Genomic DNA, 288358 nt, shown 5'->3' with positions numbered 1-288358 from the left:
AATTTTTATATAAAAATTAGTTTAAATTTTTGGAGGAAATGTCCACTGATTCATTTGAAGTATGTCTGGAATAAAAATGTTATGAAAAGAATATTCTTAAAAAAGTTAAGGCCTATATATTCCTTCTTTTAACTGAGCAAATCTAGTGTGATAGCAAAGTAACCTTCTTCCTAAAAGATACTCTCGAGAATTCTACAGCCACTTTACAGTTTCTTCAGGTATTAACCTTTTTAAATACCTAATAATTAATCTAAAAGAATTTAGAGTAGGCAAAAATATACATATGCATACACACATTCATAATATCGAAACATGGTCTGATTTGACTCAGTGTTTTATTAAGACATGTTTTGTCTGAAAACCTGAACAAGCAAATGTTTAGTCATTATTCATAAACTATTGTCTCAAGAATTGTTATAACCTTTTGCTCTAATCTCCAGGAAGCACATTTTTTTAATACCTAAGAAAAATAACTAACAATGATTTTTAAAAATCATATCTGCATATGAATCCTTACCTATTAAAAAGTGAACAATCTATTATTTTACACATCAATACAACGAGAAAGCAAGAGGGAATATTTTGCTTCAGTTTCTCCAAGTCTGCAATTTAGACACGATATGCTAACATACAAGTTGCATTTAGTTTCTTTACAGAATGTAGCAAATCAATATGTATACATAGCTTGATTTAAAAAAAAATAAACTTTAGTAATTTTTTAAGGTTATTAAAATCATACTTGCTTAAAACTCCAGGGAAATATAATGCAGAATAGCATTTGTGTATTTCACAGCAAACATCAAGTTTGTGGAGTTGTAACTATTGCTATTTATATAGTATCTTACTGTTTGTGCGGCTCTCTTGATTTCTAATATTTTATTCTTTGCTGTATGCCAGCTTGATTTCTGAGAAGCTCTTCTTATTTTCCAGTATTTAACAGATATAAATACTGTTGTGGATTCTCTTCAAAATTCACGTATTCCATTATTTATCTATACACTTATTGAAAGCCTATCTTATAACACATAGTGGTAGGATAATGGAGGTTTGCATATATAAACTCTGTGCCCAAGGAACTTACTCATTAAAAAGGAAAGGTTGGGTGCCTGGGTGGCTTAGTTGGTTAAGCGTGGGACTTCGGCTCAGTCCTGATCTCGAGGTTTGTGGGTTTCAGCCCTGCATCCGGCTCTGTGCTGACAGCTCAGAGCCTGGAGCCTGCTTCAGATTCTGTGTCTCCCTCTCTTTCTGCCCCTCCCTTGCTCACGCTCTCTCTCTCTCTCTCTCTTTCAAAAATGAATAAACATTAAAAAAAAATTAAAAGGAAAGGTAAGATACATAAGTAATTTAGTACTGTAAAAGGCAAAAACTAATAAATAAATCAATAGAAGTATTGATAAAATGCTGGGAGAATTGAGAGGAGGGACAGCTAATGTCCAGATGAAAGAGTCAAGAACAGGTTCATGAAGGCCATGATATTTCAGCCTGTCTAGGAAAACAGTAGTATTTGCATACCACCATGTAGTTGAAGAGAGAAAACTCCAGGCGAAGATAACAAATACCAGGGATGAAACTGTTAAACAATGGAAAAAAAAAAAAAAGAGAACTACATCCATTGAGTACAGTGTGACAAAAGTTTTAGATTCACCATTAGCTGGAAATAATACAGTTCCAGTGTTAATAGCCACAGCGCTATAAAAATGGATTCAAGTAATAGTTGAAAACACTATATATTCCTGCAGAGAAAATTTGGCCCTTTACCTATCCCTATTGCCACTACAATTACAACTCTCTGCTTTCAGGCAGTCTATCTTGGAACCATCAAGACCAACATCTTTATTCACTTTTCTCCTGTTATTGTTACAATCAATCTCATAATTTGCAAGTCTGATGGGTAGGATGACCATTTAACAGAATTTGCCTGGGACAGTCCCAGTGTATGCTTTTTTATCTTGGTGTAATTATTATTGGGGCCTCTTTTAGGTTTTGATAATAAATTATAGGTCTTACTACCGATAAGGCCCTATAAATCACATTTCTGGCCTAATCTCCCAAGCCTCCCAAACTCTCAACCCTCCCTCAATACCTTCTGGTTTAACCAATGTTTGTTACCTGAAAAATTATCTCAAACCTTTCTCTGAATATGCCTTTCCTCTTCTTGATCTAATTGCAACCAGGCTCTCCCTTGAGTATGTATTTCCACTAAAGTCTTTGCATGTAAGGGTTATTTTAATCCCATCCAAACCTTTCCACTGGTATGGTGTTGAAGGCATCCTTCTTGGTTCTCATTGATGCTTCCAGACCCTTCTCTTTTATTCTCCCCTGAGAACAATCACCTGAGAATTTTATGATATAGGATTAGTGTAACAATGAATACAATGTCCTTTCTCTTTGTAGTCATCTACCAACTCCTGGTCCATTCTCCCTCTTTCCTTAGAGATTTAGTGTTTTGTTTCCTTCTACATTCCACACTCATAATCCAGGTGGGTAATCCTTCAATGCTTGATCTCTGAGTTACCGTCTTTTGTCCACTAACGATCTTGCTCTCCCATCTCAGTCACATACAGCCTTAGTTATGACCTACATTGTGTCATTTTTAGTAGCTGGAACCTCTCCATAGCCACAATTTCAAGTATCCTAAACTTCAACCCAAACTTCAGCTCATTTTCCATGGTCTCCTGATTCCAATAATTTTTAGCCTCCCTGGGGCTTTGACAGGGCCATCTTTCCCTGTTTCTCTTCCTTTTCATGTTCTTATGTACTCCTTTCCCCAATTTAAGGCTCATGATCAGGCATTACAACCACTATCTTAGATACACCCCAAATTCATGCTCAGTTTACTCCATACCTATACCTATGGTGTATGGGATAAAGGAAACACACAAATATGCTGACCAGTCCCACTTCAAATTTATGATCACTAACTCAGATTGTTTCCTAACAATATGGTAATCAAATTAAGTTTTCCAAATAAACTTACTTTTCTGCTCCCTTAAGCAAGCATTTCATATTTACTCCACATATCTCATTTTCACCAAATGACCTTGGTTTTGTTGAAACTATCCGAATCCTCAGAAGAGAACTACAACCATCCACTCTTTTCACCTACCCACACCCAGCCACATACACTTGCCATTTCTCTTGTTGCTGTATATTGTCTACTGATGTTCCAGTTTATAGCAAAACCTTCTCATGTAAATTCTGTTCCATTAACTCTCACCATTCAAGGACATTGATTCTGAAAATCACACTTTCTCCTACATTATGAGATTTTCCTTCTCTCTTGAATTTCTCCATAATATGTCATAATTCCTTCTATCTTTAAAAGGAGAAAACTAAACAACACAAAAACATATCCCCTTAACTTCCTTTCCCTCTTCAAATACCGCTTCAATTCTCTCATTGCTTTTCATAAAATTATTTGAAACCATTGTCTATGTTCATCATTTCCAGTTCTTCACCTCCCCTTCTTCTTGAAACACTTGAGCCAGACTTTTACCATTACCTGTCTTACATGAAAGCCTTGAGTAACCCTTCACACTGCTAATCCACCTGTCAGTTCTCACCCTTATCTTCCTTGATCTGTCAGCAGGATTAAACAGAGTTGGTCACTATCTCCTCCTTTGAAACACTTTCCTCTCTTCGTTTCCAGGACATAACCCCCTCATGAATTTCCTTTCATCTCTGGCTGTGTTTATTCTCTTCAATGAATAACTTCTCTCCCTTCCCTGTTAGTGTTGAAATTGTTCATGCCTCCATCTTAGGCCTCTTCTCTCTTCTATCTACACTCAACTCCTTCGCAATCTCATCCTCTTTTCTAATATAATGGCTCCCAACTCCTAACTCCCAACCCTGTATCTTCTAAGTGTAATGGTGCCCTGAACTCCAGGCTCATGTATCCAATTGCTTAGTCAGTATCTTCACTTGGTTAGATGTCTCATTTGTAACATCAAAAATTTATCTGCTGATGCCTCTCACCTTTAAGATCTACTCTTTTTTAGCCTATCCCATTTCATTTAAAATCAACTCACTCCTTCGTGTTGCTCAGTCAACAAAATTTTAAAGTCATCTATGTGCTAGAGCTACAACAGTGAACAAAGTAGACCAAAAATCCTGGTCTCATAGAGCATACATACTAGTTGAAAAAGTCAGACAATAAACAAAATAAAATTGCAAACTATATAGTATTTTATAATGTTACCAGTAGTATGTTGAAAAGTTAACAAGGGTGGGAGAGAAAGTGTGCTATGGGTACAATTTGAAATTTGAAATCAGATACCATGGAAATCTTCACCAAGAAGGTAACAACTTAGTAAAGACTTGAAAGATGTGAAAGATTGGATCATGTAACTTCATAGGAAAAAGAAGTTCCAGTTGGAAGAAATACTTAGTGCAAATATTCTGAGTCAAGAGTGGGCCATATATGATCCTGAAAACGCAAGGAAGTCAGTATGACTAGAGAGGTGGGAACATGAGGAAATGAGACTAGTGAATTAGATGACAGCCAGGTCACACAAGGTTATTGAGAATCCTTTCATTTTTATAGTAAACCATTGGAGGGTTTTGAGCCAAAGAAAGTCATTATTTGACTTCTCTTTTAACAGAATAACTTTGAGAAAAACTTACTTTAGGACAGTGGTATAACCAGAAAGATGAATATGAAAACTACTACAATAATTTAAACTTTATATAATTCATTTTATTTAATTCTAATAACAACTCCTTGGAAAGGATATTATTTTTCAAAATCCTTGGTAAAAGAATACTCAAAATATTTAAGGATGAGTAAGTCAGAGTCTTACCAACTGTTAAGAGTCACCAGTCAATTACCTAATAGAGCCTGTCCATACAAATAAGGTGAACACCAGCCCTACTAGGCTGAATAGGGATATGTACAATGTATGAACTCCTAAACAAAAGAGGTTGGAGCTCCTATTCTATAATATTTATTAAAGTATAGTCAACTTCAGTCAATTGCATAAAATTGAGCTTCCAAAACAATTTTATAATCTCTAGAAGTTTACATGCTCGTAAATGCTAAAAAAATAAATTCATAACTCAAAAGCAAGGCATTTAGCAAAATTACTAATTTTTTTAAGTTTAGAAAGAAAAGAAGAGCAAGCAGGGGAGGGGCAGAGGGAGAGGGAGAAAGAGAATCCCAAGTAGACTCCACCCTCAGTACAGAGTCCGATGCGGGGCTCAATCTCAGGAAATGTGAAATCATGACATGAACTGAAATCACTAGTGGAATGTTTAACTGACTGAGCCACCCAGGCGCTTCTCAAAATTACTGATATTTTTAAGCTTATTTATTTATGTTGAGAGGGACAGAAACAGTGTGAGTGGGGAGGAACAGAGAGAGAGCGAGAGAAGGAAAATCCCAAGCAGGCTCCCCGATGTCAGCACAGAGCCCCAAGGCAGGCCTTGAACTCATGAACTGTGAGATCATGACCTGAGCTGAAACCAAGAGTCAGTTGCTTAACTGAGCCACCCAGGCATCCCTCAAAATTGCTAATTTTTAAAATTCATCAGTCACTTAACAAAATTGGGGTCTTATACTAAATAATGTATTTAGTTTAATTTATTCCACTCTATGCTATTATGTATTATATATAATTAATATTTGATAATTTTAATACACTACTATACACTGTGATTTTAATGATTTTAGAGGAGGATTGATTCTTTATAGGCTACAATTTCCTTGATCTAAATATCATTTCCCTAATTAGTGAAGAGAACTGATCTTGTCAGGAAAAATAGATGCATATTTCTTATACATTTTAATTGCTTTCTTTGCAATGTTAATTGAGTTAGTACATTTTTGCATCTTAATGTTAACCAGACATTGGTGATTTGCTTGCCTCACCAGATTTTATTAATTAATTAATTAATCTATTTATTTATTTACCTCACCAGACAATTTAAAACAACACTATTTATACATATCGCTGCAAACTATAAATAGCCAAGTTGCTATAAGCCAAGAATGTGAGGTCATTTTATGATACACTCAGTAGTTCCTGCTTTGTGTTTTAGTTTTTCTAGTATATTGTTTTGTTTAAAAAGTACACTGCATAGTCATTTTCTGTTCAAATATAATTCAATACTTTTCCTCATGCCTATAAGAAAATACAAGTTAAAACAGAGATGTGTATTTTTTATAGAAATGTATTACATCATCCACCTTAATCTGAAGTATTATTTTTTCCCATTTCCCAACTTATCACAGTCATTCTTCCAGGTCAACATTTATAAAGCTAACCTAATATTTTAAATGGAAGTATAACATTTTCTGTGTACATTCTGATTATTCCTTTTTTAAAAATAATTTAATTACAGGTCTGTAATATCTTATTTGCAATTTCAAAATTAAATTTTTTTTCTAATTCAAATGGAAATACTGACCTGAAGCTGTGTGAGGTTATGTATAATCTTTATTTAACGTACTTAATTTGAATACTCATACATTTTGCTGCAGATATGTGAATGTGTTTGATTATGTGGTGCTGCCCCAGGCCCCCTAGTGGTATTAATAATATATGGGGTATGCTTAATATTATTGTTTTAAGAATACCAAAACATCAGAATTCTTAAACACATCTGGCCCCAAGGGTTTTAGTTAATGGTTTGTAGTTCTGTATAAAGAATGTTGCAATAAATATCCTCTAACCTATGCAAAAAAAGACTGGAACTTTTTTTTTTTATAAACCAGATTTCTAGAAGTGAAATTACTGGATGACAGAAGATTCACTTCTTCAATTCTAAGTTGCTTTCAGAAATAAAGTAACTCAAAGTTTTAAAAACATATGGGTTAATATGTTTCTATTTCTCATGGTTTCACCAGAAAAATATTTAGACCAACTTTGGTAACTACATAGACCACCTTAATTTCTTATGTTGAGATATATTCCTTCTATCCCTACTTTGGGGAGGATTTTGATCAAGAATGGATGCTGTGTTTTGTCAGATACTTTTTCTGCATCTATTGACAAGATTATATGATTCTTACCCCTTTTTTAATTAAAATGATGTATCATGTTGACTGATTTGTTAATATTGAGCCAGCCCTGCAGCCCAGGAATAAATTTCACTTGGTTATAGTGGATAATCCTTTAATGTACTGTTGAATTCGACTTGCCAGTATTTTGTTGAGAGTTTTTGCATCCATGTTCATCAGGGATGGTGGCCTGTGATTCTCCTTTTTAGCGGGGTCTTTGTCTGGTTTTGGAATTAAGGTAATGCTAGCCTTGTAGAATGAGTTCAGAAGTTTTCCTTCCATTTTTATTTTTTGGAAAAGTTTGAGAAGCACAGGTATTAACTCTTCTTTAAACATCTGATAAAATTCCTCTGGGAAGCCATCTGAGAGATTTTTGATCACGGATTCAATTTCTTTGCTGGTTATGGGCCTGTTCACATTTTCTATTTCTTCCTATTTCAGTTTTGGTAGTTTATGAGTCTCTAGGAATTTGTCCATTTCTTCCAGATTTCCCACTTTGTTGGCATATAATTTTTCATAGTATTCTCTTTATAATTGTTTGTATTTCTGTGGTGTTGGTTATTATCTCTGCTCTTTCATTCATGATTCTATCTATTCGGTTTTCCTCTCTCTTTTCTTTTTTATCAGTCTGGCTAGGGGTTTATCAATTTTGTTTAGTCTTTCAAAGAAACAGCTATTACTTTTGTTGATCTGTTCTGTTGGATTTTGTTTGTTTGTTTCTGCTCTTATCTTTATTATTTCTCTTCTTATTCTGGCTTTAGGCTTTATTTGCTGTTCCTTTTCTAGCTTTTTTAGGTGTAAGGTTAGATTGTATATTTGGGATCTTTCCTGGTTCTTGAGATAGGCCTGGATTCCAATATACTTTCCCCCTGGGACTGTCTTTGCTGCATCCCAAAGGGTTTGGACTACCATCTTTTCTTTTCTTTTCTTTTCTTTTCTTTTCTTTTCTTTTCTTTTCTTTTCTTTCTTTTCTCTTTCCTTTCTTTCCCTTCCTTTCCTTTTTAAAAATTTTTTGGTGTTTATTTATTTATTTTTTTAATTTTTTTTTTCAACGTTTGTTCATTTTTGGGACAGAGAGAGACAGAGCATGAACGGGGGAGGGTCAGAGAGAGAGGGAGACACAGAATCGAAAACAGGTTCCAGGCTCTGAGCCATCAGCCCAGAGCCCGACTCACCGGGCTCGAACTCACGGACCGCGAGATCGCGACCTGGCTGAAGTCGGACGCTTAACCGACTGCGCCACCCAGGCGCCCCGATGTTTATTTATTTTTTAGAGAGAAAGAGAGAGAGAGAGAGAGACTGAACAGAGGAGGGAGAGAAAGGGGGGGTGGGTACAGAGGATCTGAAGCAGGCTGTCTGCTGACAGCACAGATGTGAGGCTCAAACGAATGACCATGAGATCATGACCTGAGCCAAAGTCAGATACCTAACTGACTGAGCCTCCCAGGTGTACCTGGACTATTGTGTTTTCATTTTCATTTGCTTTCATGTATTTTTTTTTTTTATTTCTTCTTTAAGTTCCTGGTTAACTCATTCATTCTTTAGTAGAATGTTCATTAACCTCCATGTATTTGAGGGATTTCCAAATTTTTTCTTGTGGTCAACTTTAAGTTTTGTAGCATTGTGATCCAAAAATATGTATGGCATGATCTCAATCTTTTTGTATATGTTGAAGACTGAGATTTGATTTGTGACCCAGTATGTGATCTATTCTGGAAAACATTCCATGTGCACTTGAGAAGAATATTCTCCTGCTTTAGGATGAAATGTTCTGAATATATCTGTTAAGTCCATCTGGTCCAGTGTGTCGTTCAAAGCCATCGTTTCATTGTTGATTTTCTGCTTAGATGATCTGTTCATTGCTAATGGTGGGGTGTTAAACCCCTCACTATTATTGTATTATTATCAATGAGTTTCTTTATGTTTGTTATTAATTGATTTATATGTTTGGTTATTTCAAGTTGGGGGCATAAGTATTTATAATTGTTAGATCTTCTTAGTGGATAGACCCTTTAATTATGATACAATGCCCTACTTCATCTCTTGTTACAGTGTTTGTTTTAAAATCTAGTTTGTCTGGGTGTTCCTGGGTGGCTCAGTCAGTTAGGTTTCTGACTTCGACTCAGGTCATGATCTCACATTCTGTGAGTTTGAGCCCCACGTCGGGGTCTGTGCTGACAGCTCAGAGCTTGGAGCCCGCTTTGGATTCTGTGTCTCCCTCTCTCTCTGCCCCTCCCCTGCTCATGTTCTGTCTCTCTCGCTCTTAAAAATAAACATAAAAAAATTAAAAAAAAACAACCTAGTGTGTTTGATATAAGTATGGCCACTATGGCTTTCTATTGATGTTCATTAGCATGATAAATAGTTCTCCATCTCCTCACTGTCAATCTGCATCTGTCTCTAGGTCTAAAATGAATCTCTTGTAGGCAGCATATAGATGGATTTGTTTGTTCATTCATTCAGATACCCTATATCTTTTGAGTAAAGCATTTTGTCCACTTACATTCAGAGTGTTTATTGAAAGGTATGAAATTAGTACCATTGTGTTATCTTTAGAGTAGGTGTTTTCGGTGATGTTCTCTTGTTCTTTCTAATCTTTGTTGCTTTGTTTTTTGTTTTGTTTTTTTTTTTTTCTCCACTCAAACAGTACCCTTAAAATTTCTTGCAGGACTGGTTTAGTGGTCATGAACTCCTTTAGATTTTGTTTGTCTGGGAAACTCTTAATCTCTCAGAATGACAGCCTTGCTGGGTAAAGAATTCTTGGCTGCATATTATTCCTATTCAGCATGTTGAATATTTTATGCCACTCCCTTCTGCCCTGACAAGTTTCTGCAGACAGGTCTGCTGCTAACCTTATGTGTCTACCCTTGTAGGTTAAGGACCTTTTGTACCTAGCCACTGTAAAAATTCTTTCTTTATCTTTATATTGTGCAAGTTTCACTATGCTAATGTCATGGTGTTGACCTGCTTTTGTTGGTTTTCAGGGAGTTCTCTGTGCTTCTTGGACTTGAATGCCAGATTAGGAAAGATTAGGAAAGCTCTCAGCTAAAATTTATTCAAATAAACGTTCTTCCTCTTTTTCCTGCTCTTCGTTTTCTGGGTGTGCTATGATACGGATGGTTTTGCTTTATGAAATCATTGAGTTCCCAAAATCTCCCCTCGTGTTCTAATAGTTTTCTTTCCCTCTTCCTTTCAGCTTCATTGTTTTCCATAATTTTATCTTCTATATCAACTATTCTCTACTTTGTTTCCTCAATCTTCATTGTGACTGTATTCAGTTGGTTTTACATCTTAGTTATAGCATTTAAAAAATATTTTTATAGTTTTTAAATCTTCTATCTTTGCAGCAAGGGTTTCTCTGGTGTCTTCTATGCTTTTTTCAAAGCCCAGATAGTAGTCCTTTGACTGTTGTTCTAAATTCTTGTTCAGATATATTGCTTATATCTATTTGGAGCATGTCCCTGGCTGTAATTTGTTCTTGACCCTTCTTTTGGGGAGAATTCTTCTGTTTTTCCATTTTGTCTAAGTTTCTGTTTTTGCATATCTTGAAAGCTTGCTATGTTTGCTGCACCTGAGAGTAATGCTATATTAAAAAAGGGTCCTACACTGTCCATAACCTGGCACTTAAGGAAGTGTTTCTAACATATGCTGTGTGTACTCTCCTGTTACATTTTGGCTGCTCTTTCCCACTGGTCAGTGCTCTGCAAAGCTCCTCCTTGTGTGCAGTGGGGAGTGTTTAGAACTTTAAATAGGTGCGCTTTGATTTGTTTGTTAAAGTAAGTCTCACTCTTGTCACACTGTCTCCTTCCAACCATGGAGATCCTTCTGCCAGTCTGTAGATCAATTTCCTGAGTGTTCCAAGTGATCTCCACCTTAATTTCTATACTGATATTTCCCATGGTGAATCTGCTACACTAGGATTTATATTCACAAAATTTGATAAATAATCCTGATACCCAGCAGACAATTTCAAAGAGGTGACTCAGGAGGTGTAAAGCATAAAAGGTCACTTGTTGTAATTATGTTACAAAGAACTTTCTTCTAATAATTTCCAACATCTAATTGTTACCTCACTTCATTTATTTTTATTTCCTGGATTACCATTCTTTTGATGCTATTGTCAGTCAACTGTAAAATTAATAATAACACATATTAATCTGTTTTTCTCTTTCCCCTCATACTTCTCTCCTTTTTATTTCAGTTTCATTGGAGATCAGTCTTCTTCCAAGTACACTTAAACTTTTGATGTTCCCTTTTTGCTTCCTCAATGTTTTACCTCTGTGAGCATTTTTACCTACTCTAGTTTGGAGCTAATAATCCCACATTTATTTCTCTACACTAAAATCTTCTCCCTGTTTCACGCACATCTTGCTACAGACTGTGAAGTACAATATGTGTGCTACATACTCTACTTCGTACCCCACCTTTCCTTCACTCTCTGCCTTCTCGCAATGCCTGTTTTACATCTTATATATTCCAGGAGTTAGCAATGCCGGCCTTTAACAGACTCAACAAATATGTGGTAAATGCACGAATACAAAACAATAGTGCTTTAAATTTCTATAAAAATATTTTCACAGTCATTGTACAAGACATAGCATCCAACAATAAATATAATTCTTTGATAAGGGCGGTATCATTTCAAAGAAGTTAAGCAGCTTTTAAAAGGGAATAAGGCTCAAATGTGGCAGAATCAGGAATAAATACAAGTTTTCTGGTTTTAAATCAATATCTCTATTTCATCATGTCAATTTTAACTGATGACCCCTTATCTAATTCACTTTGATTTTTTTGTGCTGTGGCTAAAAAGTATTGTAAAAAACAAAACCATGTTGAACACTAAATAGACTAGTCAACTGAGAGTGAACAATGAATGTGAAACAGTTAAAATTACATTATAATGTATAAATAGATAATAGACAAATGTATGACTGCGATTATGCTTTCTCATTTTTTTTTTTTTTTTTTTTTACTTACAACCATTTTCACTGGAAATCAAAAACAATGGCAGAGCCCTCCAGAGCAGAATATGATGCCTTGGGTAGTGGTCTGCCCACGTAGTATTCAGTGATAATGTGGACAGAAGTAGATGGATTTGATTTTTCAATGAGAATATATTTTATTGTATGCAGCATGAAATTACAAAAAAATATTGCTGTATTTCATGACTAATACACATTAATCATAATCACTTCTTTGAATTCATTCAAAGAGGTCAAAATCAATCCAAGTATGAAACATTTCCCTATTTCATAATATTCCTGAAAGTGTGTGAGCAGCAGATATGACTGCCTGTTTCTGCCTGTGGGAACACACTGCAGCATATTCATTAACCAGTTCTTCCTTCCTGCTTCTTGGCCAGATAAAATTTCCCCACGCTGGTTTTCTTCAGATAGCTCAGTAAGCTTTCAGCTCATGAGTAAAGCTCTCTGCACACCAGCCCCTTCCCAGACTGTACAGAGCACGTGCCTGTGGAGCACACGTGTCAGGATTTGACTAAGAAGCTGAATATGGCTCTGCGCCTGGTTTGTATTTTATGGTCAGAAAAGACATTGGGCAAAACCATCATTCTGCAGATCTTTTACTTGTCTGGAGCATCCTGCCGCTTCTGAGAACACAGGGGTTCCAGAGAACTCTCTGGCCTTTTGAACTGACTTCCCCTGTGCTTCATCCAGACCATCATTTCTCAGTGCATTTTTAAAGATATATTGCTTACTAACAATCTTTTGAAAAGGCAGAGAATTATAAAGATCCATAATCTCTTCTGTAAACCTAGCATGACCTTTTTGGAGATAAAACCTAACCTGACTAGACATGAAGTTATTCCTAATCTTTATTTATCCTATTTAGTGTGACTATGTATTCAGGTCCCTACAGAAATATTAATGTGTATGATTTTGGGATGCCATTCAAGACATAACTGGAAGTGCTATAATAGCATACAGTATGCATGTCCTATTATCTTTCCAAAATTAAAAAACAATCAAACTGTATTTCAACACACATCTAGACCCAAGAGTTTGCAGTAAGGGAGTATGGACTTATAAATATATGCTAAGTTACATCAATGCACTAGGCTGGAAATATTCCATGTTATATTAGGTTTTCAAAACATTTTAAGGGGTACCTGGGTGGCTCAGTCAGTAGAGTGGCTGACTTCGGCTCAAGTCGTGATCTCACAGTTAGTAAGTTCAAACCCCACATCGGGCTCACTGCTGTCAGCACAGAGCCTGCTTTGGATCCTCTGTCCCTCTCTATTTCTTCCCATCCCTGCTCCTGCTCTCTATCTTTCTCTCTTTCTCTCTGTCTCTCAAAAATAAAGCAAACATTTAATGATAATAAAACATAATAAAAAATTTAAAAGCATGGCATAATCCCATTAAAAATAAGTACATTTATATTTGTGTGCATAGGATGCATGTTTGCATGTAAGTTTATGTAAGAGATGACTAGAAGTTTATGCTATTCTAGTGTAAATTCTGATATTGTTTTATACATACAAATCAATGTCTTCACATGCAATTCCATAAATTTTCTTTGATCAGTTGGAATATATGGGGATGGGGTGCATGGGGGGAGGAGACAGTTGCATCATATTCTTTTACTATAAATGTGATTATTTCTAATCCTGCTAGTATTAGCAAAAACATATATTAAGCACTTAATATATGGCAGATATTGAAATAAGCATTTGCATAATTATTCAATATTTAATAAAATTATTTGGAATAGGTAATATTATTTACATTTATTACATTTATTTAATTTAATACACTTTCTACTCTGAATATTTAAAAGGTGACCAAAAACTTAGCAGCTAAAAAATGGCAAAGATTTCCATTTTGACTACATAACATTATAAAATTTGTTAATTATTTTAGGTTTCATTAAAAAGAGAATCAGTGTTTTAAATGTAATGAATTGTCATCTGTATATTCATTCAAAAAATATCCGTCAATAAGACTAATAAGTGGTAATGTTCAACAACCAGCTTGTAGGATGTGGGATGGGAGGATGTGTGATATGTTGTTTTTGTCCATTTATATACTATGTATACTCTCATCATTGTTGATTTCAAGCTATTCCAACATGACAACATGAACGTGGGGTAGCAATGAATGTATATATACATATATGTATATATACATATATATACATATATGTATATATACATATATATACATATATATATAATTGCTCTTGTTTCAGTTTTTAAATTTATTTATTTTTTTTTAATTTTTTAATATATGAAATTTATTATCAAATTGGTTTCCATACAACACCCAGTGCTCATCCCAAAAGGTGCCCTCCTCAATACCCATCACCAACCCTCCCCTCCCTCCCACCCCCATCAACCCTTAGTTTGTTCTCAGTTCTCAACAGTCTCTTATGCTTTGGCTCTCTCCCACTCTAACCTCTTTTTTTTTTTTTCCTTCCCCTCCCCCATGAGTTTCTGATAAGTTTCTCAGGATCCACATAAGAGTGAAAACATATGTTATCTGTCTTTCTCTGTATGGCTTATTTCACTTAGCATCACACTCTCCAGTTCCATCCACGTTGCTACAAAGGGCCATATTTCATTCTTTCTCATTGCCACGTAGTACTCCATTGTGTATATAAACCACAATTTCTTTATCCATTCATCAGTTGATGGACATTTAGGCTCTTTCCATAATTTGGCTATTGTTGAGAGTGCTGCTATGAACATTGGGGTACAAGTGCCCCTATGCATCAGTACTCCTGTGTCCCTTGGATAAATTCCTAGCAGTGCTATTGCTGGGTCATAGGGTAGGTCTATTTTTAATTTTTTGAGGAACCTCCACACTGTTTTCCAGAGCGGCTGCACCAGTTTGCATTCCCACCAACAGTGCAAGAGGGTTCCCGTTTCTCCACATCCTCTCCAGCATCTATAGTCTCCTGTTTTGTTCATTTTGGCCACTCTGACTGGCGTGAGGTGATATCTGAGTGTGGTTTTGATTTGTATTTCCCTGATGAGGAGCGATTTGAGCATCTTTTCATGTGCTTGTTGGCCATCCGGATGTCTTCTTTACAGAAGTGTCTATTCATGTTTTCTGCCCATTTCTTCACTGGATTGTTTTTCAGGTGTGGAGTTTGCTGAGTTCTTTATAGATTTTGGATACTAGCCATTTGTCCGATATGTCATTTGCAAATATCTTTTCCCATTCCATTGGTTGCCTTTTAGTTTTGTTGATTGTTTCCTTTGCTGTGCAGAAGCTTTTTATCTTCATGAGGTCCCAGTAATTCACTTTTGCTTTTAATTCCCTTGCCTTTGGGGATGTGTCGAGTAAGAGATTGCTACGGCTGAGGTCAGAGAGGTCTTTTCCTGCTTTCTCCTCTAGGGTTTTGATGGTTTCTTGTCTCACATTCAGGTCCTTTATCCATTTTGAGTTTATTTTTGTGAATGGTGTAAGAAAGTGGTCTAGTTTCATTCTTCTGCATGTTGCTGTCCAGTTCTCCCAGCACCATTTGTTAAAGAGACTGTCTTTTTTCCATTGGATATTCTTTCCTGCTTTGTCAAAGATTAGTTGGCCATACTTTCGTGGGTCTAGTTCTGGGGTTTCTATTCTATTCCACTGGTCTATGTGTCTGTTTTTGTGCCAATACTATGCTGTCTTGATGATTACAGCTTTGTAGTAGAGGCTAAAGTCTGGGATTGTGATGCCTCCTGCTTTGGTCTTCTTCAAAATTACTTTGGCTATTCGGGGCCTTTTGTGGTTCCATATGACTTTTAGGATCGCTTGTTCTAGCTTCGAGAAAAATGCTGGTGTAGTTCTGATTGGGATTGCATTGAGTGTGTAGATAGTTTTGGGTAGTATTGACATTTTAACAATATTTATTCTTCCAATCCATGAGCACGGAATGTTTTTCTATTTCTTTATATCTTCTTCAATTTCCTTCATAAGCTTTCTATAGTTTTCAGCATACAGATCTTTTACATCTTTGGTTAGATTTATTCCTAGGTATTTTATGCTTCTTGGTGCAATTGTGAATGGGATCAGTTTCTTTATTTGTCTTTCTGTTGCTTCATTATTATGTATAAGAATGCAACTGATTTCTGTACATTGATTTTGTATCTTGCAACTTTGCTGAATTCATGTATCAGTTCTAGCAGACTTTTGGTGGAGTCTGTTGGATTTTCCATGTATAATATCATGTCATCTGCAAAAAGGGAAAGCTTGACTTCATCTTTGCCAATTTTGATGCCTTTGATTTCCTTTTGTTGTCTGATTGCTGATGCTAGAACTTCCAACACTATGTTAAACAACAACGGTGAGTGTGGGCATCCCTGTCGTGTTCCTGATCTCAGGGAAAAAGCTCTCAGTTTTTCCCCATTGAGGATGAAGTTAGCTGTGGGCTTTTCATAAATGGCTTTTATGATATTTAAGTATGTTCCTTCTATTCCGACTTTCTCGAGGGTTTTTATTAAGAAAGGGTGCTGAATTTTGTCAAAGGCCTTTTCTGCATCGATTGACAGGATCATATGGTTCTTATCTTTTCTTTTATTAATGTGATGTATCACGTTGATTGATTTGCGAATTTTGAACCAGCCCTGCGTCCCAGGAATGAATCCCACTTGATCATGGTGAGTAATTCTTTTTATATGCTGTTGAATTCGATTTGCTAGTATCTTATTGAGAATTTTTGCATCCATCTTCATCAGGGATATTGGCCTGTAGTTCTCTTTTTTTACTGGGTCTGTGTCTGGTTTAGGAATCAAAGTAATACTGACTTCATAGAATGAGTCTGGAAGTTTTCCTTCCCTTTCTATTTTTTGGAATAGCTTAAGAAGGATAGGTATTATCTCTGCTTTAAATGTCTGGTAGAATTCCCCAGGGAAACCATCTGGTCCTGGACTCTTATTTGTTGGGAGATTTTTGATAACCGATTCAATTTCTTCGCTGGTTATGGGTCTCTTCAAGCTTTCTATTGCCTCCTGGTTGAGTTTTGGAAGTGTGTGGGTGTTTAGGAATTTGTCCATTTCTTCCCGGTTGTCCAGTTTGTTGGCATATAATTTTTCATAGTATTCCCAGATAACTGCTTGTATTTCTGAAGGATTAGTTGTAATAATTCCATTTTCATTCATGATTTTATCAATTTGGGTCATCTCCCTTTTCTTTTTGAGAAGCCTGGCTAGAGGTTTATCAATTTTGTTTATTTTTTCAAAAAAAACAACTCTTGGTTTCATTGATCTGCTCTACAGTTTTTTAGATTCTATATTGTTTATTTCTGCTCTGATCTTTATTATTTCTCTTCTTCTGCTCGGTTTGGGGTGTCTTTGCTGCTCTGCTTCTATTTCCTTTAGGTGTGCTGTTAGATTTTGTATTTGGGATTTTTCTTGTTTCTTGATATAGGCCTGGATTGCAATGTATTTTCCTCTCAGGACTTCCTTCACTGCATCCCAAAGCATTTGGATTGTTGTATTTTCATTTCGTTTGTTTCCATATATTTTTTAAATTTCTTCTCTAATTGCCTGGTTGACCCATTCATTCTTTAGTAGGGTGTTCTTTAACCTCCATGCTTTTGGAGGTTTTCCAGACTTTTTCCTGTGGTTGATTTCAAGCTTCATAGCATTGTGGTCCGAAAGTATGCATGGTATGATCTCAATTCTTGTATACTTATGAAGGGCTGTTTTGTGACCCAGTATATGATCTATCTTGGAGAATGTTCCATGTGCACTCGAGAAGAAAGTATATTCTGTTGCTTTGGGATGCAGAGTTCTAAATATATCTGTCAAGTCCATCTGATCCAATGTATCATTCAGGGCCCTTTTTTCTCTATTGACCGTGTGTCTAGATGATCTATCCATTGTTGTAAGTAGAGTGTTAAAGTCCCCTGCAATTACCACATTCTTGTCAATAAGGTTGCTTATGTTTGTGAGTAATTGTTTTATAAATTTGGGGGCTCCCATATTCGGCGCATAGACATTTATAATTGTTTGTTCTTCTTGATGGATAGACCCTGTCATTATTATATAATGCCCTTATTCATCTCTTGTTACAACCTTTAATTTAAAGTCTAGTTTGTCTGATATAAGTATGGCTACTCCAGCTTTCTTTTGACTTCCAGTAGCATGATAAATAGTTCTCCATCCCCTCACTCTCAATCTGAAGGTGTCCTCAGGTCTAAAATGAGTCTCTTGCAGACAGCAAATAGATGGGTCTTGTTTTTTTATCTATTCTGATACACTATGTCTTTTGGTTGGCGCAGTTAGTCCATTTACATTCAGTGTTATTATAGAAAGATACGGGTTTAGAGTCATTGTGATGTCTGTAGGTTTCATGCTTGTGGCGAGGTCTCGTACTTTGTCTCACAGGATCCCCCTTAGGATCTCTTGTAGGGCTGGTTTAGTGGTGACGAATTCCTTCAGCTTTTGTTTGGAAAGACCTTTATCTCTCCTTCTATTCTAAATGACAGATTTGCTGGATAAAGGTTTCTCGGCTGCATATTTTTTCTGTTAATCACATTGAAGATTTCCTGCCATTTTTTTCTGGCCTGCCAGGTTTCAGTAGAGAGATCTGTCACAAGTCTTATCAGTTATATATACCCTTTATATGTTACAGCACGTTTATGCCTAGCTGCTTTCAGAATTTTCTCTTATCCTTGTATTTTGCCAGTTTCACTATGATACGTTGTGCAGAAGATCGATTCAAGTTACGTCTGAAGGGAGTTCTTTGTGCTTCTTGGATTTCATGCCTTTTTCCTTCTCCAGATCAGGGAAGTTCTCAGGTATGATTTCTTGAAGTACACCTTCAGCACCTTTCCCTCTCTCTTCCTCCTCTGGAATACCAATTATGCGTAGATTATTTCTCTTTAGTGCATCACGTAGTTCTAATTTTCCCTTCATACTCCTGGATTTTTTTATCTCTCTTTTTCTCAGCTTCTTCTTTTTCCATAATTTTATCTTCTAGTTCAACTATTCTGTCCTCTGCCTCTTCAATCCGAGTTGTGGTCATCTCCATTTTATTTTGTAGCTCATTAATAGCATTTTTTAGCTTCTCCTGGTTGTTCCTTAGTCCCTTGATCTCTATAGCAAGAGATTCTCTGCTGTCCTCTATACTGTTTTCAAGCCCAGCGATTAATTTTATGACTATTATTCTACATTCACTTTCTGTTATATTGTTTAAATCGTTTTTTGGGGGTGCCTGGGTGGCGCAGTCGGTTAAGCGTCCGACTTCAGCCAGGTCACGATCTCGCGGTCCGTGAGTTCGAGCCCCGCGTCGGGCTCTGGGCTGATGGCTCAGAGCCTGGAGCCTGTTTCCGATTCTGTGTCTCTCTCTCTCTCTGCCCCTCCCCCGTTCATGCTCTGTCTCTCTCTGTCCCAAAAATAAAATAAATAAACGTTGAAAAAAAAAAAAATTTAAATCATTTTTTGATCAGTTTGTTAGCTGTCGTTGTTTCCTGGAGGTTTTTTTGAGGGGAATTCTTCCGTTTCGTCATTTTGGATAGTCCCTCTAGTGGTGCGAAACTGCAGGGCACTTCCGCTGTACTGTCTGGAATAACTTGCGTTGGTAGGCGGGGCCACAGTCAGACCTGATATCTGCCCCCAGCCCACCACTGGGGCCACAGTCAGACTGGTGTGTGCCTTCTCTTCCCCTCTCCTAGGGGCAGGATTCACTGTGGGGTGGCGTGGCCCGTCTGGGCTACTTGCACACTGCCAGGCTTGTGGTGCTGGGGATCTTGTGTATTAGCTGGGGTGGTTCGGCAAGCTGCACAGGGGCGGGAGGGGCAGTTTCAGCTCTCTTATCCTTTGGTGATCCGCTTCAGGAGGGGCCCTGCAGCACTGGGAGGGAGTCAGACCTGCCGCTGGAGGGATAGATCCGCAGAAGCACAGTGTTGGGTGTTTGCGCAGTGCAAGCAAGTTCCCTGACAGGAACTGATTCCCTTTGGGAATTTGGCTGGGGGAATGGGCGAGGGAGATGGAGCTGGCGAGCGCCTTTGCTCCTGGCCACATGAGCGCTGTTGTGGGGGGCCCAAATTCTCTCCCTCCCGTTGTCCTCCAGCCCTCCTGCTCTCTGAGCAGAGCTGTTAATTTATAACCTTCCAGATGTTAAGTCCTGCTTGCTGTCAGAACACACTCCCTCCGGCGCCTCTGCTTTTGCAAGCCAGACTTGGGGGCTCTGCTTTGCTTTGCCCGTGGGCTGCTCCTCTTCCCTGGGCTCCCTCCCGCCAGTCTGTGTAGTGCGCACTGCCTCTTCGCCCTTCCTACCCTCTTCTGTGGGCCTCTTGTCTATGCTTGGCTCTGGAGAATCCATTCTGCTAGTCTTCTGGCAGTTTTCTGGGTTATTTAGGCAGGTGTGGGTGGAATCTAAGTGCTCTGCAGGACGTGGTGAGCCCAGCGTCCTCCTATACCGCCATATTCCGAAAGGGCCTATAATTGCTCTTAAAACTCAGTGCAAGCTGGCTCTGGTGACCCTTTGGAGGATAATTCAATAACCCCAAGATGATAAAGTTAATTTTAAAACAGAAATACAAATGTCTGAACTATAATGTTTTAGATGTTTTCATTAAAGAAGAAATAAAAATATGAGTAAAACAAAGCAAACAAATACAAGCAAGATTATTCTAATTAAGTTCATTGCATTTTTAATATACAAATATAATTTTTAGACCAGAGTTTTTTGAAGACAAATAAGTAGCTATAATTATTGAATATAATTGCATCTATTTGAAAAGTCAACATAATTACCTATAAGTAGTTTTAAGAAGTGGGTTATTTTTGGGGCGCCTGGGTGGCGCAGTCGGTTAAGCGTCCGACTTCAGCCAGGTCACGATCTCGCGGTCCGTGAGTTCGAGCCCCGCGTCGGGCTCTGGGCTGATGGCTCGGAGCCTGGAGCCTGTTTCCGATGCTGTGTCTCCCTCTCTCTCTGCCCCTCCCCCGTTCATGCTCTGTCTCTCTCTGTCCCAAAAATAAAATAAAAAACGTTGAAAAAAAAAAATTAAAAAAAAAAAAAAAGAAGTGGGTTATTTTTTAATTTTTTAATGTTTATTTATTTTTGAGAGAGAGAGAGAGAGAATACACATAAGCAGGGAAGGGACAGAGAGAGGGAGACAGAGGATCTGAAGTGGGCTCTGTGCTGACAGCAGAGAGCCCAATGCAATGCTGGAACCCACGATCCATGAGATCAGGGCCTGAGTCAAAATTGGACACTCAACCGAGTTACCCAGGCACCCATAACAAGTGGGTTTTTTTTGAGGTAACACAATGCACATTGAGTCACAGTTAAGCAGTGAGCACATGGACACCATATGATTTGAAGAGCAGGTTTCAAACCTCTGACTTCTTAGGCTATTGCTTATAAAGCTCTGAAGAATGTTGCCTAGTTTCTCCATAATGAACATTTAAAGGCTCCATTTAGACAGTGAATGAGAAGGTTAGGGAAGAAAAGAAATGTTGACTGTCATGTGGACTACTTAAAGGTATAATTGCTTGAATCTTTAAAATGGTATAGGAAGAGTCATGAATTTTGGAATCCTGGTAAAATTTTCAAGATAATTGACATATTATTGTTAATATTATACATGGAATATAGAATGCCTTTATCCAGAAGTCACTTATGAGGTGGCAAAATCAGTACCTAATTTCTTCTAAATAGTAATTTAGTTATAGAAATATTCATAAGGAATAACACTCGTGATGATGAATTTTGTGTGTTGACTTGACTGGGCAATACATTAGGTCATTAGGTCAAATATTATTCTGGGTGTGTCTTTGAGGGTATTTCTGAATGAGGATAACATATGAATCAGTGGACTGAATAAAGCAGAATGTTCACCCTAATTTAGGTAGACCTCATCCAATGGAGAACAAAAGACTGAGTAAAAGTGAATTACTTTTGTCTGACTGTCTTAGAGCCTGACTTGGCTTTTCCTGCCTTTGCATTTAAACTGATAAATCTGGTCTTCTGGGTCTCCAGTTTGCTGATAGAAAATGTTTGGACTTGCCAGCCTACATAACTGCCTAAGCCAATTCCTTTTAATATATATACATATAATATATACATATAATTATACATTATATACATATGTGCACACACACACACACACACACACACACACACATTCTGGTGCTGTTTATCTCAAGAAATGTAATATATTATTTAATTAATTTAATTTGAAGAAAATCAATACAAAAGATTAAAATGAAGATTAAATTCAAAGTCCCTACATGATTCATCCCCTACCACCCTGTTGGCTCTCTGTCTCTCTTTTTTTCTCATTTGTTTCACTACAGCCGCGTTGGCTTTCTCGTTCCTTGAATATGCCAGACATACTATTGCTTCAGGACCACCTCCACCAGGCATTCATGGATCCGGTATCTGATTGTCTACTAGATGCTTACAGGAGAAACTCTCTCAATATCTTCAGGTTTTTATTCAAATACCATTTTTATAGTAAGGCCCTCCCTGATTCTTCTATTTAATATTCCAAGAGACTAACCAAAAACTGATCTAATTGTAACCCCTACATTTGCTGCTTTTTTTTCTCCTCAATCTTTATCAGCATATAATATACTCTATATACTATGTGCTTACATGTAAAATAAATATTAGATAGATACATAAATTTTAGTGGAGGAGTGGCAATACACAATATTTATAGCTACCTAAACCTATTCTGTTTTCTTTATTGCTATAGGCCTAGTCATGAGAATGATGATAGACACCAAGTAGATGTTCAACAAATATTGAATAAAAGAATGACTCCTCCATGTGGCAGATGTGTACTACATAAGAAGCTATGTACAAAATTGTATACAACAAATGACAGACATTTCAACAATATAGAAACTGAAGAATAATGAAGATGTTATTGTATGAAACTAATTAATGTAATCCTACACATAGTCTAAAGAAGAAATATCAAATGATTATATTAATAGGTGAAGAAAAAATATTTAATAAAAGCCAACACCTTTTCATGATAACAACTCTCAGAACTAAGAATAGAAGACTTCCTCAACATGATAAGAAGAATCTACAAAAAAAATACTTATAACTAATATCATACTTAATGGTGACAAACTTGAAGCTTTCCTGCTTCAAACAAGGAACAAGGTAAGAATTTTTCCCTCTCACCTCTGCTTTTCAATTTCATAATGGAAGTTCCAGCCAATGCAATAAAACAAGAAAAAGAAACAAATGGCATCCTGATTGGGAAGGAAGAAATAAAATTACCTTTGCTCACAGATGACATAATAATCTAAGTAGGAAATCCAAAAGAATCAACAACAACAAAAATCTTAGAACTAATAAGTGATTATAGCAAGGTTGTAGGATACAAGGTTAATATACAAACGCCAATGGCTTCCTATATAACATTAATGAACACTGGAATTTGAAACACATTACAATTTACAATAGCCCCACAAAAATGAAATATTTTGATATAAAACTAATAAAATGTGTACAAGAACTTTGAGGAAAACTACAAAACCCTGATGACAGATATCAACGAAGAACCAAATGAATGGAGAGATAATTCCATGTGTATGAGTAGGAAAATGTAATACTTACTCTAAAGTTTATATGGAGAGGAAAAAGACCCAGAACATCCAACTCATTGTTGAAGGATAAAAACCAAGTTGAAGGACTAACACTCCCCAACTAGATGATTTACTAAAAGATGATTTACTAAAAGTAATCAAGAGAGGGTGGCATAACAATAAATAAATAGACAAATTGGTCAATAGAACAGAATAAAGAATCTAGAAATACACCCATCCAAATATAATCAACTGATTTTTAACAACAAAATAAGGCAATACAATGGAACAAAGATAGTCTTTTCAAAAAATAGTGCTGAAAAAACTAGATATCCACATGGGGGGAAAAATGAATCTAGACACAGATCTTATACTCTTCACAAAAACTAACTCAAAATGGATCATATACCTAAAAGTAAATGCTAAATTATAAAACTCTTGCAGATAATGTAGGAGAACACCCAAATGATCTTGAGTATGGTAGTTACTTTTTAGATACAACACCAAAGTTATGGTCAATGAAAGAAATAGTTGATAAGCTATACCTTGTTAAAATGAAAAGCTTCTGTTCTGTGAAAGACAATGTCAAAAGAGTGAGAAGACAAACCACAGACTGGGAAAAAATATTTGCAAAAGACATGTTTGCTAAATGACTGTAATTAAATATAGAAATATTTTAAATCTGATAATAAGAAAATGAATACTTAATTAAAAAATGGGCCAAAGACCTGCACAGACATTTTCCCAAAGAAGATATACAGATAGTGAGTAAGCATATAAAAAGATGTTCATCATCTTATCTCACTAGGAAATTACAAATTAAAACAACAATAAGATACTATTTGAATGGACAAAATCCAAAATACTGATAATACTAAATGCTGGCAAAGATAGAGAGTAACAGAAACTCTCAATCATTGCTGTTGGAAATATGAAATGATACATGCATTTTGGTAGACAGTTTGGCAGTTTCTTACAAAGCTTAACATATTTTTAGTATGTGATTCAGCATTTGCACTTTTTGGTATAATTTACCTAAACAATTGGAAAACTTATGTCCACCCAAAATTCTTTTCACAGCTGTTGATAGCAGTTTTATTCATAATTGCCAAAACTTAGAAGCAACCAAGAGGTCCTTCAGTAGGCAAGTAGATAAAGAAACTGTAGTACATCCAGACAATGGAATATTATTCAGCATTAAAAGAAATGAGCTATCAAGCCATGGAAAGACATGAAGTATCTTAAAAACATATTACTAAGTGAAAGAAGCCAATCCGGAAAGGCTACATAGTGTATGATTCTAACTATATGGCATTCTGGAAAAGACAAAATTATGGAGACAGTAAAAAGACCTATGATTGCCAGGGGTTAGTTATGAGGGAGGGGGAGATGAATAGGCAGAGCACAGGTGACCAAACTATTGTGTATGACACTCCAATGATAGATGCATGTCATTATATATTTGCCCAAGCCCATAAAGTGTATAAAACCAATAGTAAACCTTAATGCAAACTACAGACTTTGAGTGATTATGATTTATCAATGTAGGTTCATCAATTGTAACAAATATACCACTGCGGTGTGGAATGTTGATTATGAGGGAGGTTGCACTCGTATGGAGGTGGAAGGTATATCTCTGCACTTTTCTCTCAATTTTGTTGGCAACCTAAAACTGCTCTTTTTATTCATTGAGAGAGAGAGAGAGACTACTAGGAAGCCATCAACAGAAGTATCTTTATTTTAGATTCAAATAGTGACTCTGCTCTAAAAAGTATTCCCTATTTGTTCTTTTATTTTCATTTCTTCATTTCCCATTCCAGGAAACTAGAATTCATTCTAAGCCTCTGATACAGCCTTTTAGAATATTGATAGGAGTCTTATATGTAGAATCAATCAATTTTCTCCATACATTTTCCAATTTTTTTAATCGATGTTGTATATAGACTGGTAATTTAAACAGTCGATATTTATTAACTATTGATTGAGTTTATAAGACACTGATATATACAATGTGATCACTAGTTCCATTGCTTGATACTGAATTATAAGTTAATATCCACATGTATTCTATATTGTGATAGCCTTACTTTACAAACTACATTTTAAAATATTAGATTTAAAAATAAATTTTCACTAGTACAATGCAGTTATCCAAAGCTCTTATTTTTTTTAATGCTTATTTATTTTTGAGAGAGAGAGAGAGAGAGAGAGAGAGAGAGAAAGACAGACAGACAGAGTGGGAAGGGGAAGCACAGAGAGAGATGGAGACAGACTCTGAAGTAGGCTCCAGGCTCTGAGTTGTCAGTACAGAGCCTGACGCGGGGCTTGAACCCACAAACTACGAGATCATGACCTGAGCCAAAGTCTGATGTTTAACCAACTGAGCCACCCAGGCACCACTTAGATCTTCTTATTTCTTTAAAACAACCTCCAAGGAGGTTTTTGTTTAAGTTTTCCAGGTGTCATTTCTAAAATTTTATGTCACCAACTCCAAGGTTCGGTTATATGCTTTTTAAAGATAGCTCTAGTTCTAAATGATATAATAGTCATAATAGAGCACTTTGACTTATTTTATTTTAAACAACTGAGAAATAACAATTTACTTTACAGGGCACTGTACCAACCCTCAGGATGCATGAATTCTAAAACTGGTTCTTCCATTTCCTAGCTGTATAGTTCAGGTGCATCATTTTACCTTCTTCTGTCTGAGGTCCTTCATGTGTTGGATTGGAATAGGTTATTTCCAAAGTTCTTCTCAATGCTAATGCTCAGCTATTCCAGCTCAAGAGAATTGACATTTCTAGATACTAATCTTCGAACTATGTCAAAATACCATCAACCCAACATAATGATGCATATTCACTAGGTTTAATTATCCCGAGGTTCTTACAAAAGTCATTTTTTTTTTTTGTCTTCTGTAACGTTCCAGAATTAACAAATTTGGCCTAAGGCAATGTAGAAACAATGCCAGAGAAACTTTTAAAATGCTTTTTAATGTAGCAATTTTCTTCCTTGGCTTGTCTGTTTGTCTTTATTTGTCTTGTGAAGAGTCTCACTTTTCCATTTTATTATAGACAAATCCTCTGCACTCTATTCCTGGTTTACTATCACTACCTGCTAAATATTGCTTTTAAAATATTGGTTCATTTGGGGGGTCTGAAGTTAAGTAAGAATTAGAGAACTACAAAGTGTGGTTTAAGTGAAGATGGTTTGCCTTTGTCTTTAAAAATATTTTAACCTTAAAAATCTGTAAATATTTTGGGTCTATAAACACATAGAAATAAATCCTTTTCAGTGCAGTGAATTTTTTATAAAAATTTCTATTTCTAATAGAAAATACTGGTGTAATTGGTATAACTGAGTAGCTATAAATAGCTTCTACTAGTAACATATTTCTTATAAAAATAGATAGCAAGCTTCTTTGGAGGACATAAAGTTACTGAACAGTGTGCTAAAGGAAAATAAAACAGTATGAACTCTTCTCATAAAGAAGGCATAATCTGGCTGGTTGATGTTTGCATAAAAAAAAGGGAAATAATAATGCATATGAAATTACAGAAGAGAAAATTATTAAGTGCTCAATGTATACCGTAGATACATAATTTTAGGCATTGAGAAAAGGACTTTTCACAGTTGTCTTGGCCTCGGTCCTTTAGAGAACAGACCCTGATTTTTAGATTAAGTATTAACCCTTTATCTGAGAGATATAAAGTCAGACTAGGATGATGGAAAAATAAGGAAAGAAAACAGAACAAGGCTCAGAAAGATGAAATGCTATATGTGTGATAAGAGATATGACAGTACTGGCTACTTCTTTAAGATAATCTCTGAGATATAGCAGGTCACTGGCAGCCATGTTTACACAATGACTGAGGGGGGGATTACTCTCGGAGGGGTCCACAGGAGAGAGAAAGGGAATGGAATTTATCACATATTTCCCACCAGTGAAGGTTTACTCCACGGGGAGCCAACGCCTCACATTTCTGGCTTCCATAATGGGGTCCCTGAAAGTCTGTTTATTTCCCAGTATCCCAAGCCCCTAGATGTCAACCCCCTCTGCAAGAAAGAGCAACTCAGATTGGATCGTATGCCAATTAAGAGAAAAAAAAAAGAAATTTATGAAATAAGTTTGAGAATAGAACAGGCTTGAAAGGTCAGGGAAAACTTGTAAGCTTTGGAATGGGTAAAATTTGGTAATTTTTAAAAAGGGGAAATGTTCTGACAGGGAAAACACTATAAACAAAGTAGGAAAGTAAAGAATTCACATGGAACATTATAAATAGACTGAGTAAGGTAGAGAGAAAATTGGGAGTAAAGATACGACTCCACAGAGGGTTTGGTGAAGAGGTCAGACAGGATTGACTGTCAGGTTAAAACATTTACATTTGATTTCAGCCAAGGAAGCGTTGTTCATCCGTAAATTAATTAAGCATGTGATGGATGTGGGATATTTAGAACATCAATTTGATAGTAGTGTACAGGAGCAATTTGAGGAGTGAAAGCATGGTTGCAGAAGAACAATGAAATGTAGATGTCTTAAAAGCTACCATTTATTTATTAAACTTTTTTTTGAAATGTTTATTTTATTTTTTAAAGAGAGAGAGAGACAGAGAGAGAGAGAGCACAAACAGGGAAGGGTTAGAGAGAGAAGGAGACACAGGATCCGAAGCAGGCTCCAGGCTCTGAGCTGTCAGCACAGAGCCTGACGTGGCACTCGAACTCACAAACCGTGAAATCATGACCTGAGCTGAAGTTGGACGCTTAACCAACTGAGCCACCCAGGCGCCCCTTAAAACCTACTATTTATTAAATGAGTTTCATATGACAGAAACTGTTAAGCATTTTTATGCATTATATCATTTAATTCAATACAATAACAATTTTTTTTATTATTCCCTCTTAAACATAAAGAGAATGAGACTCTGAAGTTAAGAAACTTGCCCAAGTCTACACAGCTAATAATAATCTCACCCTGCATTCAAACCTAAACCGACTATCAAGCTCCTATGTTAACTACTAAATGCTGTCTAAAAAATTTTTGTTGCACACCTTTTCAGTTTAATAAAATCCAAATATGTATAGCATAAGATTTAAATATGAAATTTCCATTGTATTATAGTTGTGCAAAAGTTCCAAATGATGAGGTCAATATAATAAACTCTCAAAAACCTTCATATTCTAAAGTGAGGTAATAGACCACCTACTCAGAACATTGTGAATTTATTTCTGTCAGCATCAGCCTATCACCCATACCCAGCCTACAGAAGAGAAGAGTAAAATTAGATTTGAAGATCTGAAGTTGATTTTCTTCTTCTTCTTCTTCTTCTTCTTCTTCTTCTTCTTCTTTAAGAGAGAGAGAGCATGAGCAAGGGAGAGGGGCAAAGGGAGAAAGAGAGACAATGTTAAGCTGAGTGTGGAGCCTGATATGGGGCTCGATCCCATGAACCTGGGATTACCACCTGAGTCAAAACCAAGAGTCAGACACTCAACCAAATGAGCCACCCAGGCGCCCCTGGAAGTTGTATTTTGAAAAGCTCATTTGTCATGCCTTTCCCAGTACACAACCGTCTCCACTGTGGAGAGAAGGGTGGTATGCCTTTTCACCTTAGGCTAAGCCAGAGGGAGAACTTGATTTATGTGCTCTAAAAGGATACATATTAAAGGAAGAATCAACAGTAGGGAAAATTACTTTGATGCAGAAAAAGGTAAAATCTAGACTAGTGGCAGACTACTAATATATTGTGATAACAGAGTCATGTGAGTTGAGCATTTGAAGAAAAATTTAATAAAAAGAAGACATTTTTAAATAGATAACAGTGAGTTTTTAATAAAATGCATGAAGGGAAAGAAGATAAATATTTTATACTCTGGAGAATTTTTTCTAGTTTTTTTTTTGTGATCACTTATTAAATGCTGGAACCATAGAGACTGCTATGGTCCTTATAAATGCAACTTAATCATTGTTGTGCCACATAATGATTGTGCCACATAATCAGTTTGTAAGTTTTCCATGGTAGAAAATGTTTTCTTATTTTATAAAATTGTTTCCATTATAGGAATTTCTAAATTTTGTTTTATTGTTTTGTAATTGACATATACATTGTGCTTAGTTAACTCTCCTATCCCAGCTTTCAGTTTTCCCATCTTTTCCCGTAGCTTTCCCATCGCTAAACCATCACGTTCACGTTTACTCAAACGATGCACACAGACGTACACTCAGAGCACCCACTACCTTCTAAGTCATGACAGGGTCTCGTAAATGTTTTTTGTATAACCAGACGGATGAGTAAATGAATGAATGAAGGAAGAAATGAACAATATTTTTTGTATTTAACTCTCTCCATAAGCTAAAGGCCATTCTCATTTAAATTCTTGGAACTTTGTTCATGTCCTTCTCAAGGAGGATAAGAAATATCGAAAAAATTTTATAATTTCAATCGGCATTCTCTCTGTTCCTTAATGGCCATTCTTTTTGTGGTTTTTCTTACCATAACTTCTGGACCCAACAACTATCTGATTTTACCAGATAGAGTGAATTCTAAGAAAAACAGAAAGTTCTTGGTTCCATATTTACATATTCCTCTATGTCTCTCCCTCGCCTGAGCACTGAGTAAAAGTTGAGAAAAGGGGATTTGCTCTAGTGGCATTTTTTCAACCCTCTTTTATTCAGTATCACTTTTGCGACAACTGCCTTTGTTTTTAAATTCTTACCACAGCATCCTCATTCTTTGATGTTTCCAGATGCAATACCTTGCATCACTCTTCTTTAAGCTGGTGTGTGTGCTCATGCGTGTCTGCGCGTCCCTGGGGAGAGTCACTGCCGGGGGTGGGGGTGGAGGGTGGCATGAACCTGGAATAGAAAAGCAGAAGGATACTAGGGAAGGAAAAGGGAATATGTGCTGGTGTAAGGTTTCCAGACATTGAGCTATTCCACAATTCTGCAAATCAAATTCACTCTGTGACATTTTTCTAATTTTCAGTTGGATGATGAGCTTAATAGCCCCTCATTCCTTAATAGCCCCTCATTTTGTAAATGATAACTAATATTAATGTTATTAACAGCATGCATGGTGCGTTTGCTTTGTGCAAGTCCTCTTCCCAGTGCTCCACATGCAGTCAGCTCTCACAACAAACCTTTGAGGCAATTGTCTTTATTACTCCCATTTTACAGATAAGAAAATTGAGGCAAGAAACATTAAGAAACTTGCGGGAGGTGACTGGAAAATGTACCGAGTGAAGCCAGAATAAAGACTTACTAACTTTTGTGATTTTGATTCTAATATTCATGCTCTTAAACTCTTCTAATACAATTTTTTTTCTATTAGACAGAACTTATCTCTACCTGGTGAAAAAAAAAAAGGTTTGGAGGAGAAAAACTATACAGTGAAAGGAAATGCACATCTTCTACCCTACAGAGCAACATCTCTGAGACATGAGAAAGAACCCCTTTCTCACCCCATATGATACCAAAACAGAATTCTCCTCAATACCCGAAATTCACTTTTCACGGTTCTAAACTATAAATATGATTAAAGATATAGTGCCTGTTCTGGGTTTAATTTTATAAACTTCTGACTTTTACAAATCATCTAAAGGAAAAGATGGTATTGTAAATGGCTTTTTAGAAACAGCCCCTTTCTGGTTAAAGTCTGCCACCATGTGGCTACTTTGGAAAACATTTTTAGAAGTTCTTTTTCTTCACATATTCAGGTTTGGAAGGGAAGACAGCACATGTTCCAATGTGCAACACACATTGTGAGCTTCCATCATTGTTAACCTAATTTAATACATGTAGAGAACCTGTTTGTGATAACATTATTACTGTGCAAAGCATGATTTATTGCTTGCTATTCAGCTTTTGAGGTAATACCTATGACTTGTCTGTGGTTTGCCAGTTGTATTTCCTGCATCCCTCATCAAGTACTGACAGTTCCTAGACAGGGATCTTTAGATTCCAACTTGCTTTCTAATGTCAACAAACTGTTATCTGTAGCATCACATGACTACTGCATGGCAGAACTGGACTTTAACTCACTTCTGTGTCACACTGGAACTAGATATATCAGGGCCTAACCTTTTTTCCTCTCCATGTCTTTAAGTTTCTAGGCATTTTTTAGTATATTAAATATACTTGTCAAATAACCAAAATATCTAAGCTTTACTTTCTTACTAGGTTGACATAAAATTAGTAGAAGTACTATTTTTAGAATGGTATAGTATTAACAGTGGGAGGACAAATATTATCATCTTATTAAGGATCAGTATTGGGGCACCTGGATGGCTCGGGTAGGTTGAGCTTCCGACTTAGGCTCATGTCGTGATCTCGCGGTGTGTGAGTTGGAGCCCCACGTCAGGCTTGCAGCTGTCAGCCTGTCAGCACAGAGCCCGCTTCAGATCGTCCGTCTTCCTCTCTGCCCCTCCCCATTTGCACGCTTCCAAAAAATAATAAATAAATATTTTAAAAAAGAATTAGTATCAAAAGTTTTTTCACATTATGCTAAAACCACAACAAAGCCAATAACATAACACCCATATACCATATGAGCGTGGTATCGATAAATACATATACTATGCTTGTTTTGTGAACTTCCTACTAAAGTAAGAAATTCTTTTCAGTATGTAATTTCAATAATTTGATATAATAGAAATCTACAGTGATCTACCTTAATTAAGGATTGTTGCTAATTGTTAAGATTTATATTTTGGACCTGAGAATAAATTTTGTAAGATGACATTGCCTATTTCTTATCCTGAGAATTACCTAACCCATGAACCACAATGGTTCCTTACATTTCATAGAATCACATAATTGAAAATTCTGTTTCTACAAGATCTAATTATATGTGCTTTGTTTTTATTTTAAAATCATTTCAATTATTGCATAATTTAGGTAAAGGAACAGTCAAAGAAAAGATAATGTACTCTTTCAAATGCTTTTCCTTTTTTTCTTCTCTTCCTTCTGGGAAATTTGAGTACTTTGTTTTTATAAGTCACAACAAATAATCACCAAATTTGAGACTTTATGTTCTGATTTGATCTTCCACATTTTTAAGCCCGTGCTCTAAAACTTAATGTACAATGCTGTTATATTTGTTATACTCAGGATTTAAGTTGATTCGACACTAGAGCCATCAACTACCCTCACTTTTTTATATTAAAAGATCCATTGTTGTTGCACTTTGTTGTATTAAAAGATCCATCGTTGTAGTATTCAATTTATACTACGATCTTCTATAACTGTCTACAACCATCATGGAAAACGATCTTGAGAGGTGCTTACATTGCAGGTAACGGAATCTTTCCACAATTCAGGTGGAGAACATAGAACTAGTAATAATATACTTTGTATTTATTCATTTGACATATGTTTGCTAAATATTGACTTTCTGTTAGTATTGATAATTCTAAGTACTAGGAAGAGAACTTCATTTTGTCAAGGTTCTGATCCACATGAAATTTACATTCTAGTGGAGCAGACAGATGGCCAACAAATAAAAAAAAATAACATAACTTCAGGTAGTGACAAGTCCATTAAAGAATACTAAGCCAGCACTAATAGTGAGTGGCTGTTGGAAGGCAACATTAATTATAGAAATTATATAGGGATTTCTGAGTAAGGAGTACCTAGTTAGAGGCTTAAATGTAAGAAAGAGTGAGTCATACAAGAATTTGAGAGAAGAGCATTAAGCCAGAAAGAATTAGAAAGTTAAATCTTTTATGTGCACTTGTTAAAGGTGAAGATTTGGACTCTAACTTCTGAGTTCCTGTTTCCATCAGGTATAGAAATTTGTATTTTAACAAAGAATTCCAAGTGATTCTGATAAAGATAGTCCATGTATAGTGTTGTGGAGAGCACAGAATTGAACAACATAAACTCTACTATTCTTTTTATCTCTGACATTTATTTTCAGAGGCATTTAGCAATAATATGAGGAAACACTTTGTCTCTGTCTATACCATTGAATATTCATCATAATAATATTTATAGAATATCTACTCAATATTGCTAGGTGACTCTTGCCCTTAAGGTCTTCACAGTCTAGAGATAACACAGGAGAATTAATAAGAACATGGAATAAGGTTAATAAGATTAATCTTAATAAGATTAATAATAAGATTAATAAGAATAATAAGATTAATAATAATAATAATTTTTTTTCAACGTTTATCCATTTTTGGGACAGAGGGAGACAGAGCATGAACAGGGGAGGGGCGGAGAGAGAGAGGGAGACACAGAATCGGAAACAGGCTCCAGGCTCTGAGCCATCAGCCCAGAGCCCGACGTGGGGCTCGAACTCACGGACCGCGAGATCGTGACCTGGCCGAAGTCGGACGCTCAACCGACTGCGCCACCCAGGCGCCCCAATAATAATAATAATTAATAAGAAGAAGAACACAAGAGAATTAATAAGAACATGGATTTTAGAAGCAAACAAACCTATGAGCCATATTAAGTATATAAAGGCTACTTAATCTCTCTGACTACTCTCTTGGTATTCTCACCAATAAATGAAGAAAATATCAGTATTCCATAAATCTTAAGTAAGGATTAAGTGGCATGATCTAAGTAAAGTGATCGATATACTGTCCCGCACAAAGTAAGTGCAGAAATAGTATTAGGTCATTATTGGGTATTGGGTATTTGAAGATATTAAAGAATGATTTGTAATTTTGTTGGGTGTGGTGATGACATCCTGGATATGTAAAATTCAATTAGGAGACAGCGGAAGATGGCGGCGTAGGAGGACGCTGGGCTCACCGCGCGTCCTGCTGATCACTTAGATTCCACCTACACCTGCCTAAATAACCCAGAAAACCGCCAGAGGATTAGCAGAACGGAGTCGCTGGAGCCAAGCGCAGACGAGAGGCCCACGGAAGAGGGTAGGAAGGGCGGCGAGGCGGTGCGCGCTCCACGGACTGGCGGGAGGGAGCCAGGGCGGAGGGGCGGCTCGCCGGCCAAGCAGAGCCCCCGAGTCTGGCTTGCAAAAAGTGGAGGGGCCTGACGGACTGTGTTCCCACAGCAAGCGCGACTTAGCGTCTGGGAGGTCATAAGTGAACAGCTCTGCTCAGAAAGCGGGAAGGCTGGAGGACAAAGGGAAGGAGAGCTGCTGAGCCCCCTGACGACAGAGCTTGGTTTGGTGGGGAACAAAGGCGCTCGCCAGCGCCATCTTCCCCACCCATCCCCCAGCCAAAGTCCCAAAGAGAACCAGTTCCTGCCAGGGAACTTGCTCGCTCCGCGCAAACACCCAACTCTGCGCTTCTGCGGAGCCAAACCTCCGGCAGCGGATCTGACTCCCTCCTGCTGCCACAGGGCCCCTCCTGAAGTGGATCACCTAAGGAGAAGCAAGCTAAGCCTGCCCCTCCTGCCCCTGTGCACCTTGCCTACCCACCCCAGCTAAGACGCCAGATCCCCAGCATCACAAGCCTGGCAGTGTGCAAGTAGCCCAGACAGACCACCCCACCCCACAGTGAATCCCGCCCCTCGGAGAGGAGAAGAGAAGGCACGCACCAGTCTGACTGTGGCCCCAGCGGTGGGCTCGGGGCAGACATCAGGTCTGACTGCAGCTCTGCCCACCAACTCCAGTTATACACCACAGCACAGGGGAAGTGCCCTGCAGGTCCTCACCACACCAGGGACTATCCAAAATTACCAAGCGGAAGAATTCCCCTCAGAAGAATCTCCAGGAAATAACAACAGCTAATGAGCTGATCAAAAAGGATTTAAATAATATAACAGAAAGTGAATTTAGAATAATAGTCATCAAATTAATCGCTGGGCTTGAAAACAGTATAGCTGACAGCAGAGAATCTCTTGCTACAGAGATCAAGGGACTAAGGAACAGTCACGAGGAGCTGAAAAACGCTTTAAACGAAATGCATAACAAAATGGAAACCACCACGGCTCGGATTGAAGAGGCAGAGGAGAGAATAGGTGAACTAGAAGATAAAGTTATGGAAAAAGAGGAAGCTGAGAAAAAGAGGGATAAAAAAATCCAGGAATATGAGGGGAAAATTAGAGAACTAAGTGATACACTAAAAAGAAATAATATACGCATAATTGGTATCCCAGAGGAGGAAGAGAGAGGGAAAGGTGCTGAAGGGGTACTTGAAGAAATAATAGCTGAGAACTTCCCTGAAGTGGGGAAGGAAAAAGGCATTGAAATCCAAGAGGCACAGAGAACTCCCTTCAGACGTAACTTGAATCGATCTTCTGCACGACATATCATAGTGAAACTGGCAAAATACAAGGATAAAGAGAAAATTCTGAAAGCAGCAAGGGGTAAACGTGCCCTCACATATAAAGGGAGACCTATAAGACTCGTGACTGATCTCTCTTTTGAAACTTGGCAGGCCAGAAAGAACTGGCACGAGATTTTCAGTGTGCTAGACAGAAAAAATATGCAGCCGAGAATCCTTTATCCAGCAAGTCTGTCATTTAGAATAGAAGGAGAGATAAAGGTCTTCCCAAACAAACAAAGACTGAAGGAATTTGTCACCACTAAACCAGCCCTCCAAGAGATCCTAAGGGGGACCCTGTGAGACAAAGTACCAGAGACATCACTACAAGCATAAAACATACAGACATCACAATGACTCTAAACCCATATCTTTCTATAATAACACTGAATGTAAATGGATTAAATGCGCCAACCAAAAGACATAGGGTATCAGAATGGATAAAAAAACAAGACCCATCTATTTGCTGTCTACAAGAGACTCATTTTAGACCTGAGGACACCTTTAGATTGAGAGTGAGGGGATGGAGATCTATTTATCATGCTACTGGAAGCCAAAAGAAAGCTGGAGTAGCCATCCTTATATCAGACAAACTAGACTTTAAATTAAAGGCTGTAACAAGAGATGAAGAAGGACATTATATAATAGTGACAGGGTCTATCCATCAGGAAGAGCTAACAATTATAAATGTCTATGCGCCGAATACCGGAGCGCCCAAATACATAAAACAATTACTCATACACATAAGCAACCTTATTGATAAGAATGTGGTAATTGCAGGGGACTTTAACACCCCACTTACAGAAATGGATAGATCATCTAGACACACGGTCAATAAAGAAACAAGGGCCCTGAATGAGACTTTGGATCAGATGGACTTGACAGATATATTTAGAACTCTGCATCCCAAAGCAACAGAATATACTTTCTTCTCGAGTGCACATGGAACATTCTCCAAGATAGATCATATACTGGGTCACAAAACAGCCCTTCATAAGTATACAAGAATTGAAATCATACCATGCATACTTTCAGACCACAATGCTATGAAGCTTGAAATCAACCACAGAAAAAAGTCTGGAAAACCTCCCAAAGCGTGGAGGTTAAAGAACACCCTACTAACGAATGAGTGGGTCAACCAGGCAATTAGAGAAGAAATTAAAAAATATATGGAAACAAACGAAAATGAAAATACAACAATCCAAATGCTTTGGGACGCAGCAAAGGCAGTCCTGAGAGGAAAATACATTGCAATCCAGGCCTATCTCAAGAAACAAGAAAAATCCCAAATACAAAATCTAACAGCACACCTAAAGGAACTAGAAGCAGAACAGCAAAGGCAGCCTAAACCCAGCAGAAGAAGAGAAATAATAAAGATCAGAGCAGAAATAAACGATATAGAATCTAAAAAAACTGTAGAGCAGATCAATGAAACCAAGAGTTGGTTTTTTGAAAAAATAAACAAAATTGACAAACCTCTAGCCAGGCTTCTCAAAAAGAAAAGGGAGATGACCCAAATAGATAAAATCATGAATGAAAATGGAATTATTACAACCAATCCCTCAGAGATACAAACAATTATCAGGGAATACTATGAAAAATTATATGCCAACAAATTGGACAACCTGGAAGAAATGGACAAATTCCTGAACACCCACACTCTTCCAAAACTCAATCAGGAGGAAATAGAAAGCTTGAACAGACCCATAACCAGCGAAGAAATTGAATCGGTTATCAAAAATCTCCCAACAAATAAGAGTCCAGGACCAGATGGCTTCCCAGGGGAGTTCTACCAGACGTTTAAAGCAGAGATAATACCTATCCTTCTCAAGCTATTCCAAGAAATAGAAAGGGAAGGAAAACTTCCAGACTCATTCTATGAAGCCAGTATTACTTTGATTCCTAAACCAGACAGAGACCCAGTAAAAAAAGAGAACTACAGGCCAATATCCCTGATGAATATGGATGCAAAAATTCTCAATAAGATACTAGCAAATCGAATTCAACGGCATATAAAAAAAATTATTCACCATGATCAAGTGGGATTCATTCCTGGGATGCAGGGCTGGTTCAACATTCGCAAATCAATCAACGTGATACATCACATTAACAAAAAAAAAGAGAAAAACCATATGATCCTGTCAATCGATGCAGAAAAGGCCTTTGACAAAATCCAGCACCCTTTCTTAATAAAAACTCTGGAGAAAGTCGGGATAGAAGGAACATACTTAAAGATCATAAAAGCCATTTATGAAAAGCCCACAGCTAACATCATCCTCAACGGGGAAAAACTGAGAGCTTTTTCCCTGAGATCAGGAACACGACAGGGATGCCCACTCTCACCGCTGTTGTTTAACATAGTGCTGGAAGTTCTAGCATCAGCAATCAGACAACAAAAGGAAATCAAAGGCGTCAAAATTGGCAAAGATGAAGTCAAGCTTTCGCTTTTTGCAGATGACATGATATTATACATGGAAAATCCGATAGACTCCACCAAAAGTCTGCTAGAACTGATACATGAATTCAGCAAAGTTGCAGGATACAAAATCAATGTACAGAAATCAGTTGCATTCTTATACACTAACAATGAAGCAACAGAAAGACAAATAAAGAAACTGATCCCATTCACAATTGCACCAAGAAGCATAAAATACCTAGGAATAAATCTAACCAAAGATGTAAAGGATCTGTATGCTGAAAACTATAGAAAGCTTATGAAGGTAATTGAAGAAGATTTAAAGAAATGGAAAGACATTCCCTGCTCATGGATTGGAAGAATAAATATTATCAAAATGTCAATACTACCCAAAGCTATCTACACATTCAATGCAATCCCAATCAAAATTGCACCAGCATTCTTCTCGAAACTAGAACAAGCAATCCTAAAATTCATATGGAACCACAAAAGGCCCCGAATAGCCAAAGTAATATTGAAGAAGAAGACCAAAGCAGGAGGCATCACAATCCCAGACTTTAGCCTCTACTACAAAGCTGTCATCATCAAGACAGCATGGTATTGGCAGAAAAACAGACACATAGACCAATGGAATAGAATGGAAACCCCAGAACTAGACCCACAAACGTATGGCCAACTCATCTTTGACAAAGCAGGAAAGAACATCCAATGGAAAAAAGACAGTCTCTTTAACAAATGGTGCTGGGAGAACTGGACAGCAACATGCAGAAGGTTGAAACTAGACCACTTTCTCACACCATTCACAAAAATAAACTCCAAATGGATAAAGGACCTGAATGTGAGACAGGAAACCATCAAAACCTTAGAGGAGAAAGCAGGAAAAGACCTCTCTGACCTCAGCCGTAGCAATCTCTTACTCGACACATCCCCAAAGGCAAGGGAATTAAAAGCAAAAGTGAATTACTGGGACCTTATGAAGATCAAAAGCTTCTGCACAGCAAAGGAAACAACCAACAAAACTAAAAGGCAACCAACGGAATGGGAAAAGATATTTGCAAATGACATATCGGACAAAGGGCTAGTATCCAAAATCTATAAAGAGCTCACCAAACTCCACACCCGAAAAGCAAATAACCCAGTGAAGAAATGGGCAGAAAACATGAATAGACACTTCTCTAAAGAAGACATCCGGATGGCCAACAGTCACATGAAAAGATGTTCAGCGTCGCTCCTTATCAGGGAAATACAAATCAAAACCACACTCAGATATCACCTCACGCCAGTCAGAGTGGCCAAAATGAACAAATCAGGAGACTATAGATGCTGGAGAGGATGTGGAGAAACGGGAACCCTCTTGCACTGTTGGTGGGAATGCAAATTGGTGCAGCCGCTCTGGAAAGCAGTGTGGAGGTTCCTCAGAAAATTAAAAATAGACCTACCCTATGACCCAGCAATAGCACTGCTAGGAATTTATCCAAGGGACACAGGAGTACTGATGCATAGGGGCACTTGTACCCCAATGTTCATAGCAGCACTCTCAACAATAGCCAAATTATGGAAAGAGCCTAAATGTCCATCAACTGATGAATGGATAAAGAAATTGTGGTTTATATACACAATGGAGTACTACGTGGCAATGAGAAAAAATGAAATATGGCCTTTTGTAGCAACGTGGATGGAACTGGAGAGTGTGATGCTAAGTGAAATAAGCCATACAGAGAAAGACAGATACCATATGGTTTCACTCTTATGTGGATCCTGAGAAACTTAAGAGAAACCCATGGGGGAGGGAAACAAAAAAAAAAAAAAAGAGGTTAGAGTGGGAGAGAGCCAAAGCATAAGAGACTGTTGAGAACTGAGAACAAACTGAGGGTTGATGGGGGGTGGGAGGGAGGAGAGGGTGGGTGATGGGTATTGAGGAGGGCACCTTTTGGGATGAGCACTGGGTGTTGTATGGAAACCAATTTGACAATAAATTTCATATATAAAAAAAAAAAAAATCAAAGCTAGAAATAGGTGTAATTAGAGATGGTGTAGTACGTGATAAAATATTTCAACATTCATTTTACCAAAATATAATAAAAAAAACAAGTCTTCAAAACAAAAAAAAAAAATAAAATTCAATTAGCCTTTAAGAGTTAGAGATGTTGGGGTTCCTGGGGTGGCTCAGTTGGTTAAGCATCCTACTCTTGATTTCAGCTTAGGTCAAGATCTCAGGGTCATGAGATTGAGCCACGCTATCAGGGTGGAGCCTGCTTGGGATTTTCTCTCCCTTTCTCTCTGCCCTTCCACCACTCACACGTGAGTACCCTCTGTCTCTCTCAAAAATAAATAAATAAACTTTGAAAAAAAAAAAGAGCAGAGATGTTTGTGTATTGAATCTTATGGGTGAAATGATATACTTGACACTTCTACCTGACAAAACTTAACAAAATTTTTTTTGAAGAGAGATAGTTTAAATAAGATTAGCAAAATTTTGATGATTTCTTAAGCTGAGCATCAGGTAATATTATCTATATTTTTGTGTATGCTTTAAAACTTCAATTAACAATTATGCAAAATGTATCCTGCAAGCTAAAATTGAATAATTCTAGCATTTACTCATTTTATGGAGAGTAAGAGCAGAATTGAAATCTCTGTAAGATTGAAGATAATGTCCAAAATTGAACTCTTTAACATTAACTTAAATTTACTAAAAATTTTATTTAAAATTTGATAATATATATACGGTTTCCTACTTTTGCTTACAAACAAAGTTCTTTGTGTTTGAGAAAAAAATTTTGATTCATTTTATTTTTTAAAATACAGATCCTGAATCTGACCTTGGAAAGAACCTGGGGACAGTAGCACTCAGAAACATTGAGCATATGTACATGGAGACATTAATTTCTAAATACACTATCACATTAAAGGGATCCAGAGGTCAATGGGGAAATAGCTGATTTGGGGCATCAGCAGGGAGAGTGTAAGGTGAGCCCTGACATTCTGTGCCAGAAACTAAAAAGCACTAAAGGAAGAATGTCAAAAGGACAAAGAAACCAGTTTAATGGGCTCCCCCTGACCAAATTTGGGACATTTTAAGCATAGAAAAGAATAGTAAGTGTATTTGGTAGTAAAATATTCTACTAATTAAACGCGTATGTTCATAATGATACTTGTAGACATAGGAGAAAGTGGGGGAGGATAGGAAAGAGGAGAGAAGAGGAGGGTAGGGGAGGAAAGAGAAATCTATTTTTCCACCACCTAACGGGGCTATTACAATACCTTAATATAAAAATTCTTAATTAATGATTAAGGGCTAACACTTATTCTGCCTTTTGGAGAAAATGTAGCACATATCAAGTTGGTGAAGGAAAGTGTTTCTTCTAGAAGTATTCTCAATAATAAATGTGAAAGGAGCAATAGATTTAGAAAAAAATCACTTCTACCAGCACTCAGTGAAATAATCAGTTTAGGCAAGGATCATCTATGGATGCTGAAATATTTCCAAAACATTACTTCAAATATTACATGCTAATTCAAAAGGACAATTAACTTGTTTTTATAACTAACCTTTATAAGGAGGAATCTGGTGGTCAACACCTTAACTAAGTAACCAAATTTAGCATGACTAATACTGAGAAATATCAGATATTATGTGCCTCCTACCATGATGCGATATGATGAAACAATCTGAAATTAATGAAGCATTTAACCTATTTCCAGTGTAGGTAAAATAAAGACATAGAGTAATGGCTAACAACATCAACATGACAATAAACACATCAGAAAAATCACAAAAGACAAGTGGTCTAGTCTCTATATAGTCAGTAACTTGAGACTCTTGGTTTAGTCTAAGCATGTAAGGAGCTTGGAAGTTGCCACTTCATCGTAACAACAACAAAAAGAAGATGAACAAACTGAAAAGGCAACAACTCCGCTTAGATCCATCAGAGATTTGAGGCCATGGGACAAATAAGTGTCCTCAAAATTGGAGAGACAGAAAGGCTTGCAGATACAGAGAATCAGACCTTACCTGGGCAGACACTAAGGAGCAGAAATTTCCATGGGAGCCAGTGCCAGGATAAAAATACCTAAACTAATTGAGGAATTGCCAGAGGCTTAGTGTGGACAAGTTTGAGAGTTAAAAACTCCAGGGATTCCCCGTCATAGGGAGGTCCCCACCCACTTATGAATTTTACCTTCAGGGCTTGACCTGGTTCTCACAGTGAATACTGGAGAAAAATCTCTTTTCTATTTTGGCCGGGGGAGTGGAAAAGTAACCATTTTTTAAAATACACCAGAGCATTTGGTTCCTCTTAACAAGGCCTGCCCTCAAGATAAACTATTTTACCAGAGCCTAACCACTGTGTTTTTTTCATAGCCTAACTGAACAGGAATGAGGACATACTCAACTCCAGCCCTTTCTAACTATCTGTAACGGATTTAATGGGGTTCTCCTAAAATTCATATGTTGAAGCCCTAATCTCCAATGTCATTATATTTGGAGATAAGACTTTTAGAAGGTAATTAGGTTAAATGAGGTCCTATGGGTTAGGTCCTACTATAAGCTGAATACTTGTATCCTCCCAAAATTCATACATGGAAACCTAATCCCCATTTGGGGGACTTAGAGGTAGGGCTTTTGGGAGGTGATTAGAGCATGAGGATGGAGTCCTCATCAATGAGATTAATGCCCTTATAAAAGAGGCCCCAGGGAGCTCCTTTCCACCTTCTGCCATGTGAACACACACATCTTGAACTTTCCAACCTCCAGACTGTGAGAAATAAATTTCTGTTTAGAAGCCTTCCAATCTATGGTATTTTTGTTGTAGCACTCTTAACAGACTAAGATGGGTTCTAATTCCATAGGATTGTTGGTTTTATGAGTAGAGGAGGAAAGAGAGAGCTCTCTCTCCTTGGTGCATGCACATGGACATGGGAAGACAACAAAAGACAGCCATTTGCAAGATAGAAAAAGAACCCTCTGGGTGGCTGGTGGCTTAGTTGGTTAAGCAGCAGACTTTGGCTCAGGTCATGATCTCACAGCTCGTGGGTTCGAGCTCCACCTCAGGCTCTGTGCTGACAGCTCACAGCTTGGAGCCAGGAGACTGCTTCAGATTCTGTGTCTTCCTCTCTCTCTCTCTCTGCTACTCCCCTACTCGGGCTCTGTCTCTCTCAAAAATAAAATTAAAAAATTAAAAAAGAAAAAGAAAAAGAATTCTCACCAGGAACCAAATCAGCCTGCACTCCAATCTTGGGTTTCTCAGCCTCTAGAACTAAGAGAAATAAATTTCTGTTACTTAAGCCACCCAGTATATGGTATTTTGTTTTGGTAGCCTGAACAGATTAAGATAGCTTTTAGTACCAAGAAGTGGGGTGCTGCTGTAACAAATACCTAATATGTGGAGGTGGCTCTGGAACAGGGTAATGAATGAAGGCTGGAAGAGTTTTGAGGCATATGCTACAAATATAGACGCTGAGAGATTCCAGTAAGGGCTCAGAAAGAAAAGAGGAGAGCTGGAGAGAAAGCTTACATATTCTTATTCTATGATAACTATAATAGAATGTTGGTGACGATATGGATATAAAAGGTCATTATGAGGTGTCAGACAAAAATGAAGAACATGTTATTGGAAACTGAGGAAAGGAAAGGTGATTCTTTTTGAGTGACAAAGAACTTGGATGATTTATGTTCTGGTCCTAGCATTTTGTAACAGGTAGAATTTGGGAGCAATGAAATTGGATATTTAGCTGAGGGCAAGTCTAAGTATTGAAGGGGTGACCTGGTTCCTCATGACTATTTATAGTAAAATGGAAGAAGAAAGAGGGAACTTAAAAAAGAAAATGGAAGGCAAAAAGGAATGAGAACTTGAAGATTTGGAAACTTCACAGTCTACTTATATTGCAAAAAAATGAAAAAGCATGTTTTGAAAAGAACACCAAGAGTATGGCTGGACTATCACTCTGTAAAGAATGGTGTTATACCACAGAAGTACTGCCAGTTTAAACTGAAGGAGATGGAGACAGGACAAAATGAAGCAAACCTGTTAAACTTCTTAGATTTGAAAGGATCGTATGATAGGATTATTTGGTTGAGAAAGTGCTCTCTATTCTTCAAGAAGAAGGAAAAGGACCCTGAAAGAATCAGGATTACCAGGAAAGATCATCAGGAAAACCACCTTGATTTCAAAAAGCCAGATGGCCTCCACCTGAAACCTTGGTAATGGGACCACTCTACAGATACTTGGGGGTGCGACTGTCTGGAAGAAACATGGGGATGGAATTGCCTGGAGTCTTGGGGTCAGGATGGCCTGGCAGAGCTGCAGGGGCAGAACTGTCTCTTAAAGCCATGAGGATAATACTGCCATCCCAGTGGGCCTGGAGTGCAGAGCATCAAACCAAAGAGGATTATTTTCAAGCCTTAATATCTAATGAAATTTGTCTTGCTAGGTGTTAAAGTTGCTTGGTACCAGTCACCCCTTTAATTCATATTTCTCCCCTTTTAAAAAAATGTTTATTCATTTATTTTGAGAGAGAGAGAGCATGTGCACGGGAGGTGAAGAAAGGGGGAGAGAGAGAGAAAATCCCAAACATGTTCTGTGCTGTCAATGGAGAGTCCAATGTAAGGTTCAAACCCATGTATCATGAGATTATGACCTGAGCTGAAACCAAGAGTCGGGTGCTTAATGGACTGAGTCATCCAGGAGCCCCATTTTTCTCTCTTTTGGGTGGGAATGTCTACCCTGTGCCTGTCCTACTATTGTATTTTGAAAACATAGATTCAGGATAAATTATACCTCAAGTCTCAGCCATGCCTGATTTAGATGATATTTAGACTAGATGGCATGAGACATTGGAGTTTAGTCTCTGTTGTTGATGCTGGAATGAGTTAAGACTTTCCGGGCTGCTGAAATGGAATGAATATACTTTATATGTGATAAAGACATGAATTTTAGAAAGCCAGGGACAATGCTATGAACTGAATTTTGTCCCCCCCCCCCATTCCTATGTTGAAGCTGTAATCCCCAATGGGATTTTAGAAAGTAATTAAGGTTAAGTGGGGTCATAAGAATAGAGTCTCATCTAACAGAATTGCTGCCTTAAGAGTAAGAGTGCACTCTATGTGTGTGTGTGTGTGTGTGTGTACACACACCAAAAATAGGCCATGTGTAGACAGAGAAGGTAGCTGTCATTAGAAGCTGACTAGGGAGAATCTTTAGCTCAGAGTTCCAAACTTCCATAAAAAAAAATAATAAAGATTAAAATCAGCAAAGGAACAATGTGCATAAGTGAAGTCCGGGAGAAACCAGGTACAAGCTTCCATGTATCCCCTCCCGATGAAGTCAATATTGAATTCTCCCAGGAATGATGTGTGACAACATGTGTGAAATATTGTCAATTGGGGAAGCTCACCTGATCCTTGATGTCCAAGGATTTTATTGGGAGGTAAGTCAAGCCGGCATGAAACACCTGCATAACTAACCTTAGTTAGTCTGCCGTCCCCCAGAGGGCAACCTGATAGAGCATGACCCATGACTTCAGGCATGCAAAAACAGGCTCTCACAATAAATCGCATTGTTAGCATAAACTATCTGATCAAACTGATACAGTGTGGTCCAAGACTTCAAGCATACGAAATCACTATTATCAGATAGGGTATCATAAGCTCTCAGAGGTTATCTCCCAGTAGCTGGGCAACAACCAGTCCTCCTGGAGACAAGCTTTTTTTTTTTTGGAATATGCAGGGTTTGAGCTACGTTGGCCTGCTGAGTTAACTCTTTACTGGATAGCTGTTAGGGTAATGCTGTCCTCCTAGGATGTGCTAGAAAGTGTTCCATCTGCTTTTATTTTTGGAAGACACTTTGTAGAATTAGTATCATTTCTTCCTTAAATATTTGACAGAATTCACCAGTGAAAGCATAGGGCTCTGGGGTTTTCTTTTATGGAAGGTTATTAATTATTGATTCCATTTCTTTAATAGATATAGGCCAATTTAGATTATTTCTCTGTATGAATTCTGGTAATTTGTATCTTTCAAAGAGTTGGTCCATTGTAGCTAGCTAATAAATTAACGGACATAAAGTTATTTGGTATTTCATTATTTTTTTGGCATTTCACAAAACCAGTAGTGATAGATAACTCCTATTTCATTTCTTATATTGGTAATTGCTTCAGCCTGGTATTTATCAATTTCATTAATTTTTTTCAGAGAAACAGCTTTTGGTTATGTTGATATTCTCTACTGTCTTTTTCTTTTCAGGTTTACTGATGTCTGTATCAAATTTTATTATTTTTCTTCTGTCTCTTTTAGTCTTCAACTGTTATTCTTTCCCTAGTTTCTTAAAGTGGAAATTTAGGTTATTGACTTTGTGTATTCTTTTCTAGTACATGAATTTAATGTTAAATTATTTGTTATATAACACAATATAAATTTTCCTCTAAGCACTGATTGTATTGAGTTCCACATATTTTGATATTATATTTTCACTTACATTCATATCAAAATATTTTATTTATTTAGGGCACAAATGAACAAGGGGCAGCAAGAGAGAGGGAAAAAGAGAGAATCCCATGAGGGGTAGATAGATTGGGAGGGAGAGAAAGAGAGACAGAGAGAGAGAGAGAGAGAGAGAGAGAGAGAGAGAGAGAGAGAAGTGGGCTCACCCAAAGTGGGGCTGGAGTTCATGAACCATATGATCATGACCTGAGCCAACATCAGATGCTTAACCAATTGAGCCACCCAGGCACCTCATATCAAAATATTTTAAAATTTTCTTGAGACATTTCTTTGACCAATGTCTTATTTCAAAGTGTGTTGTTTAATTCCAAATATTTGATGGTTTTCTAGCAAACTTTTGGTTTTTGATTTCTCATTTAATTGCACTGTGGTCTGATAGCATATTTTGTATGACTTCTATTCTTTTAAATTTGTTAAGAGGTGCTTTATGACCAAGAGTATGGTATACTTTAGCAAATGCCATGTGAGCTTGAGGTTTTTCAACCGTCATTGGATGGAAGATTCTGTAAATGTCAATTTGATGACATTGACTGATAATGCTGTCCAGGTAAACTACGTCATTCATGTTTTTATGCTTCTGGGATCTACCAATCACTCAGAGAGGAGTGGTGAAGACGCCAACCACAATATTTGTTCGTCTGTTGTCCCTTTCAGTTATATTAGTGGTTGCTTCACAGAGTTTGATGCTTTGTTGTTAAGTACACACATGTTTAAGACTGTGATATCTCCTTGGGTTGTGCTTGTCATCATCCTTACTAATTTTCCTTGTTCTGAGGTCTGCTCTTTCTGGAATAATATAGGTATTCTGGTTTTCTTATAATCAGTGTTAACATAGTATATACTTTTTCCCCATCCTTTAACTTTAATCCTTCTGAGTTTTTATATTTAGAATGGGTTTCCTGTACACAGCATATCATTTTATTCACTGTGGCAACCTATGTCTCTTAATTGGCACATTTAGACCATTATCACTTAAAAGTGATTACTGATATAGTTGGAGTAATATCTACCAGGTATGTAACTTTTTAATATTCCTTACATTTGTTCTTTGTTTATTTCCCCCCTCTTTTTTCTGCTTTCCCTGGATTTTATTGAATATGTTAATTATTCGAGTTTTCTCTCCTTTCTTAGCATATTGACTGTACCACTTTGAAACATGTTTAAATTTCCTTAGAGTTTGAAATATATATTTTAAATTAATCTAAGTACTTCCAAGTAATACTATACCACTCTATGTATAACATGGGTGTTCACAGTTTCTCCCTCCTTCCCTTGTGACATTTCTGTCACTCATTTCATTATCTATACGCTATAATCACCGAATAAATTGTTAGTATTATTACTATAAACAGTTATATTTAGATCTATTAAATAAGAAAAAATAAAATGTTTTATTTTCATTCACTCTTTCCTTCTCCAACATTTTTCTCTATGTAGATCTGTGTTCCTGACTTACATTATTTTCTCTCTCCTTAAAGAACTTCTTTTAATATTTCCTGCAGGGCAGGCCTGCTGGGGGTGAATTTCTTCAGTTGTGGGGTGTGTGTGTGTGTGTGTGTGTGTGTGTGTGTGTGTGTGGTGTATATACATAAGAGAGACAGAGAAATAGAAAGTCTTTATGCTCTTTTTAAGGATATCCTTCTGAAGAATAATTTCACTGGGTATAGAATTCTACATGCTTCTTTCTTTCTTTCTTTCTTTCTTTCTTTCTTTCTTTCTTTCTTTCTTTAAATAATTTTAGTACTTCACTCTCCTCCTCTTGTTTTTGTGATTTCTGATGTGAAGTCCATAGTAATTCTTTTTTTCCCCCCTTAATAGATGAGTTATTTCTCCTTCCTCCCTTTGGCTTCTTTAAAGATTTGCTTCATTTTCTTTGGTTTTCTATAGTGTGAATATATGTGTAGGTATGGTTTTAGTTTGTTGATTTGTTTGTTTTGTGTTTATCCTGTGTTATTCTCTGAGATTCCTGGATCTGTAGTCTGGTGTCTGGTATTAATTTTGAAGATGTTTTGTCCATTATTACTTCAAATTATTTCTTCTATTCCATATTGTCTCACTTCTTCTGGTATTCCTAATACATACATATTAATTTTTAGAATGTGCCAAGTTCTTGGAGTTTCTGTTCTTTTTTTTTTTCTTTTTATGCTTTGCATTTAAGTTTGGGAGGTTTCTATTGACCTATCTTTTTTTTTTTTTTTTTTTTTTTTTTATTTTTAAAATTTTTTTTTTTCAACATTTATTTATTTTTGGGACAGAGAGAGACAGAGCATGAACGGGCGAGGGGCAGAGAGAGAGGGAGACACAGAATCGGAAACAGGCTCCAGGCTCCGAGCCATCAGCCCAGAGCCTGACGCGGGGCTCGAACTCACGGACCGCGAGATCGTGACCTGGCTGAAGTCGGACGCTTAACCGACTGCGCCACCCAGGCGCCATCTATTGACCTATCTTTAAGCTCACTGAATTCTCCTCAAATTGTGTCCATACTGATGAGAGCTTTAAAGATATGCTTCATTTGTGTTACAATGCTTTTTATTTCTGGCATTTACTTTTGAACTTTCTTAGAATTTCCACCTGTCTGTTTACTTTAATTATCTCTTCTTTAATATGGACATATTTTTCAATTTGATCACTTAGTGTGTAGTTCATAGTTACCTTATATTCTCTTTCTGATAATTCCAAAATTTGTGTCATACCTGAGTCTCGTATTGATGCTTGCTTTATCTCTTTGTATTTTTTTCTTGACTTTTGGCATGCCTTGTAGTTTTGTGTTGAATGTGAGTCATCTTGCATTGGGGAATAGAAACTGAGTTAAATAGGTCTTTAGTGTGAGCATGTATGCTAATCTGGGTAGAAGTTGGGAAGTATTAATGTCTGCTGTGGCTATAGGTGCCAGTGGCTTTAAATTCCTCTGATGTTATTATTTTTGTCCCCCTTCTTCACTTTGGGCTTTCCTAAGTACTCCTTCTTTAGGTTACCTCTGCATCTTATAGCTCTTTCAACTATATTCTGCTGTCATTATATTGGAATCTGGTGGGTGGTGATAAGATGTGAGACAGGGGAACGATCTTATCATCTTATGATTAAATCTTGATCTTTTAGTGAGCCTCTAACTCTGGGATAAGACCTTAATGGTTTTTCTATAGTTGTTTAGCATCCCCCCATCACCTTAGGTTAGACAGGAAGGCAAGAGTTTGCTGGAGTTGGAAAAATTCCCTTCCTCTATCTGGAATAAGGCTTTGGGTAAAATCTTTTCCCCTTGAAAAGCAGGCCTTTGTTATGGAGAATAATCTAGGAAGATTTCACAGTGATTTCTCTTCCCCCCTTCTAGCCAAAGTCACAAGGTCAGAGATCTTATATGTTCCCTGCAAGAAGCTGGAAATAAAACCTGTGAAAATATGGAGGTCATCTAAGACTGCAGCCTCCCAGAGCTTCTTACTCTCACACTGGTCCTCACTCAGCCTCAAGCGATTCTTCATAATTACCAGTTAAGCATCCTTAGTAGTTTAAGGCTTCTTCAGCTTCTGCTACAGGTAAACAGAATTTGGATGTGGCTCTAGATTTGCCAGTCTCCAGATTTCAGTCTGGAGACTTAAGTCTCTTTGTAATCTTAGTCTCTGATGCATCCGATAAAAGTCATTGATTTTCAGTCTGTTCTCCCTTTTCTTGTAGTCACAGGACTGACAACTTACAAGCTCTTTATACATTGGAGTTTACACTGGAATTCTGTAGCAGCAATGCATTTACTATGGTGCTCATCACTCTTCTTTTTACAAGACAGCATCTTCTCTATGAGTTTATCATATATAGAAGGTTTCCATGGAGAAAAGCTAACTGCATAGGGTCTTCTAATTTAAGTTTGTCAAACAAACGAGCGTGCACATCCCATTACTGTGAAGCATTTTAATTTCAAAAAGCTGAATATCTTTTCATATAGTACTGTAGCCTCTAGGTTTAGGAGCTGTGCTGTTTCAACTCTCCATGGATAAATAAATACTTAACAACTATGTTTATGGTTCCATCTGCATTTTGCAAATGTTCTATACATATCTAGTTGACCTGAGTTGAGATCAACCAATTGTTGGTGAAAGACAGAAATATCAAACCTCGTCATGAACATTATCCCAGATGGGTAATTATCACTCTACATGTAAACTGAAATATGCCATTTTGATAAAGTCCATATGAATGTTATTCCAAACCACATTAAAGAAGAGCTACAAAATGGCTACACATAGATGCCAGGTAACATCTCTGCAAAAAGAGAGTATTCCAGATAGAAGTGTCTGTAAGAAGTATGTGTGACATTTGTTTATTGCTAGAGCAAAGATCCGGTCTTCGTTACAAGGCAAGCAATTTTGAGAATAGAGGGCAGCTCTATTTTTGGAGCTGTGTGTGGAGTTCTGGTTTTCATGTCCTCTGTTACGATATTCTCTTGACTGCCAGATCATTTGCACACAGAACTTGTAGACAAGCTCCAGAAAATAGTTCAAAACATGTATTTCCAACAAAAAAATTAAATGATCTGTGTCACCAATTTCATTCATCCTTAGCATCCGTTTTTCCAGTTGACCTATGGTACACCTCATCTTGATGCCGTTAATACAGAGATGTTGGCACTGGACTATCCTGGCCTAACAGCTTGTTTGGCTGCGGGGCAGGCTTGGTTTCCACCCACTTTCTACTGCCATCCCATTTGATATGAATTACTTTTAATTAACAAAATTATTTTAAAAAATGAACAAAGTTGAGGGAAGGACGTATTGAATTCATCAACAAATATGCAGCAGGATGTTGTAATTAAGTCTTTACTTGGAGCCTAAAGACTGTGTTACAATATTGAAATTGATATTACTTCTACTCTCTGCTTTCTAGCCTGAAATAATAATACTCATAAATATTACTGTACCGTTAACTCTAAAGTGCCATGCAAACCCAGGATATTATCCCCTTCCAATGCTTTAGTACTTAAAAAACTTACAACAGAGCTTTTTTCTTTCTCAAATGTTTTAATTAGAAAAAAAATATTCCTCATTGCAAAAAACAGAGAAAAAAGATATTCATGAGTTTAAACAATGAAATACAGCTACTGCTTTGTGAGTTTTGTTCTTATGGAATGTTGTTGGCAGACTCTAGGGTGGCCCCCATTATCCATGATCCCTGGTGTTTTGTCTGATACGTTTCCCTCTAGTGTGGGTGGGACTTTGGAATTGTTTTTCATTAATAGAATGTGGCAAAGGTGACATGACTACTTACTAGACTGGGTGTATATATTACAAATACTCTAACCCATTTTACTAGGAGATTCTCTCTTGCTGCATTTGAAGCAAGCAACCATACTGTGAGCTGCCATGTGGAGGACACGTGGCAAGAAGCTGAACGTGGCCTCTGGCCCCCATCTGGCAAACTAGAAGGGACTGAATTCTACCAACGATACTGTAAGTTAGAAGTTGGTCCTCTCACAGTCGAGCCTCAGATGAAATCACCACTGGCTGACACTTCAATAGCTTTGTGAGACCCTAAGCTAAGCCGTGCCCAGACTCCGGATCCAGAGAAACTGTGAGGTAATACATGTGTGCTATTTTAAGCCACTAAGTTTTCAGCACTATTATTAAACAGCAGTGGATAAATAACACACTGAGTTTTATGTTCTTTTTATTTTTGTTAATTTTTTTTTAACATTTATTCATTTTTGAGAGGGAGAGAGACAGAGCGCGAATGGGCGAGAGGCAGCGAGAGAGGGAGACATAGAATCCGAAGCAGGCTCCAGGCTCTGGTCTGTCACCACAGAGCGCAACACAGAGTTCAAACCCACCAACCGCGAGATCAAGACCTGAGCCAAAGTCAGATGCTTAACTAACTGAGCCACCCAGGTGCCCCTCATTTAGCCTTCTTAATAGCATCAATTTGATATCTTCAGTTATGAAATTATATGATAAGTGTAATCAACAAAAAGGGATGAAAAACAAAGAGACAGATTTTACCATTTGCATGACTTAGTCTACAATAAGGTAATAATGCATCCAGCAAGAGGAAAAGGTGAAGCACAAGTTATTGAAGCAAAGATACTTATTTCAAATCAGTGTTCTTTTAGGAAAATCCTTTAAAAAAGAAAGAAAAAATCAACACATGACAGACATACTGTGGATCAGAGAGTTTGGACCATCCCTTTAATATATTTGATACAAACTTATTGCTATCTATCTCCAGACTAAAAGGCAACAAAACATTTTCATAAAATATTATTCATATTTAATATATAGATTACCCAAAGAACCTGGTGATAAAACTGTAGAGTAGTATTTTGGTTGCTTGCAATATATTAATATTCAGTGACTTATTTGCTTTTACTGAAAGTGTTAACGTTAGAATTTCTTCAAATGTATTTTTTTTTTATTTGGAGACAATACAACTTTTAATTTTTCCGAATATTTGCTTATGCTTTGCTATGACTACATACATAGGCTTCTGTTCAACTTTACATGGTTTATTGTTTCCTTGGAACTAAATTTTATTAATATGTTATCCTGTCTGAATCTACCTCATTGGGATTTATTCAAAATATTTAAAAAGATATGTCATTAATATTTCATTTCACACAACCATATTATGGTGTTTGAATTTATTTACCTGTAAATATTTCAATGTATTTATTTTATATTATTTTTTCTTGTTTTGCTCCAATTTTTATGGAAATTTACTATAAATTTTGAAATTCTACTTATGAAAATATGTGGTGCTGTTTTTAAATGAATGAAACTGTTCCCCATTCTATAAAAATTGGAATTATATTTTCAACTTTTCCCTTTTATAGGAAGGTTTAACAGTATTTAATTTTTATCTAGAAGCTTTTCTAATTAAATTGAAGTATATCTCATACTCTGGGCAGATGGTAATCAACTTACAGTTACCACATGAGCTGATTTCTGTTATTTTAAAAATAAAGAAGTCAGTTGTGGAACATTTAAATGACTGACACTTGACCCTATAGACAGTAGGAAGCAGAGTCAAGATTAGGTCCAAAGATTGTGAGATTCTTAAAATTCACCTTTACCTAAGAGCAAAAGTTCAGAGTCTTAGCTACAACAATATCTTATTTGTGATTATTTATATCATTTTGGCTTAACATTGTTTTATAAATATTAAACTCTCACTTTTTCTTTGTTTGCTTTTTCAGAAACCTTTCCTTAGTATAATCATATGTAAGTATTAGAACTGAGAAGTAGTTTACTTTCCATGCTTTGCTTACTTTGTATTTACTGTTTCCTTGTGTCTTGTTGTGAGTTCATGGGTGGGGTGGAAAGGAAGAGGTTAATATGTTCTTCCATTCCAAAATTACTACCCACAATCAAAATCATAGCTTAGTTTCTTCTCAAAACACATGTTTGCCATTTTTAATCACAGACTCAGTGATTAAGAATGGAATGAAAAGGAGACATGACTAAGGAGCAGTTCAAATAAACAAAGAATTAAGATCTTGTGATATGTTTATAAAGACTAGAGACATCTGGAATATTCCAACTCAATAGTACAGATAATGCACTGTTTCTTTTAATAAGAGCTTTGAGTACCATAAAATATCAAAATGCTTAAGTATTACTGCATTATGCTTCTTTTGTCTTCTAGTTTATGCCAAGTTCTGAGTTTTTTCTCTATTCCAATGTGTATTGTGTTCACTACTTCTGACTCATGAGATTTGAATCTTCTTTATTAAAGAGAATCTTTGTTGTGTTTAAACAATATCATGTTAATCAAATCTTGATGAATTAGTTATGCTTGTCTTTAGTTACAACTATTCACGTAGACCACTCTTCATTCAAAAGGAAGATATGTGATGTTAAATAGGAGGTAAATATTCTGATACCATAGAATTTTTCTTTTATTTTGAAAAGAAATGAAAGTGAAATAGTTATCATCACCTGTGATTGTATCAGTCAAGTCCCAGTTGTAGGAACTGTTAGGCAGGCTAGCTGTTTCAAGAAAGACATTTAAAGAATGAGTTCCTTTCAGAATTATTGTGATGATGATAGAAACAGAAATGTCCCACCATAGGCATTATGACTTCTGCCACATGAATTAGCAATGTGGAACAATTAGCCATGTGGAATTAGCCATGTGGAACAATTAATTTCACCAGAACACCAAAGTACATGTGATTCAGGGGTTAGGAATTAGTGGCAGCTACAAATGATATGAGTGTTGCTTCTCAATACACACAAATTAGACACTGGCATACCAGTGTGGATATGCATCCATGGCTGTGCTGGCTGGCAAAGAAAGAGCTAAAGCAAAATGAAGATGGCTGTTGTATATGTTTACCTAACAAATTCCATGTGTATGTATTTAAATAGAGGAACACTTTGTGAAGAACCATGGGTAAGACAGTATCTGAAAAAAGGCTTCTGGAAATGCATACTAAAGGTAGGCTGGACAGTTTGAATGGAAGGTGAATGCCAAGTTATAACACCCATCATAGAGTTTTGAGTTTTTGTTTTTTCTTATTTGTCATACTGTTCAATATCCTCTTCTGAGACCCCTGGGTTTATCTGTGAATACCACCCTTTACCACATTTTAGAAAACAACATTTTAGACTGTAACATTAAAACAATTTATTATTGCTTTTTGAAATTTTATTTATTTTAACTTTTAGGCATCCTTCATGGGATGGAATTTAACAGAACAGACATTCGTTGGATACGATATGAATTCTAGGCATCATGCTAGATTCAGAGAAAACAAAATTATTTATTTTCCCTGGCCCTTCGGTATTATTCCAATTGATACAACATAATGAAGACACAGATGTAGAAGGAAGAGCAGAAAGAAGAAACTAGAATTAAAGTTTTATGAGCACTTATTTAGTATCTGCTTAAAGGAAAGAATTACAAATTTAAAAGAAAGGTAGGTGTTTATAAAGAAAAATAAATAGATTAAACAACTATAGCAGTAACAACCAAAAAAAATGAGACCCTTGTTGATTAATGCAGCAAACATGAATAATTTCAACAAAAGGGAAACAAATAGCTAATATTTAAATTTTAATAGCAGTGCCTGGGTGGCTCAGTTGGTTAAGCGTCCAACTTCAGTTCAGGTCCGTGGGATTGAGCCCCACGTTGGGCTCTATGCTGACAGTTCAGAGCCTGGAGCCTGCTTCAGATTCTGTGTCTCTGTCTCTGCCCCTCTCCTGCTTGTGCTCTGTCTGTCTCTCTCTCAAAAATAAATAAGCATTAAAACATTTAAAAAATAATAAAATAAAATGTAATAAAATACATGTTACAGGAAAACACCCCTTTTTACCCCTTAAATGGGTCAGGATTTAAGGTGTGTTATATTCAAATGTATTTGTTTCTTGTTTGGTGGAAGGAGAATTCTGATATACTTTGGTTTTGATTATAAACTGGTACATCATTTTGGAAAGCAACTTGGCAATAAGTAACAAGTTTAGATTCTTTTAAAATTTCTTTAATTTGACTAAACATGGTAGAGGTTGTATCTATTTTACTCACCTCTGCATTCTCTATAGCTCATGAAGTATTTGACATACAGTTATTTTTCAATAAATTTTTCTGGATGAATGAATGACAATTATCAAAGCATAAATTTTAATAGCAAAATAACCTAAAAAATCCTGAATATCAATATTAAAGGAACAACTAATAATTTCTGGCCTATTCATATGGCAAAATGTTATTCATCCAATAAGATAATATGTGTATAAAATTATTATAATGGCAAGGGAATGCTCATCAAGCAATCATATAACATAAAGCAGTCTTATAGTAGTCGACATTTCATTTTCTCAAATAATTTTTTAAATTTATTTATTTATTTTGAGAGAGAGAGAGAGAGAGAGCTTGAGCACAAGTGGGAGAGGGGCAGAGAGAGGGAGAGAAAGAATCCCCAGCAGGCTCCGTACTGTTAGCAACGAGCCCTACCCAGAGCTCAATCACACAAACCACGAGATCATAACCTGAGTTGGTATCAAGAGTCCCATGCTTAATGGCTGAGCCACCCAGGCACCCCACAAATCAATTTAAAATAGAAAATATGCTAATATGTTAGCTGTGGTTCAAGGTTACTTGTGTTCTTAGAATCAGGTCTTCCGGGGGTGCTTGGGTGGCTCAATAGGTTGAGTGTGGGACTTCAACTCAAGTCATGATCTTGTGGTTTGTGGGTTTGGGCCCTGCGTCGGGCAACGTGCTGACAGCTCAGAGCCCAGAGCCTGCTTCGGACTCTGTGTCTCCCTCTCTCTCTGCCCCTCCCCAGCTCATGCTCTGTCTCTTCCTCTCTCTCAAAATTAATATATAAAAACAATTAAAAATAAAAAAAAAAAAGAATCCGCTCCTCTGAAGGGACTCTCCTAATTCTCCATTCACCTGTTAATTCAGTGTTGTTTAGTATTTTCAAAATATTTCATACGTTAAAAATCTAGGAGACCTAGAGTGATTATCATATCATTCCACTTAACATTTCTTTGGCATGACAAATATATAAATTATATATAAGTTAAAGACACCCATTCTCTTTATTCTCATTATATTCTAGCATGAAATTCAATGCCAGATTCATTTAAGTATTGATACAATGTTTTGATTATTGCCCATATTCATATATTTTTAGTTTGAGATAAATTGATATTTATACCTGTGAAGGTAAAATATGACTAACACTTGACATATTATATATTTCAACAGAAGGGTAAATTGTCACAAGCAGTTGTTGGACTGAGCAGTTTCTCCAAATTATGGTATGTAATTACTAGTTTGTGGCAAATGCCACAATATTGAGAAACCTAGTCTCACATTTAGTATAAGCAATTTCCATTCCAGCGGGTTTGCTCACAAACTCACATGTACTATATTATGAAGGATTTTAAAGCTAACCCTTCATTTTGTTTCTCCCATAAGTGTGATGTTAAAAAATATGATTTTAGTTTCCATCATGTAGTTTCAGATTTATTTACATACACGGTGGTTCCACATAATCTTTGGAAATTGAACACTGGCCAGAATAAAAAAAAAATGATGAATAAACATATATATTATATATGTGTGTGTGTGCGCACACGTGTGTGTAAACTAACGACATACAGATAATGGAAAAAGAAACCTAAGTACCAAATAATATGGGCCAAAAAAGTTTTATAAAAGACTAAAGAGGATAAATGTTTAGGAAAAAAATAACTTTTGTGTTTACCCTGTGTTGCCTAGAGACAATTACTGCCTATTTCTCTACAGAAATTGGCAGCAACAGCCTAGGCATCAGGGTCCTCATGAAATAAGTACAGATTGACCACTTGCCTGTAGGCACTGAATATCCTCTCCTCTCTCTAAAAATCCACAGTGCTGTGGATTGTAGTTTAGGGAGATTGTCTCTTCCCAATCATACTACACCTCACAGCTTAAAATTCAAGACTACAAAAGGTCAGAAGGTAAAAAGAAAAAAGTGCAGTTGATATAAAACAGGCATAGAAATTTTGAATCATATTTAAAATATTGACTATATATATACATATATATATACATACACATACATACACACACACATATATGTATAAAAAAAGATTACAAATGGGAACAATCAACAGCTGTCATCTAGTAGAGTTTTCAGTGCAATTCTAATGTTCCATGCTCTAAAACAGTGGTCAGCAAATGAGAGCCTGCAGGGCAAATTGGGCCTGCCTCTTGTTTTTGTAAATAAAGTTTTATTGGAACACAGCCATACCCAATACTTTCTATATTATCTACAGCTGCTTTTACATTACAAGGGCAAGGTTAATAAGTGGTGTGACAGAAACTGTCTGGCCCTCAACACCTGAAATATTAACTATCTTGCCTTTAGAAAACTTTTGCCAACCCCTGCTCTTAACTCACAGACTGAGGTCTGGCTTTTGATGCCTTCTCGGCACACATTACACATTGCCAGCACAGTCAACACCCACCAGAGCAAGAGCTCCTAAGCAGAAATAACTAAACTATAAGAAAAGCAGTACCTTAGAGAAAGTCAAACTGGACAATGGGTCATAATAAGGAGAGAATTTTGACAGATGGAGCAAGAATCTAAAATAAGTATGTTAAAGATAGAAAGTTGATTGATGGATGGTAGATATTGTCAATATAAGACAAGAATAAAAATGTATTTAAAATGAAGTCAACATATTAGGTATGAAAAAGTATGAGTTGATATAAAGAGAACAAAAGGTTAATCGATGGTAGATTAGATGGATATATTTGAACAGTGAATTAGTGAGTTGGAACATCAGATTAAGGAATTTCCCAGAAGACAGCAAGAAAAGCTAAAGATGACAGGCTTACAGATAAGTACCAAAAAATAAGATTTCCCAAAGGAGGAAAAAAAAAACTGGAAAGAGAAAAATATTTCAAAAAATAAAGGAGATTTTTTTTTAATTCTAGTAATATGCCAGGCTATTATTTACCACTAAAAACTACTAAAATTATCAAATTATAAAACACTGACATTATAGGATAGTCAGGAATTACCATATACAGTTTAGAAAAAGATGAAAACCCACAGAGCTAATTTCAAAATTAAAGTAGCTCTTGTCGTGAGGACATTTGCAAAAATTTATAAATACAAATTTTGACTTTTAAGGTATGGTAGGGTGTGAAAACTAAGAAAAAGCTCAGACTTCTCTGAGAGGGTGGAGACTAATTGATAAGCTCTCCTATTAAAGATATAGACCCCAAATCACAAGTTCTCGGTTAAGATAACTGTATATATACCTAGTCATCCTGCTTTCTCCAAAACACTGAAAATAAAGTTACCTTGGCACTGATTAGACTAGCAATGGAGAAAGGGCAACCCATCCCTAGGAAGTTGAAGCCACAAGGCAGCTCTCAAAATCATGTTAGTGAGGTAGTGTAGGACAAAAACCAACAAACCAACCAACCAAACAAACCAACAAACCAACAAAAAAAGCTCAAGTTGTGAATTAACCATGTTTCTTTGTTCCAAGATTCACTTTTTCTTTGAGGAGGGGGTTCTCATTTAACATGCAGCAGTCAGGATATGTATTATATTTGCTAAAGGCCCAGCAGCAATTGTGACTTAATTATCATTGACTGTACATGAACATCAAATATGCAGTATGTTAGGAAAAAATAAAATAAAATACAGGGTGATGAAGCACTTTTCCAATAAATACTATACCACTTTGAGCTGGATTTTCAATGTGAAAAAAAATCTTAAGTGTACTTTGTCCAATTTATCTGGCTTATAGCTTCCTTTTTATACATACAAAAGAATGACACATAACAACAATCTAAATTAGTTTAAAAGAAGTCTTTAAATAAAAATCTAGTTATGAGAAAGCATTTTTTTGTGGTTTACTCGGCAGCATTACTTAGTGATTTATAAAATACTATTGCTTTTTATTGTTTTTAATGTTTTATTCTTTGTACCTTAGCTTCAGTGAAAACGCTAGTGGTTGCAGACTATGTAACCTACATGTACCTAACTGACGCATAATAAGATCTTCACAGAAGAACACCCATCCTAAGCCTCATAGAACATCACAAATAATTTGCTAATTAAAATTAACAGTTAAGTTTTAAACTTAACTAGTTAAACAAAGAAACAATTTACTATGAACAAAAACTACCAATAACAATGGAAGGCAGAAACAGATGATTACATATTTCTGATATTAGAATTGTCAGACACACATTCAAAACAATATCAAAACTATGTTTAACCTGTTTAAATAAATAGAAAACAAGCTGGAAAATATCTGTGGGATATAGTTGACTACAAAACACAGTAGGATATGAAGGTATGAGAATTCAGTAATTACACTGAAAAATAAATGGATGAGTTTAGAAGTAGGTTAGACACAGCTGAAAAGAGAATTAGTGAACTAGAAGACAAGTCAGAAAAATTTTTCAGAATTAAGCATAGAGAAAATGAAAGAAAAATATTGAAGTGATATTACAAGACATAGAAGATATGAGAATTACTAATATATATATATATACGTATATATATATATTAATATATATACGTATATATATATATACATATATATATATATATATATATATATATATATATATAATTAGAGTTAAAGGAGGAAAAGCAAGGTGAAAGAGTAGTATCTGCAAATATAATGGCAGAAATAATGCAAGTTCCCAGAAATGATGAAAGAATAATTTATATCATGAAGACTTCAATTTCTAAGCAGAATTACAAATCACCTTTACATCTATACATATACCAAAATAAAACTGCAAAATATCAAAAATAAAGAGGTATTTTAACAATAGTATGTGTAAGTATCTCTGATGCAAGAGATAAAAGGAAATTAGAACTAGATTGACAGCAAAATGAAAGTCAAACTTTTGTGTAACTAAACTGTGCTGTTATATATGAATAATGATGATTTTGAGAAAAAAAGATTCATGTGAAATGAACTATCAATATGAAGTATTAGAAATACTCTTTATTGTTTTATTCATATTTGCACTAAAATGGCATATGACAAAAAGCCTATGTCAAAGTGACTCTAAAATAATTTTGAATTTTGAATTTTATTTTTAAAGAAAAAAACTTTCAGGAACAGGGACACTACAAAGTATTTCTACCAGCAGCTGTTATTGTAAAGGAAATTCAAAAAAAATATATTTCAAGCAGAAATGCAAGTAATTCAGGATAGAAGGCTTGTGTTAGAAGACAGATTGAAAAGCAAAAAAAAAAAAAAAAAAGCTGTGAAATACATTATTGACTTTTTAAAAGCAAAAATTAAAAACAAAAATATGTGCAAGCTTAAAATAAAATAAAGAATTAAGAAACAACACCAAATTAAGATGTAAGTTGGAAAGTAAATGAATGTATATAAAATGTATTGCTCAAGAAGAAGCCTCTTTTTTCCTTAAGGTATTAAATTATTATAAACTTTGAGAAGAACACATTTTGTGATTTCTAGAGATAAAACTAAAATGGCCCAAACAGAGCATATTTCATCTAAAGGAGTAGGAGAAAGTGAAAGAAATATCTAACAAATTAAAGCAGGTAAGAAACATAGAAATAAACAAAACCGTAAAACTAGAGAAAAAAAAAGCAAAACACAAAATAAGAAGATAGGAATATGAGAGCAATTGCATTAAGTATAACTAGTCAAAAAGCTCCAGTTAAGAGACAATAAGTAGAATGTTGTTTTAAAAAAACAAGGAACGCATTTTCAAAAATGATGCTGTGTCAAAAGACACTTTTAAAACATTAGAGTACAGAATAGGAGGTGAAAGAATAGAAAATAATTTACCATGATAATACCAAAGAATACTGGTTACCTGTGCATATATTAGACAAAACTTGACTTTAAAGGAAAGTACATTATTTGGAATAAAGAGAGTCACATCTTAATTAGAAAACATTTAATTGATGAAAAACATATAAAAATTATATAAAATTTCTAAAATGCTATATAATATATATATCTATAAGTTATGCATATTTATATAATGTCTTGAAATACAAAATAAGAATGCCTGTGTAACCATAAAGAGATTTAAATCAGCAATCATAAAGCAGATTTAATATGCCTTTTTTAGTATCAATACATGAAACCAAAAGAAAATCAGTAATGGTAAATAAGATTTGAATAGCATAATTAATAAACTAAATGGTTTTGGATAGAACCCTGCACCCAAGAACCATAGAATTCACAATCTTTTCTGAGTGTTATCAGCTTATTTGAAGTTTTGAGACAGGATGAAATTACCAAGGAATTGAGAACGTAAGAAAGAGAAGGGAACAGTTTGTTTCTTCAATTCTGGGGTGCTAACTAGTAAAATATCTGAGTCTGAAAAAGTAGTGGTCCATGAGGCAGAAATGGAGTTCTGGAAGGCAGATGAGAAAAGTTAATAAGGGAGAAAGAGGTGCCATTCAACTGCTACCCTGATATGAAACATTTCAGCAGATTGCTTTGGAGTAGGTTAAGAAAAGATGAGAGGAGAGAAACTAAAGATTTCTTTCTATCACAGTCTATTGTCTTTGAATATAACATAGTGACTAAATAATAACAAACGAATATAGATTCTGTGTACCACAGAAGATGGTGAAAAGCAGCAGTGTTTGCTGAAGGAGAGACCTGTTGATTAGTTTTCACATATTTTTAAATTATAAATAACTTATAAATATAATTTATATATACTTATATAATTTATAAATTATAAATAATAAATAATCTTGTGCTACAGAGGAAGCCATAAAATAAATTACTGAATATTTAAAGGTGAAAGATAATGAAATCACTACACATAATATTTTATAATTAAACTTTTTTTGTGTGGAGTAAGGCTAATCTAGTACTTTGAGGAAGTTTATAGCTTTAACTATTTTTACTAGGAAATAAAAAAATCTAAAATACTGAATTAAATATTTAGCACAAAAAGTTGGAAGACCACAGAGCCAAACAAAGAAATGAGTGAGAAATAACATAGGTAAGGACAAAAATTCTATCCACTTGTTTCAATGTATCAAGAACCTGTTTATAAGACCCAGTGTTAAACCTATCCCAGATTAATGTTAAATTCACAACAGTACCCACATATCTGAAATTCAGCCTATCTGCAAAAATTATAGTCTAGTAGATTCAATTCCACAGCTAAAAGTTAACCAGTCTCTAACTCCTCACATTTCTGAAAGTTTGCCATCTCTGACGGCCATGCTTCCCCAAACCTAAGATCAGTTCTCTTCTTTGCTCAGAAATACTGTGTCCTATAAACACAGCTCTTTCTTGTTTAGCAAGCAATCAGCTGTTCATTTCAGGTATGGAGTCGAGACCTCTTCCTTTGACATTATATATCCCAAAGACATTCATTTCCATATGGGGACAATTACAAGGGTATTCATTGCATACTAATTTGTGATGTCAGGGAATTGGAAGCAAACTGGATGTCTACAACTGTGTAAGTAGATATGGGTTAAGAATAATGGACACATTCTTTGCAGTAAAAGGCAAAAGTCAGAAACAATACTCTAGATGTACACATAGCAACATGTATAAGTCTTTAAAACATAGTGCTTGGTAAAGAAAAAAAAACAAAAAGATAATAAATAGGATGAGACACATACACAATATAACCCAAATCATTTATTTCAGTTAAAAATACAGGAAAACTATATAATATATTTCACAAAAACATGGAAACAAAAAGATACACGTTCCACTCATGAGAATGCTTGCCTCTGAGTCCTGTAATGGTAGTGAAAAATGATAAGGAGATGAGAGTAAGGTAGAATAGAGTAAAATAAAGTGAGCCAAGTATAGTTGGAGAGTAAAGGGAAGGAAGCAAAAGGGATAGGAAGGGAGAGGAGGGGAGAACAGAAAACCTAGAGGAGAGACAGGAAGAGAGGAGAGGGAATTGGAAGGGAAGAGAAAAGAAAGGAGAGGAGCAGAAGGAAGAGAGGGAAAGAAAGGGAAAGAGGAAAATAGGGAGAGAAGAGTGAGGGAGAGAGGGGAGAAGTGGGAAGAAAATGAAGTAGGAAGGAGAATCCTTTTCTGGACAGGGTATGATTAACCTTAGCTTCTTCAACTGGGGTCTAAAACATGAAAAAACAAATAACTTCAGACACTTAATGAAGTAATGATGGCAAATGTGTACAGATCAGAGTAACAAATTTTTACAAAGCTATTTTTTTAATGTTTATTCATTTTTTTTTTTTTTTTTTTTTTTTTTTTAGAGAGAGAGAAAGAGAGACAGAATGAGAGCAAGAGAGGGGCAGAAAGAGAGGAAGACACAGAATCCAAAGCAGGCTCCAGGCTCTGAGCTGTCAGCACAGAGCCCAATGCGGGGATCGAGCCATGAACTGTGAGATCATGACCTGAGCTGAAGTCAGATGCTTAATCGACTGAACCACCCAGGTGCCCCTTAAGCTATTTGTTTTAATGTACAGTCCAAAGCTCAAATGAGCTGTATTCTCTAGTTTTTTTCATGCCTGGACATAAACATGCAATTTCCCCTATAGTCTATTAAAAGTAATGAACATATACCTGAGTGACTCAGTTGGTTAAGTGTCTGACTTCAGCTCAGGTCATGTTCTCACAGTTTGTGAGTTCAAGCCCCGCATAGGATTTTCTGCTCTCAGCATGGAGAGATCCTGTTTCAGATCCTCTGTTCCCCTCTCTCTGCCCCTTCCCTGCTCTCTCTCTCTCTCTGTCTCAAAAATAAATAAACATTTTTAAAAAATTGATAAATATTTTCTCTCTTAGGAGCATCTATTTTCATCTTTCTTGAAAGCTTTCATTAAGTAATCCTTTTCTTAAAATAATTAAGCTTTTGGTGGAACAGCAGAGATAAAGTAAACTTTGTTTTTTTAGGCGTATAATCTCTATATGTCTTTATTTTCTTTTACTTAACTTTTGGGGGGAATCCTTACATTTTATCACAATTTTGAAAATCACATTTTATTGTATTATCACAATTTTGAAACCCAAGAGAAAAAATAAAATATAATAAAGGTTTCATCCCTTGTCTTTTTGTAAAACCTTTCTTTACATCATAAATTATGTATACATAGATTGTAATTTTATGCATGGTGTTTGTCTATAAACGAATGTGTTACTTGAAAGTAACTATCATGGAAAGCTATTCAAATAACCCTGCCATAGTATAAGTCATTTTTGATAATCCTCTTTCAAAATTGCTCAAAAAGTTATTTTATGTACTGAATATATACACATTTTGTGTATTACTTAATTTTACCATATCTCATTTTTTTAAAATTCAAACAATATATATTATACAAAATTAACACCTCATCCCACAAAATGAATGATTTTCACCTGTTCTCCCAAATCAAATCCATTTATAAATGATACAAATTTAATACTACAGAGATGGAATATGAAGATTACTCCCCAGGTTTTCTAAACAAACAAGGAAACAAACAAAAGTACCTGATTTCTTACAACAAATATCTAAATGTTTCCATTCATGCCTATCTGAGTTACTGAACTGTGCACGAGCAAAAACAACAACAAATAAAACCCCCTCATATTACTTAAAATCATACATCATAGCCATGGTTTGTCAAATGTTTTGGTTTCACAAAGAAAAAAAGAGACAAACAATGAAATAGGCTCTTAACTATAGAGAACAAACAGATGGTTACCAGAAGGCAGGTGACTGAGGGACGGATGAAATAGGTGAAGGGGATTAAGAGTACACTTATCATGATGAACACTGAGTAATGTACAGAACTGTTGAAGCATTTTATTGTATACCTGAAACTAATATAACACTGTATGCTAATTATACTTAAACTTAAAAAAAGGATAAAAAAGTTTTAGTTCCACTGAAGTTAATTTACAAATGTTTGTTGGCTAAATTACACCAAAATAATGTTATTAAGATTGTAACTTGTTGGCAGAGGTATGAGTTTGAGAAAAGACTTAAAAATGTCTCTCTTTCAAAATAAAAGCTTTCCGGGGTACTTGGGTTGCTCAGTCAGTTAAGTATCTGACTCTTGACTCTTAGTTTCAGCTCAGGTCATGATTTCATGGTTTGTGAGAAGGAGCCCAGTGTCTGGCTTTATGCTGACAGCACAAAGCCTTCTTGAAATTCTCTCACTTCCTGTCTTTCTCTGCCCCTTAAGCGCCTGCACACATGTGTGCTCTCTCTCTCTCTCAAGATAAATAAACTTAAAAAGTAAAGTAAAATAAAATAAAATAAAACCTTCCAATGTTTTAAAAAGTTTTTAAAAGTTTTCAAGTCCTAAAAATACAGAAATGTTGAAATTTAACTTTGTTTCCAATTCACTCGTTATATACTCTGTATATGTCATTATACATATATGTATATGCAAAAGTGAATGTTCTAACCTAAACAAAGGAATCGCTCAAAGCATTGTTAGTATTCAGATTTCCATTAGTCTTACAGTTTTCTTCTGTCTACATCAGAAGACCTGAATTTTCTGTCTGCTCTATTGCTCTTAACCTTATTTTTCCCCTTAAATAAGGAAAGGCATTAGGAGATTCCTAAAGGTCTTTTTTTCTTTGCCACTATCCCTAGGCAAGAAGGAGGAATTAGCCTTGTAACCAGATCTCTCTAGCCTCTGCATTTAATTTTCAGCAAGAAACCAGGAGACTAAGGATGTCAGGCTGACAGAGAACAGCAGAGGGCAGTATTTACTCATAGCTGAATCATGTCAGGGCTCAGAAAAGTTTTAAATTTGGTGGGGTCACTGTGGCAGAAATGTATGACATATGCCCTATATTTGCATTCCTTGGCTTAAATTCGTGTTTTTTATATGGTTTCCCTTAAAGGGGAAAGAATACTCACCTGATGAACAGTCACTTTTCTTTTTTAATGAAGCAATTCATGCCACTACAAAAATTAGCCACAGTAGATAGCACAGGAATTAATTGGAGTGCAGTACGTGGCACATGGGCATTCTTAAAGTTTGATTTCATTCTATTTATTTCTATTTTTCTCATATCTATCCTTTCCCCAGACAAAAAGAAAAAAAAAAACACGAAAGGAAACAAAACTTCGTCAGGATTCCTTTGGTTACAAAATGTCAAGGGGGAAATACTCCAACAGAGATCAAAATTCCAAACTTTGCAACAGGAAAAGATCTCCATCTTTCCAAAGGGCTATCATTGTTATTGTTGAAACTGCAAGGTTTAGCTACTGGCACCTGGGATCCATTTGGGAAGGGAAACAAAACAAACACTGAGTTCCCTTGGCTTTTCCTATAGGAAGTCCAAAGTGCCATTGGTACTAAGGCCTTGATGCCCCTCGTCACCTGGAAGGGAGGGGAGGGGGCCAGTGGGTGCAGGGTTAGGGTCTGGCTAGCCCTGGACTTCAGGGAGTTCGTTCTGTAGACAGAGGAAAAACGGGGACGACTTGGTTTGGCTTCTGTAGGGTCACGTTGCGCAGCAGCTCTCTCCCCTCCCATCCAAAGAGAGGAGGCAGGAAATGGTTAAAGCAAATCTGCACTGTGCATTCCCAGACAGGCTTTGCTTAATCCTTCCTCCCCGCTCTAACAGACCCTCACCCCCCGCCTTTCTTTTATTTCTCTCGACCCCCTTACCCCTGAGTTATTACTAGCATAACAACCTAACGGTCTTCCCTCAGACCCCGCCACTAAAGTTATTTATCTGCAAACCTGACCCCACCCCCATCTATCCTGCGGCAGCTTTTTGCTGTTATTGCTCTGACGCCGGCCAAGATTTGACCAAAAAGAAAGGAAGAAAAAAAAAAAAAGGAAAAAAAAAATCATCCCCCTTCTCAGCGCCTCCGACTCGCCGGGCTCCCACCCCCGACCGCCTACAGTCCTCCGGGAGGCTGGAGTGATTAGCATCCTGAGAAGCCAGTCGGAGGCCCAAAGAGCCGGCGAGCGCTCGCGGTAGGAGTTCCAGGCGGGGCTGCCTGAGCTCCGGCCCAATGGGGCTGGGGTGAGGGAGGGGCAGTAGGTGACAGGACCCGGAGCTAGGGGGAGTCAGGGCGAACTAAAGTGCGGGGATCAATGAGCGGCGAGCAAAGTTTCGGAGTGCTGCTCCAGCTCGCGGTCTGCCCTCCCCCTCTGTTTGTGTTTCAGCGACGGTCGCTGCGTGCGTGTGTGTGTGTGTGTGTGTGTGTGTGTGTGCGCGCGCGGTTGTGTGCGCGCAGCGGGGAAGAGGCGGGGAGAGCGTGAGGGACCAGCCGGAGGTGGCGAGCGGCTCGCTGAGCTCCAGCTCCACAGCGGTTCCACCTTCATCCCGGGCGGGCGAGAAGGAGAGCGCTGACAGGCGCCGTCCGGAGCTGCCACGGGCGCCGCCACAGCCCAGCGCCGACTTCCCCGCCTCCACCGCCAGCGGTGAAGGAGAAAGAGGGACCAGCCACCCCCCTCCCCCCCGCCCCAAACAAAAAGGCTCGTGGATTACAAAGTGAAACTGACACGGGACAATAAAAGCAAAGATAACGCGGGCAGGGTTGAGGCGCGCTAGAGTGGGCGTCTGACCCGGGCCGCCGGAGAACCGATCCCCCTGGCATGGTGAGGGGAGGGGACCCGGGGGCCGCGCGCTGCTCCTGCCCGACCCCTGCGAGGCCCAGAAGAAAGGGGGACGAACCTGCACTCGATTTGGATGTACAAATAATGAGTCGGCAGGCACCTCGGCAGAGGTAAAAAAAAAAAAAAAAAAAAAAAAAAAAATGGTGGGGAGCAGTGGATGTTGCCTGCGCGCGACCACCGGCTCGAAGCCGCAGCAGGGGCGGCGGCGGCGGCGGCTGGAGGCGAAGGGACGGAGCTGAGCGCTACCGGGTACCGGAGCCCTAGCTCCAACGCCAGCGCTCCGAACGCAATCTCCGGCTGCAGGAGCGCCGACGCCGGCGCCGGGGCTCGCAGCGGCCACTTGTGCAGCCCTGTTGGAGGGGCCTTGCAGCCCTGCTGTTGAGGAGTGGGGACTCGAGGAAACCCCTCGTCTCCAGCTTTGGGGAAAGGAATTCGATAATCTCCTGGTGCCCCACCATCCCCCTCCCCCGTGCGCAATTGTTCTTTCCACACGTCGCTACCGCTACCGACGTTTGTTCTTCCTTGCCTCTTCGGTTTCGTCGCCCCGGGTAAGTTCTAAAGTTTCTGAAGACAATTGTTTGCAATGATTCCTCATATACCTTGAATACAAGCAACCTCTCCCGATCCACGTCCATACCCGGGCGAAAACGCTCAGACTGTCTGGATTCTAAAACAAAGTGAAAGGCGGGGAAGAATGTAGGGGGGTTGAGAAACTTTTCTGGGAATTCATCAGCGCACTGGAGTGTCCCGCGGAATGCCTGGACGCTTTTTCGTCAGGGCATCTCTCTCGTCCTACAAGTCCAGATGGCTACCTGGAGCCTTTCTCTGACGCGATTTGCTTTTGCTGGGCTGGAGGGTCTTTGAAATAGAGCTCGCAGAGCTATCAGCCTCAGTATTTGCTGGGGCTACCTAATCCCTGCTCTTATTCTTTTCGCTTCGTTTCTTCCTTCTCTTCATCACACCGTTCCAGGGAGCCAGGACCATGGACTTGGCAGCAGACGGGGCTCCTGGACGCCCGTGGCTCCAGCTGCCCACTCTGTCGGTATTTCAGCTCCTCCGGGTCTTGTGGCTGCTCTCACAGCTCCCCGGGCCGGCCCGGGTCAGCGGGGCCGAGCAGCGCCAGGTGTTCCAAGTGCTGGAGGAGCAGCCTCCCGGCACGCTGGTGGGCACCATCCAGACGCGCCCCGGCTTCACCTACCGGCTCAGCGAAAGCCACGCCCTGTTTGCCATAAACAGTAGCACCGGGGCCCTCTACACCACCGCCACCATCGACCGCGAGAGCTTGCCCAGCGACGTGATCAACCTGGTGGTCCTTTCCAGCTCTCCCACCTACCCCACCGAAGTGCGAGTGCTGGTGCGGGACCTCAACGACAACGCCCCCGTCTTCCCCGACCCCTCCATCGTGGTCACTTTCAAGGAGGACAGTAGCAGCGGGCGCCAAGTCATCTTGGATACGGCCACCGACTCGGACATCGGCTCCAACGGTGTGGACCATCGCTCTTACCGCATCATCCAGGGCAACGAGGCGGGGCGCTTCCGCCTGGACATCACCCTGAACCCGAGCGGCGAGGGTGCGTTTCTGCATCTCGTGTCCAAGGGCGGGCTGGACCGCGAGGTCACACCGCAGTACCAGCTATTGGTGGAAGTGGAGGACAAGGGCGAGCCGAAGCGACGGGGCTACCTCCAGGTAAACGTGACTGTGCAAGACATAAATGACAACCCCCCAGTTTTTGGCAGTTCCCACTACCAGGCGGGGGTGCCTGAGGACGCGGCCGTGGGCTCCAGCGTCCTCCAGGTGGCGGCGGCGGACGCGGACGAGGGCACCAATGCGGACATCCGCTATCGGCTGCAGGACGAGGGAACTCCCTTCCAAATGGACCCCGAAACGGGGCTTATCACGGTGCGGGAGCCCCTGGACTTCGAGGCCAGGCGCCAGTACTCGCTTACCGTGCAAGCTATGGACCGAGGCGTGCCTTCCCTCACTGGGCGTGCCGAGGCGCTCATTCAGCTGCTGGATGTCAACGACAATGACCCGGTGGTGAAATTCCGCTACTTCCCCGCCACCTCGCGCTACGCCTCGGTAGATGAGAACGCTCAAGTGGGCACTGTGGTGGCTCTGCTCACCGTGACGGACGCAGACTCGCCCGCGGCCAACGGGAACATTTCCGTGCAGATTCTAGGGGGCAATGAGCAGCGCCACTTTGAGGTGCAGAGCAGCAAAGTGCCGAACCTGAGCCTCATCAAAGTGGCCAGCGCCCTAGACCGAGAGCGCATTCCTTCTTACAACCTGACAGTTTCGGTCTCAGATAACTACGGGGCGCCCCCTGGCGCAGCGGTCCAGGCGCGTTCTTCTGTGGCAAGCCTGGTGATTTTCGTAAATGACATCAATGACCACCCTCCTGTCTTTGCGCAGCAGGTGTACAGAGTGAACCTGAGCGAAGAGGCGCCCCCGGGAAGCTATGTGAGTGGAGTATCTGCCACTGATGGCGACTCTGGTCTCAATGCTAATCTTCGTTACAGCATCGTCTCTGGCAATGGACTAGGTTGGTTCCATATCAGTGAACATAGTGGCCTGGTGACCACTGGGGTTGCTGGGGGCTTGGACCGTGAACTCGCTTCCCAGATTGTACTGAATATCAGTGCTCGGGACCAGGGGGTTCACCCCAAGTTTTCCTATGCCCAACTTGTAGTGACTCTCCTGGATGTGAATGATGAAAAGCCAGTATTTAGCCAGCCAGAAGGGTATGATGTGTCTGTGGTTGAGAATGCCCCAACAGGGACAGAGCTACTGGTGCTCAGGGCAACTGATAGGGACCTGGGTGACAACGGGACAGTGCGCTTCTCCCTGCAAGAGGCCGAGACTGACCAGAGATCCTTCCGCCTGGATCCTGTGTCTGGGAGGTTGAGCACTGTCGCCTCCTTGGACAGAGAGGAGCAAGCTTTCTACTCCCTATTGGTCCTGGCCACGGATCTGGGCTCCCCTCCCCAGTCCTCAATGGCTCGAATAAACGTGAGTCTCCTGGATATGAATGACAACAGCCCTGTGTTTTACCCAGTCCAGTACTTTGCTCATATCCAGGAGAATGAGCCTGGAGGAAGTTACATCACTACAGTGTCTGCCACTGACCCAGACTTGGGTCTCAATGGAACTGTCAAATATAGTATATCAGCCGGGGACAGGTCTCGGTTTCAAGTCAACGCTCAGAGTGGGGTTATTTCTACAAGAATGGCCCTAGACAGAGAAGAAAAAACAGCTTACCAGTTGCAAATAGTGGCTACTGATGGTGGCAATTTGCAGTCTCCCAACCAGGCAATAGTAACCATCACTGTACTGGACACTCAAGACAACCCGCCTGTATTCAGCCAGGCTGCCTACAGCTTCGTGGTCTTTGAGAATGTGGCTCTGGGATATCATGTGGGTAGTGTGTCTGCATCTACCATGGATCTCAATGCCAACATCAGTTATGTCATTACTACTGGGGATCAGAAAGGTATGTTTGCTATCAACCAGGTCACTGGGCAGCTTACCACGGCAAGTGTGATTGACAGAGAAGAGCAATCCTTTTATCAGCTGAAAGTAGTGGCCAGTGGGGGCACAGTGACTGGAGACACTATGGTTAATATAACAGTTAAGGATTTGAATGACAACTCTCCTCATTTCCTCCAGGCAGTAGAGAGTGTAAACGTGGTGGAGAATTGGCAGGCAGGTCACAGCATTTTCCAAGCCAAAGCCGTGGACCCTGATGAAGGTGTCAATGGCATGGTACTCTATAGCCTGAAGCAGAACCCCAAGAACCTGTTTACTATCAATGAAAAGAATGGTAATATTAGTCTGCTAGGTCCCCTGGATGTTCATGCTGGTTCCTACCAAATAGAGATCGTGGCATCTGATATGGGTGTCCCACAGCTCTCCTCTAGTTTCATCTTAACGGTTTATGTTCATGATGTAAATGACAACCCACCCGTGTTTGACCAACTCTCTTATGAGGTCACCCTTTCTGAGTCAGAACCTGTGAATTCTCGATTCTTTAAAGTGCAAGCTTTTGATAAGGATTCAGGAGCGAATGGTGAAATTGCCTACAGCATTGCTGAAGGAAATACAGGGGATGCTTTTGGCATATTCCCAGATGGTCAATTGTATATAAAGAGTGAACTGGACCGTGAACTTCAAGACAGATATGTTTTACTGGTTGTTGCTTCTGACAGAGCAGTGGAACCCCTTAGTGCTACTGTGAATGTTACTGTAATTTTAGAAGATGTAAATGATAACAGACCTCTTTTTAACAGTACGAATTACACATTTTACTTTGAAGAGGAACAGAGAGCCGGGTCATTTGTGGGCAAAGTAAATGCTATAGATAAAGACTTTGGGCCAAATGGAGAAGTAAGGTATTCTTTTGAAATGGTGCAGCCAGATTTTGAGTTGCATGCTATTAGTGGGGAAATTACTAATACTCGTCAGTTTGACAGGGAGTCTCTCATGAGGCAGAGAGGGACTGCAGTGTTCAGCTTTACAGTCATTGCAACAGATCAGGGGCTCCCTCAGCCTCTCAAGGATCAGGCTACAGTACATGTTTACATGAAGGATATAAATGATAATGCTCCCAAGTTTTTAAAAGACTTTTACCAAGCTACAATATCAGAGTCAGCAGCCAACCTGACACAAGTTTTAAGAGTATCTGCCTCAGACGTTGATGAAGGTAATAATGGACTTATTCATTACTCTGTAATGAAAGGAAATGAAGAAAGACAATTTGCTATAGACAGTACCTCTGGTCAGGTGACGCTAATTGGCAAATTAGACTATGAAGCAACACCTGCCTATTCCCTTGTAATTCAAGCAGTGGATTCAGGTGCAATCTCCCTCAATTCAACCTGTACCTTAAATATTGATATTTTAGATGAAAATGACAATACCCCTTCTTTCCCTAAATCAACGCTGTTTGTTGATGTTTTGGAAAACATGAGAATTGGTGAACTTGTGTCTTCTGTTACTGCAACTGACTCAGATTCAGGTGACAATGCTGATTTACATTATAGTATTACTGGAACTAACAACCATGGAACTTTTAGCATAAGCCCAAACACTGGCAGTATTTTTCTTGCCAAAAAATTGGACTTTGAAACACAGTCTTTGTACAAATTAAATATAACAGCAAAAGACCAAGGAAGGCCTCCTCGTTCATCTACAATGTCAGTGGTTATACATGTGAGGGACTTTAATGACAATCCTCCTAGCTTTCCTCCTGGGGATATTTTCAAGTCTATTGTTGAGAACATTCCCATTGGAACGTCTGTCATTTCAGTGACTGCACATGACCCTGATGCAGACATTAATGGGCAACTATCCTATACGATCATTCAACAGATGCCCAGGGGCAACCACTTTGGCATAGATGAAGTCAAAGGCACTATATATACTAATGCTGAAATAGATCGGGAATTTGCTAATCTCTTTGAGTTAACTGTAAAAGCCAATGATCAAGCTGTGCCTATAGAAACTAGACGGTATGCTTTGAAAAACGTGACCATTTTGGTCACAGACCTCAATGACAACGTTCCAATGTTTATATCACAAAATGCCCTTGCTGCAGACCCTTCAGCTGTGATTGGTTCTGTCCTGACAACAATAATGGCTGCGGACCCAGATGAAGGGGCTAATGGAGAAGTGGAGTATGAGATCATCAATGGGGACACAGACACCTTCATTGTGGATCGTTACAGTGGAGACTTGAGAGTGGCTTCAGCACTGGTGCCTTCACAGCTGATCTATAACCTCATAGTTTCAGCAACAGACCTTGGCCCGGAAAGGAGGAAATCAACCACTGAATTGACCATCATTCTTCAAGGCCTTGATGGACCTGTTTTTACTCAACCCAAATATATAACTATTTTGAAGGAAGGTGAGCCCATTGGTACCAATGTAATATCAATAGAAGCAGCTAGCCCTAGAGGATCTGAAGCCCCAGTGGAGTATTATATTGTTTCAGTTCGTTGTGAAGAAAAAACTGTTGGACGTCTCTTTACTATTGGACGACAAACTGGCATAATTCAGACTGCAGCCATTCTGGACCGGGAGCAAGGAGCATGTCTTTACCTGGTGGATGTTTATGCCATAGAAAAGTCAACTGCTTTTCCCAGAACACAGAGAGCAGAGGTAATGATTTTGTAGTCATTTATGAACTATTTATTGATGTGCTTTTTAGAAAGATTGTTGTCTTTCTGTTTGCTTTCTACAATTATTTACCTGCAATGTTTACTGTTAATAATACTGGCAGGAGCATATAAAGTGTTCTGTTACAAAAACTAACAAGAATCACATAAAATTTAGCTTTAATCTTGGTCAAAGCCAAACAGTGAACAGTTTTTATCTTATACTTCACCTCATTGCAATCATATGTATAAGGCCAAGGAGAAATCTAGCGATTTCATAAGTGCAAAACAAAGAAACAAACAAACAAACAAAAAAACAGAAAACATGTATCTAAATTAAATCAGTGCACTAATTAGACACCTCTCAGTAAGGAAGTCTAGTAGAGAATGGGCAATTTCAGGCTTAAATTTCTATTCCAAACTGAAGAAGTTTGGTAGAAATCAGCATTATAAGCATAGTTTTTTGGGAGGGGTGTAACGCAAACACAGTACAGACTGGCAGTTTACATCAGGACAGTATTAACTTTCACATCCTCAGCAGTCTTGGCAGCTTCTTTATAGACAGTGACTAATTTTAATGTGCTGAGCCAAGTTTGGGGAGATTCCTGATTTCATCTGCTTTTACACTGGAGGCACTATCTTCTGACTTAGGGTAATCCTTTCTCTTCCCTCTTGAATGAAAGCGTGTAATGTGCTGTGAATTATCAGAGATTAGAAGGTGCTTCTTGGTACAAATATGTGTTCAGCACTATGCTATAGGCACATGTTGTTCTGTCTGCTGATGGGTAAGAAGTTAGGGTCTCTGGCATATGCCAAGAGAATTCGAAGCCTGGTCTTCCCTGGGGTGTATTTTAGGCTACTACCTCTATGTATTACTGATTTGTATTTTAATTAAATTACTTCCAAAGTTGTTTTGATAATCAACTAGAAATCACACAGCTATCCTTTGGAAAGCTCTTGTTCGCTGTTTTCTAAGTTTCTTCTTTTCCTCCACTCCCCTCAAAGACATTCTAGTGTCACTCAGCCAAAAACACAAAATATCAAGTGTGGTTTGTGATACTTGGCAGTAACCCAGACACAATATACTAGTAAAATTGAGGCTTACGTATTTGTTTTCTTGCTTTCTTTCTTGGGGGGCGGGGAAGAGGTGAGGGGTTTTCTTCATTTAAAATGTTCTTTTATTATTACTATCTTTTTAATCCCTTGTGATTTTTTTTTTTTGTAATAGCTAGCTGTATCTATTCTGCACATAGAGCAGCATCTTTATGTCCTAGAGGATATTAGAGATATAATTAGAGATATAATTCTTAATAGAGATATAATTCTTAGAGATATAATTCTAAGTGCAATTCAGTTTTATCTTACATACATAGCCCTGAAGGGACTTGTAACCCAAATGTCCTCTTTTACCTAATTAGCTTTTTAAAGATCTTAACACATGGCTTATATGGTGAACTATTTGATGTAACTTAGCCCATGATTTACATGTAATTTTATATTAATTTCAGGTCATCCCTCACATTAACTGACCCTCTATTTCCACCTTCCTTCTCAGGGATTATTTACTAGGTAAGGAGATTTAAGTAGTTTGAAAACTGAAATATTTATTCAAGATGGGCAATAAAGTCATTTTAGACTTTAGATGAATTTATTAAACTGTAAAACAAATTATGTTACTGGCTGTTGTTGTTTGGTTCAATGCATTACAGTTTATTAGAACAACATGGAGAATGAGACTAAATGCTCACTGGTATCATTAGATTTATTTTGTCTTGTTATTTATTCATTAAATATGCAAAGAATGACTTAGCTTAAGTTTATTAAATACTACTGTCTCTGCAATAGGTATGAGAATTAAAAAGTAATAATTATAAGTCATTTTGCTAGTAATAGGGAATAGTATGTCTGTTACTTTTTTAATATCAAATAACACCAATATAAAAAGTTGTTCATATTAACTGCACCCTCTTTATTTAAAAATCTGAGGTAACTCATTATTGTGATTTTTTAGAAGAAAAAAAAAAAAACTTTCAGGGTATTTTCTGTGAACTAAAGTGCTGAAATTGTAAACCAAGTTTGAGTTTCCAAAGCTCCAACCACTCCTATAATTAAAAGCAAATGTGTTTCTCCAAAGAATATTGAAAGCAGTAGTTGGAAGCTAGAGTTTCATATTATTGTTGGTTGTATCATTCAAGTATATATAATAAAGTTCTTTTTCCCTTCTGCTCAATTAATTTACCATGATTGTGCAGAGATAAGTTATAAGTTACCTCTGGTTGTCAGAGATGATTTTTCAGTTGTTCTCAAGTGCAAACTTTGCTCTAATACATTAAAAAAAAAAAAAAAAAAGATTCATGTGCACTGATAGGAGCCTGGGTTGCTTACTCAGGTTTCTGGCTAGAGTCATGGCTGATCACATTCCATTGGCAAGCAGAGGGTCAGTGGGTAAAAGAGAAATGATTTAATCTACATTCTTTTTTTTAAACTCTGACACTTGTGGAGAGAGGCAGGGGACTCTGGCTCTGATTTTGTTCATTCCAGATTTCTGTCCAGTTGTAAACCTTCACTTACTCTACTTTTCACATCTAAAACTTTGATATAAATAGGAGTCTTTAAAGACTGGCTTCTGAGTCGCAGATACAAGGTTTATTATACTTTTGGGTCTTAGTATTCTTAGAAAATCTTGATTATGTTAGAACAACTGATATAAAGGTTGTATTGTTTTTCTAGGTTCAACAAAAAATAGGGATGTAGTACTTCAATGAACATTTCTTTTTAAATACATATTGTATGAAAACATAGAACTTAGGGACTTGGTTGGACCTCAACCATGTCAGAGGTTTTGTTTCATTGATCTTTATTATCTCAGAGTGTACTATATACCTGAGGTGTAATAGGTGCTCAGTACATGGTTGTTAAATGAGATTATAGAAGAATTAAGACCAGAATATGTTTTCTTTTGCCTCAAGACAACTTGACAGAGAGAAGCTGGGGAAATGGGGGAAGTTAGTAAACTCGATCTTGACAATGAATTGAACTGAGAACATAAGGACGTGCCAATCATCTCTGTTCTACTAGCGTATTGAGCATTGTCAGAACACTCAAAGAGGAAAGGGAAACTTAGGTGGGTGGTGTCACATGGAATAAGGGTTTAAATGGAAGGAGAGACTGTGTATGTGTCCAGCTCAAAGTTATCAAATTTGTTAGTCTCAAGACCCCTTTATGCTCTTAGTAATTGTCAAGGACTTCATAGGGTTTTTGTTTAGGTGTGTCTTATCTACTGATCTTTGTCATTTTGAACATTAAGACTGAGAAAATTTTTTAATATTTATTAGTTTGTTTAAAAATCATGTTAAACACATAGTCTTATTTTATTGAAAATGTTTCCGCAAACTTAAAAGATAATGGAAAAAGGGACATTATTTTTTTGTTTTACATTTTCTGAAATCCCTTTAATATCTGGCTTAAGAGAACACAGCTGGATTCTCAAATCTTCTCATTCATTCCATTGTATTACATTGTTCTGATTAAAGTATATGAAAGGAACCCATCTCACTCAGGTCTATGAAGTTGGATAAGGGAGACATACGTTATTTTCAGATGATTGTCAATTTTCTTTTGATACTACACCAGAAGTCCACAAGTGGCAGCTTCCTAAAACTTACTTACAGCATGGAATTTGAAACCCTCTTAGTGAACTTTTCATACTTGGTTGCATAAAAATACCTGTCTGACCTTGCATTTTGAATGGATCTTTTTTTACCTATGTATGACTTAGAAATATCAGGAATTGATCATTTGGAAAATATTGGTATAACCGGTAAGAATCTTATCAAGAAGATCTTTGTATATGGACTCTCAACATCCTGACAATGCTTAGAAGTTTTTCAGAATTTGAATTTTTACTTGAAAGCTCAAATTTTCTTTATCAGCAACTTATATTCTTGTTTTCCATGAGGTGTTGGGTTCCCTTCGTTCATCCGCTAATGAACAAATGTCTGCCACACATATCCAGGTCTAAAAATGTATAGTTTCCCTGTCATTTGTTCTCAAGTAAAAACTGTATTCCATAAATAAAGCAGCTCGCTTAGCTTGCAGTGCATCATACACCTGCTTTTCTTTGAGACAACTCCAGTACTGAGGTACAGATTCATGATTCTTTGTGCACATTCTACTATTTGTCATACAAAATGTTGAAAACATGGAGTTTTGAGGGCCTAGATTTAATACATTTAATAATTTTGATACTTCTTCAAAAATTTTTCTTCGGTTTCTAGGTTAAACTGGCACTGCATTTTTTCTGTCAGTGCCTCGCGGTGAAGAATACAATCGCTGCTGGAATACTCTAGAGCTACTGCTTTAATTTGCGCCAAGGCACCAGCGGTTTTGCCCATCGTTGCTTTTGCATCTCTAGTATACATGTCAATACAGAGAAAAAGGCGAGCACTGTTTGGCATTATTACAAAGACAGTTTTGACTTCCCAGGCCTCTCTAATGGGTTTCTGGTATGCCTTAAGCCCCATTTGCACCAAGGGAGAACCATTGGCCTAGGTAATGAGATTTTTACATTTCCATTTAACAAAGGCCACCAGAAATAGTCTATTAAGAGCGTGTTTAGGATATTAGGTGAACGGATTATGACATTACCAATTAGAAATGAGTTTCAGCAATTGGATACTTAATTAATTTATTTTTTATTTAATTTATTTATTATTGAATAAATTAATTTATTTTCACAATGAACACCATCGAGATTTCTAAGAGGAATGATGGGACATATGTAAGATTAGTGCTGAAGACCCAAGTTTAGAAATGATTGTCTTCAGGTCACAGGGGTGGCTCCGTTGGTTAAGTGTCTTACTTGATTTTGGCTCAGGTCATGATTTTCCGGTTTGTGAGATCCAGCCCTACGTCAGGCTCCTGCTGATAGTGAGAACCCTGCTTGGGATTCTCTCTCTCTCCTTCTGTAGAGACAGCACTGCCCCTGTTCACAATCTCTCTCTCTCACTGTCTCTCAAAGTAAATGAATAAGCTTAAAAAATAAAAAAAGAAGTGGTTGTCTTCTAGAGGCTTTAGAAACAGAGTTAGTGACCCTTAGATTAAATATCTATATATCTTGTGTATCATCCCTTACAGGGAAAATGTAAGCAACAGAACTGGGTAAATAATAATATTAAAGTAATAACAATAGTAAATTATAATAACATGTATTAAGTATTGCTATGTTCAGTCATTGTGCTAAGTGCTTCGCGAATGTATTATTTGAGCCTCGTAACACTGGTAATATCATTCCCACTTCACAGCTGTGGAAACAGTCTCAGAAAAGTTAAATAATTTGCTTTAATTCAGATAGATAGAAAGAAAAATCACATCCGGACTTGCTAAGTCCATTATTTGTACGCACACCTACTATTCTGTAAAGCCAGGGCAATCTGGGTTTAGTTAAAAGAAGGGCGCTTTACTCTGTAGATTTGAGTATATATATATACATATGTATATACATATGTATATATATATATAATGTTTTTAGTAATCTTGTTTTCATGCCCTTATTTATTGTTAAACAGTCTTTGAAAAGTAGTAGTATATATTGTCTGAACTAAGGGAAACCTGGTTTTCGCCTGCTTTAGTCATGGCCATCAGCAGACTCTGTACATCGTTATGGGTCAGTTAGTGGTGGTAGCAAGCCCAAATCGGGACATGTGGAGGTGCCTCTGGAGCAGGCAGGAAGGGTCAGAACAGGAGAGGGGACCTGGAGACAAATGAAGGGCACAGGTATTGGTAGTGCCTCTCCTAATCCACAGTACTGTACAGTTTGGAAGTAGTTGCTGTGATTTACTAAGGTGGAGAATCCGTTTTTGGATTAACAGATGACAAATCTTACACTCCACAGAATATGATGATGTTGGAATGGATGGACTGTGAGGCTTATATTAAAAGGAAGAAAACATTTTATTGCTTTTCTGCTTTTGGTCTCCAGAGTGTTCTTTTAAAAAAACAACCTGTGATTTTTTTCCGATTTTATTTTTTTCTTATTGATATGTTTTTAAACAAGATATTGTGATTAAATTTTCAAGACATGGGCAAATGTGTATTACAAACAGGAGTACTGATGGCCAATTAAGCTCATGCTCCACATTTATACATGGCTTCAGGAAGCTTGATTTGGTCTCTCTGTTTTGGTAATAGATTTCCATAGACATAATTTATCTTCTGATTAATTTATAATGTCTTTTTTTGTGCCTTTATTAAAACCCTAATCATTTTAATTCCATTTTGTTCCAATAGATTTTGAGACGACTTGTCTAAGAATATTTTGGAAAAGTATTTATGTACTTAGCGTTTTGTGGAATCAATTTTTCATTGTATTGTCTGCAGCTTGCACTTTGTCATCATTACAATGAAAAACTACCTAGGAGCCTCATTAGCTGTGAGGGACTGTTGAATTAGTGACTATAAAGGATTCCACAGGCGCCAAGGTGGGTCCCCTATTCCAAGAATTAATAAATCTAAAGTTGACCTTTTTATAATAACCATGAAAGTAGGTAGTATTTAGAATTAGGAGCTTGTGAGTAGATATAGGAAAAAATAACTGGCAAATGATTTGGGCCAAGATGAGTTTAAAAGTCCCTTAAAGTGTCCTCGATATAAACTATGGTAAATACCTTCTAATGCTTTCAGGCTTTAAGCAGTCTGTGACACCAGTGGCCTGTTTTAGTAGATTAAATAAGAAGGAGAGAGTATAAGGAATGGAGACAAATGAAAAAATTCTATTAGACAAATATTCTTTATGAAGTACACACATGTAATATATTATATATTACCATATATAATATATGTGAGTATGTATGCAACCATTATGCAAAGACTGTTGGATTTTCCCTTGTGTTAAGATCCTGAGACAAAATGGGACAATAAAGTCATAAGGAAGAAATATAATCTAATTGGCCAATAATAAATATGTGGTAATCAAGAATTGACTATAGGCACACAGTCTTTTTCAATTTCCAGACAGATATCCATATTTAAGAAACAATCAGTGAGTAAAAGTTAGACTTTAAGGAACAATTAAAGAACACTAATTGAGGAACATTTACAAACCCTGTTTGACAACTGGCAGTTGGGAACCAATGGGGTTATTACTGATTATTTGTTTCAGATTATTTGATATTTTTCTGAAATGTTTTGTCATTTATAGATTTTAACATATGTAAAGTGCTTATATTATGTCAGACAGTGGTAAGCACTGGGCATTGTCTTGCCTTCACAATACTGTTGGAGACTCATATGACAACGTCTCATCACTTGACAAATGACAATTCTGAGGCTAGTGGAGGTTCAGTTTATGTATCTGGTTTACACTGGAAGCAGGATTTGAGCCCAGCAGTCTGACTCCACAGCACTGACGAACACTATGTATTGTAAGAGTGGTTGATACTTTCTGTAGTCTCATCTGCATACAATATTTACTGTGTAAAAAGTTGTTTTTATATTTTGATATTTCTTCATACCAGTGGCTGAAGAAATACAGGGTAAATTTAAATTTAAGTAACGATCTAGTGGTAGGATTACTTTAGCTCCCTATTAATCTTTATTTCAGTTAGGCTTGAACAAATGGACCTATAATCTGTACGTTCTTCATTTTGATTTCCCATTCTTCCAGTTACTGCCTCATTTATTATTTTCTTCCCTTTTCAGCAAAATTTCAAAAAGTTGCCTATACCTGCCTTCTCTCTTCTTACTATCTCTAAATTCACCTCATCAGGCTTCCCTGCTGCCACTCCAATGAAAATTGTTCTTACCAAGGCCACCATGATAGCCACATTTCTACATCCCAGTGCTTATTGTATACATACCTCTAAATAATCATACTGTGGATTTTTAATCCTATTTCTTTGACCAATTTCTTCTCAATTTTCTTTACCAGCTTCTCTCTATGTTCTTAAATTCTAAATATTGTAATATCCCTGGAATCAGTTCTTGAAACTCTTCTCATTTCAATGTACACTTATTTCCTTGAGGATCTCAGTCTTATGGTTTCAAATAACATATATACATTGATGACTCCAAAATTTTGTTTCTACCTTATGTATTTCTCCTGAATCCCATTTTTTATATAACCAACCACTTATTCATCGTGTTTGATTGGTTTCTTATTAGCTATTTTAAATTAAGATTTCCAAATCTGACCTCCTGATATCTTCCCCAGTAAAAGTCTGCTTTACTCTTAGCCATCTCCTTCTCAATTAATGGCAATTGCAATCTTCTAATTGTTCAGGCCAAAAATCTTGGAATCATCTTTGACTCCTCACCACCTTACGTACCATCTGTTTAACTAATCTTGGATCTTTTAAAAATAGGTCCAGAAACTGGATCATTTCTCAGCACTTCTACCATTTACTACCTTGGTCTAAGACCCTATCATCCTTTTATTAGATTATTGAAGACATTTTCTCATTAATTTCCAAAATCCTTTCCTACTATTCTCTTCCCTTGCTTATCTGCTTTACCCACACTGGTGTCTTGTTATTCCCAGGACTTTCTAGGTACACATCTGCCTTGGAGCCTTTGCTCCTGGCCCTTCCTTCCACATAGAACATTCTTTCCTCTAGATATCTATTTGGATAATTTCCTCTCATTTGGATAATTTCCTCTCTTCCAGTATTTGCTTATATCTCACATTATAACTGAGAATTAATCTTCCTTTACTAACATCACTGTAGCCACCTCCTCATCCTGCCTTCTCCACTGTAGTTTTTCACATTCTTCCCCTATAGGATTTACCCTAACCACTTCTTCTTATCTCCCAAATGCTAGATGTTGGAATGCCCCTGGAATCAGTTCTTGAAATGTTTCCCTTTCTAATCTATACTATTCCAATGAGAAGTCAATCCATCTCATTACTTTCAATTATCTATCTATCTATCTATCTATCTATCTATCTATCTATCCGTCCATCCAAATATCTATCTACATGCTTAAGTGTGTGTGTGATATAAGTTACTGATCTATAATTTTGATTATGTCTTATTTCCCACTAGAATGAAGTTCCACAAGGACAGGTATATTTATCTGCTATGTTTACTGATGTACCTCAAGAGACTAGAAAATTACTTGGAACATAGTAGGCACATAATAAGTTTTTGTAGAATGAATGAATGAATGAATACATGAATGGGTGAATGAATGAATTAATTAAATGAGCTTCCTACTTCTGTCCTTGACACTTTAATTGAGTGTAGCAGTTAGAATGATCCTTCAAATGTAGATCAGGGGTGTTTGGGTGGCTCAGTCAGTTGAGCATCTGACTCATGATTTTGGTTTAGGTCATGATCTCACTGTTCATGAGATCAGATTCCCACTTGGGACTCTCTATCTCCCTCTTTCTGCCCCTCTCCCACTCATGCATTCCATGCTTTCTCTCTAAATAAACAAACAAACAAACAAACAAACCAACAAACTTTAAAAAATAAAAAAAAAATAAGTTGCAGGTCAGATTATTTCACTCATTTGCTCAAAAGCCTATGACTTTCCATTTCACTCATAATGAAAGTCAAATCCTTACAGTAATTCATAAGGCCCTATGTGACCAGCTCTTGTTGTTTACTTTTCTGGCTTTTTTTTCTCCTGGCTGTTCTTACTGAGCTTGCTCAGCAACCAGAGTGAGGGCTCCAGGCCCCAGCCTCCGGTGCTCCAGCCTCAGTGCTAGCTGTGCCCTCTGCTTGGACTGCTTGCCTTGAATTTATCTCACATCTTTTCTCAAAGTCACCTTGCAAAGTTCTCCTTCCCTCAACCTTCCTTTTTCTGTTTTCTTCTTTTTGTTTCTCCTTAGACTCTATCATCACCCACCATAACACATATGTTACTTCTTTATTTTGTTTATGACATGTCTTCTCTCCAAAATATATGTTCCATACGGGGGAAAATTTTCATCTGTTTATTACTGTTGAATTCCCAGCACCTACAATAGGGCTGGCCCTATTCAGACATTCAGTAAATCTTTGATAAACTCAGGAATTACTGTTGAACACATGGCTAATAGGCTGCTTAAATGCCAGGAGCTCAAGTCAGAGATGCATGCTGGAGTAAAGGAGTCACTTTTCATATCTCAAGCCAAGCTATGGAGCTTCTTCTGAAATTAGTGAAGCTAGCTAATTGGCATGGATTGATTTTCCTGGATACAATGACAGAGGCTGTAAAACTAGACTGGCTAAAAAAAAAAAAAAGAAGCCTTGTAACCCAAAGTCCAGAAATCATTAGTGTCTGAAGTACAGTGAGATCACTAACTCTTATTTTATAGATATTTTGATGAGGTGGAACATTTTAAAATATATATTGCAACATAGCTACACTATGAGCAGGTCTTCTCATTTTCTTGGAACTTACCTAGTTTTGCTTTAGAGAGCAAATCTTAACTTGCCATAAATTATGTAGCTCTTGAGCAGAAAGATGAATACATAGACTGTTTTTTTTTTTAATTAGTACTTTCAATATTAGTAAATTTAGGTATTGCCATTCTTTTTTTTTTTTTTCAAATTTACTGTCCTTGATCAACATTTCACATCAATAATGTTAGTAAATCTGATTAATAAAATACAGCAGAGAATATGTTGCTTAGTAATTCATCGTGACTGAGGTATAGCGGGCAGAATGTATGCTTTTGATTTGGAAAAATCTCAATTCAAAGGTTGTCACAGCTACTCTCATGTTCCTCCTGTATAAAATTTGAATGACAATACCCATTTCATAGCTTAATGCAAGGGGAAAAAAAGAGGTACTCAGTAAAATTTGTAAATTCCTCCTCTTTTTTTCCAAAATACAGATATGCACAGAACTATTAACATTAAAGAATACTTTCTATTTCTAAAGTGTTGTGGAGCACTATTCTCCTTTCCCCTTGACTTCCCTAACAAGTCTGTAAGGAGGTAAGTCAGGTGTTCTCTTCATTTTAAAGACAAGGCACAGAGAATTTTATGATTTTGCTGTGGTCACAAATCTAGACCACATCTGGGTCTTTCTGACCTTTGGTCAATGTGCTTGACATGAAACCACATTGTCCAATCTGTGGTTAAATTAATGCTATTTATCCATGCGCCATTTTATTGTTTTTGACATAATTCAATAATAGTTATAGTCCCTTAAGTGGAGCAATTTATTAATCCAGAAACTTTGTTTAGAAGCTTAGATACTTATGAGACACTGTCCATATCATTTTGAAGCCTTGTCTTTGATTTACATGGGGCATTTTCATCTCTCCAGTTTTCAGTAATGGTAGTGAAGTATCAACTAACACAAAATTGTGTGTTTATTCATGAACTTATTTTGAAAATATTTTTTGTCAACTACTTGATGCAGTTCTCTTAGTGGAAGTCCAATTGTCTTCATCAAACAAAGATAGAATTATCTTTTCTTCAAAATTACCTTGATTTTTACAAACACAAAAATTCTGGCAATTTCTTAAGTGAGAGTTATCTAATTCATAGTTGAAACATTTCCCTGAAAAGAAAACTGTTCTGTTACTTAACTGAAAATTTCAAAATAAGCGTATACTCAGAGACAATGGCCTTCCCTCTTGCTTGGGGTAGTGTTCTATAGCATATAACTCTTTGAGCTTTAGTCAAAATAATTAGAGTTTACATTTATATACGCATTCACTTCATTCTACAGAGGACATGAAACGGATTACAATAAAAGAAAAATAATTAAATGAATCTCTAGGAAGTAAAAATAAGCGATTGCTAAAGAATCCTGGAGTATATGATTAGTGTACAGAAATGTATGGCTTAGGTAGCCCACTGAGTTTATGTTTGCTTTCTAAAGGCCAAATCAAAGAAATGAGATGAAGTATGTAAGTCATAGTGTTGTAAGACTAAACAAACACATACATGCATAAGTGTTAACAAAAAAATATATAGATTTAAACTAACAAACAAAATGTATATAGATTTTTCTAAACCTCAGGACCTAAGGGGAATTTGTCTCACAGATTCTTAAAAAGAGATCTTATTTTCTTTGTCAGTGGTACTCTCACTAGTACAATGACAGATTTTCAACATCTCTTTATTGCAATGTCTTTCACTGTAGGTTTATGGCAAACTGTAAAAGTGTGATCTTGACAAATTATTTATGTCTGGGTCAGAAGAGATTCCCTATTGGTAAAGTGCTTATGTTTGGCTTTATTTCATGTGGTAGATTAATATTTTATAGTCAAACAAAGAGCATTCCTGTTGGGGTTTTCACATTAACATATCTGCAGCACATCACAGGGAAAACCTGACTTACAGGGGTTTTCAGTATAGTTTTAGCTTAATGTATGAGGAGACTTGTATTTTTAAAGGCATAATTGGTAAATTTAAGGCAATTCTTTAAAACACTTGGCACATATCTAGCAATCTGTGCCTTAGATCATTTCTAAGAAACAGATTCAGTTACTAAATGTTATTTGAATTGACTGTATTGCTATATTGTAGCATTTTTCATTAGCAAGAGCCTATGTCCTTTAATTGCTGCAAAGAGTTAATACATAGGCTAGTTTTTAAGATGCTACCTTACATTCTTCACTAAGAAGATTAAAATACTATTTCATGTGTATGACTAAGTAGGGCACAACTGCTCGTATTGTAATGGCAACTTAGGATTTTATTACTTTGCATAATAAAATAGGGAAAGTTATTTGTTTATCCACTGAGGTTGTAATTAATTACAAGTAAGTTAATTACAATGAATCCTTAGTATTTGAAGTCTGAGCCTGGCAGATTTAGAACACCACTTGACCTCTAACTTGCGGGAAAATGAAGGAAGTAGGAGTAAAAATTTTCTTTATAAGACACGATGGTTTGGGATGGGAGGGACAACATAAGCTTGCCAAAAATTTGGGTCAAACTGAACACAGATGGCTGGAGCTGATAGAGGTGTCTATGATTGTAATTTCTTCTCAGCACTTTTTTTTTGTGTGTAGCAGTGTGTTTATACTGAGATGAAGAATATTTTGTTGCTCAGCAACTAAGAGAAAATACATTCAAAGAATCCATTTTTGTTTAAAAAAATGATGTGGTAAATATTATATAGTGGAGCAGTATTGCTATTGAACAGTATTTCCAGGAGATCTTCTGGGAGAGAAGTGTTTGTTACACATTACCTAAATTTAAATAAATCACATTGTACATTTTACTTCTTAGCTTGTCTCTACCTTCTACCTCACATAGTATTTGAAAGAAACGGCCGAACTAAATGTATTCTATTAGTAAACAGTGTAAGTTTTAATCACAAGGCAAACATTTGAAGAAGTAAAACTATGATTTAAATTTTATTTTCATAACTTAAGTTTTTCTAAATTTATTTTTCTTCTAATTTGATTAAAGAATTTAACATGTACTTTACTTTCTGAGGGAGTCCCGTGTTGTTCTTAATATTGAGTGCAGTTGTGCATGCATGGTTAAACACAAAAATAAACATAAATTTAGGAGTCAGAATAATTTTGATCAAATCTTGGCTTTACCCTTTCATGCTGTGTGACCTTGAAGCAGACGCTAAACTTCTCTGAGCTACAGTGTCTTCATCTGTTAAAGGAAGGGAATTATAACCACTTTACTTATTAAGGGTTGGGACAAAAATATCCAGTACACATAGCAGTGCAGACTTTCCTAAGACTTTGGTTTACTTTTATTGATGCTGCCTTCAGTTGCTCCTTGTGTGGTCCAGAAGGCAATGATTAAAAAAAAAAAAAAATGTAAACAGCTACTGGTATGTAAATAGCTACTGTTTATAGGAGAATTGTGATGACATTTCTAATGATACCATGCAGACAGGAAACAAAACCAAACTTATACGTTCTATTTCCTAGTTTTAGGAAAATTATTAAAGGAAGCGCATTAAAAATTACCTCTGTGGTAATTTTCTTCATTATAATATATCAGGTTGAAAAATAATTTTTAAGTAACAGTGATTACTGAGCTGAAATATATAACTAAGGAAATAAAGATTATTAACTATGACAGGGAAGTGACATAGTTTTCAAAATCTCAAGTTTGCCTATGATTTAAGTAAATTGCAGGATTCTTCTTAAAGTTTTAATATAATACAGAGCCAGATGAACATTATCCAATTTATACACTGTGTTCTGATAAGAGTTTCAAATATTAAAGTCATTTTCTCAATATTTGGAGCATCTCAAAACAACTTTCTGACACAGATTCACAAAAAAGGACACTGATGCTTTGATACCTATTTCACAGAGCTGCTTAGAGAGATAAAATGAATAAATGTACACAGGATATTCCCCCAAAGTATTAGGTCACCTTTTCATTTACATAGATGGTAATTTTGTCTTTGATCAGGCAAGATATCAAAGATATCTCAAAGATGTAACATTGAGAACTGCATAAATGATACCTCATCTTTTTCTTCCTGCCTTCAAATGAGAACAAATTTGAGAGCTTTCTTGCAGTTTTTCCCAGTAGAGAATTCAACCTACTTAGGATTTCCAGTTTTCTTCTAAGATGAAAGATAGACATAGGATGAAGAGATATTAGTCTTTTTCCTGGCCATTTGCCCAAATGTCTATGTTCACCTTGCTAAATCTTGTTTCTGCACATTGCCGCTTAGGCGATAACCAAGGACTTCTAAATTAGGACATTGTTATGATTTTTTAAAATTTGTGTTGAAATTCCAATTAGTAAACATACAGTATAATATTAGTTTCAGGTTTACAATATAGTGATTCAACACTTTCATTCAACACTGGGTGCTCATCACAGCAAGTGCACCCCTTAGTCCCTGTCACCTGTTTCACCCATTTCCCCCCCACCAACTCCCCTCTGGCAATCATAAGTTTGGTTTTTTTTTTTGGTTATGACCTTGTTCTTATTTTTTATTTTAAACAATGTATTTGTCTTTGTATTGCCTTCCCATTCTCAGCTTCCATTCCAGTATTCAATATGCCAGGCATACTGTTCAGTACTAGACATTGACATTTGCATTTTCCAGATGCACATTTTCAAGAGACAACAGCATCGTAGGAAGACAAAGATCACCTAAACCATTATCCGAAAACATAAAGGCTGCTGTGATGAAAAAAGTTTTACCAGTTAATTGTAGCATCTGCTTTTACACAATTGAGATTATTTATCCTACGTAAGCATTCAGTGACTGGCTTTCTAAGGCTGTCTGCATAATTTGAACTACTTGAAGTAAAATTATTTTCATGGTCCATATTCTGAGAAAACGTCTATAAGTCCCTATGTAAGTGAACGGAGTTTGATTTAAGGTATGCCCACTATTGGCCTCATCCCAGTGATCCTGTAGTGTAGCTGATGTAAGGCTGCTTCTCAGTCCTCATGTGTGCTCCTTCCTTACAGCAGGACACGGGTCCATTGTGTGCTGCTCCCATCTCTGCCCGTAAGATCCATCTTTGCCCTAAATGCCTCGGCACATGACGACATTTGATGACATATTTGTACATCTTGCTCAGGAACTACGTTCATTCATCTGTCTTCAACATTATTTCCATCCCTGCTAATAGCTATTGAACAATAACACCATGGTTATTAAATAATAATTATTAAACAATGATAGCAACTGCGCCTTAAACAATATGAACTATTTCTTGAGAACTGATGGCTACCTATGCTTTTTAATTCAAATCTCAAAATAATTCTATGAAATAGATGCTGCTATTAGCATTTTACAGATGAGAAAACTTAGGCTTAGGAAGGACAAATTTGATCACTCTGAGTCATACAATTAGAAAGAAAAAGAGCAGGGACTGGAACCGAGGCATGAGCTGCAGAACTCATCCCAGCCAACAGCACAATTCAGCTGAAGTTGTTAACAAATTTATCAGTTTGGGAACTTTTAAAAAAAGTCATTAATATTTTCATTGTAATGGCATATTATTTGTAAATTACATACATACATATGTATATAATTGCATAGATGCTTTTTAAGCTAACACTTTAAGTCTTTTTTTTTTTTTTTTTTTTTGGTATGAGTCATAAATCTAAAAAATTGTCCAAATGTTGATGCAGGACTTTAAGCAAATAACCTGGAAAATATTTTTTTTTTAAATATCACTGGTGTCACTGACTCATACAAAATATGGGAATGTACAAAAAGAGCATTTTCTTCAACATAGTTTTTCAGAGCTTTTATTTTTTCTACTTGGAAATATTCAACTGAAGCAAAATTTAAACTTTTTAAAATACTTAATTTTCACACAGTGATATCTTTTAGTTTGATGACTTTTCAAAACTTAATGCACATCAGAATCCCTTATGTAGATAATTATTTGAAATGTAGATTGTTTTTCATAAGATTCAAGAAAGATCCTTGGAACCTGTCATTTTAACAAGTCCCGCAAGTGATTCTGATGCAAATGGCCACAGACCTCATTATAAGATACCGTTATTCTTTACTAGGTTAGGTTTTATACAAGCAGTTACATTAATTAGATCTAATAGTAAATTATGTATTACAGACTTTACTGACTTATCTGAGGAAGACCTCTTAGTTTTCATATTCTAGTGCAATGGTTATACATTTGCTATCAGTGTGGAGTCTTAAAGTGTTTCCTATTTCTGAAGTTTTCTGAGAAGTGAAATCATGGGAACTATAGAAATGTCCAGGTATGAGAAAATTGATTAATCATTAATAGAACTATTAAAAAAAATAGGATCCATCATTCCGTCAAGATCTTTTTAAAGTTTCGACTTATATGTTGTGTAATGTTTTTAAATTTATGTATATTCACCCTTATCTAAAAAGCATTTATATTCACAAATAAGAATTTTTACCTGCAGCAACCAAGATACAATCAGTAGCTATACATGTCACATTCTATACATAACAGAGTAAGAGAACAGTTGAAAAAATTGTAATTTAGCTTAATTGAAACACGTGCCTAGCCATCTGGAACACTTCTGCATAATATAGAGACATTTGGCATTTTAAATAAAGGATTTTGAATTAAACCAGAAATCTTTTGTGTCTTCCAAAGACATTGATTTATTGAGACTATGTGTGGCTTTCCCTCATATATAAAAGATTAATGATTTCCTAAATGTCCCTTCATTCTTTCATTTTATAAAATGAATACATAAAGTTAAGCAAAATGAAATCTTTGAGGTTCTGTGAACAAAGGTGACAGGAAATATTCCGAAGTATTTTGTTTAAAAAGTTCATCAAATGGTAACAAAGTATAATTTTTTTGAAGTAAATAATGATCTTGGCATTATTAAACTGTGGTCGAATGAATGAATGGAGTAAAGACATGATTATCTTAATATTACATATGAGTGTTTTATACGAAGCACATTAAATAGCACTATAAAATCATTCTAGCTTATCATCTATAAACTTCTAAATTTTCAACATGGTAATTGATGTTGATAAAGCACCATGTAGATGGTACCAATATGAAATACTGTATAAAAAGATGTTTTTGAGACTAAAATTTTTATTAAACTCAATTCTAAATCTTATAGTTCAAGTATTAAACAAATAGCTTTTATTTTATAAAATATGAAATTGAAATTGCTGTTGTTATGGTAGCTTTTGGTATTCTAATTTGAATATTATTTTTAATTTTGATTGAGATCCTGTAACTGAAGTTACATATTTATTATTTACACTTAAAATAAGAATCCGAGTTCCTTCTTCAGTGGACAATTTAATATAAGATGTTTGTGTGGGGTGGTTACCAAAGAGACGGATTTTTGTTGTTTCTTGTTCAGGACACACACAAATCTTCATAATCAAGTAAATTCAATGTTTTTTATATATTTACATATATACAGGGTTGGGCAAAGCATTATACCAACAAAAATAGGAAAACAAATTTTAGGACCATGAGGGAAAACCTGAAAACTCACTGGAACATGAATAAATTTAATCAATTAGCTCTTTATTGACTGGTCAGAACTGATTCACTTACAGACATTTATTTTTCTGAATTAAAAAAACACATAAAAATGTCTAATTTTATGTACATAAGCCTGTCTTACAGTGTCTGAAATTATTAATAACTAATTTATCCTTCAAAAGAGATTCATTAAGTTTGCCAATAAGTATAATTGTAGTGATTTGAAATTTTATAGTTACTTGATTTATCATTCTAAAACAAGGTTATGTGAGAATTGCTGAGTTCTCTCTTTCACTATGTGTTTGCATGAGGAATACATTGACTTAGAAAAATTAATAACTAAATTATTTTTAAAGTAAATAATTAAAATATACTTTTATAGGTTTTTGTTTCTTACCTAATGTAAATGTATTCTAAGGGTAGACTTCTAATCAAAATAATATTTGGCAATTTATTAAATTATTATATGATATATTTTACTTAATTTTATAGTGTATGTTGAATTTCATATTTAAAAAACAAACTAAAAATAGAATTTTTAAAATTGAGAGCTTGAGATATATGTATTTAAAAGAGTATTTTTTTAACATATGACTTTTTATTTAATGTGCAAAAGGTTTCTCCTAGTTTGTTTTTATATTTAAAAATTCAGATATTTATATTTTTACTTTTTAGGGCTCCTTTTATATTCCTGACTGCTCAGTCTGCTCAGTCTGCTCAGTCTCACTGTTTAGATTATCATTACTGAATGATGGCCATATTCTTTGGATTTCTACTTTCTGTACCAGGCAGCACATTTCAGTCTGTATTATAAATCATCTTAATACACTTGCAAAATATTTCTTTTCTTAAGAAATTTATTTAGGCTGCCACTACAAAGAACAAGGTCAGTGGCCAAGATTTGTTAGTCAAATTGTTTCATAACTGTTTTATATATAGTTTAATAGCTATATTGTTATGTTTCATAACATATATGTATACATATACATATATATCCATTAATCTGAAAAATATTGGTGAGTTCTATGTTCATAGTTCATATTATAAACCAAATAATCATGTGTTTGCCATTGCATTTTATTTTAATTTAGCCTTCTGAGTTAGAAAGATAATTTTTAAAGATTTTTCTCTCTTATTTTCTTATTTACTATGAATATACTTTTAAATATTAAAAATTCCTAAAATAGTGTATTTGTCACAATTTAATGGGATTATGGCTAGTACTTAAATATTTTGTAAATGTCATCGTAAGCATTTAATTTTATTCTTTATAATAAAAACAATTGGTTGAAGAGAGAAAATGTTATATTACTCCTAGCTAAGAAAATTAAAATGAAATAAAAAATTCCACTGTGTAAAACTTTGTTCATTCATTTCACTGTTTTTTTAATTTCTTAGTTATTATATTAAATCAGAGTTTTGAAAGAGAGAATGTTTCACCCATGTACAATTCTTTTGAATAAATAACTAAAGCAAATAAATCAATGCTATATCATTTCAAAACTGTTATTCATTGGGTTATAATGAACTACATTGGCTAATATTAATTGTAGGAGTGCTTTAGTTCCTAGATAGTAAATGTTCTGGTGCATTTTTTTTTTAATTTTTTTTTTCAACGTTTATTTTTATTTTGGGGACAGAGAGAGACAGAGCATGAACGGGGGAGGGGAAGAGAGGAGGGAGACACAGAATGTGAAACAGGCTCCAGGCTCTGAGCCATCAGCCCAGAGCCTGACGCGGGGCTCGAACTCATGGACCGCGAGATCGTGACCTGGCTGAAGTCGACACTTAACCGACTGCGTCACCCAGGCGCCCCTGTTCTGGTGCATTTTAACATAATTTCCTGTAGAAGCTATTTAAGCTTTTAAAGGAATCGATTATTTTGCAGGTTTAAAAATAAATTTTAATGTTTACTTATTTTTGAGAGACAGTGACAGAGCATGAGCGAGAGAGGGGCAGAGAGAGGGAGACACAGAACCCAAAACAAGCTCCAGGCTCTGAGCTGTCATCACAGAGTACAAGGTGGGACTGGAACTCAAGAGCCTTGAGATCATGACTTGAGCTGAAGTCGGACACTTAACCGACTGAGCCACCCAGGTACCCCTCATTTTGCAGTTTTAAATCCAATCCAGTGAGTCCTTTGAAAAACACCTGTGGTTCTTGTATTAAGGGCTCTATATTTTTCTGTAAAAGCTAAGGTATATATTTAAATTCTCTACATTTACTCTTCTGCATACTGATAGTTTACTGTCCTTCAGTCAGTATAGATATTTCAGAAACAAGTCAGTATTTAATTCCAGGAATGTTGCACTATATCTTCATTGGTTTCAAAACAATGAGGAACGAAGCAGCTTCGGTTCATGGGGCTGGTTGCTTTTCAGCTTCAGGGCTGGAATCCACAGCCACAGGACCAGACCCCTCCCACTTTTACACCAGTACGTGTTACCATGCACTTGCTGTCCTAACGGACCCCCTAAATCAAACAAGAACTTTTACCTAATTTAGAATTCCATTTGGTTAAAAAATGATGAAACTTTAATTTTATTTCTTAATATAGTATGAATAGCAGTTCTTAATGATTTTATTTACCTCAGACTTCTGAACATATTTAAAAAAAAAAAATCTGAGTTTGCATAGCGACTACCTAGTATAGGAAGACCTTCACTGCTTAGGAATTAAATTAGAAAAGAAATATTGGCCATTCTTTGATAGAAAATTTGAGAAGCCACACTCTAGAAAGAAAAAAAAAAGAATGTAGCAAAAGCTTTGTGAGAGTAGACAAAGTCAATCAGTTAACATTATTAGGTATGTTAATTTGAAAGTGCTTCCTGATGAGAAGTTTGATCTTGGACTTATGTGAATTGCTAAATATAGTGGTGAGGGAGAAAACACCAGGCATCTTCCAAAGGCAACTTCAACCCAGGATTGTGTAAAATGAGTATCAAGAACAGTTTGTGAGCTGGGCACAAGACCATGTTGTGTTTTAATAGATGAACTGATACAGATTTGGGTTTTGATGGGAGCTGCAGGATGTGAGCTGGAGATGTGCATTAGGACAGAAAGATTTTTCTTGACCTATTAAGCAATTACATATATTTTTAAATTGCAGGGACCTCTCATAACTCAATTAGTACAATGAAAAAGTTCCTCATGTCTCACATTTAGGTCTTTATTCTTTTTGAGTTTATTTTTGTGCATGGTGTAAAAAAGTGATTATTCTTTTGCGTGTAACTATCCAGTTTTCCTAACACCATTTATTGAAAAGACTATCTTTTCCCCATTGTATATTCTTGGTTCCTCTGTCACAGATTAGTTGACTATATATGAGTGAGATTATTTCTGGGCTTTTGTTCTTGTTCCATTGATCTATGTCTTTTTTTATGCCGGTACCAGAGTATTTTAATTATACTACAGCTTTGTAGTATATACTGAAATCTGGGATTGTTATGCCTCCAGATTTGTTCTTCTTTTTCAAAATTGCTTTGGCTATCCGAGGTCTTTTGTAGTTCCATGCAAATTTTAGGATTGTTTGTTCTACTTCTTTGAAAAATATTGTTGGTATTTTGATAAGGATTGCATTGAATCTGTAGATTGTTTTGGGTAATATGGACATTTTAACAAATTAGCATGGTATATATTTCCATTTGAATTCATATATATGTGGAATCTAAACAAACGAACAAACAAAAATGGATTCTTAAATGCAAAGAATAAACTGTCTTCTGGGTGGGGATGTGGGTGAAATAGGTGAAGGGATTAAGAGGTATGAACTTCTAGTTATAAGATAGTCACAAAGGTGAAAAGTACAGCATTGGGAATATAAGCAGTAATATTGTAGTAATGTATGGTGACAGATGGTGACAACACTTCTCATGGTGAACATTAGGTAATATGTGGAATTGTTGAATCGATATGTTGTACACCTGAAACTAATATAACACTGTATGTCAATTATAATTCAGTAAAAGAAAATTCCTGGTGGATGATGAGCCAGGGCTGTAACTTTTACCAGAGCATATCCAAGAGATATTGAGTATGGATTTTGAACAGCACATTTTCAGTGTCTATTGTGGTGCCTGGCACATTAATGATCAACAAAAGTTGAAAAAAATGAATTCATTGAAATGAATTGTATGAATAACCTGGTTTAGCTTCTTTGGTGCTATCATAGCTGTTGCTTTCAGATGATTTTACCTCCTTTAGGAGGTACCTTTATGATTAGGTCATATTTGAATTGCTAAAAGAAACAAACATCATGATCTAATCAATGTCCTAGAGTTGCCGCTCTTGTACACATTATGGGTGATTGAAAAGTTTGTGAGCTTGTTGAACAAGGTGAATGTCCAGATGTCTCCTGGAGGAAACAGTGAATGGAGCAGGTCATTGTCCTGCCTAATCACACCGTGTATTGTTTACATTGGAGCAAGCAGTGAAAAGAAACTGTAAAAGAGGAATATTGGACAGTGAAGGTGCTAACTCTGCCTTTTCTGTGTTTTTGACTTGGAGATTCTGAGTTTGAAGTGATATCAGTAAACTTCAGGTTTCTTCTACTATTAACCTTCTGCTTAAGGCAAAGAGAAATGTCTAAGGATCTCTTAAGAACCACTGGAAAAGAAAGGGAAAAGGGGTACTAATAATATATAATATTTTAGGGGCAGCTGGGTGGCCCAGTTGGTTGAGCATCCAACTTCAGCTGAGGTTATGATCTCGTGGTTCGTGAGTTCAAGCCCCGTGTCAGGCTAGCTGATGTCAACTTGTCAGCAAAGAGCTTGCTTGGGATCCTCTGCCCACCTCTCTCTGCCCCTCCCACATAAATATGTTCTCTCTCATAAACAAACAAACAAATAAATAAAAATTTCCTTTTAGTAAATGATTTTCCTTTAATTTTTTCTCTGGCATTTTTTTCATATTGTTATTATACAGATTTAAATATAGCTAATCTTAGAGACTGCCTTTAATATCACAAAAATGATACTTAAATTATGTGTTATTTTTCCTTCACTTTCCTATTAGTAGCAGAAGCATAATTAAAAAAGAAAACGTCTTATCTCTGAAACCTATAGCAATTGTATAGATTTTTTTAGTAGCACTTAATGATTTTTCTTTCTCCTAAATATTGTCCGGCATGCATTATTAATGAACTTTGATTTGCCTTTGCACATTGGAATTTCTTATTGGCTTGTAATTAAATTAGAGTACACTCAGTTCCAGAGGGTTGTAGTTTACATATATATCTTGTATTTATATTTTATAGTTGGTAGTATATATATATGTTGTGTATATAAATTATATATATATATAACATTTTTATTTCAAGTATATCTATACATAATAATATAATATAGTATAAATAGTGCTTTAAATGTTAACAGGCAGATTTTCCCAGCTGGCCAGCCAGAGCACAATATTTATTATCACAGTTAGGCTGAGCTGCCCTTATCCGCATAGGATCAATCTTTTGGAGAAGGCAATGAAAGTTTTCTTATTTAATTTGCTTTCAACTAGACTTTTTTTTTTTTTAATTTTAAGTAATGCTCTTAGTAGGTCATTAGACTTTGAGAGTTATTCACTTTGTTAGCCCAAACACTAAAACTTTGTGTCTTTTAACTCTGATTAGTGACACTTTAATAAAGTCATTTGAAGTTCAGTGGACTGAATTTTCCAACTTTTCTGATGTTTCTATGGTCACGGAAAAGCAACCTGTATTGAAGCTTGTGTACAATCTTTTAAATGCAAATCTTGGAAAACTGTGTAATTTTGTGTATCTGACTCCAGTGCTGACTGCAAAATGTGAGGGATTAGAATAAAAACAGCGGCAGTGTTCCTTCTTTCTTGTTTTTCAAGTTGGGGTACAGTAAGTGGTGGGAAATAAAAAAGGTGTCACTTGGCTAAACTTGAGTCTTTGAGGAGAAAAAATTTGTGGATAAAGTTCTAAGGCTATATATATATATATATATATATTTATATATATTTTGATAAACCAATAGGACAAGACCTCATATTCTTCCACATGATTAGATAAGGGCAATGCAAAGCTATCGAATATAAATTTTCTTAGAGATAGATCCCTGAATGATTTTTTTTTTTTAAAGTAAAGGAAAAGTATATCCATTGGCTATAATTAAATCATGCATGGTGAACTCACTTTGGAGGAATTAATGCATTTTGTATTGGATTGTGGACTTGAGTGAACATTTACAACACGTGAGAATGGAGAGGATGAAAAATTATGGTTGTCTTTTAGTTCACAAGAAGCCAAGGAGGCAGGTCATTGACTTGATTTTCATGGGAAGACCGACTCTAGCCTGCTCGCATATTCAGGGGCCGAACAACCTGGTATTGACAGCCACAGTTTGGGAGGGGAACATGCAGTAGCATTGTGCCATGGTTTGTTGAGAAAAAACAAGGGAAGATTTAAAACAAAGCTGTGAATAGAAACAGTAGTCCTTGTGTCTTGAAGCTGACTGACTTTTCTCTGTAATGCTTCGTGAAAGTGTTACCCTTCTCTAAATAAGGTCTAGACTGTGCTAAGAAAAATGTTTACGTTATAATCCAGTGTCTCTCAGGAGTGTAAGCACTTACATACACTCTTTAAAGAAATAAGGTGGGAGCAATTAATTTGCAAATACCATAAAAAAGCATGAGCCTGAGATGTAGGCTCAGTGCTAGTCAAAACGTATATAAACATATTAATACTAAGAGGTCCATTTTTCCAAATCAAATGAATTAGTAGCATTGAATTTTTTTTTGTATTTCTAAATCTCAAATTAATAAATTTAAATATTTGTGTTATGTATTCAATAATATAGGAAATATAGCTCATCATTTAACTAGTGACAGTGACTTTTACAAGGTATTTTTTTATATTTAATTACTTGATCCATGGATATTTTATATGAATTAATTTTATGGAAACGCAACAGAAATGTTAGGGTATGGGCAGAATCTAATACCAATGACATTCATTCATTCACAAGGAACTTAATAAATGCTTGTGTTTAACAAGTGAGAACATCAATAAATTATGACAAGGTAAAGGAGAAACTAGTGGCTAACAGTGAATGTAAAGCTTTTTTGCATTTTTAATGAGTAATAAAGTGTATTGTGCAATGATGAAAATTAATATTTATTTGTAACAAAGCGGTCTTCTGAAAGTGAATAAAAGGGCAAAGGCTTTCTTTGAATTGATATTTTATGAAAATAACTGATAAAAATGCTTTAATTTCCTATAGCTTTAATTAACAGAAATGAATCGTAAATACATATTACCAATTATGCATGTAATACATAGTTTATGTCATGTACATTTATAATACACATAATATATATTATCTCTCTCTACATATATTTCAATTATATTACTTATTTTATATGTAGAGATAAAAACACATAGGTAGAAAGACCAGCCCAGTAGTAGTAGTAACTAAAAATGATACAACAAAAATAAAAGAAGAAAGGTAAATAAATACAGTAGAGTAACATTTAAAGATATTTTTGGAAATAAAAGCAAATTTTAATTATACTTCCAGTGGAAAAATAGTCAGTTCTCCACAACTACTCTCTTTTAACAGGAACGCTTCATTTTGTTGATATTTAAAAAGGTGACTCACTGCTAACATGTAACCAAAAACATTCATTTTGGAAAAGAAACATTAATGTGCAGGTTGGATGTACATTTGATATATAATTTGAACATATGTATAAAATCTATAACATTAATAGATAATAAATAACTACTAATTAGAATTTGTAAGAATTCTCACTTTGTTATATTTTCATTGGGGTTGAATCCACTATTTGCCACGTTAAAATAATAATCAAATTTATTTATTTATTTATTTATTTAAAAATATACTTATTTATTTATTTTGAGAGAAATTTTAAGTGGATGAGGAGCAGAGAGGGAGAGAGAGAATCCCACGAAGACTCTGCACTGTCAGCAGGAAGCCCCACTTAGGGCTCGATCTTACAAACCTTGACATCATGACTGGAGCCTAAATCAAGAGTCAGACACTTAACCAACTGAGCGACCCAGCGTCCTGATAATCAAATTTATTTTTAAAAATTAATATAGCTTACTTAAAATGTTAATATATATTTCTTAACATTTGGAAAAGCCCTAAGACTTTATACTCATTAGACCTGAGAGATGCATGACAGAAAATTAATTGACTTTTGGATTTGGATATATAACCAATTCACTTAGCCCTTTTAAATGGGATATACCAGTTGCTAAGAGTTAACAATTTTATCATAATAATCATACTAATACATAAAAACCTTTGCATCTACTACTTGGGAGTTTTAGAGTTGACAAGAATTACAACACAATAATATAAAAAGAGCTAGAAAGATAATAAATTTTGGAGTCAGGGGGCTCAGTGTTCAAATTTTTCATCCTTTAGCCCCTGAACTAGCTCTGTGATACTGAGAAACTTATTAAATATTTCTGGCCCTGTTTTTTTTTGATCCTAAAATAATTATGTCAGTACCTACCTTATTCCGCTACTGTGCATCCTAATTAGTTAATACAGCAGTGCATCTAATATAGTAGTTTCCTTATTGTAAGGAACATGCTTAAGGAGATAATTGTTTATCACATAAACTTGAGCATATCCTTTGATATTATAAGATGGTCCAATAAAAAGAACTTCAAAGGCCAAAGAACATCACAACAAAATATCAGAGTGCTCACATCTATAATAGAATAGAACATTATGTCTGGGTGTACACTTTGGAAAGCTGAGGTATTCTTCCTGTCCTCATTTGTGCTATTCATCATTGTATCTCCTGCGTTGAACCAAATGTCTGACAGCTGAAGTTTAATCAATAATTATTTCTCAATAAAGTGAATAAACACCACAGGATTAGATTGGGTGAAAATTAATTAATGTGAAAACTATACTTAACCTACATTGCACACTAGAGGGGCTTTTTAACTCTATGAATACATAAAGTAATAATCCTGGAGAACACATATAAGTAATCCAAGCAAATATTAAAACCTGGAACCATATAGTGCTAGCTACCTGGATAATCTCAGCAAAAAATGATGTTGACAATGCTATATTTTACTTATGATTGAAACAAGGCATTTCTTTCCCTAAGACAGGGTGCTAAGTTTATTGTAAAATTAAGGATAGCTTATATTAAAATTATCATATCGGAGAGAAAATTGTAGACATATCTTATGATGCTGAGGAATATGGAAGAATCTGGAAATTCTGTGTAGATAATTCTTGGAAAACTATGGTTATTTTCCAAAATGCCAGCCACATCTGGGAAGAAGACTAAAAACTAAAATAGAGACACCTGAGTGGCTCAGTCAGTTGAGCTTCTGACTCTTGATCTTAGCTCAGGTCTTGATCTTTGGGTCATGAGTTCCAGCCCAGCAGTGAGCTCCATGCTGGGTGTGGAGCTTACTTAAAAATAACAAATAAATAAATAAATAAGAAATAATCTATGTGCTAGGAATATTGTATATAGTTTTGGTTGTTGCAATTGAGAATGAAAGTAAAAAGAGGACATAAATTATCCAGAGAGGTTTAGAAAAGCATAATAAAAATTTTAAAAATTAGGGCTCCCAAGTATAGGGGAGAAAATGAAGAAGGCATTTTTTGTTGAAACTTATAAAGTAATATAAAATATTGCTGAAACTGGCATATTTTCAGAATTTCCCAGTATATTGAAGATAATGGCTAACATTTGTAGCTTGAAAGAGATGTATTTGGGAAAATAATGTAATATCCAGTGTTCTATTATACATATTATATTAACACATGTGTTACGGATTGAATTATACCAATATCACAAGAGATGAGGTGGGTTGAAAGTTTGCAAGACATTTAAATTAATTTGTGAATGCTTTTCACACCCTTCCACAGATGGCCCTGGGCTTCCATAGTCTGAGAGGGAATATTGGATCTAATGCATTGAAATTTTTGCATTTCAGGTTAAAGGTCATACCTAGAAAGATTTACAGGGACTTATTATTTGTTATTTGACTTACTATTATTATTTGTTATTTGACACAGGCAAATAACACATGTAGATTTATATATGTGATAGATACCATGGCATGATTTAATGTAATGCCTACTTTTAAACTTTTAAATATACCAGTAGTACATTTTTAAATATGGTAATGAATTTATTTATAATATTGTCATTTTGCTTGACACTCAGATGTCACAAACTAGTTTCAAATTATGTAAAGATGCACAAAGCCTTATTGAAATAAAAAAAAATAACTGTGATTAACTTTTACAAAGGTGAAACACAATAAAAACTGATTAAAATCTGGTTTAATACAATTCAGAGTGATTTCATAGGCCCCTAACCTCAGTGAGAAATTTCAGACATGCATATCTAATTTACAATTTTGATTCTATTAAATTTATTTTGTAACCGTGGTCAGGTTTTCATGTGTGGATCCATTACTTTCAATTAAATTTGGATTCAGTAAATTTCTCTCCAGTAAAGCTTGGTTATTTAGTACTTCACAAAAATGCATGTTTCACATAATGACTGAATAATTTATATTGATTTCTCTTGGGTAGGACAGCTTCTTGAAGGAACACAAAAGTACAGTAAATTTTGATTCCAGCAATTCATGCACTTTACAGACAGTTGAATGTGGAAGTAACTTGATTGTGTTTATCTTTGGTCACAGTCAGTGTTTTCTTTCTTTATTCCAAACAAGTAGAGAGATTTGAAACTTTCTCTCTACTTGGGCCATGTAAATTCAAAGAAATTGAGAAAAATCATGCATTTGGGGGCTTTCCCTATATTTGCTGTAATTTTATCACTATTTTCCAAGTACAAAAGTCAAACCTCATCCTACTTTATTTAGATGATCTTCCAAAGCCCTGTTCCTTAACGTTGATTATTTTTTTAAAAAATCAGTTTCAATTACTTAGTTTTTTGAATGCCACAGAAAGAATCCAGTTGGGTCTTTGTAAGGAGTGAAAGACTAGGAAGGAAGTATGAGTTGTATAGCCAGTGTTTCAAGTTAGTAGTTTTTGCTTTTGTTTACTGTGCTTCGCATTCAGCCCAAATGTCCGCATCTGTAACAGCTTTGGAGAAGCACCTTTGTCCCCAGGGCTGGCCTCCAGGAAGGCTTGGATCCTTGCAAGTTTGGAGAAATGGGTACTGGCTGTCATCCATAGGAAAACAGAACTAGTTTATAGAACTCCTGCTGATTTCCTTGAAAGTTCTTGCCCCTCCTGCACTGCAGTAAGCCATTTAATGTTACTAGGGACAGACACTAGGCAGAAAGATTTCTGAGGTATCTATTCATTTTTCCCAGTCAGGCAGCCCATTAAATTTGAAAAAGAATGCCTGACACTTTAAAGCAGGGTGGTTCATCCTATTTCCCATTCTGCCAATTGGTCATGAAAAGTCTTTTAAATTATTATTTTTACTATCAGATTAGAGGCATGGGGATGGCGACTGAGGTTTCTCAGTAGAAGGCTACTGATTCCTGGCCTTGCACCACTCAGCCCTCAACCAGAGCCAGCACTTAGTGGACTTGCATATGGTCATATGATGCACTTGACTGGTCAGATTGGACTAAAGTTTGTTTTTTTGTTCTTGTAGTTCTGTTTTATTTCATCTTTATTTAATGAACTTACATTCAAAGGCAATGAATCATATGAATTTCTAATTTTAGGACTAAAGTATTTATGAACATAAGCTTGGTGCAGCCAATTTGGAATTAAAATATAAACACAAAACACAAGAGCCTTTGCTGATACAGTGATGACTTTGAAGCATTTGACAAATTTCATATTCATGTTGATTTTGGTCAATGCACTTTTTTTTTTAATTTAGTTTTACAATTTTAATTCCAGCAGTATTAGTCATAAATGAATAAGCAAAACAGAGTTTCACATTTTTGAGAAACCATGAATAACATGATACCTTTTCTTTTGTTTTCCTCTGCTGTCTTATAAGAAACTATTTTTTATGATCATATTATTTGTATCAGCTTGTCTGCAATACTGTGAATCATATCATTTCTCTTTTTTTATCAGAATAAATTCAATTTCATTGTATACACAAGAGTTCCTGTTCATACCACAGCTTTTTGGCTGTTTCAGATGGTAAATTTATTGGCCTGATGTATGGAACTAAACTACGTACAAAGTTAGGAAATAAATGCATAATGAGCTAGGGAGCAGAATTTTGTTAAAACTTTTCAAAATTGTCAATGAACATTACAAATATTTCTACAAGTCTCCTCCTGATCATGACCTGTGACTAAGTTTTTGTATTCACAATTCTTCCTACCATGAGATAAGCTTCATTCTGAGAAAAATGAATTCTTCAGAATTCCCCCACTACCTACAGAATTCTAGACTCTTCTTAACTCAGGTTGAACTTGCTTATGAGGGATACCCTACTTGAGGCACAGGACTTCGTGAAGTGATTCAAGTCACTTCAGAAAGAGAGATACCCCCTACTGAAGCATTTGATACTGAAATTTCAACAGACAAGTAGATATATTAAGCTTTTAGCTTTATTATAGTATAACTCTTATTTTCTTTAACAAACAGATTTTTATTTTATTTTTTTTTAATGTTTTAACGTTTTTTTTAAATTTATTTTTGACACAGGGAGACAGAGCATGAACAGGGGAGGGTCAGAGAGAGGGAGACACAGAATCTGAAACAAGCTCCAGGTTCTGAGCTGTCAGCACACAGCCCGACGCGGGGCTCGAACTCACAGACCGCCAGATCATGACCTGAGCCGAAGTCGGCCGCTTAACTGACTGAGCCACCCAGGCGCCCCAACAAACACATTTTTATAAAGTAATTGAGGTTGTTGCAAATCATTGTTATTTTAATTTTTATGATTTCTGCAACATATAAAATAGATATTGTGAATATTAAGACATTGAAGTGAAGTGCTTAAATACAGTATAATTCTAAGTGATTATACGAAGGGCAATTAAAATATTCTGGAAGGTTTTTGATCACCTAATATAGTGATTTTTCAAACGAGGGTTGAAGAGGCCTCAAGGGCCAGGAGAAACTGTCACCAGTATTTCTCCCCCTTTTCAATATTTCAAGCAGAGTAGTTCCAAGTTTAACTATTTCAAATGTGTTTTTTCCACCTAACATTTACTTTTAATATAACAATTAATTTTTCAAGACTAAAAAAAAAGTTTGAGTAGAATAGGTAATTACTAAGTTTTTTCTTTTTTCTTTTTCATTTTTTTTTTTGAAAACGTACCAGCCATGTAGATTGCCAACAGATTTGGGAAATGTCTCCTATGCTTGACTATTCCTCTTAGTTATTTTTAATTGCTACTTTTTGAGCCTGTCAATATTTTCAAGTACACTGTACATGTTAGAGTAAGGATTATTATTTTTATGTTTGTTTCTTTATTCTGAGAGACCTGGGGGAGGGTCAGAGAGAGGAGAGACAGAATCCCAAGCAGGCTTGGCACCATTATCACAGAGCCCAATGTAGGGCTTGAACTCACTAACTGTGAGACTATGACCTGAGCAGAGATCAAGAGTTGGACGCTTAAAATACTGTGCCACCCAGGCACCCCTAGAATATGGATATTTTCTTTAATGCTTATTTATTTATTTATTTATTTATTTATTTATTTTTTTTTTTTTTAATTTTTTTTCCAACGTTTTTTTATTTACTTTTGGGACCGAGAGAGACAGAGCATGAACGGGGGAGGGGCAGAGAGAGAGGGAGACACAGAATCGGAAACAGGCTCCAGGCTCTGAGCCATCAGCCCAGAGCCTGACGCGGGGCTCGAACTCACGGACCGCGAGATCGTGACCTGGCTGAAGTCGGACGCTCAACCGACTGTGCCACCCAGGCGCCCCATATTTATTTTTAAGACAGAGAGACCACAAGTGGAGGAAGGGGCAGAGAGAGAGAGGGAGACACAGAATCTGAAGCAGGCTCCAGGCCCCAAGATGTCAGCTCAGAGCCCAATGCAGGGCTCGAACCCATGAACTGGGAGATCATGACCTGAGATGTAGTCAGATGCTTAACTGACTGAGCCACCCAGGTGCCCCTAGAGTAAGGGTATTTTTATAGTGGGACTTTGAGGTTCCTGATTTCAAAGTGTGGTTCTTCAGACCACTTCCCCATCTGGGTAACTGATGATAGGGACACTTTCCTCAATGAATGCTGCCAGTCTTCCCCTTTGCAAGTTCAACACGTAAAAGTTGTCCTTTGATGAAATGAAACAGTGGCTTTCCTATGCTTCTCCAGCACACTACAATCTTGGCCTTAGAGGGACAAAAAGCTAGCATCAACTGTATAGGCCACAAGACTATACTAAATTCTATTGGATGCAGTGGTAATATTAGAAAATGATGCATTTCCACATTCCTCTGTCCCCAGCAGAGCACTTTGCATGTAATAGGTCCTTGATGAATATGTTTCTAATTATAATTCTTCTTCTTCTGTATGGTAATGTTAAAATATAACTCTACTCTAACTTGAAGATGTTTTCAAATCTTTCTGAAATTTTAGAAGATACAAAAGGTGCATTCTTAACAACTAATAAAGATTTTAAATGACCCAAACCAGATCTTATTTTTCAAGAAATGTTCGGCTCCATAGGAAGTTTGGCATTCAGTTAGAAAGACTTCTTTATTCAAGCAGTTTTACAATAATTTGAAAATGAAAACCAGCCAGTATTTAGTGATGATAGTCGACACAAATTTCACCAAAACATTACTTCATCACAAACAAAGGAACTATTCATTGCCTGTTGGGCATCATCTCAACATCTGTCCACTATTGACTTGTCCATTTTTATATTGTTTAAGAGTATGATGTAAATTAAAATTTTCATTGTTTTCTTTTTACTTTAAAATTGTCTTTTGACCCACTGGAGTTGGCCCAAAGTGAGATAAATATTTTTTTAAAGTAAGCAATTTTCATAATATGTTTACTATTCTATGTCAATCTATTAGTCTGTCTAAGACTTGAAATTATCTTTAAAAACATATATTAATATTTATATTTAGAATAAAATAGTGCTGTAGCAAAGCTTGTGGTCACATAGATTTGGAAGGACCATGGGTCAAATTATATATATCTCTAAGCAAAAAGTCTCAGTAATGGTATTGTGTTATAAAACAGGTCTGCTGGTTTGTGATATGACTTACTTGCACACAACTTTACTTTTAAATGAACATTTGGTACAAATTTTTATTCTTAAAGTATTCAACGGCTAAAAAATTCCAAGCAAACACTAAGTAAAATATGCTTTGGTTGAATGCTGTGGTATGTGAGAATTTGCAAAGTCATCATTATAGAATTGATCTAAAGGTCTCCGAAATGTTATATAATCAACCATCCTTTCTGCAGACTGAACTAGATTTTAATCATCATGGAAAGATAGATATATATGCTGTTATTAAACACATATTTCCAAAGTGAGCATAATTTATGAAGTACAAAGTAAATGTTGAAAATATGCTACATCAAAAAATAGAAGGTTATGTCTATTTCAAAACAAAGGTCAGAAACGACATTGCATTTTACAATATTTTAGAAAAATTCTACAAACCACTAAGGTGGTTTTGAAAGATTTTGCCCAGTTTTTTCATAGATTACCTAGCAAACAATAAATTAAAGTCTCAAATCAGGTGTTGCTAAAATTAATGGAAACTTTTTATTCATAAAGGATTTTTTAAATTTAGTGAACATTTCTATTTGTAAACTTCAATGTATATTTTATTTGCTTTCCATAGAGTTTCTGATCCAAATGCAGAGAAAAAAAATAACTAAGATACTTTGGGGTAGCATGTAGATAGACTCAACTTTCAAAATTCTACACATAGACTCTTTTTATTATGGCCATCTATCAGTGAATTTTTGATTGTCTTTGCTGGTAGAATGTTGAACAAATGATCCCCCCCTTTTCTTATCCACCATATGTAAATAGTGTATGTTAAGTAAGAACAGAGAGTCTCAGGCCAATTTAAACAGTGATGAAGTTTACCCTTCTTAGTCCCAAGAAGCCAGTTCAGGAAGAGAAATTTAAACTACAGTTGAGGGGCGCCTGGGTGGCGCAGTCGGTTAAGCGTCCGACTTCAGCCAGGTCACGATCTCGCGTTCCGTGAGTTCGAGCCCCGCGTCGGGCTCTGGGCTGATGGCTCAGAGCCTGGAGCCTGTTTCCGATTCTGTGTCTCCCTCTCTCTCTGCCCCTCGCCCGTTCATGCTCTGTCTCTCTCTGTCCCAAAAATAAATAAAACGTTGAAAATTAAAAAAATAAATAAATAAACTACAGTTGAGAAGGTCATAAGCTCTAACTGGGATAAATGTCAAGCCTCAAATCTAACGGAAAAATAGAAATTAAAGAATGATTAGTAGATGGTCGAGTAGTGAACTAGCCATGAAGACTTCAATGAAAGAAGTTGAACTATTGAATATGAGGGAAAATAAATCCACAGTTTAGTTTTTAACTTGATCAGAATCTTCTATCAAACTTGGTATCCTAAAAGAACTGTTCAAAGAAGTATTCTTAGAATTGTTTCTGAGACTTTGTAATTTTGGGGGGTTCAAGAATGTTGGAGAAAAATCATAATAGTTTAGCGCTGTAAATTTATATCATGGTGGCCTTTCCCATGACCCACATATTTTTGCATTCAGATATGCATATAAAGAAATTTAGTATAGTCTCTACTTACTAATAATTTTGATACTTTGCTTTTCTAAAAAAATTCTTGCATATTATTAATGATTTATATTTTTAGCCCATTTAGTTTTAGAGGACTTTCATATGCTATATCAGTACTGACAAGAGAGTTAAAGACCTTTTCAGAAAAACGTTTATTTCCAAGCAAATGATTTATTAATACATGCATTAATTTTCTTTAAACCTAAAACATACTTAATTCTCTACAGTAAAATTAAATAGGTTCTAAGATGTCTATTAGAGTTGACTAGCTATAACAGAATATTGAAAGGGTACTCCTAGTAAATCAATAGCCTCTACATATATTAATATAACAAAATATAACAAAAATAAATTATTTTATTAATCTATCCATTAAAGGATAAAGTCCTGATCTGATTCCAAATACATTTAGGTAAATGGAAAGAAAAAAAAAATGATCCTAGTGTTGTAGTGATATGATGGAAAAATGATCAGAGATGTGGTTTGAATCTCAACTCTTTTTACATTTTTCTGTTCTTGTCAAGTTACTTAACTTGTGTGAAGTTTGATTTTCTTATCTGTGAAATGGGGAAAATACCTACGTTTAGGGTTTTATAAATATTAAAGAATGTAGTTTGTGTATTGCACATGTAACAATGCCTTGTATGTTATTACAGGTAAAGTATCTTACATCTTTATCTCATTTGTTTCTGGTGATGTGGAAATGGTGGTTCAGTCTTTTTGTTTTGTTCTCCATTCATCAATGGACCCAAGTGAATTGAGATGGGTGGTGTTTTGTGGGGGAGAGAAAATTTTGTGATAATAATGGTAATGATGATGGAAGTGATTTTTAGGATCCTTTCCTTTCCTTTCCTTTCCTTTCCTTTCCTTTCCTTTCCTTTCCTTTTCTTTTCTTTTTTCTTTTCTTTTTTCTTTTCAACAGATCATCCTGCTCCAGGGCCATTGCCAATTTGCCCAACACTGACATATAGAAGCACAAATAGTCTCTTCCTCCCCCCTCCCCCTAATATGTTTGTGTTAGAAGATTTTCTCTATCACAGCTGCATCCCTTGATTGACATAATAATATCCTGTGAGTTGCAGCCCTGCTGTTTGGATCATGTTTTGTTTTCTGTCAGCAGTGTATCACAAGTATTTTCCTCAGTGGGCTAAACAGACCCCGAGTGGGAGGGCGATAAAAGCAGCCTCGTCTTCAGGCATCACTTTGAATGATTTCAAAGAGAAAAGAAGCAGCTGTGACAGTGTTCACACGAGCCACTCAGGGTGGTCTTATCTTTGTAGTCTAACAATAATAGTACACCCTGGCTTGCATTCCTCAGCTCGAGCAAAGTTGCCGAAGAGTCATACATTTTTATTCTTTGACATGTCTTAAAATTGGATCTGTGATAAACGGAATGACATCTTTACCTCCCTGGGTAATTTGTCTTCAAAGTAAATGTGGAGAAGTGCTGTTTGTGGATTTATTGCATGTCTGAATCAATATTTATTTTATACAGATACTTGAACTAATATGTAACAGATTGGTGTTTATATATGCAATCTGGAGGGTTTTTTTTTTATTTGATGAAGGAAATATGAAAAGAAGTCTTCTATACATGCAGGAGATTATTATACTAATAATATTCTACCCTAAAATTGTAGGTCTAACTTTTTGCCATTTTATAACTCACGAGCCATATTTACATATTTGGAAATGTCCTATAAGAGAATTATTTTCAAAAATGACTATATAATACAAGTGAAAAGACCAGATGAATAGTTGAGTTAGAGAATGTTTTGTACAATGCACATAGAAATGAAAGTCATTCATCAATAGATAGATGATGGGACATTGCATTAAACCTCCAGTAGTTCTATGTTGAATAGTCATGAATCTAAAACTATGGAAATTAAATCCCCTGAGGGTGTCACTATGTCTTTGCATTTCTTCTCTTTTATAATCTCACCACCACCCCTACACCAATATGTCCCATTGCCCGCTATCATACAGAGCGCCTGGCAGTAATGATGAATGAATAAAATAAAAAGTGAATATATCCTATGTGTTATATAAAATGCAATAAGAAGCTACATTCAAGTAGATAGAATAATTGATCATCAGCAAGTTCAATTGTAAAAGTCTGTGTTTCTAAGCATCTGTAAATAAAAAGAAACATTAAAACGTCTCAGGTGTCGCAAGTGATCTTAGAGTAAAATGCTTGACTTATTTCTAGTGGATACATGTCTGGATAAGAGACTCTTGATTCCAGTTTTTATGATGAATTTAGGCCAGTATGCAGTCTCTCCATCTGTAATAAACACTGTTACTTGCTTACTTAAATTGATGCAGATTCTTTAGAGCAAAAAAGACCTATAAAACAAGATCCAGGATATATTTATATTTTAACCCAGACATTTAAATAATAATAACAAAAGACATGAGTCAAATGTAATTTTAATAGAAATTATTTTACTACTATGCCCACTAGTATTAACTGAACAAAATATATTCAGTATTCCGTCTATATTTGGTAGTATTAGATTTTCACACAAAGACACAGGAAATTTTATTTTACTGGTCATTCTTGTGGATTTTACTCCTTTCACCAAGGGGAAACAAAATATTTTCTCTCCTCACTGCAGCTCAGATTTAAAGTGTAACAACTAGGGCATAAATTGTTGAACACTGCTGGCATGTGCTCTAAGGATGTTTGAATCAAGGGCTTTTATCAAGGGCTCAGACCTTCTTCCTAGGGGGCTGTCATTTGCCATAGACACTCTTTTGCATTGTGGGGAACAGCCTCTGAGAACCTCTCAACGTTGTCAAATCCTATAGATGAATGAACTGGGCCATATATCCCTTCCCCTTCACTTATGAAAGGAATAGCTAACTAATTCATAGAGCTAGAAGATTATTTCCTTTTGCCCTTTGGTATTAGTTTCTTTTGTAGTTATTTAATCTTTAAATACATACATCCAACTGGAGTTCCTTTAAGGAAGCCAGCAAGGGGCGGGGGTGGGGGGAGCACTATTATTATGACTGTATAGTTAGAAAAAAAACTAAATGGAATTTCAGTGATGGATATTAGCCATTTTTTTCTTTAAAAGAATCATGTTTAATTTTAAGTCTCTATTTTTGAAATAATTGGGACTTATTATGGACAAATTTCCTGTTATGTTGTGAGATGAAATGATTTTTTATTACCATTTATGTCCACACTTTCAGTCTTTTGTGAGGATTTGGTATGGGGCAATATATTTAGAAGCCAAAAATTATATCTGTTAGAAGAAAGAATGAAACTGGAAGTGGAAAGTACAGCCATTTACATTGTACTTTCTTTAGAACCCACATTCTAGGTATAAATTATAGAATCTTGTTTGCTAGATGAAGCATGATTGAGTATTTTACCATGGCTGATTTAGAAAGTAGTTAACTGTGCATGAGTCATAATTACCATTGTTGATTTGCCTTTATTAAATTTATGATAAGGCTTAGTAGCTAAGTGTTCAACAAATGAAAGAAGCAGCAGCACAAACAGCTACGTAGCATTTGCCAGGTTTTGCCCTAGCATGTTGACGCAGTATAAGTGCATATTTAATGTCCCTAACTGTCCTCTGAGGTAGGGACCGCTACTCTCTCCATGAGAAAAGTGTCATTGATAGGTGGAGGTAATTCACCCAAGGTCATTAAGGCCAAATGAAAAAATCTTCCTACTGTAGGGAATTAGGTTATTTGTTAAATATCTTTGATTTGGGGGCTCTTATTGTTTTCCTAGTAAATGAGTTAACACTATGTGCATGCTAAACTGGCCGTACATGCTGAACATGACAATATATCCCTCAAATACACTATGCTCATCCATCTTTGCCAAATGGGGTATGGTTAGACAATACACTGCTTATATATTCAAATGCAAATAATTTATTTCATGGTGGCTTGCATACTGCCATTCAGTAAATTGACTAATGATTAGTAGGATAAGATTTATCATTCTTGAAAACATAATTATTGAGAAGATCATTATTTATAATCCTATTACTGTCTAATTTTCCTTTAAACCAAAAACATATACCTTCTTCTTGGTATGAGTTTAGTAACCCAAAAGAAAATAGAAGCTTCGAAGAGAAAACTGAAATACTGGAAAGGAATCACCAGAGGAAAATCATACATGCATATAAATTAACACTGAAGCAATACTGCAATACCGGCATTTAGTATGAATGCCCTTATGCTTTGCCTGTTTTTGTTTGTGTTTTGTTTTTAGTTTTTATTTTATTTATATGTTTAGTTTTTTGCCTGTTTATCTTTCTTTTACTTACAGGCTATAGTCTGGATCTCTGGATAGAAATAATTCCAAAGTTTACCCTCCTTAACCTTACTCTAGAAACACTACTTACTGACTCTCCACTGGAGTCCACTCACCTGTATTCCCTAGATAGATGGTTCTTGGAAAACAGTAACCCAAGTTGAAGTATCTTAACCTCCTCTCTTTTCCCCCTCCGGTCATTACCTTTCCCTCAGTTTCTTCACTCTAACTCAGCTCATCTTTTATTCTCTGTTAACCCATTGACATTCTGAAGCACCCGTGTTCCTCCACAGTGTTGCTTCCTCACACATTTGTAGTGCTAACTTTCCCGCCACCCTGGGAATTATTCCCTCCTTCCTCTTTCCAAAAACGGTAAAGAGGTCTGGAGTCATAATGTCTGGATTCACATCCTGTGTTTATAGTTTACTGGCTTTGTGAGTTAACTTAGCAAGTCAGTTAATTTCATTAAGCTTCCATTTCTTCTTCATGGATAACAACGTTCCCCACTTAGGCTTGTAGGGAAGATAAAATTATGTAATAATGCAAAGTTCTTAGCAGAGAGCCGGGTGCTGGATTTCATATTAGCTATTATTATTATTATTATTATTATTGCTCCCACAGTACAACCCCACTGTTAAGTCATATTTCTTACATAATTAAATAATTCAGGAGCTATTTAATCAAGCCTATTATGTCCCAGTACCCAAGTAAACAGGTACTGTCCTCAAGGAGCTCACAGTCTGGTAGGGGAAGCTGAACAGATCAGGGATAATTGTAATGTACCTATACTATTTCCATTTAACTTCAATATGTATGCACTTAATTGTAGCTGTTCCCTTGAATTTTCTTATAAAATTTAACATACCTTTAGGGAGGAGGATGGATTACAGACATAATATGGGAAGCATAGACATCTTTACATCATTAAAGTTTTAATTTACTAAAGTAAAAATCATAAACATATAAAATATGGTTTTACTTAATTCTGGGATAAATATTTATGGACATGAGTACACTAATGCATATTGTTTCAAGTACTCTTCGTTAAATTCAGTGTCAAATTGCTAGTTACTTTATGGCTAAATATTGCATTTTTTCCCTGTGGGGCAAAGTTCAATTTAATTAGCTTCCATGAATATGTATTAGATCTTAATTCTCTCAGAGAGGTACTGTGATAGATGTTGGAACGAATTCAAATGTAAAAAAAAAAAAAGTGTCTCTGTTCTTTGGGATTTGGGTCAATTATTAGCTAAGCATATAAAGCAGTTATACATATGAAGCAGTTCAGTCTAACATGTACAAGGAAAGAAACCTAACAAGTTGCAGTGGGAATAAAGGAAATGTGACCCATCAGGTGGTGGCAGTCTGGAAGGAATCATGAGGGAGATGGCATTTGACATGGTAAACAAAAGATGATGCATTTCTGATAGTGATGGAAGCAGGGACCCACATGCCCGTGAGAGGTTCGGGAAATAGCGTCATTCTATTTGTTTTAAATCTAGGATGGTGTGCAGGCAGTAATGCTGACAGGTGAGCTCACAAATGTTCATTTGAAACTTGCTACCTTGAACAGGGACTATGTTAGATGATAAAAGAAGACATAAATTTGCCCGAATAGGGAGGGCAGGCAGCCAAACAATTTATTTTAAAGTTGTGATATTTGCAGGGGCCCCTGGGTGGCTCAGTCGGTTGAGTGTCCGACTTCAGCTCGGGTCATGATCTCACACTCCGTGGGTTCCAGCCCCGCGTCAGGCTCTGTGTTGATGGGTCAGAGCCTGGAGCCTGCTTCGGATTCTGTGTCTCCCCCCCCCGCCCCTCCCCTTTGCAAACTTTGAGATATTGTGAACCACATAGAGAAGAGGCTACTCACTCGGTTGGTAGAACAGGATCTGACAAGGACGTCACATTTAACCTGAGTTTTGCGACATAGAAGAGGGAAATGAAGTAGGGGAGATTCATAGGAAGCAAGAAAAGTGATCATTTTCTCCCCTGTAATTACTGCCAATGCTCCATCCATCTATGTCCTACATTAGTCAGAAGCTCCATTCATTTCTCCTCACGTGCAAGTCTCAGACTCATGGTCATGGCTTTAGTTGCCCATGAAACACAGTGGGAGAAAAGGATTATTGGTTCAAATCAAACTTCAGCTGCCTGGGTGGCATGTTGCCCGGTTTATTTGAAATTTTACATTCTATCTTATTCCTGACTAACCATGGGTGAACTTTGGGATCAGACTTTCTCACTGAAGGACATTGGCAGTTTTCTGATACCAAGTTGTTAAGAAATTCCCCCTCTCTCTCTGGTTCAAGAGAATAAAATAGAAGCACATATCTAAACACTTTTGTAATATTCACATTCGACTATAATATCTTGCTTGTTCTTGTTTTAGAGTTATGTGCTAGGAGTGGGATCCTAAAATTACACTTCAGTTTTAAGGTCATCATATCACTTTATATAATTAAATTGAAACTCGCTTCTTCTTTGGTTACTTCTCTGAGGGTTTTCATTTATAATCTCTTTCTCCTTCTCCCTCTATCCTCTTCTTTCTTAATCTTCCTCTTGCTAGAAATTAAATGGACTTTCTCTCAAAGATCTTTCCTTGGGCTTCTTGTCTTCTCTCTCTCTTTTCTCCTTAGCAATCCCCATAGTATCAACTGTCACATTTATGGTGACCACTTTTTATCTCTTTCATTTTACATCAAGAGCATCACATTCTGACTATTTGCTGGAAATTTCTACCTGGAAATTCAACCCTCAACCCTCATCAAGTTTACTCTGTATGTTGAGAAAAACAATTGTTAGAAAGTATTTCAATGCATTACGATGAGTATATGACAGAAAAACTGGGCACTTTACAAATGTGTTGGTGGGTCACTAAAGGAATCACTATAGAAATGATATTTACACTGCGGCTTGAAGGATCACTTGAAATTAATTAGGCAAAGTTCAACGGTCAGGAGGCAGTGTTCCAAGAAGAAAGAATAGCATGCCTAAATGCCCTGAGGTGGGAAAGTATACAACTCTGAGAAACTGGAAAACGAGGAGTCTACCAAGCTGGCACATGGAGTGCTGAAAGGAGAGAAGTGGCAGGTGAGTAGGAAGAGTAAGTCTGGGTAGGAGTGTGAAGATGTCCAGAATCAGGTTAAAAGCTTGGTATTCCTCATGCCAAATGGAGAAGCCATTGAAGAGTTTTCATCAAATTCTTGATTTGACCATACTTGCGTTTGATAAAAAAACTTCTAGCTGAATGGAGCCAGACTAGTTAGAGGTTGGGGCCATGACAGACTTTAGTGGTTGAACATAGAGAACATGGGGTCCTTGATTAGGAGGTGGCAGTGAGGTTAGAGATACAGGCATTGATTTGAGATGTGTTGATGAGGTGGTGCTGAGTGGTTGGTTCTTAGTGATGAATTGGACGTACATGTGGAAGATGATGAAAGTGGCAAGATGATAGGTTTCTGCCTTGAACACAGCTAAATGAATGGTGAGTTAGGGAGCACTAGAGGACAGACAATAACAGGAAGGTGATGAATGTAATCTGTTGAATGTGAGGTTATTCTGAGACATCCAGTGGCAATATCAGGCACGTGGAAGATATTTGCATCTGGAGTTCCACATGAGCAGTCTAGGTTAAAATTTAAATCTGGAGTTTAGTATTCGTAAAAGGAACCATGAGAGCAGATGTGTCATCCGAAGGAGAGTGGGCTCTCTTTTGATACTAAACAACATCACGGCTAACTCAAAACTTCAACTTTATGCTTTGACTCCTTGTTCCTCTTTCTTGTTCCATATGTGTAAACCATTGTTGAGTCTTACCAGTTTGGGTCTCTATCTATTTTATTTCTTGTTCATACTGCCGTTTCTATTTCTAGTGGTCTAATTAGGTTCTTGTTATTTATCACCAGAACTATTACATATTTAAAGGTAGCAAGACTGGTTGTCAGGAGATTAACGGACTATTACAGTAAATTAGGAAAATTATGACTGTTATTTGAACAAGGGTATTAGCTATGGGGAGAGAGGAAAATGGCTGGATTAAGATATATAGGATATGGAAAGAGGGAATGGAAAATGAATATTTAATTAAAACTAGTAGCTGGGGAGAGGGCATTATAAATACCTCCATATATGTGCATACTAGAACATTTTTCCCCTTCATTTTTTACATAATGAATATGCATCAAAGGATATCAGTGTATTTTATCCCACCCCTCTACAAAGCCTTATCTAGCAATAATAATTCAGGTGAATTGATTTGGAATAAATTTTAATATAGCTTGCAATAAGTATTTCACAGACACTTTTTTCCAAATATTTCATATATATTAAATCATTTAATATTTATAAAAATTCTATGGAACACATATTATTACATCTAACAAATAAGGAAATTGAAGAACAGAAATGTTATGGTGTGTGTATCCCTAGATCATAAGTTTTCAACAAAAACAGATTTGAGTCTAGATGTTCTGTTTCCAGAGACTATATTTGTATCCAGGAAAATAAGGGATTGCATACATTTTAAGCACTTATTAATGTGTGGAGAACAATGGGGTATATGAGAAATGCATGACTTAACATCTAAATGCACATGATATTTAAAATATCCATTAAATATCCATTAAAATGCATGTAATATTTAAAAACTCATAGGAACAGAAAGCAGAAAAGTGGTGCCGGGGGACCACTGGTAGTGGGGGAAGTAGGAAAAAATTGGTGAAATAGGACAAACTCTCAACTGTAAGATGAATAAGGTCTGAGGATCTAATGTAAAACATGGTGACTATAGTTGGTAACATGGTATTGTACAACTGAAATTTGCTAAGAGAGTAGAACATAAATGTTCTCACCAAAAAAAGAAAGAAAAAGAAAAATAAATATGTGAGGTGATAGACGTGTTAATTAACTAGATGGGGAGACTCCTTTCACAACGTACACATATATCAAATTCCACAATGTACACTTTGAACATATCTTAAAATTTTATGTTTATTATACCTCAGTAAAACTGAAATAAAAACCCATACATACACAAATCAATACATACTCACAGCTTAAATAACAGGTTGGGGTATAAAAGAACATACTCTAATTAGTTTTGAGCCACATATGATAGAAAGTTAAGAAGCTATTTAGTTGTTAATGCGGCACTTGGGTGGCTCGGTCAGTTAAGCGTCTGCTTCTTGATAAGCGCTCAGGTCATGATCTCAAGGTTTGGTTTGTGAGTTCAAGTTCTGCACCAGGCTCTTCACTGACAGTGTGGAACCTTCTTGGGATTCTCTCTCCCTCTCTCTCTCTCCCCTCCTCCATGTGCACGTTTCTCTCAAAAATAAATAAATAAACATTTTTTAAATAAAAAAAGAAGTTATCCGGTTGTTCAAAGTGAATTGAGTTCAATGAGAGTTGGTTGAAATTTAAGAGTGACCCTTATCATTTATACTCAGACATACACAACATTCACCTTTCCTTAAGTAGCACGTAAACCAGTATATGCAAAAATTGGTTCGGTGATTTTGCCAGCATATCTACCATAGTTTTAAAATAAGGGTAAAGGGTGCGTGTGGGCATGCGTGTGTGTGTTTGTAAATCCCACCCTGTCTCAGGTAGGTAGATACTATGAACAAAAGGGAAAAAGGCAATTTCCTACCTGATGGTGTGGAACTCTCTAAATATGCCAGTCCAGTTCTTTTTCTATTCTGTTTTAGGTTTTATGAGACTTTCTAAATAGTCAATTTAGTATTTGTTACTAGTTTGGAAATTATTTTTCTGAAGCCAGTATGAAGTGTTAAGTATTTATAGACAGAAACTTTGGCAAAGAATACAGAGAATCTTGAAATGGCCTTTCACTGTGGCAGATGAGCTTGTGCAGATTCAAGTGCAAATCCAGATTTGTAGAGAGTGGTGTGGGTTTGTGGAAATAACGTGTATGATTGAGAAAGCTGGTTTTTCCAGTGTGACTTAGTGATTATTAAATAGTTGTGTGTTTTATAGGAATTGCTTGGAGGGAAGCTCCATAGCATTTTGTAGTAAACAATTTATGCAGCTGAAATATGAAAAAGACAAAGAAAAGCCAACTAAAAAGACGTTTTAGAGTAGAATGGGAATTGAGCCAATAAGCCTGACTGGTAGAGTCTTTGGAGGGAAGCCAGGAAGTCTGTGATATTTCTCTAGTTAGGATATATATATATATATATATATATATATATATATATATATGTGGTATTGGATAAAAAATGTTAACTCTTTCCATTGAATTGGAGACTTTCCTGATTCTGAAACTCAAAACTGAATGCAAATTAAGGTTTTTTTGAGTATGATTAAAAAAATACCAGTGCATACATGACACTTGGCAATGCCTTAGACCTCTCTAAAATGTCAAGATAGGAAAATATCCAAACACCCCCCCCTTTTTTTTTTTTTTTTTTTGAGAAAAAGAGAAAGTTGGATTCTAGCCAAATGCCTGCTGAGGAATTCTTATGAGAATTTCTGGAAAGTGTACTTTTTAAGGTAATCATGTTCTCTATGCTTGCATGGCCCCAAATGTTACTTGAGTGAATTTAAAGTCTCATCAATTTGTGCCTTGTTGTTGTACATCCTTTAGACTTCAGTGGCCAAGTTTCACTTTGGCGACGTGACAAAAAAAATATATTGTGTTTGGCACTACACAATCTTAGAGACTTTGAGAATAAATATGCCAGAAGAGAGTTATATTTTTTAGCTTGAGTTATATTGTTCATGTATGATACGTATGTCTCCTTATGTTAGACAAATCTGTATCACCCTTTTGCTTTCCCATTAAAATAAATTGACACCAGATACCTGATATGCAGATGCAATGGTTGGAGGGCAGAAGTCAGATATGATTTCAGGTAAATAATGTAAAATCAGCAGAACTCTCATCTGAACTGAAAGTTTTAAATCCTATCAACATAGCTTTTAAGGGAGAGGGGACAACTGTCGATAGTCAGAAATGGCCAAGAAGAAAACTGCCTTTCCAGCAACAATTTGGAAGATTACTATCACTCTCCTTTGTATTAATTAATTCGTTCTATTGTTTAATATAGATGGTACAGATGTGCCCATAGCATTGGGTTTTTAAAAATTCTGATAAATTATACATAACATAAAATTTACCATGTAACCATTTTTAAGTGCTTAGGTCTTTTGCCACCATTCACTTCCAGAAGTGTTCATCTTCCCACACTGAAACTCTGTACCCATGGAACACAAACTCTCCATTTCCCCCAACCTCTAGCTCCTGACATCCACCATTCTGATTTCTGTCTCTATGAATTTGATTACTCTAGGTGTCTTACATAAACAGAATCGTACAGGAGCACTTAGGTGGCTCAGTTGGTTAAGCATCTGACTTTGGCTCAGGTCATGATCTTGTGGTTCAGGAGTTCGATCCCTGCCTCGGGCTCTGTACTGATAGCTCAGAGCCTGGAACCTGCTTCAGATTCTGTGTCTCCCTCTCTCTCTCTTCCTCTCCTCCGCTCATGCTCTGTGTCTCTCAAAAATAAGTAAACATTGAAAAACATTAAAAAAAATAAACAGAATCGTACAATTTTTGTCTTTAGTGACTGGATTCTTTCACTTAACATAATGTCTTTAAAGTTCATGTGTATGAAAGCTGTGTCAGAATTTCCTTTCTTTTTAAGGGTAATACTTCACTGTATGCATATATACATTTTATTTATCTATTCATTTGTCCAATGGGCACTTGAGTTGCTTCCATCTTTTACTGTTGTGTGCATTATATTATATGATCCTGAAAAAGGGGGGCTGAGAAGGTAAGACTAAATAAGGTGAATAATGTATTTCTTTTGGGAAGATCATCTCTAGGGAGAGATGGAAGATAATTGGACAAATATATAAGTTGGAAAATTTTGATAGTGAAATATTTTATGAATAAAACTAAACATAGTGATGCAATGGGGCATGATGGAGGTATATGGAGAATACCATTTGGATAGGGCCATTTAGGAAATGCCTCTCTGAGGATGAGGCATCTGAAATGACAACCATTCAACTGTCTGCTCCAGGAGGGCGAGGACCATGTTTTCCATGTTGGCTAGTATATCTGCAGTGCCTAGCCCAGAGCCTGGCACTTGATAGGCATTCACTAAGTATCTGTTGAATGTAAGAAGAGTGAAGTGGAAACAGGTCTTTACCATGTGAAGGAGCTCCCTCCACCTCCCATATCTCATCTGCCCCACATATCCTTTTCCACACCTCTCCAGGTAGGCTACGGAGAGTGATTGGTCAGGATGTGACAGAGGGAAGACAAATAAATACTGTATTAAGGGGGGAAAAAAAGAATGATGGCTTAACAAAAGTGATATAGTGATGACGCTGATATCAAAATACAGTGTGATGATGCTTTATAAGTGTAAGTCACTTTTAAAAATAATTCAATAGAAATCATTTTATTTCGTCTTTAAAACTACCTGAGGCAGTAGGACGAGTTGATGAGTTTGAGATACTAGATTATGCAGCTAGTGAAGGGAGGAGCTGACGTTTAAAAAGGGAAACGGCTTCTCAAACAGTCCTCATCCTACATATATGACACAATGATTCATGATTAATCGTGTTGTTAGGTTGAGTTTGGAGATTTTATAAGATGCAAATCACATTCATTTACATAATAGTAAGTAGATTGACTTCAAAGTGTTTTGATATATGCTTGTATGCTTACAGTGGTCCAGTGAGAAAGACAACATTATCATATTTGTGTTTATAGGCACAGAAAGAGAAGTTGAAAAAAGTTGTCTTGATCAATGTCATGTACTATAGCAGGTGGAAAACTCAAGCGTTTCATATAGGAATTTATGTTCTTGTGGATTTCTTTATGTGGTCAAAATATTTCTTAAAAAGTTCTAAACCTAATATCTTTATTTTTAAAAATAATATATGTTGGTTTTTCCTTTTTATGAAATGTTAGCTTTTTATTGGAACAGATTTAGAAAATACACAAAAGAAAAAACAAAAATGATCATCATTAATAATCTGGTATGAATAATTGAACTTTTTTTCTTGAAAAATTATGTATGAAATGTGTTACTAAATTTGGGTAGAAGCTTGAAAATGACTGGATTTAAATCTATTATTTAGTTTTATTATAATAAAATGATATTTTTTTTAAATTTTATTTTTTATTTTTTAAAATTTACATCCAAATTAGTTAGCATATAGTGAAACAATGATTTCAGGAGTAGATTCTTTAATGCCCCTTACCCATTTAGCCCATCCCCCCTCCCACAACCCCTCCAGCAACCCTCAGCTTGTTCTCCATATTTATGAGTCTCTTCTGTTTTGTCCCCCCTCCCTGTTTTTATATTATTTTTGTTTCCCTTCCTTTATGTTCATCTGTTTTGTATCTTAAAGTCCTCATATGAGTGAAGTCATATGATTTTTGTCTTTCTCTGACTGACTAATTTCACCTAGCATGATACTCTCCAGTTCCATCCGCATAGTTGCAAATGGCAAGATTTCATTCCTTTTGATTGCCGAGTAATACTCCATTGTGTATATATATATATATATATATATATATATATATATATATATATACCACATTTTCTTTATCTATTCATCCGTTGATGGACATTTGGGCTCTTTCCATACTTTGGCTATTGTTGATAGTGCTGCTATAAACATGGGGGTGCATATGTCCCTTCGAAATAGCACACCTATATCAATTGGATTAATGCCTAGTAGTGCAATTGCTGGGTCACAGGGTAGTTCTAGTTTTAGGTTTTTGAGGAACCTCCATACTGTTTTCCAAAGTGGCTGCACCAGCTTGCATTCCCATGAAATGATGATAATTTAATGAATTGTTTGAATCAGAATTGCCATGGATGCAGTTTCACATATATGAAGCAAATCAGCATAAGAATATTTCCCTTTACTTTCCTTTTTATCTTGATTTTATCTTTTTTTTTATGTTTATTTATTTAGTTTTGAGAAAGAGCAAGCATGAGCAGGGAAGTGGCAGAGAGAAAGGGAGTCAGAATCCCAAGCAGGTTCCACACTGTCAGCACAGCCCAACGTGGGGCTCGATCCCACGAACCTTGAGATCACAACCTCAGTCGAAATCAAGAGTTGGAGCTTAACTGACTGAGCCACCCAGGCGCCCCATCTTGATTTTATCTTAATTGTTCTAACAAAAATATGTTTTTTTCCAAAAAGAGTTGTAGAGGTAAGAATAAAGGTCATAAGTTAAAAAAAAAGTTTGACATTTATTATTCTGTGCCTAAAAAATGTTCCTTCTGATAAATGAGGCTTTATTTCTGTAACTAGAATCTATAGGTGTGTATGTTGAATATTTGTGTTCTGTTGCTTACAAAAACACTTCAGCAATACACAATTCAGTAATACTAGTATTAATATCAGTCCTCTTTTCGTGAGCACTTTGTGCCATACAGTATTCCATGTACTTTACACCCTTTATCTCATTTAATCACAACTCTGTGAACAAGGTATTTTTATATTATCAAGGTTACTAATGAAGAAACAGGGACACATGCAGGTTAAATCATTTTCTAATGTCATGCAGGTGAAAATGACAAAGCCAGGATTTATTTTTTTAATTAAAACACTTTTAATGTTTATTTATTATTGAGAGAGAGAGAGTGCAAGAAGGTGGGGGGCCAAGAGAGACAGAGACATAGAATCTGAAGCAGGATCCAGGCTCCGAGCTGTCAGCTCAGAGCTTAATGTGGAGCTCAAATTCATGAATTGTGAAATCATGACCTTGGGCGAAGTTGGTCACTTAACCTACTGAGCCACCCAGGTGTCCCCTTTAAAAACTTTTTTTTAATGTTAATTTATTTTTGAGAGACAGAGCTTGAGCGAGACAATGCCAGGATTTAAACCCACCAATAGGAGTATTGTACATATCTCTTCTTCTAGACATTAGTTGAGAGCAGGTAACAACCCTTGTTTAACATCTAATTTCGAACAGCATCTGGATGAAAATATAACAAATGTATTAGAAAATAATGGGGACCGTATACATTCAGTTTTAGACTATTTCCACTTATAATAAATTAGAATAAATGGCATATTTGTTATAGGGTGAAATGTTAGGGAAAAACCTCCATCCTAGTCACAGACCTCTACTAACCTTGAAATTTGGGATATCTTTTTAACTCTTTGGCTACAGATTCTTTATTCACAGGAATCAGAGGAGGTGATCTCTAAATTCTTTGCCAATTGTAAAATTTTGTTGTCACCTTTCATGTTATCACTTAATGGTTTGTGAGTTGTAAAGAGTAGTCATGGCTTCAGTTTTCTCCCCATGTTTTTCTTGCATCCTACTTGTGAAAGTAAAACTGGGCATAATGAAAAAAATGTAAATCTTTAGTCACAGTTTGTTATCTTTGAAGTTCTTGTAGCATTCCAGGAGTTTGGTGACAGTCTCCTGTTTTTAAAGCAATGAAACATTGGTGTAAATCTGTAACTTGACAATATTCCATAATAGATTACCAAAATTAGTCTATGGAAAAACTCACAAAAGTAGATGCTATCTATAAGGATCTTTCTTGGCTTCAAGATAATTTATATGATATAAGCATCACGTCCTTATTCTTTAGACTTACTGATTTCAGAAGTCCTCTTGCCTATTTTTAAGAGCTCTAGCAAGATATAATTCATATACCATAAAGATCACCCTTTTAAAGGGTACAATTGAGTGGGTTTTAGTATATTCACAGAACTGTCCATATTGTTCCTTATTTTTTCTTGTTTGTCAAGAGCATCTATCACAGAAAGTGTGCGGTGCTGGCATTCTATCAATATTTGCTGAATAAACCACTTAATGACTACAGGGGTATAGCAGAAAGAGCCAGATAATCCTAGCTAAACCCGGATGAAATCACTTGTAAAAACACATGGAATGATCATGCATTAAGATATAGATCCCCAGAAGCATGCCAATAAATGATTAAAAGGACCTGTTTATTTGCAATATTAGCACCTAGAAAAACAATGTAGTTGTTGTCAAGGATGACATTTGTCCATTATACATCTTGAGTACTTTTATGAAGGACTTAAATTCATGGACACATCTGGGCATCTTCAGAGCAAAATGAATTAACATTTTGGATTTTTTATAAAGTAGATTATTCCTTGAGGAAGACAGCATCATAACATTGAGTGGCAATGTCTGAAATTTTCCCATGGGCCTTAGTGATTTAGCAACTCATAAAACTGATGAGAAGAAAATTTGATCATTATTTTAGGTTCCTTCTTGGTGATTCTAAATTGAAACTATAGCAAAAATATTTTCCCTGGCAATCTCTTTTGTCTTAAAATTTAGTGGTATAACACATTTAGGAAAGCAACTAATTATTGCTCATGCATAAGCTTGGTTGAGGTAGTTATTACTACAGAGATGACAAAAAAACTGAAGATTTTATTTAGTATCCTTTTTCACCTGTAGTTCCAATGAGCATTGTGTATGTGTTCATTTCACTGAATGACCATTCTTTATATACTTGCTCTGGCCTTGGCAACCTACTTAGGTGCCCTAATGAGTGGAGTTCCCTGAGGTGTAGGCCTGGAAATGTGTATTTTGAAAGCTCTGTCTGATGAGTCTAATTTATAAACCTAGTTAAAAACCACTGCACTCAAAGTAAGTAAGATCTTTTAGGTTTCTGCTCTGGGTTTAGTAGTTTTCATTATCCAGTAGCTGTCTTTTATAACTTGGCTCAAAAGATTTTCTTGACTTTTGATGCTGTCCATAAAAGCATTTTAAGGAAGTGTTTAATTCCTACTTTTAACTGCTCAAAAAATGTTATAAAAAAAGTTTTTTTGTTTTTTTTTTTAAAGTTTATTTATTTATTTATTTTTGAGAGAGACAGAGAGAAGTGCAGGCAGGGAGGGGCAGAGAGAGAGGGGGATGGAGAATCCAAAGCAGACTCCGTGCTGATAGCACAGAGCCCGATGTGGGGCTCGAACCCACAAACTGTGAGATCATGACCTGAGCTGAAGTCAGACTCTTAAATGACTGAGTCACTCAGACGCCCCTAAAAAAAATTTTAATGTGTGATAATTGTCTAAGCTTTTCACTTTAGTAAGTAATTATTTAGATTTATAGTCATCTGAGCAAAACTATTATTATGATTACCTTATATTTTGCCTGACATCATGCAAAAATTTATTATTATTATTATTATTTTTATTATTATTATTTTTGCATTTGGGAGCCCCATTAAATATATGAGGAAACTGAGGCTTAGAAAAGGTGACAAGTGTTGGGATAATGGTGTCAAGACTAGATAGGACCCAGGTAATGTACAGGCGATTGTGCCAAATATCACAGTGACGTGAAGAACTTATTTTCAGCAAAACAACACCTGTCATAATCCGTTATTGCTATTAATTTGAATTCTATTTGATATGCATTTAATTTGCCGATTTTATTGGCCTCTCATTTGTCCAAGAACTGTACATTTACAAAGTTTTTGTTTGTTTGTTTTTTTGTTTTCTTATTTTTACCAAGTTTGTACCTTTACATATTTAAGTATGTATTGTTTCCACTCCAGGCTATGTTGCTCTTTCCTACCCTTATGTTTTCTTACCTTACTACCAATATTATTTCTGAAAGTAGACCCAAACAAATTAATTTTGGTTTTGCTAAGATTTGCTTAAATAGAAGCCTCTAGAAATTCTTAAATATGTTATTTATGAGTAGTGATGAATACATACTTGAGTGGTAATTTATTCTTCTGTTACATAGTTTTGAGTAATCGTGCACATTCGAAAAGACGAGTTATTAACCCAATTAAACTTTTTAAATTTCGGGTTTTTATAGATAACTTGCTTTTCCAGAGCACTGGATTTCAAAGAATTAAAAAGTTACTCTAATCGTGAATAAACAGACTAAAAAATGTTGGCAAGCCTTCACCAACCAGAGCAAACTTAGGACATTTTAGTTGATTTTCATATTACCTTAGCAAATAAAAAATAAGTTAGATGTTTTAAAGTAGAGAAAACCTTGTTCATTTATTTATACAACTACTCTATTAGGCAAGTAAGTGTAAATTATATGAAACCTAAAAGAATATTGCAGGCATACACTGGGCTGGAAGAGCTTATCAATGCCTGCACAGCAAGACACTCCTGTACCAAACACAATTAAAAAAATCATAAACATGAGAATAAGCTGTTGTCAGATAAGAAGTATACAAGCTCTTCCCCCCACTAATAGACCATTACTGGTTGCATGTATTGTATTGAATTGGACACATAGAGGAATAGATTTAGGAATAGTCTCACAAAATCTAAACTCTTCGCAGAAAAACGTAATTTTGAGAGCCCAATATAAAGGATAGGTTTCGGAATGTCATTAGAAAGTAAAGGATAGGAGGAGCACCTGGGTGGCTCAGTCCGTTGAGCACCCTACTTCGGCTCAGGTTATGATCTCACAGTTCCTGAGTTTGGACCCCCACGTCGGGCCCTGTGCCTTTAGCTCAAAGCCTGGAGCCTGCTTCGGATTCTGTGTCTCCCTCTCTGCCCCTCCCCCGCTCATTCTTTCTCTCTTTCTCTTTCTCTCCAAAACAAATAAACATTTAAAACAATTTTTAAAAATAAATAAAAGAAAGGGATAGGAGGTCAGAAATTATGGTTGGTGTTGTTTGCTGTTGTACATCTACCACTTAGAACGGTATATAGTAGGCCCTAAATAAGTCTTTATTGGATAAATTAATGAAATATAATTACAGTTGTTGCTCAGAAAGGTAACAATACCTGACATCAGCCATTTTTAATATAAAAACAAGCTGTCATTTAATATTATCTGCTGAGATGGGTAGTGGGTCAGAAACATTTTTCTGTATCACAGATGAATCATAATACTAATTTCAAATTTCATAAACAATTTCAGATTAGGTCCCAAACTGGACCATCATTAATTGAACCATTATTTTTAACAAAATAATATTTTGTGATATTATCAATTCTTGCCTCTAGGAATCTTGTACGTATCTTCTAATTTTCAGTTTTGCAAATTTATTTTCTTGTATGACTAAATACATATGTATTGTCATTCCTGCTCGCCAAAATATGTACTGGAATCTCAATAAAATATGAGCATGTCCTCTAAATTTAACAACATTCAAAGCACTATCCAAAAAACTAAGAAAATTTCCATGCTCCATATTTACCATTGTAATGTAACTTACATTACTTTCTTAATTGCTATTATGAAACCTTTAAATGTAGGAAGTAAACTGAACAGAAAAGATTAAGTTTTTCTAAGGGATAGTTTCATTGGCTATGGAATTATATCCTCTATTATAAGATGCTTATCAAAATGGCTTGATTTTTGAACTCCATTGGTTGTATTGAGAGTTTATTCTCATTCTGTACCAAAAAAAAATCTTATGAATAAGGAATGTATCTACCAAAATCATCACCAAAAATCTTGGATTAAATGAAGTATAAAAAATGTTTAGAAGCTCATTATAATTTCTTTGCATTTGCAGTTATTTGGAAGCATAATGCTTGTGCCTTAGTTTTGACAAAGAATACACTTTTTGAAAATAGGGAACAATATTTCTTTTATTTGCATGATTAAAAACATGTTGTTAGAGAGAATAGAATATATTAATATGCTAAACTAACTTTTGAAAAACAAAGTGATAGATTGTAGAGCTCTAAAAGAAATGTTGATATTTTCTAGTAAATAAGTTAGATGTATTTAATCTTTCTCTTTAAATTTTGAACTTATTTCATATATTAGATAACCAAATTTCTAACTTGTAATTCCCATGTTTTTATGGAATTTATTCTTAGGGAAGTTAGGTGATGAAGATGGTTATTAAAATATATAAATGGAAGAGATCTACTTTGGCTGAAACACTACTGAGACAGTTTAAAATAACAGTTAAAAAATTAAATAATTTAAGTAAACAATTTAAACAATTTGAGTAAACAATTTAAAGTAACACTATTAACCTGCAAAATCCAGGTCATTTTTGTCACAATAGTCTATATTGAGGTTTTGTAAGAAAATACTTTTGAAAAGAAGGACCTATACAATGTAATATACAGATGTTTTTGGTAGTTTAAGGGGGATTTTATGTGAAAATTTGCACAATGCTTTTTCACATATAATACATAGAGTATTAAAAATGATTGCTTACACACACACTCTCTCTCCAAATAAATAAATAAACTTAAAAACAAACTAGTCTCTGATTAACTGAGCAAATAATAACAGATTCTAATATATAAATGCAATCACTAGAGGAAAGGGCTAGATTTCATGTAACTTTTATTAACATAAGTAGATTGTGAGAATTCTATTAGTCTAAACAAGAGAAATGCAATGTTTCTTTTGTCTTCCTTATTTTCACAGTTCTGAAATGCTTGCAATTCCGTACCACCAGGTTTCCGTGAATCCCCTACTCAGACATAGTTTAATTTTTGGGTACTTACCAGGTATTTAAAAAATGCAATTAGTCTTTTTTTTTAAGGTTTCAAGTTTTTATTTAAATTTGAAGCTGTAATCATCAAGACAGTATGGTACTGGCACAAAAACAGACACATAGATCAACGGAACAGAATAGAAAACCCAGAAATGGACTCACAACTATGTGGTCGACTAATCTTTGACAAAGTGATTAGGTTTTTAAATAATAGTGCAGAGAAAAGTAATCAGTGGTAGGAGATCACACAAAATATTTTTCTTCCTTCCTCCCTTCCTTCCTTCCTTCCTTGCTTCCTTCTTTCCTTTCTTTCCAGTGAAGACAATATACTTTGGTTTGAAAAATAAACTCAAAACATTCATTGATGCCATCCTATTCAGTGTTGTATTGTCATGAATTGAGAAGGAGTGAGAGTGTACTAACAAAATAATCAAACGTATTTCATGGAGATAGTTGTAGTCAGTTTGTATTCGTAATTGGCATGTCTTTTTCATTACCCTTGAGTTTTATATCTTGCATAAGTAAACAGACATTTTCTTGTATTCTGCATGATTTTTCTTTCTATTGGAAGAATACATTTCTGTAGCAACTTAAAGATTTCTTGAAAGTGAAATATTTTTTAAAGCTTACTAAGCTCCTTCTGATATTGCTATTTTGCTAAAAATCTTTGGGAACTTGGCTTTGACAATGAAAAATAGAAGACAAATAGCCTTCCGTACTGAAACATCTTTTTCATTTGTCATTTATTTTTTTCTTGACATTTAATGAGTTTTCCTTCTAATTAGTTATTATTTTGATAATATTGTAAGGAGATCATTCTTAGACTTTCATTACTTGATATTATTGTAATAGTTGATGGTTCATCCCTGCTCATGTCCTCTGCTCTTAATTTTGCTTATAAAGCACCATTCTCTTCATTTGTGTGTATGTAACAACAAAATATGCTTCTGCAATGAGTATATTGGCTATTTTTTTTTTTTTTTTTTTACATTTCAATTTTTTTTCAAGTTTTTATTTAAATTGCAATTAGTTAACACACAGTGTTATATTAATGTCAGGTGTATAATATAGTGATTCAGCACATATACACTACCTAGTGCTCATCATGACAAGTGCACTCCTTAATCCTCATCACCTGTTTAATCCCTCTACCCCCCTCCCCTTTGGTAACCATCCATTTGTTCTCTATAATTAAGAGTCTGTTTCTTGATTTCTCTCTCTCTCTCTTTTCCCCCATGATCATTTGTTTTGTTTCTTAAATTCCATATATGAGTGAAATCATATGGTATTTGTCTTTCTCTGACTGACTTATTTCATTTAGCATTATACTCTCCAGCTCCACCCATGCATTGCAAATGGCAAGATTACATTCTTTTTTATAACCAAATAATATTCCATTATTTATATATACTAGATATGTATTCCGTTCTGAATTCCATTCAGAATTGTGATGCCTCCAGCTTGGCTTTTCTTTTTCAAGATTGCTTGGCTATTTGGTTCTTTTGTGGTTTCATACAATTTTAAGATTATTTGTTCTAGTTCTGTAAAAGTTGCTGTTGGTATTTTCATAGGGAATGCATTAAATGTGTAGATTGCTTTGGGTAGTATAGACATTTTAACAATATTTGTTCTTCCAATCCATGAACGTGGGCTGTTTTTCCATTTCTTTGTGTTATCCTCAATTTCTTTCATCAGTGTATTATAGTTTTTAAAGTACAGGTCTTTTACCTCTTTGGTTAGGTATATTCTGAGGTATCTTATTAGTTTGGGTGCACTTGTAAATGGGATTTTCTTAAAATTTCTTTTTCTACTGCTTCATTATTGGCGTATAGAAATGCAATGGTTTTTGTACATTGATTTTGTATCCTGTAACTTGGCTGAATTCGTTTATCACTTCTAGCAATTTTTGGGTGGAGTCTTTCAGGTTTTCTATATATAGTATCATATCATCTGCAAATAGTGAACATTTTACTTTTTCCTTACTGATTTGGATCCCATTTATTTATTTTTGTTGTCTGAGTGCTGTGGCTAGGACTTCTAGTATTATGTTGAATAAAAGTGAAGAGAGTACACATCCTTGTCTTATTCCTGACCTTTGGAGAAAAGCCCCCCCCACTTTTTCCCATTAAAGATGATGTTGGCTGTGGGGTTTTCATATACTGCCTTTATTATGTTGAAGCATGTTTCCTCCAGATCAACTTTGTTGAGGGTTTTTATCATGGATCGATATTGTACTTTGTCAAATGCTTTTTCTGAATGTGTTGAAATGATCATATGGTTCTTATCCTTTCTCTTATTGATGTGATGTATCATGTTGATGGATTTGAAAATATTGAACCACACTTGCAGGCCAGGAATAAATCTCATTTGATTGTGGTGATTTTTTTAATATATTGTTGGATTTTGTTGAGGAGTTTTGCATCTATGTTCATTAGGGATATTGGCCTGTGATTCTCTTTTTTAGCAGTGTCTTTATCTGGTTTTGATGTCAGGGTAATGAGCATATTGGCTTTTAAGTCATATATTAAGTGCCTCCTGTATGACACATACTGTGGTGGAAACTAAACACTCCATCGAAACTTAGAAGAGAAGTGGTCTTTCTTCTGAGTTTATTGAAATAGGATTTTTAAATATAATTAAAGCACAGTGCACTGTAAGCTTTTTTTTTTTATTTTGACAGTGAGTTCAATATCTTCAGAAAACATGTGTCACATTTCCTATCAAACAAAAACTATATTCATCCCTATTTTTGATGAGCTAATGCTGCTTCAAATAAATTAAACTTGTTATTGTGTTGAAGTAAAAAGAACACAAAACTCTAAAATGAGATTTTAATCTTATACTTTGAAATAGCTGTTTATTTATTTTTTTTTAATTTTTTTTTCAACGTTTTGTTTTTTTTTTTTTAATTTATTTTTGGGACAGAGAGAGACAGAGCATGAACAGGGGAGGGGCAGAGAGAGAGGGAGACACAGAATTGGAAACAGGCTCCAGGCTCTGAGCCATCAGCCCAGAGCCTGACGCGGGGCTCGAACTCACGGACCGCGAGATCGTGACCTGGCTGAAGTCGGACGCTTAACCGACTGCGCCACCTAGGCACCCCAAAATAGCTGTTTAAAATATGTAAGGAAGTATAACAAATATACTCAAAAGCAACTAAAATAAAATAGATTGGTTATAAGTCCAAACTTTATGTCATTTATGTCAAGTAATAGAAATTTCTTCTGGGGTGAAGAGTAATGTGCAAAGGCGAAATGGCACAGAGGGATTATTTTGACATTGCAGTAACTCCATTAAAAAAAAAGTGTAGTCAAGTCTTCTGTGGGTACTAGAAAGACACTAAAGATGGAGTGTATATATTCATGGGGGTTGCATTCTCGTATTGTAATTCTACTATTATTGTTCTCTATAGTATTTCCATTTTCTGATAATTTTCTACTCTTAAGAAAGGCAATCTGATTGATTCAACCCAGTCATAATTTTCTCCTCTTGGTTCAGGTATTCCTACCTTTTCCTCCAATCCTTGGTTTGGTTGGGAGGTGGGGGAGACTTGAAGGTCACATCTTGTTTTGAGTTGCCCTTCTAAAATTTTTTTTAATGTCTATTTATTTTTGAGAGAGAGAGAAAGAGCACAAGCAGGGGAGGGGCAGAGAGAGAGGGAGACACAGAATCCAATGCAGGCTCCAGGCTCTGAGCTGTCAGCACAGAGCCTGATGCGAGGCTCAAACCTGTGAGGTGTGAGATCATGACCTGAGCTGAAGTCAGACGCTTAACCAACTGAGCTACCCAGGCACCCCTAAGTTGCCCTTCTAAAAGATGAGGGTATGGCATGTGAAGTGAGAATGAGAAGTTTTACAGGATAAGAAAAATTATTAATAGGTTTGTATCAATAAAAATTATCTCATAATATAAGGTATATCATAGACAGTTATTAGTGTATATAATCTATTTTTTCTTTTTTTGCCTTTTAAACAGTAATACATTATTTATAACATGAAGATTAAATCAAATATTCAATTAATAAATACATTGGGCTTTTTCATGTTTATTTATTTATTTTGAGAGTGAGAGAGATAGAACACGTACATGCTCAGGTTGGGGAGAGGCAGAGAGAGAAAGAGGGAGAGAGAATATCAAATAGGCTCTGTGCTGTTAGTGCAGAGCCTAACATGACTCAGGGCTTGATCTCACAGACCACAAGATCATTACCTGAGCCCAAATCAAGAGTTGGATGCATAACCACCTGAGCTACGCAGGCGCTCTAATGAATTCATGGTTTTGACTTAGGTATTTGTTAACTTTTGACAGAATAATGCTGCATAATAAGAAGCTACAAAATCTCAAAGGCTTACAGCAATACACATTTATTCTTGTGCACCTGAAGGTTGGCTACAGTTGGGCTGATCTAGGCTGGGCTCAGCTGGGAAGCTCTGCTTCAGACTCTCCAAGTCTCTCTGCTGAGACTTCTCAACCCAATGTATGTTGTTTTCCTTCTGGTACTCATGGACTAGCAGGGACATATTGTTTTCTAGTGACCATGACAGAGGTACAAGACAGCAAACATGTTTCAAATTTTAAATATCCCATTGACCAAAACAATTGATCATCGTGGATGATCTCAAAACCAAGAGGCAGGGAGAGAAAACCCACCTTTAATGCAAGGGACTGTGAAGTTGCTTATAGGGAGGGGTGAAGAATCGGGATCAGTGATTCAATCTACCATGGCTTGTATCATTAATATAAATCACTACTTTTCTGTTTTTCAGCAGTCTGAACAGACGTGATTTATATTTTATAAGATCTGATATCTATCTACTGGGGAAAAAACAAAAGTTAAGAAAAAAACAGTGGAATATTTTTATTTGTTTTATATGATATTTCCCTTTCGATGTATGTCTACCACATTCAGAGTCACATCTATTGAAAAGTGCACTACAGGATTCTTTTGTAGGGTGTTTGTTTTGAAGGATAGTATAAAAATTTCCATAAGTTTCATATGCAACCGCACATATTTTAACTTGATCTTTTATTCTGCATTTACTTTGGGGCGTTCTTAAGAATCTGTTAAAATTCTGAAATTATGCGGTATTGATTTCAGGAAAAGTTGAAGTGGTTACACATGATTGCCTCTGCCTTAAAAGAAATCCTTATTTGGTTCTAATTTGAACAATATTGAAAGCACAACAAAACTAGCTTTCTATTATGTCACCACACATTTATAGAGTTATGGAAAGCATTTTGTTTCAAGAGTGGAGTTAACTATGTCTTGTCCGCACTTCTAGCCATTCTTGTCATTTCTGGCTACTCTCCAAGCCTGCCTGTTACTCATACAGATTTCTTTCCTAGTTAGAAATGCATTGAAATCCCAGGAACATATGCTGCTGACTGCTAGAAGAGTTTTAGCGATGAGAGATTAATGTAATTGCTTTTGTTTGAGAAATAGAATTGGTCACAGTTACATACATGTAGCTTATATGAGAAATATGCTTTGTTTTAAAACTCATTATGTTTATTTTTACTTCGCTTTTAAAAGTAAACTAAAAAGAATCTAAAATGTGCATGTGTCTTTCTTTCCTCATATTCCAGAAAACATAGAATAGAAACAGTACTAATTTGTGTGAAATAAACACACAAGTATCTAAATATACACATAATTTAAATTTAAGGGGTAAAGTTTAAAACGACAAAATATTTGCTGGCCTACAATTCCAAAAAGAAGAGTCTTTTAATTCCCACATTAAGTGTCATTTCCTCAAATATTGTCGTTACATCACGTTTGTTTTACTAAAGTGTTTTCTGTAAAACAACACAGTAAAACAGTATTTACTATGTATTAGGTAACATGATGGTTTTTATCTTCTAGTAAATGCAATAGTTTTTTCAATTTTTTGTCATTCTAAAGAGAAACTATACATAAATACATAGATTTACTTTCTGATGGTTTCTGAAACTTCAGTAGAGTTTGGGGCTGCAACAGACCTGTGTCCTCAAGAGTTTGTGGTTCACTTGTACATGCTGGGGGGGTGGGGTGGCTTTGCCAGGTTTCCCTAAAAGGTCATACCTAGCCCCTGCCAGTCTTTCATGGCAGGGAATCATAGGTCTTTTCTCCAAACTTTGATTTCTCCCTTTTCCTTGCAGATTTCAGTTTCCAAAGTTCAGAAATACCATCAAGATGAGAGAGTATGCTATTGTTACAGCTCCCACAGACTGTTTTGAATTTGGTCGATTATGCATTATAAATAAATAACTACCTAAAAACATTGTTCACAGAATATGATTAGACCTTGCATACCTACATAGTCCAAACATTACATTCCGGACATTTAGGACTTTTAAATGTAAACTGTTCTTTGCTAGGGCCTTCTCATAACTAAAATATGAGTCAGTTGCAAACCATAATAGAGTTTGGCTCTGCAACATGATGAAGTGTTCTGCATGTAGTGAGACATTTTCACCCAGGCTCATGGCAGCAGAATTCCCAGTGGTCACCCCAAAATAGGGAAAGAAATGAAGAATCAAACTGAAGGAACTAAACAAACCTGGCACCATCCTTTCATGGCAATACAGCTTTTTATTGTTGTTAAGAAATGAAAGTACTTAGAGTTTAACCCCATGAGTGATAGTTACAAGTGCATGTTGAGTTTTCTCTTTCCTGATTACTGAATTTTGCTCTGAACTTGAAATTTTAAGTAGGCATAGATAGGGGCATCTGGGTAGCTCAGTTGGTTAATCTGTCTGACTCTTAATTTCAGCTCAGGTCATGATCTCATGGTTCATGAGGGCAGGTCCCAGGTTGGGGTTGGGCCCTGCGCTGATAGTGCAAAGTCATCTTAAGATTCTCTCTCTGTCCCTCCCCGGCTCGTGCATGTGCGCGGGCACACAAAATAAATAGATTTAAAAAAATAAAAAGGCGTAGGTATATGTTCTACCAAATGAAATTATGTGGTTAGTTCAGCAAGAAAATGAATGTAGAATGTCAAACTTTCTGCTGCAATTTAATTAGAACTTCTGCTATATAATCTCAGTATAGACTTTGTCATAAATTTACTAAATAAAACTTTGTTATTGGAAGCCTGTGCAGCATGCAAAATGTGTCAATCCCATTGAATTAAATGAATCATGTAGTATTTGGTTTCAACTGAAGACAGAACATGTGAAACTATTGCCAAACATTTAAAATACATATTTGATTATTGACTTGAGCCATGTCTTTGATATTTTTATCCTGATGTTTTTCCTCTAATGAATGCTGTGCTCAAGTCCCATGTTTGATATCAAGTCCCAGAGTATTCCTTTCCACACACCACCCTGATGCGGTGACAGCAAGTTGTCCCTCAGCACCGAGCCTGTCACTGCACTGAGAGCAAATTCCTACTCCACACACAGCCTCATCTCAGGCAGGAAAGGTGGAGTTTTCCTTTTCAGGGTCAAAGGAAGTGACAGGCCAGGCGTGATGGCTGTACTGGTCGTGGTGTGGATTTCAGCTTGGTTAATTTGCTTTCAACTTCAACTCCTCACTTGAGCCTACAGAAAATTAAGTGGTAGGTCTCAGCATCTTGTTTCACTCTGATGAAATAAAAATTGTTTGGAGTGTAAGATTAGACTTCTTTCCCCAGTGAATTTAGGTAGCACCTACATAATATAAACTAGGACATCATTTAGTAAAGTGTTATTTGAGTGACATTATAATAACCTATTAAGGGGAATGCACATTTGAATGAGCTTTTAGTTACTCTTTCATGGTTACTTATGACTTGTGTGGCGTTCAGTGTAGCATTTCTAAAGTAGTGATGAACATTGATTAAATTTTATATTCCAGCCTCCCAGCTGGGAGATTTTCTGAACAAAACATACATAAGATGTCTGTCTGAGGCTCTTTTAATTTTATCATCCTGAATGTGAAGTTATTGAATTATCATGCCATAGGATTTCATATCATCAAATTTACACATAATGGCATGACAGTCATACAAGAACTAGGAAATCAATTGGGGGATGCTTAGGTGGCTCAGCTGGTTAAGCCTCCGACTTCAGCTCAGGTCATGATCTCATGGTGTGTGTGTTCAAGCCCCGTGTCAGGTTCTGTGCTGACAGCTCAGAGTCTGGAGCCGGCTTCGGATCCTTTGTCTCCCTCTCTCTCTGCCCCTCCCCTGCTCATACTCTGTTTCTTTCTCTCAAAAATGAATAAACATTTAAAAAAATGTTAATGAACAAGGAAATCAATAGGATTGGATTGGTTCCAAAAATCACTGTGATAGAAGACAACTTTGATCAATACACTTTCATATGCCAGTAGTATACCTATTTCATTAAATATGCTGAACTGAGTACTCTAATAAAAATGTACAAATAACTTAGATAATTGTTAGGCATGGATAAGGTGTAAGAATGGAAAATGAGCAAGATAATTCTTGCTCCCAAAAGCTCAGTTTAAAAGGCACTAATCTGAGCAATATAAATGATCTTTGGTAACATGAAGAGATTTTTCAATGACCGATTTCTTTAATACACACATTTATTAAAGAAATCAGAGCAACAAAGTACGATTATTAAAATAATATTTTTTGGCAGAACTGTTAATTAAAAGGTGTATTGAAATGCAGTCTTTATGGTATTATCATAATATCTTTGGAAGTCTTATATGTGAACTCTAAGTATTATTTTTGGTGCAATGCTTTGTCAGGGTTTATGCTATCTAGGTAACAGTATTACTTGAGGAGTTTAATTTTGGGGTGTCAGGCCCACACAGATTAAAAGACAATAATGTAAATATTTTGTCACTAAAAAACAACTAATCAAGTACTATTTTCCTTGATACATCTTCTTTTACTATTTTATAGTTTAGATTTTAGTCATTTCTGGAAATGAATATTTATGATTGCATCTTTTAAGAAAAAGAAACAAATTCCTTGTAGACATTTTAACAACAGTAACTTTTGCTGATATCTATAGAGAATTTAGCTAGTTTCTTTACTTGTAATATATACCCACCATCTTTCTGCTCAATGATCAATAGTTTCAGTGGCATTGATAAAACAAACCTTCCCAGAATATTTTCCCTTACTGTAAATATGAAGAAACTTAAAAATTAAAAAAAATGTGGATTAAATAGTATTTGTAGACAATCATGTATTAATTTCTTCAAAGTCATTTTCTTATTGATATTTGTCAAATGCATATTTTGTTTGAAAGATCACTGTCTTCGTGCACAGATTAGAAGCTTTGGTCTAAGGCATATTCAGTCTGCATTCTGGCTCTGGCTCTCTCCACAGGTCTCTGGAAGAATCACTGGGCTAGAATTAGGAGGCTGACCTTGTTTTGCTTAGATAAATGAGTTACTATTTCAATGCCTTACTTTTGATTCTCTATAAAATAAAGGAGAGAGCCATGATGATATTTAATATTCCTCCTAAAATTTTAATACATCTACTTGCAAATAAGTGGATTTCTGAACTTTTAGTGAACTATGAACTCTACAACTTCCCAAAAGGAAAAAAAAAAAGATTGTTTTTCATTCTTATTTACTAAGAACCATTTTATGTAGGTTGAAGGAAGGTTTTGAATTAAAAAAATGTTTTATGTTTTCATCCTGATTCATTAATAACCACTTTATTTAGCTTGCAAGAAGTTATGAATTGAAGAAAAAAAATTTTAATTGTTGTTGATATAGTGACCTCAGTGAAATTATTGATTTAACTGGAGAATCAGTTCATAAAGGACCTTGCTATTTTAATCAATTCCTTAGCCTTGACCGTAACATATTATCTTCATAATATCATTTTGAATCAGTGAAATGCCATGTTTTGTAGTTATATCCCCACATATGTAATGATTTGATAATTGATATTGCTAATTAATGATTGCTCATTGATTATGTAGTTGTATGCTGATTTATTCACTTAAAAACTTAAAAATGAATCCCCAAGATATAATATTATTCTTGATGCACTGTAGAATAAAATTATAGCCTGCATACTACAGAAAAAAAATCAGAGGAAAGCATTGTACTCATTTCATAGCAGCTCTTTTACACAGTAAGTTTTTTGTTTGTTTGTTTTTAAGTACCTATTTATTCAGCGAGCTGAATTATCAAGGGCTCTTCCTTTAGCATAAAGAAGTTTGGTGACAATACTTAAAGCCATATTTTTATATAACTTTTAACTTTATTAAGCTACCAAAAGGCAGGCTATTTTTAAATTAATTGGTCATTAGCCCCCTTAATCTCAGTCATGTTTTTGTTTCTGAATATAATCATCCATTTACCAGGGTTTCGCTCTTAGGGATCAGGTGTCTCAACCAAGAAAGTCACTATTCTGAAGGACTTTAAATGGTTGAACAGAGGTGGTGTCAGAAGACAATACCTATGGTTCAACCATTAGCTGCAGCTGATGTTTTGTTATGAAGAAGTCAACCACAAAGTTACAACTGCCCTTGTAATTGTAGCAGGTGAAACCACATATGTTTCTGAAACACCAGCTATCTAAGCACAAAGGTCAGCATTTGATAGGCAGGCATAAAATATGCAAGTGCCTTATCTTCCTGGTGTAATGTTTCTTTAATCATTAAGGATAAATTTTCACAAACTTTCAGAATACATACCTTGAACATACCGCCTGGACTTAAATTATCGAAGCTGTTATAAGTTTTTGTTTTGTTTTTATTTTAAATATAGTTACTTGTGAAGGGAATTTTCTGAGTTCAAAATGTGGTCTTTTTATTTTATTTTATTTTATTTTATTTTATTTTATTTTATTTTATTTTACTTTATTATTTTATTTTATTTTCCTTCATTTTATCTTTGCAAAATGAATATTTAATGCAATTATTTTGATTGTTTCAGGTTTAAACAAATGTAAGGATAAATTTAAACACTAAAGGGGCAAATGCTAGCTTCTGTGCAGTAGTTCTTGGTTTGTCTTTTAAAAGAATGGAATGTATTTTTTAACATACACATGTTTTTGGGGTGCCTGGGTGGCTCAGATGGTTAAGCGACCAACTCTTTTTTTTTATTTAAATTTTTTTTTAATGTTGATTTATTTTTGAAATAGAGAGACAGAGTGTGAGTGGGGAGGGACAGAGAGAGAGGGAGACACAGAATCCGAAGCAGGCTCCAGGCTCCGAGCTGTCAGCACAAAGCCTGATGTGGGGCTCAAACCCGTGAGCAGCAAGATCATGACCTGAGCCAAAGTTGGACACTTAACTGACTGAGCCACCCAGGCGCTCCAAGTGACCAGCTCTTGATTTCAGCTCAGGTCCTGATCTCACAGTTCATGAGATTAAGCCCTGGCTGGAGCTCTGCAGTGACAGCTCAGAGCCTGCTTGGGATTCTCTCTCTCACTCTCTTTCTCTGTCCCTCTCTGTCTGTGTTCTCTCTCTCAAAACAAAACAGTAAACTTTGGGGAAAAAAGATATAAGCATGTTTTTTTTTTGCTTAGGAACAATATTTTGAAATCTCAGAATTTTAAAATAAAATAAACTACTAATAGTCACTGTCTACTATTAAAGTGATCTGGTTTGCACAGAAAGAAGTTTTTAAAAATTATAAAGTCTTCAATCTTGTTTCCCAATATCTTCTGTAAACTTTTAATTTTTGATTCCTGTGTTTTGTATAATAACATTTCGAAACAAATTTTATTGAATCTTAGTCCAAAGAAGGCAAGACTCTTAGGTTGGTGGCAGACCCAAGAGTGAGCCAAGCACATGTTAGAGTTTGGAGTCATCAGAAGGATGGTAACTGCCAAGGGCAAGATGGCAGACAGCTCAAAGAATTATCCTAGGTGCGGGAGATAAATCTTTTGGAATCAAGATACCAACAGTGTGTTTTCCCAGGGATAACTGTAAATGTTTCTATTTGTACATATTTCTATTATCAAACTCTTCTTCTTCCCTGCAAGAGATGTGATCTGTCTTGTTTTCTTCTGTATTTCTAGTGACTAACATATGTCTGTTATATGATAGATTTTAAAATATAAAATGGATAAATACTGGAATCAGTGACAGTCTCATAGGCAAGCAGGGTTCATAGTCCTGAAATTCTTGGTTGGTAGAAACATGCTACAGGGGATCAGGAAAAGTGAACGGAATGCAGGAAAAGACCTACCTGAGCTAAGGAGTTCATACCTCTCTTTCTACATAAATCATTACCCCAGGCTATTGAGAGAGCTTAGAAAAACCATGCCAAAAGCTTTTTAGGAATATCTAAGGTATTGTGGAATAGCAAAGAGATACTGGACAGTTAAGAGAAATATCCTGGGGCGCCTGGGTGGCGCAGTCGGTTAAGCGTCCGACTTCAGCCAGGTCACGGTCTCGCGGTCCGTGAGTTCGAGCCCCGCGTCAGGCTCTGGGCTGATGGCTCAGAGCCTGGAGCCTGTTTCCGATTCTGTGTCTCCCTCTCTCTCTGCCCCTCCCCTGTTCATGCTCTGTCTCTCTCTGTCCCAAAAATAAAAAAAAAAAAAAAAAAAAAAAAAAAAAAAGAGAAATATCCATATTTCCACCCCCCAGCCTGAGAAAGAAATATGGAGGTCTTACCTTTTTGGTTGGCAAGCTGACACTGATTTTAGGAAAAACGATAGCCTGACTTATTAAATAGGTGCTATGTGATATCCAAAAAATAACCATTGCATATATCAGAATGCAATGATGAAATGTTCTAGATCTGTTTTTATAACTGGCTGATTATAGATATATTCAGAAATGTTTAATTTTGAACTCATTAATATTGAACTAAATTTATTCTTTCTAGTAAAATGGGAAAGGTCTTTCTTTACGTGAAATGATGGAGTTGGAGAAAATTTCATAGAGCATGCATGATCAAAGACTTCTAGAGCTGTATATAGGGATCAGTAGTAGTACAGTCTTATTTCTTCTTAAAATTTGACACAGAGAGATTTGTTGGCTGACCCAAGATTATATGGCTAGTTAGTTCATATGTAAGTGATTCAGATTCCAGATATAAATAATATGCACATTTATGAAAATGTATTTGTATAGCTGTGACATAATTTTCAAATATGATTCATTGTGTTTATTGAACATACACACCTACACATGAGAGAGACAGGTTTGTCTAACAGTAGAGAAAACTTATGTGCTAGCTCTGTGTCATTGGGTAATTATTTAACCTCTTTAACTCTAATTTCTCTAATGAGAAGATAGTAGTATTTTCCTCAAAGGCTCTTTCGAAGATTTTTAAAAATGTGTGTGTGTGTGTGTGTGTGTGTGTACATGTATAATCTAAAACTATGTCTTGCACATATGTTAGTTATTTTGTAATAACTATTAGAATATACAAAGGTGTTCAATTTATGCACTCACCATTTATAATGAGTGTAATGAGTAAGGTAACTTTCTGGAATACCCAACATGCTTCTAGTGCATGGTACTGTTTCCTGATGCATCTTTGATGTCATATTTAATTGGTGCCAATATGGATTATCCTCACTCCTAGTTTAGTGTTCTTCCCTAAACACACACACACACACACACACACACACACACACACACACACACACTCATATACACTTACATAAACATACACTCATACATGCACATTCTCGCACAAATACACTTAGAAAACTCTCCCTCTCTCTCTCTCCCTCTCTCTCTCTCACACACACACACACAATCATACACAAGGTTGGCATCTTGGTTTACAATTAGATTCAGTCATAAAATTATAGATGAAAGACAATTTAGAATTGAAAAAAATTCTATTAAGCTAAAAAGTCAGAGTTAAGTTATGAGGTATTTTGGTTAGTTACCTCTTATTCTTCATTTATTTTCCTACAGTATTTTGAGTACTGTGCACACATATAATGTGAAGATAATTATTAATTTCTAAAGAACATTGATTATTATGTTTTTGGATGACCATTGGGTCATTTATTCTTAAATTCACATTTTCAGGCTTTTGAAATACATATATGCATATGTATGTCAAAGCTCTTCCTACATGAAAACTTTGTACATATTCACTATGTTTCAGAGATGAACAGTAACTTGTATTTTTTGAATTTGGCTTTTAGGACCTGAAATTCTGATTTATTAAGTCATTTTCTCAAAGTCTCTCCCTGGCTCTACAGAACTCTGAGGTCTGTGGTCACAACTTGAAAACCAAGAATAACTTTTTCAAAAATATTTTTAAGCTTGATTTATTTATTTTGAGAGAGAGCGAGAGAGAGAGAAAGAGCACATTGCATCAGGGGAGGGGCAGAGAGGGGGAGAGAGAGAATCCTAAGCAGGCTCCACGGTGCTGGTGTGGAGCTGGATGCAGGACTCAAACTCATGAACTGTGAGATCATGACCTAAGCTGAAACCATGAGTTGTTTGCTTAACCAACTGAGCCACCCAGGTGCCCCAAGATTAATTTCTTATTAACCACTTCCCTCTGGCCTAAGCATTTTGCTGGCCTCATTGAAGTCTAGTCATCATAAAATGCTCTACGACAGGGGCGCCTGGGTGGCTCGGTCGGTTGAGCGTCCGACTTCGGCTCAAGTCATGATCTCGCAGTCTGTGGGTTCAAGCCCCGCGTCCGGCTCTGTGCTGACAGCTCAGAGCCTGGAGCCTGTTTTGGATTCTGTGTCTCCCTCTCTCTGTGACCCTCCCCCGTTCATGCTCTGTCTCTCTCTGTCTCAAAAATAAATAAACGTTAAAAAAAATTAAAAAAAAATGCTCTAAGACATATAGTATTATCTCAGTTTTAAGATGAGGAGACTGAGACCCAGATAAATTAAGCACTCAGGTTTATCCAACTAACTAATAAGTTGGGGAGCCAGAATCTGAATTTCAGTTTTTCTAATTTGAAAATCCAGGTTATTTACAAATGTGCAAGGCAGTTGGACCTTGGCTGCAGTTGTACATTCTGTGGACCTTTTCTTTAAAGGAAGTGGTATAGAGAATGATGTGAGCCCAAACTAGAAGTGCCACATTTCTAACCACTGAGACTGCCTGTTTCAACAATACCCTTTACTAATTTGAGCCATTTGTTATGATCAAACCTCTCCTATTAAAAGGTGCAACTAGAGGCATAATAATTCTCTAGTACTTAATTTGTGTATTGTTTCTTGGGGAAGGAGTTATTTTTACCATTTGCTCATCCATTTATTCATCTAGCTCTACTCTATTTCCCATTCATTCCTTTTCGGAGAATAAGGACAGTCTCCCTCTACCCCATCTCTACCTCTTCCCAGAAAAAAAAAATCAAAATTCTTTTGCTCTCTTCTCTCTCTTCATATTCGTCTCCATCACTCTTAGATCTGATGGAGTTTTTACCGTGGAACTATAAAAGATGACATTTCATCCCATGAGAAAAATGTCTTGGTTATATCCGAGCTAAATGGATGGATGGATTTTTCTCCATGACTTAATTTTGTGACCCAACTGGGGAAACTTGCAGTTTTATTAGCAGCTGTCTTCCCTTACTTATCAGATATTCAGCTTTTAGCACCTAGCTCAAAAGAGAAAACACATGGTTTGAAGCTATTATTTAGACTTCACAAGTCTTTGCTTCTAAACAATTTTTTCCTAGAGAGGGAAACAAATAACTCTGACTAGGATCTTTCAAACAAAGCTGTTAATATTTGCCATCTACATAAACACGACATCAGAAAGGAATGATTATTTAGCTTTAGTCACATTAAAAAGTGCTGGCAGTAGTGGAAAGGGAGAGAAAAGAAGATGAGTGTATTTTTCTTCCCCACAGGTTGGGAGTTGATTTTAAAGGGAAAAGTGCTGAGGGTTTCTTAAAACAAAATGTGAACTTCTTTGTTTCCCCCAGACATTGCCAATATATAAACATTTCAGGAAGAAATTCTACACCTCATTTGTGTCAGGCGACATTTCATGGTTGAATGGCAGACGGTCCAAAGTCTGGGCAGTTCTTCAGTGGTGCACAAATCGGGATTAAATCAGCAGTTGATCAGTGGGCCTTTTCTAGTATAAACTCCAAGGCAACCCTTTGAAATGAGTTTCACTTGGATTTTATATTTTTTTATAAGGATTTCATAGCTTTCTCTAGGGTATTTTCATTGTTTGGATGTTCTGTATAAAAATTCTGTTCTTTTTGGAAGGACTACCTAGCTAGTGGGCTCTTAGTATACATTTTAATTAGCACCTTGCAGACATGTGGGGCTTTCATGCGCTATTTATTTCTCTCCTTGTAGGTTGAAATAACGCTTCAAGATATTAATGATAATCCACCAGTATTTCCAACAGACATGCTGGACCTTACTGTGGAGGAGAACATCGGAGATGGCTCTAAGATCATGCAACTGACAGCCATGGATGCTGATGAGGTAACTCAGAGCCTGAATTCATTTTGAAATCTAGTATCCCAGTGACCTATCAAGTTTCTACCATATATTGACCACTTTTTTAAAAAGTTTTTTTTTAATGTTTATTTATTTTTGAGAGAGAGAGACAGAGCGTGAGCAGAGGAAGGGCAGAGAGCTGTCAGCACAGAGCCCAACACGGGGCTCGAACTCACGACCTGTGAGATCATGACCTGAGCTGAAGACGGATACTTAACCGACTGAGCCACCCAGGCGCCCCTATTGACCATTTTCAATACCTAATAATTAAGGTTAAGCATCGTGTACTCTTTTTCAAAGAATATTAATTGTTGAAATGTGATATAAGAAGGCTAAGATAGAGTCTACCAGGAGGTAATTTTCCTTTCATCAGTAATTCATTTTTCAGTTAGTTGCTGGTTGCACTTTAGATTTCTTAGCCAAATTATTTTAATTTCACAAATAGTAAAAATATCAAACAGCCATATTTTTTATGCCTTTATCATTCCAATTTGCTATCCTAGCAGCTAAGGATTGAACTTTTATTTGTATTTGGCAAAAAGCTGATTATTTAAAATTAAAATATTTTAAAAACACTATTATATAGTGTTTGACTTAATTTGCATATATCTATAGAACAAAATATACGATTTAATAATAGCCTTATACATTTTAAAGAAATTATCTAGGCAAGCTAACGGTTTTTCAAATCTGTTAATAAACAGAAATTTCTTATCTAGTAGTAAATGTAAAATTTGGGAACACAATTTAGATTACTGTCTTCTATATTTATATTTCAAGTTTAGCTAGTTAATTACCAAGCTCCAAATGGCATAACAACTTATAAAATTTGTAATTTATCTTTTTCCTGTGAAAAAAGCCCATTGCTTCCTTTCTCCTTCTTGCTAGGTAGAGAAATTGATTAATGTGATGGTGTTGTGGAAAGAGAGATAACCTTCCCAGACACCAGTATCACCTTTCACCTTGAGCTAACCCCAACACAAACCAGAGGACTCAATTTTTTTTGCCCTCAATTAAACTTCAGCAGTATCTTCAAACTTGATTTTTGATCTAAGAGTAAGATCTCCATAAATTTATTTCTTTAACTTTAAAAGGTTAATAAATAAAAAACAGACTAATTTAACAGCTAATACAGAAATGTAATGATGTAGTTTTTTTATAAATTTTGCCAAAATCTAAGGAAAAGTAAGCAAAAAAACCCATAAATATTTAGATAATTGTAGTTTTCTATTTAAAAAGATTTGGTGTTTTAAGTTCAGTATATTCTACTCAATTTTATAAAATGTTAAACAACAAAAACTCAACAAGTAAAATTAGAATTAAATTGGCTTCATTCAATGATTCATGAATCAGGCAGTGTCTCATCTAGCAAGAGAAAGGAACTCCAACAAGCTGTAGAAAAGAAAAAGTTTTTAAAGGCTGAATGGGGTGGAAAAAGGAAATTCTTAGCAATGGATGCGTTGTTTTGAGCAAGGTCACCTTCCTAAAGGGAACAGAGGGATCTATTGCTCCTATTACCTCACCAGTGCTGACCAGGTAATTCCATTTGGACTTGGTAAAAGTTACATTTCTAGGGAAGTTGAAACTGCAGTTAGATTAAGTATTACAGTCTCAGTTCATTGCCATGAGATTTAGCATAAGCAACTCCATTTTGGGACAGCTGTCTCCTTTCTACCAATTCCTTTCTTTTGATTCGACTCTCAGTTAACTGCAAAATATGATCAAAATTTAAGGCATCAGCACCACTCACAGATCCCACTCAGTTGTTCCTACAGCTTTTGTCAATCCTCTGTGTGGCATTCATAGGTCATGACACTTTGTTTTTTTTGTTTTTTTTTGTTTTTTTTTTTTTTTTGCTTAATCTCTGTGAAGCCCATGACTTCAGGTTATAACTTTAAGTTGTTCATTCTCTTCATTCCTTTTCTGATGTTCCAGTCTTACTTAGAGAGATCATTTGCTTGGTTACTAGCAGTGCCAAACATGCATTTAAAACTCTTCAGAGAATACAATATGCCAGGGAGATTACTATGATTATTACATGCAAGATAATTTCTAATGTTTAGAAATTACTTCATAGCTTCGTCCTCAAAACCAAGCCAATCAAAATTAAATAAGTAAAAGAAAGACCCTGCTAAAGGAGTCACCTTTCTAAGAGGCAAGTGTCTTGCTCGTGATTTTTTATTTATTTATTTTTTTTTTTTAAATTTTTTTTTCAACGTTTATTTATTTTTGGGACAGAGAGAGACAGAGCATGAACGGGGGAGGGGCAGAGAGAGAGGGAGACACAGAATCAGAAACAGGCTCCAGGCTCTGAGCCATCAGCCCAGAGCCCGACGCGGGGCTCGAACTCACGGACCGCGAGATCGTGACCTGGCTGAAGTCGGACGCTTAACCGACTGCGCCACCCAGGCGCCCCAACTCAGTGATTTTATGTAACTGAGTTTCCATTTCTCCAAAAGTGTGCAGCAGATGATATTAGCCACAGCACAGACTTTGCTCAGCTAAAAAATATTCAAGGGACCAACTTTGTTCAGAGAGTCTAAGGACTTTTGTTGGGCAGCTATTGTCTTTGCAGACTGTATAGTACTTTCAAGAGTCAAGGAAAGGTTTCTAATCACAGCCTCATTTATATTTACTCCCAACCAAGGAAGTATGGCCCTGCAAAGAGAAGTGAATCCTGAATCATTAATTCTTTCTGGTAATTCCTTTCCAGCTCAACAGTATAAATCTAGGGGAGCCGACCAGTGAAGTGTCTTTGTGGATAGTTAGGAACACAGTTAGATAACCTAAGAGTCATTGCCTGGCTATGCACCAGGTACTTAGGCATTCATAGGTCCAAGGAGAATGATAACCACCATAGAGAAAAGACAGATATTATAGGGGCATAAACCATTCTTGATAAGGTGACACTGTTAATGGACAATAATGGATACAGAGGAGCTTTTAATGACAAATCCAGCAGCCTAAGAGGCAAAGTCTCCCTTCCTTAGCAATGGCCTGGGAAATACTGATGATGGCATTATTTTTCTAGGCTAATGTCAGATTAAATGAAAGAAGGAAAAAAAGAGAGAGTTTTATGTTTAGTTGGAATGTGAAGTCTTGATCTGGCATCTTGGGAAGAAGCCATCTACCTTGATGTTGGCTATTTCTCTTCCTAGTCAATTTGACTTTGGAGGTCTCCTGCATTTGTGCAAGACCAGTTGTCAAGTGGAGTTTTCTTTAATGTGAGTTATTTTTCTGCAAGTCCCTGGAGTGTGGTTGCCATCTGGGTAGTGAGAAGGACCTGATACAGTCTTTCCCAAGGAGTTTGAAGGGAAGTCTCATTTCTTAACAAGTCTAAATCAGAAGGATGAGAGAGAATTGGAAATGTTACTTTGGTAAATCGTAGCCAGATATTTGAGGAAGCTACAATGCAGGATCTAGTACTTACATGTGTATAACAAAACCTCAAACACAATTAACAGTCTAGAATCTAATCCAATAGAATCTAGAATCCAATATCTACAAAAATGCAAACATACTTTTCTTTCTACAGTTACTCCCATTTTTAAAAGATAATTGCAGTAAAACTAATTTGTTTGCATATTTACATAATTGCATTATTTATGATTATTTACATAAGTGCAACCAAAATAGCGGTTGCCCCTATAAGCTATTCTTTTTAAAATTTATTTATTTATTTTGAGAGAGAGAGAGAGAGTTCACACAGGTTGGGGAGGGGCAGAGAGAGAGAGAGAGAGAAATAATCCCAAGCAGGTCAACGCAGAGCCCAATGCAGGGCTCAAACTCACAAACCATGAGATCATGACCCAAGCCAAAATCAAGAGTCAGATGCTTAACCAACTGAGCCACACAGGTTCTCTGACCATATAAGATCTTTTTTAAGATTAATTTGCTGAAACCTTGGAAGCAAGGTACAAAGACAATTTTCCAAGGGGATATCTTGACTCCATAAAGTCAACCTAGTTCCTTAAAACTGATCATATCTGAATGTACACACATCTCTCTCAAATATGACATTCTAGTAAAAGCCTAGACTAGACTATTTCTAATTATGACTATTTCCAATTATGTCCTGTTAAAAGAGAATGGATCCTCATTGAATTTATGCAAACAAATAACAATATTGCATGAAACAATTATATTGCCAGAAAAATAGTTTCTGAATTCTGGAGATATCAGGTAGGGAGAAAAAGCAGACGTTTCATCTTTAGTTACAAAGGTATACTTTACCATTCTGCTCTAGGCCATAGTAAAAAAGAAAAGCAAAATAAGAAAACAAAAGAAAAGAAAAAAGTTTTCTTATATCTATTAAAACAAAACACTAAAGAACTGGCAATGTTTTAAACAAAAGTCATGAAGAATTATGATCATCCTCCTTAGTTCATTTAGTTCCATGTAATTAATACTTGTTCTAATTGAATCCAGCTTTTTTTTCATTAGCTCTGGAAATTCTTGCCCATTTTTTTAATTTTAAATTTATCAGAAATCAGTATTTTAGAATACTTTCCACAAGTCTTCTTAAAAATTAAACACTTTTGCCAAATCATCAGAATGAAATAACTGTCTATAAATCACAAAAGACTTAAAAATGGCTGTGATTAAAATCTGGTGAGAGGTCACTACAATGTAATTCACAAAGAAATATGCTTATTTCTATGTGTAAAATATTAAATGTAATTTTAATATAACTAGCATTATGACTGAAAACATTCCAAGACATATTATGTTTCCAGGAATTTTATATTATTTCTGGAACACTTATAACATATATCTATACAAATATAGCATTAAAAATTCTTTAGTATTATTTCTTATTTGACAATAATTTAATATATCAATTAAACTTAACTACTTTAATATCTTTTTATAAGGAGAGAGATCATATCTTTTGAGATATTTCAGGGACCCTCTTGAAAATCCCAAAGTAATTCAAGGTCAAAAAGACTTTGTTTAGAATTTTATTTCGGGGAAGTTTGTCAAAAAATATCAAAAAGGTTTTAAGATACTTGGGCAATTAAGACTATATGTCACTATGAAATAATATTCAGTTATTTATTTAACCAGTGACAATTGAAGACTTCATAAGCAAATATAGAAGACCTCATGGTTCTGAGAAAAATTTAATTCTTTTAATTGAGAGTCCTAGGTTTCAGTAACCAAAAACTTGATAAAAACAACATGGGAAATTATTTTGACAGAACACAGAATTCTTGTTTTTTTTAGTCATGTTAATTTGAACAGTAAGGAAAATTCTTTTTATAATCACTTATCAAGAATAGACCACTGGACCAAGAAAATTTTGTCTTTTTAACAGACAGGAAACAAAATTCTTTTTTTTAAAGTTTATTTATTTATTTTGAGAGACAGATACAGCACAAGTGGGGGATGGGACAGAGAGAGAGGGAGATAGAGAATCCTAAGCAGTCTCCTCACTGTCAGTGAGCCCCACAGGGAGCTTGAACTCATGAAACTGTGAGATCATGACCTGAGCTGAAACCAAGAATTAGATGCTTAACGAACTGAGTCACCCAGGGGCCCCCAGAAAACAAAATTCTAATTTTGCACCAGCTTACTTTTGATATTAGAACTCAGTTGCTTAATTAAATTCATTCCAATCTTAACCAGTGTTGGTCACACATGAAATTCCTTTCCCTTGTTTTTAGTAGTTTTAGTTACATATATTAGAATTTATAATGCTTAGAAGCCTTTGATTTCTAATGAAAACTAAGAAGTAAGCAATTATAAACTGTCTTTTACATTAGCATTCTATGGATTGGCAGATTTACACTTTTTATAATTTCTAGAAACATGTACTTCCTCATAGAAAATTTCTCAACACAGCATAAACATGTTCACTAATATACCTAATTATCTTTAGTTTCTCTGTAAAAGGAAGCTGAAAGTGGATAAGCTCATGTTCAATAACTAATGTTTTAGTATTTTGCCTTATTTAGAAATGATCTGGATATTCAATGAATATAACTTGACTCATCATTTAACTTAACCAAGTAAAACTTTAAGGTTTCAGGTTACCAAAAAGATTTGAGGAAACTAAAAAAATTACCTAAAATTTTTTATACTAATTATATCTATTTTATTTACTGTTTCTTAACAATTACATTTAGATTGATGAAAATTTCATCATCACAAGTTATTTTTATTGCTGACAAATTTTATAAGACAGATAACATGACCTTATTTGATTAATAAATCCAAGTAAAATAAAATTTGCATGACTGTATTATATTCAATGTTGAAAAGTCTAAGGACATGTATATTTTAATTAACCAACAAACTTGAATTAGCTTTATTACTGAATATTTTCCTAGATCACATGGATTTGAAAAGCATTTGAGTCAGTTTTCATTGTATTTTTGAATTTTTTATGAATATTAAGTTTGTATAAGCACATATTTGCTTAAGTCAAATAAATATAGCTTTGTTCACAAACTAATTTTAATAATACTATCTGGAGGTAAAGGTGGTGGAATTCTCTACTCCCAGATGGTATTATTAAAATTAAGTTTAATATATATTATACATATATACTCATATAAATATAGAAAAAAGACACATTATAGCTTCTATATACTTAAAATTTCCCATTAGTTCAAAATCTAAATGACCTTCTCCCCCTTTTTTATTCTGATAAGAATTACCTCCCCAAAGTTTATACATTAACACATGTCAAAGGCACAGTGAAAATGAGAGTTTAAGATAAATAGGGGATTCTTTGGGATGGGTAAAAAAGAGTAAGTGAACCTTCAACTGTCTCTAGAGCTACATTTTTAGTTCTGCAAAGATTTGTAAGATAAGGACAGTTGCTCTCAATTCTTCAAAGAATTGGATTGCAACTTAAATGACATCATAGGTTGATTTACCCATAAATTCTTTTACAAGGGCTTTAGAAGGGTTTTCTTTCCTTCTGGATTCATAGTTTTATTTTAGTGTAGGGGAGAAGGCCTAAAAAAAGTTCTTTCAGGCCCTACAATTTGGCCAATTTCTGACCACAGAACTACTTTGTAGTTTTTAGCTGGAACAAACAGTAAATATTTCTGGCAGTATTGAATAACCCCCTGGGAATGAAGAGGCATCCCCGAAGAGGATGTATAAGATATTTTGTTTTCCTCCTTATGCTGGGCGCTACAGACGGAGATCTGGGAGAGCTGACTCTGGCAAGAATTCTTACCCTTAGCTGGCTTCCTCCAGTTTTTCCAGGATCCATCTGTAGCATTTTACCAGAATTTGGCAAGGTTTTTCATTATTTTAATTTAGGTTTTCCCTTGGCTGTTTAAGAGAAAAACAGCAGTTTACCAGAAAATCCCTCAGAGTTCCATCAACTTTGGGAGATCCCCATTAGCAAAGAGCCCTCCTTCAAGAGTAGACATGTGGTGTCTTTAGGGTCATTAACTTGGCATACTTTTGCTTTTGCTTAAGGGAATTCAGACACAGGATTACTAGAATGAGTACTCAAATAAAGGAGAATAGAGGGAAGCAGTGAGACTTACATCAACCTTATTTTTTGTTGTTGTCGCTTTGTTTTGTTTTTAGGTACCTTTTGTATCTTGAATTTTTCATTAACCTTTTGCAACAAATCTTTTAATGAAGCTATTTTGGAATTTGGAGACTTTTGGAGGTTTTTGTATGCCAATTAAATAGGTATTCCATTCTGTTTCTTTGATTTGGGAGTCTTAGCTTTTAAACACACTTCTTAAATGATCTTACCTAATTGGAACATTCCTCATAATGGCCACTGTAATTCTAGGTTATAATTACTTTGAGGGCTGGCAGCAGTTTGGCGGGACCCTAGCTGCAAAGGGGGTTTAACCCACATTTTTTTGTCCAGCCATATCTGGCTGGCTAATTGGGTGTGACCCACTTATCTGCCCCACCATATCTTGGGGCTTCCAGGGTGACAGATACCAAGCCAAGTTCTCAGAACACAAAACAAGCTTAAGAAGATTTTGCTGTTTTTGTAGATGGTTATTTCTTCCAGAATCATAGTTCTTAGACATAAAATAAACAGGTGTGCCGGAAAGTAGCAGAAACTCTTTAGATTTTAGACATCCCACTTTATTATAATTACTTTTTTCAGCTAAGCTTTTGGGTCTCTCGGAGCCAAACTAATACCTAAAAGAGATGTGGCTCTGGGTTGGTGACTGTGCAGTGTACCTCACTGCATGGAAATTTGCTTGAGATTAGCAGATGGTTTAGTGTCCTTCTAACTCATTCATTCCATGACCAACTTATTCTAACAGACGAGTCTTTGATTTAGGTGGTAAGCATATACAATAGCTTTTAAGTGCTTGACCCATGCCCACCAATTTTTGCAGCTTTTTGGCCTCTGAGATCCCTGTTAACAATAACTTTTATCTACACAAAACAAGACAAACATGTGCCTCCTAACATGCCAGCAGCAATCAGATGTTACTGCAGACTGGCCAAGAGAAGGCCAGGAAATTATTAGCAAATGTATTGTTTTAGGCAAGGTCACCTTCCTGAGGGGAGCAGAAAGGGTCTATTGGGTGGATTATCTCACTAGCCCTGACCAGGTAATTCCATGTTGACTGGTTAAAAGTTAAATTCCTCAAGGAGTTGAAACTGCAAATAGATTAAGTATTAAGTCTTGGTTTGTTAACATAAGGCTTAGCACAAGGGACTCTAATTTGGGCCTGCTATATCCTTTTTAACAATTAAGAATTTTTCTTTCATAATTCCAGCTACCTTAAAAGTTATGTGACTATATTATTATTTATAGCTATATCAGCTATTATTTCGTAAATACTTCATTTTCTTAAAACTCTTCATTGATAATATATATTTGGCTAGCTCAATTCATAAAATTTGATTAACTTTTATTTAGAAAAGTAGTAAACCTATGATCCAGCAATTGCACTAGTAGCTATTTACCCAAAGAATACAAAAAGACTAATTCAAAGGGATACGTGCCCCCCAATGTTTATAGCAGCATTATCAACAATAGTCAAATTATGGAAAGACCCCAAATGTCCATCAACTGATGAATGGACAAAGAAGATGTGTGTGTGTGTGTGTGTACATACATACACAATGGAATATTACCCAGCCATAAAAAGAATGAAACCTTGCCATTTGCAATGACATAGGTAGAGCAGGAGAGTATTATACTAAGCAAAATAAGTCAGTCAGAGAAAGACAAACAACATATGATTTCAGTTATATGTGGAATTAAGAAACAAACAAAAAATAATCATAGGGAAAAACAAGAGGAAGGAAAACCAAGAAACAGACTCTTAACTATAGAGAACAAACTGATGGCTACCAGAGGGGAGGTAGGTGGGAGGATGGGTTAAACAGGTGATGGGAATTTAGGAGGCACGTATTGTGATAAGCACTGGGTATTCTGTGGAAGTGTTGAATCACTGAATTGTACACCTGAAACTAATATTACACTGTATGTTAACTAACTGGAATTTAAATAAAAACCAAAAAAGAAAAAAAAAATATGTGAAGAATCAAACAAAATAAAAAAGAAAAAGAAAAAAAAATTAAAAAAAGCACCCGTGGGGTGCCTGTTGTCTCAGTAGGTTAAATGTCAGACCTCGGCTCAGGTCATGATCTCATGGTTCGTGGGTTTGAGCTCTGCGTCTTGCTCTGTGCTGACAGTTCAGAGCCTGGAGCCTGATTCAGATTCTATGTCTCCCTCTCTCTCCCTGACTCGCACTCTGTCTCTCTCTCTCAAAAGTGAATAAACATTAATAAATTTTTTTAAAGACAATTCACATTAAATAATTGTAACTGTAATGACTCTTATTGGTTATTCTTTCAATAGGAATGAGATAAACAAACTTCCTATATTTTAAGTGGTTTATTCAAAGAGCGAAGCAATAATCATGTTAATTATGATAAAAAATATCCTAATGGGATATGCTATTCTCTTAAGAACTGATTATTTGAAAGAGACAACAATACTATGATGTTTATAGTATTATAATTTTATATGCCCCTCTGTTTTTCAAGTTATGACAAATAAGGTTTACTACAAATAAAGTGCTGCCTGCCTGTTTATTTTTCTCCATCTAGCTTTGCTGTGTGTGCACGTGCATGCATACTTGCCTTCAAGTTTATCTTTTGAGATGTTTATATTTACAGTGAGATCTGAGGAAAGCTGGGAAGGTCCTTATGTCTTTAGGTATTTATATCAAAATTATTTTAATGCACTTTGTTTTATTTCTATTGAGCTTATTTTTTAAGTAAAAAAAAAAAATTGTAAGTAACTGTGTAGGTGTTATCACTTAGACATCCTAGTATTAAAAGCTACTGAAATGTAAAATGATGATATCTAGGATAAGTAAGAAGTGCATTTGGGGTGAGACAAGGTGTGGAGTTTAATGGACAGGAAAGTGTAAGGTTGTACAGAAAAGGGAAATGGAGGTTGAGTTTTATGCCTGAAGGCATAAAAATCACCAAGTACTTTGTAATCAAATCTCTTGATGGGGTGGGGCGGGGAGAGAAAGGCAGGAGAAGATGGGAGGGAGGAAGGAGGTTTACCTACAACTTTAAAAGAAAGGAAGATATTTCTGTAAAACTGCTCTTGGACTATTATGTTTTTAAGGATTAAGCTCATGAGGTTGCTTTCCTTCTTGAATATGTTTTTTCTTAAAAATTTTTAGGAGCCTTTAAATGATTGCTGACTCTGTCAACTCATGACATGAGGAATCAATATTTCTTTGGCCCTATGCCAGCTGGAATGGATACCTCAGCTTTCTATGGCATTCAGAATCTGGTTGTTTCCTTTTTTGAGTGGCTTGCAAAAAATTAATATTAATGCTTTTAGATAAACCTTCATTCTATTTTCTACTCTATCCTCAGATTTTTACCTCTTAGTTGAATTTGAAAAAAAATATATATGTATATATATTTGAAGTGTTTTCTCTCACCAAATCATGGCTGTTTTTTTCTTCCTCTAGTATGAATAGAACTCAATATTGAATGCAAGGGATTTCTTTTAGTTAGCTTTGCAGTCAGCATTAAATTGTTGCACAATTATCCAGTGGATTGGTCTTAAAAGATCAATAGAATTATTTAAAACACTAATATTATGTAAGCTATTAGCAAACTATGTGTCAATAAATTATTATTTATACACAATTCCTTAATGACTAAATCAAACATCTAAGTATTAGTATGTTAGAGAAACTCTAGTTGGGCACTGGAGAATAATGCCTGGGTAAAGGAATCAGTTTTAGGAAGCAACATGTACATGTTGAACTTAATTTAAATATCATTTGAAACATATGTTGGACCAAGATACACATCTTTCAGAAGCACATGACTTTGTCAGTCTCTTGTTTCCTTTTATAAACAGAATTATTATGCTTGTAATGGGCCAGGATACTCAAGCTTTGTTTCAGAGTACCATACTTGTTTTTGAAAATACTACTTAAGGTTGTAAAATGCATTTGCAATTTATAGCTATTTACTTTTAGAATTCCTTCCACGTGCTTTTGTCTCTGTGGTTCCTCAGGAGAGTAGCATGTTTTCAACCAGCATTATTTCCACTGCACAGCAACTGAAATACGATATTTGTTTCTTGTGGTATTGCTGATACTGCATATTTTAGATATTAAATAAATAGACTTTTCAAAAGACCTAATTAAGTCATTACTCTTGGCCAGACATTTTCAGACATTCACTAGAGCTATTAATTCACTGCATCAGCTGATTTTGAATATAAAAAGATTGTTGTATCAACATATTTTGATGCCTTTGTTTCTGTTCATAAGAATTATCTTAACTTTAGGAGTATTAATTATGACTGTCACTATATAGACAGGACATATCTAAATTTCAAACCATTTGTGTAATAGCTTTAAGTTGTTTTTTTTTCTTTGCTTTCCCCTAATTTCCAAACACTTACCATTTTAATAGGTAAGAATTGAATGTAGCTGTTTTCATACCTGGATTGCTTTACTAGAACAATGGAACTCTTAGTGAAACAGAATAAATAGTACAGAATGTGGTCAGATTAGAAGTCTAAAATTCTTATTTGAATGTTTTTGTTAAACCATATAATTATAATAAATACGTTAGATACTCCATGTACACCTGAATATACAAGATACATGTGGTTTTGTGTTAAACTCAGCTATTCCGTTACCAAATTAAAACGTGCTTTGAGGCATTCACTTTACTAAATTTTAAGATTGGCTTGAAGAATGCAGTAGAAAAATATAGCCAATCCCACTGAACATGTATTTTGAAAGAGTATTTTTGTCTTTGGCTTATAGAAATCATACCCTTATGTGTTTGGTAATGAAGGATAAAACACATCTAATCTGTGGAGGAAAAGATGTATGGAAACCGTGGGTGCTGTGGTCTCCCAGCATGCCAGACTTCTAGTCTACAAATCCTAAATTTCAGGTTTTCCCGATATCCTTCTTGGGAGTTCTTATCCCGGATATTTTGATAAATAAATTTCTAGAGCTTAATAATTGTAAAAAAGATATTTATTTTATGTAAGTATATTTAAGTAAAAAAGTAATTGTTTGAAATCAACAATTCCGACACTATAAGTCAGTGTCAAAACTTAACATATATGTATTATAGGAAATGAGAAAACATATTTTTTCCCTGCAATATATAGCAACTCAGTTGTATTTTCATTTAAAGTATTCATTTACAGGAATCTCAGTCATCAAATGAACTTAATCCATTATATAAAAACAGGAATAAAGATAACAGCTATCACTGTTACATGCTTTCTGAAGGATCATTCTAGGTGTTTTACGTGTATTAACTCATTTAATCTTCACAGTAGCCCTATGTGGCAGGTAATGTTATTATTCTGATTGTCCAAGTAAAGAAACATCAGCTCATTGGGGCTAAGTATAAGGACCAAGGTGGAGCAGAGATTCAACCCCAAAAACATCAAATCTCATCCAGTGCAGGATATAATATTCAATGTAGTATTTTAATTATAATATAATTAAGAAATATCTAAATCAAACTGCTTGTAATTTCAACATTGTACTGTCAAGTTTATATTTAATATATGTTTTAAAATACTGTATTACCAAATATGTTTTGAAATAATATATGTAGAATATATTTTAAAATACTAGGAGGTCGGCATTCCCCATCATCAAGTCCACATGGGTTCTTTAATTTTAATTCTTCTAAACTTCTTTATTTTTGACTTTGCTAATATCTAATCTTTCTTGAAACCTGCCCTTTAAACTCAGTGAGTGCCCATCAAGTGATGCGCTTAGGGCAGTATTTAGCACTTAGTGAACACTGAATGAATGTACCGTTTTTCTCAACCTTTTCATGTCCCCTACTAACTTTCTAGTTTAGATTTCATGTTTTGAGGGTCACAGCTCAAAGGTCTAAGAGAACACAAGAAATCACCCGCTCTCATTCTACAGAACATGGACTTGGAACTTCAAACCATATAGATTGTAGAAGGTTTCACCTTGAGGAAATGAAGCCCCAGTCCTTTGGGTCCAAACTCTCCTCACTCTTTCCCTTCTCTGGCATCTTCCCACTCTAGTCCCTCCTACATTATCAACAGCCTTGAAAGATTGCTTCCAATTAAGCCAAGATTAGTGTTTTCTTGGCCATAAAATTCAAACCAATTTGTGTTGCAGTTGAGATTCTCCAAAATATACCCATAACCAAACCAAGAGTTTGGTTTGACCTTCTTCTATTTTTCATTTAAACTCTTTCCTCTAACAAACTGTTTAACAATGAGTAAGCCAAACACATCATTTTCCTTTCTTCTGCACTTTTGCTTAAACTCAAATATTCCCTTAGACTTTGCTTTACAAAAAAAACAAACAAACAAACAAACAAAAAGAAGGAAGCCATTCTACAAACCCCAGTTCAGTCCATACACATTCTCCATTATTATCTTCCTTAAAGAAATCAACTTGGTTCTTACAGTGGTTATTTAAAGCCTCCCCCATTTAGTACTTGCCTCATTTAATTACCTTCTCATACTGAATCAGAATGATCATGAACTCAGAGTCAGGCAGAGTTGGATTTGAAATCCATGCTAACTGATGCAGTGTGACTCTGTAAGTTACCTAGCATCTCAGAACCCACTGTCTTCATTTGTGAAATGGCACCTCATGGAGTCATGAACTGAAGTGAGATAATGCATACATAATGCTGTCACAGTGCCTGGCACAGAGCAAGCCTATAGCAGATCCTCTGGTCATGCGATTAGTAGTAGTGTCATTTGTATTTTCTGTAGCGACAACTTGACTTTTTTCTATGTGTATATTTTATGAGTTAAAAGATATATATCTTATACTGATGGCTGATATTTTCTGTTATTTAATGGATAGGTGTTGAAAGACTATGTAATATACTACTTTGGGTGGTTATCTTTTGAAATCTTTTAATATCTTATAAAGGAAAGCCCAAAGCCTCACTTTGTCAAATACATATTCAACATAAAGAATGGTGCTCTTACTTTTCTACTTCTAACACGTTCAGATATGGGTCTTTTTCTTAGGGTGCGAATGCTCTGGTCACGTACACTATCATTAGTGGAGCTGATGACAGTTTCCGCATTGACCCCGAATCTGGAGATCTGATAGCAACCAAGCGGTTGGACAGGGAACGCCGTTCCAAATACTCCTTGCTGGTTCGGGCAGATGATGGCCTTCAGTCCTCAGATATGAGAATTAACATCACTGTCAGTGATGTGAATGACCACACACCCAAGTTCTCCAGACCCGTGTACTCTTTTGACATCCCAGAAGACACAACCCCAGGTAAGCAGCACACCCTTAAGTGTATTTTGCCAACGTCACTTTTGACTAAAATTATGGGATATGTAATGACTGCTCTTAAGTAACTAGTTTTTATTGTATACTACTAGGTATAAAAATATATGTGCTAGATATTTTAGTCTTTTAATTAACCTTCTTTGATATAGTTCCCAAGTGAATTCCTAGACTTTGGAGAACAAATGAAGTTAGCAATTCATCTAATTACTAATTACAAATATTTCTGTTTCTGAAAGTAGTTGTGATGAGTTGTTAATTTTCTGTCAATGACCGTTTTGATACTATTTTTCCACTTTATACTCTGTGATATTTTACATCCCACTTAAACATTTTATGTGTTAATATTTCTAAATGCTGACCTCTAAGAAACTGGTCATTTAATATGTTATACTTTGCTACCCCTGCATCCATTCTGAATTAATGTACTTTAGAAATGCATTTGCAGGACAGGACTGCATCTTTATTTTTAACATATTTTAAATTGATTACAAAAATTAAAATAAATGGATACTGTAAAAGTGCCTAATATACTTATAGTGCTATGTGTACAAAGCACAAAGAAAAACACATGAAAACCTGTGAATACTGCCTCTAACACTTAAAACCTGTGTGACCCAGGGAAAGTTAATTCATATCTCTTAGCCTTAATTTCAAGTTCCATAAAATGGAAATAATAATTCCAGTTGGAATTAGAGTAAAGGTTAATTTGGAGAATATATCATAGTGTGCTAACACGGGGCTTGGGAAATCGCAGGTACTCAATAAGTGTTAGTGGAATCTCAATCCTGAATTGTCGCCTTGCCTCTTTGAACATATTATGTTGTGATTGTTGAGTTTGAGTACTAAATATCCATATTTTCAGTGTGTGTACGCTTCATTTCAATTATTGGAAATTCTTATCTAAAATTGAAATTTTATTCTGAATTACATTTGGAATGATTTTGCGTAATAAGGCATATGTTACAGAAACTCATTTGACAAAGAAATTAAATATTTATAGACTACTTCTCACTGCAGTTTTCTCTTCCCTCCCCAACATGAGTTGTGCACGTCCTTCATGAAATTACCATCACGTTTATTTCTGCCTTAATTACAGCAATGACCACATGAGCTATCAAGTGATATCCCCTGAGCATAAGTCTGAATTATTGCTTGGGACCCACACCTTCCTGATACTAGCAATGGGCCCCAATAGAAGTCATTGCAGTCACCAATATGTTCATGAATTGTTAGTGCCAAGCAGAAAAATAATGTCAGAAGTAGTATTATTTCTCCAGAACATTTACACTGCAACATAGAATTTCCTGAGTATTTAATATGCTATATATTTCATTAATATTTGGGAAGGTTGGTATCAGTATTAATGTAGAAATCTGCAGAATGTTGAGTTCACTCTATTTTCATAGTGATTCTCTGGTTAAAATGTTTTACTGTAATAATAAAATTTGTTGGTGTCTGCATATACTCTCTGAGTAATACCTTATCTCATTAATCTTAGACCATTAATTTATTTTTTGATAGGTTCATTGGTAGCAGCTATTTTAGCTACAGATGATGACTCTGGTGTGAATGGAGAAATTACATATATTGTGAATGAAGATGATGAAGATGGCATATTTTTCCTGAATCCAGTTACTGGAGTCTTTAATTTGACTCGAGCATTAGATTATGAAGCACAGCAATATTATATCCTCACAGTTCGAGCTGAAGATGGTGGGGGACAATTTACTACCATTAGGGTGTATTTTAATGTACTAGATGTAAATGATAACCCACCCATTTTCAGCTTAAATTCATATAGCACATCTTTAATGGAGAATCTACCTCTAGGATCTACTGTTCTTGTGTTTAATGTTACCGATGCAGATGATGGTATGTACTTTATTTTATACACTTAAAATTTTACTAAATATGACCTCAGATTTATATTATATTTATTTACTGTGTTCAGCTGTCACAATTTTTTTTTAATATAGGTCCAAAAAGGAATAGATTTATGATTTAATTATAGAGGATTAAAAATCTGAGTACTTTATAAGTTAAATTCTTGTAACAGTTACACAGCATGCATTGTTATCATTTCAAAAACTTTGTCTTCTGGGGCACCTGGGTGGCTTGGTTGGTTAAGCATCCAACTTAGGCTCAGGTCATGATCTGGCAGTTTGTGAGTTCGAACTCCACGTTGGGCTCTGTGCTGACAGCTCGGAGCTTGGAGCCTGCTTCGGATTCTGTGTTTCCTTCTCTCTCTGCCCCTCCCTTGCTCACGCTCTGTCTCTCTCTCTCTCTCACTCTCAAAAATAAATAAACATGAAAAAAAAAAACTCTTTATCTTCCTTTTTTACAGTATTGTAGTTTAATAATGTAGAAGTCATAAAACAATTTTTTACTAGGCTTCTGTCAGATTAGTAAAAATATTTGTCTACATTTATAACTTTAACATATAAAGGATAAAAATTGGAAGCAAAAGGAAAACCAACATTTAAAAAAAATACTTAAGAATGCATAATTAGTTATATATTTCCAACAGAAAGCTTCTAATAATATTTTAGCAAGTTTTCATGCTTTGACTGAAAAGATGATTCAGATCTCTTTAACTTATGCTATATAATCAAGTTGAGATTTCACCTTAACTCTAGACTTTACATGTGTTTAATTTTATTTATTGCAAAATCATTTGGCAAACTTTCTTTTAAAATATAACTCTCCTGGCCTTTATTCTAAAACCTGTTTTGTAAATACACATATTATATAATATAACACTAGAGATAACATTGTGCATATTATCAGTCTTTAACTGATATGTTTGGAAAGTTAATACCTTGTTTCCCCTTTTATTGGATGAGTTAGATGTCCTATCTCTTGAGAAAACAAGGGACAGAACTTTCAAGAGGAAATAGGTCTCAAGCCTGAGGATATGCCTAACAACATAGGCATATCAACCTTAATTTAGAATTTCCTGGTTCTTACTGACTTGGATGATTAATGTAATTTTGGAATACCATTGTATCTCAACATTCTCCTCTATACTTAGTTTCCTTTCAGAATTGTCTAGAAGTGTCACTGAGAAAGATATGACAGGCAAAAAGCACATTATTTTATATATGTTTCAATTCACAAAATTGGAAATACTTTCTTTAGAGTTCATTAAGTGCATTTTGAAGTTTTCCCCTTTTATACAAGCACAGTTAATATTGGTCGCAGGTATATATCTAAAAAAGAAGTATCTGTAATTCTAGTACTACTACTATAGCTAATAATAACCAATATTCGTGGCATATTTAGCATGTAACTAGTCTTGGCCTAAGAACATTGCTCACTCTATTTCATTTACACCAGCCCAGCTCTGTGATTGGCTCCAACTGGCATTTATATACAACTGAGCTTAATCCCAATTTTGGAAGTTGATGTCTGTATTATAACTTTCATTAGTTTACCTGCTGTCTGCATATCAATATCTTATTTGTCCTTATGACTGGTCCTGGCTTTTCTGTAGTGAAGAATTTTTTTGCTATGTTTCTTTGTGATTTATTTATTATGCACTAGAGAGTGACTGTTGCTTCACAGGACTGTGTGTTCCTCTGGATTAAATTTTATTTTTCCTCATACCTTCAAATACAGAGAACTGAACAATAGCAAATAAGAAACTTTCTTTGTGAAAGCCTGTTGGAATATTCCTAAAGCAATATATTATTCACAGCCATATATTAACCATTGACTTCAACTTACTCTTCATGCATTTCTTTTCCTTTAATTGTGTTGAGTAAAAGTTTCAAGCTACATTTTTCCATTGTTTTAGTTTTGAATGTTTTTATCACTGTAATTTCCTGTACTTTGGCCTAAAATATAGGACACGGTTCCTATTCTTTCTGAATTTCAAGGATAATGATAAGACTGAACCAGGGTAACCTTCTTTGTTTAAAATTACCAACTCAATCACACTAAATAGTTCTCAAAGTATTTCACAGGCAGTATTACTTAGACATTTTTTTTTAAAATAACAAATTCCGGGTACCTGGGTGACTCAGTTAAGCATCTGAATTTAGCTCAGGTTATGGTCTTGCTGTTTGTGAGTTCAAGCCCACCTGAGGCTCCATGCTGAGCGTGGGACTTCTTGGGATTCTCAGTCTCCCTCTGTCTCTCTCCTTGCCTCTCCTCCACTTGTTCTCTCTCTCTTCCCAAAATAAATAAACTTTAAAATAAAATAAAATAAAATAAAATAAAATAAAATAAAATAAAATAAAATACAAAACAAATTCATCTAAATCTGTGATCAAAAGGTTCCTGATGGGAGAGTATTGTCATTTGAGGAAATTTTATATAAAAATAAAGTTAATATTTTCTGATTCTCCAGAGTTTAACCTAAAATTTTAGGTTACAGAATTATTTAGTAAAAATAGGTCAAATATTTTACTATTTTTACAATACAAATAGTATATGTATTATTCTCAAGGCTTCCCTGTGTATAGTTTAAAAAGTATTATATTGAGGCAAAATGTTATAAACCGAACTTAATGCAAATAAACTGGCTTTGGTAGTTATTATGTTATTCTAGAAATAAATGCATATGATTTTCAAAATATTGGGAGTCATAGACTGTTTTGAGAATAGAGCAATGGTAATTATTACTGAATAAGTTCACCTGTATATGCTTGGTACAATTGCAGGCATTCAAATTAAAGAAGTTTCATATTCCATTGACTTGATGACCTTTTTCGAAATCGCTTCATAAAGCTGAATGCTATCTGAAACAGTTCTGTGCCTTACAGCTGTATGATAAGTTGACAAATGGTAGTTCATTGTAGCCTAATTAAATCATGCTTAGGGATTGTGAATAAATACACACATTTCATCACAGAACTATACACCTATGTTACGTGCTATATTTCCTGGAACTAAATAATTCTCGAGACTGAAAAAAACAAAAACAGAAACAAAGACTCAATACAACCACACATGCACAATAAAACTGCCAGAAAGAATCATGCGCCTAAACCACTTTCAGAACATTGAACACAAATGGCTAGAAATATGAACAGTTTTAAGTTTAAAGACCTGGTGGGCTATAAAATCCCACTAAACTCAAGTCCCATTGCTTATGGGTAAATTACAGAATTTTAAAATAATGTATGTACCGTTTCGTGATTTGAGTATTTGATGCAAAGGACAGAGAGAGACAAATGATATGAGCTCTGTATTTTTCTTAGGAAACTACAAATCGTTAGGGAGAATTTTGAGCTTCTCTCTATCCACATCTATTTTCTAGCTGTAGAGCACATGCCCAAAGTCATTTAGAATTGTCAGAAAGGAAAAGTCCTTTTCTTTATAGTAAGGTAATATATGGGTGGCTCTTGTGGCCTGTAATTGCAACGGGAAGGATTCATGAAGTTCCTGAGATGAGAGCTGTTTTTCAGATGGTGGTGCAGTATTTTGTGCAAAGGTTGTTGTATTTTTATGTTTATTTTCTTTTTTTAAAAAAAATTTTTTTTTCAACGTTTATTTATTTTTGGGACAGAGAGAGACAGAGCATGAACGGGGGAGGGGCAGAGAGAGAGGGAGACACAGAATCGGAAACAGGCTCCAGGCTCCGAGCCATCAGCCCAGAGCCTGACGCGGGGCTCGAACTCACGGACTGCGAGATCGTGACCTGGCTGAAGTCGGACGCTCAACCGACTGCGCCACCCAGGCGCCCCTATGTTTATTTTCTCAAAGATGATTGTTATCATGAGTTCCTCTTAATGTTATTATCTAATATCAATATTTGTCATTATGAACCTGAATATAAAATCAAATTTTTCTTTTTTTGTAATTCTTGTTAAAGTTTAATACTACTTACCCCACCCAACTGCCTCACCATACTTTTTTTCCTTAAAAAAAAGAGGCTGTTCTGCTGTTTACAAGGAGGCTATAAAGTCTTGGTATCACATTCTCTTTTTGCCTCTGAAATGTAGTTGTTTACTCAAGGAAGTGGCAAACATGGTGGACCAGAGTGTTCAGATCCTTGATTTAATTGCTTGAATTCCAATTGATTTATGTAGAAATGCTAGGCCATCACTTTGTAGCCATGTGTAATTTTGTCAGTTTTTCTAATTTCTTTTGATCTTGGGCATGATTTTATATGCTTTCACAGAGCTAAATTTTATATCTCTGCTTGTAGGTATTATTTTATCCAGATGTTTTCATAACTTTTTCTCAGTAATAATTGTGTCTGAATTTGTGCCTCAAAGAATAGGAATTCAATATTTACTGATGGGTTTAGCCATAAAAAATGCAGAAAATTTCCTTGGTAAAAAATGACTTACAAGTATATTAAAAATATATAATATACATCTTTTAAATTAAATGTCTTTTTAGGGATATATAGGTGTATATATTTTCTGAAATAAGAAGTATATAAAATATTATATATATAAAATCTCTATATATTGAACCAATTGATGGAAAATTTTTTGTACCAGTTGATGGAACTTTTTCTTCCCCCATCCTTTGAATTTAAAGTCAAAGGTTGAAGTAGACTGTTGACCTTGTTCAATCCAGATCTTAAAATTCTCTTTATCTCCTCCTGGTAAATTGACCTTTGACTCCCATTAGCTTTATTTATTCATATTTTTCCGGATCTTCAGAGTCCTAATTATTCTGAACTTTACACTGGTTGCTCACTTCTGAATAGTTTTAAATAAACTATAAATATTAAAAGCCACAACTCACAATGAGGAGGAAAATCTACCTTTTCAAAGATCTATTCAATCCTGGAGATTTTTATGAATAAGTCAGTGTCTGAAAGTTATTTTCATAAAAATTTCTTCTGTATATCAACATATAGACAAAGGACATTAGATACAGACCATAAAATCACAGGGAAAGAGTAATTCTAACATTTTTTTTTTTAAAAGAGCAGGCAATCCTTAGCTGGTAGAAAAGAAAATACCATTACTCAACTAAAACTTGCCTTCACAAGGAACATGACAAGTTTCAAAAAACGGTAAATGCTAACTTAAGTAGGGGCGCCTGGGTGGCTCAGTCGGTTAAGGGTCTGACCTTGGCTCAGGTCATGATCTCATGGTTTGCGAGTTCAAGTCCCACATCGGGCTCGCTGACAGCTCAGAGCCTGGATCCTGCTTCAGATTCTGTGTCTCTTTCTCTCTCTGCCCCTCCCCTGCTCAGACTCTGTCTCTGTCTCTCAAAAATAAGTAAATATTGAAAAAAAGTTAAAAACAAAAAAGCGCTAACTCAAGTAGTAATAGGCTTCTAAGAAAGAGTATTTTTCAAGAAAAAAAAAAAGAAAAAGAGTGATCAAATTGCTTTAGAAGACTCTTGGGACAGACTAGATATCATTTCTGACACCTGAATAGTTTGTTTTTTGTTTTTTGTTTTTTTTTTTTTTTTAAGTAATCTCTAAACCCAACATGGGGCTTGAACCAACCCTGAGATTAAGAGTCACATGCTCTAGTGAATGAGCCAGCCAAGCACCCCTGATGCCTAAACAGTTTAAATTAACTTCAGAAAAATAGGAACTATTTGTCAGCAGTTAACATAACTCAACAGATTTTCCCTAGCATAAAATCCGAGAGTATAAAATCCTTGTTGAGAATGAATTATCTAGATACATGAAATGTTTCTTAACAATACTTAGAATATCCTACAGTGTCCCAACATCTTTAGGAAGAGATATAAAAATGTGCATAGCATTATGCGCAAGTGAAGAAAACATAAATCTGGGGCAAGAAATCTGATTTCTTTTTGTTTTCACTGCTTTTCTGTTATTTACTTTCAAATTATTTACTAAAAACAATTGGCCAATCCATTCCCCACATCATTTTTGTGAGAATATTCTCTGCAGTCATTTTCTGAAATAGGAAATTATATATTATTTTTTATAATTAAGAAGTGACACATGTTGTAAGAAAAATATATAAAATAGTATCTAAATATAGCCCAATAATATAGTGTGAGCATTTATATTTGCAGCCTTTTATGTGTAACTTTACTGCTAACATTTCCTTCAAAGAATACTTTTAAAACACATTAAGTGTACATAATAAAATCCGAGAGAGAATTATTTTCACAAAGGGCATGAGCCAGATGCTTACTAAGAATTAAAAAGTATTTATTGGTTCTGACAAGAAATGTAAAAGTAGGCTTAAAACATGACTAATGCCATACATCAGAAAATTTTATTACCCTTCTCTGAAAATTGGTGTCAACCTCAATAAATTACTGAAGTTCTAAATGTTTGGCTAATAGTATAGACTGTGGCACTGTTAATGTTGAACCCTCAGGAACCATTTGATAGAAATAAGAAAGTATATAGAAAAATATTCGCTCTCCGGAATATTTTTCTCCTTTCTAATTTTGTAATTTAACATTTCAACATCGTAGTAAATTGTAGGCATTATATAGATCATTTGTTCACCAGATTGTAAACATCTTTTCAGAACAAAAGTTGACAGACAAGGAATTATGTGTATGCATTACTTACAAAACAATTAACTGTGGCTAAATCATCCAAAGTTGTGTTTGGGGCATTATATATCAAATATGCAAAGTTTTATGCCAGAATGTTTGGTACAACTTGGTCTGTAATCAGCACACATTCAAGAAAATTTAATGTTTTCCCTTTCATTTCAGGCATCAACTCCCAATTGGCTTATAGCATTGCTTCAGGTGATAGCCTCGGTCAGTTTACAGTGGACAAGAATGGTGTACTGAAAGTCCTTAAAAGTTTGGATCGGGAAAGTCAGTCCTTCTACAACCTGGTTGTTCAAGCACATGACCTGCCACAACTTCCAGCCTCCAGATTCACAAGCACTGCCCATGTCTCCATTATTTTGTTGGATGTAAATGATAACCCACCAACATTTCTTTCCCCTAAATTGACATACATTCCAGAAAACACACCTATTGATACTATTGTTTTCAAAGCTCAAGCAACTGACCCAGACAGTGGCCCAAACAGCTATATTGAATACGCCCTGCTGAACCCTTTGGGAAACAAGTTCAGTATTGGGACCATTGATGGTGAAGTGAGGCTCACTGGAGAACTAGATAGAGAAGAGGTTTCTAATTACACTCTAACAGTGGTGGCTACAGACAAAGGTCAACCAGCTCTCTCTTCATCTACAGAAGTTGTAGTTATGGTGCTTGATATCAATGACAACAACCCTGTTTTTGTACAGGCCTTGTATAAAGTGGAGATTAATGAGAACACACTTACTGGAACAGATATAATACAAGTATACGCAGCAGATGGAGATGAAGGTACAAATGGACAGGTTCGCTATGGCATTGTTGATGGTAATGCCAATCAGGAATTTCGCATCGACTCTGTCACAGGTGCCATCACTGTGGCTAAGCCTTTGGATAGAGAGAAAACTCCTACTTACTCACTAACTGTTCAGGCAACAGATCGGGGAAGTAACCCCAGAACTGACACCTGCACTGTCAGCATTGTTCTACTGGATATTAATGATTTTGTTCCCATGTTTGAGCTATCTCCATATTCTGTAAATGTCCCTGAGAATTTAGGGACACTGCCCAGAACAATTCTTCAGGTCAGTATATTTAAATAAAATAAATACTATGTTCACTATAAGACATCTAATTTAAAAGTCAACACTCGGGGCACCTGGGTGGCTCAGTCAGGTGAGTGTCTGGCTTGAGCTCAGGTTGTGATCTCGTGGTTCATGGGTTTGAGCCCCACGTAGGGCTCTGTACTGTACAGCACAGCTGTTTTGGGTTCTGTGTCTCCCTCTCTGTCTGCTCCTCCCCTGCTTGTGCCCTGTCTCTCTCTCAAAAATAAATAAACATGAAAACTTTAAAAAAAAAAAAATAAATGTCAACCCTCTCCTACAGTGTTCATGCTTCACCCACTCTCTTCCTCATTGTCTCCATAAATGCTTACCTGCAGATACAGGAGATCTCGAAAAGGAAAGGTTTATGAAAACTATACCCAAGAACTTACTGATTTCCTCCTCATAGATTAAAATATTGCATTACAATTATGTTCTTTTGTGAATACTCATTTTGCACACTTTTATGTATTTGTGTATTTTGAATTGTTTCACTATAACAGTAATATCTAAACATAGTGAGAAAATAAAATGATGTAAATGTTTGAAAACTTGGTTACAAAAATCCTACTCGCTCGCCTCCTTACCTGGATGGAACTTTTGTTAAAAATTTTTGTGAAGCTTTCCAAAAATACTATAAGTTGATTTTATATATAGTTTTACACAAATAATACATACTACTCTGTACCATTTTTACTTTTTACTAGAACTTAAAGATGTGTCTCAGGAACCTTTTATATTGGTACATATGACTTTACCTCATTGTATTTAAATTTATTTATTTATTTTGAGAGAGAAAGTGTGTGAGCAGGGGAGGGGCAGAGACAGAGGAAATGGGAGAATCCCAAGCAGGCTCCAAGCTGTCAGCGGGGAGCCTGATGAAGGGCCCGATCCCACTACTGTGAGATCATGACCTGAACCAAAATCGAGAGTCAGACAATTAACTGACTACCCAGATGCCTCTACCTCATTATTTTTTTTTTTTTAAATTTTTTTTTTCAACGTTTATTTATTTTTGGGACAGAGAGAGACACAGAGCATGAACGGGGGAGGGGCAGAGAGAGAGGGAGACACAGAATCGGAAACAGGCTCCAGGCTCTGAGCCATCAGCCCAGAGCCTGACGCGGGGCTCAAACTCACGGACCGCGAGATCGTGACCTGGCTGAAGTCGGACGCTCAACCGACTGCGCCACCCAGGCGCCCCTCTACCTCATTATTTTTAATGATACATTTTATTTTGTGGTGGACATTGTGTTAGATTTATTCACATTCCTGGCATGTATTATTCTCCCCTACAGGTGGTGGCAAGAGATGATGATCAAGGTCCTAATAGCAAACTCTCATATGTTCTATTTGGTGGTAATGAAGACAATGCTTTTACTCTCTCAGCTAGCGGAGAACTTCGAGTAACACAGAGTTTGGACCGCGAGACAAAGGAACACTTTGTCTTGATGATCACAGCTACAGATTCAGGTACGCCTTGTCTGGTTATGAAGAATTTCTTCACAAAATAATTAAATAAAAGTATATTCGTCTACCATGAAATTAAACATTTATTGAAGAATTTATGAATTCTTGGCACTCCAATTGTATCTATATAATTTATAGCAGATATATCACTTTGTGAAATTTGTGTATAAATATCTAAATGATAAAGGCTTGAGTACAATACAAACAGGGCTCTATTCCTGTAAGACCAAATGTTTCCCTGCCCACTTAGCCATCACTTTTGAGGGTAATTTGATACTCTACCAATTGAGCCATGAGGCATTTCAAGCACTTTCAGCTTTAAAACATTCAATGGTTCTAACTGGCCATAGTGGGTAATAAATTGGGTCCAGAGTTCTTCATTAGTCGTCTAGGTTTTGTAAGTAGCCATAATAGGCATTTGATGAAGCCCCACCGAGCTCCAAAAGGAGTATCAGTGAGAACCTGGCATCCTCACTGAGTTAGCAGCATAGTGGACTACCATAGAAATAATGAAAAACAGTATATGCTAGGATTTAATGCCTGTAAGCAGTAATTATGTAAAGTTGTATAGCAGGTGGTACAAAATACAATCTATTAAAAAATAATATTACTATTTACCACCATTTTGTTTTGCATATATTGACTCTCTACTGAGACTTCTAATTCAAAATTGAAATAATTTAAAATTTGTCAAAGGAATGTTAGGCCTTGAAGAAAGTATGTATTGCTTAAATATTTGTTGAATAAATGATTGAATGAATGAATTGATCATTGAATTCCAGAGGCATTAATGAATCATGAAACATTGCCTTATGTGACATTCATTTATACAAATAGCCACGCAACTTATTATTTAAGGATTAAAGAATTTGATAATGTTGACATAGTTTCTAAAATTTTGTTGAAATCGCTTTAAGCCAAAGCGATTTTTTGGAACCTCAAAGGACTAAAATTATATCTATATCTACGTATATAAATTTGTATTCATGAATATAGTATATATTCATGTAGATTTGTGGATACTGATACAGAACAATTTTGAATTTACAACTGTGCTCGTTTTACTGTTGTTGAAAGGTTTTTGATGAACATGGCATTAAGTTTTTGTTATATATGACCGATTTTGGAGTATACAATCTATTGTTTCCAGTCACCACTTCTAATAAAAGAGCAGGGGATTTTGAGATTACAAGTCATGATCGATTTATATTCGGTATTCAGATGATAGTGCCAATGATTATTAATTCAGGTGGCTCTTATATATTATTTGCCATTTACTCTTGGGATTGTCATTATCTGAGACTATTGCCTACAGAGAAAACCACAGTCTCTGCCTTTTTGAAAATATGTGTGAATGACCATGTTATATTTTTGCAAACTATAAAATCCTGAGGAATAATGAACAGAATATGGTGTGGTAACCATGTAAAGTTTAAACCAAGTTTATCTGAAACATGTTTTATTATGTCCATAGTCAGTAATGTGCTTCATGGTCAGTAGGCACAAAGGGTAAGTATTCTTATGTAAGAAATACAATCACTACTACATTGCTCATATCAATCCAGTATTTCAACAGTCACTTGGATAGAAGAGAGAAAAAAAATTGAGTAGACACTGGTAGTCAGATATTTACAACCAAGGTTTTATTACTAAAACACCCCAGTCTTAGCTTCCTTCTCCAGTTAGTACTGGAAATGTGTGGTCAGTTCTATGCATGTGTGAAAACATAGCCTTTGTAAAAGTGAAGTGGGGAAGGAGAAACCAGGACCAGAAATCTAGTTGGCTAAGGCATCAGTCACTATAAAACCTGTGCACAGAATGTGTGTCACAGAGAAGTCATCCCTGGGTGGGAAGCAGGATGTGATTGCAAGAGTTAGGTTGCAGCGCAGGGTGATCTGGGATGAGCAGGCACAGCCCACAAGTTCTCCATCAGTACTTTGGAATATTCTAAGTCAAAAATCATGGTAGAGAAAGAATGTAACCATGTAGACAAGAGTGCTTGTTTTCAACCAGGGGATTCTGAGAATTTAAATTATTTTTGTATGTCTATGTAGTCAAGGGGTGGGGGATATTGTGAAGAAGAAGGAAATTTACATATATATATATATATATATATATCCATATCTATCTCTATCTTTATATCTATATCTATATCCATCTGTGTCATGCAGTATAACAGGTTTTACAGACATTAACCCATTTTTATACATCACTTTTCTTTATCATCTCAAAACCTTGCATGTTATTTTGATTTTACTTACAGTAAACCCAAACTCAGTGTGGTTAAACAATTTGCTCAGGATCACACAGCTATGTGGCAGAGTATGATTCAGACCTTAGCATAGCTTACTTGCAAGTTCAAAGTATACTGAATTTTTAGTGTGTAAGCAAAGTCAAATTTGAAAAGAATAATATTGATTGCCAAAATTATTTTATTTGCAAACCAAAACTTAGTATTAATCTGTATAATAAAATGGTAAAAACTTTCATTTTGAATCTGGTTTGAATTCTGGTTCTGTCATAATTTTCTTTGTGATTCAGGCAAGGTGTACTATCTCTCTCAATTTCAGTATCTTCTTCAGTACAATTGGGATAATAATAACTAGAAAGTAGTTTATTATAAGGTTTAATTGATACAACCTATGTTAAATTGCTAAATATGCCTATAACATAGTGTAATGATTTTAATAAGAATTGTACTTCATACACTTTAAATACTGTAAAATTCTTAGAAATATTTGCCCTGTCCCTTACTACATAAGTATTATTATTAAAAGATGTATAGATGTATTGGTTTCATAAACATTTTTTAAAAATCGTAGTTCACATTAAGTTTCATTTTATACTTTACTACTTTAGAAATTTTTAGTTTGTAGCAGATATTTCTTTTCAACTTCCAAAGAATGTATTTTATAGTAAATGTTTCACTATTCAAGAAGACCACAGATTTTTAAAACTATAGTTCAACTAAAATACAGTTAAAGAGGAGTTTGTGGACTGACCAGCAAAGTTAACCATCACTCGTAGTGCTATTTCTCCATCAAAATGACAATATGGAAGGGATATTTCATTTGGGGAAAAAAACAAAGACAAAAAATAAAAAAACAAAAAAAAAAAACAAACACCTTGAAATGATAGAGCTAAAAGTGTTTTCTTCTAATAGACGTGGGTGAATGAGCCTGTTAGGAGTAACTTTCACAAGGAGGAGATTCAATAAAACATTGATCTACATGTGCAGACTATGCAAGAACCAAACCCTGGTTCCAGTGAGTCAAACTGATGCCATCAGCCTTGAGTCTGAGGAAAATTGGGGATCTAAAATTCTTAATATCAGGACAAATAATAGAAGTATAACTCTAATTTCTAGAAAGGATTATTGGCACTACATGAGAAATGGAAAGACCATGTATATATTGATTCTGCCAAATAGTGAGATAGGAGTATTAATAAGTTATGGAAATTCAAATTATCAGTAACATTAAGGTATTTGGCAGTGTGCCTTAAATTTAGTGCCTTAAATATGGTGTTAGGGAGCATGATGGGAGATGTAAATGAGATTCAGCATTTTGGCAGCCTAGAAATTAGAGAATTTCTTAAAAATTTTTTTTATGTTTATTTATTTTTAAGAATGAGAGAGACGGAGCGTGAGCAGGGAAGGGGCAGAGAGAGAGGGAGACACAGAATCCAAGGCAGGCTCCAGTCTCCGAGCTATCAACACAGAGCCCGATGCGGTACTTGAGCTCACAGAACTGAGATCATGACCTGAGCTGAAGTTGGACACCTAACCAACTGAGCTACCCAGGCGCCCTGAGGATTTCTTAAACTTTGTCCGAAAGCACAGATTTTGATGAGAGTGTTGTTTTTTTTTTGTTTTTTTTTTTTTTTGAGTTGCCCTGATATGAGCTCATGTGTCTGAGGCCCCTAGACAAAAAGTACTTAGTTAGGTATCTGAAGATCACTTAATATGGATCATGTAGAAAACAATCAGAAGTTGTGTGGGAAGTTGGACTGAATTATTTTAAAGTCATTAAAACTCATATGTGACAATGATTTTATATGCCATTAATTTGCATACTTTGGGTATCACAAATAAACCATTTTTGTGAGAGAACTTGAGTTTGAGGTATCAGGCTTAAGAATCTGCCGTTTAATCTTGTATTCCAACCATGAAGTTTCTGACACAAGATTTAAAATACAGATTCACTTCTTTGATTTAAAAGTCAAATTGGTAGGTGACATGAGAAAACTCAGAAAAATATGGCAGCTTTAGATCCCAGATGCCATGTTATTCTCAAATTTGCCATGTTCTAAGGACCAGGAAATATCAAAGCATTCTAAACAAGAAAAAAGTTTGACAGTTTTATTCTAGCCCACAAATTACTTTCCCATTGCTTTTTAAAAATTCTTACCTAGGGGCGCCTGGGTGGCGCAGTCGGTTAAGCGTCCGACTTCAGCCAGGTCACGATCTTGCGGTCCGTGAGTTCGAGCCCCGCGTCAGGCTCTGGGCTGATGGCTCAGAGCCTGGAGCCTGTTTCCGATTCTGTGTCTCCCTCTCTCTCTGCCCCTCCCCCATTCATGCTCTGTCTCTCTCTGTCCCAAAAATAAATAAACGTTGAAAAAAAAAATTGAAAAAAATAAAAAATAAAAAATAAAAATTCTTACCTGTGGCAGCCCAGAGATAGGTCAACTTTGGCAATATGGCAATACTTGAATCAGCTGTTTTTGTTTTTGTTTTTATCAGAAAACCTTTAAATCTTTGAATATTTTTGGGAGAGAAAATATTAGCATTGCACTCTCATTTTATTTTTATTTACTGACTGCATGAGTATAAAGTAGCACATCTGGAAACTCTCTACTCCTGTCTACTACTTAAAAGGAGCTACAACCACACTATCACGTGTGTGTGGGGCTGAATGTTACATTGCTAAATAACAAAACCAGAACAGAGTAAGATAATTCGACCTCATTTTTTTTTCCTATAGGCTTAAATTATTAAATAGTAATGTAATGGGTTGAAAGTATAACTCAACTCAGAATAATATTTTGTTTATAATTAAAAATATAAATATTCCCCTTAATTCTGTATTCCTGTTATTTTTTCTAGAAATAGAAATAGTTTGTACCAAGTACCAATTCCTAGAAGGCTAAAGCTTCAGCTTGGCACAGTAATGCAGGTACTACAGAGAACCCATCACTATGTGGTTGCTTTTAAGAGGGGCGTTGGCTATAAAGCAGTCAATGCCCTTCACAAGATTTAGCATTCTCTTCCCAAGTAGCCTTCCTTATAAGAGTCTTCCTTACCATTGTCTTATATATGCAATAAATACAATAATATGAGTTTAATGTAGTAAGTTGCAGTGAATTATCAGGGAGCCCAAAGCAATAACTTAGAAAATTAATTCAGAGAATTCAGTTACAAAATGGAAGTATATCCTGAGGTAAATACATAGCTTTGTAGTTAAACTGAAGTTCAAATCTCACCTCTGCCATTTCTTAGCCACATAACCTTGGTTAAGTTACCCTCATGTTCATATTGATAAAATGAATATACCAATTTCTACATGAAAAGCCTACTGGCAGAAATAAATATGAGAATGATTTACTTTTAGGTTTAATATTAGTCAGCTTGTTTGCTGAACATCTCAAGCTCAGTAAGCCCAGATAAAATTTGTACTCCCTACCCTCCATAAATTTCTCTTTGTCCACAATTTCCCAATTGCTGTTACCTTCTTTGTTCCCTTTTCTCTGTATCCCCACATTCAACAACTGGGCATTGGCAAGTAGATTTCTTCCTTAAAAAGATATTGAAAAATATCCTGAATTTTTCCACTTTTCTTAATTCCCACTACCAACACCTTGGTCTAAGCCAGGTCTAATATAATAGCTCCCTAACTGCCTAACTCTTCTTCCCAAAGTACATTCTTCAAGCATCTCATGAACTTTGAAACTATAAATTAGATCATCATGCCCTATCGCTTGCTTAAAAACCCTCCAGTGGTTTCTGAGAATAAAGCCTGAACTTCTCACCATGACACATAGCATTCAGTGACCTGGCCTCTGTCCACCTCTCTGACTTGGTCTTTCCCCACCCACTGCCACCTTTATCAGGCACCTGCCCTCCCGAGGTGGCTGGCACGCTCAGCCACTGTCACCTCCAGCTCTGCATTCAGTGTCATCATGTTGATGGGTTGACATCAGCCAGTGTGGAAACATTTGACACACAGAAACCAGTAAATGTCACCAATCAGGTGACTTGCTTCTGGAGAGTAGTTGCCGTCACTTTTATTGCAAATTGACAATGTCAGATAATTTGGCCTTTAAAAATTGCCAACCTTCTCCTGCATTTGCCCCCGTGTTCAGGTACTTCACTCTGTCTGAAGTGTTCTATCCTGTAGCTCGCTTTTTCTTTCTTTTTTTTCTTTTTTTTTAAGGCCAGACACATTCATGTTTTAGTTATTCTGCCATTATATCTAGGTGAGATGTCAACTTCTCATAAAAGACTTATCTTTTTTTTTTCTTTTTTTTTTTAATGTTTACTTATTTTTGAGAGAAAGAAAGAGAGAGAGAGACAAAGTGCATGCAGGAGAGGGGTAGAGAGAGAGAGGGAGACACGGAATCTGAAGCAGGTTCCAGACTCTGAACTGTCAGCACAAAGCCCAATGTGGGGCTCGAACTCACAAACCGTGAGATTTTGACATGAGCCAAAGTCGGACACCTAACTGACTGAGCCACCCAGGCACCCCTCAGAAAGGACTTATCTGACCACCAATCTAATGTAATCCCCTCTCTCCAGTTTTACTATCACTTTGCCTTGTTGTGATTTTGTCTTAAAACCAATTATTATCTGAAAATCTAATATCATACATGAGTGTGTGGAGTAATCAAACTCTATCAATAGATATCCTTCCAATAGAATGTAAACTTCCTAAGTCTTGTGCCAAATGAATTGCCAGAGGGGCACCTGTGTGGCTCAGTAGGTTAAGCATCTGACTCTTGGTTTTGGCTCAGGTCATGATTTCATAGTTTTGTGAGTTTGAGCCCCATGTCAGGCTCTGGGCCGACAGAGCGAAGCCTGCTTGGGATTCTCTCTCTGCTCCTCCCCCACTCGTGCTGTCTCTGTCTTGCTCAAAATCAATGAATAAACTTAAAAAAAATGAATTGCTAGAAACACCCAGAACAGAACCTGTGACATAACAGGTGCTTACTAAACATTTGTTAAATGATAAAATGATTTAATGGGTAAAAAGTCATGATAATCAATCATCACCATCTTGTTATTTTAATATGCAACTATTATTTCATATTTTATTTACCAGACTTTTAGTTTATTGTTGTATATTTATCACTTGCAGATTTTTCAAAGGTCCTACCAAAAGGAAAAGCACCAATCTTTGTAAACTCATGGCTGAAATTCCAGAAGTTTTTCTACATTGGTTGTGGTCATTCAAATTGACCTCTGCTTTGAAAAAACAGCACAAGTGTTTAAGGCTCTGGAGTGTTTAGTGTGATGTGATAAATTGCAGTCATATGTAAGGACCCAGTGAAGCATTTTATGGCTTTAATTCAGTTTCAGATACTTAAAATACTGTTTGAGCTATGTTCTCATGACTTTCCCTTGAACCTTCTGGATCTCATTCAATTCTGTTATCTATTAGATGTTTCTAGGTAGGTCTTGTTCTACTCTGTGCTGTGCCCCCTACCTTTTCTTAATTTAATTCACTAATTCAAAATCTGCATAAGAAGAAATTATGTGCATTTGAAGTGTTACCATTTAGCAATTCTTTAATACATGGGCTTCCCAAAACAAAACAAAAAAAAAGTGTGAGCCTTCCATATCACTCAAATACCCAGCACCTTTTTAGCTATAGAAATATGTCACATGTATGGTATTTAGCTTCACATGACTTAATAATAAGGGCCTATGACTCTTCATATAAACGTAATATGAAAACTTTCACTTGTTTTGACTTTTGTCATGGGAATTTTGGTGTTTAGATAAACCGTTCCAATAGATATACATTTATACAAGTAATTTTTTCAGGTTTTATATATATATATATATATATATATGTATATACATATGTTCTTTTATTTTTTTTTATTTTTTATTTTTATTTTTTATTTTATTTTTTTTTCAACGTTTATTATTTATTTTTGGGACAGAGAGAGACAGAGCATGAACCGGGGAGGGGCAGAGAGAGAGGGAGACACAGAATCGGAAACAGGCTCCAGGCTCTGAGCCATCAGCCCAGAGCCTGACGCGGGGCTCGAACTCCCGGACTGCGAGATCGTGACCTGGCTGAAGTCGGACGCTTAACCGACTGCGCCTCCCAGGCGCCCCTACATACATTTTTTTAATGCAAGATTATTTTCTGCCCTCACCAGAAATTTTAGAATCTGTGAGTCATTACAGTCTGCCACTACTCTTTCAGGGAACTGAATTAGTGTGTGAAAAAACATTAAAACAAGGTGATATGACAATAGAGGGATGTTTGTTGTATTTCAGTGTGTAATATGGAAGGATTTTGAAAGAGAACTATATATGAAACACTTTCAAATTAGAAAAATTTGACTTAAAATAATAATTTTATAGCCAGAGGACTTCTTGGAGATGAACCAGACCATTTTCTTTATATTTGAGATAAGAAAAGTGAGGCCTGGAATAATTAGGCAGTTTGCCAGAGCTTGAAGAATGAGACTGACAGAGTCAAGAACAATATCAAGGATTTCTGCCTGTCAACTGAGTTCTTGTTCATGTATACTGTATTTATGAATTAGGATCTGCTGAGTCTCTGAATAACACAGATTTCCAAAAATGCAATTTTAATAAAGCTTTTCTTCTTATATGTTGTTCATTGTACTCTAATGAATAAGACATTTAACTGTTATTTTTATTTTTCCAAATACATTGAATCAATGTTCAAAATATTTTTAAGTGAAGCCAAATTAATTAGAATCAGTAATTTCAATATTGATCTTTTGAAAATAGGCTTAAATTTAGCCATTGTTCAAGTTAAATTGCTAGGTAGGAGAAGGTACAAAAAAATTCATTAGAATTTCCAGGTAGAAGATGAGAATATTATCAATGATCCCTGCCAGCTGTCATTTTGCATTTATTAAAATCAAACCATGAAGCTAATTTTTTAAGGTATTTATTTGTGTTTGTGTGTGAGAGAGAGAGAGCATGAATGGGGAAGGGGCAGAGAGAGAGGGAGACACAGAATGTGAAGCAGGCTCCAGGCTCTGAACTGTCAGCACAGAGCCCGGCACAAGGCTCAAACTCACAAGCCACGAGATCATGACCTGAGCCAAGGTTGGATGCTTAACTGACTGAGCCACCCAAGCGCCCCCATGAAGCTAATTCAATAGACCTTATAAGTGAATTCTGATTACAGTCAATGAGATTCTTCCGCTTCTATAGGCTATATAAATGTGTAACAAGCATCTTGATATTGTGTTGTTATGAAGTTAAATAAAGCAGGTTAAGTGGCACAGAGTGAGGAACTGGAGGATAGTATAGTCAAGAAAGTGAAATGTAGAAATCTAGGGAAACAGTGTTGCTGGCAGATGAAACAGCCCTGAGGCAAGGATGGAACTGACCACACCCAGAGAACTGCAAGAGGTGCTGGATGGCTGGACAAGGGTGAAAAAAAGACAGTCTTGGAAGATGGAGGAAGCAGAAGCTAGATCACACAAATGTTTTAGGGCAGGGTAAAGAATTTTAATTTTGTTCAAACAAAGAGGTGAAGCCTTGTTAGGGTTTTGGACAGAGAGTGCCGAGAGATTTTGGAAAGATCTGGTTTCATGGAGAAGTGGTGGTAAAGAGCAAGAGCAGAAATAGAGATGGTGGTTAAAAGACCATGACAGCAATCCCTGAAGGAGATAATAGTATTTGGCATAAGGTGACGGTGTGGACGTAACGAGCTAAATATCTTATCCATTTTGAAGATAGAGCTAGTGGGACTCGATGATCGAATAGGAGACGTAGGAAGTTAGGAAAACAGATAAATCAAACAGGAGTCCTAGAATATTTGCCTTAGAAATTTGGAGACAGGGAGATAGAAGAATTTTAAGATAAATTATCAAGAACTAATTTTTGGATATGGTATATTTTAGATATGAGATATCCAGTGGAGATGTCAGGGAGATATATATAAAAGTTTAGTTCTTAGAGAAGACATTGGGGTAGATACAACGTGAAAAAGTCATAAACTTTCCATTCCGTGAATTCTGAGGGCTTGTATGTGCCAGAATTTGTACTATATCATCTCATTTAATCTCATAATGGCACTGTAAATTAGACACTATTATTCCAATTTTATGAATTAAAAGAAAAAAAAAATAAAACTAAGCATTCAAGAAGATAAGCAACTTGGCTTAGCATGCAGCTGTTTTTCAGTGAAAATGGGATTTAAAACTGGTAACCCTGTCAGGGAAAACATTTCTAAACCATTACTCACTGCTTCCACATATTAGCTTGTCTACTGTGATATGTTTTGCATAGACCACATTTATAAGAATTTCCTTTCTTTGGATTAAATGTTATTTTTATATTTAAAAAAAAAAACGCTTAAAAACCAAGTGGTTTTTAGCCATTAAAACAGCTTGCAAAATAAGAATATTCATAAAATTGAAATCAAAGAATTGATATTCTTCTTAAATCAGGAAATGCATGTCCAAAGGTTTTAGAAAGTGTAAAACGAGTGTTAGATATTTTTCTAGTATACAATATGTGTGATACACACATATGTACACATACAATGAATCAGTTGTGCTATGTGTGTATGTTGGCATTGAATTTGGAGGTGGGAAATTAATCAGTTCACAAATTAAATACATTATTCTTTATCTGTTCTTGGTCTAATATACAAAGGGATATAGAGATATTCTGTGTATAGATTAGACCAAAAAGTTTAGTTATGAAGCATCTATGTGTCAGCATAACTAATAGGTCTGAGGGGAAAAGTTCAGTTATTAGCATTTCTAATTAAGGACATTTATCACATGACTGAAAGAAGGCCTAAACTTCATTCTTACGCAGGGATAGAAAATTACTTTTTAATGGAGGGGAAACATGATGCTTTTGCAAAAGTTGATTCTAAAAGCTAAAAGGGCTAATAACTATGCTTTATTTTCTTGGTGAAGATATGATGACATTTGAACGAATGCTATCTGTCATATTGTTTAAGCTGAGACAGTCATTGCATTATAAATGGCTCTATAATTAAAAGAGAGGTCAGAAATGTGGAATATGACATTTTACATTGGAAGATGGTTGTTTTTTAAATGTTCCAGAAAGTTGGCATTTTGTCAGCATTATTTGTGGGAAAATGTTGAAGAAGAGCTTGCCTTGTGTGTTATGATGAACATTTTTAATGATGAAAATTGCTTGAAAGCTTTCCACAAGGCACCAGTGGTTCCGTAAGTCAGATAGAGCCAGGATTATCTTCAATTACAAAAAAATTAATTGTATTTAATTTGTTGTATATTTGCGTCTAAGGCAGTCTTGGTTATTTCCATCAGAGTTGCTGAAATAAATTTTTTCCACAAGTTACTGATCTCAGGCTTTTGTTCAGCAATTCATGAATCAAACAGTATCCAAGCTAGTAGACAGAAAGAACCTTCACAGAGCTGTACAAGGCAAGAGATTTGTGTAGACCAGATAAGCCCTCTACAGCCCTGAACACACCTGATCTTGTCTTATCTCAGAAGCTAAGCAGGGTCTGGCCTGGTTAGTACTTCAACGGGAAGAGCGAGGACATTATACAGGGCATTTGCTGATTGGTTAAAGCAGGGTTACTTTCCTTATAGGCATAAGGAAGACTTGGAGTGAGCTAAGGTAATTTGTGCTGAAGAGGCAGGTACTGGTTGGTTGACCTCTGTTTCTGGAGAACTGAGCACAGACAATTAAGTTCTGGTTTGCTGATGTGACGCTTAACATGAATGGGTCCATCTTGGGCCAAATATGCTTACTTTAACAAAATACTTGTCCTAGGATGAGAATTTTATTTCCAAAGTTGGTAACAATTGTTTTACTTCCTCTTATTTCTAGTAAGACTTTGTACCATGTATGTTAGTGACATTATACTATTATAAATTATTTATTTAAATACTTTTTTTTAAAACCAGGTACTCTTTAGTAAGAAAAATTCTTCCTACATAGAATTTCATTTGTATATTCACTAGATACAAATACAAAAACAAATGATTTAGCTTCTAAAATTGTTAAGTAAAAGCTAGAATTGTCATTATGTTGCATAGAATTAAAATTTAATAAAATAATTTCAGTGTAGATTTTATTTATTCGTGTAAGCTATAAATACGAGTGGACAAAGGACCCAACTTTGAAATGGATACAAGCTATTTGCAATATTAAGGAAAATATTTATATGACTTAAAAGATAAACATTAAATGTCGTAAAAACTGACCTCACTGTGAGAATTTTTTTTTACCTTTTCAAAAAGTCTTTTCATTTTATCCTGATAAAGCATAATCATTTTGTAGTGTGTTTTGATCATTATTTCATAAATATATAATTAGATATTTTAACTAAGTAAGCAGGAGGCAAGTTGTGTTTAGCATTTGAGGTAGCCTTTAATGTTTCAGAGTTTCAACATGTGTTGAGGATTTTCTTTTAAAGTCCTCTAAAAAGTAATTCCTCAAGACCTGCTTTTTGTGCGGGATAAAATATTTTGTTAACATTATATATTACTTTATAAAAATTTTAAATTGTGGCTATATATATATATATAACATAATTACCATTTTAATTATTTTAAGTGCACAATTCAGTAGCATTAAGTACATTCATATAGTTGTGTGACTTTTCAGTGTCATTTTCATAACATTATTAAATAGTTTCCCTTTTTTACTTATCACTTCTATTTAGTAAAATAATTTATCAAGGAAATATGGTGTTTTTGGTAAAGATTCCTACAGCAATAATTTAAAAATCAAGTGTTATCTAAGAGTATATATACCTAATTTATATAAATATATTTGTAAAACTAATTAGCAGTAATAAATTACATTATAAATGTTATTTTTAAAATACACCGTTTCTGTTCTTATTCAAAAGGTTCCATACTTATTTGCTTTATACATTTGCTGAGTTCAAATTTAAATCTAACCACACAAGGTCTAATGTTAATATAGAACGGCTGAAATTTCAGTAGATTTTCAGCGGATGGCTTACTGTGAGAAAAATGTGTTTACTTCTTGGGAAAGAAAAAAAAAGAAGCTAATACTTTACTACAACAAACACACATCCAGAGGACCTATTCACCAAATGTTTGATGTCAAGAATGAAATCGGCTTTGTTGCAAAGCAACAGATTTTAGTTAAGCAAAAATTTTATTTCTGCAGAATAGTTTTTTATGTTTCATGAAAGTATGTTTAATTTATAAGGGTTAACATAAAAAATGTAATCTGCCTGCAGTTTGAACTTTAATTACTCATTTAGACTCATTTATTACACTTACTAAAAATGTATTTTCTGATAGAGCAGTTGCTTAAAACTTTTTTCTTTTTAAATCTCATTTTAAATTAACTTGAACTTTATGTTGATATATTTGAGCATATTAAGCTACCAGTGTTAAAAGCCAATATCCACTTAATCATTTTCCAAATTCAAAAATATAAAATATGACCCACACAGAGCATGAAACTACCATAGTATAATGGATTATCAGAAGATTAAGTTGTAAACAGTCTCTGTGTGTGTGATTTATTTTCACACCCTTTTAAAAATGCTTTTCAGAATCATATGCATTGTTTGATATTTGCTCTAAAAATTTCAGAAGGTTTCTACCAATTTACTCATGTTTATTTCTACACTTATATATATATGTATATATATACATGTATACAGATGAATGTATACAATACATAAAATTATACAAAATGAAATTTGAAGTTCTTCTTATCTTCCAACTTGTAAGTATATTTCAAATGTCCACCGCACCCCCTGGCCTCTATAATTATAAATTTCTGAGGCCTTGACCTTTTATTTTATTTGTACCTTCAACCCTTTTCATTGGCTCACTGTCATCTGTCAGGAGTCTGTGTCACTACATCCTGCCTCTTCTTTCTGATTGTGTCTGTTTTTCATAAATCAATCCAAGATGAAATTGAACAATCTTGCTTTATTATGCCACTGCCTATATAATTCATCATTAGCAGACCTATTCAAACTAAACATTGGTCCCTAGTATTCTGATTCTTCTCCTGGGATTCAGTATTAATTGGGACCCTCTGTTTTTTAAGTAGTAGACTACCTCCAAAACGTTGACCTTTGTCTGCAGTTTTCTTCTCTGACCCCAGCCTTAGGCTAAGGCCTGTATTCCCAGATGTATATTTTAGAAGTATTCTGTTCTTTGAACTTTCAGCCAGTCACTAGACCAGATTTCCATATAAAGAATCAGAGGAAAAGACTGCAGAATGAGAACAAAGTCTAATGGTATGCATTTTGGGTTGACATAAAGATGAATGAAATAAAATTACTCCTGCTCTCTATTAGCTTATAACTTAATAGAGGATATGACAGAGTACATTGATAGTAATAATAATACAGAGTAAAACATCTATAGTAAGAATGGCATTGAGTTCAAAATTGGCTCTCTCTTTCCACTATGGCTGAATATAAATAAATTGCTTAAATTCTTTGAGTCTCAAATTCTTTATCAAAAAAATTAATACCTATTTTATGGAATCTGTATATTAAATGAGTAGTACATATATAAAAAAAATATATATATATACATGATCTCAAGTAAGTGTTCAACAATATGTATATACAAATATATATGTATATATACATTTATATTTCAATTTATAGATAAAATATGGGCTACATTTACACAGAATAATTAATATTTCAGTTTTTCGCATACTAATATTGAGGCTTTTTGGTAACTTGCAAGCAGAGACAACAGATAGTCGCATGTGTCAGCCTAGAGCCAACAGAGAGGTGTGGACTAAAGATAAAGTAACAGTAGGCATTGTGCTGCACTTCACAAGGGACATAACAAAAACTGTTAGGAAACAGGAACATAAGGATCCTAGACCACTTCCTCACATAGTTAAGAGGGAGAGAGTTTAAAGACAACCAAACACAGAAAAGCAACGATGAAAACATGGCTTCATCATTCAATTAGCAGATGAGAGGAAGTGCTAAAATTTATGTGGGCCATCAACTAGGGAACTTGTGTCTTTCATCTGAGACCAGTGATGTAGAAATAAGATTTATGTGAAATCAGGGGCGTTCCATTTTTCTCCTTTGATTTCACTTTCTTGACTAAAGTTCAGAGGCAGTGACTTCCAGAGCTCACGCTATTAGTGGACAAGGATGAGATGGGATCTGGTTGTTTGGCGGTTAGGTCCCATTCCCAAGAATAAAAGTAAAACATATTGGAAGCAGAATTCAAATTTAGGGTTAATTAAATCTCAGTAAAAGACTTAGAAATTTAGAACAATGTGTTTGTAAGGTTTCCTTATAAAATTGAAAAAAGTAGATAAGACCTGCATGCACATCCTTTGGGGCAACAAGAAGGGGAGGCCACTGGAGAATTGTGGTTCATTCTGACAATTCTTGAAGAAAATAGGAAAAGAACCCTAAGTGCTTATAAACTGGGCTGTGGCAGCTACTAAGAGAAGCAAAGGGGACCCTTTGCTTGAGAAGAGCTCCCATGTGGATATGGGATCACCTATGGGGCTACTTCTCAAGCTGGGACCATCTTGTTGTCACTGGTGTGCTTTTAAAATCTTTTGGAAAATTAGGTATTCTCTGGTATGAAGACACTGAGATTGAACTTGCTGAATATTTTCCTGGGTAAACAATGTTTTTCTCTTTTTGCTTACTAATTCAGAAAACACATCAGCAACCATATTTATGTAGTTTAGAGACAAAGAAAGAAATCACATGTTCCTGACCAAATGAGTTAGTCATCATTTTATGTGGTTTTCCATATATGTGTCATCAGACACTTTAGAATACCAAGGATAAAACCTTTGCTTGGCAGTTACTGGGATACTTCTTAACAAGTCTAAGTATTGTTGATTAGAGAGCAATGGGCATACCAGAAATATTTAGGTCTTCTTTAAACTCTCACTGTAAAGTACCAAATTTTTTATCTTTAAATTTCCAATCAACATGTCCTCCACAAAGCTATGAAAGGTTTGAGAGCTAAGTGTCTCATTTTGTTACACTACAAGGGAATCATTAAGAAGAAAGGATGACTCAAAATATTTTCCTGAATAATATTATCATAGAGCTGAGTCAAAAGTTTGATTGGAGAATAAAAAATCCTGAGAACTATAAAATTGAAATCTTTAATATTAAGAAAATGGACCTTCCTAATGTAAAGTTTTCATTTTTCTTGTGTCTAAAGCAAGTACAAGAACAAGGAATACATTTTGACTATATACCAGTCACTGTCCTTAGCATGTTACATTTCCCTCAGTACCTCTTTGGGGTACGTTCTATGCTTATTATTCCCATTTTACAGAAAAGGAAACTGAGATTTAGTGAGTAGAGTTCAATGTCACTAAACTATATAAAAGAGCCCTCCATATCCTCCTATCCTTTGCTTCTAGGGCCTTGATTTAGTTGTTCCCTCTCTCAATACATCCTAGTGTGCACACTGTCCTTCCCATGGCATCCTCTTTTGCCCACCTGAAAACACAGTTATCCTTTACTTACCTTTTTTTTTTAAATGTAGCTAGTGGAAGAGATACCAACATGATGCAGATAATTAACTTCCATTTCACCAAATTGTACATAATTAAACATATATAAGAGATTTAGTTCAAACATTGATCATCAATGATACCCCTGAAGGTATTTAGTTAGCTTTAACATGACCCTTATGAGAAATTGAAAGTCTCTGACAGGAGTGCTGTCTCCAAATGCCCCACAAACTTCAACTGGCAAATAACTAGGGTCTATCACCTATGGACTTGGGGATTTTCTCCAACTTGTGTCTTATGTTGTTCTCTGGGCCCAGCTTGTTCAGAGTCCCAGCACATCTCGCTGAGTGGCACCCGTTCAGTCGCTAGCAACACCTTTCAGCTTTTTGCCAGTGGCAAACAGCTTCACATCCAAGTCCCATGGATTAAATTCCAGCTCTCTCACTATGCCTATGGCCTTGAAAAATCATTTAATCCAATTATTAGCTTTTTTAAACATATATTGGGGATAGCAGGGGTACTAACTGATGAGGATTACACAATGTAGTCTATGTAAACTTCTTAAGCCAGTACTTGCCTACCTAAGGATATGATCATTATTAATATGTTGAGTGAGATCTTTAAAGTCTTATTTTGATGTGCTTCTCCAGTGTTTATAATACTTCCAAATCTATTTTGTGTATGAAATATTTGTGACATCATTTTACCATTATTAACATCAAGTGACTAGTGAAAAGGCAATTATACTCTTTTAGTAAGTTTATAGTTAATTATACTTGTAAGCAATAGTAAAGACTAATTTTTGTTTCCTTTAATACAAAATCAAACATCTAAAAGGTAAGACTCTGGGGTGCCTGGGTGGCTCAGTCAGTTGTGTCCAACTTCAGCTCAGGTCATGAACTTGCGATTTGTGGGTTTGAGCCCTGCGTCGGACTCTGCTGACAGCTCAGAGCCTGGAGCCTGCTTTGGATTCTGTGTCTCCCTCTCTCTCTGCCCCTCCCCGATTCATGCTCTATCTGTCAAAAATAAATAAAAATTAAAAAAAAAATAAAAGGTAAGACTTTGGGAGTCATGAATTTAAAAGTATGTTAATGGAAATGGAATGTTTAATATAAAATACTTTACTGAGAAAGATATATTTGGCAATAATTATCACCATGTAGCCTAAATTTAATGGCATAGATTTATGGGAGCAGTCATGCTTCATCACAATGCCTAGCTCAACTGGTCATACGCATTTTCATCTCATGTAGAATTCAAGCTTCCTTGTATAGAGCACAGATATAACATAACTAAATCCATTGCATTCCATAATTTTCTAGTCTGTTCTAGTCTGATTTTGGTTCCTATATATTTGAGCATAAAAGCTCATTGGTTATAGGCCATCAGTAGTTACAATCTAAGAACATAGAACAGGTTTAAATAGTAGTAAAGGAAATATCAGCAAATCACAGGATTACTAGAAAAAAAAAAATACTGGAAGGTTGTGAATCTCAACACCATTCTGTAAGGAGTAAAAGGGAACACCGTAGACATTTTACAGAGAAATGAATGAGTGAATGAATGGATGGCTTTTATTAAGAAGTGTTGAGTGCTAGAAATAAGTAGAATTTAAATTTCATATAAGGGTGAATAATTTTATGGAAAGTTTTAATATCTTAAACAGAAAAAGAGAGTATTCAGGGCTTTATTTTATTTTAGATAAACACAGTTAAACAAATCTCTATTGTTTCTATTTAGAGAGATTAAAGTTTGAAAACTGATTTTGAACATGCATCTAAAGACAGTTGATTTGACTTTTAGTTTTGGGACAACCCACAGAATGTAACCAAATATGGCTTCTGACCTTCACCACAAAGAGTCTGTTAACTTTTTGTAGTACGGACAGTGTATGCCAAGGTTTTCTTCAATGTTGGCTTTTCATTATATGCTGATAACAGAGCTGGAACAGGAAATAAAAAAAATAATTGTTTCACATTTATATTAAATATTAAATAAACGTAACAAAAATAATTCCAAGTCAGCTCATCCACATGTTATTTCCACCAAGTGGAAGATCGTGGTTTTGAGATATAACTTGAAGCTTTATTTTTTTTTTTTCCTTTACAAACAAATATTAGTTGAGAATAGGGAATTTAAAGACCCAGAAACCCAAATTTTTGATATTAACATTGATAGTCACAGCTAGGAATTTAGTTTTCGTGCTTTGTCAGTTGGCCAGATACTCAATGCCCATGGGTATTCTCCAAATTTGGAGTGAGCTATTTTAATGCAATTTCAGAGAAACCAGCAGTGCCTCTTTTGTGGTGTTTAAATGATATTGTTGTTTTTCATTGCCGAATCAGCACCTTTCAAATAGAATAAGAGGTTGACATACTCTTTTTGTTCAATATCATCAGAAAAGATTTGAAATACCAGTTTATAAATGAAAATACTTGTAACAAAATCAAAAAAAGACTCAATCACTTGTAGCATTTAGAAATTTCACTTTGAGATGTTTTCTAAATTGTCTCCGGTAGTGTTATCTGTAACTAATTAATGTTAAATTTGCTGTTATCTTTGTTATTTATAAACATTAAAAACTTGATTTTCTTCTCCTTCTAGGATCCCCTGCCCTGACTGGAACTGGAACAATCAATGTCATCGTAGATGACGTCAATGACAATGTCCCTACTTTTGCCAGTAAAATGTATTTCACAACAATTCCTGAAGATGCACCCACTGGAACAGATGTTTTATTGGTAAATGCCTCAGATGCTGATGCCTCAACAAATGCAGTTATCAGGTCAGTACATTTTCCTTTGTAAACTTTGATTATTTTTTCATTAAACATTAGTCTTTGGACTAACTGAATATAATGCTTAATTTTGCTAGAAATTCTGTAACATTAACCCATAGCCTTATTATGTCCATGTACTGTTGAATAACTAACTATGGCTAAAATGAGGATTTAAACAATGATTTTACTTGTCATTCTAAAATTTTAATTACTTAGTTTTATTTATATTTTTATCTATCTCATGAATTTGTAGTCTATGTAGTTCATTTACAGGGCTGGGTTCACAGGGAGATTCTTCTGCTTCATGTGATTGGCTGGTATCACTTAATGGTATTTACCTGGTAACTGGGCAGTCTTGAAGGTTCAAGATGTCTTCACTCAACGTCTGGTACTTCGGCAAGGATGATTGGAAGGTTGGGCTCTGCTGGCTCCCTGTCTCTGATCTTGTGGTCTCAGGGCTTCACAATATGGTTCTTTGGCAGGTAGCTGAAATGGGCTACATGGTAGCTCTGGGGTCCAAGAACCTCAGGCGAAATCTGCCAGTGCTCTTAAGGAAAAGTCCTAGAAGTGGTGTAGCATCACTTCCATAATACTTTGTCAAAGCAGCCATGACCTGCCTAGATTCACTGGGAGGAGAAATGCACCTCACCACTTGAAGAGGAATATCAAAGAATTTTGGCCATTTTTAACCCAGCCACTAGCCTCAATAAGAATATTTGTGTTTTCAAAGTTTAAAAACTTTCTGTTAATCTACTGAAACCCATTTAAAATGGAGAAAACAATATGGTACCTTTTTCAGAGATGATGTGAAAATGGTTGTGTTGTAACTTTTGGTGGATCAAGTTGTGTGTCACCTTCTTCACTTCTTCCTATTATCAACAGTAAGAAATGAAGATTTCTAAGTTTTCCAAAGAAGAGTCTCAAAGACATAAATATTTCTTACCCACACAACATCCCTACCCTCTATAGGCTTATATAAGGTAAATTAGAGTAGGTCAGATGGCTGTGTAATGGGTCAGAAAAGAGAATCTGAGTGTTCTGAGGAGTTATCAGTAAAAGGAGGCCTGTGAATGTTGATTCTGTGATGATTTGGTTAGTGATTTATTTTGTTTGTTACTAATTTCCTATTTATAAAATCACTTTGGGAAACTGCTATTAAGTAGTCTCTTCCTGCTGACAGAGGTGACTGAGGTATATAGAAGACCTCAAGCTATTTTTCATTTAATAAACATGCATTGAGTTTTTAGTATGGGTAACAAGACAAAGTTTCCACTTTCTTCGAGCCGGCATGCTTTGTGAGGTAGATAGGCAATTTAATATGAAATAAAGATTACTTAATATGGTGAATGCAGCCTTGAAAATAAAATAGGCTTATATAACAAGAGAGTGACAAGGGACTATTAGGTATGGTTAATATGGGTGACTTCTTTATGGAAGTGACCTTTAGGCTGAAGAACTGGGCTGTGGAATGTAAGTAAGCATGGTGCATTTAACTAGGAAGTTTTGTGAGTGTGGACCAGAGTGAGAACAGGCTCAGAGAGGTAGGCAGGGGCCAAATCATGTAGCCCATACAAGGGCTCCTAGGTCATGGTAAGAAATTGAGATATTAATTAATTAATTAATTAATTAATTGAAATTCTTAAAATCATTTATGTGATAAACTATTGGAGTATTTCAAACAGGGGCCAAAATAAACTGATCTGTTTGGATTGGGTTAGAGGCAGGACTGTAGAAAGAAGCTATTAGAAGAGAAACCAGTGAGACCATTCAGGTGTTAATTAATATACTGATTCAAACAAAAGGTGGAGTGTGCTTGTACTAAGGTGGAAAAATTAAAATTGAATGAATGTATTTGGAAAAACATTTGAGATTGTAAGTGGAACTAAAAGAAAGAGAGAAATCAGAATGGCCATCTACTAAGTTTTTGGCTTGAACACCTGGGCAGATGGTGGTACCATTATGGGTAGCATTGGAGGAGAAACAGGCATGGGGGAAACCAGGAGTTCTTACTTGAATCCAATTTGAAGTGACTACTAGTCATTCACATGGGGATATCAGTTGGGACATTAAAACTACGAGTGTGAAGCTTAGGTTTGCATCAGGGCTATAGATACAGATTTGAGAATCATCGATGCTCACAGCACATGTAAAACCAAGGCACTGAATAAGAACACTTTAGGAGAGAGAATAGAGAAATAAAAAGGGGGCAGGAATGAGTCTTCTGGAATTCTCCTAACAGTTGATAAGCACGTTTAGAAGGAAGAGTCACCTAGGGAGCTAAGCAGTTCTGACCAGAGATATACAGAAGGAAATCCAGAAGAGAATGGACACTGACATGCACTATAAGAGGAAAGGCTATGCATGAACTTCTTTCAGAAGCTGGGACCTACTTCCTGGCAAAGAGCTGAATTCTAAGAGGCTTATACAGTCAAATCATTAAGGATGGAGAAAACTTCTGCCCAAGGTCATAGTTATATGCTTTTGGCTCACTGTGCTTAGTACCACTTGGAGAAAGGCAGGTACAACCTAACTACTTCCTGGCATGAACCTCAAAAAGGCAGTAAATACAACCTCCTTCAATTGTCCTACACCAAAGCATAGGAATAATGGAATCTGTACCCTAAGAACTAAGTCTTTAGCTTTGTGGTAAGAGCACAGCCTTGAGAATGAAGCTGTGTAGAATGGAATCCTGACTCTCCTTTTAATTGTGGGGCAGTTTATTGAACATTTCTGGGCATCAGTTTTTTTCTTATCAATGTAATAGGTATACTACATAATAAAAGTGACTTTATGGAATTGTTGTGAGGACAAATAAAATACTTTAACAGTTCTAAGTGAACTGCTTAGAATAATGTTAGAACAAAAATTACTCAATATCCATCAACCCATACTGTCCCAATATATGTAAAGCACTTTTCCCTTTTCTTGCCATCTGTTAGTGCTCAGTAAGTTTGTGACAATTTTGGAAGAGATGTCCTATCCATTGTAGTGTTATAGTCTAATAAATATTTATCTGCCATGCCAAGGAGTCCTTCTCTAAAGATAAAATATAGAGTATGACAAATCAGTAGCATAACTATTCCCATCTGAGATGTTTCAATTGCTGCAACAATTGTGAAGCTGTGTGCTTACAAAATCAATGAGTGCTAGAATAAAATGCTATGATGGTATGCTATTTTCTTCTAGCGTATGTCCAAGTTTCACTGCTACATGTGATCTTACGTTTGTGGGCAATGGTGATCAATGGAAAGTCGGTCTAGGAAATCCTGTCAATATTTCCAGAGTGTTTTACACAGTTGTATTGGTAGCTTTGAAATGATTGTTTTGATTTTTGGTTGTTTGGTTGACTGGTTGAATATTTTTCCTCCTTTAATATGAGAGAATTAACTTTATACTTTTACATGCCCTGAAATCTATAAAATGCATATGCAAAAATCTTTAAATGACTACATTGACTGTCATAAGTCAGATAATATAAAAATTGAAGCTATTTTTATTTTGTAAAATTATTAAATTCACTTTTAAATTAACTTAGGACAGACAATTATTACAGCTTAAATTTAAAATACTTTCATAGGTAAAATAAGTAGTGATGCCAACCTAAACCTTATTTACTCTGGCTTCATATCTTTTTAATGGAATATAATACACTTTTATATTAGGTGTTCATTGCTCCTCGCTATGCATAGAATCTGGGGCAAACCCATTCTCCTGGTTAACAGAGCTATTTTATATTAATTTTATGTTGCTTATTTAAATATTACAGTGTAAGTCATTTACCCAACTACTTGTGGGCTCTCTAATAGCACAACCTGTTATGTGTCATATATTGTTACTTTTCCCTTATAGTCTACCATAATCTTACACACAGCAATCGCCCAACCAATACTTATTTATATTTTTCATTCTACCCATTTGATAAAACTATAGATTTATATGGATGGTGAGTTATACCCTTTATTTCACTTTTAATATTTCCCCTCTAGTAAACTAGACTGCATTAATTCCTAGTCTTTGTCTGGTTTACATATTTGCTTCCCAGACAGACACTCATTCCAAAGTTAGCTTTTAAGGAAATGTATCCCTTTTTATCCCAACTGGACCAAATCTCCATTTAAACCTTATTTCTAATTTTATGTCATAGCAGTGGAGAAACTTAAAAAATTGTATTGACAGGGTCAACATTCAAAGGCAAGTCCCTTACTCTGTGCTCTTAATGTCATCCCATTTAACTTCCTCCACATCTTTAACAGTTTTTGCATTTCTCTCTTAAATCTTCAAATCATCCCTCTTCCCTGAATCATGTATTTATCCCTATGGAAACCCTCAGAATATCTGGTAATGAATGCTGGTTTTTTATTTACCTACCATGACTTAGAAAAGTCATGTTCGTGTCTCTAAGGCTCAGTGTATCCATCAGTAAAAGTGGAGATAAGAATTTTTATTTTATAATTTGTGAGAGTTAAATATATATTGATCACCTACTATGTGCCAAGTAGTATATATGTAATCAGTTAATATGCATAAATGTCTCTCATACAATTATCAGGACCCAAAACTCGTTAAATTAATGTTTTTTTCTTGTTAATCTTCTTATATCCATTTTATTCCTAATATAGTCTTCCTTTCACAACATCTGCACCATAGTCGTGACTGACACCTAAATAAATGCATTGAATGAATGATTCCAATATTCTTAGAACTGCTGTTTGCACTCACTTTTTTTTTTTCATATCACACTTTTGACCCAGACTGGGTCATTATCTCACAGTTTTCTCCAGCCATTTTTTCCCAAAAATCTTCCAACTGGTTTTTCTCCTCCATTGATCTATGAAAAAATAATCTATCCAAAGATTCTGCTGAAATTTACCAAGTTCAATGACTTTTTCTGAGTCTTTTCCTTTACCTTTTGCAATATTCGCACCACAGATCATCCTTTCTTTTTAACCTTTTTTTTTCTCGTCAGTGTCTATGGGAATGTTACCTCTTATTTCTCACTCTGCATCTCTGACCACACTTTCTAATTTACCTTCTAATCTCCTCTTTCTCTCTTTGCAAAGTATTTAGATATTCCCCATCATATTTTTCTCAGTCCTTTTTTTTTTTCTTTTTTTGGTGTGTGTGTGAGAGCAAAAGTGCGAGAGAGCAAGAAAAGTGAGAGAGCGTGAGCTAGAGAGAGAAGGAGAGGGAGAATATTTCATTTTCACAGCTGCAACCACCCAGAAAACTATGCAGAAGGCTCTAAACCTGTGGTATTGATTCCGACTCCATCCCAGAGATCCCCTTCCTGTATTTCTAACTCTGTAGGTGACATCTCTACCTGGAGGATCTGCTGGCAGCAGGAGCACAGCATATCAGAAGCTCCTAACTTTCCTGTTTCTCATCTTGGCATTCTGCTTTCTCTTAATGGTGTTGTCTTGCTTTTTTCATCGATGTTGGATAGCCAGGGGTCACCCTCTCCCCCTATACTCAGTCAGTGGACAAGTTCTCATGTTTCTTCCTTACTAAGGCCTCTGGCACCCATTCTCTTCTGTGCATTTTTCCTGCCAAGATTCTAGTTCAATCCACAATTACATCATGCCTGGACTATTATAATAAAAATTAACTTTCTTCCCTGACTCTGGTTTCTAATCTCTATACTACCCTGTACTGTATAATTTTGAAGCCCTCACTATGTCCTGGGCACTTTAAGTTCCAAGGAGTTAGGACCTCCAGCCACCGCAAGGAGAACAGTTCAGTATAGGAGATAATTTTGTAATCTTGAAATTATAGTACTTTGCAACAAGTATAGTTTAAGCACAGAATGGGTGGAAAGAATAGCATACTTGATGCTGTTTGAAGAAATCAGTAGAAGCTTCAAGTACTTGATGATTTCTGGAAAGACTGAGAAGTAGCTTATCACAAAATAAGGGATGACAGACCTTCTAGGCAAAGACAACAACAGCCACAAAGGCAAAGGGCTCTGCAGAAGCATGGTATCAGAGAAGCAAAGCGATTCCTTATGGTCAGTGTGGATTAAGAATGGGCTTTGTGTATCATATGAAAAAAGTCACACACCTTTCTGTGTCTAATGGGAGAAACAACTGAAGTGTTTGAGCTGGGCAATCACACGACTAGTTTACATTTTATGATGATTGATCTCTCAGTACTGCAGGAAGTAGTCTGGATGAAGCAAAGCCTGAGTCCGTGAATGAAAGAGCAACGGCAGTAATATGAACCAGTTTAGGCGTTCAGTGGCTCAGCTTTAACAGTGATACTCCCCTCCTCAAAATCCTTCAACTTCCAGTTTGCCTGTGGCATAATGCCCAGGCTCCATATTCCAGTCACTCCATAAATGGCCCCAGTGTCTTCCCAAGCTTATTCTGCACAAACCCTCAACATATAGCCAAACTTTCAGCCTCACTGGATCACTTTGTGCCCCTGGGAAAAGGATCTGTGCTTTCCCAAGCTTTATGGCTTTGTTCGAGTTCTTCTGTATCCTAGATCCAGGTTCTGCAAATGGCAATCTGTAGGCTAAACCTGCATTTGTAAGTAAAGTTGTATTGGGATATAGCCATGCCCATCCATGTATGTATTGTCTGCGGCTGCTTTTGTCCTGCAATAGCAAGCTGAGTATTGCAGCAGAGCTCTTCTGGCCTGCAGAGGCATATTGACTAGCAATGGCCTTTTAAGGAAAAAAATTTGCTGACTCCTGACCTAGACCACCTTTCTCCCTTTTCACCACTATTGCAAGATGGGTAACTCCTTTAAAGCTCAGCTTAACTTTAGCCTTCTTCACAGAAAGCTTTCCTTTAATCAATCACTCCAGTCAAAAGTGGTCTCTGTCTTTCGGATAACTAGAGCAATACTTCTACTTGAATATACTGCCTTGTTTTGTATTTATCTCTTTCTTCCACTCAGGATGTAAGCTTGAGGACAGGATTTTCACCTACTTCTCCAAATGTCTATCAATTAGTCCACCTATCCATTTGAGTAAATATGTAGATGGATTATAATAGATTATATACGATAGACTATTATATTATAATTGAATATGTGTATATACTCTGTTATGTGTGTAAAACTGGACTTTTAATTCTCATCATGTACCAATTACAATACCAAGTGCATTTCATATGAAATTACATTTAATGCTCCAAAGTACTAAGTGAAAGGAACGTATATATGATCAACACTTTATAAATGGAGAGAAAAGTCTTAGAAAGAAGGAATTTTATGAATTGAAGTGTTAGAAGTGAGGTAAAAATTCATGTCCAAGTGAATTGTGTTTCAAAGTGCACACAATTTAATACAGAAACTGAATTATTATATTCTTGCAACATACAGCACAGTGCTTTATGCTCCTAGTAGATGTCAGGAAGAGGCAAAAAAAAAAAAAAAAAAAAAAGATTAAAAAATCAAATTGTGATATTTTAGCTTTAAAAGTGCAAAAGTGATTTAGATTTTAGGTAACAATGGTGTCAGTCTATGCCCATAATTTGAAACAGTAATTTCTTATTCTTGAATCTGCAAATAAATATTTGTTGATTTGCACCGAGCCAAATCAATGGAAACCAATTCTACATTGGCACACACCTTGAGCGCTAGTTCCTTTTAGTCTTAGCAAGCAGGTGCAGCATTTCTTGCCTTCACTCCAGCTGAGTTTTACCTTCTTTATACTGTAGTATGGTAGAACAAGTGGGTGTTGAGTCCTAAAGACTAGATTTTCAAATTCAAAGTCTAGATTGACCTGTTGTAGATAGTGTGCTTTGTTGCGCAAGTGTATTAGTCTCTCTTAGATTCAGATTCATTATCTATAAAAAATCCAAAACAAAACCGAAATGTCAGGATTGTTTTGAACCTAAACGAGAGCATATATAAAGTGCCTTGTAGCCTGTGCTCAGTACACAATAAGGACACGGTAAGATGCTGCAGAGCTTTAAACCCCAGCATAGATGTTCAGGTGTGAAAGGACAGCACAAAACCCAATGTGATAAGTTAATATCCATAAAAGAAATTTTGGACCGAGAAGGAGGAAAGATCTTCATGAAGGGATGAGAACTAAACCATGATTCAAGTGATAGAGGAAAGGCAAACCTGGGCATATTATCTTGAACGCCTATCCACTTATAGAGCCACTTGTGTCCCTTCTATATGTGTGTGTTTTTTAACTTACAAGTATATATCAGATAAAACTGATATTGTAGATATTATGAGGCATTTACAGAATACTTCATATATAAAATAGACTTTTTGGAGGGCTCCTGGGTGGCTCAGTAAGTTAAGCATCCAACTTCAACTCAGGTCATGGTCTCACAGGTCACGCATCGAGCCCTGTGCTGACAGATCAGAGCCTGGAGCCTGCTTTGGATTCTGTGTCCCCTCTCTTCTCTGCCCCTCCCAATCTCTGTCTCTCTCTCTCTCTCTCTCTCTCAAAAATAAATAAACATTAAAAAATTTAAATAGACTTTTGATACACTTCAGAATTAGGTAAAGTCTAGGAAAAAAATCACATACTAGTGTGACAGTTTATTTTTTAACGTTTAAAAATAGTAAAGATATTAATTACTTTTAAATAGAGAGGCTCCTGGGTGGCTCAGTCGGTTGAGCATTTGACTTCAGCTCAGGTCATGGAATCGTGGTTTGTGAGTTCGAGTCCCGCGTCGTGCTCTATGCTAACAAATAGCTCAGAGCCTAGAGCCTACTTCAGAACTCACATCATTTGCCTTTCAACATGTTGCTCTTCCTAATACATCACAGTCTTGTCATAGACAAATATCCAAATTAAATTTTCATGCATTTCTCATCATTTGAACTTTATTTGTATTTGTGAATAATTGAGGTAATATTTAATCAATCCCTGAACTTTGCTGTCATAAAGCTGTAAAAAAGTTTGTGGTGCTATGAGTTACGAATTGCTCTTTTTCCCTGTTTGATAGTTTCTACATCTACTGATAGACACGAGGTTTCTCAGAATAAGATGACACAATTCTCATAATTCAGGTTCTTACAGAATTTATTGAAAGGGTAAAATAATTTGATTATTTCATAAGTCCTGATTTTATTACTTTAAGAATTCACTTACAAACCTGTGATATTTTTATTTTGATAAAGGGAATAGATATCTACTGTATAAAGGCAGTAATTATACTTTATAAAGAGTCACTTCTGGTCCAGGAAATGCTATTCTCATTTACTGCTGATCCTGGCATGTGAGTATGCCAAAATGTATTGAAAGTCTGAGTGATATCAAGTACTTTGTAAATACTGAAGTCATTTCTCAGCCAAACGCCCCCTGTACCTTTTTTTTTCTATTTTGTTATCATTTGATAGGACTTCTACTTTTTAAAAATATCAGCTCCCGAGTAGTTCATTATTTCTCTAAAAAGGATAAAATTGCTGAATGTTAGTTTTAAACTGTGAGCTTAATAGGAGGAATGCCCATTCCACTTACTGCAATGTAGACCTTTTTCTACTGTTAGATATACTTGCTGTTGCTTTGTTTTCATGGACACAAACCAAACTATAGAAACATGCATTTAATTCTAACAAGGCCATTTCTTTGTTAGTCTAAAGGAGAAGACTTTTAAAGACATCCATTTCCTTGCCACCCTCCAACTCTAAAAACAATGGACCATATAGCCAGTTTCTGAACCTTCAAGCGTAGCTACTTCTTTTCTAGTTGATCTCTGAGGAATATACAGATAGCTTTCTCTTCATAAAGAAGAGAGGAGGTGTTCTCAGAGGAAACTCCCGCCTACTAACCAATCTGGTTAGCATCAGAATATCCATGAAAATGTCATACCTCTCCTGACAACAAGAAAGAAAAGCATAGCCATATGAGGAATGACAAATGAGAGAATTAGTAAGCAGGAATGTCTCTGTATAAATAATCAGTTCTTTAGTTGTTCTGGGTAGGCGGTGGATGTCAAATACAGTGTTTTGTCTTTAAAAAATAAGATCTTCAACTGATCTTCTCTGGTTTATTATGGTACACAGCAGAAAAGTAATTTTTAGATTCATTTAACAGATGTTCATTTGTGATCCTGGCCACTAACCGCAATATTAGAGCGAGGCCCTGATTTATGCCTTCAGGTTCACTTATTTATAACAGAATAGTCTTCTGGGTATATTTTGGGGACTTGCATGATCCAAAAAATCCAGAGATCTTGTGAGGACCTGCTTGAGCTCACTGGATATCTCACAGTAAAGATTGTCAATGTGATATATAAAATCTGAAATATTTATCTTCTAGCCATATTCTTTAATTGTTGTGTGATTGTACTTCTAATGATTTGTTTTTACATTTCTGCCTCAGTTTCTAAATTGTAGTGAATAGATGCTACAATATGAACACCAGAAAAAATATGCCCATCTCTGTTCTCTTTAGTTATAGAATCATTGGTGGAAACTCTCAGTTCACCATCAACCCATCCACAGGACAAATCATCACAAGTGCATTGCTAGACAGGGAAACAAAAGAGAATTACACTTTAGTTGTGGTCTCCAGTGATGCTGGATCCCCGGAGCCTCTTTCCAGTTCTGCCAGTGTGCTTGTCACTGTGACTGATGTCAATGACAACCCACCAAGATTTCAACATCACCCATATGTCACACACATCCCGTCTCCTACTCCTCCAGGTAATCAAGCCAACTCTGAGGTGTCATGGATAAATGCAATCTATACATTGGACCTTTTCTATAAATATATTTTTGTTACTTTTATATGAATATTTCTGATACAGCTTAGCTTCATAGATCCTCTAAATTCAACTTGTTTTGACTCACGAAACTGAAGGAATGTTGAATCTTCATAAATGATTTTTTTTTTAATTTTAGACCAATTGTGTTTAACATTTTATAGTTGCTACATCTTTCCTGGTACTGTTTCTTAATATAATTTGAATATTTTCAAATGATTAAAATAGTCACTTCAGAGTCAAGAAGGGTTCTGCCCAGAGATGTATGTAATTTGTTTGTAAATTCCATGAGAGGAGAGACGTTGCTTCTTTTTCTTTCTTTCTCTCTTTCTTTCTTTCTTCCTTTCTTTTTGCCATATGCTATTTCCTGAAACATCTGAGAGGTAGAAAGCATTCAACTATATTTGTGGGTAGGAAATAAAGATTTTATTTTAATCCTTCATAGGTAGGTTTTCAAAAATATTTAGTGAATGAATAATTCTAAAGAATTATTATTATTAATATTTTATTCCAGTTTTGATGGATGAAGATTTTCTGTTAGTAAGTTTATGAAGACATTAGTGACCACTTTCATATGACACTATATGCATTTATCTTCCTTCATTTAAATTTACTTTGGTTTCATTTGCTTGTTTGTAAAAAATGGCAAGCTCTCTAAAAAACTGCACAAATAATCTGCCATTTGTAATCTTTGAGATGTGTTTCCAAACAGGAAAATATACAAATATAGGCCCAAATTAATTTGATCTGCTTTGCTTTAAAATACTTTTAATTAGAAGAAAAAGCAAATGGATCCAGGATCTCTTCTCTCAGTGGTGTTTGATCTCATATTCACTTGAGAATGTCAAATTGATACCAATTCAAAGTATAAAATGCATAAATTTCTGTGCCAATCTTTTATCAAAAGGAAATGTCAATATCAAAGTCATATATCCCTGATGAAGGCCTGTAGCTGAAATGATGCCGGCAGGCATGATTCTAATTACATCCAATGTGTGGTGATGCAATATAGCATCCCCTATAAAAAGGGAGTATGTAATGCTTAAGCATCTTTTCCTCATTAGACTTATTGTAATTAATAAGAATCACTGGCCTTAATAAAAGACTTTTCGCTTTTGTCACAAACTTTACTGTAGGGTATGAATACAGGTTTGGAAAAGGTTTTTTGAATGAGTACATCAAAAACATGTCCTTATGGCAATTTTCCTGCGTATTTCTGCTACAATCTGTTTCATTGGCATTCATCCCAAGCACTAACTTTTGGAATCCAAATTGACTCCATTCTTCCTCAGTTCTTATTTCATACTACTTTATAATTGTTCTAATTGATTTATGAATATATGTATTCATATATGTATATATATTTTGTCTCCATGTGATAATAGATCACAGATAAAAGCATTTTGCCAAAAAATGGTGAATTAAAGAATCACAGTAATTTTAAAAAATGTATTAAAAATATTGTTGACTTGATTACATGTATGGTAATTCAAAGATACTTTAAGACCTAAGAGAGCAATTATCTTTTTTCATTGGGCAGAAACGTAGCTCTTAGCAGAACTCACATAGTATCATGTTTGTTGAAAGTTGTCTTATGTACAATTTTTCTCCTAGGAACTATAATTCTGAATGATTAGCCATTGCTCTTCACTGTGCTTTTCTCAAAGGCATACTGAAAAGTATTAAATCTAGTAGACCATATGGGTTTTAGTTAGAAAATGGCAGGTCAGCCCCTAAAGACTACCATTAAGTAGATTTGACTTGGGAACTTCAGAGATAATATAGGAGTTACTGTTCTTCCCAGTAATCATGAGAAAATTAAGTTATACTAGGGAGCAATATAATACTTTGTATACATTAATCCACTATCAAATGTTTTGTTTGGGTTCCATGTGATTATAACTGTACGCTCCATCTTTTATAGGTTCCTTCGTCTTTGCGGTTACAGTCACAGATGCTGATATTGGACCCAATTCTGAGCTGCATTATTCTCTTTCGGGCAGAAACTCTGAAAAATTTCACATTGACCCACTGAGGGGAGCTATTATGGCAGCTGGACCACTAAATGGGGCTTCAGAAGTGACATTTTCTGTACATGTAAAAGACGGTGGCTCATTTCCAAAGACAGATTCTACCACAGTGACTGTTAGGTTTGTGAACAAGGCAGATTTCCCTAAAGTCAGAGCCAAGGAACAGACTTTCATGTTCCCTGAAAACCAGCCAGTCGGCACTCTTGTCACCACCATTACTGGGTCCTCCTTGAGAGGAGAACCTTTGTCCTATTATATTGCAAGTGGGAATCTCGGCAGTACATTCCAAATCGATCAGTTAACAGGGCAAGTGTCCATTAGTCAACCTCTAGATTTTGAAAAGATACAAAAATATGTTATATGGATAGAGGCCAGAGATGGAGGCTTCCCTCCTCTATCCTCTTATGAGAAACTTGACTTAACAGTATTAGATGTCAATGATAACTCCCCAGTTTTTAAGGAAGATCCATTTGTATCTGAAATATTGGAAAACCTCTCCCCTCGAAAAATTCTTACTGTTTCAGCAATGGATAAGGATAGTGGACCCAATGGACAGTTAGATTATGAAATTGTTAATGGCAACAAAGAACATAGTTTCACTATTAATCACGCCACTGGCGAAATTAGAAGCATTCGGTCGTTAGACAGGGAAAAAATATCGCAGTATGTGCTCACCATAAAGTCCTCGGACAAAGGCTCCCCTTCTCAGAGTACCTCAGTAAAAGTCATCATTAACATTTTAGATGAAAATGACAATGCCCCAAGGTTCTCTCAAATATTTAGTGCCTATGTTCCTGAAAATTCCCCTTTAGGATACACAGTTACACGTGTCACAACTTCTGATGAAGACATTGGTGTAAATGCAATCAGTAGATATTCTATAACGGACACAAGTCTTCCATTTACAATTAATCCCAGCACAGGGGATATTGTAATTAGCAGACCTTTAAATAGAGAAGATACAGACCGTTACAGAATCCGAGTTTCCGCACATGATTCTGGGTGGACTGTAAGTACAGATGTCACAATATTTGTGACAGATGTCAATGACAATGCTCCAAGATTTAGCAGACCCTCTTACTATTTAGATTGTCCTGAACTTACTGAAATTGGCTCCAAAGTGACTCAGGTATCTGCAACAGATCCTGATGAGGGATCAAATGGGCAAGTTTTTTATTTTATAAAATCTCAGTCAGAGTATTTCAGGATTAACGCCACCACAGGAGAGATTTTCAATAAACAGGTCTTAAAATACCAAAATGTCAGTGGCACCAGTAATGTGAACATCAACAGACACAGTTTTATAGTGACATCTTCAGATCGAGGTAATCCTTCATTACTCAGTGAGACAACAGTCACCATCAACACAGTGGACAGTAATGACAATGCACCACAGTTTCTTAAAGGTAAATATTTTACTCCGGTCACCAAAAATGTTAAAGTCGGTACGAAGTTAATCAAAGTTACAGCAGTAGATGATAGAGATTTTGGACTGAATTCTGAAGTGGAGTATCTGATTTCTAATGAAAATCATTTCGGAAAATTCAAGTTGGACAACAGTACAGGGTGGATTTCAGTAGCATCTTCCCTGATCTCTGACTTAAATCAAAACTTTGTGATTACTGTCACCGCGAGAGATAAAGGAAACCCTCCGCTTTCATCCCAAGCAACTGTTCAAATAATTGTCACTGAGGAAAACTACCATACCCCTGAATTCTCTCAAAGTCACATGAGTGCAACCATCCCTGAAAGCCATAGTATCGGGGCCATTGTCAGAACCGTTTCTGCAAGAGACAGAGATGCAGCGATGAATGGCTTAATTAGGTACAGTATTTCTTCAGGAAACGAAGAAGGCATTTTTGCAATCAATTCCTCCACAGGTATATTAACACTAGCCAAAGCTCTTGATTATGAGCTATGCCAGAAACATGAGATGACTATTACTGCAACAGATGGAGGATGGGTTGCAAGAACTGGTTACTGCAGCGTGACTGTAAATGTGATCGATGTGAATGACAATTCTCCAGTATTCTTCCCTGATGAATATTTCCCTACTGTTTTGGAAAATGCCCCAAGTGGAACAACAGTCATCCACCTAAATGCTACAGACGCTGATTCCGGAACCAATGCTGTGATTGCATACACCGTCCAGTCATCTGACAGTGACCTCTTTGTCATTGACCCTAACACAGGAGTCATCACCACTCAAGGCTTCTTGGATTTTGAAACCAAGCAGAGCTACCATCTGACTGTGAAAGCCTTCAATGTCCCTGATGAAGAAAGGTGCAGTTTTGCCACTGTTAATATACAATTAAAAGGGACAAATGAGTATGTGCCTCGCTTTGTTTCCAAACTTTACTATTTTGAAATCTCAGAAGCAGCTCCCAAAGGCACAATTGTTGGAGAAGTGTTTGCCAGTGACCGTGATTTGGGCACTGATGGGGAGGTACACTATTTGATTTTTGGTAACAGTAGGAAGAAGGGTTTCCAGATCAATAAGAAGACTGGGCAGATTTATGTTTCTGGCCTTCTCGATAGGGAAAAAGAAGAGAGGGTATCTTTGAAGGTACTGGCCAAGAATTCTGGCAGCATTAGAGGCGCCGATATAGACGAGGTCACTGTAAACATCACTGTACTTGATGCCAATGACCCACCCATTTTTAGTTTAAACATCTACAGTGTTCAGATCAGTGAAGGGGTCCCAACTGGAACCCATGTGACATTTGTCAGTGCCTTTGACTCAGACTCTGTCCCCAGCTGGAGCAGGTTTTCTTACTTCATTGGATCAGGGAACGAAAATGGTGCCTTTTCCATTAATCCACAGACGGGACAGATCACTGTCACAGCAGAACTAGACAGAGAAACCCTACCTGTCTATAATCTCACGGTGTTGGCTATTGATTCAGGGACCCCCTCCGCTACAGGAAGTGCCTCCCTGTTAGTTACCCTAGAAGATATAAATGATAATGGACCTATGTTGACCATCAGTGAAGGTGAAGTTATGGAAAACAAACGCCCAGGAACTCTGGTGATGACCCTTCAGTCCACTGATCCTGATCTCCCTCCAAATCAAGGCCCTTTTACCTATTACTTGCTGAGCACAGGTCCTGCCACCAATTATTTTAGTCTGAATACTGCTGGAGTTCTGAGCACAACCAGAGAGATTGACAGAGAACAGATTGCAGACTTCTACCTGTCTGTGATTACTAGGGATTCTGGTGTTCCTCAAATGTCTTCCACAGGAACCGTGCATATCACAGTTATAGACCAAAATGACAATCCTTCACAGTCTCGGACTGTGGAGATATTTGTTAATTATTATGGCAATTTATTTCCTGGTGGGATATTAGGCTCTGTGAAGCCGCAGGATCCGGATGTGTTAGATACCTTCCACTGCTCCCTTACTTCAGGAGTTACAAGCCTGTTCAGTATTCCAAGGGGTACTTGTGATCTGAATTCACAGCCAAGGTCAACAGACGGCACATTTGATCTCACTGTCCTTAGCAATGATGGAGTTCACAGCACAGTCACGAGCAATATCCGAGTTTTCTTTGCTGGATTTTCTAATGCTACTGTGGATAACAGCATCCTACTGCGTCTCAGCATTCCAACAGTAAAGGACTTCTTGACTAACCACTACCTTCATTTTCTACGCATTGCCAGTTCCCAACTGACAGGCTTAGGGACTGCTGTGCAACTTTATGGTGCATACGAGGAGAACAATAGAACATTTCTTTTAGCAGCTGTGAAACGAAACAATAATCAGTATGTGAATCCCAGTGGTGTAGCCACCTTCTTTGAAAGCATCAAAGAGATCCTTCTCCGGCAGAGTGGAGTAAAGGTAGAATCTGTGGATCATGACTCATGTGTTCACGGCCCATGTCAGAATGGAGGGAGCTGTATAAGAAGACTGGCTGTGAGCTCTGTATTAAAGAGCCACGAGAGTCTCCCAGTCATCATTGTGGCAAACGAACCTCTGCGGCCTTTCTTATGCAAGTGTCTGCCAGGTTATGCTGGTAGCTGGTGTGAAATAGATATAGATGAATGCCTTCCATCCCCTTGCCACAATGGTGGGACCTGTCACAATTTAGTGGGAGGATTTTCCTGCAGCTGCCCAGATGGCTTCACTGGCAGGGCCTGTGAGAGAGATGTCAATGAGTGCCTGCCTGGTCCCTGCAAGAACGGTGCTGTCTGCCAAAATGTTCCAGGAAGCTTCAACTGTGTTTGCAAAACTGGATACACAGGTATGACAATGTTTGGCTTTTTCACTAAGGCTTTAGTCATGTCAAGTATAGTAGAAAGCAGTGTGTTTTGTCATTTTTAAATGGTTTTCCATAATCATAGCAAATGCTTTAAGTACTTATTATTGGCCTACACTGTTCTAAGGACTTTACCTGTATTTATTTTACTTACTTTTCACAAGAGACCCATGAGGTTGGGATAAATATTTTCCAGTTTATACAGATAGCGAAGCTGAAGGAGAGAGAAGGTAAGTCAGTTTTCTAAGATGACCCAGATTTGTCATAGAGTCAGGTGGTAAGCCTACACAGTTATTTCCAGAGTTTAAGCTCTCAATCTGCTAATTGTACAAGAGCAAAAACCATATAATGTCTTCAAAGAGTGTTCTCAAGTCTAAGGCATAAGGCCTGGACCATTTGATGTCCTAAATATGTCAACAATGGTTGTTGATTCTTTTATTTTATCGTCATCTTTTTTTTTTTTTTGGTGTATCTTCATCATTTTTATGATCTTTTAAAATCATTATCATTATTACTGAAATTTGATCCATATTTAAGGGCAGCAAGAGCAATGTGTTAAGATTGAAATTAAAATGCCATGTATTTCTACTAGTCAGGTAGAAGGCATAATACCTGACTTCTCTGGAAAATCACAACAGAACTGAACCACAATTTACCTTGACATTTTAGAAGCATAATAAAACATACAGCAGCAAATATGTTTCACTAGTCTTTGGCATTTTAACAGGGTATGATGTACAAATATACATATATCTCTATAAGTTTCTGTCTCTAATTATCCAGCTAGCTAGCTGGCTATCTTCTATCATCTATCTACTAACTGATCAGTGGTTGGTGCACCTTCAGTGTGTGTAAATATTATGCTTTTAATAAGTCTGAGGAGAGAAAAATTCTCTGCTGTCATTTGCACACTATACATTGTTAGTCCATATATATTACATTGGGTTGCTTTGCAGGGTTTATAAACACAATTTAAAGTACCAGCGAAATAGATAAAACCAGGACGTAGTTTTTTTTTTTTTTTTAATTTGGTAGATATCTTACAGAATAATATTCAAAAGAAGCTTTTATAAGAAAATACATTTAGATATTGTGTTTTCAAATAGGTGCCCATCATGTATATACTAATGGTTTTATATTTGAAGAATTGAATTGCTTGATAGTGACATAAAGCAAGTGTGAATGAGTCAAGGTTTAACATACAAGCTTTGCCTATTAACAAAATAATATCCTTGAAGTATAGATGAAGAAAAGGTGCAACAATAATGTATAATGAAAAGAATCAGGAATTTGATAGTATTTGATTTAACTATAGCTTTTGGAAACTCATTTAACCTTGCTGACCTTCAATTTCTCCATCTGCAAAATGAGATTACTCGTATTTACTTATCTTTCAGGCTTGTGGTAATGAATAAAGATAATGCTTGTAAAACGCCCACCAGAGTGTCCAGCATTCAATAACTAGTAATGTAAATTAGTTGTATTAGTAGTGGTGTTATAAAGGGGCAGCACAGAATTTCTAAAAAGACAGAAGCCTCAATGCACAAGTTGTGAATCCTACTACAGTTGTATTCTTAGCATCATGAGTAATTTGGCTCCATCTAAGTTATCAGTTCAGAATTTCTAGAAAATCTTCCTCAATCTTTCCTACTCCAACCCCAAAAATTACTTCCTCTGTTGAAAATTCAACAATAAGGATTATTTTTGTCCATTTTAGTATAATATGCTCATTCACATTTAGATTTAAAATGAGTTTATACTTAGTCCTAAAATGAAAAATGTGTGAAGGCATTTGGTAGTAGATAGGAAACAGGGAAAGTACCGTGGGTATGAGCAAAAGCACCATATGCTGATTGCAGCATAAATGTTGCTTCATGATTGGGCATAGAACTAATTCCTTAACATTAATTCTTTCTTTCTTCATTACATTAGATTTAAACGTACATTGCCTACTTTTCTAAATGTAGTAGTTGAAACTTTTAGGAATACCTTTCTTTTCATTATGAAATATGCATATCATTTATTAGGTGGCTATTTAAAGCACTGCTTTAGGGGAGCTTGGGTGGTTCAGTTGATTAACCATCCCACTCTTGATCTTGGCTCAGGTCATGATCTCTCAGTTCATGAGTTCAAGCCCTGCATTGGGCTCTCCGCTGATAGCACAGAGCCTGGTTGGGATTCTGTCTCTCCCTCTCTGTCCCTTCCCAGCTTGTGCTCTCTCTTACTCTCTCAATATAGATAAATAAACTTAAAAAAAAAAAAGCACTTCTTAAAGTCTTTGCATCATAGACATTATTATTCACTTAGTTATTCATTTAGTTCTCAAAATTCAATGAAACTGTATTATCACTATTATTATTCTTATTTTAAGGGCAAAAAATATTGGGATATTGGGTCTCAGATAGGTTAAAAGAGATTAAATAACTTGCCTCTTGCATGGCACAGAAGATGGTCTAAATGAGTCTTGACTATAAACTTGACTTCTTTCTACTTTTTTTTATGTATGTGATTCTTCATCACATACTTTTTTATACGTATACAATTTTTATATTTTTTTCTTATATGTGATTTCTATATGTGATTCTTCATCACACATTTGTTTGTATTTGCTATAGAGTATTATGGCAAGTCCATGATATCTTTTGAGAACTTTTTGTACGTTTTTCTACTGGATCCTCACAAAAAGCATATGAGATAGTGTATTGGAATGAGATTGGTCAAGACTGAAATTACTTCCAGACTTCTAGGTAGGAAGGTACTTAGTACTTGGAAATGGCTTACAATATCGTTAAACTGCCTAAGAATGAAGGTCAGGAAAATTCACCACTAACTTCAGCAATAAGACCGTTGCAGATACTGCAAGAAACCACAACTGATCATCTTGTCTACCTGCAGTCTGCAAAGAGTCCCAAAACAGCCCCTGCTTTGCTTTCACTCTTCAGATATTATTCAACTCACCCCCTGGCAGAATCTAAACCTGAGCCCTCCTGGACAGGAGTCTAGAAAAGAGAGTTTTGTGACTCCCAGGCCCTGTACTTCAGAAGGATAGGAATGATGCTGAGTGTCAAGAGATAATATCTGGCATAGAAAGATACTATTATTACTCCTATTTTATGTTGTAGAAAACTTAGCCTACACTCAGGTGACTCTAGAGCCAAAGCTTCCAAAGATTAGATCATAACCTCTGTCTGTTACAAAAGTTATTTGAAGTTACAAAAATAGTTTGCAATTACTGTGTAATTTTACATACTGTCCCTCTTCGTGGCTCATTTTAGTCTTCATTTGCATACATGGAGATAATCCAACTGATCAAGAATGATGTAAAAACACAAAGTCGAATGATTAATATGGATTTTTTATTTTTTGAAATCATGTAATTCATTGTTTTAAATTCTACATGCACAGTCCATCCAGTAAAACTAGCAGATCATTCAAGTCTGATAGTTTTAGTTTTGTTTTGTTTTATAGGAAACATAGTGACAAATTGTTATTCCATACACTAAATGAAGAATGTATTGTTCAAATGTCTGTATCTGTTTAATTCTTTGTAAAGGTAATGCCTGAAAGATCATTTTCAGTTATTCCTTCCAGGTAGTCTTTACCAGCTAATCTGACTTAAGGAAGATGGAGTAAATGCATCAAAACATCTTAAAGAGCTAATCAGCCATAAGACAAGATTGATACTTAAGCATATGTGTACCTCATAGAATGAATTTTTAAAAATATTTATTGCAGTCAGCTTTAGTTTTGTTAATATTAATTAAGTACTAATGCTTTAGTAAAGCTTTCTCCAAAGCCTGTGTATATCAATATCAGATCATGAGAACTGTTTCCAATCACCTATATTTTTTATTTATTACTGTTTTGTAATTTAATCTGTATTTCTTTAATGGTTTTATTTTTTTTAATATTTATTTATTTTTGAGAGAGAGACAGAGTGTGAGCAGGGGAGGAGCAGAGAGATAGGGAGACACAAAATCTGAAGCAGGCTCCAGGCCCCCAGCTGTCTGCACAGAGCCCAACGTGGGGCTTGAACTCATGAACCGTGAGATCATGACCTGAGCCAAAGTAGGATGCTTAACCAACTGAGCCACCCAGGCATCCCCCCTTTAACGGTTTTTAAAGTCTGTGGCATTACAAATTGAAACTGTGAGATTTTCTTAAACTTTATGTTTAAAATAATCCTCAGATATTTCCCCATCTCTCTCTCTCTCTCTCTCTCTCTCTCTCTCTCTCACACACACACACACACACAACCACTGCACATTTCATATGAAGTTAGAAACTGTGCTGAAGATTGAAAGAGTGAGTGGCTTATGCACTGACACAAACCAAGAGACTTTATCCTAAGAATCCTACAGGGGGTGATTAAGTGTTAGCTGAACAAGGATTTTGTGTGAACGTCCTCTAGAGGTATAAGTATAAAAATGAAAATTATGGAACAAACACAATAAAAAGATATGAAGGGATGTAGTGATTACCACATTGCCACCAGTATAGTCCTGATATATATGTATATACCATATATATATTTTAAATTTTATTTTCTAGTTGGTTATCATAGCATCACATAATACATATGAAATAAGGATTTTTTTAAATGAATGAGTGATTTAGAGGGAATGAATTTGCTTGTATAACTTGTCTTTCTGATCTCTTTTTCCTAATTACTAGAAAAATGACCAAAAGGAAATTGAAAAAAAAAAAAATAGTGAGACTTCATACTCAGTAACAATCACTTCATGTTTCATTATTTAAAAACTGTTCTATAATTTAATTTTTATATCACTAAGTGAAACTTTGATTCACTATAATACAGGTTATTCGACAGAATGAATCAATAGTATAGGACATGTGAAAAATTAATTTCTAGATTTTCGCAAGGTTTAACAATACCAGAAATTACATCATTGTTGATATATACCTCAGTAAATCAAAAGAGAATATCTTTCATATATTCATACCTCAGAAGTTCATAACATGCCTCAGTTCCTCCTCCAGAGGAAATTAACAACTACAAATCCAGTATTTCTTTTCCTATACAAATGAAAAGTTCTCGCATTTAAGAAGACTAATTAGAAAGCATAATTAGAGTCAGTAACCACTTATCATTTGTCTTCCTGCTCTAGGCTTCCACTGTTTGTAGCACAATGTTGCATTAAGTCATTCACATAGGAATGGATGGTGTTATAAAATGCAGCAGGTAGATGGAGCTTATTCCCAAATCTGGGTCTCTCTTAACAGAATTAGTTCATAGCCCCTTTAACCTTTCCCATCCACTTTCACACATCTGGATGCATTTTAGGTGTGGTATTTGGAGTCGTGCCAGGGTGTATTACCATATGGAGAAGTTTTCCTATGCTCTCAAGTAAGTCCTGATATTTCAGAGGATGAGATATGTCCATTCATCACTTTTATGACATTTGACAGTATAAATAGGAATTTTTTTCCAGACATATATAAAGTTATAAACAGGTTGTGCTTAGTAATTTTACTGAAAAACTTGGCAAACATTTGCTTTCATGAAGATGGGAGTTGTAACTGAGTCATTCTTTCAAAATCACAACAGTCATACATGGATGTTGTCAATGATCATGTGACAAGAAAACCATAGAACATAAACAAAATGTAGCGAATAGATAGGAAATGATAATTTCTGGGAGATACGGAAGAGTGGCTCATTTCTTGTTTTGATTACTTTACTTTAAAATATGATTTGCAACTTACAAAAGCATTAATAAGAGGTTTCCAGAAGCTTAAATGCTTCTTATTTCTGCAGAAAACAAACATGTATTTGTAAACTTGTCATGGATATTATGAATGTGATTATACATCATCATCTGTAGCCTCATTGAAATTGTATTTGTACATGTTTTAAAATACAAAAATAAAATATTTTCCCCTTTGTCTTTCTTTCTAGCAGCTCTTAAACATGATATTTTTGCTTTCTCTTGATGTAATAAAACAAAATACTATTTGATTAGGATATTTTGATGAGCTATCTTCATAGTTTTTTTCACAATAATAGGAAACATTAATAGTGTGAATAAAAGCTACTTTCTGCAAAAATAGTAAAAAAGCTTATAAGCATAAATATTCAGAATAAATAACATATATATCATAGAATTAGATTTATTTATTTTTTTAATTTTTAATTTACTTTATTTTTTTTTTAATTTTTTTTTTTTCTTCAACATTTTTTATTTATTTTTGGGACAGAGAGAGACAGAGCATGAACAGGGGAGGGGCAGAGAGAGAGGGAGACACAGAATCGGAAACAGGCTCCAGGCTCTGAGCCATCAGCCCAGAGCCCGACGTGGGGCTCGAACTCACAGAACGCGAGATCGTGACCTGGCTGAAGTCGGACGCTTAACCGACTGCGCCACCCAGGCACCCCTACTTTATTTATTTTTTAAATTTACATCTAAATTAGTTAGCATATAATGCAACAATGATTTCAAGAGTAGATTCCTTAGTGCCCCTTACCCATTTAGCTCATTCCCCCTCCCACACCCCCTCCAGCAACCCTCAGTTTGTTCTCCATATTTATGAGTCTCTTCTGTTTTGTCCCCCTCCCTGTTTTCATATTATTTTTGTTTCCCTTCCCTTATGTTCATCTGTTTTGTCTCTTAAATATCAGTGTTTTTGTTTTGTCTCTTCATATCAGTGAAGTCATATGATTTTTGTCTCTCTCTGACTGACTAATTTTACTTAGCATAATACCCTCCAGTTCCATCCACGTAGTTGCAAATGGCAAGATTTCATTCTTTTTGATTGCCGAGTAATACTCCATTGTATATATATACCACCTCTTCTTCATCCATTCATCCATTGATGGACATTTGGGCTCTTTCCATACTTTGGCTATTGTTGATAGTGCTGTTATAAACACAGGGGTGCATGTGTCCCTTCAAAACAGCACCCCTGTATCCCTTGGATAAATGCCTAGTAGTGCAATTGCTGGGTCGTAGGGTAGTTCTATTTTTAGTTTTTTGAGGAACCTCAATACTGTTTTCCAGAGTGGCTGCACCAGCTTGCATTCCTGTAGAATTATATTTATTAATAGTATAATCAATTTAGATATAAAATGGACTTTAATAGTTTCACATAGTCTCCTTTCTACCTATGTACAAATACAAGAGGTGCAAAAATAATATTCGTTGTGATATAATATATTACGTACAGTCTAAGATATTAAAGTGAAGCCTACATGGACTGTCAGATATCAGAAATCATATTCTCATAGCTGGACAAATTAGCAGATGAGAATAAGTGTGCTGCTCCACATAATCAACACTGAAATGTTCTGTTGGAATGAATGAAACTTGAATATGCATCCTTGTTGAAAAGACCATAGGTGATCACAGAACGGTCAGTTTATGAATTCATCGTAACTTCTGCCCCAAACGCGAAGATACATGCTAAATCTATTTTGTAAGTTTAAACTATAATCTTGGAAAGTCTGTAGATACACTGGCCTCCAATTATGCATTATCTTCAGCATTCCTATTCTCCAGGTGCTAAGAGCTTATACTTCTTGAAGCACACATCCTTCTATCTATGATAAATAATTTATATCAGCACAATTAATTGATGGATGTCAAAGGACTTAGACCAGTTTAAGCTTGTAAACAACTGCTGTCACAACTAACATATCTTAATAGAACAAGGCCTTTTGAGTTCCAGATCCTTGAGTTTGAGATCCTTTTCTTTGTGCAAGCCTTATCAGTATACTTCAAAGCCTCAAGGCTATGGCAAATATTGTTAATAGACTTGCAGCTTTAATTAAGTTAATGACCCAAGATTTAGCTTTATATGGATTCTCCAACACATCAGATTTTCTATGTTAGAGTAATTCAAACTGCTGCGTTCTCTAATAAACATTATGCCATTAACACGAGTATTTAAGTAGATAGATGTTTACAGAACTTGCTGCTGACTTCTAACTGGATAATAGAGCATGAACTTTCCAAACCTAAGAAATTTGCAACTGAAGGCTTTCTTTTGATTCTACGTAAAATTATGACATCTTTCCTTCATTACACAAGTCTTTTTAATAATAATTTAAATTTCAACATTGAGTTTTTTAAACTATGTCTTTGTATCTAGTATGGCAACTTCTTTTAAATTCACCAATTATTAAAAAAACCTCATTAAATGGAGTACTCAAACTAAATTTTTGAATGGTAAATAATTTACATACTGTAATACCAACATTTAAGACTATTTTTCTCAAACTCAACAATAAATCCATTTATTTAACCCCTACCAAAGTCACTTTTCACATTTTTAAAAATATTTATCTACCAGGGAAAAGTAAGAAAATAAAGCTCTGGTTTCAATTAAAACGTAAAATGAAAGACTGAATTTTTCTCTTACAACTGTCTATTTAAATTGTTGTATACTCAAAGAATCAGATTCCATTGAGAATTTATTTTAACTTTTAAAAGAAATTCATTCTCAAACTAATATTTTCTTAGTTTGTAGTTTCTTCTGCAATTTCCATAGTTGCTATATGTTTTAATACATGAGTAAGTCTACCTAATTTGGGTTTTTTTTTCTCCATTTTTAATTTTGGACTGAAATAGCCTATAGTATATATTTAAATTAAATTCAGATGTCTATATTAAATTCTAATTTTGTGAGGGGTAAATAAGATAGCTAATTTATATAAATTACAAAAAAAAAAAAAAACCAAAAAACACCTGATTTTCTTTTGCTGTTGTTGTTTACACCACAAATTTAAAAGGTAGTCTTTCCCAACAGGATTCTAAAGAGGATGTATTTGAGATTTATAGTATCAATGACTTGGGCTTTTATACACAGATATTTTTCTTGGAGGAAATTTAAGTCCAAATATTTGAGTATCGTTCATGCCCGTGCTCCCTAAATTGGTTACTCTTTGCTCCCCATTTCCAGTCATCAAAAAGTAAAGCTGTAATTTTGGAACCCACTAACTTGTTTTCACAATATAAGTGTTCTACTGACTGCATTTGTCCAGTATGTTAATCTATGTACACATGACCCTTAAACAATACACTTTTGAACTGTGCAGGGTCCACCTCACATATATATATATATATATATTTTTTTTTTTTTGATAAATATAGTACAGTATTATAAACATATTTTCTCCTTCCTTTTCATTTTCTTAATAACATTTTATTTTCTCAAGGTTACTTCATGATAAAAATACAGTGTATTAATACATATATAAAACGTGTTAATTGACTATGTTATTGGCAAGGCTTCTGATCGACAGCAGGCTGTTAGTAATTAACTCTTGGGGGAGTCAAAAGTTATATGTGGATTTTCAACTGGGGGGGGTCGGCTTCCTTAAAAACCCTGTATTGTTCAAGAACAACTGTACTCAATACATGCTACTTTTAACATAATTCTAAAAGAAATTTTCAAAAGAAAAAAAAAAAGATAATTAAACCTTATTTAGTCCCATAGCACATGTGAAAATTATGTATGTTCTTATAGTGGAGAAAAATACAAGTAGTGGATATGACTTTCCTGATAGCAAATAAATAATTAAAAGTACAGCCCATAGGCCTTATTTATTGGGCAATACTAATATTTTATTAAAGAAAAAAATTCACTTCTCTAGAATGGTCTGTCAGAAATCCAATTGGAAAACGCCACAGGAAAGAGTTCTATGACATAGCATCTCTCTTATGATATTGTACAGGCTTATAGTAAAGTTCTTCTGCCTGTTTCTCAAATGTAACTAATTGCTATAATGCTTAAAACCCAATTTCTGTGCCTGTAGATTGGTAACTTGTTTATTTTCATTATTTCCCTTTAGAATGGAAAGGTATTCTAAAATTGTTACTGTTTTACCTTTTAAGGAGGTTCCCAATTTTATTTATAAAGAAAAAATGTTGTTTATGACCCTATGATGTAGAGAAACATGTTTAGTTAGCAATGTCATGCATTCTGACTCATGCTTATAATTTTAACTGGAACAATTGTGGGTACATAATCAAGCCACAAAAACAGAACTAAATTAAACAAAATTTTGACTATGTTTTAAGCATAGTAATCATGATAAAATGGATTATCTATGCTCATAGAAGCATTTCTAGTTCTTATACTAGGAAGTAGAAAATAATTTTCTGGAAAAAAACTCTAATTAAATAACTAAACCTTCATATCATTAAGTGGAAATTAACAAAGAACTCTATACCATCTTATTGTTTCTGGGAATTGGAAAACTAGAAGCTATTCTAACAAATAAGTCATTACAGTATTTAAAATTATAGAAAAGTGACATTAGAACAACCAAAAACAGATAGGACTGACCATAAACTCTAAATTTGGCCTACCAAGTGGTTAAGTATTCACCCACAGCTTTGCAAAACCTAGATATGGGAACAGACCTACATTGGTCTTGTGCCATAGTTTTGCAATTTCTTAGGCAAAATATTAGACTTCAAGAGCCTCTTCTTTTTCATCTGTGAAATATAAAAGTTTCCTAATGTTTGGATTAATCTCCCCCATTAAAATGGAAATGCCATGTTCTGACACATCTGCTTTTTTTTTTGACTGCCATATCCCCATCTTAGAAGATGGCCAGTAATAGTTAATATTAATGGATTTAAGATCTATGAGGAGTTCTTGGATACTGAATGATGTGCTGGTTGTGTATGAATGTTTCAGAAAAAAGACAAGGTATCCATAACTTGTAGTCAAGAGTAAATCTTAAGTATTTGAAATATATGATGTGTTTCTGGATTTCTTATTCTGTTTTACAACAGAAATTTTTAAGTGAAGGGACATTTCGGAGAGGGAAAATATTTTAGTTTGACAAATAAGCTAAACGAAATTGATTCTTACCTTTAAAAAAATCTGAGTCAAGGAAATTTCTACAGTGAGAATTATACTATAGAACTTTCAAATCTCATTATAAAATTGAAAAAAGAAGCAACACTGACAAGAGAAAATAAGTTCAGTGAAAACATTTAAATATGTTCACATTTGTGATTTTCCTGAAAACAGTAGTTCCTTCCAAGATGATTATACAAATTATTTCCCAACTATTTTAATGCACATCTTTACCCTGAGACAAGTAAATAGGATTTTGAACTCTGAGGTATTCCAATTTTCTCATGGCAAGTAAAATGTTCTTATATTTCTTTTCTCCAAGATATGATCTCTCAGAACAGATTTTTACATATGGTGATGCAGTAATGGTATCAATATGTTTGCATAAGATTTTTAAAAATGAATTTGATACTTTTCAGGGAAACTGTGTGAATCTTCAGTCAATTACTGTGAATGTAACCCCTGTTTTAATGGAGGTTCCTGCCAAAGTGGTGTGGAGTCATACTATTGCCATTGTCCATTTGGTGAGTTCAGCTTATTTATTGATATAAAATATCAATCTATTTTGGCATACAGTTTAGCAATTTTACTTTATTGTGGCCATGAGTGATTAAGAAAATATTAGTTGTTTTACACAGGAGGTTTTAGCAAAATGAAGGTACAAAGGTTTGATAATTTTTAGAAAGTTAATTATGGAATGCCCTTGAATATATTGCTTTGATTATTACTAGAAAAGCAATTGATGCAAGATAATTGAATTTGATGTTGTCTCCTCAGGACATTTCCCTTCAATATTTATGGATGACTTCTTTTTAGCCTGGAACATATCAAAGAAAAAATCTTTTAAAGCACTCTATGGCATCACTCCCTACTTAAAATCTTTAAGGATAATTAATCGAATTGGTTTTTGTTTTGTTTTGCTTTTTTTTTTTTTTACATTAATTCATCCACTTCTAATAGAAGGATTTAATAACTAGACATGCAATTTTCATGACAGGCTTTTTGTAGATACTACCAAATAACTAATCAAAATTCAGACTAATAATGTCTTTTTTGAAAAAGAAAGTTGTTACAATTTTTTTTTAACACATTAGTATCTATTGACCATACTGGAATGAACTAAAAGATTTCTTTCAGATCTCACTCAAATGTTATCCAGCACTGAGACCACCAAGGACTATGAAAACAGCTTTGGAGCAAGCTTTTATTTTAACCTGGGTTGTTTCAGCGCTTTGTGATTATTCCATTTATTTAAGAGATACCTTACCCCACAATATAGTATTCATCCCCAGATGTCCTACAGTAATTAAAGACCCTAATCTCTCTCCATAAACAAGAGAAGAGAAAGATATTTTGTAGTCTTTTGAGTCATTGTGCTGTATGGACTCTGAAAAGTGAATCTCAACATATATTGGAGAATAGAATTTAAAACAGAATCTGAGATTTCTAGTAAAACTAAAATGTAGTGTTAATTCATTTTCAAATAACTCCATGACTCTATCTAGTTTTATCTTCGCAAAGCACAACATCAGTAGAATGATAAAGGAAAACAGAATATAAGTATCTAATTGTGAGCCATGCATTTAGCAGTGGTTCTGAGGTCCAGAAATTGAAGACTTTCTCTGAAGTCAAAAAAAATAAAAATGAAACAAAACTACCCCAAGATGATATAGTAACTAGAACACAATATTATTTTCAGTTCAGTGACATTTACAGGATCCCTGCTTTTTAAAAAATTTTTTTGAGATTCTCACCAACAATGCCTCTGAAGCAGTGAAAAGTAGATTAAGGTCAAAATAACCACAACTTTAGATCTTCTAAAAACTTCTTTCAGTAATCTGTTATAATCCTAAAGGGTGCTGCTTTCTATAGATAACCACAAGCAGGTTTCATGGTTTAACTTGTATTTGGAATGAAAGATAAGGGGATTGGAATGCAAAGTGGAAAAAAATGAATTTTCAAGTGACTGAAGAAAGGTTTTTACATTTTTAGAGATTGCATTGCATTTCAGTTGCAAATATGAAGATTTAAGATAATTGATACCAAATAGAAACAAGTCGTTGCTGCAGTGTAGCTGATACAACAATCGTTGCCTATTGGGCAAAAGTGTTTGGGGTCCAAATGGACCTTGCCTTCACCCTACCTGAGTTCCCCAGGGAAAGCGGACTAGCACAACAATGTAAATTGGAGGCAGATCACATACAGTTGGCAGCAGATTTCTCCCACTGTTTCTTCCAGTGGCAAACAAACAAACAAACAAACAAACATTATGTAAACTTTGACATTGTCAGTTGGCAATAGAAGATTTATAAAAGAAAAGAAAACGGAAAACCTTAAAACAATAATACATGACTGGAGACCAGAGAGAATTAAAGGATAAAGTATTTTCCTTTTCAAATTGAATGTGGGTGAACCATACAAATACAAATGACAGATGGAATGCCTCAAACAAATAGCTGGAGGTAGTTACACATGCATCCTATAAAACAACATCCTAACTGTAATTTGAAATTGGGAAGAAATTTTGCACTGTTTACTTTCTCATCAGTGAAGGATTTGTTGTTTGGATTTTTAAAATTTTTTCAGATTTTTGTTTTTTTGGATTTTGTTTTAGAAAACCATAAAGTGCTTACGATTTTATAAAGGAAGCCTGCATAATTATAACTTCCTATGTATGTATATATATGTATAACTATCCACACACAAAATATTCCTTATTAGAGTAATTTTAATAATTTCACCTGATCTTTATGTAGATTTATTTCACAGCATTTCATTTGGAGGGCTGTGTTAAAATCTTCATTGAATTTTATTTTATTTTAAAAACAAGAATGTACCTTTCTCTAAGAAAAATATTCCATAAACAAATATTTTCATGAATCAATTTGTATCTAGTGCCTATTTGAATAAAAATGTAGGACATCTTTCCAGTATGTATATTCTTTTTGCATAAATCAATTTTTAAGCACATGTTCATATTTTTAATTAGAAGAGCCCATAAGAACACACAGCACAATTTTTTTACTCAGTAGTCTATTTCATTTCTATGCTCCATCTCTGCTTCTTCTTTTAACTTTCATTACTCTTCCTGTATATATAAGCAAGATATACGTAATATAGTAAATGGACATTTAATATAAATAAAATTTAAAATTTGTGTATATATGTTATATATATACACATTATTAATTATATAATAATATATGATATATATCATATATTTATGATATACAAATAAATGTATGAAATATTGACAATAGATATAATTTGTATTATATGTTTGCTTTTTCCTTCATGCGGCTAATGTTTAGAAATAACTCATATGCATATTTCCTACATATTTATGATTATTATCTCAACCTTGACAGAGAAGGAAAAGATAAACAACACAGGCTTTTACAGCAACTTCTAGGCCATTTTAATTTAAAGAACATTTGGATATAAAATGTGATGTAGTTAAAACAACTAGACAATCAGTAGATCTGGCCTCAAATTCTGGCTCTGTCTCCCATGGTTTTGTGACCTCAGGCAAGTTTTAAATATTCTGTAAAATGATGGCATTAGTTTCTTCTAGCTTAACAATTCCCTGACTAAATTTAACGCATTTACAAGAGATATACAGCCAAAATTAAGGAATGGAACCTTTGCCAGTTAATAAGAATCATGATGTATTGGCATGGGTTAATTTTCCAATCATTTGCTACAGTCTACTAATATTTGTGGGAAAAGAATTTTGGCATAGCACTGTAACATCAATAAAACTCATTTTTCAAGTTTGAAAAAGAACCAGCACAAACAAGTGGGGATACTGGATTTCAAAAAAAAAAAAAAAAAAAAAAAAAAAAAAAAAAAAAAAAAAAAGCAGAAAGCTATTTTAAAGTAGCCTGTTGTAAATCATACCCAAAGAAGGTATAAAGCAAGACAGAGATAAAAAACTTAAGACAGTTATTTCCTTTCCTAAAAGCAGTGGTTCCCTAATCTAGTGGCTCTCGAAAATACCATGAGTATAGTGATTAATTCTTTTTGAAGGTCAAAACAAAATTTACCATCAATTGAATTAAAATTGTTTTTAAGAATTAAGTATTGTAAGGGAAGTATCTCAGTTGCAAATTACAGCATATCAGAACTTTTAAAATGGTGACAAACTAATTTTGAAAGTTTTCCAGGGAAGAAATAACTTCAGACATACTCCATTCCACTAATTCTAATTTTTAGAAATGGGACCTACTTAGGTATGGTTTTTAGTTGGCCAAAGAGAAGCAAGTACAGTAGTTCATCATCTCTCATATGCCTTAAAGATCATTGATTTGTTCTATTTCAATTTAATTTAGACAATATTCTTTGGAGAATAATACAAAATAAGGCTGGTAAAGCCTGATTCATTATTGCAACATAAAAATATTTTAACCAAAATCATTTACTAAAACTTCACTGGAATTTGATGTGTCAATTTGTCAATTTTTTCATCTACAGGTGTCTTTGGAAAGCACTGTGAGTTGAACAGTTATGGATTTGAGGAGCTGTCATACATGGAATTTCCCAGCTTGGACCCCAATAACAACTATATTTATGTCAAATTTGCAACTATTAAAAGTCATGCTTTACTGCTTTACAACTATGACAACCAGACAGGGGACCGGGCTGAGTTTTTGGCCCTTGAAATTGCTGAAGAAAGATTAAGATTCTCTTACAATTTAGGCAGTGGTACATATAAACTCACCACTATGAAGAAAGTGTCAGATGGACATTTTCACACTGTGATTGCCCGGAGAGCAGGAATGGTAAGACATTTCATTTTACGTTAAAACTTGTTTTATTGTTGTACATCCAGTCAATCAGGCCTTCAAGTTAAAGCATGAATTAAGGTTCAAATTTAACCAGTTTTGGTATGAACTATAGCCACAAGTAGGTAATAATCTTTCTTTTGCTCATGACAGCTATGCCTGTCACAAAAAACAACTTGTCTCAAAAATAATAAAAGGAAGCAAAGTAAATAAAACACCCTAGTGCATAAATATTCCATTTTATACATTTCCTATGTATGTTTAAGGCCATGTCAGAACTGTACTTAAAATGGCTACTTTTGTAAGTATCCTTGTCCTAACTGAAGAAACAATTTAAAAACAAATGAAGAAAACTTTTCTGTAAATAAATTACTGATAAAAGATGATGCTAACACATATTCCAAAACAGTCGTGAGTAGTCCTTACTGCACTTAGCTCCTCAATACGCTGTCATCTGTGAGGTCTATCACATGAGACTGCAATAAAATGAAGTTCTGTTTGCTGACTAGCTAAAGTATTTTTAGAATTATAAACTCAGTAATATTCAAGATTTCCATATTATATTCCACTTAATTATATGGCTCTCATGTTACAGCAAGACGGTATGTATTTATTTAGTACTTGTGTTCATTAAACAAGTATTTTTTTCTTTAAAAAGGAAAATGCATGATGTATTTTACCTGTGTTTGAAACCATTTGATACAAAGCAATACATCTAGAATGGAAAGACGCACGCGCGCGCACACACACACACACACACACACACACACACACATATATTTACTTACTTACCAACTGTCTCTTCATGGTTCCCCCACCCCCATTTTCAACAACTATCAAGGGTTTTTGAAAAAGTAAATGCTAACAAAAACTATTTTAAAATATTTTTGGATTTTATCATCAAACTTCTAAAATGATAACTGCTCTTTAAAATTTACATTCTACCCTGCATAGAAATAGAGTTAAAGGTTGAAGTCATGTATTAAAATAAACATTTGGGGCACCTGGGTGACTCAGTAGATTAAGCATCCGACTTCATCTCAGGTCATGATCTCGTAGTTCATAAATTGGAGCCCCTCTGCTCCAAAGCCCACTTTGGATCCTGTATTCCCTCTCTCTCTCTGCCCCTTCCCTGCTTAGTCACTCTCTCTCAAAAATAAATAAATATTTAAAATAAAAATTAACCAAAAGAACAAAATAAATGCTCTGAAATCATTTTTTAAATGAAGAAATGTGATCTAAATGATTATAGTTTTATGTCTCAGCTCTGTGACAATCCAGAAAAATATAAAAAATACAATGAGTTATATAGTTTTGAAACTGATCAAATGAATCATATATTTGTCTGACAATAGAAATTTTTGGGCACTAAATTTTGGGACCACTTTATATTGTTGGACTACATATAAGCAATTTATAGAAAGAACATAGAAAATATTTCTGCTATTTTTTCTGTGATCCACAGTTTTAAAAGAAAAACTTTTGTGCCCTTCCTAATTACAAATTTCATAAAGGCATAAGACAGGAGGAATCTTATTATATTGATTTTTTTCTGACAAATATAAATAACAAACAATCTTTATCAAAGGATCAAATTCCCCATTTGTTTTTAGCAGTACTTTAAATCCATGCGGGATTTTTTGGGGTTTTGTTTTGTGTGTTTTGTGTGTGTGTGTGTGTGTGTGTGTTTAATGGCATCAGATACAATGGCTTTTCTCTCCTCCACTCTAATATAACTTAGAAAAGAAGATTTTAAACAATTTTTTAAATACAGAAACACAAAGGACAAAAAAAAAAAAAAAGGAATGATGATGGATATAAAGATGACCAGATGATTTTATCAACATCATCAAGGTTAGATGTTCAGATATTCATCCACTGATATCTCCATATCCATTGTGTTACATTCAGGGTCTTACAAGGCTAGTAGTTGTAGTTTATTAAAATATAAGTGAGGAAACAATAAAAGTTTTAGTGAAAATTTATGAATCATTTAAATTATATATTATATTACTTTATATATTGTCTTCCATTTTCTTATGAACTTGGTATTAATATTCTGTAACTATAACTTTATTCTAACATATATTAATTTATAAAATGTTTACTTAAAAAATTACCCCCAATATTCTGAAAATGAGACCAAAACGAGAATAAAATTTAGTAACAGTAACTTATTTTTCTTAATGTTTATTTATTTATTTTTGAGAGAGAGCATAAGGGGGGAGGGGCAGAGAGAGAGGGAGACACAGAATCTGAAGCAGAGAATCTGAAGCAGGCTCCAGGGTTTGAGTTGTCAGTGAGGAGTCCAGCCTGGGCCTTGAACCCACAAACCACCAGATCATGTCATGAGCCGAAGTCCGAAGCTTAACCGACTGAGCCACCCAGGTGCCCCTAGTAACAGTAATTTAAAACATTGATATTCTAAAAATAATTTTTTAGGGGCGCCTGGGTGGCGCAGTCGGTTAAGCGTCCGACTTCAGCCAGGTCACGATCTCGCGGTCCGTGAGTTCGAGCCCCACGTCAGGCTCTGGGCTGATGGCTCAGAGCCTGGAGCCTGTTTCCGATCCTGTGTCTCCCTCTCTCTCTGCCCCTCCCCCGTTCATGCTCTGTCTCTCTCTGTCCCAAAAATAAATAAACGTTGAAAAAAAAAATTTTTTTTAAATAATTTTTTAAAAAAATCTACTTGAAAAATACTCATTCGGAGACTGTATTTGATAATAATTCAAGATGGGTTGTGTTTTGAAAAGGGGTTGGGCAGAAAATCAAAATGTGGTCTATAAATGGGAATAATATCTCCACATTTTGGTATGATTGCAAGGATTAATATAAATTATATATAAAATTTTATATATTGTTATATATTTTACATATAGTTTCCTTTATAAAAATGTATATATTTTATATATTTTAAATATTTGATATTAAATAGGTGCTTGTTGAATGTTAGTCATCCTGAGTTTTCAAAAACATGGCTCCATACATCCTTTTGAGGTTAGAAAAAATGTTTTAATCTCAATAAATTTTAATTATGAGTAGTGCCTAAAAAATCATACTGACTTCAGTGAATTCTAATAGGGGTATAACAAGCAAATCTTGGCAATAATAATTTTTTAGGTTAGTAATAAGTTAGTATGCACCTTCCTGCCTGAGCTTTTTTAAACCAGCCTAATACCAAACTAGTATTCTCAGAGGAAGACCTTTAGGAGAATACAAATTTAGAAAAGTCCAATATTCCTGATTATCCATTTACTCTGGCATTATTGAAACAGACAGAATTAGAACAAGCATATGGAGTCTGGTATCGATATTGTATATTGGGGCTTACATTAGCCACAATGATTTCCTAATAATGACAGCATCCTAATGGGGCATAGCAGGTGGGAGATAACTATATTGCTAAGATATTGTCAACAGCCATTTATGTAGAATAGGTGATTTTATCTGATGACTTCCAAGGCCCCTTTAAATTTTATGACCATTTAATTCTACCTAAATTTAGGACTTGGGAGTAAGAGGGAAAGCAAAAAAAAAAAAAAAAAGAGGTACTATGTGTATGCCAAAAGTGATAGAAAAAAAATTCTTTCAGTTCATTTGTAGTATGTGGCTATCAAGTTTTAAATAATACCAAATGTGGAAAAAAATACCTTTGTCATTAGTACTTCAGTCAGAGGAAAAAAGTATCTTCCCATTTTAGAAAATACCCAAAAGAAGGCCCCTACTGGATTTTGAATCTGTCATTTTCTTTTTTTTTTTTTTAATTTTTTTTAATGTTTTTTTATTTATTTTTGAGACAGAGAGAGACAGAGCATGAACGGGGGAGGGGCAGAGAGAGAGGGAGACACAGAATCAGAAGCAGGCTCCAGGCTCTGAGCCATCAGCCCAGAGCCCGACGCGGGGCTCGAACTCATGGACCGCGAGATCGTGACCTGGCTGAAGTCGGTCGCTTAACCGACTGCGCCACCCAGGCGCCCCGAATCTGTCATTTTCTACAGTTCAAAGGGATTTTGTTAGAAACTGGCAAAATCATTAACTTCTCAGCTTTGAATCAATGAATAGACAGGATACAAACATGTCAATTTACAGCAGTACTGGTAGAAAAATTCAACAGTACGAGAAAGCACATTTAACTCTGACAATTAAATTGCATAGGGTGTTATTCAAATAAAACTTTCCCTCAGACATTCTGTATCATAAAGCTTTTAGAAAATCAGAAAATTATGTTAAGATTTATCAAAATATTATGCCACTATCTAAAGTGTTTTTTTTCCTAGTTGAGTCATTCATAAATATCTGTGTGATATTCTCTAGTTGAAAATATCAACTAGATGCGAGAGAATCCCAAGCAGGCCTGCACCGTCAGCATGGAGTCCGATACGGGGCTCAAACTCACAAACTGTGAGATCCTGACCTGACCAGAATTAAGCGCTGGACTGTCAATTCACTGAGCCACCCAGGTGCCCTATCGGTTTTTCACTTATACACAAGGGGCCTGGTGAAGATTTTTCAAAGTACTTCCCACTTCTTATATGTAATAATGTCACAGTTTTAGACATGTAAAAGAAATATGTGCCCAAAATTTGATATTATAGGTGTATTATGTCATTATATACTAAGCCAAAATGTTATCACAACTTCAAAATCATGTCCAGGTAGAAACAAGTACTGGGCAGTGTTGGCCGTAAAGGACAATAGGGACAGCAGAACCCAGGATGAATGTTTCCTTCTCCTACTTTATAGGCAGCTTCCTTAACTGTGGACTCTTGTTCCGAGAACCAAGAACCAGGGTATTGCACTGTCAGTAATGTGGCAGTTTCAGATGACTGGTAAGTAAAATTATTCGTTTGATCTTACTATTACTTGACCTTAAAAAGGAAATTCTGCATTTACAAATAATTTTATTATGCTAAGTGTTATGAGATTTACAATATTTTATGCTCTCCAAAGGAATTTTTACTCTGTAAATAAAAAGTTAATAATGAGTATAAAAAATATGTAAAAATGGTGTGACACGAGATGGGAGAGATGAGGACAAATAGAGGAAGGAAAGACTAACATGGCCTGTGATCTTTGAGTAGATCATGAAATTGTTGCCTATGACCTGGGTCCTGCAAGGCTAGACTAAAGATCCCAGTCTTTACCTCCTTTGGAAGTTGTATACCACAATTATCCACAGATACTTTTCAATGGCACCTCAGGAAGAGACACAGAATTATGCCATCTAAAACCTAAGTGATGTTAACAGAAATAACAACAGAGAAAAATAAATATTGACATATCATCTATGATATTAATTAACATATTGGCATTATTATCATCTTGTGGGGAAGAAAAATGTATAATCTAACATTATCTAACATTAATTAATCTAACATTAATATAATCACTATTTCTGCTGCACTTTATCTTCTCTCTGATGTTATGCTGCTTCTTGCTAATTCAGCATTGTTTTATACATCCCATTTGGCTAACTGAAAATGTCACTTCCATAAGTTTTATTATTTTTCATGCCTTGAAAACCTAATAATCCTGTAGAAATCTGTAAGGGAATATGCATCAATAGGTAATATTTTCCATTCAAATTTACCACACTATAACACATGCCAGAAAGTTATATTCACTCTTTTTAAAGCTAAACATTCTACTGAAATCTATCATGTTGGAGCTAATATACTTATCTTTGCTTTCTCATGTAGGACTCTTGACGTTCAGCCAAATCGAGTCACAGTTGGAGGTATCAGATCCCTAGATCCGATCCTTCAGAGGAGAGGACACGTGGAAAGCCATGATTTTGTTGGGTGCATAATGGAATTTGCAGTCAATGGAAGGCCTCTGGAACCCAGCCAAGCTCTGGCAGCACAAGGCATCCTAGATCAGTATGACAATTTTATTTCTTATTATTTTAAATAAAAATGAACAAAATGCATGATAATTGAGCATCCAAAGCTGAAATTATTGTGACCACAGTTCTAAAAGTATCAAATGTTTTACATTGTTTTGAATTTTAAATATTCACTTCATTTAATTACTTATTTAATTTAATTACCACCAGCTAACTTTTACAGTTAACACAGAAATTATTTGAATTAATTAACTTATTAAATTTAAATATTTACTGTTTGGTATAAAATGTGATATTTACTTAGAAAATTAACTCTTATTTTCTGGAGTGTAAGAAAAATATACGTATGCTTTTATGCCTATATACTCTTCAAAACAGTTGTGAAGATTATAATGACAAGTAGATGAATCACATAGAAAAGTATCTGCCACATAATGATGTATAAATGTTAGTAATAATGTATACAAAAAAACTTTTGATATTAAATAGCTTTACATACAAACATATATTTTCAAAATATACCTTAGTACACCTTTAACAAGCAATAATTTGATTAATTGTAAAACATTTTATTTTCCTATGTGCTTATTGGTTAAGGTTCCCTGCAATGATTTTGGAATTGTGAAAATAACACACTTTATTCTAAAAATTAATCTTATTCATAATGAAAATTGGAAAATTCAGAAAAATATAAAGTATCCTATGCACCACCCAGAGACAAACACTCTTAACCTCATTGTGAGGTTCATGACTGCCTGCTGTTCCATCATATGAATGTGCCCTATTTTAACTATTATTATACACTTTACTTGTTTCTAATTTTATTAATATATTAAAAGCCCTGTGGTTAATACTATTCTTAATATTTTTAGTCTGTTTTAACTTTTACAACCATTTTATGAGATAGATAATATTTATTTCTGAGCTACTCAGTGTTTTAAAAAATTTCTCAAAGTCAACAAGCTGGTGAGTAGCAAAGCTAAGTCTTGAATTAGGCACTTGGACTGAGGTTAGTTACAAATAAATGAACAAGGCAGATTCTTGCTCTGGAGGAGTTCATTGTCTTCAAATTCGTGATTACTAATCTCTAATGCGGCCATGATTTTGCGTGGCAACATATTCTATTCCCCAGTTTAATCATTTGCTCACTTTTCTCAATTACTTTCCAGCCTCCCCTTTTCACATACCCCAAATATCACTCCTGTACCATCTTTCCCAGCTAATGAATTTGCTTCCTACCTTGCTCGGAAAATGGAAGCAATCAAAAGAAAACTTCCAAAAGCTTATTCCTCCACATTTGCCCATGCACGTGTGCATCCCATGGTCTACATTGCATCCTATTACTATGAACGAACTGCTCCTATTCCCATAAAGACCAACCCCTTTTTATGTAAAAGGCTCAGTCCCCTGCAATGTTCTAAAAACAATAGTCCAGCTGTCTCCTTGGCATGTCTTTCCTCATTTAAATCCATGCTGCTATTTTTCCCATTTTATTTTTTGTAAAAACTTTATTAATCCCATTTTACTCTCTAATTACCATCCTCTCTCTTTTTGAAAAATTGTTCTTTGTCAAAGTGATCAATAACCTTTGTGTTGCTAAAATCAATGGTCAGTTCTCATCTTCTTTGAATTCCAATGTTCATTTCTTCCTCTCCCTAAAAATACCTCTATCAGCATATGGTACAATCCTGGTTTTCTTTTTCTCATCTGGTTGACCCCTTCTCTTTTGTATATATATTCATTCTTTAAATCATGTTTTATAGCCCTTGATTTTAAGTACTAACTTTAAAACTGGTGACTCTTAAATGGTTATCTTCAACTTGGCCTTTCTTCTGCACTTTAGACCCTTCTATCCAGCGGACTACCCAATATCCTATGTGTCTTTCTAACAAATATCTCACACTTAAGTTTAAAACTGAATTCGTGGCCTTCTTTCCCGAAACCTTCTAAATCTATTTCTTCCACAGTTCTCTCTGTCTTAAATAATAAGTCAATCAGCCAAAACTGTTCAGCCAAAACTTTTAGACTTACCTTTGATTCTTCTCTTTCTGACATACTTCACATCCAATCTACCAACAACCAGAATGACATTTAAAAACGGATGTTCGTCCTAAGCCTGACTTACAAGGCCTTCATGATCTAGCCTCTTTCTCCATTTTCTCACTGTATTTACATATGCTTCTTTTTCTTGTTCACTCTGCTCCAACCATACTGGGCCCCTCGGTGTTCCTCAAACATATTAGGTACAATTTAACTTTCTTACTTGCTGTTTCCTCTGTCTGGAGTGATCTTCTACCAAATATTCTTCATTCTCTCAATTTGTTTAGGTCTTTACAAAAATATGTCCTTCCTTCGCTGATGAATCTACCCTCCATCCTAAAAAAAATCTCTCGATACCCTTTGTCTATCTTAATTTTCCAAAGAACTTTCTTTATCCTAACATATTACATATTTACCTAATTTTTGTTTTGTTTTGTTTTGTTTTTTGACTGCCTCCTACACAAGGGAAAATAAATACTCCACGACATGTGGGTTTTTCAACACTTTGCCTCCATGCTTAGAATAGTATGCTTGTAATTGGCATATGGTAGACATTTAATAGACATCAGTTGATGAATTGTCTGGAGGAGATGTATAAGCAAATAAATATGGGGGCCTTAGATTACATTAACCAAAGATGTCCTACTCAAATAAGAATTAATTAAAAAAATAAATTATCACCTCTTTTTCTGTATTGTGTAAGATGTTATTTGGTTTAACTTTCTCCTTTTTGAATGAGGCAAGCCCTGTGTTACAGCTCCTAGTTTGACTAGATGCCCCAAATATAGTCGTAACTTGAGTTTCCAAGAAGTGAGTGCATGAAACTAAGCAAGTTAATAAAAGCTTATATCTAGTTTTAACAAATCCCCCACACTTTATTTTGTGCCTTATGAGTCTTTATTATTATTTCATTTTAGATGTCCCAGACTAGAAGGTGCTTGTACTCACAGCCCCTGCCAACATGGTGGCACATGTACGGATTACTGGTCATGGCAGCAGTGTCATTGCAAAGAAGGACTAACTGGGAAATACTGTGAAAAATGTATGCAAGCTGTTTTCTCTTCCACTGGAAATTATAGTAATCATGAAAAGTATAAATATATGCACTTAAATATGTAATTATATTCAAAGAAATTTTTTCATTCTAAATGTTGAAAATAATAAATGGGTAACAATTAGAAACTATAGTGACATTTTACATTTATTTTTTTAACCTGAGGAAGAGTGATATTCATTCAGAATTATTTACTAAGTTGTTAATTTCCATTTTATGAATTTATGAATTTAGCAAAGCTAATTTATAGGAATGCTATACAAATACAAGGCCAAGGACTATATTCAGGTTTGGGTCTAATATTACCTGCCTTTAAGGAATATTTCTCGAGTAAATATTTTGTATGTGGTAGAAAAATGTAAATAATAAATGACCAAACACTGAGTTCAAACCATCATACAATGGCAGTATAATCTATTACAATTAAGGGTCATACTTGCATTTTAATTTACAATTATTAGAATTGGTTTTGAGTCTTACTTTTTAAATCTTTGTATGATTATTTGTTTTTTAAACCCTACTACTGTTTTTTAATAAGACGCTCGAGGCGTTCAAACCATCATTAGAACACAGCATTCTCTAATTTCAAGCTGTACATCCCACTAACTAACCCTAATGGAGTTTCTTCTATAAAATTTGCCTTATTTTCAAGTATATGGTTAATACTCAAATCATTGCAGTTATTTGACCACTTCCCAAGGAGTCCTAATTATATTATAAGAATGAATATAAATTCATGATCACGTTAAGGGTATACTGTAGTCAAAAAGATCTTACTAGCAGAAGATATAATCATAATGAATTAGGATAACATCAAAACAACAAAAAAGTATGTTGTCAGATAGTTTTTTCATTAAGTAATGAGTATTTATAAGTAGGAATCCAGTTATGCCTGGAACATGAAATGAGTCATCGGCTTGAGAGATGTCTGAGGTTCTTTTTTTTAAATTGAGATATAATGCACATACTATAAAATTTAGCTCTATAAAGTATACTATTCAGTGCTGAAACCCTTTTGGGCTCATTTGCTTTATGTCTTTTCTTTAGCTATATTAACTGTTATGATAACAAACTTCTAAAGTTCAGTAGTGTGAACATTTTACCAAATTATGATAAATTATAATTATACAGTACAGTTACACATAATGATAAATTAAATTCAACATGATTATATGATGATTGCTAATAATAAAATTAATACAAATTAAATATTTGTTCACTTCTTTGTCCAAATTTCTAACATGCTAGAGACTTATGATTACAAATCATTCAACTCTGAACACATTTATAAATTTTGGAAATAAAGTAACACTTATTATAAACACATTTGCAACTCCATGTTTTTAACAGGTGGTATCTCTATAAGTATTCATGATTTATATGCTATACCAAATATTTTTTTAAATTTTTTAATGTTTATTTATTTTTGAGACAATGAGAGAGATAGAGTGAAAGCAGCAGAGGGGCAGACAGAGGGAGACACAGAATCTGAAGTGGGCTCCAGGCTCTGAGCTGTCAGCCCAGAGCCGGTGGCGGGGCTCATAGTCACGAACTATGAGATCATGACCTGAGCCAAAGTCGGACCCTTAACCAACTGAGCCACTCAGGCGCCCCTGCTATACCAAATATTTTATTGAATATTACCCAAATGATTGATTCTGATTTTGATTTAAGCATTTGAAATTACCTTATACAGTAATTCACAAATGGAATTTTTTTTTTTTTTTCCCAAGAGGAGGATTGGGGAATATGGATTCCCAAAACCTGATATTTTATTGTCCTTTTTTATAATTTTTGTCACTTATAAAAACTTCTTCAGAAGCCAAATGGATGCATTCATTTTTCCCTTTCTTCGTTGCCTTTCAGCTATTACTCCTGACACTGCGTTATCATTAGAAGGCAAAGGGCGCTTGGATTACCACATGAGTCAGAATGAGAAGCGGGAATATTTGTTAAGACAGAGCATACGAGGTGCCATGTTGGAGCCTTTTGGTGTGAACAGTCTGGAAATAAAATTCAGAACAAGAAGCGAGAATGGCATTTTAATCCATATCCAAGAAAGCAGCAATTACACTACTGTGAAGGTAAGATAAAAGCTAATGGTGACTTCATTTGATTAGACCGCCTGCTGTGTCATGATTTAAATCACTTCGCCCATAATTTCTGTCCTTTTCTTTACAACCCATTAGAGTTCCGACTAATACTGGGCACTATTCCAATATCATCTATCTTAACTATTCCCCAGGCATTGGCCAGAGTAACAAAGATCTGAATGGTTTGCTTTCTAAACACTTTTGTCTTGGTTTAGAGTAAAGACCACTGCTAGGTAGGCCAGCATAGAAAGAATTTGTTGCAATCTATTTTGTCAAATAAAAATTTATATTGCTTTTCTTTCTCTACTTTTAAACAAAGTAAAACAAAAAGATAATGTGCTTTTGAAGTGAAAAAAAAAAAAAAAAGCTCCAGAAATTATTCCAAACACTGATATGTTTACATTAATTGGTGGGACAAGAATAAGAAAAAAACATTTTTAAGTTATCTGGCTTTATTATGGAGCATATAGTCAATTAACTATCTAGGTAAACCCTGTGAAATTAAGTATCTTTGGAATTATTGCAAGTTAAATTCCCCCTGACTACCCCAAATAATTTCTAAAAACATTGTTTTTAAACATTCTGTTTTATGAGAACAATGTATTGATTTATCATTAGGCTTTTACATAATATTTTAAACTATAAATGAGATGCTAACCCAGTGAATAATTTCCCAGGATATGCATTTTCCTTCAGATTTAGCTTCTTAATTCTAAGACTATTATATTAGTCTGCTTTCTTTCCCACAAATAAGACTTCACCTTTTAAATCATCAGTTTCTTTTGACTGATTTTGATTAATATCATTTTGATAATATAATTCCACTCATAATTTTTACATGAATTTTGGTAAATTCTGAAGAAAATAAACTCAGACCTCCTGTATTCTCTTCACCTATAAATTAATATTTTGAACATTACTAAAAGCTTAGTTCATGAAGAAAAAAAGCAATATGCGTAGATAATTACTCCATTTAACTCACATATAATATTTAAAAATAAAACTGACATTCACCTCTGAACTTCAGCCTTTTTATTCTTAAAATTTCTCTCCATCCAAGTCAACTCTGGTTGTTATGCTGCATGCACATATCTTTAAGAAGTAGTACAGGGGCGCCTGGGTGGCGCAGTCGGTTAAGCGTCCGACTTCAGCCAGGTCACGATCTCGCGGTCCGTGAGTTTGAGCCCCGCGTCGGGCTCTGGGCTGATGGCTCGGAGCCTGGAGCCTGTTTCTGATTCTGTGTCTCCCTCTCTCTCTGCCCCTCCCCCGTTCATGCTCTGTCTCTCTCTGTCCCAAAAATAAATAAAAACGTTGAAAAAAAAATTTAAAAAAAATAAAAATAAAAAAAAAAGAAGTAGTACAAAAAATATTTTTAAAAATCTTAGTCCTCACAGTCCAGTCATTCCCAACTGTGGATGATTTCACCCTCTCTTCCCCCCAGGAGACATTTGACAATGTCTGGAGGCATTTTTTATTGTCACAATGGGGAGGGGGTGCTACCAGCATCTAGTAAGTAGAGATCAGATATGTCACTAAATATCCTACATTGCACAACGCAGCACCCCAAAACAAAGAAGGAATCTAGTCCAAAATGTCAATAGTGCCGAAGTTGAACAACTCCGCTCTAATCTAGTACAAAAGAACATCTTCAGGTTATAAGTTTACCTCCATATTCAACAAGGAGCCCAGTTCAAAATTAATAAAGCTACTGCAAAACAAAGCATCTATGTCATTATATTATGATTTTATTTGGTGTTTATAATTTGTATTGGAAAGTGTATCAGAACCAAAGAAAGTGGAAGTACAGAAAGAAGTAAAGCTTCATAGTCTACAAGAAACACTTTTTGTATGCGTTGAGAGGCTTTGACATTGAGGTCTGTGCATTATCTGTTAAGCTGCTTCCAAGTCCTCGTGCCATTTAAATGACATATGAAATATTTCTGTACATTATCTCTTTAAGCCAAGAGATACAAAATACAATGTGGTTGAAGAAATCAGAGAGAGAATATTTTTTTTTTCCTTAAGGAAGAAGCTGAATGTCAGGATCCATTTTTGTCACCATAAAATCTTGCATTTCCAACAGGACGGCAGCATTCAACTTCTCCAGATATTCTTACATTGGTAGCAAGCACTTAGAAAGAGATTTTTTTCCTGAAGGAAAAGTAAATGCTAATGAATAAAAATAATGACTAATGCAGACCAAAATGCACATTTCTTTTCTATGAATATTTTGAAAAGCAGCTTTTCAGAGATTAAGGGGGTTGGCAGGTAAAGTAAGTAGATTAAAAAACCAGTGAATAAAGAGAACAAAATAGACGGAAAGAGAATGGCTATTGTAAGTAAGCAGGCAAATTATTCGGATGACAGGAATACGATCTACTTGCACAGGCTAGGAAGCTAGTCAGAAGGAACTGTTACTTTTCATTTAGTTTATCGGTGAGTAAGGCCGCTGGTTTTTTTCCTTCTTTCTTTTGGCTCACTTTCTGACAGTTTCTTTCTGACAGTTTCTTCCTTCCTTCCTTCCTTCCTTCCTTCCTTCCTTCCTTCCTTTATTTCTTCTTTTCTTTCTTTTGTTCTTCATTCTCTGCATCAATCCATCTTTCTTCTCTCTCTCACACACACACAAAGGAATCAGATGATCATTTTGAACATAGAAAAGAGAGTTGGGTAAATGAGGGGGAGTGTCAAGAGTGAGTAGCAATAGCAATGTGAAGAGAGAGGAGAATATGTAGAATAGATAGAATCTGTTCAGATAAAAAAGGCATTAGGTAGAGAGAATATTAGATTGAAAAACAGAAGGAAGCATACTCATGTCTAACTGTGCTGATGGTATATTTAAAGTGTTCTGCCAACCTCCCTTCTTTTATGGCATTTTGTGTATCTCCATATTTAGAGTTCTGTAATAATGTAAGATTACGGACTCTATTTCTGTTCCAAATCAATCCTGTTTTCTTGATGTGTAGGTTTTTTTTTGTTGTTGTTGTTTGTGTTTATTTTTAAGTGGGGCTAGATGTATTGTACAGAGTTGGGATGAGGGATTCGGAGGTCTAGATCAAAAATAAATAAATAAATAAATAAATAAATCTATGGATAAATAAAACCAAGCAAAAATGAACATAAAAAGTGAGCATGATGTTTTGAAGTTAGGAAGGATGCAAGAGCTGAGTAGAGTATTAGTGGGGAGAAGCAGAACATCAGGAATGTTACAATGGGCACTTAGGTTCTTGTTCACCCTACTCTATGGTGTATTCTAAAGACTCTCATCAGATTTGGTCAAATAGAAGGATGCCAGGGTTTGATCAGGTAGGAGGGAAACACAGTGCCGGGAGAGGGCTCTTCTCACGGCTTCTTTCCAAAAGGACTCTAGGTATCACCAATGACGGGCTGCTATTTTCAACGTGTGTTTCATGAGACATTGCTCACTTGATGAAATGTTATTGTCATTTAACCACAACTCTCTTTTCTTTTCCCATCTGAATTTGGTACTGAATTATATTACCATCTAGAGAGACTCTTTAAATAAAATCTTACAGTATGAGTAACGTATGTAAATGTGTTAGGCATATTTTCCACAGAGTAAAAATGAACTGACTTTTAGTTCTACCAGATGTGTTTGTTGCATGTAGAAATAGCATCTGATCCGAGTGACAAAATCACTGATCCATCCATTCATTCCTGTCATTTGATACACAGTGCCACTTCATCCCCCAGCCCAGGCACCAGCTCTGTCTGGCAGCATGATGGGATTATGCTCTCTGAACCAAATGTTCATGTTGCCTCATAAATTATTTCATTTTCTAAAGTGTCTCCTCAGAATACTGGAAACTTGGTAGCTGGAAACTGGAGTAGGAGCATCCTGTTACCCAATGTTCTACTGGGCAAAGCCAGAGAAACCAAATATCCCTTAGATAAATTGTAAAAGGCAGTCAAAGTGAAGACTTTCCCAGACACCTCATTATTAAGAATTCACTCATAATTTTCATCTGAATAAATGATATAAACAATAGGCATGTTTTCTTCTAAAATTCCAGTGCATAATAGATAACATATAAAAGAATTTCTTTTTGTCTATTTTTCCAACTATGTTTCATTTTTGCCTAAGCATTGATGCTTCTTTTTTTGCAAGTAGTTTTAACATTTTTCGATCACTGTGGACCATTTACTGAACTGATTGATTCTCTATACTTGTCGTTGTGATTAAATTATAAGTAATTACAAAAGGGTATATTTTACTTATCTTGAAATGGGTTTTCACTCCATTATTATCTCAGCTGTGTTCCAGAAAATAATTTTAGGCATCTTAAAAAATTAGGTATAAATATAATAACAACTTGAAAACTATTAAAACTATTAAATATGAAGGTATATGTTACCTAAATTTGTAGAGGAAGTATGGGTAAGTATGCTCTGATATAGCCAGACTTTTCAGCTAGCCTGTTAGCTTTCAGTTGATCAATATTGTAAGTTTCATTTCATTTCTATTCTATTTTTACTCAAGCACATCATAGCTTAATTGTGCATTATTTTAATACATTTTACAGATTAAAAATGGCAAAGTACATTTTACATCAGATGCAGGAATTGCTGGGAAAGTGGAGAGAAATATTCCTGAAGTTTATGTTGCAGATGGCCACTGGCATACTTTTCTAATCGGAAAAAATGGAACAGCCACAGTACTGTCCATTGACAGAATATATAACAGAGATATCATCCACCCTACACAGGATTTTGGTGGCCTCGATGTACTCACTATATCTCTTGGAGGAATTCCACCCAATCAAGCTCATCGAGATTCCCACACAGGTAAAAAATGCTTGCGTTGAGCAAAGGAAAGGTAAAATTATTCCTATAAAAGTAGTTGGACTTCTGATAATATCCATTATGACTATTCTAAGTCTCTCATAACTATCTTTAAGAAGTCTATAATAAGGGCACCTGGGTGGCTTAGTCGGTTAAGTGTCCGACTTCGGCTCAGGTCATGATCTCGCAGTTTGTGGGTTCAAGCCCCATGTCAGGCTCTATGCTGACAGCTCACAGCCTGGAGCCTGTATTCAGATTCTGTGTCTCCCTCTCTCTCTGTCCCTCCCATGCTCACTCTCTCCTTCTCTCTCTCTTTCTCTCAAAAATAAATAAAACAAACGAAAAAAAGTCTATAATAAACTATTGGTCATCACTTACTTTATTTTAGTCATTTACATTTGTTCTACCAAGTTCATAATTCATCCCATGGTTCTTCCCTTGTCCATCAAACATTTATTTATCCATTCATTCATGTGTCCATTCACATGGCAGATATTACTGAGCCCTGTACTTGGCATTGGGAGTACAATGGTGGGCTAAATAAATAGCTACTCTCCTCATACAAAACATGGCCAAGTAAGGAAGGCAACATTGATCAAACCATTATACAACTAGATGTATTATTTTAAAATATGAAAAAGGATGTGAAGAAGGAATATAGAATTCTAAGAGATTTCCAAAAAATGAGAAAGGGAAATTTCCATGGGAAATTGACTATTGGTACTTAAAATGAACTGTGAAGATGAAGATGGGAGAGTATGAAAGATTAATTTACATTGATAGGAACTTAACAAAAAGTAGATAAAAATCATAGAACCTGACCTATTAGCACATTGGAGACTGATGTCATCAGGTAATGAAGGAAGTTGAAGAATGAAGCAGGGCCTCCTAGACCATGTTGCATTTTTGGGTTTACTCTCAGGACAGTGGGAAGTCAATAAAAAATTTATGTTAGGAGTGTCAAGACTAGACAGGTAGCGATATTAAAGATCTTCCAGGTTACAACATTGAGAATGCATTGGTGGAGACAAGAGTGGGCTTGCATAAATTAGCTGGGATGATACTGCAGTGATCTAGGCAAAGTATTATGTGAGTTCTGACTAGTGTGGTGGCAGAGGAGTTTAGAGGGAAGTAAATGGGGAAGAAATTTTTTTTAGGAATTAGAGTAAATCAAACTGTTGATGATCGTGGTGAAATTCAAGATGGTTTCTGACCTGTCAACTAGAAAAAGGGCAGCACCATTGAAAGAGGAAACTGCAGAGCAGTGGAGAGAGAAGCCTGTCTATGGGAAATATCAAAATGGTGGTTTGGGGCACCTGGCGTTTGCACCACCTTTGAGAAAGACTTTTGGATAGATGGGCTATAATCAGGAATGGACACCAGCTGGAAATACATATTAAGAGTTAGCAGAGTCAAGCAAGTAACTGATGTACTGGTCATGGATGTGATAACCTAACATGAAGGGGTAGATTAAAAAGAAAGCCTGGAGCCTTAGCTTGAGCAACTTTAGGAGTCAGTGGTTGATGAGAGGAGAATGAAACATGAAAGAGACTAAGTCATAGAAAAACAATCTGTAGAGTAGGAACAAAAGCAGATGTTACAGAACCTTATGGAAAAAGTGTATCAGGGATGGAAATGTCACTAAGGTGGTAGGATATATCAAATACGAAGAAAATTGGAAAATGCAGGGGAGGGTGATGGACTTAAGGCACAAAAGTATAAGTTCAGGTCACAAGTTGTTCTTATATACTTAGCTTATTTTAGAATATGGACGATAATTCATTTGGATGTTTTAAGAAATAAGCCGAAGTAGATCATACTCTTTTGTTAGTGTCAAAATCAATTCTTGGGCTCTGGGACAGGGGCATTAGCAATATTAACACACTCAAGTTCAACAAAGAGTTTCTCAACCTTAAGAAATAATAATAATTACTACCCTCTAAAGAGCCATTTAAGATATGTTTTCCTAACTCTGCCTGTCCCACCTCATGAAGCGTTCATGCCACAGTTATACTCTATAGCCTCCCTCTAGATGACTGCAAACCATTGTAATACCTAAGATTTTCCCTTTGCTCTTCAAGAACTTATGTTCAACTCCTTGGGAGCAGTATCACCTCCATTGAGAATGCATGATCTAATGATTACAACTATTAGCCTAGGGGCACCTGGGCAGCTCAGTGGGTTAAACAACTGACTCTTGATTTTGGCTCAGGTCATGATCTCAGGGTCATGGGATTGAGCTCCATGTCAGGCTCTGCATTGGGCATGGAGCCTATTTGGGATTCTCTCTCTCTCTCTCTCTGCCTCTGCCCCTCCTCTGCTTGCACTGTCTTTCTTTCCCTTTAAAAATATTTTTTAATTTTAAAAAATTGAGAAAAAAGCTATTAACTTATTTTTTTTGTTCTTTATAAGTTTTTTAAATACATTTTATTTCTATGTATGCAATTCTTGATATATGTATACTATAAAAATAAGACAAATAGATAATCAAATTAATAAAAGAGGGAGTAAAAGAAAATCTAGCCTGTCTGAGTCATTTATAAATTTTCAGAAAGAGCAGTATCTGAGCAATTCTCTTCATACTTTTGTCATGGAAATCTTATATATCTTACTAAGTTATGTCGTAAGACACACAGAGTTATTGACTTTGGACTGGCTGATGGCTCTGAGACTGTGGTTTCTTAGCTCTTGTGATGTGATTGGGAGGCTTCTTTTGACCATAGTTCAATGGTGCAGTGTTTTAAATGCAGCATTTTCTCTAAAATGCCTTACTGCTCCTTCTCCCCCCTACAGGTTTTGATGGCTGCATTGCCTCTATGCTGTATGGTGGAGAAAGTCTTCCTTTCAGTGGGAAGCATAGCTTGGCCTCCATCTCTAAGACGGACCCCTCAGTGAAGATTGGCTGTCGTGGCCCGAACATCTGTGCCAGCAACCCCTGCTGGGGCGACTTACTGTGCATTAATCAGTGGTATGCCTACAAGTGCGTTCCCCCTGGAGACTGTGCCTCCCACCCATGCCAGAATGGGGGCAGCTGCGAGCCGGGCCTGCACTCTGGCTTCACATGTAGTTGCCCAGAGTCCCACACAGGGAGAACCTGTGAGACGGTGGTGGCTTGTCTTGGGGTCCTCTGTCCTCAGGGGAAAGTGTGCAAAGCTGGAAGCCCTGGAGGGCATGTCTGTGTTCTGAGTCAGGCTCCCGAAGAGATCTCCTTGCCTCTGTGGGCTGTGCCTGCCATCGTGGGCAGCTGTGCGACAGTCCTGGCCCTCCTGGTCCTGAGCCTGATTCTGTGTAACCAGTGCAGGGGGAAGAAGACAAAAGACCCTAAAGAGGAGAAGAAACCGAAGGAGAAGAAGAAGAAGGGAAGCGAGAATGTTGCTTTTGATGACCCAGACAATATCCCCCCCTACGGGGACGATATGACTGTGAGGAAGCAGCCCGAGGGGAACCCTAAGCCAGATATCATTGAGCGGGAAAACCCCTACCTCATCTACGATGAGACTGATATTCCCCACAGCTCAGAAACCATCCCCAGCGCCCCTTTGGCTTCGCCGGAGCAAGAGATAGAGCATTACGACATTGACAACGCCAGCAGCATCGCCCCTTCAGACGCAGACATCATCCAACACTACAAGCAGTTCCGCAGCCACACACCTAAATTTTCTATCCAGAGGCATAGTCCCCTAGGCTTTGCGAGGCAATCCCCCATGCCCTTAGGAGCAAGCAGTTTGACTTACCAACCTTCATACGGTCAGGGTTTGAGAACCAGCTCCCTGAGCCATTCAGCTTGCCCAACCCCCAACCCCCTGTCTCGACACAGCCCAGCCCCTTTCTCAAAGTCCTCTACTTTCTATAGGAACAGTCCCGCCAGGGAATTGCATCTTCCTATAAGAGATGGAAATACTTTGGAAATGCATGCTGATACCTGCCAACCTGGCATTTTCAACTATGCCACAAGGCTGGGAAGGAGAAGTAAGAGTCCTCAGGCCATGACCTCTCACGGTTCTAGACCAGGGAGTCGCTTAAAGCAGCCAATTGGGCAGATTCCTTTGGAATCTTCCCCTCCAGTAGGACTCTCGATTGAAGAGGTGGAGAGGCTAAACACCCCTCGCCCTAGAAACCCAAGTATCTGCAGTGCAGATCACGGAAGGTCTTCTTCAGAAGAGGATTGCAGAAGGCCATTGTCCAGAACAAGGAACCCAGCAGATGGCATTCCAGCTCCAGAATCTTCTTCTGATAGTGACTCACATGAGTCTTTCACTTGCTCAGAGATGGAGTATGACAGGGAAAAGCCAATGGTATATACTTCCAGGATGCCCAAATTATCTCAAGTCAATGAATCTGATGCAGATGACGAAGATAATTATGGAGCCAGACTGAAGCCTAGAAGATACCATGGCCGAAGGGCTGAGGGAGGACCTGGGGGCACACAGGCAGCAGCACCAGGGGTTGCTGACAACACACTGCCCTTGAAACTTGGGCAGCAAGCAGGGAATTTCAACTGGGACAACCTTTTGAACTGGGGCCCTGGCTTTGGCCATTATGTAGATGTTTTTAAAGATTTGGCATCTCTCCCAGAAAAAGCAGCAGCAAACGAAGAAGGCAAGAATGGGACAGCTAAGCCCGTCCCCAAAGATGGGGAAGCAGAGCAGTATGTGTGAACTTTATGTACTGGCATTGGAAAAACAGAAAAACAAGGAACACTCAAACCCTTATAAGGTTGCCGACGAAGGGGTATTCCATTTGCGAAAGAGGCCAGTATGGACTGGTGTTGGAGGGAAACTTTAAAAAATAATAACCACAATGCTGCTGAAACAGACTCCAAACAAGTCTTTAATTTAAATATGCTTGGTTGAATTTCTTTTCCTGCATGCATCGTATTTTGTAACTAGTCATGTGGCATGCAGCGTTCGGAAAGTTTTTTTCTTATTTACCAATGTTTGATTTGTGATTTTTGAAATGAATACCGTTGCCATTGCAGAAATGAATTTGTGCTTTCACAGTGGGGTATGTGTATTGTTTCCATTGTGTTATCATCCTTATGTTTTGCATTGCAAGATCCTTGGGGTTTAACCAATCCTTGTAAAGTGTAGAAAGAGCCTTCCTCTTCTTGAATGAAAGACTAAGTATTAACACTTTCCAGAGCTGTAGATTCCATATTTGATGTTGCTCAGAAATGTCTGATATTTGAGTAGGTTTTACATGACAGTGGGTACTAAAAGGAAGTCATTTTGTTCAGCACTTTAGAAGTTTCTTACAAAATTGTGTTAAAACTTCCGAATCTCTCTCTCTCTCTTGCTCTCTCTCTCTCTCTCTCTTTGTGAACAATTATGGTCATCTGACTTTCATCAGGCTTCCAATAGGAACAAAATGACTGCTTATTATCCTTAGAACACTGCTCCCTTCCTACCGTGGAATGATGTTCTCAGCAGCGCTTCTCAGAGACACTTTTAGAAGTTATTTATTGAAAAATGTTCTATGCTTTTAAAATTTTAAAGAATCGACCTAAAGAAAGCCTATGATTGGACTTTTCAGCCATTTGAAGTTTACCCCAAGTACCCAGTTTTTATAATTTATATAAAGTCAAATTTCAACTCTTCTTTCTTTCTGTCATTTTGTAGATCATTTTTTAATACAGTGTAAAAACTTTTTTTTACACCTAAGCTGTGTTTTTGATACTGATATTTTCCTATGCTGAAAAGTTTTCTTACTTTCAGGGAAGGTAAGAAAATACTTTTTTTACATTTGTTACTTATGTAACGTTCATATTTTTCACATTTTGATATTTGTAACATACTGTATGCTTTCTACTTGTAAATGCCAACAATAGAATTAAAATATTTATTTAAAATACTTTGCATTCACAGTGTATTTTCATCTTTCTTTACTCTTTTACGCCCAACTTGAATAATCTCTACTTGTCAACAGGGGTATTGCAAGTTGAACTACAAACGAGAAGCATCATTTTCTTTTAAAAAACCTGAGTATGGATAATTGCCAGAGCAGATATTTTAAGGTCATGTTAGTACATTCCTACCTGTCAGAGTTCTTGAAATTCCCTAGAGCCTAATGAGTCTAGACGAGGTTGGGTCTTTGGGGATTAAGTTTGTTATGAACCTGGTTTAAGCCTTCAGGCAATAAATGTTTGGACATCCCCAGCAGAGTATGCTCACTCAAGGCTAGCTTTAGACCAGGCTTAGAGTTTTAGGAACAGCAATGAATTAAAGCTAATTATGGAAAAATGTCTGGCTCTCATTTTCTCCAAGGACCCAGCCCCAAATTTTCTAGGTCGGATGGTGGGTCAGAAAAATGACACTGATATCTCTGCTACACATACCTGTGTTTAATTTATTGATCACTCTGCTGCATAAATTCTAAACACATTTTTACATGTTATCCTGGCCAAGACAAACCTCTACTTTTAAATAGTCACCAAGAGTGAAACAATTCAGAAGGGACTAGTCCAGAACAAGATTCATTTGTGTACAAAGAGTTGCATCTGAAATAATTGGATTTCTGCAAATTGCCTCACAGTCTCAGAACTTTTTGCTATTAAATATCTGCACCATAGCGAATATTTGTTCAGAATATTATCCTCTAACGTTGGCTGTGCTGTATTGAAAATTTTAACAATATGTAAAAGTTTTTAGTGCATGAAATACGTAAACAATTTAGTAAGTACAGTATTTTTAAATTAATACCAACAGATTGAGATACATGCCAGAATTATTTTGTCATTTAATAATGATGAGATTATTTTTTTGTTTCAGAATAGGAAATAAAATGTGGGTTTAATCGAAATTATAACATTCCTACAGTGTAGTTTAGAGACTGAGCGTAAGACACTAATCTAATTTTCTTTCTTTTTTTTTTTGTCACCTGTGATGAGCCAACATGTTTTAGTATTTTTTTATGAATTTTAGTATTATGAACCAACTATGTGCCAAATATGGGAATATGCTGATTGCTTTGAGTAACTCAAAACAGAATACTTTTCTTTTCTCAAGAAACTCTGAAGCAGCTTAAGATGTCCTCAAGGATATAAATGCTATAATTGAGAACAGAGCTAAAAGCAAAAATGATAACCATCATTATAGCTAAGGGTTAAGGCCTCCGAACATGATGCCAAGATCCTGTATTCTAATTCTCTAAGAGTTCTTTGTGAGATAGAGAATTATTATTCCTTTGATTAATCAATCCCAATTTTGGAATAAGATAGGATTTTTATAAGAAAACTTCTAGTCTTTGGTTCCGCTTAAAAATCTTTTCCACTGAAGCAAGAACAATACTTGGAGCAAAACAAATCAGAAATGAATGGAATGAAAGTCTCACTTGAAATAGAGTTTAATACTTTACTGAACTACAGAAGTGACAGAACATGCACTGTGGTGAATGTGGGGAGGGATTATAGGCAAACTGACAAGGTAAACACCCTCCAAAATTAACGGTGAGTAGTGAGCTGCACGTTCACGTGTAAAAATCATGACCTCAGAATTTTATTCAGCCCCTGCAATAGTTTATTGAATGGCCTGGAATACAGTCTTTGTTTTTGGGTCTCTTCCTGAAACTGTGTTGTGGAGAACAGCACTTTCTTTCAGTGCTGAAATGCACACTGAAAATGCCTCCATGAGCACCATGTCAGGAAAAGCACGTGACCACGCAAGACCCATGGGTTTAGAGTGGCAACACGGCCCAGGTCTCTGATCACTTAGCTCTTGCTGTTGCTGTTGTTTTCAAGGCTGTTTCTGGAAATTTCTAAATTGGTTAATATCATCAATAGTTTATCAGATCAATTAAAATCATTTTAAGGAAATGAAAGATCAAAAGGGCCTGGAGCACAACTTCTGTCTTACATGTCATTTTCACAATGTTTACCAACATCAAGGCTGATGAGAAATATAACTGGCCTAAACCACTGAAAGTTATGCCCCTTTTAAATATTTTATTTATAATGGAAAATAAAATATATCATCATGTGATTTTAACATTCCATCTAAGAATAAAGCACTATTTTCACTAAAATGCTTTTATTATTTTTTTGAATTCAACATTATAGTAAAATTAATCTGCAATAAGTGAAAATGACTTCAAAATTTTGAAACAGCAACGCAGCAATCCACTTTTTCCCTATTTTATGTTATAGATTTAATTTAAAAAAATTTTTTTAATGTTTATTTAGTTTTGAGAGACGGAGAGAGATAGAACCTGTGTGGGGAAGGGGCAGAGAGAGAGAGGGAGATACAGAATCTGAAGCAGGCTCCAGGCTCTGAGCTGTCAGCACAGAGCCTAACGTGGGGCAGGAACCCACGAACCGTGAGATCATGACCTGAGCCAAAGTCAGATGCTTAACCGACTGAGCCACCCAGGTGCCCCTGTTATAGATTTAATTTTAAAAGGACTAACATTTCAAGATGACTGAATTTACGTTCCCCTAGGAAAAACAAGACTAGAGATAAAATATATTTTAGCATATATTTATTAGAGCTTTCAGTGTGAAATAAAAAGTCTAAATTAATTTAGTAAATACTCCTTAAAGATACTTTGTGTGAAATGTCACATCATTAATATATATGATAACTACTACTGAGCCAAGCCAGTAGTTTTAACAGTTTATCAGTCCAAAAGGTATACACCAGTGTTATACATGAGTTCAATACTTTCATTTATTTTTTAATTAAAAATTTTTAAGTTTATTTATTTATTTTGAGAAAGAGAGAGAGAGAGTACGGAGGGGCAGAGAGAGAGACAGAGACTCCTAAGCAGCCTCTGCAGCTGTCAATGAAGAGACTGATGCAGGGCTCAAACTCACAAACCATGAGCTTATGACCCGAGCCCAAATCAAGAGTCAGACACCTTTGGGGCTCCGGGGCAGCTCAATCAGTTAAGTGTCCGACTTCAGCTCAGGTCATGATCTCATTGTCTGCGGGTTCGAGCCCTGTATCGGGCTCTGTGCTGAGCTAAGAAACTGGAGCCTGCTTCAGATTCTGTATCTTCCTCTCTCTCTGACCCTCCCCCTCTGGCATTCTGTCTCTAAAAAGTAACTACACATTAAAAAAGAAATTAAAAAAAAAAGAGGCAGACGCTTAACAGAGTGAGCACCCCTAAAATTTTCATTCATTGTTAATGAGGGAAAAGGCATTAGGTTCCAATAAATTTTGGTGTGTACGAATAAATACCAGTAATTCTCTCCTAACATAATCTATGTATCTATGATAATCATTGCAAATAAATATATTCTGGCCTAAAGACCATGAAGTACAATATTCTCCCTCAACAGAGAAATTAATTGAGATATAAAAGGTCAGGGTCCTGGGAAAATCTATTTAATCACAAGTAGTAATTAGTGCCCTTTGCATGCCAGGCACTCCTCTAAATCATGGGATAAAATAGTGAAGACAACAGACAAAGCATCTTCCTCTATGGAACTTACATTCTAGTAAAGGAGAGAGACAATACATAAATACAGCAATAATTATAGTGTGGGATCTAGTGAAAACAAGTGCTAGAAGGTCAACTGAAGCAGGCAAAGGGCTAGATACTGACTTGGGAATGTGTAGGCTATTTTAGTCGGGTTGATCAAGGAAAACCTTTCTGGAAAGATGACGTTTGAGCAGAAAGCTGAATGAGGCAGAAGAGCGAGTCATGGGTTCTCATGGATATTGCTGTTGCAGGTAGGGGCAATGGCATGGGGAAGCCCAGAATAGGAGAACATTCCATGTTAGAGGAGCAGCCAGAGAGTCAAGGGCCAGATGTTTGTCTACACATCAGCAAAGGCTGCACCACAAAAATCTTAGGGATGAACGATCAAAAATAAGAATAATAATTCAGAACAGTCCCAGAAAGTTTACCCAGAGAGGTTACCATTGAACCAAATCTTTGTATATGTGCATTATCTTGCAAAATAAGAGCCTCTCTAAATGCAAAGTAGATCCTGAGAAAGTGTGTATGACCTCATTCTGCACTGGTGCCTAAGATCCAGAAGACAAAAGGAGAGACATGTATAACTGAGATAAATGTCTATGCTAACATTGATTGATTCATGCTATTCTCAGGGATGAAGCCAAATGTGTAGACATATCCACAGGAAGTGAGTTAAGATGTCTGAAAATAAGGCAGTCTGCTTCCTTATTGCTGAGATTTTAACATATCCAAAGTATGAGATATCTACTGATTAGAATCCCAGAAAATTTAATTTTAAAAACTGACTTCTATTTTTGTGAAGTGGCTCATTTGCAAGAAAAATTTTTCAAATAAAACAAGACTTATATTGGTGGGGAGTGTGATGGCAAATAAAATATCTCTAAGACACAATGATAAATCTGTCTGAATTCAAGTTAACTAAGGCTTGTCCAAATGTCTCATACTGAGTCTTTGTTGTAAGTGAAGTTAGCCTTCATCTTTGCAACACTAATACAACTTTTTTCAAATTCAAGTGAAGTGTGATGCACTAGGATTAAGACTTAAAGTCATACTTTTGCCATTTACCATAAAAACTCTTGGATGAAGTCTTTTCATGTACTGTGCAGTGTGCATATGCAGACTCATAATTACATTAGGATTCATGTAGGCGATTCTGACCAATGTGTAACTCACATCATATAGGTAAGCTAAGGACTCTTTGCCCATAATAATGGAATATGCTGAGTAATGACAGACTCTTCATACCCTCATGCAGTGTGTGATATGTTCAAGATAGATACACTGAAATCATTTGTGAGAGAATCTCCATATCTGAAGAACTATAATTAAAACAAAAAGACCCCCAGAATATTTAAAAGCACAGTTAAAAAAAAAAGCACGCATAAAGGCAGATAATTTCCAGGTGGCCCATTTTGGATACTTCTGGTTTTATTAGTTTATGAATCAATGTACCAAACCCTCAAATCAGGTTGCAAAGTATAAAGTACAGTCATCCTGGTATTCTGGCAGAAAGTTAGGATCTTAATCTGTGTGCCATTTTAGCCCAAATAAAATAACCAACAATGCACTAAGTTCTCTGGCAATGTCGCTGAGTTCCAGATTTCAAATTGAAACCACATTGTGTATGGTGCAGACGTTGCTCAAAATAAGATTCCATTTTGCTCAAGCGATCTGTTCACTCGGGTCACCCTTCTCTTCCATTATTCACACGATCTTGGGTCAGAGCGCCGCCAAAAACAGAGTTTTATCGATATACCTGACTTTGAAGTCTAAAGTGATACATCTAGGGAAATATCTCTTTAGAAATACAATATGAATAAGGCAATGAGTGCAGCATAACCTACTCCAGAAATGGGTTAATTCTTCTACAGCTGTAAGTAAAAAGGAAACAAAGCTATCATGTACTGAAACTGGGGTAATTCTAGTCGGAAAGGCACATGATGAAATGGACTCTTCATGGGAACCTGATACATTTGGGAAATAAATTTGGATAAATAGAAAATGGAAAACAAAAACAAAAACAAAAGAAAACAAAACAACAACAACAATAAAAACAAAACAAAACAAAAACTCACCTGCCCTCTTTTGCTTTGGAAAACTGCCATCAAGAAACTTTGGCTGTCAGTCATGTGCTATATAACAGGAAACCATTAATGTCTTAAAAATATTTCTCCTAACCCATGCAAAAAGCTTACGATAGCAGATGCTGCATACAGGGATACCTGGATCTGGAAGTGAATCAAAACCAGAAGTTTTTATTCTTTTAAGTTTTTAGACAGTGAGTACATAATAATGCCCTCTGATAGAGGGTGGTTCGGGCTGTCAGTATTATAGCATAGAAAAAAAAGTACATTTGCATTTGAAATCTTCTTAATTTATACAGCTTCAGATCAAGAACAGAATGAGTCCAAGAAATGCTCAACAGATTTTAAAGTGGCAAAATCAATTATCTATAATTTATAGGCAGCTTTCTGTACAAATTAAGGCCCAATCCCTGGCCATTCTGCATTTAATGCACTTATAAATAGATATTTATGGAACATCAAATTGAAAGCATAACTACTCCCTGGAAATTAGCCTGTGAGTCTTGGTGATGCATGCAGTTTTTAATTTGCTCAGCTCTGTGCATCCAGCACTGGGAAGAACTAAGCAAACAAGGTGATTTTTGTCTTCAAGAAACTTGCATCCCTTTTCCAAAATACTTAAAAATCTGCCTAGCTCTGCTTTCAGAGAATAATGTCAGTATTTTCAAAGAAATTTCTATTTGTACTCATGTATGTTCCACATGCAGTCTCCTGGATATCCAATATAATCAATAACTTCTTGAACTTTGACAATCTATTGCATCTTCAAAAGTAACAAAATAATACGGTTAGTGACTTTTAAAGAAAATTTTAGGCAAGTTGCCAATATTTTTCAGCAATTCCTACATTGCCTAATTAGGTTAGACTTAGTTGATATACTTGGTATTTGAAAGCTATTGCCCTGAACTAATATCAACTTTGTTCTTTCATCTATGTATTTTTAAGCTAGTTCATTTGTTTTTAGAACTGTACTTTTTCACAAACTTTGGTGTCATCCCCAGTAAAAAGTATGTGAGGCTATCCACATGCAGCATGTTTTTCTGTTTGTGGTAAATAGGACTGAAGTATAATTTGGGTAAAATTACTGAATAAATTACCTCTGACAAGTTGTCAAGCTATCTCAAAGTTCCTTTGCTTTCCAATTCCGATCCTTTCAATTTTCCATTTTAATTTTTCTGGCCCCTTTCAAATTGTCATAGGATTCATTTATGGCTATGTTTGTAGAAAGAAGGCAGTCAAAACTGTGAGGAAAAAGAGTAATCAAATGATTCATGTTTTTCTTGACATTTTTGTTTTTTAAACCATATTATTTTTTCTAAGTAATCTGAAAAAACTGCATAAAATAACTCTATGTGCCCTGCTTTTTCTGTAAATTTTCTCTAGAGCGTTCATTATTTCATATGATATAGTTCAAGGTTTTCATTGAAGCAAATTTCATATCCCCTAAAAGGTGCTGCATTTAATAACTAGCAAAAATTTTTTGTAGACTCAATTATCATATGAGATAATCAAAAAAATAGCATTTAATTTTGTCAGAGCATAAATGTTGCCATTATCATTAATGTTACAAAACAAATGAAATAAATCTTAAATATTGAATTCTACCACAAATACATTTTAGAGTAATAACTGATTGCTACAGTTTGAAAGTATTCATTAGAGAATTTGGTTTCGTTTTATGGCCCTAGAAATCTTAGCTATATTTTGTTAATGAGGAACAAAGGCCAATAACAAAGTCTTATTATTCTTAATAATAGTCTTATTAATAATTAACAAGATTAATAATCAATTAATAAAATTAATAATAATAGTCTTATTAATAATACTCTGTAACAAAGACAACACACAGAATAATGAATGGGGTGTCCCAGAGCAACCTGAAGTAAGAAACATTTTGCCTCTTATCAAACATTGAAAAAGAAAAGTCAAAGTGTTTAAAATGTTGTCTCTTACAATGTTTCCTAGTAACTTTTGGGAGAATTGAGAATTTTGAGGCAAATTCAAAGACAATTACAAAAATACTAACTTCAGTGTTCATTAACCTAAGATTACCACTTTAATAATTCCCCTAATATAAAAATTGTTACAAAAATCAAGATTATGAACAAGATTAGTTTAAAAAGGAAGTAAAAGTAGTAAACCTAACAATCTAAATATGATATCTTATGACTACAACTCTTTGATAGCACATGCAGACACAAATTTATACATACTTAAATGAAGCAAATTGTGACCTTTTTCAAAATTGAGTCTTTTTGAGTATTTTTGACAATTTGATATCACTGAGACTTGAGGAAATATTCTAATAAATACAGATTTAAAGAGAATGACTTTGCAGTTAGCATGCTGAATGTCCTTTTAGTTCCAAAAGGCTATGATGTGACTAGGAAGTTACTGATGGGTTGGTTGAAGAAGGCCTCTCTAGAGTGACGACTGAAGCAGTGACTTACCTCTCACAGAGGCAGGCATAGGAACAAAGCCCTCACCATCAGCCAAGTCCCATGTCTGGGAGCTGAAAAGGGCCAGGGTCTGTGCATTGTGGCAAGGGACCAAGAGGGGCTCCAAAGAAGGAAAGAAGAGAAGCCACATTCAATACCACAAAGGCTTGTGGTGATGCTCATGGGTCTCCTCTCTAAGCTATTTTATAATTTTTAATGTTTTTATTACTTATTTTTCAGACAGGGAGAGAGAGAGACAGAGAGAGAGAGAGAGATAGAGACAGACAGAGACAGAGACAGAGACAGAGAGTGAGCGGGGGAGGGGCAGAAATAGAGGGAGACACAGAATCCAAAGCAGGCTCCAGGATCCCAGCTGTCAGCACAGAGCCCAATGCAGCCTTCAAACTCAGAAACTGTGAGACCTGAGCCGAAGTCTGACACTTAACCGACTGAGCCACCCAGGTACCCCCTCTCTAAGCTATGTTAAATGTTGGCAAAACAGACCATTTAATCCCAGCTTTAACTTCAGTTGCTCAAAGTAACATTTTTTTTTTTTTTTTTTAACATTGGAAGATACAGGGGAGGTTTTGATAACACAGATTTAAGGTATTAGTCTTACAAGAAACGTAACAAGCAGGCAATTCATGAATCAGCTATTGACATATATCTTTTTTGAGGAATGAGCACTGGGAACCCTCAATGAAAGCATGTTTCTTCCACACACTCACTGAATATTCATTGAGTGCTTTATTCACATAAGTGACAGCGCTATCAAACCTCACAGCCTTAATGAAAACTTACTATCCAACGCTCGATTCCCATTGCAAAATTTCTAACAGGCATGAAATTAAAGCATACCTAAGAAATTGTATTTAATATCAATTTGCTTTGTAACTTAGTTTGTTTAACAGTTGAGATGAATCTCTTCCCAGATAATTGCAATAGATGCACCAATGTGATAGTTATATAAGTAACACTCTCACACAATTTATCCTTTGATGTTTCTCTACTATGCAATTGTAAGCCATTACTCTTCAATCTGTCATATTACAGTCATTACTACCATCATTTGTGACCCTGCCTTTTATATTCAGCATCATTTTGAATCCTTTGGTTTAAAGTGGTGAACTAATGTCTTCCTGCTTCAAACCAGGCTGGCTTGTCAGCTCTTTTTATTTCTCGGAAGCCCATGGCCAAGCCGGCATTTGATGCTTGCCCTCCGTGCTGGCAGTCCACCCGTTTCATCAGGGCTCATGACAGCTGTCTAGGCCTTGCTGTCATCCATTCTCTACACAACTTTAATGCAGTGAAATTGTGCCATGGTAAACACATTTTCATTTTTCATAATTGTGCTACATAATTAAATCGTCATGGACTACAAAAAAATCTTCTTTTCATTCTGATTTTCAGACTCCAATGAACTTCCTTCCTTCAACATTAGGAACTTATTAGACTCAAGGTAGATATTGACAAAAAGGTTGGAGAATAGTGATCACAATTCTACCTATGTTTATTTTGTTTTCTTTGTTTCTGTTTTTTGTTTACTATGTGTTGGCTTGTGCTGGTCATAGCAGAGCCTGGAGCATATGAGGAAGTCACAAAACAGTGTCCTAGTCCTAGGGACAATTTGATTTATAGATAAGATACACTTCTGTCAAAAAAAAAAATATTTGGCAGTAATATTTAGTCCTTTGAAATTAGCTATTATTCTTCCCAAATTTAGTTAAAAATACTGAGGATCAAATAGGGTAAATGAGCCCTAATTGCCACAGGTAGATAAGGTCCTAGGACTTGAACTGAACTTGAACTGGATTTCAAAGCTCACTCTACTTCTCCTACTCCCTAATATGTATATAAGCCTTTCCAGCTTTCAAAGAGTCTTCAAATGAGTTAGCTAATTTGAATGTTATATCACACCTGTGGGGTTGACTAAGAATGATTGTTGCATTTTATTGAGAGGAAAATGGAGACAAAGAGACAAAGAGACAAAGTCACAGTTAATAACTGGTTGAGTTAGTGTTTCTTTCTAAATAGACTTATTAGCCCCATTTGGAATGTTTTCTTCCAGTTTATTATGATGCAGAAAGGGTGAAATGCCAGAGTATCATCTTTGGCATTAAACTATAGTCATCTGAGAAACATTGAGCCAGAAATTGTCATGTTAAAAATAATGATGAAATTTGCATCTGGCAGTAGTTAATGTTACTGGAAATTAGGAACCAATATTAAAAAAGCAATAAAGAGGGGCGCCTGGGTGGCGCAGTCGGTTAAGCGTCCGACTTCAGCCAGGTCACGATCTCGCGGTCCGTGAGTTCGAGCCCCGCGTCAGGCTCTGGGCTGATGGCTCAGAGCCTGGAGCCTGTTTCTGATTCTGTGTCTCCCTCTCTCTCTGCCCCTCCCCTGTTCATGCTCTGTCTCTCTCTGTCCCAAAAATAAATAAACGTTGAAAAAAAAAAAGCAATAAAGAAAATATGACATCAACAAGCTAAAAATAAATAGTAATGTATATAGAAGTTCATTAAAATGTGCTAAGCAACTTAATGTACATTATTTCATTTAATTAGTTGATTTCATTTGTCTCACAACGACCATAATTTTATTACCTGACTTGTACATGCAGAAATTGAGGGCTAGGTGTTGTACAAAGTCATATAACTGATGGAGAGTAAAACTGGAATTTAAGCCCAGGCTCCTCTGAGTTACAAGTCAACTTTACTACTAAATATGCCGATAAATTGCATATTAGTCAAAGCTCACTCCTAGTTAGTAAACCTTAACTTTTGCCTACAGTTCTTAACATGGTGTGCCCTTGCCATGTTTTCCTACAACATGGCTTATACATCTGTCTCTCTTCCCTCGTGTCTTTTTGCTTGTGATGCTGATCCTGAAACGATGTGCTTCTGCTATTACTTCTTCTTTGTTATTCCTCTATGTGTATGAGGATGATAGTAATTTCTACTATGGTGTGAAGAGCAAATGGATTCATTTACACAAAGTGCTTAGAACATTAAATGTCTACACATAATCAGAAGTCCATCAATAAAGGGGATGAAGCAGATCATTTTTCTTCAAACTTTGAGTAAGCAGCCATAATGATTTTAATCCTGAGGCTGGTGTTTTCGTTGTCATACTAATAGAATCTGATCTGGCCTCTAGTCAAGTGAATAGAAAAAATACCAAACTAATCGTTTAATATTCTTGGTATGAAAGTATAAGGTCTTTACTCCACAGAAGGGGCAAACAAATTTGAAACACCTTTCTAATATCATTATGAGCCTCCAAGGACAGGATTCTCTGTAGACAACCTTAGGGGTTTGTAATCTAGAATACAAAATTGGCAACTATGGTATATCACTGTCAGTACTCTTCATTAGACTTGAGGTGATGAATTCAAATTTATTTATTTATTTATTTATTTATTTATTTATTTAATTTTAGAGTGAGAGAGAGAGCGTGCTAGCAGGGGACGGGGTAGAGGGAGGGAGAGAGAGAGAATCTTAAGCAAGCTCCACGCTCAGCATGGAGCCCGAAGTGGGGGTGGATCCCACGACTCTGAGATCATGACCTGAGCCAAAATCAAGAGCCTGACCTCAACAGACTGAGCCATCTAGGTGCCCCTAGTTCAAAGTTTTAAATATTTCTTGTCAAAAGTATATTCTCATCAGAAAGCCATTGTGGGTACATTGTTTTACCTTTCTAAATCACAAATTTCTTTTACAATGAAATGAGTTGGTTTTTCCTTGCAGTTTGCAGCCAGGAAAGTTGCAGTCGAGGCATCAATGAGACGCCAGTTCAGTTAACGTAATGATTTCTAGAGAAGCCAATTTAGTATCTTTCTCAAATATTGGAGTTATAAATCATCATACGGTCTCTGGGGGAATCATTGCTCTCGTGAAAGGGAACTGTGCATATATAAGATTATTGCTCATCAATTACTATTGTGAAATAATAGCATACTTTTAAAGCATCAAGTGAAATAACTCAGAAAAAGAAAGACAAATATTGCATGATCTCATTTACATGTGGGATTGAAAAAAAAAAATAAACTCATAGACACAGAGAAGAGTGGTATTTGCCAGAGGCTGGGGCCAGGGGGTGGGAGAAATGAGCAAAGGGGGTCAAAATTCACAAACTTCCAGTTATAAGGTAAATAGGTCCTGGGGATATAATTTACAGTATGGAGAGTATGGTTATAGATACTGTGTATATTTGAAAGTTGCTAAGAAAGTAGATCTTAAAAGTTCTCAACTCAAGGAAACAAATTTGTAAATATGTGAAGTGATGGATGTTAACTAAACTTATTGTGGTAATCATTTCACAATATATACATGTATCAAACCATTACGTTGTACAACTGAAACTCATACAATTTTATATGTCCATTATATCTGATAAAAATTGGGGTGGAAAAGAAATAATATAATACCTATGTACAACAAAAACCTACAAATGAATCTTCTCTGACATGCGAAGTCCCAAATGGTTTATAAGGCTTTTTCTAAACAATAAAATATATAAAATAATGAATCACTCATAAATTTATAGTGCTTCATCTTTCTCTTGAGGTCTTTTATGTGAACATGCTCATCACTTTAAAATTTAGCTTTAAATTTGACCTTTAAACCTTCAGAATGCGGGGGCGCCTGGGTGGCGCAGTCGGTTAAGCGTCCGACTTCAGCCAGGTCACGATCTCGCGGTCCGTAAGTTCGAGCCCTGCGTCAGGCTCTGGGCTGATGGCTCAGAGCCTGGAGCCTGTTTCCGATTCTGTGTCTCCCTCTCTCTCTGCCCCTCCCCCGTTCATGCTCTGTCTCTCTCTGTCCCAAAAATAAATAAACGTTGAAAAAAAAAAAAAAACCAAAAACAAAAAAAACTTCAGAATGCTGCTTTTGCATAAATGTTGCCATAAGAATACAATATAAAAACAAGGTAGTGCCTTGCTGAAAGACAGAAATGTCTTCCTGAAGTTCTTTACAATAATTTGGTAAATAACAATGCCTTAGAAAAGTTAATTTTCATTTTCTAACATGATTTTCCTCTTACAATATTCCAGATTTTACAAATAAGTTCTAAGGAATAGAAATGTGCTGAAGAAAGATAAGGAGCATTTTCAGGCAAGTCACAAAAAGAAAATTAATAAGAGTTAAACATTTTTCGTACTTTGTTTAAAAGTACTTATTTTGACTTAGTTCCCACTTAAGTAATGTTAAATTACAGAATGAAGCCCACATTAGTAACTCTTCTTCATTAGACACATTATACAAGGTTGCTGAGATCAAATACTAAAATAGCATTAGCTCCCTACTATTGTTTATAAAATTTTCTTCCTGTTTCTGGGGGTTACATGAATTACATTATATAGTCTCCTTCCTCTCAAAGAACAAAGGATATTCCAGTGAAAATACTGAGGCCTAGAAACAAACAAACAAAACTTTATTTATTATAGAGCATGCTTATTTAAGGAACTGGGTTGCTCTGAAATCCTGGGTGCCCTTATGCTCAATGTCTGCTAATTTAAAAAGTCACCGTAGACTAACATCAGTAGAAGTTGGGTTCTAAATACAAAGCAGCATTTATCTTCTATAATTTCTATAATGCTATTAAAATGTTGTGCCAGAGTTCTCATTCCTCTCTCCCTTATTTGATTATGTGTAAACTTGTGTTGATTTATTTTATTCTCATTTCCTCCTGCATACAGTTTAGTCCATTGGTGTTTCACTGTCAGTTCCAACGACACCTAAGAAGCCCACCAATGGAGAAGAAGGAAAACACTTGATTCAAGTGATATTTGAAGCACAACATTCAAAACACATTAACAAAAAATGCCAGAGCTCCTCCTGCTGAAGCTCTGTCTTGGGTGAGCCTAACAGTACAGGAGGTGTAGGGAGGCTGGAGGTGTGCTCTTTGGACCCCACCTACTGAATCCCTACTGTACCCAACACAGCTTCTTAAGCGATGGGGTTTGGGGGCAAACCTTCAACTTGAACTTGGCTCTCATGTCACATCTTCTTTTAAAAATTACATTTCCAGGGGTGCCTGGGTGGCTCAGTCGGTTAAGCATCTGACTCGTGGTTTTGGCTCAAGTCATGACCTCACGGTTCCATGAGTTCGAGCCCTGCATCAGACTCCATGCTCATGTGCGGAGCCTGCTTGCGATTCTCTCTCTTTCCCTCTCTCTCTCCTCCCCCACCCTCTCTCCCAAAAAAATAAACTTAAAAAAATTACATTTCCACTAATGTTCAAGTTTTCTGAGTGACAGCGTCTTCAATCGCCCCCACCAGTGATTGAAAAGTTTCATTAAATGCAATATAGGAAACTACATATGTAGAGTATAAAGCAAAATGCAAATATGTTCAGGACTGCCTCAGTGGTACTTTTTTTCTAGCACTCCACCCTTGCATGTGTGCATTCTTTCTTCTAAATCTCTCTGAAGACTAGACAAATAATTTCTTAATGGAAGAGAGAATAATGTAAGAAATCTAATTGGAATATGTTTTAAAGTAATGAATGGCACTTTTTGTTTTGATTTTTTTTTAAAGAATAGAGACTAATACAAAAATGTACCATACAATTCTTAGTAAATTCTACCTTTCAGTTTGCATAACATGTGGTCCTGAAAGGAGAAGATATTCTGAGGTGTAGTTACTGTATTTTCCTTCCTTTCTGCTTTTGACTAGAGAATAGAGATGATTGAGGTCTAGGATCCTGAGACAAGAAACAAAGTAGATGGAGATAGGATATAATATGGCAAACAAGACTTACTGGGATGTTAAAATGATTTTGCTGTATATGATGTGATATCAGTTAAAACACTAATAAATTTTATTCTTCTTCTTGTGAGTTTACGGAGTCAGAAAACATTTCTCTCAGGCATTGGGAGTTAGCTTCTGGGGTCATATTCTGACTTAAGAAACAATCAGTCCAACCCCAGCTCTTTGGCTTGATTGCTTTGGGTGATGAATAGGTAAGCACTATGGATGAGTTCATAGTTGGAGCGCTATCTTTAGGCTCTAACATTGCTTTGGTATTTAGTAAACTGTGAGCTGTTCCGAAACTATTGCCAGTAATTCTAAAGGAGCCCACTCTCAGGGTTAAAATATGGGTTTAATGTAAAGATTTCTTATCACTATCTCTTTTTGCGCAATAATGGCCAGCCATATTATTGACCTTACTTCCAAGACTTTCCATCCCATTGATACATGATACATAAATTTATTTATGTATTTATCAATGCATTTATCCATGTTACTGATTAAAATTTCAGAATAGAATGTGAACTGATTCCCTTTATAATCTTTTGATACAGCCATGTGAGTCTTAGATCAGACCTATAAGCAGAAGAATAGTCTAATAAAAATACGTATCCTTTCATGAAGATATTTGAGTGACAATGTCAGGATGTTCTGACTTTTAGCCAGATTAAAAAATATGTAAATATGTTGCAGCATATTTTATAATTAGTTGTAAGAGTTTCTCATTTTCCTGTCATGTGGACTCACAGTCTTTCAGCAAGTCTTAAGAACTTGGTTTTGGGACTGTTTTATAAATTTATAAATCAGTTTTATAAGTTGATTTTAGAAAAATAATTATGGGATTGATAGAATTAGCAACAAAATTCTTGCTGCGTCTTCTTGCAGGGACTACCCCGGTAGGAAGATTTTATTTTTTAATCTCACTGGCATCAGGCTTTGCCATGTAAATTCCTTTTGCCGATTAAAGGTGAATGGGTAATACGTGATCCCTCTGAGCAAGCGTTTTTTGCTTTTTTAATTTTTTTTATGTTTATTGATTTTTGAGAGACAGAGAGACAGAGTGTGAGCAGGGGAGGCGCAGAGAGAGAGGGAGACAGATTTCGAAACAGGCTCCATGCTCTGTGCTGACAGCTCAGAGCGGGACTGGAACCCACAGACCATGAGATCATGACCTGAGCTGAAGTCAGACGCTCAACTGACTGAGCCACCAGGAACCCCTCTGAGCAAAAGTTTTAAAAGTGGCTCATAGGAGAGGGCACCTGTTGGGATGATCACTGGCTGTTGTATGGAAACCAATTTGACAATACATTTCATATTTTAAAAAAAAGCGGCTCATAGGAGATAGAGGCTGCCGCTTCCACGTGGGTATTGGAACAGTGAGCATGTGCAGCAGTGCCGCAACAGACATTAACTAATGTGAGTGAAAAATAAACCTTTATTGTTGTAAGCCGTTGAGATACGGGGTGATTTGTTACCGTAGCAGAGTCTGTTGAAACCTGACTAATACAGAGAAGCTCATGAAACAAAGACTTGAGTAACCTTGAACTTCAAGTTTAATAGTGTCAAATGTTCTTGGAAGCAAATGGCAATAAAGATATTAATTGTTGCAGAAATTGCAGAAAATACTTTATACTCTCTTATTGCTTATATCAGATTATTTCACTAAAATATTTTGGCATAGAGTAATGTAAATATTTTAAGATAGAAAGTCATAATTCTGCTTCTATCTCCCAATAGATGAGAGCAAGTGAGAATTAATTTGTCTGTGTTTTTCAGAGGTACACTTAACCATCTGTTGATTGAATTATTAATACTCCCTCTGAATTCATGCGTTGTTGTTACTTTTCCTTTGGTAACAATTAAGAAGCGCCAGTTTGTGGATTCTCCTTCTTCCTGCAACACAAGTTTAATTTATTCTCTACCATTAAAAATTGTATTACAGAGGAACATATTAAAATATTCAACAGAGGCTAATTAGCTGTCTATGTTGTATATGCAGTAATAATGCTTGAAACTACTAAATTTAGTAAGTAAACTCAGGCTGAAGCAAAACAACGTGCTTGTCTGAAGTTAACAGTTAATTCAGACAAACCAAGTGACTTACCATTCCCCGTAGACAGTTCTGTGTTCTCCTAATTCTCATATTGCTCAGTTTTCTAATCAATAACAGAATCAAAATTACATAATTTTCTTGTCCTGAGATATAAATTTCCCCAGTGGCTCTCACTGAAGGGTGGAACAATCAGCAATGTTCCAGAAAATCTGATAGTAGGTAATAGTGGTTTCAACCAAATAGAATTTAAATTTGCTAATTAATTTTGTTATGTAAAAGATCAGGGACATTCAGGTACCAAAAAAGCCTCAAAACAAAATTTCTCCAAAAGAGTGACTTCCTGGCGCCTGAATGGCTCAGTCAGTTAAGTGTCTGACTTCAGCTCAGGTCACCATCTCACCCTGAGCTCCAGGCCTATGTCTGCGTCTCTGCTCTCAGCACAGAGCTCTGCACTGAGAGCCTGCTTCGGAAGGGATCCTCTGTCTTGCTCTCTCTCTGCTCTGCCATCCCACCCAGCTCGCGCTGTCTCTTTCTCTGTCAAAAATAAATAAATATTAAAAAAAAATAGTGACCTCCAAACATTTTGATTAACTGCTCTCTGCCTACTTTTTAAAAACTTGGAAGAAAAGATACAATTTAATACTGGTGCCAGTTAATCTTTCTTCCCCCTTCATTTAGAGGCAAATGAATCTCCTATTTTATTTCCAAGGCACGGATAGAATTTGAGTCAGTTGAAGTTGTATAGTTTAACTGGATAATTTTTTAATGGATGGTTGTGCATTTAGTACATTCTTTGCAGGTTTGGATTCAAGTATCTTCAACAAAACTGGACTTCTTGTAGAGAGATGTAATATCTTCTTCTGAACAATTTACAAAGTACCAATAATTTCTAAGGAAAAAGAAAATAAAGATGAAGTAAACATAACATTTTTCTCAACACTGATGTAGCATACAAAAAAACTTAGCGGGCACTGGGCCCTCAGTCAGTTGAGTGTCTGACTTCGTCTAACTTTGGCTCAGGTGTTGATTTCACAGTTCATGAGTTTGAGCCCCGCGTCAGGCTCTTTGGTTAAGATGATAAGTTTTATGTTGTATTTTACTACAATAAAAAAAAGAAAAAAAGCGTGTTGCAGAACAGAATGCAAATATAATCTGTTATACCCACAATTTACTGATCTATTTTTTCTTTAATTTTTATTTTATTTTATTTTAGAGAGAAGGAGAGAAGGAGAAGAGAAGGGGAGAGAAAGAATCAATCTTAAGCGTGCTGGGCATGAAGCCTGATACAGGGCTCAAGCCCATGACCCTGGGATCATGACCTGAGCCCAAATCAAGAGTTGGTCGCTAGGGGAGCCTGGGTGGTTCAGTCCAGTCAAACATTTGACTTCCGCTCAGTTAATGATCTCACAGTCCCTGAGTTCAAGCCCAGTGTGGGGCTCTGTGCTGACAGCTCAGAGCCTGGAGCCTGCTTTGGATTCTGTGTCCCTTCCTCCCCCACCTCCCCTCCCCTGCTTGCGCTCTGTGTCCCTCTCTCTCTCTGTCTTTCAAAAATAAACATTAAAATTTTTTTGAAGTTAAAAAATTTTAAAAATTTTAAATAAAATTTAGAACAGACAGGAAAATCTATTAAATGTTTTGTATGCCAGGAATAACCATTGCTAATCTTGAAGGCTCAGCAAGTTTTTCCATTACAATTTTAGGGGGAATGAGTACCTTTTTCTTTAATAGTAAAATAGTTCTCTGTGCTCCTATGACTCTCATTAAGCTACTCGAAAAAAACACTAGTTCACTGTCCTTTATCATTACCCTCCTTAGGTAGAAAAGTCTAGATTTCAGTTTTTTGTTGTTTGTTTATTTTTGTGTTGTGGTTTTATAGTTATTTTCTCTTACCAAAAAATCAATAAGAAATAACCACGATCTCTTAATAGAATATATCTAAAAAGATTACAATATCTTATTTTTATTTTTTTTTTATTTTTTAACATTTTATTTTATTTTTGAGAGACACAGAGAGAGAGAGTGTGTGTGTGTGTGAGACAGAGAGAGAGAGAGAGAGAGAGAGAGGGCATGAGTGGGGGAGGGGCAAAGAGAGAGGGAGACACAGAATTCAAAGCAGGCTCCAGGCTCTGAGCTGTCAGCACAGAGCCCAATGTGCGGCTTAAACTCACAGACCGGGAGATCATGACCTAAGCTAAAGTCAGACGTTTAACCGACTGAGCCACACAGGCACTCCTATAGCATCTTATTTTTAAATGGGGAATCTCTGTAAAGATATTATTTTCGTAAGACTAGATCAAGCAAAGAGAGGTTCCGGAGTCTTATAATAATTTTATGACAGTGTTCATAAATAATCCTGATGAAAATGAGTCCTAACTTTTAGTTCATTAGTAAGAAATAATATAGTGTAACTTTAATAAATATAAAGTATAACTTTTAGTTAATATAAACATATAAAATAAATATATTTAATAAATATGAATATAAAAGGATTTCAAGCTAGATAAAAACAAACAGTATTTTTCCATAAAAATTTAAGTTGATATAAACATCCTTTTCCAAAAAAATATGATGTAATTGTCAAAGAAAAAAGTTCTACACTAAAAAAATTTTTTTAAGTTTACTTATTTTGAGACAGAGAGAGAGAGAGAGATCAAGAGGAGTACAGAGAGGGGAGAGAGTGAGAGAATCCAAAGCAGGCTCTGCATTGTCAGTGCAGAGTCTGATGCAGGGCTCCATCCCACAAACTGTGAGATCATGATCTGAGTCAAAACCAAGAGTTGGATGCCTGACAGACTGAGCCACACAGGCACCCCAAAAATTCTACACTTTTAAATATGGCGTAAGTACTACTCATCAAATAAAATTATGTGGCTTCACCAGTCATACATTTTTCAAAAATATATTTAAATATTAAAATTGTTTCTTTGCACAAATAAAGTATAATTCACTTTTTAAAAATAAATGAATCTTAACATTGTAGTTCAAAAAGCAATAGCAAATGAAAGTTGTATTTCAAGACATTTAATAAGAAATATTCAAGATACGGGATGCCTGGGTAGCTTAGTCAGTTGAGAATTCAACTCTTGATTTTGACTCAGGTTATGATCTCATAGTTCATGGGATCCAGCCCCACGTTAGGCCATGCACTGACAGCATGAACCCCTCTGTCTCTGCCCCTCCCATGGTCTCTCACCCTCTCTCTCTTGCTCTCAAAATAAATAAACTTAAAAAAAAAAAGAAATCTTCAAGGTCCAAAAGCTTGGCTCTTCCTAATATATAGAAAGGAATAGCATATGCATTTTCATATAGGCTTTCATACTTGATATGTTAAAATATCATTTGTAGACTGACACAAGGTCAAATTCATCACCTTCTGATAGTGATAGTATATGCTAGCAAATTTTGTACAAAGAATTTTGTGTGAAAAATTAATAGAAAGGCCAATATGTTTCTGATGGGACTAATTGAGCAATAGGAAGTTATTTAACGAATATAATACAATTGTAGGAGTAGGTATAAGAGAAGACCCTTGGCACGAGTTGGTCAGTGGGTCATAAAACCAATCAGGATCTATTCGCAGTGTTTCTGAGAAACATGAAGTAATCCCTCCTTGTAACATTTTCCCTTGTCAAAGATATACCTGACCACTCGCATCCTCTGGAAACTCAGCAGTTGGTGATATCATGGTTAGTAGTGTGGGTGGGTTGCTTGTGTTTGTAGTAATCAGGAACCGAATTAGTACTTTTGGAGAGAGATGGATGGTTCGTATCCCATTGTTTCCATTTTCCTCTCAATGTGTCTTGAGTAAGGAATATTCTGTACAGAAACAAAGTGAGAATAGGAGCTTAGAAGGCGTCTAGCGAATCCTATACTCTGGGTACTTGGTAGTTGCTTGCTTACACTTTTCTAACCAATCCTGTGTGGAGCAAGAAAAAACACACTAGAACCAGTTCCAAGTCCGTACGCTTACCTTCTGACATTCTCGTCCAATCATTCATTTATTTAACAAATATTTCTTCAGTGCCTTGTTTATTCGGGAGACAAAGGTAAAGAAAGAGATAGAAACTCTCCTCCATACATTTTAGAGTCTAGAGAAACTGCAATCCTCTGAGTCAGGGAGGTTTTGTGTTTGTTTCAAAGGAAAGAAGGCAACATGGCTGCATTCATTTCCTATTACTGCTGTAACAAGTTACTACACGAGTAGGGGCTTAACACACCCTCAGCTTATTGGCATCCATTTTTGGAAGTCAGAAATCCAAAATCAGTTTCTCTGGGCTAGCATCAAGGTGTCAGCTGGCCTGAGGCAACTGGGTGGCTCAGTCAGTTAAGCATCTGACTTTGGCTTAGGTCATGATCTTGCGGTCTGTGAGTTTGAGCCCTGCTTCAAGCTCTGTGCTGACAGCTCGGAGCCTGGAGCCTGCTTCAGATCCTGTGTCTCCCTCTCTCTCTGCCCCTCCCCTGCTCACTCTTTGTCTCTGTCTCTCTCTCAAAAATAAATAAACGTTAAAAAAATAAAAATTAAAAAAAAAAAAAAAAAGTGTCAGCTGGCCTGAATTCCCTCTAGAGTGTTTAAGGGAAAACTCATTTCCTTGCCTTTCACAGCTTTTGGAGGCATCTTGTAATCCTTGGCTTTTGGCCTCGTCCTCTGCCTTCAAAGCCAGCATCACATCATCTTCTCTCCTTGCTGAAATCTGCTTCCGTCCTTACATCTCTCTGCAATTCTGTTGTCTTGCTCCCTCTTCTAGAAATATATGTGATTATGTTGGGCCCAACTGGATAATCCAGGATAACCATCCATCTCAAGATCCTTAATTTTATCACATTTTCAAACTACCTTTTACATGTCAGCTGATATACTCCCAAATTCCTGGGATTAGGGTGTGGATGACATTTGGGGGGAACCATTATTCAGCCAATGATCTGAGATTGAGGAGTGAACAGTGGCACAAGCAGAGGGTGACAGTGAGACAGAGATCAGTTCTTCTAAGTTGTTCAGGCTTCTGTATAAAGTTTGGGTTTATTATTAACACCGTGAGGAGTTCTTGAATTTTTCTCTCTTTGCAAGCAAGAAATTTGCATGGTCTAATTTATGTCACCTCTTCTGGGGAACAACGGATTGGAACAGAGCAGGAGTAAAAATAAAGACTTACTTCGTTTCTATATTTTCAGATATTCATTTGGAAAATGAAATAAGTAACAACTAGGCAGGTGTTTGTGAGATAAAATGCTTTATTTTACAAACTTAGTTCACTGTAAAAAGGAGCAGAGATGTTTAGCCTCTGAAATGGAAAAGTTATTAACTGTGAAATTTGGGAAATTAAGGCCCTACCACACATTAGACTTTGCTTGAGTCAAGAGTTCAGCAATAAACTCTCAGAAAATGCGTGGGTGGCTGCACATGGTGAACTGAAAAAATGAGTTCCGGCATGATGACACTAAAACAGTGACTCTCAGAACCCTGGTCCTAGCAGTTCACCATCATTAAAATTCCCTTTATAATCCAAACATAATTGTTCTCATTCTGTTAGTTGATGCTCATAAAATTTTAAAAGGCCTTCTAGGGGCACCTGGGTGGCTCAGTTGGTAGAGTGTCTGACTTCAGCTCAGGTCATGATCTCACGGTTCATGGATTCGAGCCCCACATCAGTCTCTGTGCTGACAGCTCAGAGCCTGAACCCTTCTTCCAAGTGTGTGTCTCCTTCTCTCTCCCCCTCCCTCACTCACGTTCTCTTTCTGTCTCTCAAAAATGAATAAACATTAAACAAAATTGAAAGACCCTCTTAACTCTTCTTCACTTAGTTTTGTGATGAAATGGTCATATTACAGGTTGACAACCCCAAATAACTGAGTAATGTCATTTCTTTGTATGATACATTTGGAAAGCACACTGCTTAAAATTCATGGATCCTATGAATCCTTGACATGGCCGTCAATGATTTTTAAATCCAGATCCTTAGAAACAGTACTATCAGGCAGTAGCAATGATTGTTGAAAGATCTCGAGCTGCACTCTCGGTGTGCTCCTGAACGCCATTTCAAAAAGGAATGTTCTGCACAGCTGTAACAATGCTCTCATCTCAAGGTTCTGCCCACCAGGTGATTTCTCCCAGGAAAAGTTATGTTCACTTCCAGGGCGTGAGTTCAGCTCTGATCTATGTTGACTAATCTGAACCATGTGAAGGCTGATTGTTGACCTCTTCTTAAAAGAAAATAAAAGTCAGTAGTTTGGAAACAGTTTTACACACTGAAACAGAAAACTAAAGACAAGGCAGATTGTGCCATAAAACTCAAATGTAGCCCTAGGCTTTTGAGTGCCACACGTCTACCCTTTCAATGTTCTTACCAAACTCTCGTGGCTGTGCATCCAATTAACACCCTAAGGAGCATGGCAGTGAGGTTTCCTTGCCCATCTTTATGTATCTGAGGCAGGATAAACTTAGTTACTTAATGCATGTGACCTGGTTAATGTGGCCATTCAGTCCTGAATAAATGCGAATCTACGTATTACATCTCTGCCAGTAAAGGCATGCATAGGAAATGACACCCAGAAATAACAAAAATTTTCAGAGAGAGGCTAAGCATGAACAGAAGCAGTTGTGTTGGGATAACTTTTCTTTATTCAGCTTTTTAAAAAATTAGAACAATTAATAAAGAGGTCAACTGGGACAAGTTTAGGGATACTTTTAAAATTTCACAAATGTTAAGCCCATTAATACACTTTCTTTTAACCTCTCAACAAACTTTGAGGGGCTTTTGCAGAAAGAGGGAGCTTAAGAATAATACAGCTTCTCTTAGTAACCAGCCTTTGCTAGTGATTAAATAGTCTGGCTCCAAACCACCCAGCTCATTGTTTTTTTTACCCACAGTGTGAAAGAAAAATCATCTTTGTGCCAACCCCACATCATATAAAACCCTAACAATGTGTTGAGTGTGACTTAAGAGCCCATAATGCATTTTTCATGAAGGTAAGGAAAATCCATTAAGGAGATTAATTTGTGTTTGGAGAGCCTACCTCTCTATAGCCAAAAATATTTGCTCTGTTAACTGTGGTTTGCTGATATACTATGATACTACTGAGGCCTAGTGATGGCATTGTTATTTGTACCATTATATCTTCTGCAGATGGATGACTTATGAATTATTAAAAAGTTATTTCTCAAAGGGAACTATTTATTGATTTGATGCTAAACTTCCTTTGTTTTTCTTTATAATAATTATTATAATTAAAACTTAAAAAAAGAGGCTGTTCTAGGCCTAATAATTTCGTCAGGAACCTTAATGTAGTGAAAAGCTGCTCTTGTTATCTAAATAATGCTCATTTGCTGCTACTTTGCTAGAACTTTCTAGAAAAAGAAATTGTGCTAGCTAAAATACATTGTTCAATTGATTACCAATATCCTAGACTTAACAATTTTGATCATCTTGTTGAAGGAAGATAATAATTGACTTGAGTTAAATTTCATAGTTAAAATTTTTGAAATAATAAAGTGAACCTTTAATGTTTTCAATAATGTAAGTCATGCAAACTCATTACAGTGAGGTATGGGTTGAAGGAAGGGAGCAGATTGCATGGTTTTATCCTTGCACTACTTCACGGCTCAATTATTTATTCATATCAACAGTGATTCTCAACTTCCCTCTTTGGAATCACCTGAAGCACTTACAAAACTATATATGCCTAGGTCCCACCCTTCGAGTTTCTGATCTAACTGCTCTGGAGTTGAACCTGAAGATCAGTTGTTTTCCAAGTTCCCCAGGTGATTCTGATACCCAGCCAGAGTTGAGAACCCGTAAGCTAGAGGAAGAATAAAAGATCTAAAAATGGAATGCCTTTTCTAGAAATGGGCAGGAGGAATCGAAGGAAGCATACTGTATTTTTCTCCCCAAATATTTCCATCAACCAGCCTGGTTTCATATTTTCCACCTAGCGCTCTCTAACTATGAGGTATTACTGTTGATTGTGTTGGTAACCAGAAATATAAAGCTTCTGAGACGTGAGGTTCTCATCTTTTTTAGCTGCTTTATCTGCATATGTAGCTGCTGCATACATTCAAGCGAGGTCTTTACTACACAAGTACACACCCCCGATGATGGCATCTGACCTGTGTTCCCTACTTCTGGCTATACCAGGATGCAGGGCTTTGCTTACCAGAGGAAGGATGACCTTTTCCTAACTGGTAAATAGGTGTTTCACAGGATGCTGGTAGACCTGGAAGGAGCAGAAGACTCATGTTTTAGATTAGATTATTGGATTTGCCATTAGAAGGTGCCCCTGCTCCCTCCTATATGCTGTGAGAGGTGGAGCCTCAAAACAAATAGCACACCCAGCCTGGCCTTGGCCAGCCACACACAGACATTAGACCCATTCAGCAGCATACTCGAGCAGACTCCAAAGGGCAGGAGAATGGACAAGAGCCGTGCAACAATGGCAAGAAAACAAAGGAGCTAAACAAACAAACAAACAAACAAAACCAACAGTTTTCTGAGACAGCACGGACTGGGACTTGATCTTGCTCTATGGGGTGCTCTGTAATAATTATCCTTTTATATATGAGTAACAAATTTCACCTTTAAGAGATAGGTGTTTGAGATGTCTGCTTTTGCTCTGGATAAACTCATATAGAAGAAAAGTGATCCTACAGGGTCTTGACAGGAAGGATTAATTCAGATGGGTAGAAAACTGTAGGATTTATGGAAACACACACACACATACACACACTCCACCCAAATACACACCACATGTGCACAAATTTACAGAACAAGCACACATTTATTTTATTAGAATTCCTGGATACTCCAACCAGGCTATGTTTGGAACATTGAAACATGAGAGAGAGTGACAGCAAAATAATAAAAAACATAGGGTCTTCTGTTAGATTAAATAAAATTTTAATTCTGTATGACCTTAAGGAATTCACCTAACTAACTTCTTATTCCTGAGTTTCCTCAGTTAAGTGAAGAGGGTGATAACGGTACAGGAAGTCACTGGGCATTGTTGTTGTGAGTTTATGAGACAACCCATATAAAGAGCTGAGTTCTGAGCTTTGACACATTTTAAGTACTTAGTGAGAATTAATTATTATACTGTTTATTAATCAGTTATCAGTTTAAACTTAACAAAGAATAAACACTTTAATTCTTTGCCAACATATTGCAAAATGCTTCAGAAGTGTCCTCATTATAAAGTAGGCTTCTCCACCGAGGGAGTTCTTCCTTTTTAAAAATTTGTGGTTAAATAAAATCCTAAGCTTGGAGAGGGACAGGTTTTTAAAATATTGGCAAGGGGCCTGGAATTTTTAAAAATAATAATTCTTATCACCCTTTCAATCATCTGAACCACTCCAATCACTGCCAAAACATTTCTTTGTTACCATAGAGACCCCTAGAAATATTCATATATTAAATAACAAACATTGCTCAACAAGAATAGAACGGAAGATGAGACTCTCCTGCTTAAATTTCTGAATTAATTATTTTTGAATACAATTGAGAGATTTTTCTGGATATTCTCAGATAATAAAACGCCTTTTGTGACTTTAATCCCCCTACCGGTCTCAAATCATAGTATACTTTTTTTTATGGTAACATATTCAGTACTGTAAAACTGTCAAAATTCTGCACTCCTTTCAAAGGAAAATCTCCTGGTCTCTGCTAGCTTTGCGTATGTGTTTGTGGTGTGTGCGTTTGGGGGGGGGGGCGGGAATCTAAGATGCACGGTAATCTTATTCTAAAGAAATCCTCCAAATTCTCATTGGTCCCACCCTTTCTATTTTATCCCCTGTTATAGTTTTAAAAAGTGAAGGCATTAAGAGCCAAGAGCCATAAAGGAGTTTGCCCCCTTCCTTTGCTTGCCCTGCACAGGTGTTCTTGAATCTGTCTCATATTAGATTTTGGGAGAAGTTGGTTTTCAATACTGTGGGGACTCAGGTGAAAGACTTTTTCCTTTTTAATACTCTGTTGTGTAAACTGGTATGTTGTGCAGCATATTCTTAGGAGAAAGACCAGGCTTGTTTTGTTTTAAGTTTTCCTTTTTTTTTTTTGGGGGGGGGGGAGAGGGAGGGAGGGAGAACTAACACACGCACGTGCATTGAGTGGGGGAGAGGCAGAGAGAGAGGGAAAAAGAGCATCCCAAGCAATCTCCTCACTGTCAGCGCAGAGCCCCATGCGGGACTCAAACTCAAGAACCCTGAGATCAAGACCTGAGCTGAAATCAATCGGCAGATGCTTAACCAACTGAGCCACCCAGACACCCCAAGGACGAGGTATTTTAAGGCTTCTCCAGGTTTTGAACAAGCGGAAGGTTTAGGTTAGCCATACTAAACATTTGCTTGTGTGTTTTGTAATTAATAAAGTGCCATTTAATGCGATGTGGCCACTCTTCACTCTGTGAGGTTACCAAAAATGTGAAATGTTACCAGGAACGGTAGTACAGCTTCCTTAAGTCACAGAGTGCTATAGGTATTTTAAATTCTCAATTTTCTCCACCTCCACCCTTTCTCCTTCATTAACTACAATAACAGCAATAGCAGCTAGTAACTTAAGACTATGTGTGTCTCAGACAAAGTATACAAGTACACATAGTGTCCCTTGAAATTTGACTAAGCATAAGCGTCAACAAAACTGAGTATCCCATTATAAGGAACATCCATATCCATAAACCCCAAATTAAACATTATAAATATTTCAGAAAACTTGTTTCTCTAAAACCATACTATCAGCACTAGTATTTATCAGCTTCCATTTTCTGAAGGAACTCTGAGCCAGTCTTGCAAAGTTGCCATGAATAATTCTTACTATGTCAAGAAAAGAGGAAACGCATTTTGTTCTTGTAAGAATCCGGGAAATGTTTTTGTTCAACTGAAAATATTCCATTCTTTCTTCACAAACTGCAGCAGCAACACCTCCCACCTGTCAGAGTTATATATACCCCAACAAGAGGGTTGAATCATTTTCCCAAGCTTGTGTGGTAGGCTCAGGCCCCTCCCCATCCCACGTCCAATGTGGAAGGAAGTGCATATGCATGAGGAAGAGACTCATTAACTCTATGGCAAGTCTGTAGTTCAAAGTATCTATTTTGCGTGGAGGGTCAAAAAAGGTTATGTAACTCTCATTTTAATCAACATTTCCAAGATGTTAAAGTAGGCTTGTTTTCTTTTTAAAAGGACAGGGGAGAAAAAAAAGTAGAGATAATTCCTCCAATAGTATCGAATACACTTACAGACAGACATTTGGGAATAAAAAATGTTATGTGCAGATTTTCAAGGGCTTAAAGCTTTTCAAATAAATGTATGCACCATTAGCATTCACTCAGCTATAAAGGCTATAAAGGCTTTGATCTTCCTTTAAAAGGAGCAAGAGAAAAGAAGAAGGGAGTAAAAGAAAGAAGTGAGAAAGAGAAGCTGTCAGCAATTTGAATGCTGCCAATTATTACACCACTTATAAAGAGCTAATTAAACACGACTGCTTCCCAGAAGAATCATTTTTACTCTTTTTGTGTTCTCTTTTTATTTATACTGTAAAGAAACTTGATTATTGATAAGATCCACGTTGCAAGCTGAATTGGAATGTCTTTCTACAATAATGGTACCACACCATTCCTTTAGTTTACTGGAGTCCAGTCTATATGGTATTTCTGGTTTAGGAATTCTAGTCTCATGATTTCAGCCTGAAGCTCACTTTCAACAGTTTGCAAATAACATAGGATTACTGAATTTGTGTGTCTTGTTCTCTGCATTCAGGCCAGCACATAACAGTAATCTATTTATTAATATTTCTAGCAATTAATACTGTCCAGACATACACTCAGGACCTAGGAATCATTCTTAACGACCTCCTACCTCTGCCTCACCTTCTCATCTTCAATCAGTTATCAAACTTGTTTCAAACTACCTCCTAAATTCTCCACAATGGTTTATTTCCTTTGTCAACTTTCACTCTCATTCTTCCTCTGGGGGCATCATTGAAATTTGTTCTCAATTGCTGGCTCCCTCCTCATTTTTGAAGATACTCTTCAACACGTCTTTTCTCAGTAGGACCTAAATATTCTTGCGTTTAAAACACTTTAAATGAAAATATAAAATAAAATAATAAATAACCTACTCTAGTAATATGAAGACAGTTTTGTACAGTACATTTGGCAACTATATATTTTTTTATTCTTTTGAATATTTATTTATTTATTGAGAGAGAGAGACAGAGTATGAACAGGAGGGGACAGAGAGAGAGGGAAGTACAGAATCTGACACTGTCAGCACAGAACTGTGGGCTCGAACCCACCAACTGCGAGATCATGACCTGAGCTGAAGTTGGATGCTTAACTGACTGAGCCACCCAGACATCCCAAAACTATATTTTATTTTAAGATTACAATTAGATCTATAATTTATCTCAAGTTGCTTTTGTGTATGGTTTGAAGTAATGGTCATGTCTCTTCCGCACAGATTTCCAAGTGTCCCAGCACCATTTATTGAAAAGATCACCTTTTCCCAGCTGTCGTACTGTGTCAAATTTATTTTACATCCTGTCCCTGTATGTGTGCATTAGTGACTGGGCTCTCTGTTTATATATTGTTGAATTATTTGTCTATTCTTATTTTATGGTGCAATGTCATAATTACCGTAACTTTATTATATGTCTAAAAATCAATTAGAGTGAGTTCTTCCAATTTTCTAAAAATTGTCTTCTTCATTATTCTTAGTGTTTTCCTACATACCATTTTAAATTAACTTATCAAGTATGATGTTTGTAAAATGCTGTGACATCCTTTATCATAATAAGAAAGTTCTGGTCCATAATTTGTTTTGTAATTTATCATGAACAGTTGTTGATTTTATCAAATTCTTTTGCCATATCTTCTGTTGATTGCACGATTTTCTTTCTCTTTTGTATGTAAATGTGATGAATTTCATCAATTGTTTTTTTCAAATCTTAAAGTAAACTTGCATTTCTAAAATAGACACAGGATAGTAAAACAATAGTATCCTTTAAAAATACTTACTAGATTTGACTTAATATATTGGTCTAAAATGTTTTCATCTAATTAATGAATAGACTGCTGTGTAAAGGTTATTTAAAAAAAATAATATATTTCAAGTTTGGGTGCCAAAGCCTGGCTTCATAAAAATAGTGAGTGTTCTTTTCTATGTTCTGGAAAAATTTGTGGAAAAATGGCATTATCTGTTTTTTTTAAGATTTTAGTAGAAATTTCTGGGGAAGTAATCTAAGCAAAGGTCTCCTTTGTGAAAAGTTTTTAATAAAAAAAATTTTAATAATGCCTACAAATACTTGCATTTCAATAGAAGTACTCCTATTTTCATTTCATATTTTGTCAATATTGGTTACTTTTGTCTTTAGAACTATTCAATTTCATTTAAATTTGCAAGTTAATTTGCATGAATTTAACCATAATATTATTATTACGTATTACATATAATGCATATATACATAATATAATACTTACCATGATAAAATATTATTGTCTGGATGACTTACAAGTCATCCCTCCCATTCATTACTGATATCGTTATTTGTGCCTTTCTCTTTTATTCTTTTATTTTTTATTTTTTATCTGTTTTTAAGTTTATTTATTTTGAGAGATAGAGAGACCATGTGTGTGCTTATGGGGGCTGGGCAGAGAGGGGGAGAGACAGAATTCCAAGCAGACTCCCCACTGTCAGAGCAGAGCATGGGTTAGAACTCATGAATCTTGAGATCATGACCTGAGCTGAGATCAAAAGTCTGATGCTTAACCTACTGAGCCACCAGGGCACCCCTCCCTTTTCTTCTTCTTCTTCTTCTTCTTTTTTTTTTAAATATTTTAAATGTTTATTTATCTTTGAGACAGAGAGAGACAGAGCACGAGGAGGGTAGGGACAGAGATAGAGAGGGAGACACAGAATCCGAAGCAGGCTCCAGGCTCTGAGCTGTCAGCACAGGGCCCGAGATGGGGCTTGAACTCATGGACTGGGAAATCATGACCTGAGCAGAAGTCAGACGCTCAACCCACTGAGCCACCCAGGCGCCCCTCTTTTATTCTTTTAATAGTTTCTTAAGAGTTAAAAAGTTTGAAGTGTTTTCACAAAAAACAATTTTGCCTTTGCTGATTATTTTAGTATATGTTATTTTTCTCTTTACTAACTTCTGTTCTTTCATTATCTTTTTTCTTCTACTTTTTAAGATTTAAATAGTTATTTGTTTGTTTCTTTTTTTTTTTTCTTTTTTAAGTAGGCTTCACACCCAGTGTGACCTGAGCTGAATTCAAGTCAGACCCTTAACCAACTGAGCCACCCAAGCAACCCTCTAAATTTCAAATTGATTTTTAGGTTTTCTTCTCTACTAATATATGCATTTAAAACAACAATTCTCTTTGAAAATGCAAGAGTGTTGATACGTAGCATTTTGTGTGCTATTAATATTTGTTCATGAATAATTTTCAATGTTAATTATAATTTCTTCTTTGATTCTAAATTACTTAGAAATTTACTGTTTTATTTAAGGAAATATGGAATTTTATAATTACCTTTAGCTAATGATTTCATGCTTTATTTTATTGTTCTCAGATTAAGTCTTCTGTAGAACTTCAATTTTGAAATTTATTGAAACAAGCTTTACACCTGGCATACAGTCATTGTTTTGTTTATGTTTTATGTATTAAGCTTGAAAAATGTGCATAGTGCAGTTTAGAAGATCAGGATTCTTTACATATCCATTAGTTCAAATTTGCAATCATGTTGATCAATACTGTGTGCTGTTAATACTTGTATTTTTCTACTTGTTCCGTTACTGCTGAAAGTATTGCAAAATTTCCTGCAAGTGTAAAAATTTCTGTTTTTCTTCTAATTTTGTCAGATTTTACTCTACATGGCTTGAAGACACATTTTTAGGTGTGTACGAATTTGGATGTTTTGTTTCTGTTGAATCATTTTTCAATATGAAGCATCTCTCGTATTTCTAATAATGAGCTTTACCTATAAGTCTATTACATGAGCTATATTAATATATCTACACATGTTGCCTTTTTTAGTGTTTCACAGTATGTCTTTTTCCATTCTTTAATTTTTAGCCTTTATATGTATGTTATTTTATATATATGTGACATTAAACACATTTAACATAGTTGGGTTTTGTATTTTAACCAACCCAGCCATCTTCTTCCTAAATGGCAGCATTTCTGTTATTTGTATGCAATAATTGACTAAACTAAGATCAAGTTGCCCACTTTATGAAATCAAAGTTGCCTATAAGGGCCTTCAGTATGAGTTCAACTTCTAGTTGAAACGTACCTTTATGAACTAATCCTGTCATATACCTCTGATCTTATTTTCCCTCTCTTTTCCCCCACTGATACACATATCTCAGTTTACCAACCACCTGATTCCAAATTCCAATTATATCTTCAAGTTGGATATGTGCATATGAATATTCCTGTTTCTTAATTCTATGTCAATAACATGCAGTTATATGTGTTCATATTGTTCTACACTATTTGAGATCAGTAATAGACTGAAGTTTTTTACAACATAAAATGTCAATAGAAAATAGAACTCTATCAATTTATACCAATATTGACATCTTATTTGTTTTTTTAATTTAAACAAAAATTTTAATGTTTATTTGTTATTTTTGAGAGACAGAAAGACAGAGCGTGAGCAGGGAAGGGACAGAGAGAGAGAAGGAGACACAGAATCTGAAACAGGTTCCAGGCTCCAAGCTGTCAGCACAGAACCCGACGTGGAGCTCAAACTCAGGAACTGTGAGATCATGACCTGAGCCGAAGTCTGCTTAACCGACTGAGCCACCCAGGCGCCCCATATACCAATATGGACATCTATAAAGGATATTGAAGGCCAGGTACCAAACTGAATAAATACAGTAAGATTACACCACTGGTCCTTCAGGCATATTTAACGCACACACATGTGTATAGTTATGTATGTAAGCATGTAACTACAAAGAAAGTTAAGGGATTTTACACCAATCCTAAAAATTTGGTCTTTCCTCACACATAAGAGAAATTTTTCAAAAGAACACACAGAACAAAAGATCAATTTCAATAGATATTTTTAGATTTGTAGCTAACTAAATATATAAAAAAAAAAAATATTTGTGCACACTCATTTTATTTACATTATGTAATGACAAATAGCCTGTGTGAGGTGGGCAATGAGAAATAGTTCAGTCAAAGAATGTTAATTATGATATACAAATTTAGAAGGAGGGAAATCTCCATTATTTTCTCAGTAAGATAAGCCTCTACTGAGCAAATGAATTTATATTCTTTAAACAACAACCAAACAATAGAAATAATCTCATCAGCAACATTTCCTGAATGCTTTTTATTTGCCAGGTACTTGGCATTATTTGCCAAGTTCTTTATGTTCATAAACCCACTGTTTCTCTCAGTGACTTGTAAGGTAAGTTATTACAATTTTCTTCAATTAAAATTTGTAGATAGTACAGGGAGATTAGGTAACTTGCCCAAGGTCACAAAGCTAGGAGGTATCAGAGCTGGGGTTAGATCAAAGGCAGACTTATTCTAAATGCTTCAAGGTCTGATCTGTTGAACATTATGCTAACTATATTCAGAGCAAATAAAATAGTTTATATTTGTGTAGTTCAGTGGTTCCTAACTCAAAGTCGTGGAGGCTTGGAAACCTCAATGGAAGCAGTGAATATCTCTGAACAATTTTCATGTGTCTAAGTACCATCATTATTACTCATACATTCTCTTGTGATAAAGTGTCTCTGTTTCTACTCATTCCATAAATATTTTTATGTATGGATCTCTCTTCTAGGCCCTGTTGATACAGCAGTGACAAAAACAAAATTTCTCCTCTCAAGGAGCTTGCATTTTAATAGGGGAACAGAGATGATAAATAAGTAAACAGATATAATAGACAGTATGGTAGAGATATGACAAATAAGTAAACAAATATTATAATAGCATGGTGGGAATATGGTAAATAAATAAACAGAGATAAAGACAGCCTTGATTCCACCATTTTCTAGATAGCTCATCTTGGAGAAATTACATAAGCTCTTTATACTTCTATTACCTTCTCTATAAAAGGAGAGACTAACCTACTCACTGAAGGGTTATGAAAATTGAAGGAATGAATATTTATAAAAATCTTAGAACTGTGCCTGCTGCCAAATAACCATGTAAAATTGCATGCTAAATAAAATTTTTAAAAAAATTACTAAATGCTTTAAAATAAGCAAGATTAAAGTAATTAACTATTCGGTTAATTAAGGATGGAGAAACTTGATATTTTATGAAAAAAAATTATCAGGGAAGCTGACTCTGTTAAGGTTCCATGTGAGCAAAGACCTGACAAAAAATTAAGGAAGCAAGCCTTGAGGCGCTTGGTGAAGAACATAGAGAGCAATGGAAATAGCAAACACAAAGGCCTTGGACATGTGGTTGAAGGGTTTAGAGTGGGGAATGGGATGAGTGGAGAGGGTGGAGAGAAATCAGAGAGTTTTTTGTTGGCCAAACAAAAGAGACCAGGGTAAAACCTTTCATGGTGAATGACTTTAGAAGCCATGGGAGGGTCTTGAGCAGTAGGACTGACATGATCTGACTCACTTCATACAATTTTCACACTAACCGCCACTGAGAGCTGAGAGACTTCATTGTAGGAGGCAAGAATGGAAAAAAAAAAAAAAAAAGAAAGAAAGAAAGAAAGAAAAGAAAACATTAATCAGGAATTATTTCAATAATCCATGGAGAGGTGATGTTGGCCTGAGCTAACATAATACTGGAGAAGGGCATGGGAAGTAGCTGTTTTCCAATAGATTTTCTGCTATAAACCTAAAGGCCCAAACTTAACTCCTCATATGTCTCCCACTGACCCCTCCCACCTAAATATGCCTTTATTGATCTTTCCCACCTCAGGAAATGAGGACTCCATTCTTCCAGTTGTTTAGTTCAAATATCTTGAAATCATCCTTAACTGCTCTTTTTCTCTTATACCTTGTATCACACTGGTGACTCACATAATCTACCTTGAAAACATTCCCTTCCATGCAATTCTTCTGCTACTTTCTGAGTCCAATCTGCATTCTGTTTTTGCCTACATTAGTATTATAAATAAAATATTAATGAGTCTCCCATCTACCATTCTTCCCCCTTAAATATTTTCTCAATAGAATGGGCAAATTGAGGGAGAACCTGTGTAGAGACATCAGATGTTTTCAGTCCTTTCCTCAAAATCTTACATCAGTTTCCACCTCACTAGAAATGCAAGCCAAAGCCCTGCTGATGGACTCCAGAGTCCACATGAGCTTCTCATCTCCTGTACCTGGACTCCTCTTTCCCTCACTTTCACTGCTCAGGCCTCTTTGTAAAGTTTCTTGAATGTTCTAGATAAACACCACCTTAGTCCTCCATATTTCTTTTCCTTTGCTTGAAATATTCTGTCCAAAGAAATCCACATGACTGGATCTTTCATACCCTTCAGATCCTTACTCAGAAGAATATCCATGAAGTCTTCCTTGGCAACCCAATCTAAAACTCCATATTCCTACACCTCCATACCTACATACACATACACACACACACACACATTTTGCTTTTCTTGTTAGCATTTATCACTATCAGTACTTTATTCAGTATGTATTTTGCTTATTCGTGTCATTTATTGTCTGTGTTCTATTAGAATCTAAACTCCATCAGGCTAAGATTTTTTTTTGTTTGTTTTATTAACTACTGTCTCCAGCATCTAGAACAATGTCTGCCATATAATAGATGTTCAACAAATATTTATTAAATAACATGTTAATGATAATGGGTCCAACTTCATAGAATAGATCTTAACAACTGTTGACATAATCATATTTCTTATTAAAATAAATGTCCTGTCTTTCAGTTTAGGAAAGAGAAGTGAGAAATTTAAGAATATATGTTCTACAATAAGTAAGCCAATATTTATTGGATACTTACATGTTCCAAGTTTTTTGCTTGGAGGTGACAGGTATGAAAATGAATTAGTTATGCTTCTGCACACAAGCAGTTCAGAATTTGTATTTATAAGATATTATTTTGTGAACATTTCATGCATACTATGAATGAGGCTATTTCAGTACTTACATCATACCATTTTATATTCTCAACAATGTCATATGCTATGTAAAGCATAAGGTTAAGGTGCACCTACATCTCCCTCTAGTTTGGTGAATTTGGACATATTACTTACATTCTTAAAGTTTAGTTATCTTATTTGAGTAATAAAACAGAATTGTTGAGCATATTCAATGCATTACTATACAGAAACTAGTATAGCGTTTGTGTAATATGAACTTGCATCATTAAATTATACAAATATTATCTTACATCTATTCTTAATTATTTAATTATACTACTATTAACAGTCTTGCGAACTAAGCAGTTTCTGAGGACAACTATAATGCAAATATATAATTAGAAGATGGTATTACTGAAAACACACAAAATTATGTAGTTTTGGCAATGATGTACGGAAACATCTCCACTGCTGGTGGGAATGTTACTTGCTACAATACTTCAGGAAAAAATTGGCCACAGATAACAAGAAGCTTAACACTGTGAAACTTACATATGGGTGTTGAAGAAAGTCTAATGGAGAGTTTGCTCAGAAAACAAATTCAAAATAAATCTAGTAATGTCGATGGAGACTCAGCTGAGAAATAGTTTTAACATGAGACTAAAAGCTTTGGCCCTGATCTGCTAGGTAATAGCTATCAAAAATTTTTAAAGGTTTATCCTCCTAGGATTTAATAATTTGTATTGGAAAAGAAGGACACTGAAGGAATAGAGAGCCTATTAAGAATTTATAGCAACTGCCCAAGTACTTAGTGAAAATGACATCGAGCTAGTGATAATGAATATGTTTAAAAGTGAAAAATTGAAAATTATTTTAAAAGAAGAATTGACAATAATTCAAGATCTAAGTTATTTTATTTCTTAAATTTCAGTAACTGAGCTTAAAACATTAAGCATCGTTAACTTTTCCTCTTTACTGAAATTTGAGTCCTTTTTAACTAAAAGTGCTTAGAACGATTAATGTCTTTTTAATTAAAAGCATACAATCAAAAGCCTAACAACAAAAACTCCATTGAACATTCAGAAAATTTCACTAAACTTCAATGTAAACTTTAAAAGTAAAAACTAAAATAAAATCATAAAAAGAGCATAATTAATATTAAATGGAATAGTCAGCTGAATTGAAGCCATTAATTTGATTTTGAAACTAAATTGAATTATTGAGTTCACTAATTTCATCCAGAAATGGATTTTCTGGTCATAAATAAATTATTCTCCTTTTTGACTAGCACAAATATTTCCTATAAATTTGCATCCCTCAATATTACGTGCATGTAAAAGTTTTATAATGTCCAAAATATTTTTAAATTTTACATTTAATTAATGTTTATTGCTAGTATCAAGTAATTAAATGTAAAATACTCTTTTGTTTGGGATACTGGTGACTCTTTATTACAAATGGAAAATTTTAACAGAAGCTTATTCTTAGAAGTCTCTTCACTCCAATTTTTCAGTTTAGTCAAACACAGATGGTTTGTGCAAGACTAAATGTTTATCTTCTTTTCTTTGGTGTGTATTAGATTCTAAACCAATTGCTTATCAGTTGAGAGTCTTCCTTTAAAGTCTGCATTTGAATAATAAACTATTATAACATAATGGAAACAGATGGATGTTTACACCTAAACTAAATGATATATAATTTTCATGGTCATCATTTTTCCTTTTCAAAAGTCTATTTTGGCTTTTTTCCAATTTCTATCCACTTCATTAGTCCTCTATGAATTGTCCAACATGACAGTTATTTGATTTAACCAATTCAAAGGCATCCTACTGAGTAAGTAATCAAGGCCTGCTGATTCAACATTATACTGTGGGGAATAACTGTTTCATACTGTATTATCTCTCCGTATACAATAAAGTACATGTGTATTTTAAAGTTGAACAAAACTTGACAATTTTTCAACTGAAGCTTCTAACTAGGTAAAGTTTATCAACTTATGATTAAAAATACTAAACCCTAACAATTTGCTTAGGAGACAAATAAACACCTTGTGTTCATTTTATATTTAAAAATTTTAAGCACCTTGATTTTTTTCAAGAAAAAAAATTTAGATCATTGATCAAACTACTATTGAACCCTGTTCTAATGTCAATATTTAACAATTATCTTCAAAGTGAAGTTAGTTTTTTGTTGCTTATTGCTTGTTGTGTGTGTGCACGCGTCCGTGTTGTTTTTGTTTTGTTTTGTTTTGTTTTGTTTTCTTGAGGTTCTGGTCATTATTCCACAGTTCTATACAGTTCTAGCAAGATGTTAAAATTGAGATGTTTCCAAAACAACAACTGTATGCATATTATTCTATTGCTCTGACCAGATGATAGACGTGATCTACATATGAATGTATTATCTTTCTACTCAAACCACATTAAAAAAATAATTATAGAATGTCATGGCAATATCCCTTTTTTTTTTTGTATCAGTTGAGATCAAGTACATGATATATAATTCCAACCTTGAGTTCATTGCATGGTCCTCTTGCCTCCTAAATTGTTACTCAAGTCGTTGTCCACAAGTTTCATTATTTTCATCAGCAGAAAAGAAATTTATGAGTATCATTGAAGGAGCAATGATTTTTCCTTTTAACGTGTGGTTTGATCAGGAAACTGTCCTTCCAGTAAGAAGATATTGAGTCTGTATGCAACACTCTGATGGGTTGAGAAAACAGAGAAAGAAGAAATGGCACCACCAGTAATAAGAGTGGTAAGGAATAGTATTTCTAGATAATAACCAAAATACACCCAGTATTTGAGTACAGAGTTGTAATGGAATGCAATTAGTATTAAAATACTACACAAGAGAGGCGCCTGGGTGGCGCAGTCGGTTGAGCGTCCGACTTCAGCCAGGTCACGATCTCGCGGTCCGTGAGTTCGAGCCCCGCGTCAGGCTCTGGGCTGATGGCTCAGAGCCTGGGGCCTGTTTCCGATTCTGTGTCTCCCTCTCTCTCTGCCCCTCCCCCATTCATGCTCTGTCTCTCTCTGTCCCAAAAATAAATAAATGTTGAAAAAAAACATTTAGAATACTACACAAGACATAACTATTTTTGATCTATATGAGACAGGACTACCTTTTTTTTGTCTCATATAGTTTCAACACAATATAATATAACCAAGAAAAAAAAGTGAATTAGGAGTAAATGTGGACAGGAAAAATGTTTATATCCTGGAATGTCTTGGGAATTTATCAATTCCTTTAGAGCTGATATATAACAATTTTATTTAAATATTTGTAGAAAATTAGATTGAATTATAATTCCAGAAAGAGTACTTTTTCACTCTCCTTCTGTTTCCCTTATAAAGGCATAATTTAGAATATTTTTTCATTATTGCTAACATAAATACATGAGTGGAGTATGAAATAGCAATGGTAATCAAACTCATGTAGTCAGAAAAGACAGTCATAATAATACTCATTGAAGGATTTTCACATGAGATTAGGTATTATTAGGTCCAGCATAGGTTTGCATTCTCTGAGGATTGTTTCTTCTTATCTATCTGCAATTGAATAGAAATATTCTTAGCATTATGAGGAAATGCACGTTTCTCACAATAGATTATACTGAAGCTACTGAATACCCAGTATGTGTCAGATTTCACTCATTTTTATTTTTTGTCTTGCCGCCATACATACATAAATGGTGCATATCAGCCATATGGCCATCTTACCAGTGCATATCAGTAAAGGGAATGTGCATATTTGTGAAATTATTACTCAAAAACATGAATTTAAATACCTACTTAGAAATTTGTAACCCTGAAGAGGAGGGAATTGAAACAAACAACATTGGTTCTGAAAATGAGTCAGTCTGTTATCAAAAAAAAAAAAAAAAAAAAAAAAAAAATTAGATGACTACTAAGTTCTAAAAATAAGCCAGACATCAACAGATCAACAGCATGTAATTTTATCTTAAAATTATGGAACACTTAATTCTTGTTTTTATAATTATTTTCAACTATTAATTCATTCTTTCATTTGTTAGGGGGATAACATTAAAATTTAGTCAATGCTTTTCATCTATAGTAAATTTCTTGATGGGGCATTTTCAGATATAGGCACAAAACAATAATATAAAAATTTTATATATTTGTATAATGTAGAAATTCTACTTCTGACACTTATGGACCGGACTGAGTTTTCCATACTAAGTTTTCCACCAAATATGACTAGAAAATCTATCATATCATGCAAACATACCTAAGTGAAATACATACAGAAGTTTGGGTATATCACTGCATTAACAAAAGAGAAAAAATCATGGGGCTTTTTCAGTAGCTGCTGAGAAAGCATTGATCCAATTCCACATTCCTTCATTATTAACTAAATAGAGAAAGAAAGCTTTTGATAAAATAGAAATAAGAAAGAGCTTTCCTAATATTATAAAGAAAAAGTACATAAAAATCATATTTAGTGATAACATACTGAAATCTGTCTGAATGAAGAATGGGAATGAGGCAAGAATACACTCTATATCTCTGTTATTCAACAGCATGCCAGATTGCTAGTTAGTGCAAAATATACAACTAAGAAATGAAAGTTTAGGGTCTAGCTAAAGAAGAAATAAAATTGCCATTACTTATAGATATGATTGGGAACATTAGAAACTTAACAGTCTGCAAATAATATAAATAAATGTGCTTAACACTGTTTCTGGATAGAAGACAAATATATAAAAATATATATATTCATATCCTAACAAGTAGTTGAAAGTGAAATTTTAAAAATGCCACTCTATATAGGAATATAGTAAAAAAAATAACTAGAAATAAATATAATGAAATTTGTACAAGATATCTGCACAAAAATTAATTGAACATTATTGAAAGTACTTTGAAACAACAAAATAAAGGGAAATATATCATATTCATGGAACAAGAAGACTTACTCTTATAAAATTATCAGCATTTCAGAAATTTTTGTGTGGAATCTATGCAGTCTCCTTAAAATCTCTACAAGTTCATGAATGAATTCACGAACTAATTCTAAATTGCATGCAAAAATTTAGAGTTAAAATTAGAGAAGATTATTTTTAAGACCTGCAAAATGCAAAAAAAAAAACATTAGTGAGTGTCACACCTTTTTATAAGCTACATGAATTATGATATTGAAGCATTGACATGATGAGAGATTAATAGACTAATGGGTCAGAATAAAGAGTCTAGAAATAGAACGATTCATACTTATATACCACAAAAGTGGTACTGAAAACCCTATAGGAAAGAGTCTTTTCATTAATTCCCAGAATAATGGATATAGACAAGAAAAATAATATTTGATAACATCCTTCATACTGTATTTGAAATCATTTGTGTTAGACTATAGATATAAATACAGATGGCATAACAATTGCCTCTAATAATTAATAAAGGAGAATATTTTTATCAACTCTGAGTAAGGAAAGATTTCTTAAACTATATACAAAATGCACTAACGTTAAATAAAAGATTGAAAAAAACGGACAACAGTAAAGATAAAAAGAATCCTGTATATCAAAAACAGTAAGAGAATACAAATGTAAAATTGCAACACATATAACAATATATTACCAAAAAAATCTCATATAATCTGCAAAGCAATGAGAACAAAAGTGAAAAATTTCACTACAAAATGGGCATGGGATTTGAATAGACTTTCACCACATTTGTCCACCTGAACAATTAATATAGAAATAAGATGTTTGACTTCATTAATAATTAGGGAAATGCCACTTAGAATCAAAGGGGATACTATTACATACCCAGAAGAGTAGCTACAATTAAGAAAACTGTTGTAACCAAATTTTGTCATTATTACCAGTGGGGTTGTAAACTGTAGAACCACTTGGGAAAGTATTGGACTGAATCTATTGCATTTGGAGATGTATTTATCTACTTATATAATTTATTTATTTTTATATATTGTATATGTATAATTTTATATATTGTATATTGCATTGTATCTTACAACCAATAGGAGAAATGTTACTGCTTTACTCCCAAAGAAATAAGTGTATATGGTACAATAATGTATAAAAATATGAAGAGTAAAATTACACATTAAGAACATATTAAAACTTCATGAGGAGAAAGAAAAGAAAGGCAAATATGCTCTATGGGAAGTGTGTTTAGGGAAGTGAGTTTACATTCTTCAGCCCTGTACACAAGTAAAGTGCTGATCTAGGCTTTCATAAGAAGTTATATGTCTATAAACATATAGATATATAGATATATAGATATATAACCTCTCACTGCGAACAAGATTAAGTAGTGCTTTAAATGGCAACTCTGTGGAGCAGTGAGAAGACATGCTTGATAATAAATGGATATGAACTGCATAGATTTGCTCCACAAACTTAAGCATATAAATAAAGCATCAACTTTTTTTTTTTAATCAAGCAACCGTTCAATGTCTGTTAGTGTTATTTACAAAGAATAAAGTATGCTTCCTTTTAAAGCTCCTTTCTTCTTATTTGCCCAAACTCATCCTGCTCAAGTATAGAGGGG

General features: G+C 35.6%; 1 protein-coding gene across 2 annotated transcripts; it reads left to right on the top strand.

The window, feature by feature from the left end:
* Positions 1-68789: 68789 nt before the first annotated feature.
* FAT4 (FAT atypical cadherin 4) lies at positions 68790-245913 on the top strand. 2 transcript variants are annotated; one of them, XM_086704263.1, is made up of 18 exons: positions 68790-72157; positions 74261-74823; positions 146224-146355; positions 160874-161135; positions 162672-163022; positions 169776-170698; positions 172015-172189; positions 191478-191658; positions 202022-202272; positions 204256-208605; positions 219870-219974; positions 223924-224231; positions 228975-229060; positions 229931-230110; positions 233034-233158; positions 235037-235254; positions 239805-240066; positions 242857-245913. In XM_086704263.1, the coding sequence occupies exons 1-18, from the start codon at positions 69649-69651 to the stop codon at positions 244719-244721; spliced, it is 12846 nt and encodes a 4281-aa protein (XP_086560389.1). In that variant the 5' UTR covers positions 68790-69648; the 3' UTR covers positions 244722-245913. The 2 variants fall into 2 exon arrangements, with proteins under 2 accessions (XP_086560389.1, XP_025777461.2); XM_025921676.2 differs by having other exon boundaries at positions 68790-74823.
* Positions 245914-288358: the final 42445 nt, after the last annotated feature.

The sequence above is a fragment of the Puma concolor genome, chromosome B1 (assembly GCF_028749965.1).
Source record: "Puma concolor isolate L17-30 chromosome B1, mPumCon1.1.hap2, whole genome shotgun sequence".
In the NCBI taxonomy this organism is placed as follows: domain Eukaryota; kingdom Metazoa; phylum Chordata; class Mammalia; order Carnivora; family Felidae; genus Puma; species Puma concolor.
The sequence above is the reverse complement of the archived record's forward strand: the minus strand, read 5'-3'. Positions and strand labels throughout refer to the sequence as shown.

What these genes read in the sequence shown, in the direction of transcription:
- FAT4 (XM_025921676.2), top strand. Translation starts at nt 69,649, where the DNA reads ATGGACTTGGCAGCAGACGGGGCTCCTGGACGCCCGTGGCTCCAGCTG. An exon ending in TGTTACCGATGCAGATGATG is followed by an intron (nt 163,023 to 169,775) that starts GTATGTACTTTA and finishes CTTTCATTTCAG; the next exon opens with GCATCAACTCCCAATTGGCT. An exon ending in CCCGTCTCCTACTCCTCCAG is followed by an intron (nt 202,273 to 204,255) that starts GTAATCAAGCCA and finishes CATCTTTTATAG; the next exon opens with GTTCCTTCGTCTTTGCGGTT.